At 42.2% G+C, this 215,844-nt stretch overlaps 1 protein-coding gene and 1 long non-coding RNA gene across 2 annotated transcripts; one reads left to right on the top strand and one right to left on the bottom strand.

The window, feature by feature from the left end:
• Nucleotides 1–10,469: 10,469 nt before the first annotated feature.
• On the bottom strand, nucleotides 10,470–20,883 carry LOC119497405. The gene is made up of 3 exons (XR_005208912.1): nucleotides 20,761–20,883; nucleotides 14,303–14,438; nucleotides 10,470–10,601 (listed from the first exon to the last, which is right to left on the bottom strand). It is a non-coding gene; the product is annotated as an uncharacterized LOC119497405 (long non-coding RNA).
• An 18,490-nt stretch (nucleotides 20,884–39,373) lies between these two features.
• magi1b (membrane associated guanylate kinase, WW and PDZ domain containing 1b) lies at nucleotides 39,374–212,796 on the top strand. The gene is given in 25 exon segments (XM_037786085.1): nucleotides 39,374–40,125; nucleotides 118,640–118,756; nucleotides 146,697–146,816; nucleotides 152,052–152,294; nucleotides 155,592–155,817; nucleotides 156,985–157,067; nucleotides 158,322–158,357; nucleotides 164,427–164,484; nucleotides 165,386–165,516; nucleotides 167,282–167,401; nucleotides 171,515–171,700; nucleotides 171,826–172,485; nucleotides 184,004–184,035; nucleotides 188,257–188,384; nucleotides 188,386–188,504; nucleotides 192,542–192,633; nucleotides 194,005–194,197; nucleotides 195,963–196,340; nucleotides 198,132–198,335; nucleotides 202,842–202,935; nucleotides 203,888–203,975; nucleotides 204,766–204,909; nucleotides 208,057–208,195; nucleotides 209,871–209,950; nucleotides 212,696–212,796. Coding segments are annotated over 25 exon segments (4,035 nt in total). The 5' UTR covers nucleotides 39,374–39,824; the 3' UTR covers nucleotides 212,759–212,796.
• Nucleotides 212,797–215,844: the final 3,048 nt, after the last annotated feature.

The following is a 215,844-nucleotide window of genomic DNA, read 5'->3' as shown; positions in this document are numbered from 1 at the left end:
AGATAGTAGCTTTATTGATCCCGAGGGAAATTCAAGTTTCCAGCATCACTGTTCCATAGTGCAAAACATGTTAGTAAAAAGGCAGTAAAAAAGATATTAGTGCAAAAAAATATACCAGATATAAAAATACAAGGACATGAAGAAAACGGTTAAAACTGAACATAGTGCAGGATAACAGCTGTGATACACAACTATTATAAAGAGCAGAAGAGACTGCTAAAAATATATTTTGATGTAGCCTACAACTGGACATTTAAAAATATAGTTCTATAAAAGTCCAAAGTGGTTGGTGGGCTAAACTGTTTTGTAGTCTGGAGTAATAAACTGTGGTTGCAGCCTACTCATAGATAAAAAATAAATATATTTACAAACCTGCTCCACCAACACACCAAGGCCTCAGGAACAGAACATAATGTACCACCAATTAGACTAAACCAAATTACAACACAGATAAAACAAAAATACATCATCTATTGGCAAACACAAACAAAAATACAGAGCAAAATGCAATGCTCTCTGACTCTAAATCAACAGTACACCATAGCAGATTATTTGAGCATGGTTAATCTACAATTAAAAATAACTTTGACAAAGTACAGACTGAGCAAAGGCTGTGCTCTAACCGAGACAGAGCTACTTTGTTCCAACCAACGTTTGACTTGCAGGATTTATTTCACTTTATTTTATTGATTCTAATACGATGTAGTTGATGTTAACTTTTCAACATTTGAATATGCTTTGGTAATAATACAGTGTTATGTCATGCCAATAAAGACATTTGAATTGAATTGATAAAAATATAGAAATATTGGGTCCACTAGTTCTGGTTAATGCTGGGTTGAATTGCAGGCTATGTGATGAAGGAGCTCTTAAAGGTACAGTGTGTAGGATTTGGCGACATCTAGCGGCTTGGTTGCAGATTGCAACCAACTGAGTACCCCTCCGCTCACTCCTCTCTTTCCAAGACTGCGGTAACATGAGGTGCGACTGTAAAACCGTGGTAATGCCACTCACATCACCCAGAGGCCATCCTTACCATAATAACATTACTTTAGGAACAACAGACGGCGGCTGGCGGTACCACGGTTTTGCCCTCTGTGGCTCACGTTACCGCAGTTTCACAAGCGTGTCGGAGAACTACGGTGGCCTTCAGGTAACAACGTAAAAACGTGAAAGGCTCTCTCTAGAGCCAGTGTTTGGTTTGTCCATTCTGGGCTACTGTAGAAACATGGCAGAGCAACATGGCGGACTCCGTGATGAGGACCCGCTCCCTACGTAGATATTAAGGACTCATTCTAAAGCAACAAAAACACAACTCTTAGTTTCAAGTGATTATACACTAATGAAAACATAGTTATTAATATTATATTCCATTTCTGCTAATAGATCTCCTGAAATGTTACGCACTGTTCCTTTAATTTTATCACAACTATCATATTACTGATACACGAAATGACACGATGCATTTTCAGTGATATGAAAAGTATAAAACTCAAAAAATGTGCTTCTGTGACCTACCTTCACACACACACTTGTGTTGCCATCCCATAACTGTGAGCCCTTATATTCTGGCGTCTCCCTGGTGATCGCGCTGAGTGAGTGTGCTCAGGTGAGTGTGTTCCTTTCCAGTGACACGCCGACTGGGTTATTTATGGGCTGCTGTCAGCCAGGCAGCGCCTCCTATTAGGGGAGAGCAGGCGAGGGGCCACCACCTCTTTATTCAGCCCGGACCCAATGATGTCTGGGCTGAGTGCGCCCAGTTTGAAGCTCGGTGCCCGTCATCCATCTTGTTGAAGCCGGTCTCACAGGGATCCCCATTGGATGTGAGCCCCAGCTGGATCTGGACCGGGCTGCTGTCTCTGCTGTCTTGATCTGTATTAGGCCCGAGGACGGCAGTAGCATCACTTTCACACCGCTCCTCATGCTTTTATTGTCTTGATGCAGCACTTCATAACATAGACTTCAGATATATTTCATGTGTGTCAGGGTCTCTTTGTTGCCGTGGTTGTTTTTAGACTTTATTTAATCATGTTTTACTCCCCTGATCATATGCAACGGTTATTTATCGTGACACCGTCATTGTGCTGGAGCTTTTACATGCAGCCCATCCCTGAGGAAGAACTTTGTCCCTCAGTTCAGTCAATACAGCACATTAATTCAACGCCATACCTGAAATTGATTTTTTTTTTCTCTTCTTTCGAGAAGTTTGCAGTCAGTGTCTAGAGTCCTGTCTGTTCCATCATGTAAAGCCATTTATCACCCTGTCACTGCACGTCCTTGGTTATTGGGATTTTTGTCATTTGTGCTCCAAATGCTCTATTCCTGTAAGTCTCAATGGACTGCCGGCAAACCTTAAGGTGGCATTAAAAATGCACAAATCATAGAAGTTTCTTAACGAGATCAATAAGAGAGTTACTTCTCAAAGATTTTTTGGGAGCTTAAAAAAGTAGGTTGGCTCACTTCTTTGCTTCTGAAACATTTATTTCTTCAGCAGTGATGAAAGTCTTTACCTTTTAACAGTGGGCGACCTCCGGGTCTGAAAAGTGAAGCCAATGCTGAAGCGCCTTAAACTTGCATTCTTTCTAATAGCCAGCAGGGGGCGACTCCTCTGGTTGCAAAAAGAAGTCTGATTGTATAGAAGTCTATGAGAAAATGAGCCTACTTCTCACTTGATTTATTACCTCAGTAAACATTGTAAACATGAGTTTATGGTCTCAATCGCTAGTAAGTCTTCTTCAATACAGCATGATGTTCATTTAGTAAATTATGGTCCAATTTAGAGTCAATTAGACCATAAAGCAGGGGATGCTTTAGGGCGGGGCTATCTTGTGATTAACAGGTCGCTACCACGGCGTTGTCCGGTCTGGGAGTTGTGCGTGTTTTCGTCTTACAACTTTAACCCTTTCACAGTTTGTTAACAGTTCATGAAAGTTAATTGTAACATTTTGGTCGCCTAAAAATGTCTTATTCGGTTATGCTTAGCTCCGTCCGCTCGTGTCACATCTGGTTGCAAAAATAACAAGATGGCAACAGCCAAAATGCCGAATTTGAGGCTTCCAAACGTCAGGAGTGAAGCTCACAGTTTGAGGCCAAGAAGAACTTAAATGGTCTGCACCAACATGGTCTGTGACTTTTTTTGCTGAGAGCCCAGCGAGCCGTGGGTGAATATATCCATGGAAGTTAATGTAGAAGCTGGCTGGATGAGAGTCGGGAGTGCTCAGTTACCCCCGTGTAAGGTCAATGAGAAGCACCCGCAGTCTGGGCAGATTTGCAGGGAGCGCCATTGATCTTGACCCGCTCAGAGTATGATCTCAGAGATAAAAGGGAGGAGACGAGAGGGGAACTTATTCACTGTCAGCCACAAGTCAGCAAAGGGCAATTCTAGCCCGCAGGCTGTCTTTGAAAAACTGAAGGGCAAAAGCGCGCAGGATTAAGCCACGATGTGGGGAGGGAGAGAAATGTAAGCAGCCATAAGGGTTATTGTAATAACACAGAAGCCAACATCTATTGGCTTCACTCTGCTTTAGAGGCGTGTGTGCGAGATGACAGCCAGAATGAACTCAGAGGCAAGCGGTTATGTGACTTGCACAGGTGAGAGGGTGTTAAGACACTTTTTCTGCCTCTGTGTGTGTGTTTTATTTCAGACAGGGCAGATTGCTTACATTTCTTTAAATGAATTTTCATTACCGTCACTTTAAAGGCTCTTTGGACACCTTTAAGGACCAACAATTGTCTGTTTTTTTTCTCATGTAATTTGAGAAAGCACCATCTGTAATGGTCATTATTTGCGAGCTGAGAGGAACACACATCTTGAGTCTGACACGGTGATGTTATTCATGAGACAGGGTGGTCGAGCAGCGCGGTAAACTTCAGCCCAAACAGAACTCCTGCTCATTAGCCGGCCCTAACATTTGCATCATTAGGACACCGCAACAGCAGGGGTAAGGAGGAGATGCGACAAAGCGCCTTTCATACAACTCTTTGTTTTTACTCTCAGGATGATAGGCTACATGAGTCGGTGACAGGGGGAGGGAGAGCGGGAGGAGGGAAGGGAGGGTGATGCTCCAGAAACGAAGAGAGGAGGAGGGAGGTGACAGGAGGAGAGGAAGGAGGGAGGTGAGATAAAGGAGAAGAGAAAGGTTAGGGAGAAAGAGGAGAATAAAAGAACATTCATTATAAATTCACTGAATCGACAAGCTGTCAGGCTGCGCCGCCGTCCATGTAGCGTATAAGCCTCCGCTGCACTATTGACTCCTACGTCACACCCAAAACTTCTCTCTCCTTTTCTCACCTTTAGCTGCTCCATCCACATCACCTGCTTCTGCTCCCGCTATCTTGACCCCCCGAGAGCCTTGCGAAGCCTTGTCATCATCCCATCTTCCCCTTCTCCTTCCTTTCTCCCCCTCTAACCCCTCTCATCCCTGCTGGGCCACCAGTGAAATATGAGCTGCCTATAGCATATTGATCCCATGCCTAGCTCCTGCCTAAAGATAGATAGATCACAGACAAGGCAAAGCACTCCTTCTCTGCAGCAGCGGTGCCAATGGCTTCACTGGTTCATATCGATCGCAGTGATCAATTTCACCACAATGCACGCTGATGGATTCAGCGCCCCCGCCTCAGTAGGAGCAGGTGAGCTGAGCGAAGGGGCTGTCGCATTAAGTTGAGCTTCGATGGCATTCGATTGGTCAGGACGGGTGTAATCACCTCTGTGTTATAGCTGTCCGGTGGCCACAATAGAGGCATCAGTTGTCAGGACCTCTTTCACACTGAAGATATAAAGCTTTGAGTATTATATGTCAGTTTAGTTACATTCGAATAGTTTATTTGCTTGTTTTACAAATCATTGTGATGGTCATTATAAAGGCCAAGTAACATGTTTGCTACCTGCATAGGTCGGGTTGTGTCCCCCCAAACCATTTCATTTTACTTTTGTCAAGTATTGGTCACAATTATATAAGTTAAGTTAAACAATGAAACATTGTGTCATTTGCCATAATGACTTTATTTATCATTAGTTATGAGTTGAGATCTTTCTGGCTGCCTTAGTTTCTTCTCATATTTGTTACAGTGCCTTTTTCCTGATGTGGCATTGCTCCAGCAAAAGGGAGCGCATAGAGAGACTTACCTATACTATACAACAAGTCTCCAAATAATGGCATAGGGATTGCAATGTCGGTCTGTCGGAGGCTTTACCACTTTGGTCAACACTTTTGCCATCTGAACCTTACTTAACTTAACTTAAAGGGATAGTTTGGGTGTTTTGAAGTGGGGTTGTATGAGGTACTTATCTATCAGTCAGTGTATTACTTACAGTAGATGACAGTCGGCACGCCCCCAGTTTGGAGAAACAGACAGGGGTCAGTGGATGGAGCCGGCAGCAAAACATGCATATGCACAACAAGCTATTGACTCTCAGTCTTCTTCGGGGTCTGTTTGTAGTTAGTTTAACTCATGGTTAGGTGTGTTTCAGTCTGTTTTAGTTTTGTTAAATAATACAGCTCACCATAATATTTTGAATTAAACTGAGAAATCAATAGTTAGTTTTACAAATCCTGATAATCTTTTAAAAAATGTATGTAATCCGAGACAGCCTTTTTTTTGTACATAGTGTTTGTTAATTTACCTATGCTGTTTTTAGCCATTTTCTCATGTGTTTGTCATACTGTATTGTATCTGTGCTGTCTGTGTCACTTGTGTGGACTGTGCTACTGCCTCTTGGCCAGGTCATCATTGTAAATGAGAATTGGTTCTCAATTGATTTTACCTGGTTAAATAAAGGTCAAATAAAAAATAAATAAACAGAAAGGAGCCAACGATTAAATCTTCTCTGAAGAAATGTGCTGACTGGTGTAAAAGCAGAAGAAGAACGAACAGCCGGTCTCCTCACAGAAAGCAACTCACACAAAATTATTTCAAAGAAGATTCGGTATCTATTCATCACAACTAGTGTGGCTGACTTCCTCCCTCCGCTGGTATTAACTGACTGGCCTTTCGCTGCTTTGGTTCCTAGTCACAGATGGCACTTGCATTTGTCATGGCCTAAGTGCTGAGGAGGAGAAGGTTGAGAGCACCCAAACAACAATACTTCACAAAGAGCTGCAAAATGAATCATGGGAGCTTTGTTAACAGCGTCCTGTACCCTTTCATAAATCACTTCACCAAGTCTCACTTCTTTATGATTCACCATGTAGCTGCCTTTTTGCATTTTCTATTAAAAACAAACTTTTCTACCCTATGGATTACACACATTCAATAGGTGACGGTCTGAAGTGGAAGAATGGGGGATTGTTCTCATGCATGACTGATACTGAACACTAAAATCTAAATTTCCTTTGACTTTGTATAACATAATATTTCCCTTTGGAGAGCATTTTTGTGTGATGTGAGTCACACACACCTCGTTGACTCCGTTAATGCCATTCTGTCTTTGTGTCTGCAGTGACAGATATCTCTGCCAGGCCTGATTGCCGTCTAGTGGCCGATGCCTCAGTGCAGCTTTTACGCTCCACAAAGCCTCCTGCAACACTGTACAGCTGTCTCATGCATCTCTTTTTAGACTCTCATACACACATGAAAGAGACATTTGTTACACACTGTCTTTCCTGTTTTTTGCCTAGTGTGACTCCATGATCTATGTTTTGTACTGTGAATTAAAGCAACTCATGATGATTGCCGATAATTTACGCACTCATGTTTACAATGTTTACTGAGGTAATAAATCAAGTGAGAAGTAGGCTCATTTTCTCATAGACTTCTAAACATTCAGACTTCTTTTTGCAACCAGAGGAGTCGCCCCCTGCTGGCTGTTAGAAAGAATACAAGTTTAAGGCACTTGACTTCACTTTTCAGACCCGGAGGTTGCCGCCTGGTTTATCAGAAATGGGGGAAGTTAAGCAGATGTGCATTTCCCAAACAACCCAGTGACTCGTCATCCTTGAGGTCTTTTCTCTTGTGAAACAGGTGCATCAAGCTGTAATGGGCTTATTATTGCCCCCGGGGGCCAGAGGGAAGAACACACCCACTGCAACTACAGTTGGTGAGAACCCCAGATATCAGTGTTGCAGTCAAGAACACCTAAACGGAGACCAGAGTGTATCAAGACCAAGACTTTTAGGGGTTGAGACCAAGTCATAACCAAGACCAGACCAGAGTCCCACACTGCCTGATACACTTACGATAAAATGTGGAACATGCAAACCATAGGCACTCCTCAAACTCACACACAAATTCACACTCCCATAAAAACGGCCACAGAAAACAAATGAAGATTTCTCTTCATTCACCTCTTTTATTGCCATTTTTTATGTGTGGGAAATTTCCTTTGTTTTCTATGATTAATCACTGATGTTAACAAATAAATCAGACATCTAAGACCGAGAAAAGACTTTCAAAAAGTGAGAAATCAAGACCGATCTCGGGTACTACAACACTGGCAGATATAGAGGGTGTTTTTCTCTCCCATCGGCCACATTGGGGTGCAGTGCCCACCCATGGTACATTGCAAAAAACTAACTTTTTTCCCCCAAACTTCCCCAAACCTTTTCCAACAAAAGCATAATTCAGTCTATATGACTATTACTGTACTGCTCCCTATGTTTTGTGTTAATTGTCTCCTACAAGAGCATCATAGGCTATCACACACCATCACCATCACCATCACTAACCTCTCAGATCTCAGTAACAGAGCCATCACATTCATAACACTCACCACAGCACACAACCCTGGTCACCATCTCAATCCATTTTAATGCTATAACCACCCAGATGCAGATATAGGATGCTAAATGGCTAAACTCTACAGTCTTGAAGATCCTCCTATAATTTTTTTTTTAACCACACAGCGCTAAAGCTTCACCGCTGGTGCACCAAGTGTAATTTCTACTACTACACCTCAGAGTGTACAGCTCAGTCAATATCCACCTGTGTCATGCGGGTCTGCAGAGCTCACAGTTGATGTGTGGCCTGCCAATAGCTCGCACCGTGCTAAAGGCCTCTGCAGCACTGGGACCAGATGTGAACAAGTAGATTTCATCTTCGCTGGCAGTCATTCCCTTCAGGCAGCTGCAGATGGATCAATAACACCAGTCTCAGCCCGAATGAGAAGTCCTGGAGTGGCTCTTGTGGCGAAAGCATGTACAGATCTATTCGCTTTGTATGGATCGATTCAGGACATGCACATCAAATGGGAGAGGAGGACGGGGACAGTGTATGTGTGTGTATGTGTGTGTGTCCATGGGGGCATCTATATCACCTCCTCTGTAGGTCAATGAAGATGGAGGAGCTGCATTACAGTAAAATATGCACAAACATGCTTGGCAATCCAGTCCTATCTGTTCTGTCTGTGCCGCCTAATAGAAATATGGATCTGTTCTCGTATGCTCGCTGTCACACTGACATTTGATTCATCCCTCCATGAGCCGATACACCGGCCCCAATCTGGCATCAGCGTGACACACTGACACTTTTAGTCACAGGAGAAAACTCTGAACAAATTGTTCACCGTGAATGTGAGAAAATGTTTTTTCATGCCGCTGGAAAACTAATAAAGGAGACCTATTATCTGAGCACAACAGGAGAGACATTAGTATGGACCTCTTCTCGCCACGTTCACCTTCAGGTTACGTTGTTGTGAGGGTCTGAAAATTAGAGTGTCATCCAAACTGTGATAGTGATCAACTCCACACCCTGTCACAGGCCACGATTATGATTCAGCAACACAAATGTTACATCAGATTGTCCTCTGCTTGCAAATGATAACCTTTCAAACAGCAAAGAGTGAGCACTGAGGGAGCAGCTAACCTTTAGATTTGAATAACATCTGGACAGCATTGAGCTGCTTTACCGCGGTGTCAGAGTGCCATCTAGTGGTCAAATGGTAAACTGAAACTGTACTTTGCATGGCAGGACTATTCAATTACTATTTTAGGAGGGCTGGATTTGAAAAAGTGAAAAACCAAGGGGCTGGATATTTAACAAATAAACAATACACCCTTTTAATCTTAGTAGGTTGTTGTTTTAATAAACACAATGTTGTATTTAACATATTTTTTATTCAGTTTGACTCTCCTAAATTCCCTCTGTTTAAACAGCCTTGGTTAAAAGTTTTTAACAAAATAAGTATTTCCGTACTTAACAAGACATAACTAATGAGAGGGCTATTTAGTGTGATGATCTTCTAATAATCAAACAATGTAAACATCAATTAACTAAAATGTTAGCAGGTTATTTAAATAAAAACACAATAATATTGCTTTTAACTAGGGCTGTCAATCAATTAAAATATGTAATCATGATAAATTGCATGAGTGTCCACAGTTTATCGTTATCTGTTCAAAATGTACCTTAAAGAGAAATTTGTCAAGTATTTCATACTCTTATCAACACGGGAGTTTGCTTTATGCAAATTAATGTATATATTTATTATTGGAAACCAATTAACAACACAAAACAATGACAAATATTGTCCAGAAACCCTCACAGGTACTGCATTTAGCATAAAAAATGTGCTCAAATCATAACATGGCAAACGGCAGCCCAACAGGCAACAACAGCTGTCAGTGTGTCAGTGTGCTGACTTGACTATGACTTGCCCCAAACTGCATGTGATTATCATAAAGTGGGCATGTCTGTAAAGGGGAGACTCGTGGGTACCCATAGAACCCATTTTCATTCACATATCTTGAGGTTAGAGATCAAGGGACCTCTTTGAAAATGGCCATACCAGTTTTTCCTTGCCAAAATTTAGCGTAAGTTGGCGTCATTATTCAGCCTCCATCACGACAAGCTAGTATGACGTGGTTGGGACCAATGGATTCCTTAGGTTTTCTAAATTTTTTATATCAGTATCTTCACTCTAGCTTTAAAACTGAGCCCGCTACAACCTAAAAATCGCAAGATGCATTAAAGAAATGAATCATATTTATAAATCAAAAGGGCCGGATTGGGGTTTTTAAAGGGCCGGATTCGGCCCATGGGCCGCCAATTGAATAGGCCTGTTGCATGGCAGGTGGATAATGTTTGATCTGGCGATGCGGAGTCGAGTCGTCTGCAGTTAGCAATAATTTTATTCTCTCAAATACAAGTTGCTTCTCACATGTTGGGAAATAATTGCATAATTATACAAAGCAAAAATTCCCATATTACAGTAAAGCGTGTCTAATTTGATCGAGCCACTCTTATAGACAGAATATTATATGGCTTCATTAGCCCGGCATTCATAATTCAGATTCTTCCAATTTATCAGTTGTCAGGCGTTATATATTGTTCCTTTCCATCTTCAACACATGGGAGCGTTCCCATCAAGCCACCGGTAGGAAGAGAAGCCTTTTGGGACCAATGTACTTGATTGTGTGATAATAACCCATTAACATGCTAATTTAGCAATTCATCTTTGCCATAATTGCCTCCATCAATATAAACTGAGATTGTGCAGCCCTTCATTTGTAGGACATAGATTGGTATTTTTTAAATAGCTGCTTTATTGTGATTTATAACGGGTGGTAAAAGGTAGAGGCTAGTAGCACAATGTAGGTGACTGTCTTTGTTCTTAGATGTCTGGGTGTCCCTTCATTAGTGATGACTGATGAAGTACACTCAACCTACATTTAGAGAAAGAAAATACATTTATTATGCAGTTATTAATGTACAGTGGTGGAATGTAACTAAGTACATTTACTCAAGTAATGAACTCAAGTACAATTTTGAGGTTCTTTATTTTTATGTATTTTCAGTTTCTTCTACTTTATACTTCTACTCCACTTCATCTCAGAGGTAAATATTGTACTCTTTACTCCACTACATTTATTTGGCAGCTTTAGTTTCAAGTTACTTTGCAGATTTAGATTATTAATACAAAATAATCATCAAACTGTGATGTATTATTGTAGATTGAGCTACATAGCAGTATATAAAGTAATTCAAATGAGCTCCACCTTTACCAGCTGCAACATTAAAATGATGAACATATTAATGCTTCAATAATTATAATCCAATAATATAATATATATTATTATAAAATGGGACATTCTGCATAATGAGTACTTTTACTTTTGGTACTTTAAGTATATTTAGATGTTAATACATTTGTACTTTTACTTGAGTACAATGTTGACAGTACTTTCTTAACCTTTTCTTTATAATTTTTTAAAGATAATTATTCTGTTTTTTTTATAGGTGTATGACTCTATTCTAACAATTAACATATGTTAAAAGTAAAATATTTCATGGAATTACAGGGATATTTCTTTGAAAAATACTGTAATAAATTTTAATAATGGTAAAAATAATAACTTCTTTTTTTTTTTTTTTTTTTACAGTTTATCTATTTATATATTTTAATCTGACAATACTTTTCTGTTTTTCAACAGACATTTTCCGGCGCCCCTGCTGCCAGAAATTTACGTTTTACTGATTTACGGTAAACACTTGTGTCTCTGGGGAGGTCTTCACTGTTTTATGATTCTCATAAACACAAGGTTCTGGTTTACGGTGGAGACTCCTTAGTTTTCAATGTTTTCATATGACCTGGCTTCTTGCATTAATGGTAAAGCATTGAACCATTAAACCATCTTTGACCCATCCTGGAGCTCAACTGGAAACCCACTGGTGATGTCAGTGACCCCAATACAGGTCTGGCTGTCCTCTGACACCTCGGTTTCCTGTTTACTTGACCCCCTCTCCAGCTCATGTCACAACGTGTCAGCTCATAAGCGATCATGACGGCTTTTCTATCATCTTTGACCTCTAGATCATTAAAGTGAGCTTCAATATACTCGATATATGTCAGAATCTGCCCTGCTCCATGTTTTTCATTCATATCATTCATGTTTCCTGTTTTATTTTGTTACTCTCCTCTCGTTTCACATCACTTCACTTCCTGTCTTTGTGTGTTTTGCCACCTGTTTTGAATATCTGCCCCGCCCTGATTAGTTTCACCTGTCCCTCGTTAGCCCTGCCCTCACCTGACCTCCTGCTCACCTGTTCTCACTTCACCTATCAGTCATCCACTACAAACTGTATACCAGACCAGTATCTTTTGTTATCAGTTTGTTTTACAGTATAACACTGTGCCCTACAGATAATATAATAATATAGGCAACTTCTCTGTGCAAATTAAATACATTCATTAGCTTAACTTGACATATTTTTGCCAAATTAATAATTATTTTCATATTACAGCGTGTGATTGAGTAAATGTGTGTGTGCTACTCACATCTATGTATTACATGCCCCATCATTTCAGAACCATTTGTAAACACATTAAATGATAGATTTGTTGAGTAATTAAATGAAATGATAAACATGCCTTCTGTTCAATCTCATCTGAATATTTGATCGTTCGCAATCAACTCCTTTCCTTAATTAACAGCGATCAATTCGAGGGTCACAGCTAATATTTAAATTCCGCTGACAATCCAATTCACTGAAAATATACAGACCTGCACTATGCATACTAATTGATATGTAAAATCAGTAAAGAGGAAGATTAGTGCATTAGAGGCTATTTTGCATTTAACATCAACCAGAGAATGATCATGCTGACCTGAATCTCCTTCTTCTATTCGTCTGCATCATTATGCATCCTTGATTTACACTCACGTCTGTATTATACAGTAATTACAGTCAGTGTGATACATCTATACATTTATAGAACCATTTTAAATGTGTTGGGTTTATACAGTATGGGATCAAGAGCAGCTCATCAGCTATAAATACATAGTGTATAAAAGCTGAATGTAGCAACGTTTGCATGTGGGTGATCCAAATGGGGGTGTAAATCACAGGATACAATATTATATTGATTCTTTGGACAACGATACGATATTTGCTGATATCACAAAGTCTGCCACAATGCACTTTGGATTTGATTCATTTCAAGGGCCTGCAATCGATACGAGACAATATCATTATGTCCATTTAACACAATCAGTTACATTTCTATCAACTCACAAAAAGGAACTAAAATATAAGTTGACAGTTTTATTACTGGGCTCTTCCAGACATTTAGATGAAACTTAATCTATTCTTTTTAATAAAAATAATAAAAATAGACCTCCAGTTAAGTAAAGTAACAAAGTAACTAAAGCTGCCAAATAAATGTAGTGGAGTAAAAAGTGCATTATTTCCCTCTGAAATGTTGTGGAGTAGAAGTATAAAGGTACCTCAAAATTATACTTAAGTACAGTACTTGAGTAAATGTACTTAGTTACTTTCCACCACTGGTCATATAGGACAATATATCACTCACAGGTGACATTTTACTACAGAACTAGTACTTTTACTTTTGATACTTTGGTACATTTCGCTACTAATACCTCAATACTTTTACTTAAGACATTAAATGCAGGACTTTTACTTGAAATGAAGTATGTTTATAATATGGTATTGGTACTTTTGCTCAAGTAAATGATCTAAATACTTCTTCCACCACTGCACTCTCCCAACCTGCCGAACTGTCAGATGATGGATTGACTATTAGTGTTCATTTCCATTATTGATTCCCACAAAATGAATGGCGACGGGTCAAGACACAGCTTGCTGAACTGTGCGTGTAATTACATGACAGTAGTATTATTAACTGTACTGAACAAGGCCGGGGCCCATTACCTCAAACGGCTTGTTTTCAAGCATCACAAATTAGTGCTAATAGCTTGTGGACAGTAAACATGGCTAATTACACTCCAGCAGTACATTTCCACCATGTTATCTCTCTCCACTGAGGGAATGTGGTGTCTTTCATTCCTAATTGGTCTCCTCATCATGTCTCATCTTAGGAAACTGCTGCCACCTCATTCTCCCAGTGGTAATGTTCCCAGACGCCTGCAGGCCTACTGAAAATGACTCCTGTGATGTGTTCAATGATTACTGAGTATGCACGGCACTCTGCGGTTGGATATTGAGCAATCAACACAAGGGACTATAGATATGCTAGAAATAGCTGGTGGCAGTGTAATTATGCTTGGTAATAACAACAAATGATTGCAGTCAAGTCATTTGGTAAAACCGTAACGGACAATTCTCAATAGCAAAAGCATTTTGCATATGTTTGTTTTTTAAAGAAAACATGTTTTTTTTAGTATTTTCATGAGCCATATTGTAATACCTAAAATCACCAGCAGAGGGGGTTCATGTCTTTCTGTTCTAATGGATGAAACAGGGGATCTCTAACCTCAGGCTGCGTTGATACATGTTCTCCCTCAGGCTATTCATATCAAACGATTAATCCACTTGAAACCCATGCATCATACATTAATGTGCAAGCAGGGAGCTCCTACTGGTGCATTGCAGCGTTCATACTCACTTTTGGAATCGGAGAACATAATTCATAATCCAGTTTCACGCTTGTTCTGACCCTAACTTGATCTTCCTCCATCAGGCCAGTCATAAATCTCCATGTCAGTCACTGAAGTCCCTCGAGGAGTGGGAAGAGGGAAGATCTAGTTTTATGGTTGGGGAGAAAGAGACAATTCCTGATCCTGAACACACACAGAAGTTAGGGGAAGTTACAAGCAGGAACGAATCAGAGCAGAGAGTATTTACTACCCTTTGCCAGAATCCAGCCGATTAGACTGTTATCAGGCTATTAAATAGGCGTTATCAGTCGCTATGAGCCCCATAGATCTGGGTCAGTAGGGGCCTACTACATCCATTAGTAGGTTTTATTTTCTATTCACATGGTAGATCACCAAAAGAAGGTATAAAAGAACAAGATGGCGATCTCTAGCGACCGTAGTACTTATGACAGGAGCAGAAGCGGAAGTCAGGCGTTGTACTATATACAGTGTGAAACTTCATAAAGGGTGGAGGTCGATATGAAGGTTGGGGATGCTGATCACCCAGGAGCCTAGAATCCATATCCTGTGTGAAACCAACAATGTGTAGTTGTCTTTGTGTTCGTAGTTGTTTTAACTACACTTAAAGTGTTTTTTTGTTGCCTAAACGTATAATAGTTGTAGTTTTGTTGGCTAAACTAAACTGTTTTTTTTGCCTAAACCTAAAACAGTTATTGTTTTATTGCCTAAACCTAAAGAAGTTGTAATTTTTTTGCCTAAACCTGAAGAAGTTGTAGTTTTGTTGCCTAAACCCAAAGAAGTCATAGTTTTGTTGCCTAAACCCAAAGAAGTCATAGTTTTGTTGCCTAAACCTAAAGAAGTTATAGTTTTATTGCCTAAATCTGAAGAAGTTGTAGTTTTGTGCCTAAACCTAAAGAAGTTGTAGTTTTGTTGCCTAAACTTAAAAAAGTTATAGTTTTTTTGCCTAAACCTGAAGAAGTTGTAGATTTGTTGCTTAAACCTAAAGAAGTTGTAGATTTGTTGCCTAAACTTAAACAAGTTATAGTTTTTTTGCCTAAACCTAAGAAGCCTTTTTGTTTGTTTTCAAAATGTGACGTTTCATTCAGGTTCACAGCATGTTAGAACATGTTGCTTTTAAGTTTCACTTTCACTTTTACAACGTAGTAGGCATAGTAGGCCCCTACTGACCCACATCTATGGTGCTTATAGTGACTGATGACACCTATTTAATGGCCTGATAACAGTCGAATCGGTTGCAGCATCACATGTTGACATGAGGAGAGTAGATCATGTTATAATCTAAAAGTTGACCTGTGGCAGCAGGAATTAAGAAGCCTAAACAAGTCAGCAATGATCACGTAAAAAGTTTCAGGAGAGAAAACGAGCGTTAAAAGAAGAAAACAGTGAGAGGACCGGCCAGCAGCAAAGCAATAAAAGGTGAGATGATCAAATTTCTTAACAGCTGCTGCAGGAGCAGAAAAAGTTGGCCCTAAAAGTTGTGAAGGATGGGAAGCGTTTTTTTGTTTTTTTTAATGCCGCGCCTGTGGCTAATGGAGTCAGATAATGGCTGGTCCCTGCTTTCATCCCAGCTCCAAGAAGTTGCTTAATTAGATCAAACGCTGATAAATGAGTCTTGACTTTCAAATGAGCTTCTCAAAGGGTTGGAGGTGGAGAGATCTCTATCCACACTGATAATAAAGTTGGCCTGAGTCTGCTATTCATCAGGGAGTTTCTACAAAGCTGTGTGCTTTCCGCCTCATATACACACACAGATACAAATGCATTGATTGCGCGTGAAGCAATAAACTTCATGCTGGAAATGTTTTCCATTCATCAACTTGGAGGCCTATCTTTGTATCTACACAGTAGTTTCTTGGATGACACTTTTCTTTGGGGCCCCTGAACATTACCTCATAATACCGTGAGGTATTTAATCTGTCTCTCTTTCTCTGCTCACCTCCCATCTCTGCCAGGGGTCTAATCCTCTGTGACTAATAGGCTGGATATGAGGATTATTTTTTTTTTACCTGCCCAGAGACACAGTAAAAGCGAGAGAGAGAGGGAGAGATGAATGGATACGTGGAAAGCTGATATGACAGAGTCGTCACCGTCCTGCTCCTGAGCTTTGAGAGTCAGTTCACACGTGGAAATAAAGTCTGACAGCCATGATGCTTTCATGTTGCACTCACATGCATAAATGTTGTGTAGTGTTCTGGAGGGACTGATTCAAGGTATACAGTCACACTGATGAAGAAACTCTTCTGCATATAAACTAATAAATTCAGTAAGGTTTTTCAGTGTATAAAGAGATTAATCAGTCTGATCTCTGATCCACTTTCCCCCTCCGAGGCTGCTCTGTGGAGAGTTTCTCATATATTTAAGCTGTATTCCACGTCTCTGGTCTTTTGATAATAAGAAAGTCATGCAGTTTGATGTGCTTAATCTAATGGCAAGCATCTTAAAAATACATCTGAAATAACCAATGACCTTTGGCTGAGGTTGAAAAGTCTTTTTTTGCTTAGGAAGGTTCCTAACAGAGGGAAATGAACCGGAAGTATCTGAGTAGCAGCCATGATAAGAGCTGTTCGAATTCTCTAAAAGCTGAGGAAAGGTGCTTCAAAGCTTCCTTTATTATCTCCTTTAGGATACACTGGACCATCCTTTATGAAAGGAAAGGAGATAATGCCATCCCATAATTCCTTGCGGCCGCAACTTTTAAAGCGATGCACAATTCGGCCGTTCTAGAAAACAAACGATATGCCTTTCTTGCGTATTATTTTCATACAGTCGTATACTAATTGGGATTCATGTTTAAATATGAGTGGACAGTGACATGTGTTGTACCCCAAAGATATGACGCGTTGATGACGTGTGACATCTCCTATTTTCCACCCTCCTTGGTGGCGTCTTCCACAGTCCACTAATTTTCAGCGCATCTGCCTTCAGTTAGAGCTTCCCTACGATGAAAGGTCAGGTGACGCTGTGCACTTGTTACCACCAAAAGCTACCACTAGGTGCTGCCAAACTATTTACATTGAAAAAACTCAAATCATTAAGAAATTATAAAATTGCTTGTTCCTCAAAGTATTGGACAAATAGACATTTTGACCAGATGATGGCTCTAGTGGAAAAGTCACTAAAGTCATTGGGATACATCGTCCAGGAACAATTAATGTCTCCACAAAATTTAATTACAATCCATCCAATAGTTGTTGAGATATTTCAGTCTAGACCAAAGCGACCAACCAAGAGACTGAGATTGCCGTCCCTAAAAACGTTACTAAACCTGATCTAAAGAGGAGCTCTATGAACGCTTTTCAAAACTGTTGTTTTACGTATGTGGAGGAATTCCTTACAGAAGACAACACCTCATTGCACAGGTCATCCGCTTTTGTATACCCCAAGGTCTAATTTGAATATTCAAAAACAAAAAGTGTGTTGGTAAAAACTTTCTCATGCTCTCTCGCCGTATGGTTCACTCCTTTGATTTGATGGGCTTTGGCTCGTTAAGATTGCATCAGCGGATAATCATATTGTCCAAAGAATGAGCCAGTAAAGCTTTACGTCTGAGACCGATAGGATACAATAAAGCTAATCTTATTAAACAACTTCTATAGCAAATATATGCAGTGATCCTCCCTCGACTGGTTCACATTGTAATCCCATCAAAAGGCAGCAGACAAAGAGGAGAATGTGGTTCTCTTTCACCAGTCTGTCAGGCTGCATTGTCCCAGGCAGATCCACTAATGTATTTCCACTTGAGAGGGTGCTGCTGGGGTTTGGGATAACTTGTCTTCAAAATAAGGCAACATAATAGCCATTATATTGGAGAGTTATCCCGCCAGAGGCCTGATTTCTTCGGGATATTGGCATATGATTATACTCTCTCATATTGTGTATTGTGTGGCAGCAGATGGCAGCACTGTAATTTTGTACTTCAAGAAATCACAGGGTTTGTTTTTCTGCAATATCTCACTCTTCCACTTAACGGGATAGTTTGGATTATTTGAAGTGGGGTTGTATGAGGTACTTATCCATACTCAGTGTATTACCTACAGTAGATGACAGCCGGCACGCACCCAGTTTGGAGAAAAAGACAGGAGCACCGACACAGGAGTAAAGAAATGTACTGCTGTGGACGGGTACAGCAGCAAAACATATTCTAGCTACCTAAAAAGATCTATATCAGTTTGAGTGTACACTATATTTAGAATATTTTGTGCTCATACTACCCCACTTCAAATAATCCAAACTATCCCTTTAACAACCAGAATTGGGATGCAACAATGACAAGTGAAGCCAATGCCTTAAACTTGCTTTCTTTCTAATAGCAAGCAGGGGGCGACTCCTCTGGTTGCAAAAAGAAGTCTGATTGTATAGAAGTCTATGAGAAAATGAGCCTACTTCTCACTTGATTTATTACCTCAGTAAACATTGTAAACATGAGTTTATGGTCTCAATCGCTAGTTTCAAGTCTTCTTCAATACAGCATGATGTTCATTTAGTAAATTATGGTCCCATTTAGAGTCAAATAGACCATAAAGCAGGGTATGCTTTATGGCGTGGCTACCTTGTGATTGACAGGTCGCTACCACGGCATTGTCCGTGTTTTCATCTTACAACTTTAACCCTTTCACAGTGTGTTTTCAGTTCATGAAAGTTAATTATTACATTTTGGTTGCCTAAAAATGTCTTATTCAGCTTTCAGTTGTACTTAGCTCCACCCTCTCGTGTCACTTCTGGTCGCAAAAAAACAACATGGTGACGGCCAAAATGCCGAACTCAAATCTTCAAAACAGCAGTCCACAAACCAATGGGTGACATCACGGTGACTACGTCCACTCCCTATACTGTCTCTGGTTAAGTTTGAACCTGTTAACAGCTGGTGCAACCGGCAGCATAATAGCCTAGAAATAAAAACCCATTAGGCTCCACTGGTGGCCATGAAAAGTAAAGGGTCCAGCATCAACTCACATTTCCACCTGACCATATACAGTATATATATAACACACTGTATGTCCCCTTATTAAAATTGTTTCCACGTCACCGAGGAATATTGCTCTGCTCTGTGCACATCCACAAAGATGACCAGTCTCACTGTAAACTCAGTCCTTGGGGATCTCATTTACTCGGCGCTTCTCTAGAGTTTCCTCTCAGTCTTGGGAATATCAATTGCTTACTCGCTTCACAGGTCTGCTATCCAGTTTATATAGAATAATTCTGTTTAATGAATAACTGAGTGCACAGAACACACATCACATTGTGTTTACTTCTTCAACCTGTCCGGTCACATCTGGATGCAAGGCCTGTTTTTTGGTTAGTGGTGGGTAGGTGTATTTTTATGGGAGCCACACACATATTTATTATACACATGCAAACACATAAAAGCAGGTGCACACATTACACACACACATACTCGACATACTGTAGTGCTTTCACACACATCTATTACATGTCAGTTGTTTGTCTTTAGCTGCCTCCGCCCTGCCTTGTTCACTCAAGGGCGGAGTGCCTGAGATTGCGTGTTGGTGTGTGTGAGTGTGTGTGTCAGAGGGATTAATATCAGTAATGGCGACAAAGAGCATTTATTTGCCCATATGTTGAGCAGCCACTTTAATGCTGCTGGTTGGGGGATGAAGCTAAAAGAGGAAGAAACACAAGTAGTAAATCAGAGAAGAGGCACTATGGGGAGACGTGAGTACTGACCACTCATCTATAGAAAGAGAGAGAGATGGGACGGATGCTGCCAGGAGGTTATTAGATAAACCACATAATCTCCGGTCCCGGGCCCCAGTGGCACTATGTAAGCCTCCGGGCCGCGAGGTGTTAAAGGTAGTTTATGAGCATGTTTATGGAGATCGATATGTGTAAGCTGCAGCGGCGAGGGACCGAGTGCAAAGGCATCAGTGAGATTTGTGTTTTTTCTGGAGGCAGTAGCAGCAGCAGCAGCCTCATGGTAGCTCTGTTGAAAGCTTATAGTTGTTCTGCTTATAATGAACTATTATTCACTCTATCCAACAAGTTTTAAAATTCAGGTGTTGCTAGAGCCAGAGCCGACTCTGACCAATGTGGTGCCGTAGGCAAGATTTTAGCTGGTGCCTCTTGCATCGCAGCCATAATGCACCATGGCAGTGGGCGTTGTGGGCCTATTTATTAATATTATTTATTTATTAATAACAAAAATGTTGGCAATATTTTGAAAAAATAGCATTAAAATAGTATTTGTAAAAAATAGTACAAAATTATAAATGTTAAATTCTTTCTTCCTCCCTCATTCGGGACATCCCTAGCATTCGCCTTTATATACTGCCTATGCCTAGGGCCGTCTCTGGCTGGAACTTTTTGGGTTATGGATATCATTTTCTAAGCATGCCGAGGTAGGGAAACTAAAAAGGTGGATAACCTGTCAAGAGTCAAAAGATAACCTTGTTGTGTATAAGAATAGATAAATCATGAAAATACTTACATGATGTGATCACATGACCAGCACTGAAAGCTTTGCAATCACTTTCAGTCATATTTCACAGGCGAAATGGTGACTTCCATGCAAAATATGGCATTGGGGAAGGAATCCAATATATTTTCTCATCTGGAAATTGTATCATGTTTTTTTAATTATTATTTTTATGCTTTCAGGGCTGAATTTGAAGGTAAAACAAGTAATAGCAAGCAAAAGTGTATTTTTTCATACTTCCATTGTTATTATTTAATTTACTCATTTATTAATTAATTTATTTTTATTTTTTACTTTATAATTTTTTATTTGTGAACCAATTAATCAAAGCCTAAAAGACTCCCTTGGAGATGGCTATCTTGATGATTAATCTAATAGAAATTGATTTGAACCTGGATGTGGTTTTGTTTTTTGACTTTGCTTGCTTATTTGTTTCTGTCCTATAAGCACTTGCTTTTGTTGTGATTTAAAGTTCTCAAAACATTCCTAATCGACAGACCTGTAAAACTGAGTTTCAACACATAAACTCACACAAAAGCACCACTTTAAATCTTGTGTTTACCAGAGATGTGCTCATACGTTTCTTAGAAATAAGTTATTCAGCATGAAAAAGCATAAAAAATGACTAATTGACTAAAGAAATCTTAGTGGGGGTGGTTATAGCTCAGTGGGTAGAGCGGGTCGACCTTTAACCACAAGATTGGCAGTTCCAATCCCAAGTTGCTCCCCAGGTGCTTTACAGCAGCCAACTGCTCCTAAGGATGGGTTAAATGTAGAGGTCAAACCTACATGTATATGACGAATCTAATCTAATAAGTCAACTAAGACCAAAACGACCGATTAGTCGACTAATCGACTAGGAAGGGGCAACTCTAGTGCAGCTTTTACAGAAAATGAAAATGTTTCAGCGTCCATAAGTCTTCTCTGGGGGAACAGATGTAGGTACAAAGTTTCCATAATGTATTATTAGTGTGTTCAGAGAAAAGTGTCTACACACACTTATGACAACTTAATATCTTGCCCTCCATGTATAGTTGTGAGATATTATTATCAGATAAAGCACTTTTCTTACTCCCTAGGATGACAGGCCAAACACAGATGACCCTCGGGTCGTGTCAAAAATATTTTCAGCACAGCTACAAATTTACTCTAGCAGCATAACATCTTCCCCCGGGGTCAAAGAGCTGTGGCTTTTGCTGGCCTCATTATTTTTGGTTCTGATGGAACAACAACAATCACACAGGGAGAAAACCACCGAGGAAGAGATGAAGAAAGATGCCTGCTCGTGTGAACAATGCAGACACAATAGATGCTTTAATTAAGTAACTCACATTTTCCTACACTGGACTTCTTCTCTCTTGCCCCTCTGGATTTTCCTTTTAAAACTATAATTGTCTTTATACCATCTTCTGGGTTAGTGTGCCACTGGGGCTGCCATGGCTCCAGTCTACATAGATTTCTTCCCAAAGGATCTCAAAACTGATAATGAGAGAGCTGTTCCTCCAAGAAAAGACAGTCATGCCTCACAGCGATGATGCAGTCTCTCTCTCATTGTCATGGTGATGAACCTTGACCTAAACAACACACGTTAGCACATTACACTCACACATCCTGTCTGTGTATATTTATATTCAAGGCAAGCAAGTACACATACGACTCCATAACCAAAACCATTCACTCCCTGCGTATGTGAAGAAATACACACCATCTTCTCCTTTTATATGAATCTACAAGCACACACACACACACACACACACACACACACACACACGCACACACTGTACAGGCCTGAGTCAGTGCAGCAGCAGTGCCACATTGGATCACAATGAAAAGCCAGTGAAGACCTGCAGCTTTGGAGCCCGTGGCGGAGAGTCAGCCTCAGAGCGAGGCAGCTTCTTGCATGCTGAGGTCAGTAAACGCAGCGCAGCACAGTGACAGAGCAGAGGATCCCGCTCAGCCCAGAGAACCACAGAGCTGCTCACACTTTACTGACTGCTCACTGAGTTGGGTCACACAAAAAGCATAACGAGAAGGATGTGTGTGTGTTTATGGTTATGTCTCTAGTTAGAATGCATTTCAGAGTTGTATAAACTTTATCGCTTTTGAAAATAGCAAAACATAAACTATTCAGCTGTGTCAAAGTGGACATAAATGGATTTGCAGCCCATTTGTGGTGTTACTTAACTCCGCCATTAGAAAAGTAGAATAATCCCTCTTTTTCCATGGAGTCATAAAAAGCTCTCCATATGAAGTTATTATAACCAAAGTTCAGGAACGAGACCACGCTTCTCTCCCTCGTTAATTCCACCACCTGTGCCTCATTAACTCAATCATCTGTGCAGACATTTATAGGTGCATCTAACCGTCTTCTCTCCCGTATGTCATCATCATGACCCTCTCCTTGCTCTCCTCCTCTCTCAGCAGGGCGGCACGGTGGCTCAGCGGTTGTTATCATCGCCTCACAACAAGCAAGTCCTGGACGGGGCACCCTGGTATAGCTCTGGTAGAGCGGGCACCCCATGCACCAAGGCTGAGTTTTTACCGTAGAAGCCCGGGGTTGAAATCCGACCTGCGGCACTTTGCTGCATGTCATCCCCGCTCCACAACCCCAGCCCGATCCCCACGCGATTAACCCCTTTTCATACCTCTCCCACGACCCCGACCAACCTTCGACTCCCGTTGATCCCCCGGTTACCATCCCCTTTTCATCCCTCTCCTACGACCCCCATCACCTCACCGAACTAAACCCTCACCCAATCTTTCCCGCAACCTCCAGCCATTCCAAATAAAACTACTTTTGTACTGTACTAATGGCAAATCACCAACATGAGAAGGAGCAACACAATCTCATCCCAACTCGTCACATATTGTTGCTTTGTCATGCCCCTTTATTTTCGGCATCAGAACCACTATAGTTACCCTTGGCGTCACTCTAGGTTTAGGCAACAAAACCACTATAGTTAGGTTTGGGAAAGAACTACATGGTTGGGCTTAAAACTACTAAGTTTGTAAAGTGAAAATGACACTGAATGCTGTGAACACGGGACATGAACAAACAGATGATTGTAAGGTGACACACGGTACAACCGGTCGTCTCATACCAGCGCTAGGGGGTGCCTTGTGCGTCGGTATCGAACCCCAATGGCCGTGACAAAGCTTCAGTATTTGACACCTTGGGAATGAGAACGGCCTGGAATGAGAGGGATGTTGAATGTCACCATGTTGGATGTAATGATTTGTTAGATAAGACACCACACCATTTACATAACAGGTGAACCTCTGTGATGTCTATCATAGCACAACTTTTGATATTTTGGTTATCAGACTTAGATGACACTCGACACATAATCCATCTTATTCTGAATATCTTTTGAGAGGCTTTAAAACATTTGTAGTTTTGTTCTTTATTGAACACTGCAGCTGTGGTCAGCTTGTATTCATGTCAGTGTGACAAAAAGTATTAAAATGTCTGTAGAAACTTCTCCTATAATCCACTTCCCAGCTCCATACATGCTCAGTATATTCCAAAGAGTCATAGTTTCCCCCCAAAAAAACGTTTAAATGCACTGTTTCCATCTAAAACCTCACGCATGACCTTTCTATAAGTTTTTTATGTGCCTATATATTTTCCTCAGGGATACTATGAATGCATGGATAGATGATACGGTTTAAAGTCAACACATTTTGAAGGCCCTCTTTTGTTGGGAGCTCTGTTTTGAATTATTGTTCACTTCCTGACTGCTCACTTTCCTGCCGTTGAATGTTCTCCCAGGCTGGTTTCCCCCCTCCTCTCCATGTGAAACCTTATACAGCCTTGACATACATAACTGGAGCATAGTAACAACACGGCACTCCCGGGCCCTGTGGGCCTCGCCCTACCGGCCCACAGCCGCTCTCTCTGGGGGACAATTCGCCCAATCTCCCCCCTACATCTCCTGGACTTCGGCCAAGGCTTCATTCAACAAGGGGATAGATGAAGAAGAAGAAGCAAACTGTTACTGGTGTGGAGAGTCCAGATGAGAACATTACCTCTCCCTGGATATGTTTGCAGAAATTAAAGCCTGTAAATAAAAAGTAAAACAGAAAACAACTAAAAGGAGATTGAATATTGGACTTATTGACCATCATTCACCCATTAAGTGAAATTACAGACACCAAAGTCACAGTACACAGTACAGTCTGGAAATCTTGTTTAGTTTCGTTCAATTCCTGGACGCCTATGGGATCATGATTATGTTATTTGATCCCAGACGACTGAGCCGAGATAGCTTAATATAGCTGTTTGACATAACTTCAGACTACACCAGATATATTAAAAAAGGTCTGCCCTAAGGCATTTATTAGTTTCTGACTCTGGGAAAGTGGGAAAAACCGTATAATTCACTGCATTTCTTTAACCAAATCACACACATTCAGGCAATGTGATCTTCTTTTGATAACTAATATAATATTTTTTCACTTCCATTCACTGAGCCTCCTCTGAAACTGTTTGGAGCCCCCCTGAGGAGGCTCCCCTCACACTTTGAAAACCTCAGCATTAAGCCAAGCTGCGACCTCCGGTGCTGAGAAATGAAGCCAACACAGAGGTGCCAAAAACTGCAGATCCTCAAATGACCACTTGAGGGTGGCTCCAAAAGCGAGTCAATCCCCCTATAGACTGTATATAAGAAGTGGACGTAGTCACAATGACGTCAACCATTGGTTTGTAGACTGCTGTTTTGAAGCCTTGAGTACGGCATTTTGGTTTTTGGCCATCACAATTTTGTTTAATTGCAACCAGCAGTGACACCAGAGGGTGGAGCTAAGTACAACCGAACGCTGTATAAAACATTTTCAGGCGACCAAAAAGGTTATAATCAACTTTTATGAACTGAAAACACACTGTGAAAGGGTTAAAGTTGTAAGATGAAAACAAGGACATGTGTCTCTCTAGAGCCAGTGTTTGGTTTGTCCGTTCTGGGCTACTGTAGAAACATGGTGGAGCAACATGGCAGACTCCGTGAAGAGGACTCGCTCCCTATGTAAATATGAAGGGCTCATTCTAAGCTAACGAAAACACAACAATTCTTAGTTTCAGGCGATTATATACAAATAAAAAAACAAAGTTAGGAATGTTGTATTACATTTCTGCGAATACATCCCCCGAAATATTGCACACTGTTCCTTTAAATCGCTGCCACATCACACATATCAGACACTTACTGTATAATGTTAAGAGACAGCAGTACATAGTTTCATAATCATCCACAACAACAACAAACACAGAGACCCAGACAGTGACCCCATGACAACTACTGTTTTTTTTCATGTTGACTCCACCTTCCTCTAATCAGCGTTGGTTTCAGCCACAAAGCATCTCTCTGTGCTGCACTGCAGACGGAGGATTGTTGGAGAGCCACACTCTGCTGCAGGCAGGTCAGCTGGCTGTGAGTGGAGCCAGAGTCCGGTCGGTCTGCTGATGCATTTTGTTCATCTGTCCGCCTCTGCTTCTGCTTTCTGTCTTGTCAATTATTTACCACGTGTATTTTTGTTTGCAAATCTGTTGGTGTAGCCGCTCGCCTGTTTCTGTGTTGCTATTGTCAGACTCCCTGTTGGATCGTAAAGGGACAGAATATCTGAACATGAGTGTGGGTTTTGTGTCTTTTTCTAGGCCTATGTGTGTGTGTTGGTGTGTGTGGGGCGCAGTATGTAACTTTACCGCAGGTGTATTTGTGTTTTTATTACCAAATCTAATCTACCGGTAATGATGATGATGATGATATAACTTTATTGTCAGATCAAGTCTGAAATGTTTCTTGCATCTCAGCAGCTCCATTTGCAACATCAACACAGGCAAAAAGTTGAAGACATGAAACAAGGATACGGACATTTAACATACAGACAATATATTCAAGACCCTTCAACATACATTTGATCTGTGATTAGGCTCCATATTTAATTTTAGGATTGACTGGTGCACAAAAGACTGCTTCAATCTCACCCTATTGAAACATGGAACCCTGTATCTCTGATATGATGGCAACGATTTGTATTCACTGCTCAGGACATGGTTGGGGTCAGAGACGATGTTGTTAGCCAGCCTTAGTATGTTATTATGGTAGACGGTAAGAGACTCATCGTTTCAATTCATTGGGTAAAAGTAAACATTTGCATGAAAGTGCACGAGTGCATACAAGCAATATACTTTAAATCTCTGCATTTTCATATTCAGCAAGTCTTATGATGACGATTCATCAGTGACTCTCAACGTATACACACAGAATACTTTCTAAATGGATTTTATGCATATGGTCATACAGCACACACAAGGTGTCAGTGTCACTCACATTGTGATTAACCTCTCCTACATGGAGCACACTTGATAATCAGAAACAGTGAACAGAGCAGACGTAGCTGCACTGTATCAGTTTCCACTGCTGCGGAACAAAGCTCTTTGTTGGGTGTTTGATGGAGCGGGTCCATTCTGCTTGAGTTAGTGAGTTAGGGAGAGGGAAACCACCTGCACTCCGACAGAACGGCCCATATGCTTCCTCCTCCAGTGTTTAATACACACTCAGGCAAACCGGCTTTGTGCCCCGGCTGAATTCATTATGACTCATCATAACCCAGAACAAATTTCCTTCTTTATGCTTTCATAGTTGTCACCCAAATGTTTTCTCACTGCTTGAGAAAAACAATAAGAGTAATATCGAGCAAAGACCGCCTTGAAAGTTCTGACCTCCTGGTCCAGCCACAGGAAATTACCATTAGCAACATACTGTGTAATGAAAATATAGTAACCATTCTGTTTAGTGTGCTTTGGATCCCGTCCAGATTCCACTGGTTTCCCTGTTACTAAGTCTGCAGGGACGCTGCTGTGTGTGGTTCTAAAAATGGTCCACTAGCTGGGTGAAATAGGAAAGGATACAGGACAGCAGTCTGGTATGTTTTGCAAGCTGATACCAAACTGTGGCACAAACAATGTTGAGCGAAATGTAAAATCAGCGGAGCAGTTACTGTACCTGTTTACTACACAAGTGTACAATGTTCAAAAACACATTCCCGAATCCAAACAGAGCAGCGGTGGGGAATGCTGTCACGCCTGACGTGGTGAGGAATTTGCCAAGGCCACTAGTAAACCACCCACCCCTTCTCCCCCCATTGTGTGCTCTGGTCTTCCGTCATGCAAAGCAACCCGGGCTAAGTCAAGCAAACAAAGGAGCACCTGGACACAATAGGCGCCTTGTTTGCCACCGTGTGACAGCCTGACAGGTATTTCAAGGCTGACGCTGAGAACAGACCGCTGGAGAGCTGCTTTGAGGTCACCGACACAGTGATTTTTATTCCACCGTCTGTCAGTACTGGCAGCCCTTGTGAGAACTGTAAATACATTAGCATGTTCTATCAAACAAGCACTCTTGATTCTCAATGGCGAGTTCAACAGATGCAGCTACATTTTTCAGGTAGTAGCTGCAGAGTCAAGCTGAAAAGCATTGTTTCTTTGACCTCTGACCTCTTGTTACAAGTCAGTTCCTGGCTGCTGACCACAGCATAATAAGCAAAACACAGAGTGCTGATGGGTGTAGTGGAAAGTTTGCCTCCACTGAACCTGTAACCACGCCTAACAGTGATGTCAGAGGTTACAGAAAACACTTGCCAGATGGTTTGTTACACGGAACCATCTGAGAATCCGTCATTGGAAACTGTTTGGAAGAAGGGCAGGCACTTTCAAAAAATACTTGACAGGTGATTGGAAGAACCATCTGTCAATTAAACTCTTTCCGAAGCCAGTCGAGAGAAGAGCAAGAACATCACCTGCTACGTAAAGAAGATAGCAAAAGAGGCAGTTACAGTGCAAAAGGGAAAGAGGTGGAGGAGAGCGAGGACCATCTCATGTGGCCTGGCCGAGCATCTTCAGGAAGAAAAGCAATGCAGTTTCTTAAGGCAAGAGGATGTGTGTGGCGGCTCATATGGTCCTAACATGAACCATCCATCTGTGAATACAGCACACTGTCCTATTCACAATCCCTTCATTTAGTCTTTTTATTAATTCATGCCTCTTGTGGAGTCTTTTATTGTGCTTAGAACATAAGGAGAGACAGAAAATACCAAAGCAGAAACGGTGACGATTGATCATCCCTTTTAAATGACAGTATAGTAGTATATTGTTCCTCCCAACTCCCCTTTAAACCATAGAAGAACATGGAAGATGTCATGTTAGGTCCATCATCAGCTTGTACAGCTGGACTCTAACCCTGAAATGTCCACTTGACTTGCTTCTGTTTTATTCCAGGCGGTGTGGTTGCGGAGCTGGCGTGGGAGTCTGTAGCAGAGCACTAAGAAAAAAACTCTCCGCTCTGTTCAGACATTGTGTTGTGTTGCTTTGAATTATTCAGTTTTGCTTTAACATGGCACACGTGACCTAACCCAGTCATACTCAGCTAATCATGATGTATCATCATCATTTCTGCTTCTCTTTGCTCGTTCCTTTTTATCTTTTTATACTCCCTTTCTGGCCGGGGCCTTCTTGATGTTCAAATTCAGAGATTCAGAGATGAAAGCTCTAAACTGTAGTGCAGCACTTCTTGGAAGTGATGTGTGTGAGAGCACACATTAGTCTTAATGCAGCAATTTAAGGTGAAACTGTGATGTGAAATGTTTTGATTTGTATTATCAGTGTGAAGAGTCAATGGTTATGTCTTGGTACTTGAAGAGAGAGATGGAGCTAGTTTTTCAGAGACAGAATGATATTTATATTTTGCTTTGAACCTGTAATAACAGATTTTTTGGTCACTTGGTCACAGCGGAAACAAACTTTGAACACAACACTGACATATTATTACCTATTAAGTTGATATGGCGGACGTATTCGCAAACAGTTGCCCATTTACACATCCAACAGACACGGAGCAGCATTAGCTTTCATTAGGAATCTTGTTTCTGTCCACCTAGCAAATATAAATCCAATATTCACTCTCCTTTTAGCTCCATTTTTGGTCTCCACCAACTCTGTAGGGAAATATCTGTTTTTTTTATCTACTAAATGTTCCACTATGTTTACTAGCTCATCATGAACTTTGTCTGCTTGTCATTTAATGCCAAACAGGTAGCGTACAGTGGGGTTTTAGATCATTTTTGCAGTGTTAGGAACCGAGCTGGCTGTCTGATTGTCCATTTCCACAGTGCAGGAAGTTTACAGATATTTAAATCAGCTATGTGGCTGCAGGTATGGCCATCACATGCTGAAAACAGCTGCCTACTAATGAGTAGTATTGTTTACATTAACCTACCTTTACAGGAAGGCCTTTTTATAGCAATCCCTTGTTTTAAATTTCATTATTGTTGACTTTTTGTACACAAGTCTTATGTTCAACATTTTATTTTGGCCTATGTTTTTATGTTTTTATTCTGTATTGTTTTTTATCTTGATATTTGCACTATTTTAACTTATGTAAAGCACTTTGTAACTATGTTTGGAAAGGTGTTATACAAATAAAGTTTATTATTATTATATTACATTATAACTGCTTTAAATATGTTTATTATACGGCTTTGTTGAATACTCGATTCTGATTGGTGAATCATGGCATTCTGCAGTCTGTTATTTCTTGCTTCAGTATGTGTAGCAGACCGTTGCTATGCGGGCGCAGTTCTGATGTCGGACTCTGGCGGACCGTTTTTGTGTCAAATTATTGATTTCTTAAGTAAGTAACCGTGCAATAAGCGTGATAATGTACAGCTAGCGTGTCATTGTTGTGAAAGAATCCCCTATGACACAGTGCTTGCTGAAAAGTGGCATTTTGATTCTTTAGGAAGCTCTAGATTCTTAGAAACAACCTATTTTTTGAAGATAACTGTTGAGGCTATTGTATATGCAAAGCATGTAATTCCACGCTATCATGCTTAAATGCAACTACATACAACATAAATGTTCATCAAGTGTAAGCAGAGAATGAAAACTGTATGTGGCTTTGTTGAGGATTAGGCTAAGAATTTGCATGCTTCCATGTAGATACAAGAAAAACCAGGGCAACAAGCAGAACTTCTCACTTGTCATGTACACAAACTGTCTACCAGTCTTCATCTAAATACAGTCAATCCCCTCCCTGAGGCTCTGGAAACGCAGATAAAAAAACGATACTTAACTCTGCTCTCGGCTGCCAGTCCAAAAAAGGAGATGATCCTCTCTGGGTTCCCGCTGACGGGAGGAGCTTTGGAGGGCACTTCGGAGCGCTCCTGACACGATGACCCATATGTCACACGTCTGAAGGCTTCATCAAAGCCGGCGGTGGCGCTGGGAGATGTGTGTGAGAGCCGCAGGGTGACAGTGAGTTTTATATTCAAAGCGCTGGAGAAGAAGCTCATTTGTTGATGTTTCTAAAGTGTGTTGACCAGAGGGATTAGGCAGAGGTGTATTTGTTAACAGAGCAAACATACTTCCCTATTGTATTAGGATTGGAACCAAGATGAACTCCGTCTATAAGAAAATGTAAAGATGACATGTCTCTTTATATGCTTGGGAATCGATAAAGATTAGGGCTGTCAAAGTTATTATTGTTGTTGTTAACGCAAATTAATTTTAACCCCACTAATCTCTTTAACAAATTTGATCTTTTGGAGGTTTTAGCAGGCTCAGTTTTAAAGCTAGTGAAGAAGTGAAGTGAAGATACTGACATCGTATGAAACTAAAAAGACCTAAGGAATCCATTGGTACCAACTATGTCATACTAGCTTGTCGCAAAGGAGGCTAAATAACGCTCCAAACTTCACTAAATTTTGGTGTGGAAAAACTGTCATGGCCATTTTCAAAGGAGTCCCTTGACCTCTGACCTCAAGATGTGTCAATGTAAATGAGTTCTATGGGTACCCACGAGTCTCCCCTTTACAGACATGCCCACTTTATGATAACCACATACAGTTTGGGGCAAGTCATAGTCAAGTCAGCACACTGACACACTGACAGCTATTGTTGCCTGTTGGGCTGCAGTTTGCCATGTTATGATTCAAGCATATTGTTTTTATGATAAATGCAGTACCTGTGAGGGTTTCTGGACAATATTTGTCATTATTTTGTGTTGTTAACTGATTTCCAATAATAAATATATACATACATTTGCATAAAGCAGCATATTTGTCCACTCCCATGTTGATAAGAGTATTAAATACTTGACAAATCTCCCTTTAAGGCAGATTTTTAAACAGATACAAAATGTACAGCTAATTTGCGATTAATTGCGATTAGATATTTTAATCGATTGACTAGTATTCAACTAAGAGAGCAGTGCTGCTCTGTGCTGCATCACAGTTGTGTGGTAGCCAAACATTCGCAGCATCCAGATCCAGCTGATGTTTTATTGCTTGGGATCACAGCCAGCTCTAAGAATGTGCTGACGTGAATTTAGGCAGTTAAATATGCTGAATAATGTGTATAATTCACTCAATGTCCCGCTCCTGTCCTGCCTCTGCTGCTCGCTCCTGGTGCAGATTTAAAAAGCTGAACAAAACTCTATTCAGAGAGGGTTTTAGTACAGTAGAGCTTACAGTACAGTAGAGTCCTAACTATACCAAGTACCTCATTAGTCCCAGTTATGAATCCTCCCCTGTCATTGGCTGGGATGTGACAGCTCTCCGCAGCCCAGTCGCATAATCTGATGGCCTTTTTGTGCCGAGCCATTCATCCTTAATCTTCCAGGGCAACACTGAGCTTTGCAGCGCTGCTTTAGTTAAAAGAAGGATTTCTCTCTCTCTCAATTCTCTCTCTCTCTCTCTCTCTCTCTTATGCTTTGTGGATATTATGATGAATGAGGCTTTATCAGGGCACAGAGGTAAAGTAGATTAAAATGACATCTAAAGCAGAAAAATGACCCTCCTCATTTACAGAGCCTGTGTTAAGTGATGAGCACAGATATAAGTCACGGGTCAGCCAACATGACTCGAGCGAAATTCGTTTGCTACACAATGGCGGGGCTCACTTGGGGAGTTACGCTATGATGCACCGATAGGCCTCGGATATGAAGCGTTCATATGGTTTTAATGACTTATGAATGATGCACTCGCTGCCTCTCAGATGTGCAAAATGGTGCATCAATAACGATCACACGCCATAGATAATGTGAGGTCATGTGCGGTCTGCAGGTTGCATATAGGATTACACATATATACATATTCAACACTGTTAGGTTTTTCAACCGTCATTTTGTGCCTCTTGATGTTGTAGGCGATGGTGTAAGATGACGGCTCGCAACAATCTGATCTCATTCATCAAAGCACGAGCCGGGATAGACGTGTCCCAAAAAAACTTCTGTTTTTTGCGGCTACATTGACCCATTAGAGTTTCTAAAAATTAAAAAGAAATAGGGAGTTGGGTTAAATATTTATACAAAGTTCACTGCATGCCATTTGATATACAAAAAGTCTGCAAAAACATTAAAGATTGAGATGTGAAGTGTCAGAGGGAGCGCTGTGGAAACAGAAAGAAGCTTTGAGGTACGACTTGTAGGAAAAAAGGAGAGAAGTTCATTCAGGATGGATGTGTTAAAAGGTCAGGTGTCAGGCCACATCACATTATACAGTCCTCTCTGTTTCTACAGCGATGACAGCCACGGATCATTGAAAGCATCATTTCCTCTGATTCTTTCTTTCTTTCTTTCTTTCTCTCTTTCTATCTCTCCCACCACTTGGTTTTCTTTCTCTTTTTCTACTTATTCCTCCAATTCTGAAATTATTTAGAAGTAGGGCTGTCAATCGTTTAAATTAATCTGCTCAAAATGTACCTTAAAAGGAGATTTGTCAAGTATTTAACATGGGAGTGAGCAAATATGCTTGCTTTATGCAAATGTATGAATATATTTATTATTGTAAATCAATTAGCAACACAAAACAATGACAAATATTGTCCAGAAACCCTCACAGGTACTGCATTTACCATAAAAAATATGCTCAAATCATAACATGGCAAACTTTAATGTGTTTTTTTTCTTTTACATTATTGCTTTGTGTACTTTAATCTAATTTATGTAAAAATGAAATATAATGTCATCTGAGCCATAAAGCTACACAGCCATGTATTTGTCTGACCTCATTAACCAAGCGTCCAAGTATGCTCTGAAAATCTTCATTTGCAATCGTAATTCAAAACAAAACATCAAATGAAAATAAATAAATAAAATAAAAATAATAAAAGTACTATTACTAATAATAATTATTTAAATATTTTAATTTATTTATTTATTAATTTATAAACTACTATAAAACATTCCTTCCACAGATTTTTTTATGACACAGGCTTCAATCTGTCAAAAATATTATGTAACTGTATGTCAGTCTCTTATTTTATGTATGACTCTTTTTTAGCTCTTTTAAGGTGAGTTTTTCAATTACCTTTTTATGTACTTTAACCTAATTTATGTAAAAATAAAATATAAAATCACCTGAGCCATATGTATGTGTCTGAGTGATGAGATGACCTCATTAACCAAGCGTGTCCCAGTGTGCTCTGAAAATCTAAACCATAACAGGCACTTCAGCTCTAATAGTGGAAATACATCACACAAGTAGGCTCTTAACTACTAGTAAATACTGCAGATGTGAATATTGGGACAGACCCTGTTGCACTTGGATCACATTACACAACTTGAACTCAGCAGTGACGGATGGGTCAGCCGCTGTGTACATCATGAACGCTACTAATAGTGGAGGACTGCCAGAGTGTCGCACCAAAGTCAACTGAGTGCAGCTGTCAGATTTGAAGGCTGCATTATTACTGTCGGCCATTAAGTTCACTCTGTCGCTACTTGTCAGCGCTGCCATCAGGCGCAGTGAATGGAAATGGTGGCTAATAATAGTTTATGATAAACAAACCATTCTCATCCAGGTCCTCCTCATTACATAACGCTGTCATAACACAGCGGCACAATGGCAGAAAGTGAGAATGTGAAAGCAGCTGCTTTAATGAGAGCTTCCTCCGTGACAAGGTCCTGACATTTTGATATAACTCCTCAAGATCAACACTGACATGTATTACATACGCTGTGGGGCTGAGTTTAGTATGTGGATCCTGTAGTGCCGTGTAGTATTACATATGTGACACTGTTACATAAACTATAATGCATGGTTGTAAAAAAAGAGTATGTACTGCATGCATGGTGGTTTGCTTTACGTGGATGAAACTCAACATGCAGCTGAGTCTGTGTACGTGTTTTTACTGTTTTTGGATGCACATGCAGAGATTTGCATTTATTAATGTGTGCAAGAGAGTGAAAGACAGACGCAGAGAACATGACAGTGAAATACAGAGAGGCAGCAAATGCTAGCAAGAAAACGTTGACACATGCGGACTGATGGATGGGTGGAAAGGGAATAGGAAATTTGGGGCTCGTGGCAGTGTGTCTGCCTGTGTCGATCTGATTTGGGTGACACTGTGTGACAGGAAGCTGGCAGAGCGCACGCACAAACACACACACACACACACACACACTAACACTGGAGGTCACGATGGAAGATGGAAGTGACTGGAACATATTCACATTCAAACACACACAAATAACAACAAACCTGGTCTCCAAGTCTAAAACTTCTTCTACCTTTTACTTCTTATCGGCCCTCAAACCACTAACAGTAGAATTCAGACTGACGTAAAGCTTGTGTTAACCCTTACAGTACAAAGTGAATAGAGCTTACATTAACTTGTGCATTAAACCATACACAACAGCTGGAAATGAGTAATTAGCCTGGTGAGGTAAATCAAGTCAGGACTTCCATATCTTTATCAGTGATCACAGGTCAGGAGAAGAATTGACCCTCTCCCAGTTTTCAGAAATTTGTTTAGCAGGTCTACTGTTTACCATGTTCACCATCATACAGTACCCATACTACCCTACTATTTAGTAGTATGCCAGAAAAATATTTAGTATGTCCCAATACATAGTATGTTCTACTGCATCCGCTCGAATTTTGCAGCATGCTTTTCTGGGGTCGTGTCTAGAAGGGAACCGGCAAATTGAGGAAACTCTTGCCAGATTGTTAAGGTTAGGATAGATCGTCGGGACAGTGAGTCTCGTGAGAGTTTTTGCAAGTTTTTGCAGATATCAGATCAGATTTCGCAATTTGCAGAAGACACAACTCTTTTCTGACCCAAAATAAAAGTAGATATATGAGCAAGAGGGTCAAAGTTCATGACGGCCTATGTCCTAATTGTATGCATACTGCATGCAACAGTACGTATTTTGTAATAGGCAGCTGCTGTATGTAGGTTACTAAAAGTAAAATGAAAAAGTATGCGATTTTTGGAACATAGCCCTAGTTAATGTGTTAAATTCTGACCTGATGATGGCGCTAGAGGAAGTGTCAGGAGTTCACTTAAGTTTTTATAATTGATCCTGTGAGGGACATGAATGTCTGTACCAAATTTCACAGCAATCCATCCAATAGTTGTCGACCACAAATGTCAGCCTCATGGTGGCACTAAAGGAAACGTCGGAGGATCACTAAAGTCAGTAGGATACATCATCTGGGAACCATGAATGTCTGAGACCTGCTGGCGGCACTAGAAGAAAAGTCAGGGGATCAACAAAGTCAGTATAATTCATCCTCTGGGGAACATGAATATGTGTGCACAAATATAATCCATCCAACAGTTGATGAGATATTTCTGTCTGGACTAACTTTGCTGTCTAGGAAAGACCTAATTGTTGCTGCTCATCAGATCATGAGATGCAGGTTTGTCCGTCATCAGCTTCCCCTCCACTAAGTTCCCTTTTATTACAGCTTCAAACCACTGAAGGAAAACTCCCACAAGGAAAGGAGCTCTTTTGTTTCTTGTACTCTTTAATAGCGTACCTCTGGTTTATGTATTTTTTATAGGATAATGTTTAGTTTAATGGCGCTCCAGATGAATGAAGATGTTCATAATTTATGACGCTTGTGTCTTGTGTTGTGTTTTAAGCACTTTTCTATATTAATGTTTATTGTTCATCAATCGCCTGCGAAGAGAATTTGCCATCGGAGGGAACTGCAATGAACCGAACTACATGCATTTCATGTATGAGCAGCTGACAAAGGATGAAGATTGTTGTACGTTTTCATCTTAAAAGTGCACTTACTATTCCCCGTCCCATCCAGGCCAATGGTTTCTCCTCCCAGGAGACAAAGAGTACTTTGACTGTTATTTTTAGCTTGGGAAAAGCTCCTGTGCTGTTCCCTAGGTGAGAGGCCTGGCCCATCTGATGCCATCAAGCAGTGTATTCATCCCTGCTGTCTTAGCCCACTGTCTATCTAACTGATTGTCCATCTATGTCATTGTCTTTATCGTTTTACTTTTATTATCTCTACAGCCTATTCTCTTTTCTTTCTCTCGATCTATTTCTGACTCACCAATCATCTCTTCCCCCATCACTTGAAAAAGCAAGAGTCATTTTAATGATGATTATACTTTTTGATGAGACTGATAATGTTGCCGCCAGTGTTTCGCCAATGTAGATATAAAAACTGTATCAAACAAAGTCCAAATCCTTCTGCAGCTTGTTTGATTCACAAAATATGAATATTATGTAAGTCAGTGATAACTAAAACAAGTGGCAACGTGTAAGGAAATATATTAAAAAGCCTTTATTGTAGTGGCTATATCATTAAAAAGCCAACATGTTTCGACCACTGTAGGTCTTCGTCAGGGATTAAAACAAACAGACAACAACCAATGGGAAGCAATCACATGATCACCATAATATTACAACATATTACAAAATATCACAAAGAAATAACAAGTAATTTATGTCCATCATCAATGAAACTACGCCTACTTTTCAACGGAGGCTGCAAAACAAACACGAGAGTGAAGAGAAATATACTGAATATAAATATTTCTTATTCAGAAAGCATATAATATACTTCTGTAGATATTTCTGTGTCAGGGCCAAACACACACACACGTAACACACACTTTACATGTAGGAGTGTCTGACCAGAGAGGGGAGTTTTCACCCACACGTGAAAATATGGTGAACCACAAGTCGAGCCTGAAATGCAGGAACCCTGTCAGGCTGGATCACAGGTGTAAACCTTGGCTGACGACTAGTTTCATTATCAAATAACTGCTTCAGTCAGAACCATCACCTCATGTGTGAATAACATTTTCTTTTTAAAAGTATCAGCTCAACTAATTATAATTCCTTGATAAAAAATCTCCACAGACACACATATAGTAGGAATGTTTAACAAAGACACCACAATACATCTTATTATTATTTTATTTTATTTATACAATTTAATACACAACACAACATGACATCAGTGTTTAATTTAGGAAAGCCAAAAGCTGTTTTATGTTAAAGGAACAGACAAGATAGCCCTTTCTGCACTGAGCAGCACGCATGCGCTAATTGTAATATTGCTGCCTTCAGGTGCTCTTTGTAGACTCCGATTTTCGATGCTCAAACTTAAAAATGTCAGTGTCCCAACTCAACACCATGCTGATACTGTTGTTAAGTTATATTGTATTAATGTAAATGTTGCACTGTTTTAGCAGTTTCTATAAAAAATAAATAAATGCAGTGTATTGCAGTGACTCTTTCTCTGTCTTTCTGTGTTCTTAAGTGTGTTTCGTTTGTGTAGTGTGTTTTATGGATGTTTTTGTAAAGCACTTTGTAACTGTGTTTAAAAATGTGCTATATAAATAAAGTGTTACTTACTTTCTCATGTGGGATTACTGGGTGACATGAAATTACACAAGGCATGCATTGACAGACCTCAGTAAAGCTTTCATTTAAAATTACATCACATAGAGCGATTAAAAATATGTATTTAAACGGTTTTATTAGTTATTTATTGTTGTCTGAGCCGTTGTAGCATTTAATTAAAGGATGTTTTTAAGTAGCCTATACCTAGGCCTAATTAATTTTGCATTTACAGTGTAATTATATCTGCATTGGATCTATATATATATATATATATATAAATATATATATATATATATATATTAAAATAATAAATACTGTAGCCAACATACAATTAATTGTAAATGCATTGTATTAAAATAAAAAAATAAATAAAAAAATGTATACATTTACATCTTTACAGGGATTATGAAAGATTTCCACCTTCATTTTTACTTATATAATACTAACAATATTTCCATATTTTAACATAAAGTATACCAAGTTGCTGGGACGTTCATGTGAACCTATCAGAGAACTTTCCGACAGCACTTTTAAATCAAAGGATGTTGTCATTTTTAAGTAGCCTATACCTAGGCCTAATTCATTTTGCATTTACAGTGTAAATATATCTGCATTGGATCTATATATATATATATATACATATATATATATATAAAATAAACGTATATATATACATTTATTTAATTTTTATGTATTTTTTTAATACAATGCATTTACAATTAATTGTATGTAGGCTACAGTATTTATTATTTGAAAATAAATATATATATATATACATACAAATAAAATAAATGTATATATTTACATCTTTACAGGGATTAAGAAAAATGTCCACCTCCATTTTTATTTTTATAATACAAACAACATTTCCATATAAATAAAGTATACCACGTTGTTGCTGGGACGTTTCATGTGACCCTATCAGGGGGAACTTTCCGACAGTACCTGAACGCAGCACGAACAGCAACACATTCCCAGCTCCACAGACAGCAGAGAGAGATCAGCTAAAGAGTGAACACCAGAGCGACGCACCTGGGTTAAACGAGCCGAGCCGGACCGATAAAGTGCACTGCTAACTGGAAAAAAGAAAGAAATTTAAAGTGAGTTTATAAGAACAACTGGAGGAGGGATTTAACAAGTGGATACTGAGATGTAAAGGATGTCATCGATAATAAAGGTGGATTAAACCTGCTGGGATGTTAAGAGCTACACAGTAAAAAGGAGCGACTTGCCCCGACCAGGAATGGCTTGATTTCTCACCTGGGAGAGCTGCAGAGAGGCACACATGTTTCTGTTGGAGAGAAAGAAAGTTTGCTGCGCGTCGCTCGGATACAAGTCTACTTTCTGAGAGGCATATTTGCTTGCTTCTGTGACTATTTTCTCCAGTTTTTCTTTTTGGTGTCGTGCTCATAAACTTGTCCGACAATGTCTAAACCCGTGCTAAAGAAAAACCACTGGACCTCCAGAATGAACGAGTGCTCCGTCGCCAAAGATGCCCGAGGTGACATGAACGTGTCGCTGCGCGGCGGAGCGGAGAACGGGGAGTTCGCCTACATCGGCGAAGTTAACAGCGAGGATGTCGCGCTTTATAAAATAGGACAACTTAATGAAGGAGAGCTGCTGCTGGAGGTGGAGAACCTCTCCATCTCGGGATTACCCTTGTACGACGTGCAGACTGTGATAAAGAACTGCAAAGGTCCCGTCAGGTTGAAAACTGTCAGACAAGGTAAGGAGAAGCTGGGAGAAGCGGCGCGGCAGAGGAGGCGGCACACGCCAAACTCCGTTCAAACTTCTGCGCTTTAATGTTTCAAAGTTGTCTAAAAAATGACAGGGGTTGATTTTTTTATGTGACAAGCCTATTATTGAACCAGAAGGAAGCACTCTTCAATTCGGCACACATGAATTGCACAATAAAGCTTTAAAATATATTAATATAGGAATGTTTAAGTTGGGTTTGCTTCTGTGGCTAAAGATGGAAATATGTTGAGATAAGGCAAGTTCTTCCAAGCGAAATAGTGGTTTATCCAACTGAAGAGTGGGTGACAAAACTTCCAAGAAGTAGTGACATTGTGCACCTGTCATACGAGCAAGGCCACGTTAAATTGACAGATTTTTGAATGTAGTTTGGCTTGTACAGACAACGTAATGGGCTGGGAGAGGTGGAGGAGGCAGCACACGCCAAACTCCGTTCAAACTTCTGCGCTTTAATGTTTAAAAGTTGTCTAAAAAATGACAGGGGTTGATTTTTTTTACTTGACAAGCCTTCTATTGAACCAGAAAGACGTACTCTTCAATTCGGCACACATGAAATGTACAATAAACTTAAAAAAATGCATTAAAACAGAAGTTACCTTTGCTTCCAGAGGAGTTCTGTGGTTAAAGTTGGTAATATGTTGAGATAAGGCAAGTTCTTCCAAGCGAAATAGTGGTTTATCCAACAGAAGAGTGGGTGACAACACTTTTAAGAAGTAGTGACATTGTACACCTGTCGGACGAGCAAGGCCACGTTAAATAGACATATTTTTGAATGTAGTTTGGCTTGTATTTTAGAGAAACTACCACCTGCCTGGTTCCAGGTGGGATGGGAAACACACCTGCTCTCTTATATTGTTTATTCAGCTTCCCTTTTGTTCTGTCTCTTTACCAACCCTTTGAAATGGCTCACATGTTAAGAAACCAATTATTTTCTTTTACTGTCTTTTACAGAGAACAATACATTCAACACCTGGAATAATCATAGGATTAAGCTAAACTTTGACTCTATGTAGTAGGCCTGTATGAATAGCAGGTGATACCTGGAGTTTCAATTAACCCTAAATTTGTAGTAAGCCAGGCACATTATGTGAAATAAAGTAGTGAACATTTATTTATACAGAGGTAATCCACTAAATAAGCAGATAAAAAGCAGAGTTGGCCTGTGTCTGTTTAGGTTGTATTGCATCTGTTGAGTTCTCAAACAGGCTAAACTGGCAACACGTCTCTAGCGCCTCACAAGAATGGGAGCATCAGTCATAACAGAATAGTGAACATCAGGCCAGTGTGGCCGGTCTGGCTCGTTCATGGTCAGCTTGACTCAGCAGGGCTGTGCGGTTTGACACTGAGCCTCTCTGACAGGCTCCCAGCGCGGTAAAGCAGACTGCTGAAGGGATGCTCGGAGCCAGACTAACTTCCTGTAGAGACAAGACAAAAGAGCAGCGACTCTTCAAGGACAATTTCACATATTTAGAACCTGTGAACGCAGCCGCCGGCAATATTGGCTGGGTCTGCTCAGAAGTGGCATTCAACATCAAAGTAGTGCTGCATTAATTTCAGGACAGTGTTACCAGACTAGAAAAGTCCTCGACCTGCATATTACATTTTGTGCCACTGCATTGTATTTGTCATCACTTTTGGCACTAACATGAAGAATGCACTATTCTTCTAGTGAATATAAAAAGTAGGGAAAATCAAAGTGAAGGAGAAAACCTTCAACTGAACATGTAAATATCCTCTTTGGGATGGGGAGCATCGGGGCTAATGGAAAACGTGGTCCAGCTCTGATCAGTTCCTGTTTTCTGATTGTAGGTTTGTTTACCACTCAAATCACCGGATGTAGTGTTTGTTTGGGAATAAAAGGCTTCAGACCTTTCGGTCAGTTTAAAAAAGAATTCTCCATGTAGCACCTATCATCACGCAGTTCAAAAATACTTTGAGTTATGAAACTTAGCAACGGACCTAGTTAAGTACAAATAGAGCAAACTAAAGTTAAAGATGGTCCTGCACACAGGTGTTTTCACTTATTGGCTAATCACACCTCTAAGTAGGTCGAAGATGGGTGGAGCTATGCTGGTGATTATGTGATGTCACCAAAATCAGTAGGCCCTAGAGATAAAGAAAGTATATTGCCAAGAAGTGAAAGTCAATTGTTCGTTCCATTGCAACATCAGCGCCCAGCAGCAGAGCTACGTTCCCGCCATTTTGGACTGAATGCAACTACCGAACGCCAGTAAAACGTCCGCCTAAAAAGTGCTGTATAAAAGTAAAATAAAATTATTTCTATTCTATTGTCATATTCTACCGAAATGGCCTGTGCTGAACAATGAAATATTATAAATATAATAAGCATGTTCAGTCCAAAATGGCGACCGCAGCTCTTGTCAAAAAAACACTTGAGTTTCGTCTCTTTGCTTCTATACTATATGGTCCTAGTTCCCCCGAAAAAAAGCCAATGGGATTTTTTCCATTGAGTTTTGGTCTGGATTATTGCAGAAAATAAGCTCTGTGGCAAACAGACGTTTATGATATATTTCCAAAAACCCATTTAAAAAAACCAAAACAAAACTATTGACTTCCAGATGAGGGAACCGGAAGTGCTAAAATGCTAACTCATTTCCTGGTTTTAGGACTCATTCCTGTAGCGCTCTATTTTTTCACAGCAGACATTTGGACTCGTCATAGTAGGAGAAGCACAGGTGTTACCAATAACATTAACGGTGGCTGTGTGTTATTCAAGTGTCCCAGTGAGGCGTGACCGCGAGCCAGCAGGACCGTCGTTACTTTTATTGTTTACACCTGTGCTTTTTCCTACTGTGACATTTTAAAATGACTTTTTGTAAAAAAAACAACAAAAACTTTTCTACTAATGATGAAGGTGTATGATGTCAATGCCCTGACTAATATAATACAACAGAGAACTCACAGGACAAGTAGGGAGATGTGAATCAATCTCAGTCTGTAAACTCCCACATAGTCTTGAGAAGAGAGGTCTAATTAGGACAAATAAGTGAAAACACCTGTGCGGTTAAATCATACGTAGAGGTTTTAATATCCCCCTTTCACAGCAGCCAGTTTGACATGTCAGTGCAGGGTAAAGACAGGTGTAATTAATCAAATTAATTATGGCCCTGTTGCATTTAGGTGGGCCAGGGCTCTGGTATTTTATATGCTGTCTCACTGGAATGGATGAGACACTAAATAGAATGAGACCATAATTCATTTTATTAATTACGCCTGTGTTTACCCTGCCATGATGTGCTGTGAAAAGGGCCTATTGAGTTTTAAAGTGCTGGTCTTAATGTTTTAGTATTGATTCAATGGATCGAAAGTGATCATTTCTCACTGTTGGTTACTTTGACCTTTCAGGATATCTGTATTTTCGTTCGCTCAGTTCATTCGAGTTACATGTTTACTAGTTTTTCAGTGATTCCCGGGAGCTGCGGGTGGCTCGCCTGCTCCCATTCAGTAACTGCAGGGGTAGTGTGTTGTGATATAAAACTCTTGCTGCAGGAGGAAACAGCAGTAAACAAATCATAGCTCCAAGTGGTGGACCTCTTTTTGAAAAGTTTGCCAGTTAAGTGCTGGATTTATTTCTTATTGTGGAGCATGTAAATAGAAAACTATCTGGTCATTTTAATTAGCACTCATGTAAATACTTTAGAGGGAATCACATTTTTAAAACTCTGGTCTTGTAGCATCAGCCAGTGTTGATCATGCACACACCCCCATCCTTTCTGCACTTTAATGACTTTAGACAATAGGAGGAAACTCACTCCTCACTTTGAACCAATCACAAGTCTCCCAGCTCTTTTTTCCAGGACCCATCTGGGGATGTCGGGTGTCACCGCCATACAACGTCACATGATCAAATTCCATTTCAAGTTTTTTAATAATTCACGCTGTCTGGGATTTTCCCCTCCCTAATCAGCCTTAATTGGGAAAATATGCTCGGCAACAAGGGCCATCTGTAAAATCGAAGTGACCTAATTTTACCCAGCAGAGCTTGTGCCATTTTCTCACTTTAATCAAGTGGGATGTGTGGAGAGAGAGAGAGAGAGAGAGAGAGAGAGAGAGAGGTACTGCTGCAGTGTCTTGGCTCTCTCCACGAAGCGTTTGCTGCTGTCGACTGCCAGCCGTATAAAGAGACTTGTTGAAAAGTGTTAGGTCGGGACCTTCAGCACTCTATTCAGACCTGTGAGCGCCCACACATACATACACACAGGGGCACTTACGGTCTGAGCTGATAAAAGGCTCTCTAACCAGTTCTGCTGCAGAGATTGTGTTGTTTGCTTTGGGTATCAGTGGAAAAAGTACAACACACACACATATTCACTGCTGCAGAACACACACACCCTGTGCACTGCTGCTGAGTCCGAGCTGACTTCACTGTGTATCGATCGGGCAGAAGCTGTGGGAAAATAACTGGATTATGTAATTATGGACTATTACATACAAACACACTCATGCACTCTCAACCTTTTAAACCAGCAGCTACTACTAACCCTCCTAGTGCAGCTCAATAATACTATAATGACAAAGACAGTAGGCCGTGTTTGCAAACAGAAACTCACATAATGATAAGACTGATAAACACCAGAACGTCTTTATGGATAATCTTCTTATGAGAAGATGACCTACTGTAGTGCTCCATAATGCAAAACACACGCCATGTACAAACACACAATCACAACAGAGCGGTTTCAGATTGAGAGCAGATTAGTGTCATGCTCTCTCTGGCGTTGGTACACATGTTGGGTGTGTTGGCAATCAGGGAAGTTCCCATGATAGTGTGCGTGTGTGTGTTCTTGCACTGTTCTGTTTCATGCGGACAAAAATATGGCAGCTATTATGGTTTAAGATTTGAAGTAAGTAAACTTCGAGCCGTCAGTGAGCGTCTATCGGCCTAGTTTTTGTGGTGGGTCTCGCACCGTTGGCTCTAGTCTGCCCTTGTCGCAGGTTTTTTGGCCGATTCAGCATTGGCTGTTCAGCTTAAGCAAATCAGTGCACGAGAAGAGAAATGGAAGTGAAGAAAGCAAGCAAACGAGTAAAGTCAAGAGGGCACACACAGAAGGCTCTTCTCATTTTTCATCTTATCTGATCATTTCAATACACGGATATTTTCACAACAACGTGGCCATCACTCACCATCAAGTGGTGAGTGAGAGTGGTGTGAATATGAAAACCGGCTTGTATATCCGCCGTCCTCGGTCTCCCGTTTTCCCTTTTTGAATGACTAATACAGACTACCGCCACCTGCTGGTGTGGAGAGTTATTTCTTCTCATGCAGGTGCAGAACGTACGTAGTAGTTGGCCGTTGGCTGTAGTCTTCGCGGTGTGTTTGGGTGCAACTTTTTGGCCAAGACACAGCAGGGTTTCTGCCATAAAAGTTGTTTTTGCTGAGCAAAACTTGGAGGAGCGGCTTGTTATAATGAGAATAGCGCTGGTCCACCTTAACAGCCCATCTTAAGCGAGCCTGAGCCGAAGTTGTGACTAACTTCGGGGCTAACCCTTTCAGTAAACAGACTGTGGCAAGCAAGACACGGTAACCTGGCTTGTGTCTAGCATTTCTTCACCCACAGCCTAAACCGTACACACACTGCACTGCTACACTCACAGCTATGATGTCTATACTAGCCATCAGTCCGTCACACAAACACGTCTCCTCTCTCTCACTGTCTGTACCGTACACCAACACTCGCTAACGTTAAGCACACAACCTATGAGTTATTCCTTAAAGGGGTTCGCTACTTGTAAAACACATTTTAGTTTAAAAAACATCTTAAAAATATATAATTCCCCGATGCTTAGGCCAGCCGGGGAGTTAATTTGGGCACATTTGATTTGTCTAGGCCTTTAGGGTTACTGTAGGTGTGTGTTGGGGATATCAGGGCGTAGGGATTGTAGCCAACAAAGGTCTTCACAAGGACTGTAAAAAACAATGTGTGTGTATGAATGTGTGCGTTTTGTGGACATGAAAAATGGCACAGTGGCCCAGAGTTCATGGGTTTCCCCAGGCAGGAGTTATGCTGCGTGTGGGTCAACAGGATTTGATGCATGTGACCACTCTCTCTCTCTCACACATACACACACAATAGAAATTTAAATCCTCTTCACATAAAACAACCATCGCTCTCCCAGACCAATCAGGAACTGAGGAAGTAGGTGTATTTCTTCCCAAGCTGCATTATATTACGGAGCTGGTGTGATGAACGAGGCCTCGATAGCTATAAATTCCTGCAAGCAGAAAACATTCTGCCTTTCATAATGGCAGTGTGAGTTGCTAACCATGGCTGCTCGAATTTACAACACCGTGTTACTGCATTAACTCCAAGCTCCGTGTGTGTATGTGTGTGTGTTTCTGGCAGGGCATTGCATATGGAAGTGTTTATTTCCTTTCTCCCAGCAGGAAGTTGGACACCCCTCCTCGCCCCAACCGTTCTTCCACCTTTGTGTTCTCTGACAGCGGTGGAACGACTTCACTTCCTCCCTCGTAGCAGGCTTTAGGAAAGATCTCTGGCTTCAATTTCAGGGTGTGTGTCTATGTGTGGGTTTGTGAGCGAGAAAGAGGGAGAGAGATAGAAGTGTACAGTATAAGCATCTTGCCTACTTTGTGCTGAATTTGTGCTTGTGTGCTCAGCTTAAGCTCCGCATTTAACTACAGTGGAGGGACACTCGGTTACCAACTAAATAGGCCATGAAATTCTGTCTCACTAATGCAGCGCTTTTTGTAATCCCACTAAAGAGGTACATATGCACACGTGTGCAGTCTTTGCTCTTGTTTGCTGAAGAGAATAGTCTTTCTCTTCCTTAATTAGCTCAAGTGTAGGTTGTTGTATCGACTCTGAATGGGAATCGGTCACACTTGGCGCTTGCAGTTACACACTCTGTCAGATGAAGAGAAAGGCCAACTAATTTACGATAGTGAGTTTAGTAGAGGCGGGGGGGAGGCAGTGAGGCAGTTCCCTTTCCTTTCCTTTGAAGACTGCTCTTATCCAGTGTCCTCAAATTGTATACATGCTCAGTCGAGGAGTGTGTATTTGTGGGCAATGCGTCAAGATTTAGACACGGTTCACAAGAAGTTCCTGAAGACACTCCTGAATACCAAGGAACATCAGGACCAAAGAGAAACAGCTTGTTAGATCTTTAGTTGCTAGACATTAGTTGACTGAAATCAAAAGCCTGTGCAGAGATTTCTAAAGCAGGCAGCTGTTTCCTTAATGGTAACCCGAGCCATGAAATGCTCCTGAGCTCCTTATGAGTGTCGGGACACACAGGGAAATTAAAGCTCTATAAGCTTAATATCAGGCTGCTTTGGTTCAGTACCAAAGGTAACTTTTAACCTAGCCAATGAGTAGGATGAGTTGACACATCTACTCAAAAAGGCATTCACCCGTTCCCACACTGTCAATCCGACTGCTTGGTTAGCATAATCCCCCCAGCTGGGAGGTACAATGATGTCAGTGTTGCTCAGTGCGAAATTCACCTCCAATCCCAGAACAGGTGAACGTCTTCATTAGAGTTTTTGTCCTCCTGAAAATCCTGAAAATATGCATGTTATCAGTTGCTTAAAAAGTAACTTAAAGGTACTAAATGCAAGTTTGGGAGCATTTCAATTGCCTGCAGTTAAAAAGAAAGGCAAACTTCATCACTGAGGACCCTTCACACCCCCGTCACCCATCCGTCGCCACTCCTTCCAGAGATTTTCATCAGGCAGCTGCTTCAGTGTACCTCTGGCCAAAAAGAGGACTAACAAAAACTCTTTCATTCCCACTGCAATATCTATTTTAAACAAGGCCAAATAGACTAGGGATGCACCGATCCGACTTTTTCAGTCCCGATACCGATAACAATACCAGGGCCTTGAGTATTGGCCGATAACGAGTACTGATCAGATACCAGTGTTTAATTACTAAGCTGTATGCCTCACTGTGTGGAAGAGACTGGGATCATTCTTTTATGTGTAAAGCAACATCAGGATTGACTTAAACATTACTTTCCTAACTTTGTAAAACAAAATGTAACAAATAAATAGACTGTCACTACTTTTTCAGCTTTGCACACTTGCTCTTATTTATTTATTTATTTATGTCGTTGTTATATATTTTTAACAATAATATACATAATTCGTGAGCCCATACCCTTAGACAATTTGTTCATTAAAACACAAATTATGACACCACAGCCCTAACTAGAGGTGCACTCGGAGAGCGCAGACCTCCGCCAAGGCAGGTTTCATGTACGTCAATGACTGAAAAAAATTCCCAAAGCCGGATCAAGATCCGGATTGCCACCAAAATATAGTGGATTGTTGTGCCACAACACACCCCTCCAAAGAAATTCATTCAAATCCATCGTGGACTTTTGGAGTAATCCTCCAAACGGACAAACCAACAAACCAACGCCGGTGAAAACATAACCTCCTTCCTAGGCCTTCAGCCTTGGCGGAGGTAATTACAAGCCGATGTTACGTTCATCTTCCCATCGCCCCCTCCAAGTAGAACTAGTTTTACTAGTAAGGTAGTGGATTACAGTGTTGTTCATGCCACTCATTCACATCCCTCACATATCTGTAACTGTCACTCTCCACTGCCTATGTTGAAGCTTTGCTAAGCTAAACTAGCAGTTCAAGCAGCTCTGAACCAGCGTTCTGGTGTGCTTGTGTTTGAATGCATTTTTGAAATTGTGAAGTGGGTGTGTTCAAGCTGAAACAAGGTGTTAAGTTGCTGTTAAAACTTTCCAGGTTTAGAGCCAACCAACCAATCAGAACCAGAGCCACCTTTTGAACAGTAAATCGTCAAAATGTGAAGTCGGTAGCTGAGTGGTGAAATGTTGTACCAAAACACCAACCACTTCAGAGGTAGCTGACGCTTCAGTCTCTTTGCCAGCCTTCACTGTGCACGCAGTCTCTCCACAATGTTTGAGCATATTAGGCAGTTCTGTTTTGTGTCAGGAACGGGATAATATGCCTGCAGATAGTAGTGGTGTCTGCTTATGCATGTGCGCCCGTTTGCGTGCCAGACAGGCCGACATGGCCAAGTCTTTCTGTCAGTTCTGCTGCAGTTAAACTCAGATGAGATGTGCCTGCAGCGGGCAGACGAGGACGCAACGTAGTGGTTGTGGGCATCATTAATAAGGCTGAGACGAGACCCAGTAGCAAGTGGATGTGCCCAAGAAAAATGCTGCTAGTCTCTCTTGAAAAGTTGAAAGTTTTATGCGTTTTTTAATGTTTTTAATTCAGCAGGGACTTCTGCACAAAGACACGTAGTTAAGTGCTCATCCTCATGTTTCTGTAATATGAAGTTGAAGCATATTTGAGACTCAAGATGGTAAAAAGACACTTGGAAGCTTCCATAGAGTTAATTTGTTGTCATTAAAGCTAATCGGCAGCTTGTTATCTTTCTCGTCCTGGATGCACCTAGAAAATCTATATTTTATCTCTCAGGCTCCTTGAGATATAAAGGCCTTACTTCCCCAGTCTGCTTCCTTCTTTTCTTTACTTTTAATTATGTTGAGGCCTCGGGGTCTGTTTACACAAATCCCATTAATGTAAAGTCTTTGGGAAGCTTACTCGCACACATTCATGTGCACACGCAGGCAAAACAAGGGAGTATCAACAGGTTTAGAGAGCAGTCTAGCCCCGATTAAGAGGATTTAGACACGAGTCTGTCTGTTTGTCCACGGCGGTGAACACACACACGTCTCCAAACTCCCGGGGTCTTCCTGCAGAGGCAATTATGCGGCTCACAACAATGCCTGGTTGAACCACACTGCCTTATTCCTCCTCCTCCTCCTCATCTCTCCTCGCTCTATTCATCTCGTCTGCTCTCTTTATCTCTCCCCTCTCAAGTCTTCATCTATTCTCTCCACACTCATTGTCGTGTGAGTATGGGGATTGTGACGGCTCTTATTAAGGGGCAGCCCGTTCTGACTGAGTCCCCCCCCCACCCCGTCCTTTTCCTGCTTAATGAAAAGAATCGTTCCAACAGGTCACTTCACAGCAGTTATGGATGACGGTGTGTGGCAAAGCGCTGAAGACAGCTTTATGTGGGTGGCAGTCACTGTGAAGGGAGAGTGTGCTGGATTATGGGTAAACGAATTAGCTGGGAAAGATTTGAAGTAAGTAAGGAAGGCATATTGGTAACATGTGTTAAGGTTTGTGGGGAGGAAATGACCACTGACGTGTGTTTCAAAGTATCTCTTGATGAACCAACAGCGGTGGTTCTTCCCAGAAGTATTTTAGTAATTGATGCATATGTAGTCAGTGAGGCACTATTGCAATTGAAAATTTTGGTAAGACGCTTATTCGAGTCAAAAGGTTGATTCTGATCTCACGTTTGTACGATAAATATGCAGCTGGGACTGTCAGCCAGTTAGCTTAGATTAGCATAAAGACTGGAAACGGGGAAACAGCTAGCCTGGCTCTGTCCAAAAGCTGGAAAAAGTTTAAATTTTATCGGCAAGGTGCAGCCAATGAGTACCTGCAGCCAATCCGTAAACACATCCTTTGACTCCTGTGACATGTTGACCTTTGTTACAAATAATTACTTCCTGTCTGAGACACATTGACACGCCTCCAGGCTGCAGAAAAATTAGATTTTTGCGACAATCCCCACTTTGCCGCTGCCCAGTGTGAATTTGGCGTAACTAATTAACACAACATATCTTGTTCTTTATGAAAACTAAAACATAAAAATGACTATTTGCCATTTTACACAGACTATTGGAGCAGTTCCCAGTAGGGCAGTGTATCGGCAAGAATCTGGCGATACGATACGTATCATGATACAGAGGTAACGATTTAATATGTTGCGATATATTGCAATACTTTAAGCAATTGAGATTTTTTTTTTTAATCTAATTTGAGGAAAACTGTCATACTGTAGTTTTTGCCCCAAAACTGCATGTGATTATCATAAAGTGGGCATGTCTGTAAAGGGGAGAGTCATGGGTACCCATAGAACCCATTTTCATTCACATATCTTGAGGTTAGAGGTCAAGAGACCCCTGTGAAAATGGCCATGACAGTTTTTCCTCGCCAAAATTGATTGTAAATTTGGAGCGTTATTTAGCCTCCTTTGTGACAAGCCAGTATGACATGCATGGTACCAGTGAATTCCTTAGGTTTTATAGTTTTATATGATGCCAGTACCTTCACTCTAGCTTTAAAACTGAGCCCGCTACAACTTTGGAAAGATCAAATAGCAGCCGGGCCTGATGGCGGGCTGTCGGATTTTTAAGAGGCTAATTAAAGATGTTGAATGGATAATCGATACAGTATCGCACAACATAATACCGCGATACTCATGTGTATTAATATTTTCTTACACCCCTAGTTGCCAGGCAACCAGTGGGACAGGTAGCTACTGCTCCCGGCCAAGAAATAGTCCGGCACATAGTACACACATCATAAAATGGTGAATTGTCCTTTTCACACTTCAGTTTTTGTACGAAAGTGAATAAGCGTATCTTCCAAAATGTTGAACTATTCCTTTAATCTCCCTGAGGAAATGACATTGAATTGCTATTAATTTAGTATCCTGCTGTGCAGTCACTAAAAATGACCTGGTAAGCATCGTTTATGACATCTAAAGTGTTTGTGATCTCGTGTGTTTGTACAGTTTGTACGTAGATGGCGAGCGCACTGTTAAAAAGGTGCCTGCACTTCTTCCATCTGGAAATATCCGCCTGTGTGATGGTTGACCAGCGATGAGCTGAAGCTTCCTTGATTGAGAAAGCATGTGTGTGCGCGCTGCGGTTAGCTGGAAGCCTTCAGGACACCAAATGGCTTCGGTAATCTGTTACGATGACAGGGGAGATATGGTTGTGTCATCAGCTTCGCAGGTGGCCTCCCAGCAGCGACGGGCCAAGTGACACCGTGTCCAACAGATATCGCAACTATCTGATATCCCCGTGTCGGACTCTGCATGATGACTGTGCATCAGCTGTGCTTGTGTGTCCCCTAAAGCTGGGCACTCACCGCATGACTCCATCACCACAGATCCCTGCACCCACTCACATTAACGTCTGTTGTTTCCAGTAGTTTCATGCCTCTTCAACTTATGTGATGTGGGGACCACACACAACACATTCTTAACTGTGTGGGAGAATAGTTTTGAGCACTACTCAATTTCCATGCTGCATATTTAGCATTTATCAAGGTTTATTATTTTATAAGCCAGTTATACAGTAATATCAGTTTTTCTATTCCACATGGTTTCAATTCAATTTTATCTAGAAATCATTTGGCTGCTGGCTATTGTTGCTAACCAGTTTTATAAGTATTCAGGGTTAGGTGAAAGCAGAGTTGGTTCAGATCCTGGTATTTTGTCTCCAAAACTTAAAACAGGCCTCAATTTGGGTAAAGTTTAATAGATTTTTGGAAGAGCTTTCTCGCTGCAAAACACTAAGAAAGAATGCAGGCAGACCTAACACCTCAGTAATGACTGTTTGAGATGGATAATGTGGGCCAACTGTGATTGAATTCAGAAGAATTCTTCTTATCCTGTGGTCATAGTATCTGGGTTCGGGGAAAATGTAATGTTACGAATGAGAAATGAGACAAATTATTTGCAAATTTTATCCGAGCCAAGTGTGAGTGGTTGCAAACAGCCTTTAAAAGCACAGTTAATCTCTGTGATGGGTTTGATTGTCCTGGTAGCACGAAGCACCATGGCAGCACAAAGTTGTCCCATTGTGTGTGTTTGATAGCGGAGCATAAAGGTCAGTATATGCATGTTAGCACTTAAAGGTCAGCACACTTACGGCACCGTATGAAAACCACAGTAGAGAAACTTTGTCCTCATTTTCCACAGGCAGAAGCATTTACTGTACCGGCTTCATTAAGGCAGTACAGTGATGAAACGGTGACAGCTCGCTGATAGAATCTTAATTAGACAAGCGGAGACTAATTAGCAGAGACGGGGAAAGGATTGAGTCTTAATTAAGAGGTCACTGGTGTCCACCTCCTCTCTTCACTGTTGGCATCAGTCACAGATGTCAATGTCTAGTCTAGTTGACGTGACGTCTGTTTATGTGACAACTCCACCGCCACCCTCTGTTTTCCTAACGCATATTGAGAACTTGAACACAAACATCAAATTGAACACAAAACAAAAAACTTCATGTCCAAGCTGTCTGATCTGGTTCTTATTTTATTATTACTGTGAATTTTCACAACAGTTTTGCAATAATGTTCTGCAACAATTAATTGATTAATTGATTAGTTGTCAACTATTAAATCAATCACCAACTGTTTTGATAATCGATAAATCGGTTGGAGTAATTTTTTAAGAATAAAAAAGTCAAAATTCTCTGATTCAAGCTTCTTAGATGTGAATATTTTCTGGTTTCTTTACTCCTCTATGACAGTAAACTGAATATCTTTGAGTTGTGGACAAAACAAGACATTTGAAGACGTCATCTTGGGCTTTGGGAAACGCTGATGGACATTTTTCAACATTTTCAAACAACTAATTGATTGATAAAATAACTGGAAGAATAATCAACCTTGAAAATATGTGTTAGTTGCAGCCCTAGATTAATCAATTCCTTGTTTGGTCGATAAAACATAGCCCAAGATGCCAACTGTCTTGTTTTGTCTGACCCAAAGTCTAAAACCCCACACATTTAAATTTATTATAATGTAAGACAAAAGCTCACATTTGTTAACTTAAACTATTCAAATGTTTGACGTTTTGCTTGAAAAATGACCTAAAGAATACATTTAATGAGTGAATGTAATGAGTTGTGGACAAAACAAGACATTTGAGGATTTCATCTTGGGCTTTGGGAAACACTGATTGACATTTTTCAACATTTTCTGACATTTTTAGACCAAACAACTAATCGATTAATCAAGAAAATAATCGATAGATTAATCGAAATTGAAAATAATCTGGTCCTTTTTATCACCATGAATTTGCAGTTCAGTTTCTCCCAGTTAGTATCGCCATCGCCCGGCTTTCTAAACAAAGCTGCTAAACGTGCCTGATGATAGACCTTGAAAGTTTAAGCTAGTATTACAGCAGTTTACTCTATATGTAAATGTTCACACATTAACTACACATCTTCACATGATTATGATAATCCTCCTCCTTTAAGAAGAAGATATTGTACATCTTCCCCTCGACTCTCTTATTTTCACGTTCCCACTCCTCAATGAATCTGACATTGAGTTAAATCCACTTTACATTTGAACTCCCTCCAACATCAGTTGCTGTAAAGTAGATTCAGTGCAGTATTCTGATGAAAGCTGAACTTACAAGAAAGTCCATTTGCTTTTATAATTCAAGAACTGCCAGCCAAACGTTGTACAATCTGCTGACAGCAGAGAGGCTTAATGGGGCCTTTCTCTGTTATCTTGTCAGGACTGTATTGCTGTCACTGATTACGTTTATACACACACCGATATACCACTTTTATTCTAAATATGTCAATATTTTGAATTTGAACAGTTGGATGCATGCGAAAAAAAAAGGAGGAACACACACTTTTAAACAATGTGAACGTCTTGGATATCAACAGGTTTTTGGATATGCACAAATATCGTAACACCATCCTTTTCAAGAAGGTGGTTTAAGAAATGAAAGAGGGAGGCCGTGTTCGCACGGTCGAACAAGTCCACAACAAGTGTAAAACTTTGAATAAAACATATTTTGACGTAACAAAGCAAAATGGAACTCCTGCCATTCCACTTTTCCATATTTTGACATGATAAACGACATGTTAGGGCATTGACCCGTCAAACACAGCCGAGAATGGTGTAGATGTGGGATTCACACCCCGGTGATGAGGATGCCTTGAGCTCCTCAAATGGACTGGATGATGGTAAGAATAGGTAAAAAGACAACTAGGTAGCCAACTGACTTAATTATATAAATGGGTTGTTTTTGTAGATCAGCACGACGTACGACATGTGGAGGTTTCACGTTAATCAAAATATGCATGTTAACGGGAATATTAGTAGAATATTCATGTTCATTAGCCATGTAAACAGCTTCGTAGGAATATTGTGTTTTTCGGGATAAGACAATATGACAATATTCAGAATTTGAACGGGTCATTGTCCAATTAAGACATGTGGGATGTGCGGATATTATTATGGTTTTAGGATCATTCTTTGGACATGTATACAGCGCATTCGGAATATGCGTCTCAATTGTGTTTTTTACGTCAGTTTGTGACACACGGCCTCTTGCCTGTTTGCAGCCAGCTCTGTGTGTTGTACACAAACCAACTAGCCGACAGTTTGCAAAGATGCATGCCCAAAAGAAAAGCCCACATTTCTGGTCAGGAGGAGAAACACACATACTTTTAAACATTATGAAAGACTTGGATATCAAGAGGTTTTGGGGTATGTGCGCAAATATCACAACGCTGACCTTTTTTGAAGAAGGTGGTTGAAGGAATGAAAGAGGGAGGCTGTGTTTGCACAGTTGAACAAGTTCACCACCGGTTATGTTAATCAGAGTATGCCCTGCTGCTTGTAAACGGTAATATTAATGGAATATTCATGACATGTTCATTAGCTATGTAAACAGCTTGGTAGGAATATTGTCTTCTTCGGAATAAGAGCAAAAAAATCTGTTGTGGTTTCACTACAATATAATAACAGTTTTGTTGCAGTATCCCTCTAAAATGTATTTTAGGATATTTTTCAGTGTCAGTCTTTCCATCTCTGATCTTAAATAGACTTGAAATACTGGTGTTATTTGACTTAAATTGCTTCCCTGCCCTGCAATAAACAAATGTTATGAGACAGAGAAGCTCGGCTTTATGCTCAAGTTTTAATATTTTAAGCAGAAACACCCTTTTCTCACATAAAATGTTATAAAGAAATTCCAAAGCCAGCCACTCTGGACTTCTTTGTAGTTGTAATTAAAGTAAAAACACACGCCTCACAAAAATTGACACTGGAACAGTTGTGTTTTGTTTGGAAACCAAACCAGCACTCTGATCCATCTCTGATTCCACAGTGTTAAATTCTGCACGTTCATGGCAAAGGTACGCTGGCGTGGTATTGCGTCACCGCTAGTAGTGGCCACCGTGACGAGCCTAATCCGATACCCATATGGAAATGGTGTCGTACAGCAGGATTATGACATGACACAGAGCCTCCAGAGCTTGGCATCATGCCTGTATTTTCAGTTCATCTAATGACGGCTCAGCAGCACGTTGACTGACTGTTGCCGGACTTGACGGAGGCTTTGTGACGCTGAGGGTTACCACACACACGGCACACTGTTGATGCTCTTTTCAAGGCTTTAATGTGGGCATCGTGTGATTTTTGTAGCCGGGTGTCGTTGAGTCAAATGTGCAGGATTGTGTGTTGGTAATGCAACACCACTATCACTGCAGATTCTCTCTCACACACACACAGGCAGACATACATAAAGTTAAATCCATAATCCATGCCCTTAGGATAAACATGTAAGCTTATTGCATTGAGATACTTCCTCTAAGTTTGCATGCTGGGATACACACACATGCACACACACCACCGCTGCCCTGCACTCTGTACTGTTCAGGAATGCTCTGTTTACATAGCTGGAGCCGGGCTTGATTAGTATTTTAGTCTCTCAGGTGTCTGCTGTGTGTCACTGACAGTTATTTTATAGGCTTGTAGTCGAGCAAACGCTGCTGCACCTTGCCTAAAAACTCTCTTCTGTCGGCTGGATTTATAGGAGGACACAATGGACCGGAGACTCTAGGGAAGTTTAGCACAATCATTGAAATTCACGTCAGAATTAATGTCATTTATTTCTCTAGGGAAAAAAAGGATAGAATTTTTCACCTGTTCTGCAATACGTTTGTCTTGTAAATTATGCATTTTCTCAACATCTATTTGATCTAATAAGATACACTCTGTTTTCACTCCGTTCATCTCAGAGTTTTCATTCACACATCTTGATGTCAGAGGTCAAGGAACCCCTTTGATAATAGCCATGCCAGGTTTTCCTTGGCAAAATTTGGTGCGTTATTTAGCGTTCTTCCCGATTCCTCTTTTCTTGTTTTCTTCACTCTAGCTTTAAAGGCCCTGAAACACCAAGCTGATGGTCGGCCGCAGAACGTACGTGGTAGTTGGCCGTCCGCTGTAGTCTTTGCGGTGTGTTCGAGTGCAACTTTTTGGCCAAGACAAAGGCTACGTGAGGAGATGCAACTGGTGGCCTTCGTCGCCGCTAGTTCTTTGATGTTGGGTAGCTGTGTTTGGGCCTTAAGACTGAGCCTGCTACAACCTCTGAGAGACAGATTAGCGGCCAGACCCGCCTTTGGGTCGTCGGATTGTAAAGAGGTTAATAGTTTATATAATAAAAGATCAATACATGATGCCCGTGTATTGACCTGTAAAATATCGCAATGTTTTTCCCTCACCCCTAATAACTTCAGCATAATACTCTGACTTTATACTTTACCTACTTGACATCATTTGTCAATGCTGCAGATAAGATTTAGCTAGTTTATAGAACTGTGGCTGCAGTAAGCCTGTCAAACCAGACTATGTGCTGCGACCGAGGGCCAAACTGATGGTCTTTTTACCTGCTTGTGGAATTGAACCTCTCCAACCCAGCCAACTGCATCATTGTAAAAAGCAATGTGCAACATCAGCACACCTTTTTTATATGATCTCTCTCTCTCTCTCAGACACCCCCCCCCCCCAACCTCCTCCTCTCTGCACTTTGCCATGAAATGACAGTTCTTGTACCGGTGATGTACTGCACCAATCTGCTTAACGCATAGAGAATCACCCATTTTACTTTAAAAACTCGTTGGCGCAAATAGGCAGAAGATTGCTGTCGAACACAGACGTCCCTCCGTGACCTCAAGCTCTACTGGGCTCCAGAGCTCATAAATTAGACGAGAAATCTAATTTCCCTGTGGGGCTCTTAGGATCCGAGTGTTCACAGACACACTGTTTCTTTTCAGGGGCGGTTGATTTCTATTCTTCTTGATGTAAATGGGCTGATAAGGGGCTGGATTGTGGCCTAGTTGCCTGCTGAGTCACAGTGGACAAGTCTCTTTCTGTCACACTGACTGTTTTTTTTTTTTTTTTTTTTTTTAGCAGTGCACATAACAGGCTTGTTTGCAGTTGTCTCCTCACAGCTGGAGATACTGTTGTTGTTGTGAGCGGGAGTTTATTACAAGTGTTGAGTTGTGTTGGTCCCAGCTGACACTTGAGGGCCACAGAAAGCACCGCACACTTTTAAACAATGTTATCACAGAAAGCAGCTGGAGAACTGGAGTGGGAATGACTGCGATAAGAGGAGTCATTTTCAGCATTGTCATACGTTTCTGAGCTCTGCTTGTTGAGTTCTTGTCTCCTTTTGAAAGGGCTTTTTTGTGTTTTTTGTTGTTCAGCTTTCCTTTTAGATCCATTTTCACTATCTGTGACTCTCCCACTCTCATTCCTGTGTGGCACTTCCTCGATCCATTGTGTCGCCTTTGTCCACCGTGTCTTTGTTCTGGCTGATATGCAGAGGCACTCTGGACACTTCCTGCTCTGTAGGGTAGAGTTTGGGACATAATTGGGACGCCGTGTTGTGAATGTGAGAACACTTTGAGCAGTCCGACAGGTCTCGGTGTTATAAAATGTTCGTCAGGGGTGTGTTTCATTCTCAGTGTTCAAATACAAACAAGCCAATCAGATGCGTGTTGATAAAACCTGGCAACTGGTGACTCCGTTAATCACAAGGTCATCAACCGAAACCCGACTCCTCCTGCCATCTGTTTGTTTGTTTAGAGATAATAAAATGATGTCAGTCATACATTTGCTTTGGTTTATTATTCATGTTCAAACTCCCCTTCTCTGCCATTAAACCACAACGAGTCTCATTGGTCAATAGCTGCCTCGTCTCCTCTGAACGTTTAAAGGCACAGTTATCTTAAACTGCTGAATACCAAGAGTGTGTTCATTTCTCCCTGCATTGCCACAGTGAAATTATCAGTGTAAAATAGATAGAACTCTATTGTTATTCCCCTGAAATGTATCTTGCATCGAGCAAACTCTGCTTTACAGCCCGACTGATACAGGATTTTAGAGGCCAATACTGCTATCGATAGATTACCCCCCAAATCAAGGTGAGACAAAGAATAATGATGGGAGTTAAAAATCCATTAACACCATAGACTGTATAACAGAAGTGGACGTAGTCACCGTGACGTCACCCATTGGTTTGTAGACTGCCGTATTAAATCCTCGAGTTTGGCATTTTGGCCGTCGCCATCTTGGTTTATTGCAACCAGAAGTGACACGAGAGGGTGGAGCTAAGTACAACCAGACACTGAATAAGACATTTTTAGGCGACCAAAAAGGTTATTATCTTTCATGAAGTAAAAACACACTGTGAAAGGGTTAAAGTTGTAAGACGAAAAAACACGGACAACTCCCAGACCGGACAACGCCGTGGTAGCGACCTGTCAATCACAAGGTATCCCCGCCCTAAAGCATCCCCTACTTTATGGTCTTTATTTGACTCTAAATGGGACCACAATTTACTAAATGAACATCATGCTGTATTGAAGAAGACTTGAAACTAGTGATTGAGACCATAAACTCATGTTTACAATGTTTACTGAGGTAATAAATCAAGTGAGAAGTAGGCTCATTTTCTCATAGACTTCTATACAATCAGACTTCTTTGTGCAACCAGAGGAGTCGCCCACTGATTAATACAGAGGTTTTCAAAGTGGGAGGCTGGCTTTGTCTGATGGGAAAACCCATGCATTGATATGAATGTTTTTCATGTTGTACTATCAATATTTCTTGACATTTCTAAGACTCAGAACGCCCCATCAACACGGTTCTTACATTCCCAAAACACTGACACTCCTATATCTATATCTATTCAGATACAGATGTTTCCCCTCCCTGTATTGTTAACCTTTCTCGGAACTCCCACATTTTCCATTTTGTCTTCCAAAGGATGTAAAACATATAGTAACCTGCAGTAAAAAGACGTCCGCACCCATGCTGCCAGCGAGTCTGTGTTTATTAGCTCCATGCGGCCTCAGCCAGTTCATTGTCCTTTTGGTTAGGAATGGTTGGAATCCTATACAGCCGGTCTGGGCTGTTAATCATCACGTCTCTGGTTTGCTGTCAGTTGACAGCACAAGAACATGCCGATGTCATTGTTTGTCATTCACAACACAAGTGGAACTTCAGTTATCTGCATTGTTACAGCCATAGGGAGCACACTGACGTACTCTGTAGGGCGAAACATCATTTCTTAATTGGAAGGTATGGAAAGTGACACAGTTTGTTCATTAATAGGGACGCAATTTGTAATTAATTTCCTGAATTACTCATCGGGCACGTTAATGATCAAATTTATTCCCCGAGAGTAGCAGGTCATATATCATCTCTTCCGGGGTGTGTGTGTGTGTGTGTGCTTGTGTCGTGTGTGTTGACACCTGCTGATCCAGTCGGACAGGTTGGGGTGAAACTACAGCATACCTCCGCTGCACCTGTCAGCAGGTGCACCGGGGCGGCGCTCAGTGGCAGAACGCATCATGATGGTCGGGATAAAGATGAGAGATCAGAGGCTGCTGTTCTTCCTGGACATGTGACCACACCTGCATACGTCCTTGTTTCCACCGCACCCTTGTTTCCTCACTGGTAAATGCAAATTCCCCAGAGCCACTGAAAGCTCTCCGGACTCGATATTTGAATAGTCTTAGGCAGTTTAAAGTGTCCAAACGGCTCGTAAAGGAGATTGATTATCTGTGGACAGTTTTGGGCCGCTGGTTAAATACCACACTCGAGCGCTCTCCACCCCTTCACTCTTATCCCCTCTGTTCATCTGGGGAGTGTAAACTTGATGTCCGAGGTGATTGGTGTCAGGTGACCTTTTGGTTGTCACGGCAACGGGGTCCTAAATCCCAAGGCGCCGGTCATCTCCAGGGGCTTGGCTGATTACTAAATAAAATCTCCCCCCACACACACACACACACATAGAGACTTGGAAAGCGGTAGATAAACAGTGGTGGGGAGAGAGGAGAAGCTTTTAGTCTCATGATGTTGCAGCCAGATAACTTTGTTTAGCTGTCTGAGTACGGACAGACCACATTCCTGCTGTCTCTCTGCACAGACCGAGAGGTACAACAGCATTGTTGTCCACATCTGGTTGGAGTTGAGCCACGCAGTGGTGGGCTGGACACTTGTGTTATTTTGTAAAAGATGGTATGAAATACAGGTTCACAGTACAATACATTATAGGAGGTGAAATCCACAGAACTGCCTTGTCTAAGTTAAAAGGGACATATCATGAAAAACTCACTTTTTCAATGCTTGATGTTCACATATATTTGAGTATCTGGAGTTCCTACCAACCCACAAACTTTGAAATAAGACGACCCAGTCAGTTTTTTTTCTCTGCCTAGATCAGAAAACATGTGATTCAACAAGCCGTTCAGATTTGTCTCCTCTTCCTATGCCGCATAAAGGCTCATTAGAATATATCACTCACAGCTCGAGAACTACCTTTGCAAAGGTGCTCCAAATTTTTCTCGCAAGCCAATCAGAGCAGGCTGGGCTTTTTCAGGAGGATGGGCTTAAAGAGACAGGCGCTAAAACGGTGCGTTTCATACAGGTGTATTCAGACAGACGGTATGAGAAAAATAATTTGTTTTATGAACATTAAAGCATGTAAACATGTTCTAAATACAAGCATGATATGTCCCCTTTCTTTTAAAATCAAATCAAGCATTCAGATTTATTAGTGCAATAAAGCTTAATCATCCCTCAACTCTGATATAAAGCCAAACAAAGCTGCAACTAACGGTTATTTTAATTGTCAATTAATCTGTTGGTTATTTTCTCAATTAATCGATAAATTTGTTTGGTCTATAAAATGTCAGAAAATGGTGAAAAAGGTTGATCAGTGTTTCCCAAAACCCAAGATAACGTCCTCAAATGTCTTGTTTTGTCCACAACTCAAAGATATTCAGTTTACTGTCCTAGAGGAGTAAAGAAACCAGAAAATATTCACATTTAAGAAACTGGAATCAGAGAATTTAGACTTTGTTTCTTTCAAAATTAATTAAACCAATTTATCAAAATAGTTGATGATTATTTTAATAGTTGGCAACTAATCAATTAATTGATTAGGCTCTAGAGTAATCACAAAAAATGGACGATTAATCAGTAATAAAATAGTTAGTTGCAGCCCTAAATTCAAATGAGGTCTATATAAGCAGTGTACAACCTTCTACTACTTCATTCAGATTTCCCAGCGTAATAAGAGCCTCCTTCCAGTCCTCTCCGTTGTGAATAGAAACATGTAGTTTCACCAGGAAGGAAGTGGATTCATCAGTGCTCTGCTGCACCTTTGCCCTCACAGATAAGCTATAGGCTGGCTGCTCTTCAGTCCCGGCTTCTACTAATCTACGGCACGCAGGAGAGAGAAGGCCAAGGGATTAGCATGGCAAACTGTCTGATGAGGACTTACTTCAGTCATTATACATGTGGGAATATTTCTATCAAGCTTTAGCAGTGAGGTGTAATTATCACTGAAGCTACTACTGTATGTAAATTTACAAAGATGGAAATAAAAAAAAAAATACAGGCTGTACTTAATGTAAACTGTATGTAGCAGCAGAGAAATATGGGAAAGTAGCATTAATGTTTCCACAGGAAAATAGTTGCTGGGAGTGTAGTTCTATGTGAATACAGTTTTAAACAAATGATGTCATAGCTTTGCTCCACATTGTAAAAAAGAGAGCAGAGGGAAAATGCGTTGCTTTGTTCTCTAAGTATCCAGACTCTTGACCACAGGCCCTGTGTGTATGTGTGTGCGTTGGCATACATGCTTGTGTGTGGTCTAAATACAGCTCTTTACTGTTGCGCAAATCATTGTGTGCCAAAAGGCACAAACAAGGTCATAAAAGTGACTTTGTATTGTCGCTCTAAACATAGACCGGCTCTATATTTTGATACTGTTTCCCACAGGCGATTGTGTCTTTGTTGGATGTGAGTCAGCAGTGGGTCTGTATTCAGCTACTGTTTGCTCATGAAATGTCAACCTAAGGCTATAATTTTGAAGTCATTGAAGGCCTTTACACACTTGGGGCGATTTTTTTTGTGTGATTAATTTGCACATCAATATTTTTTGGTACATATATTATAGTATTATAGTTTTTGTCATGAATACTTTCACACATAACGCAAATATTACGCTGCGAAAAAGTAACATTTTCTGAACTTTCGCACTGTGAATAAAGGAATCAACCAATCATGTTGTGCAGAGAAGGTTGAGTTGCACCTGTATTTATGAAACAACAACACGGAGGCTCCGTTGTCCGATCCAACACAGCAAACTTTCAACCTTGAGAAAGGCAGCGCACTCCAGATCCACTCCTTCCGTTCTTAACTTTCACAATAAAAGCCCTAGACATATAATAGGCGAGTATTTTGCATTTTCGTGTTGTTTATTTGTCACGCCCCCAGTGTGTAACGGCCTTAACACATGTGCCTTGGCTACATATCATTGTTCTCAATGGAAGATTATTTTGTCTATTGATTTAGTCATCCTGGATTAATTGGTACAGATATCCTTTCTATTATGTGGTCATAGTTCATAGTGTCAGTGTCCTCTGCGAGATAGAAATGTAACCAACTTGTATTCAGTGCCGTGCGCCTAAACGTGGCCCAGTAAATGTGGGTGAAATTGCACCCGTCCAAACTGTGATCCTGGCTTAACCTCCACTCACTCTTTCTGGCAGCTAGAAGGCACAAACACACACACACACACACACACATCAACCCTACTACACATTTCCCATCTGCCTGACACTCAGATGAATTAGAGCAGACACAGGAAGAGAGGCTAGATCTGTGTTTTTTTTGTGTGTGTGTGTGTGTGTGTGTGTGTTTACCTGCTCATCTGGTCCGTTTCTCTGACTTGTTTCTGCCCTGCTAAGCGCCAGCTGTACAGGGAGGTATTTCAGTCTACCTGACTTTGGAAAGAGCGCTCAGCGCCGCAGAGCCATCACTCAGTTTGTGGCGGAGTGAATGACAGCCAGAGGACAATGTAGGTCTGATTGAGGCATCGGATGTTCATCATCTTGTGTAACAGAAGTTCTTTGCTTAAAGGGACTCAATGTAAGAATCAGAAATCGCTTGTTAACTAACGACAGTCAGCATCCTGTGCTTGCACTACAAAGACACGAGTGATCGGTTTGAACAGTGAGGCGACACACGAGACTGAACGTGATTGACAGGCATCATGTTGATTAACTTCAGCAACATCAGCCAGCTAAAACCACAATATCACTATATATTTCACACGCTTGGCAGTAATGCCCGGCCGATGTTGATTCTAGTGTTAACTTTTCCTGCTTCAGCCTCCCGACCGTGATCAGAAGGAACAGACAGGGGAGACACCGTTGTTTTGGTCTACTGGGCCGAAGTCGATAATGCTACTCGCTCCCGAGTTAACCCCCGTCACTTCAATCAGCAGCAGGGAAACAAGACACAGGAAATCTCTGTTGGTCTTGAGGAGCTGCAGCATTTATTTCTGCACAAACTGCAACTTCCACTGTACATTCACTTTATATTCTCAAAGCTAAACTCTCTTCTGCTCCGCTGCTTGCTCGTTTTCTCACACATTCGCCGCCGCTCTCTCTCTTGCTTCATTGCTCACTTCCATGTACATATACACTCCCACAACACTAGTTTTCCCCCAGATGTCGGTCACTTACCTGTTTTGCAAGACGGGCTTCACTAGATATAACTTTGGGGTTTCTTTTGTGCTTCCGTAGAGTTTGTGTTGCAGTCTGTGTTATGGTGGGAGACGGTTGTTTGTTGGTTTTAGGGGACTCCATTTCTAACCGAACGTTAGCTTTGGTTGGACACTGTTTGCCCTGTAAGTGGAGCTGAAATTAAAGGGACTCGCGAACGCGCATGACGTCGCATCCTTTGGATTTACCCAGAAAAATACGGGCCGGGTTCTTCACATCGCAGTCTACAGGCTGATAGAGGAAACCCAGAAAGTCGCGGAAGGTCTCATTTTTTTAGGTACATACGGTCCCTTTAAAATGTGAGACCTTTTATTTTGAAATTTGAGACAAATACTTCGGATTCCTGGCTGACAGGATACGTTGAGCTCTAACAGATGGAGAAATGTATCATGACTGTAAAGCATTTGATGAGCTGTTCACCTGGCAAAGTTGTCTTTCTCCAGCTGCTCCAACTGCTAACTGACAACATCTGTTACCGTTAACATGACGTGTAGATTGCAAACAACAGTACTATAATAAGATCTCGTGAACATAACGATTCTATCTGAGTTATCGTCTGTGTTTTCATGCTTGGCTTCAATTGCACAGAGCAACCAAACTCTGCTCAGCAGTCTGAGTTAGCACAGCAGGCCTCTTCTTTTGTGGTCGAATTTATTTCATATGCAAGTAAATGTTTGTATAAAATAAAATAACAAGCGTTTCACCGCCGTGAGTCGTGGGAACCAGAAGGAACAGGGAGAGATTACCTCATTGTGCTCTCATTAGCATTTTAGCTCACACCCATCTTAACTTAATTCCACTCTCTTTCGTTTTCTCTCCCCGGGGATCTCTCTCTTTCCTTTACTGATTGAACAGAAAACGTTGTGGGTCATAAAATCTGGGCGTGTATAGTTTCTTTTGGCGGCCGTGGTCGGCCTGACGCGGCCTTACGGAGTCGAAGGAGCCCTGAGGAGAAAACTGGCGGGGCTTTTGCACCAACCAAGCCCTTCTTCCCCGCTCCCCTGAGACTCATTCCAGCGTTCAAACTGAAATCAATCCTCTTCCCTGTCGCTCTGCACCCCTCCTCCTCCTCCTCCCTCTCTCATCTTCCTCATTCTCTCTGTGTTCATTCACCTCCTCCTGTCCTCCATCCTTTTCCCCCAAGCCCATATTGCCAGGAATCCAATTACATCACATGAGGATAGACCCTGTCTAATGCTACTGCTGTTCTCCCGCCTCAATCCTTTTCCTTCTTAAACTCTCCCTCTCTCATTTCTCCTTCACACTTCTTCTCCCAGTGGGTAAAGGAAAATCTCCCACCCCCTGGGCATTTGCCCCGAGGCGTGTCATTCTGTCCTGGGTTAGTGTCACGTCCTGCCCCTCCTCTCTGGACGCTGGGTGCCTGTCTTTCTTTGCGTTCCCACACTAAACAGCGGCTGTGTTGACACTGTTCTAGTGGTGCTGTCACGTTTTTCTGACACACAGCAGGTGAACCATGAATGGGAACGAGGCCAAAGCAAGGCCACGGATGGGTGGATGATGGCAGTGGTGATACTGGGGGAGGAGGTAGAGACAGTTGACAGCTTGGTGTTATTATTGACTCAGTTTGGTGGTTTGGAATTATTATTATTATTATTATTATTATTATTATAATTATAATAATAATAATTATTATTATTTTTTAAATCATGACTTGCAGGTTTTTACTAGGGCTGTCAAAGTTAACGCGATAACGCATTGTCACAAATTCGTTTTAACGCCACTGATTTCTTTAATGCATTAACGCAACTTGCGTTTTTTAGGTTATAGTGGGCTCAGTGTTAAAGCTAGAGTGAAGATACTGGTATCATATGAAACTAGAAAACCTAACTAATCCATTGTCATAGTAGCTTTTCGCGAAGCAGGCTAATTAACGCTCCACACTTGCCCTAAATTCTGGCGAGGAAAAACTGTCTTGGCCTTTTTCAAAGGGATTCCTTGACCTCTGACCTCAAGATATGTGAATGAAAACGGGTATCTGTGAGGGTTTCTGGACAATATTTGACATTGTTTTGTGTTGGTAATTGATTTCCAATAATTAATATATACATACATTTGCATAAAACAAGCATATTTCCCCATGTTGATAAGAGTGTTAAATACTTGACAGATCTCCCTTTAAGGTACATTTTGAACAGATGAAAAAATGTGTCATCAATTTGCTATTAATCATGATTAACTATGGACAATCATGCGATTATTCGGGATTACATATTTGAATCGATTGACAGCCCATTTTTTATATAAAAGTATGTAATTATTATTAGTTATTCTCAGATGGATATTGCTGGTTGTTGTGTGTAGAAGTGTGTGTGTGTACAGTAGTGCTGCAGCGGCACTGAAACGGGGCAAACAGACGGACAGAAGAACATGTCCGTCTGCTGCGCCACAAAGCTTCGAATACCTTCGAATATTTCTCACTGATGCTTCGAAGCCCAAAAAATGGTATTCAGGACAGCTCTGAAAAATTAGCCAGTGGAGGTATTCAGTGTTTGTGGAATTCGAGACTTAAATGGCACAATACATTTGCTTTACTTGAACTCAGAAAAAAACACTAAAATTGTTGTAATGTGTTTTTTATTAGACGGCAGTAATGTAGAGGTGGATGGGACGGTTTATATTCCATGTTTGTGTCTCTATGAGTGTGTGCATTTGTCAAACATCGCTGACTGAGTCATTAAGCTGTCGGGATCCTCCAACAGAAGGCTACAGATATTACCTCCACATTTCATGTCAGGAGGAATGGACATGCCCGGCCAGTCCCAGTGTCTAATCAGTCCAAAGTGGACTGTGCCAATAATCAGCAGCCACAAATCACTCTCATTTCCTGTTTTTGGGGCGAAATGTGTTGTTGTTGTTATTGCATTCTTCTCTGTAAATTCCATCATGCCTTTCAATCTGCAGCAATCTGCTCTGTGGGTAGTAGCAATATGCTAATAATGGATAGGACTGGCAGTGGGTGAGAGATTATGTGTGCTGTTGATATGTGATTCCATCCACTCAGGTGTGCATACATTACAGGAAAAGGTCATGCCAAATGGTTATGTACTTACAGTGTAGTACTTGTTTTACAGTACCTAGAATGTTAAAATTGTTACCATGATTTGCATAGAAAGTTGAAACTGTCCTGAGCTAATGTGCAAGAATGTGCCCTGGAGCTGTTTGTTGAAAACTGCAATTTTGTTCATACTTTGGATAATGAGCTGGAATCCAAATTCTGTCCAAGCCCTCTGCCACAACAGTTACAGACTGAAGCTCCTCTCTCTGTGGATATTATACAATACACCAGAGGAAAACCACGAAAAGAAAGCTGCTGCAGGCTGGTCCGTCTTAAATTCAGAGCTGTCAAATGTCTAAATTGGATTGGCTTCATTGATTTTAATATAGGGCTACTTTTCAATTTAGCTGTATTATGTGGGAAAATACACAAAGTGGGGAAGGTTGTTGCTATTAAATGGCTTGGAGTGAGTTCAAGGGATGAAGAAACACTTCCTGAAATACCCGATTATCAACTTTAAACGTCAAGTTTGGGTATCACTTCCTCAGAGTTCAAGAGCAAGGTCTAATTTTATTTAATATTTAGTACAGCAAAGTAGCTCTTAGGCATGTCCTGCTTTAAAAGAGCACTCCGCCAATTCAAAACCAAAACATTTCAAAACCTGGAGCCTATCATTATCGACAATGCAAACTGACAGCTGACTGTTAAGTCGGAAATCCGCTAGCCTCTAGCAAAGATGAGGAGCGGGCTACTCTCCGAACCCCAGATTCCTTTCATTTTTTTAAAACTTGTAGTCTTCATATCAAGTGACTCGCTTGAAGCAATTTACTTGCCTCTCCCTCTGGAAGTAAAAAAGGCGTTATACAACTTACTACTCCCCAACATCTGTATTTTCCTTTTTCATCAACAACTTAACTTAAATAACAATCCATTCAGTAGAAAACAAGACAACATTTTCAAAACAAATAAAGACTAGAATTAAAAGATAAATAAATAAAAATAATAAATAAAAAGTAGAATGTAGAGCAGAATTATCACCTAAACCACAGTATGGGTAAAATAATAATAATAATAATAATAATAATACACATATACACAAATTTTCAAAGATACATAAAAAATCAGCAAAATAAGATAATATAAATATAAATACACACGGTCACAAAGACAAGTAGAGATACATATTGGTCACAGTTGTCTATAGCCAATTTACACAGAGTACACAGTTTTAGGGTTTTCATATGTGTCAGAAATGGCTGCCATGTCTTATAAAATTTACCTGTAGAGCCACCCAACGTACACTTTATTTTTTTTTACCAAATAATACCATGGGTGCATGCAGCGCGCTAAATAACCGACAATAAGCGTCACTGGTGTCTCCCATAAGTCAGCTCCCATTTTGTCTAAAACAGTCGCAGCGAGACTTCATCACAATTACTTCAAAATATGTTCTTCCGGTTTGCTTTTAGAAGGAAAATCTGCAACTTTTACAAACACTAGAGTAACCACTGCACAATATTTCCTCACGTTTTTATCCCTAGGCAAAAATAAAAACAGGATACATTTGATTACATTTGATATTAAAAGAGAGAAATGGCCTTAAGGCTGACAAGCTAAAGCAGGACAGCTCCCTTTTAAACATCAGAAACATCCTCCCCATCCTCCCATTAACAGAAAAATACTGCTTATACTAATAGTTCATGCAGGTTTATTCTTAAAACACTCAGAAATGCCAAATCGCTTGTGTGTCAGCAGCATGAATTTCTCAAAACCTCCCATGCATATTTTGGAAAAACTCCTGCTCTCGGTCATATAAAACTGTTCTTACTGTTCTTGTTTTGTCTACATGTAAAACTAACACCTTGTCTCCCTGACTTAAGTACAAGTAGATGTGGCTGGCTGCAGGAAACTTGGTAAAACTTCATCACAAAACAAAGATTACAGACCAGTGAACATCACAGATTGACGATATACAGTGCAAGAGTGTTTCTGAGGCAGGATTTTTGCTGTAATCCCTTTGTTTGTGAGCGTGATCTCTCTCTGTGTGTGTGTGTGTGATGGATATTCTGAATGCTCAATTGTGTCAGCTGCAGGTGCTCATCTGTAATAATGACTCCCTCCCACTGCTCGAAGAGGAGGAGGGTAAACACACTCAAACAAACCCTCCTCCTCATCCATCTCTCCCTCTCTCTAACCCTGTCCAGAGGATGAGATACAAATTCATGTTTTCTTTTTTTTGTACAACATGAATCAACAAAATCTTTATTTATTCATTAATTATTCACTATCCTTAAGTGAATTTAAATGCTCATTAAAGAACGGCATACGTCCTTTTTGTCCATGTGGTAAACCAGTTGTGAACAACAGAATGAAAGCTGCTTTAAATGGCAGATAGATACACTTGCGTGACGTTAACAGAGGGACATGGCATAGAGAGAGAATTTATTTTTGTATTTCTTTTTTGCAACTTGTCATGTCAGCTCTTCTGTACCGGCACTTCATTACACCGAGATCTAGCAGTGAAAGAGACGTCAAAACTTGATGCCAGTCATTGCAAAAGGAATAAACTTGCTCGATATAGCAGACAGGTAGAAAGATACACACCTCCCGCTTCATATCTCAACTTTCAGTTGTTCCTCTGTAAACTGTGAGCATGGCAGAGTGAGCAGCGTGACTGGCACAGTCCTTCATAAAGCTCCTCAGCCCCTCAGGCAGCATGCTAATGTAAACGCCGTGCTCTGCAGCCCCTGTTTTAATCACAACCATATGCCGAGCATTCCTCCCCCCCCCTCCGGGACCTGGACCCCGGTCCTGCCGACAGTCAGCCAGCAATACGTCAGCCACTCTGTTAGCGAGCTTGTTGAGCTGCTCGGCCGAGACACCTCATATCAGCAGACCGCCTTTTAAATATTATATTTCAGTCGAGTTCATATCACACCTGAGGAGGCAGGAGACTAGCAGTTGTAAAAGCAAGCTGGCGGTCAGACTGTCAGAACTGGCTGGAAGGCTGGAAGGCTGCAGGGAAGTGGATGAATAATGTACTCTGCTGCTTCAGACTGCAGCCGGGGTACCCTTGAGCAAGACATTTAACCCTGACAGTAGGAGATTCATGGGGAGTTTTTGGTGTTAATTTCTGTACTTTCAGACTTACTTACTTATCGGTTATACAAATAGATAAATATAGTATTTTTTTATGTGTCATCCTACCTGTTTTTGGGGTTGATTTGTGTAGGCCTGTAGAATAACGTACAGTGTGAAGAGTGACGAGCTTTGAGCTTTGAGCTTTGAGCACGCTAACATGCCCACAATAACATGCTGATGTTTAGCAGGTACAATGTCCACCATGTTCACCATCTTATTTTAGCGTCTAAACATGCTAACATTTGCTATTTCCACGCAAATTATGTTGCAATTGCAAAGTCAGTCAAAATAATCACAATTAGATATTTTTTTTTTTAAATCGTGCTGCCCTAATTCTAAAACTTTTCAGCCTAAAAACTACTCCAGACCTGTTTCACAGTGATAAACAGAAACACATTTCAATTTGAATCATGTTGAGATAAGATGAGACAATCCTTTTATTAGTGTCACATGTTATTGAATGTTACAACCACTTTAATACCTTTTTAAACAGAGGGTCATTTTATTCAAATTGCATTAGGACTCAACTTGACAGCATTTATAGCCCTACATTTCAAGTAATTAATCTTAAATGCTTTCAGAAAAATGAACAGTAGCAAGACCTGGTATAGTCCTAATAAATCCAGGTACTTAAAATGACCAGTCTAAAGCTGACTTTCAGTGCTTCAACTTAAAAATAATGAACTTATTGCTGTGTGTCACAGTCATATCAGAGTTTCTATTGGTCCAAACATAACGTAGATGAGAGTAATGGACACAATATGCTTGTTTTATTGGCACAAATGGTCCCAATCTGTACATCTCCAAAGTGTAATCTATGCACTTTTTAATAATACAGCACAATTATTTAATTTATAGCAAATTATTTTGCGGACCCCCTGACAGAATTCACTTTGAGAATCACTGATTTAGAGGACGGAGAGCTCCTGATACGAAGCCCTTGTGTTCCTCTTTAGTGGCTCATTGATAGTTTGGATTGTATTGTTTTATGTGTGACTGATGGGCTGATAAAGTGCTGCTCCATCAGGCCCCTCACCGCTCAATTAGAGATGGAGGTTATCTGAGGACACAACGCAGCAACACACCACTGCGGCAGGCAGATGGTGACTTGGTGTGTGTGTTCCTGTGTCTTATGCATAATCACTCTCCCTTCTTCCCTCCCTCCCGTCCACCTTCTCTTTTATCTACCCTAGTTTTTTCCTCTTGGTCTTCTCTTGTCGTCCGTTCGCTCGCGCTCTATCGCTCAAGTCTGTCTGACGTTTCTGCTTTGTCTTCTGAGGCTGTGATGGATTGTTTTTTACTGTGCTGATAGCTTTGCATTCATCAGCCCCGCCGGCTGATTCGACAAACATGAGTTTGTCAGAGTCTATCAATAAACTAGGTTTTTGTTTTGCAACCTAAATAAGAACCTAAATATGGCGCGGCCTTAATATACTTGTGTTTATATGTATGACCACTGGGGAATAGAACAAGAAACAGTTTTATTAACTTGGATGTAAAAAGGAGGCCAGTTTGGCAGAGTGAAACCGGCGGGATGACGTGGAGAGACGAACTTACTGAATGCTACGTATGTGGTTGGACCTGCTCAGTTGCATTGTGGGTGGTCTGATGTCATCATTCACACACGCTGCCAGTTTCTGCCTTCATGCTGCGCAGCCCAGCTTCAGTTTCAGTGTTCACATGTTCAGTTCCTTATCTGACAGCTTATTCTTTGATCTTCCATCTCCTGTTAAGGCTCTTGGAGAGCTCTTTCAAGGCCCCCTTTTTCTCTTCCACTCCTCAGGACTCTGGGAAAAAAATAGCTGTACAAACAACAGATGTGCGCTCTGATCCCAGGCCACCACTTCCATTTTCAAGGAATGGTATGTTCCCAACCCTTTGACACAACTTAACAAAAGGAGATATCCTGAAAGAGCCATTGTTCAGCAGTGAATTATCAGCTCTCCCTCCCGTCCCAAATCACCCCTCTGATTTTGGTGTTTTGACTCTTGTGAAGGTGGCAGTGATAGGATCATGGCCCTTCCCACTATACCACTGTGACAAATGAGCATGTATTTTCATGTGTACGAGTGCCAGTACATACTCCCAGGCACCAGCAAGTGTCCCATACAGGTTCAGTCACAGTAGACTTGCTGAGGAGGCAGGAAATCCGCCTGATCCTGTATTCCCACACCTCACAGAAACAAACAGTCTTTTTAGGACAAGATCGGGTGAAGGTAAGATCCTTCCTTTGGCTCTTTTCCCAGGAAAATGCCTCCTCAGCTGAATAAGAACTCTTAGGAAAGTTGTATTTGTCATCCCCCGAACAATCAGAGCTTTAATATCTGGCCTCAGGTAAGGCAGGTTTTTCACTCGCTGCTTATGATGCTTTCTATTGTGCGGGGACACGCGCTGCTCTGCTAAGAGCAATCTTTCCACTCTGCGATTATTACACAATATAAGGCAAGGTGGGAATGTTTCAGGAAACACAGGCCTCACTGTAATATATTCTTTACGAGGGCTTTATTGCTAGTTATATTGCTGAAGTTAATGTAATTGTTGAGGTGGGCTATAAGTGCTGAAAGGTAGAGAAACGCTCGCTTCACCGGCCTATAGTCATGGTGAGAATTATATTTTTATAATATGATGTTGTAAGCTGTTACTACACCTCTGCTTAGCAAGTTTGTTGCACTGTGTGTGTATTTGTAATGTGTAAATGTAGATATACAGCATGCACTACTACTACTACGTGTCCCATAGCCTATACCTCTTTTTTTGTTTTCAGTTTTCAAACCTTTATTTTCTTCTCAGATTTCAAAGTAAGAAACGTAAAAGCGCTGGACAAATAAATATGATTATTGTAAGCAAATCTATTTCCGCCTGATGTTTATCAGTCCATTATGTCCCAGCCTGCTTTGAGAAGAAAACTGAAAGAGAAAGAAAACAGAGATTTTAATCCATTGCAGGGATGACTGGTAGCTTCTTTCTCACAACATGATTTTTTGTTGTACTCATAAACGCAGACCACATTCCCAATAAAGCCAAGTGCTTTTTCTTTTAAAGATGTATGTTGCAACTTGCGTCTCATCCTTCTCCCTTCTGCCTTGTGAACTGTATTGTGTAACAGTAGAAGAAGAACAGTAGTTATTTTTCTTGTTTGCACCGGACCAACAGCTGTCATGTCATGTGGCATAAATTGATCTCCCTTTGTGTCATAAGTCAGACTGTTCTCATGCACCGTTCGTAGCTATACCTACGAAAAATAATGCACCGTAATTCGTTACATATCCCACGAAATGAACTCGTATGTAATCCACGTAATCGTGAACCAGGAAGTATGAAGAGTGACAAACTTTTGCCAAGGAGACCGTTGTTCGTGTCCCATGTGAAACCAGGAGTCAACGTTGCTTTATTTGTCACGTAACTGACATACTTAAGTGATGTGAGTAATTTTAACCCAAACCACAAACTTTCTTTTTCTTTTGTCTCTCTCTCTCTCTCTCTCTAAACCACGATCTTTTCCTAAACCTAACTAAGTAATTTAGTGGCCTAAACCTAACCAAGTTGTTTCCTGTGAAGACGGAAGTTTATTTTGAAAAGACTGTATGCATGTAACGAGCCGAAATTGACACGTGTTGCTGGACATTTGTAGGAAAACGCACGGAAAATTAGGAATAACCTTTCGTAAGATATCATACGAGCCGTTGTATGAGGATACGTCGTGTAAGTGTTTCAAATTTCCTCTCAAAACTGGTTGCACAGAATATGAAACCTAGTTGTAATCTTTCGGTCTTATCGCTTATGGTCTTGCTTTTTTTATTGTCATCATGCTCATAACAGTTTAATGTAAATTGCTACATGTAGAAAGTTGCAACCCACTTCTTGCTGTGTTCAGTCAGTGTAAGGGAGCAGCAGAGGCTAGCCAGCTGCTCCGTCCCAGCGGTAGCTGCAGCAGCCATCTGCCTCTGCCTCCCTGTAATCACTGGACCAGTGGAAGACATGAAGATGGAAAAACGACTGTGAGAAAGAGTTGGCGGACGTGTCGGTGCAATGTTTCTGTCAATTCCAATTCACGTTCTGAAAGATCTCCAGACCAGTCGTCTGAACTGCAGTGAAAAGGACCATAAACACTTTAGTCTCCACACATCATTTTATTTTTTTTTTATCACCGCATATTGAAGTCTTCTTAACTTGCATTCTCTTTGAGCTTCCAGCTGTGCTTTAGCTGCAGCGCTGGCAGCAGCTCAGGGCGTTTAGTCAGGCTGAGGTCAGGAGCCGGTTACCACCAGCATGTATAAAACTGCGAGGTGGTGGTGTGGTGTGTGTCCCTCTGTAAGATGATACAGTAATTGATCCCACTCCTCTTTGCTTTATGGAGACGTGATTATCACTTCAGAGGCACACGAGGGGAGTGATGTAATGCAAAGAGAGATGTGGTCATTACGGAGGTTGATTGTGCCTCGGTGTACGTTGTCAGAAGCAATAAGGAGAGTCACCATTAACTTGATGCTAATGCTTCCAACTGAAGCTCATTTTTGAGGTAGTAAATTGGATGTTTGTACCTGCATTGATGAATGAGGGTGTGAGTCCAATGGCGCTGCTACTACACACCACAGATGGATCATCTACATCCTCGCGATCGTGACACAAGGCCGGAGACCCGCCCCTCAGCTGTGTCCCCCCAGAGTTCTGGTTGCTATGATACGCCATCGGAGAGGCGGGGCTCGGGCCAGGATGGATGTTACCGATCTTAGAGGTGGCTGCATGTGTAATTGATGACACGGGGAGCTCAGCAGCCGGGGGCCACGGCGCGCTGTTAACACACACATGTACACACACGGGGAACTCTATAGGAACGGATGAAACAAACACAAATCAATAGCTAACCCTTTCAACGGCATCTGTGTCCACGTTTGCTAACTCTCCGTATATGTGTATATAGTCAGTGACCTGACGGGCTGTAGTACGTGGTGGCGTTGTGATGGATTGCCTTGTATATGAAGGTGTTTAACATTTCCCATGCGTGTAAACGCGGGCGAGAAAATATTGGAAACACATTTCAGTATAATGCAATCCAATGCAAGGCCGTCACGAAACCAGCGTTGAGTCAACACAAAAAATTTGGAAAGTATTGCACAGCTTTTTCATTGGATTGCACTATATTATGCGCTGTATTATTCATCTTTAAGGTCAGTGAGTTTTTATGTTGTTTGTTCTTATGCGTGATATTTTATACTGCTCCTAAATTGGAGCAGCAGCAGAATGAAAACTCCATCTTTCTCTCTCTACCCCCCTTCCAAAATGTAATTAGAGGAGTTGAGAACAGAAATGTCATGGCTATTGATCAGAGAGAGCGGGGGCAAAAACAGCACTGGCCGGTCCCCATGTTTAACGACTAATTAAAGGGCCTCATTAGGAGGGCAGGGGCTGGGGTGGATTGTCTGCAGGGCAGAGACGCTCCAGTCAGCTCTGCACTCATTTGTGGAATGTGAGGGATTTGCGTAGAAGCGAATGAGTATGTCAGCAGCTGGCGCAGAGAAGCCCTGTGGTCAGCAGCAGGTTAACTACACCAACATAAAAGAGCATACTTTTGAGTTTTTGGCCGTGTGTTAACAAGTTTGTATCGACTTAAACGTGCAGTAGGCAGAATGTTTTTGGCATCATTGGGCAAAAATTCCCTAATAACCCTTTCAGCATATTGTAATTCAAATGTTCTGAGAGAAAACTAGACTTCTGCACCTCCTCATGGCTCTGTTTTCAGGAAAATCTAGCCCGTGACAGGAGACTTTGGCCATTCACGGGTCATTTCAGAGAGAGAGCGTTCCTGTTGAGCGTTCCTATTGGCTGTGCTCCGGCTGGTGGGCGGTGCTTGGTATTTCCTCGACTGATCTCAACATGGCTGCCGGGTCACAAACTTTCTCAGCTAAACAGTACGCTACAAGATGTTTCTGAAAACATTTGAAGCGAGAAATAGGCATTACAGTAACAGAATATTGATTCCTATTTGATCAGCGCTGCCTAGTTTGACCGTTTGATTGGAGTTCGCGAGTGATTGACAGCTGCTCAGAGACGGCAGACTCCAGGTCTGCTCTGATTGGTTGATTTCCTCCAGTCTGTGAAATCTTGCAGATGCCATTAGGAGCACCGGAGGACACAGAGGCACATGATTTTCAGATTACCCGTCTCATGCACTACTGTCAGGATATAGTGACCGTTTTATAAAAATAACTTATTTTAATCATGTTTGCTCCGTTTCTACCCACTGCAGCTGTAATCCCAGATTCCAAGCTGTTCTGAGATCACCAGCCACAATCTATCTTTAAATTATGCATCTCTGTATTCTTTTATTTCTTTATCTTAAAGTGCTTTGTGCTGGGAGACAAACTGAAAGTTTATCAGATGCCATTTTGGATGATGACAATTGCACGGACGATGGCTCTGATTGGTCAAACAACCCTCTTTGACGAATGCGAAAAAACGCAGAGGATCGTACGTGTTCCGAAAACTTTAATGATGGACGAATGTTTCGGAGTCGGCGTGTAAATGTGATTGCCACATCGCAAGGTCGTATTTATTTCTAAACGTCTGACAATTTGGTACGAAAAATTCACACTTGTTGTGCAAAGGCCTTCACACTCATTTGTGAGCTGTGAATCCCCGATCAGTAATCTTGATTTTGCATGTGTTTTCTGTGCGGATGTATGTCAGCCAAACTGAATTCTTGTCCGATGAGTTTTACTCAATCTTCATCTCCCTCGGCTCTTGATTCCTGACAAACTGTCCTTCTTAATAGTTTTTTTTATTTACATCACATGACCATCCAGTTAAATTGCCTTGATGTCCTGCAGTGCCCCCCTGTTTAGATTTCCTTGAGATTGCCAGACAGGGAAGCAGATTCTCACATCATTGAGGGACAGTTAGTGTAATGATTTGTTTACAGGGCCTTATCTGTTCACATAGCTCAGCCAACACATATGCAATCTGATTGTGTCGATATTTGAGGGATATTTACTTGGAAAAACTGTAATTTCATGAAATAATTTGAAATCCATTGCCTTAGAAAAACTGCGAAACTGTATATTTCAGACCAAGTAATAAGGCTGCGTTCAGTAGATTACAAAAGTCATACTTCTGTATCCGATTGAGAGCTTTAACCGAGGTCACAGAGCAATGATGCTGAATGGTGGGCCTTTGTGTTGCCCTGGCGCTGTGAGATGTGATTAGTTAGTTGCCAGCCGTCCTCACCAAAGAGCAATTGCACTTTTTTGTGTGCTTCCCAACTTCCTTTCTTTGCCACTCAAACGCAGCCTCTCATGCTTGTGATTTATGCAAATAAGCAATAACAACAAGTCTGTTATCTAGTCATCGGAAAATTGATAATGTTAGCATGCAGAGGGCTGCACAGAGATAGAAGCAGCTTTATCAGTGTATTATACTTTTAATATAGAGGCACTCCGCTTTTATTAATTTTCATGGAACATTTTTTTTTCCTTCTAAGATGCAGAACACATCCAGAGTGAGACGTCAGAGTGACAAATGTTGTTCAAGCAGCACCTGAGTTAGCTCTCACCCTCCTATTGATTTTCCAACTTTTTGCTCCACAAATCCATCTCCAAGACTGTTTGCAGTTCAGCCTCCTGGCATGGCGGACTGAAATCAAAGCTAACTTCATTTACTGTCCAGCTCTCAAACTTTGACAGCAACTTTTTTTTTTGTCCTCACAGCGATTTCTCTCCCTCAGCGTTCAATCAGTTATGTGTTTATATCTGCAGAGTGTTCTAGGAGTGTCCCTCGAGGTGTTTTTTTATGGCAACACCAGCAGCACCTAGAAGCTGGCTATTATGACCTTAGTTTATAACCTGATTCTTCTGCTCCTGAGGAGATGCAACTTTTTAAAGTCGTGTCTAGAGAGGTTTAGATACCATTTTTCCTTCCCGATTCCGATACCTGAACTTGCGGTATCGTCCAAATACCGATACCAGCGTGATAAATATAATATCTTCGTAGCTTTTGGGCTGTCTTTGTGGAATTAATCTTGTCGTTGGAGTGCGGTTTCCAACGTTTGCTGCTGTGGTTCGTCCCTTTTTTTTCCCTCCCTTTTGCCTTGGTGAAGTCGTCGTGCTCTTTCGCATGATGCATCTTCAAATGTTTTATAAGATTGCTAGTGTTGAAATTGGCAACACTAGTGCCACCCCTCGAAAAGGAAGCCTTACTGTACATATTCCCATTTTACTTGTTGGATTTTCCACTGTGAAATATTGCCAAATGGCTGACATTTTCCTCGCTCTGACCACCGTTACAGGAAACAGTAGTTGCTAGTTGGTATTGAATCGGTACATAGACTGGCGTACTCGCCGATACCCGATCGCAAATTTTGGATACGATACTGGTATCGGTATTGGGGCGACTCTAGTTGTGTCAGACTACATCCATGTGCTGATGTAGGCCAGTCAAGATGAGGAGATGTAGAGGAGGAAAATGAGGAGCAAGTGCATTATGGAAGGAAATGTTGAAAAGCAAAAGAAACAAGTGACTGACCCTGCAGAAATATGCATCTCAGATAAGGTTTCCCAGATGCAGTTCCGTCTCCTTCCCTTTAGCGCCAGATATTACTCACTAACAAACAGGAGGCATTGCAGTGCAGCTCTGCAGATGCAGGCAGAGCGTCGCGCGAGGGCTCGGAGGCTCCAGGCTGACTTTGAAGCTAATTCAATAGTGTGTTCTCCTCTGCTCTGTCGCATAATAAGATTGGAACACAGACATTTGCTCCTTTTGATTAAAGTGCCCAATCAAATGGAGGTTATCAGGAGACAGATTCCACCGGCGCCGAACTGTAATGGAGAGCTTTATCGCCGTCTTTGTCATTATTGTTTCCTTAATTGCAAACGATGCCGGTGTTCGTCTTGGCAGACCTCTTTGAGCATCCCAAATAATAGGTCGCGATAGCACCGATAGCGAGTTGAGAATACTAATTAAATAGGCCGAGGTTCCCAGTCTTTCCGCATGTTTCCAAGTTCAGTAATGAAATAACTTTACAGCGAGTTGGACAGTAACTGTATTACTAAGAAGCTATGTTTAGAGTTTGATAAGACCAGAGAACATGGACCGAAAAACACTGTTTTGTCAGAGATCTTCTCCACTCTTCCCAAACTTGAATGGGTTGTATAGGCAGGCTGATATTTCAATGGAGCAGACTAAAAAGATGTCCTAAGCCAACACATAAATAAATGTTTTTAGCACATTTGGTCCATCCGCTCCTTCACAACATCCCTGCCAGCCAGTAGGAGCTTTAGCAGAAGGCAAATGATGTTTGTATTGGCTGAAACCGCGGCTCTTATGGGCTAACGGCAGCTTTTCATTGGTCAAGCATCAACGAGGCTCCATAGGCCCGTGTTTAGCATATCTTTCAGTATTCAGTTTTATTGTTCCCACCTTATGCTGCTAGGATTCACATTATTTCATAGTTGTGAATCTCAGAGAAAAAAACAGGCATGCATTTTTCTGCATCCCAATATAATGCAGCGTCTGCTTTTTAAATTCCATGTGCTCTGATTCGTGAAGGCCCACTTTTATGGACGGTACATCTTAAGCCCGGTTTCCACTGCAGGAGGACCTCACTGCATTTTGACCGCAGGGACCAGGTGTCTAAATTAAGTTTCCGGGGTCTTTTTACCCCCCAAAAAGACCCTGGTTGTGGGGTAGTACTTTCTGAAAGTACCGGAACTTTCAAGGTAGAGTTTGCAGGGATGACCATCGCTGATTGGTGAAACACACACACACAGCACCGCTGCTTCAACGGCTTCAAATTGTGTACCGCTTCATTCATAAACAAGGAAGTACTCCAGTATCGACTTAAGACCATTTTAGGAAAAGGGGAGGGAATTTGTCTTTGTTCGACAACATTGAAAGTAAAGTTCGGCTCTGCTCTCGGCTTCCCAACTCATTAAACAAAAAGAAAAGAAAGAGAGTGAGAAACCAGCGAAGGCGAGCGGTAACGTTAGAAGAGGGAAACGGAGCGGCGGTGTTGTGAGGAGAGAAAGAAAACTTATTTCCTGATTGTTTCACGGTGGTTACGTTCTAAAGCACAAATAAATAACCCTGTTTACCGCTGTGACCACCAGCAACCCTCGTCCATGGTCATGTTGCTTTTTCATACGTCAGCAGACTAATTTGTCTAATATTTGCAGGTCGTTAGACCGTGGTGGAAACGCAGACTACAATGGGCTGAGAAGTGACTAAGAGTCACGGGAGCTTTCGGTGGAAACCTGGCTTAAGTCTAAAGCCGACAAGGTTCAAAACCAATGTGGTGTTTTCCAGTTTCTCATGATTCACATTTCAAAGGTGTTAGGTCTCTCTCACTCTGTGTAATCAAGTCTCCTGTGGCAGCTTTTAATGACCCGCTGGGTGAGTTTTCGAGAGAAAGCAGCAGCTTTGACTCATTTTAATTTGATATGCCTTTTATTCACGTTCAGTATATAATTTTTTTTCTCCATTCTTTACTTTGGCTTCCTCCTCATATTGTCTTTGCTATCTCTTACTATTTCCTGATGTCTTGTGGAGCCCCACGTCAAAGATGCAATCCACTTACTGTACATGCATTCTTGTACAGTGACATTATAATGTCTCCTTCTTCCAACCCCCATGTTCATCAGTCATCTCTTTTCATAATCTCCTATCCAAACCCCCACTGCATGCCATCCTAACCTCTCTCCTTATACATCTCGATTAGTCATCGATTTTTTTTTTTTTCTCCCCACTGCACATCTGTTGGCTCCAGCCTAATTTACCTTCTCTGATGACCTTTTTACCTCAGCGAAGCCCCCGCAGCTACGTTGTTAGCATAGATCTGCTAGCCAAGTATGAGGCTGATGGCCTAATGTGGTTGGCGCTGAGTGATGACTAACATTAAAACCTGTGCGGTGCCTTTTTTTTTTCTTTGGAGTGAAGCATTGAGGACCCCAGATTTTATTTCCCAGCTGTAATTTAAAAGACCACACCAGTATTTTTTCCATCCTGAGGTCTACTTACTAAGAAAAATATGCTCTTCATTTAATTTGGTTTAACTTAATGTTCTTCATACCTTCTGGTGGATGAATGTGTGATTTTAAATTATTGAGGTATCAATATACAAAAGCTGATTTGGTCCTTTAAAATGGAACTTCCACCAAATTAAACTCGGTCAATAAATATACATTTACATGAATTATCTGCATCTTTTTCATTAAGGGATCTTCTGCATGTCTCCGTGTAACGATTCCATCTACACCCAGATAATGAAAGCTTTCGTATTTGCTGATTAAAACTTGGCGTATGGTAGGTCTTTCCTGGGAAGTATACTTTAGACTGCAGGAAGCAATGCAGTGAAATTATTTAGTTTGGTACCACCAAGCACTGAGCAGCCTGAGAAAAGAGAGAAAAACCTACTCAAACTTCCTCAACAGAAGAAGGAAAAAGAAGTGACTGAAGTTTAATTGCAGAGTGGATTCTTGGAAGTGCAGAGCAGAAATAACAAAGCGTTTATAGTCACTATAATGTTGCCACATAAAAAAAGAGGATCTTTAGATCTTTACATTATTAAACTCTGATTTAATCAGACTTTGAGATCATTTTAACCATTGCCATTCGTTGATGTCATGGAGATTCTGCAACGTGGAGAAGGCAGAGAGAGAGAGAGAGAGAGTGTATAACGTAGCTCTGCTGGTATGCATTGTTATGTGCTTGTACAGTACACATGTAAATTATGACCACATGCTTCTACCTTCCGTTGTATACGTTATATGGTTTTACTTTTACCCAATCTTTTATTGAAAGCAGTTGTGTGTAATTCTTGAATTATAACAGATTGTCTTTTTTATGTCAGTATTTGAAGGATACTCACCTTTCTTCAGCAGAAGGGAGATTCAGACAGGCTTTCTCAAGCCACTGGCTTTATTAAGACGTTTATGAACCTGGTTATTTTGCCACTTTAAGTTAGTATGTGAAGTAAAAAGCCTTTTTAACTCCTGACTTTTTAGTGTCTAATATATGACACTTCATCTGAGCAGCAGCGTTTGCTTTCATGTTAAACCATTATGCTACATTACATCCATTTATCACTGCAAGTGAGCTTGTAGTTTTCAGAGTGATGGATCAGTTTTACAGTACTGTATATTATTAACAGCGGGTTCTTTTTGCCAAACGTTTCTCTGCATGTGTTCCTAATAAAAAATGTTTTTAATAAAACTTCCCCCAAAAACCCGGAGATGTGAAAATGACATCATTTTGGAGCTGCACTCAAAGTGCAAGTTGTGACTGGTTCACGTGTCACAGTGGTGAAGCCTTGTGGTTGTATCAGTTGCATGATAGGATGTGATCAAAGTTAACTAACTGTAAGTAATGTCCGCTTGTTATTAGAGGGGATTCAGCCCGAAAACTAACCTGACCCGCCAGATGGTTTGTTTACACAGAACCATCTGAGAAGGCGTCATTGGAAACTGTTTGGAAAAAGATCAGGCACTTTCAAAAAATACTTGGCAGGTGATTGGATGAACCATCTGTCAATCAAACTCTTGCAGAAGAGCGAAAACATCTTTTCCATCTTGCTGTTCTTTGCTCTTCTATTCAATGAGGAAACAATCTCAATTTCTGATAATACAGTAACTGATGCTATTGCAGCGTCTACGCTAACCTCTTTAGGAGCCGCTGTTGTTATTTAGAACCAACAGTCGCCTCTCCACGTCGTGTCACACACACCTAAGCCACGCCCATAGCTTCCAGTAACTCCTCACAGGACGCTGATTGGTCCGTGATCTGACTTGCCGGATGCAAATGCATTACTTGAAGCCTGACAAGATGGATTTTTGTGAGATATGTGATCCTGTGATTTTTGTGCTATCTGGTGACATCGTGAGAACCTGAAAACAGCTGGGCAGCGTTGGTGGGGCGGGGCTACCTTGTGATTGACAGGTCGCTACCACGGCGTTGTCCAGTCTGGGAGTTGTCCGTGTTTTCGTCTTACAACTTTTACCCTTTCACAGTGTGTTTCCAGTTCATGAAAGTTAATTCTAACCTTTTTGATCGACTACAAATGTCTTACTCAGCGTTCGGTTGTACTTAGCTCCATCCTCTCGTGTCACTTCTGGTTGCAAAAAAACAAGATAGCAAAGACCAAAATGCCGAACTCAAGGCTTCAAAACGGTAGTCCACAAACGTCACTGTGACTACGTCCACTTCTTATATACAGTCTATGCATTCAAATGAAAGAGAAGGCTGTGTTGACTGCTCTGCTGCAGTTGACTGGTTCCTGATAAACTCCAAGAGAAACTATTATGTTTTTCTATTAACATGGAAAATAAACCTCACTAGTTCAAGGAGACGATATGACCTTCTATCAGTTTGTACTGTGGTATTTGGTTTCATCTCCAGTAATACGTGTCCTTATTCCTTGACCCTTGACAGCTTATTTCAGCGTCCGCTTTACTGTGACTTTGACTTTGAACACAGTCCTCTAAAATGTTTAAAAGTTCTCTCAGGCCCAGGTCGAAGAAATTATTTAATCCATTTGGCTGCCGAGCTGAAAATGTTAAAGAAACCGCAGTCTGGTGTGGACCTCTCAGTGCCCTGGTCCATTTGTCACCCATTAATGTTCTCATGGAGTTATGTAGAGGAACTCTGTGTTCTGTCTCCGATACCCAAAGAAAGTCTGCTTCTACCTGCTCAGTTTCTCTGTCTTGTAATCCTTTTTGACCTCTGCCCTCCACCACGCCGACTGTCTAATCTAACTGTCTAATCCCTCCCCCCTACAAACGCAAACCATCCTCCACTCCCTTATTCCAAAAAAACAGCTTCATCTTCAGTGCTTCCAGTTCAGAAGGTTTTGTGGGAATGTGGAGGTGGGTAGGGGGCACTGGGAGGGCATCGTGCTGATAACTTACTAATGCTGAGGCTAATTAATCACTCACCAAGATTCCTGCACACTCCCACAAACCATGCTGTGTCCACCCCGACTTGTTGATTCATTTATCACTCTATCTCTGAGTTACTGAGCTGCTTCTGCTGCTGTGGTCTATTAAATACTCCGACTCCAAGTAGCTGCCAGTTCAAGAATTCATTTACGTCATTACAGACACGCCACAAGGTTATAGCTAAGTGATCATCAATGGGCCAAATGGGCTTTTAATGACAGTTAAGTTGCTTATGAAGAATGCCATAAAGAGGATCTACTGTTTGAGTAATTAAATATGAATATTCAGGTGACTGCAGAGGGACCAGAGCGAGTTCTTTGAAGCACAGTAATTCCCCCCATTCATCCAGTGTTGTTCACTCAGTGGGACAAAATCAAACAAATATCCTCCTCCTAATGTTTTAGTTTCGACTATTCCTCACATGACGTGCCAGGAGACACTCCCTCATAGTCTTTAAACTCTTCAGGGAAATGGCTCATAGAAATTCCTCCACACAGCTGAATGGATTTTATTTTTATCACCATATTGCTTCTTTTCTTTTAAGAAAAGAGTCCCACTGTAGTGTGTCTGGCCAACCTTTTTGATTTGTGACTCCGCAATGTGAAGTCATCTTGTGAACCCTCATCACATGTTGCATGCCTATCAGTTAAATTAATAAGTGGCTTTTCAATTCTCAGATTGTTTGATTTGAATCAGCTCCGAAGAGGTGAAACTATACAGTATTTCATAACAAAACAAGCAACCTTTTTGTTTTTATTATTCATTATCTCAGTAATCATCTGACTCCCAGTTTGGGCATATTTTCTACCACATTCAGTAGAACCAATAAGAATCCTTTGAGCATATTTGGCAGTAGGAATGTCACGAGAACTGATTTGGGTTGATGGCAAAATTTTGAAAACGTGGTGGTACCCGTCAAGGCTCAAGACTAACGGCGTACTGTCGTCCCGGGGCTGATAGTAAATGTGTTTGTTTGCAGTAAACTCACTATCTACAGTATGCGTCAATGGGACGCACCGTGTTGTTCCCCCGATAATGCTACATTGCGAACAACAAATGTGTGTTGAAATCGGAAGGATGAGAGCTAGTCATTGTAGCAGTAAGCAGCGGGTAAGCAGCACAGTCCTGCATGGAGCTAAGAACGTTAACGTGAGGTGCCATTGATTTACATTATGATGCGTTCTGAAAATGGGACGTTACTCGTTTTACTACAGTCCCACAGTTACTGTAGGTATCGGGCCGCTTGAGACTAATGGCGTCCCGGCATCCAAGGCACAATAGAAAATGTGTTTAGGATGCAGTAAACTCACTATTATGATGCATTCGGGCTCTATTCAGTGAAAATGAGTATTGGGCGAAGGTAAATTCTAATGTTACGATGATATTTTTTGAAATTTAGTCTTGTAAAATGTATTTTTTGGCAAGAAACTTGAATAAATCCAGTTGTTTGAAGGAGACATTTTCACAGCAATATAAAATAGATAATAGAGAGGGAATTGAGACCAAAACCAGTGGGCAAACGGCAATAAAGGAGTGGATGTTGAAGCTGCTAAGCAAATACATGATAGCTCCGGATGACTGTCTGACCATTGTTAGCTGGAGTTTGTAGGCGAGGGGTTAAATAGTTCAGCTGTTTCTAGTTCAGCAGCCTTGCGTACAGACTCCCCTGCAGGGGGAGTGAGAGCGGTGGAGGGGAGGGGTTCATATTATGAGAGGTCGTCGGAGGGGGGGGGGCTGCAGTTGACTAATTGTCGGTGCACGACTCTCGCTCGCTCCATCTCCGTCATTCTGCGTCAGCTTGCATCAGAGTGCTTCTCTCCTCAGTCGTCTGGAATGCACACTTTGTCATGCACGCATGCACAAATGAGCGCTGCAGAAGGACTCGCACACACTCACACACACATGTACCCACACCTCCTTTACCTCCCGGGGGAGTCAGACCCAAATCATTAAGTTTATCCTCTCCCTCTCAGTGTTTGCTTTTCCTACATTTATGTCATCAGGCGCGATTTCCCCTCTGAGTCCCCTGCAGTCTTCCACGGTTAAGTGCTGCTATTGACTCCAGCTCTGGTTAGCTGTAATGGGAGACTGCATGCTGGGAGGTTGAGGAATCCTCTGCGTGTCCTGTGGTCCTGCACGGCTCACTAAAAAGAAATGGTGAGAACTTTTGTAACGGTTAGGGAGGTCGACTCTCTCGCAGGCATCCACTGTCAAAAAAAATAAATGGATGAGTTTTTTATGCCCTGGGTTTGCAATGTGCTGGTCTTGCAGTTTTGTATTTCTATGAATATTTGACAATATATTGGGTTGTGGCAACAGTGGTTTCTCTTAATATAAATAGTACTGTATGCCTACTGTATGTCCTCTTTAATTGGCTGAAGGCTTTTTATCAGGGCTGTCAATCAATTAAAATATTTAATCGCACATTTTTTTATTTGTTCAAATGTACCTTAAAGGGAGATTTGTCAAGTATTTAATACTTTTATCAACATGGGAGTGGGCAAATATGCTTGCGTTGTGCAAATGTATGTATATATTTATTATTGGAAATCAATTTTCAACACAAAACAATGACAGATATTGTCCAGAAACCCTCACAGGTACTGCATTTAGCATGAAAAATATGCTCAAATCATAACATGGCAAACTGCAGCCCAACAGGCAACAACAGCTGTCAGTGTGTCAGTGTGCTGACTTGACTATGACTTGCCCCAAACTGCATGTGATTATCATAAAGTGGGCATGTCTGTAAAGGGGAGACTCGTGGGTACCCATAGAACCCATTTTCATTCACATATCTTGAGGTCAGAGGTCAAGGGACCCGTTTGGAATTGGTCATGACAGTTTTTCCTTGCCAAAATTTAGCATTGTAAGTTTGGAGCGTTATTTAACCTCCTTCGCGACAAGCTAGTATGACGTGGTTTGTACCAATGGATTCATTAGGTTTTCTAGTTTCATACGGTACCAGCATATGTCAGAGCTGTTTGCTGAATATCAGGAGCTAATCTGATATCCTCCATCGACACTAGTCCCTTTGAAACCAACCTGAATACTTTAATTGGGTAATACAATTAGCTAATGAATATGTATAGTTTATTTTTTATATATTTTATTTTGGGTCATCAGTAAATCAGCAGTGAAAGGTTGTGTGCTAGTTTATGGAAATGATTGTGTCCTGGGGAATAGAAGAACAATCTGATTGATTAGAGCGCTGCTGTCGAGGTTCAGTCTCTATTGTTGACTAGAAACGATTATAATGGAATCTCTCTATTCATTCAAACTAAGCTTTTCTTTTAGCAACGCCAAGTTGTTTTTTTTAAACTCATGCTATAGATAGGACAGGACACTGGCCTAATTATGTCATTAGTTTAACATATCATTGCAGGGATGCAATTAGAATAAGCCAGTATAAGTTTCAGAGTAAAAGGAAGAGAGACAACTCAAAATAACAACCTCCTTTAATTAACCAGCAAGGCTAACATGTGTTTCCTCTGCCAACAAGCGATTAGCTTTAAGTCCAGTTTCATTTCAATGAAAATTGGTGGAAATTTGGCTACGGGCCACAGGCTAGCCTTTGGTTTGGATCCAGGATTGTGAGATGGGGCATTTCTGCTCTTCCTCGAATGATAAAATCTGGTACATGTATCACGTGACTGCTTATCACAACGTGCATTTTGATGCAGATTAGAAACATTTTCTGCCCATACAATAACATGTTTAGGGGATTGTCCTGCCTTGGGGGAGTTTAGCACCTAATGATTATTTTCATTATCGATTAATCTGCCATAATCATCTGCTATATGTAGAATATTTTCACCGCTATACCTATAGCAGTACATTGCTTAGCTTCGGTGCCGGTAATGTAACCCTGTCTGCTTCTCCAAACAGGGAGCGTGCTGACCGCCATCTAATACACTGACTATAAGACAAGTATATATACTGTACATGTAGCAGCGAAACCTACGTCGGGTCACGTGGGAAAAAGTGTTTAGGAGGACTTTGGAAAATAGCATTTGGACGCTGAAATATACATACTGATCAATATTTTAATGTTATGATCTGAATACGTAAGGAACACCACTGCGAAGCTATACAGAATGATATAAAAACCTTTAAAAAAATCATATAACGGACCCGCCCATGGTTTAAGTAGCTTATTAGTGAGTTTGTGAGTTTTTTAAATGTATTATCTCATTGGCATCTTTTTACAAACACTACTGATATACCTCCAAACACTGTATATATCCTCTCCTATTCAGTGTATTAATATTTATAGTCTTGAAAAATACATTTTAATTGTCACAGATTATCTTCATCAAATGCCTACAAATCCAATAATCACATTGAGTAGCGGGGTGTATTACAAATACATTAGTCACTAATTGAACCTGGGGTTGATTATAATAACTCAAACAACAACAAACATGAGAAAATACACCCGACATCATGGGAAAATTAGTTAAGATTATAAAGATGAATGCAAAACGATTTCTCCACCTCCATGAATCAAACTATTGAATGAATAGCCGTCACACCTGATGTCGTATTGGTGTGTCTTTAGGCTTATTTATTTAAAACTTTACTCACGGACTTCCCTACTGGCCCTACATTCTCCTAACTGCAGCCACATATACTATATATTATGCTGAGGGCCGATGAACCAAGCTGGTGTAGATCTCCCATTCTTTCTGACTGCCTCACTGTGCTCTCTGCTTCACCTCCCATCACTCACACAGCCCATCTCCTCCTCCGCAAGTCCTTTAGTGGATTTAGGGGTTAGCCACACCTCGCTGCATTCAGCCCTTTCAATGAGCTGTCACTGATTGAAGCTCATTTGCATATAAATGGACAACTAATTCTCTCCTTCTTAATTTGTACTTGATTGAAAGATTTCAACACAAAGGAAAACAGCTTTTGCAAAGTTTTAAGCGGGACTCCACTTTTGACCCTCAAATTAAAGTTTTTTTTTCTCAATATAAACTTTTTTTTTTTTTTTTTTAAAGTGCTTGTTCTTGCGTCTGCGTCTCCATCTGATAGAGCAAATAATGTGATTGCAGTAATGGAGGGAGTGCAGGCCAGGCCAACGCAGTTTGCCATGCTATCTCTGTGTGTGTTTTCCTGGGTATTTCTGTCTTCCTCTCTCTTCCAGAGTGCATGGCAAAGATCTCATTTGGGGACAGATGGATCTCCCTTTTTCTCTCTCTAGACAGTTTCCACTCTGGCCGTCTTATCTCTCATCCGTCCATTAAAGACAGCAGGGAAGGGGCAAGGGCTAAATGGAGGCTGGTGAAGGAGAAGAACCACAAACTCTCCTCTCCTCTCCTCCTCTCCTCTAACCCCCCTCCCCTTTTCCTGACATCCTCCCCTCCTCTCTGACTCATATCCTCCCTGCATTCCTTCTCCTCTTTCCTCCTCTTGTTCCTCACCCAGTATCCTCTGGGTCCAAACTATTTTAGTTTCATTTCTTGTAAACAGTGTTGGTACTTTCCCTGCATGTTATTACAGTAGCTGCTTATCACCATTTTTGCCATATGGTCATTTGACTAAATTCCAAATATTTGAATCATGCTTTTATGACTCAAATATTTTATTGTGAGGCATGTCTGCATGCAAATATCAGCTATTTATGGATATTACCACATGATACAGCACCACAGCACTATTTGTTTTGCACTTACATCCCAAGCACTTCATATTAGTGAACTTTCCTTACTTTAAATATTTCTTTGCGGTCCTAATACTTATTATGACATTGCTACAGTTAAGCTGCACTACTTTTATAAATAACATAGAATAGTAGCGTGTAAGCCTGTTTTAAAGTAGCTGCCCGTCACCGCTCCTGGATTGCACCGGCTATTCCTAAATCCCCAACTAAGTTTGTGTGTGAAGTCTTTTTCTAAGTTTTTAGTAACTACTAGCTGGTTTCAAACTTGTGATTTTATTAAATCAGAGTGCAACATGATCACAACCTGGTCCTTAAGGCCATCACAAAATGGGAGACATGCTGTTTCAAAGATTTGATTAAATCATTTATTTAACAAGAGTAACAAAATTATGCACATTGGAGAAAGATCAGAAGGCATGGGGTGTGTTCATCAGTGGTGTCAGTAGTGTGGGGTGAGAATGGTGTGTGAAAATGCATAAAATAAACAAAAAGGAGGAGGAACTAACGCTGCCACATAACCAAGTGGGTTCCTGCAGGGAGAGAGAGAGACGAGGGCTGTGGTCAAACCTGGAATTATCCAAGTAGCAGCCATGATAAGAGCTGGTCGAGTTCTCTAAATGCTAAGGAAAGGTGCTTCAATGCTTCCTTTCATATTTCCTTTAACATAGGATACACTGGACCATCCTTTACAAAAGGAAAAGGGATGATGCCGTCCCACAATTTCCTTGCCGCTGCACCACAGCAGGCCCACGTCAAATAACATCCGCCGTCGCATAATTACGTAACCTATGGCAAGTGCAGTCGGATTCTCTGAGCACCTCAGTTGTCTTTTCCGAAGTCCTTATGAATTCTCCTTCACATATTTTGTTGACCTCATGACCTTTTTCATCGAGGTCAAGGAAAGGTGGTTAGGAAAAAACGTAGGATAGATTTGTTTTACTATTCGACCACAGCCTAGATTTTATAGGCTGGGAACACCAGGCCCAGGTGTTACCAGAAGGCACTGATGACTTCCATGTCAACCAAACAGTGAGGTGAATTATAAGAGCACTGCTGAAGAGGTAACATCAGGGGTCGCCACACCATTAAGGCACAATCACTCCTGTAAATGTACGCGATTGACCACCCCCTGCCGACGCAATATTCGCCCGAAAGTTCACCAAAGTTGAACTCCATGCGAATTCGAAGATGCGAATTTGCAACGCCACCGCAAGCGAATGTTTTCTCGCCCCTTCGCACGCACATGTGTGACCGTGCTGTCTGACCGTGGCTTCCTTTAAAACTTAAGGAATGTTGAGGAAAGTGATAAATAAACTTAATATCTTTGAGTTGTGGACAAAACAAGACATTTGAGGACGTCATCTTCGGCTTTGGGAAACGCTGATCGACATTTTTCACCATTTTCTGCCATTTTATAAACCAAACAACTAATCCATTAATTGAGAAATCATCAACAGATTAAACGACAATGACAATTTGCAAGTTGCAGCCCTAGATATATATGTAAAACTGAGTTTTTCTCCACAATGAATCACACAGAAGCACCACTTTAAGTCTCATGTTTCCCATTAGTTTCTGGGAAATTAGTCATAATCGGCATGAAAAAAACACATTAAAAATGACTAATATTAGTCGCCTAACTGACTAAGAGGGGACAACCATAACATATAATCCCTACATAAAAACCCTTTCAATTTAGTGATGAGTAAATCTCCACTTTGTAAACACTTAAGTTATAACGAACAGCTGGTAACCAGTTCCTGATGTTCTCCAGATCTCTGCTATATCACTGGGCTATTACAGTGAGTGAGGGAGAGAGAGAGAGAGAGAGAGAGGTGGAGGGAGAAACCGTGGGATGACAGAGTAGCATAAAAGGCTGACCGTTCACTCTGCCCGTTCTGTCAGCTAGCAGCTGGAGCTGACACCGGTACTAACAACGGAGCCTCTCTCTCTCTCTCCCTCGTACACACACTTTACACACAGCTACAATCCCACAACTGCTCATTACCATATTTTTAGCTGCGTCAGCAAAACTGAAAAACTGAGGCAGAAACTGAATATGTGTATGTGTGTGTTTGAGAGAGAGAGAGAGAGAGTAAGGGGTGGTGTTTTTCCTGTGGTCTGATAGTTGTAGCTCCCTGTGAGTGGCTGAATACCTGACTAAGGTTGGACTTGAGTTTGTTTTATTGGACATTTCTGTAACTTGATCTCGTTGTCTGTGGGAATCCCTTCACTTAGATAGATTTTAATGCAGCGTTTTGACTGACTAGCTCAGTGAGAGAGGAGAAGACTCGTGTCTGACAGCGAGTGGCGAATAACTGACTTCTCTGAGTTTCTGGTTGTCTCTCATCTCTCCTTCATCTCCCTCTCTGTCTGTTTGATGAATCCTCTAGATTAGCTCGTCAGTGTCAACTCTCTCCTTATGTCTCCTCCTCTTTCTCGCTCTTCCATCTCTTCCTTCTCATTTTGTCTCTCTCATTACAAGCCAGCATCATTATCTGGGCTTTACCTGCACCCACGGTTGCTGCTGGAGGATTTAGTTTTCCTGCTGCTGCTCCTGCTGCTGCGGGAGATGGCTTTCCCCTCCAAAACAATGATTAATGAGGCACAATTTCTGAGTAGGCAGAAATGGCAAAGCACGCCCCAGTTTTGAAGAATATTAATTGCATCAACAAGCATTCACTCCCAAATACTCATTACCTCCCCTCATCAACACGGCTCTTACCTTTACCTGTCACATATTTCTCCCTCCTCCTCCTCCTCCTCCTCCTCCTCCTCAGAGCTTTTTTATTCACTCCTTCTCAGTGATGTGATGTGTAAGAGTGGTGGATTTGTGTTGACATTGACAAAAGAAATGAAATAAAACAACAAGTTTTATACCCCCACTTTTATGGCCTTTGTAACATCTGTCCTTTTGCATAGTCTGCAGTTAATTTTAATCCTCTCTGACGTTTTAAAACCAAGCCACGTCCATGTCCTACGGATGATGCAAACCTTTTGTTCGTTGCCGCCTCTGTAGACTTTTCCCAAGTGTCACTCCACCTTAACTCACACTCAGAGCTGTGGAGGGTGCTTTTTGTTATAAATAAACTAGTAAACAGTAGGACAGACTTGCCAGTCTTTACTGTCACCGTGGATACTTATAGAAGCTTTGCTCACCCAGCTGTCGAAATTACATTATGCTCTGTTTACTGTAAGTATTTAAAGCTGCAATAATCAATATTTTTTATATGAACAATAGGACAAATGACGATGTGTAATGTGAATGTGATTGTTCGTGACAAACCCGGAGAGAATTATCACTTAAATTTGAAGTTCCCTTCAGCTCTATGGGGATTTTGAGCGTCTTTAAGCTCATTGTTTTGGTTTTACGTGGCATAACTTAACTGTTTCGGTTCAGTCTCACAGCTCTCATCAGCGTTGTTTCTGGCGGCTGCAGGCAGGCAGCCACTGTACGCTACCTGCCCAGCAACAAATAACAGATAGACAAAGTTAGCGGCTAGGTGGTGAATATAGTAGAACAGAGTTAGATATTTCCCTCAGGAGTAGGCAGAGACCAAAAACGGCGCTAAAAGGGGAGTAAATATTGGAATTGCACTCATCAAGTGGCCAAAACACAACTCCAAATAAACGCTGGATATGTAAATACGCAACTGTTCACTAATGTGTTAGCCATAAATTTGTGTTTGAGTGTTTCACTGGTCAAAAAAAAAATAAATCAGGTTTAACATCCTGAAAAACAATGAACATGTGCTATTAAGTAGATTTGTTAAATTGGTGTGTGTGGATGTATGTAAATAAGTAAAATGATCAATTTACAGGCACACAGTCATGCGATATGATTTTTATTAAAATTAATTCAAAGCTCACCAGAAAAATGTAGAACAAGTTTATGTGCATAATCAAAATAAGGTTTGCAAAACAGCCAGACAGAATTTAAATATGTTTGACATTTACTTTCTTTCTCTGGCACGTGCACTTTTGTTTAGAGGTAACAGAGTTTAATAGGTCAGTGCGGGTGCACATTTGCTCTCCACATGTTTTCCACTGGATAGGATGAGGGTGTAGTGGTGGGAAGGGCTCCATTTCTTCACATACAGTACCTTTTCTTAGCATGCATATGTTTGTTACAGCATAAAATTACTTTATTATATATTAAAGTGATATATATATATGTTCTATCATTATCTCGTAGACACCGACCTATCACATTTACAAACACGCACACACACATGCTCTCTGACCCAAAGACACTGTAGTGCTACATAAACAGATGTGTTCTAGTTTCAAGCACACGCTTTTGGTTGAAATAATTGCAATCATATCAGCACCTTGACATGTCAAGCTTCGTCTCAGTGAAGCTCAGAATAAATGTTTTATTTCTAACTTTGTTTGACTTCAAATCAAATCCAAGAGGAAAGATGGCTGCTCAAGTTTTGTTTACTAAAGTATGTGGCAGCTGGCATTTGCATGTGTAATGTGCAACTTAACATTTAGTGCACATGCACATATCTATATCTCCTCCCTCTTTTTTCATGTGACTTTGGGTGCACGTGTCGCTGTCAAAGTGTGTGCTGCCGTGTTTTATTAGTGCTGGAAAGTCTTGGTGTCTTTCTTTAGCTTTTATGAGCTGCGAGTATCGCTGAGTTACACCTCTCCATTTGCCCTGCCAGCCTCTAAGGTAAACACGTCCGTAAGCCTCGGCAGCTACAGCTCTCTGTGTAATGTTAGCTTTGGGTCTGGCTCTCGCACATTTCTTGAGTTAACGCTAAGGCTTCTGGCTGTGCCCGGGACTTAGCATGAGCGCTAACATCAACACCGTGATCCCTTACCACCTAATTAAAATAAAGTCAATTTCCACCACGACCCACATTTTCATCTGTGACTCCTCAGGCTTGCAGGGACCTGCGGTGACGGCATGTTGTGATGGCGTTTAGAACAGAACCCGTTAAGTACTTGTCTTGGGTTACCGAGGATAGATTCTCTTACACCGAGAGGATTTGTAATGGGATCCTAATCGCCTATTCCTATTTAAATTCTGAAAGGAAATAGTGCTGATATACTCTCTACTGAGCTTGGCCAGAACACAGTGAAAGCTTTAGTTGTGCCCGTGTGAGTCACATCAGTTTATGGCTCTCGTTTTAACCTTTGTTTACTTTAGCAGTTCTGCTGAAGGTGGCCTTTCGTGTGGACTTTACAAGAGCTCGTGGAGACGAGTCTAAGTCGATGTGTTGTCTGTGAATGCAATTATTAGGTGCCAAATGTCAGAGTCGGCACATCAGTCAGTTGGGTTGTGTGTTCGGGCAAAATGCATGCAGATTGTGCAGTGTATTGATGCTGAAACTCAGGATCAATACACTGCACAACTGATCTCGGTTTTATCTTGGACTCTGGTCCAATTTCTCAATCTCTTGATTTGCTCTCTGGCAGTGTTTATATTCCCTGTGCGGCCTTTAATGTCACAGTAGATAGGAAACACTGTGGATATTCAATTTTTAGCCACACTAGCGACCTGGCTCTATTGAAGGTCAGTCAGTTGGTTGAAATAGTCGGTCTAACTCAGTAACTGTTGGATGGACTGACAAGACATTTTGTACAGACATCCATGGTGCCCCTCCAGAGGATGAATCCTAATGACTTAAGTGATCCCCTGACATCACAAAGGCCACCCCGTGGTTGGCTTTTGTGGTTATAATTGAAATGTTTCAACAACTTTTGGATGAATGGCTATCAGATTTGGCACAGACATTCATGTCTTCCTCAGGATGAATAACAACAACTTAGGTGATTCCTTTACTTTCCATGTAGCGCCATCATCAGGTCAAAAAATGAATCCATCCCAATACTTTGGTTTATGACAAAATACGTGCACAACTAATGACATCCCCATCATTCTCAGCTGTTTCTAATTAGCAGAGGTATGGACTTGAGTCACATGACTTGGACTCTAGTCAGACTCAAGTCACAAATTTGATGACTTTAGACTCGACTTGACAAAATAAAAAAGACTTGCAACTAGACTTGGACTTTTTGACTTGAAAATACTTGATACTTTCTCCAAAGCCCAAAGATTAAAAAGTCAAAATGTTATTTAAAAAGTGTGTGCACGAAGACGATGAACTGCCCCGGTACCGGAAGTAACTCCGACAGCATCAGAGATGTTGGGTTTATTTCTCTTTTGAGAGATCCTTTATTGATTTGTTTGGGAAGAGGATTTACTCGCAGGGGAAAAAAATGACTGATCCGAACAAACTGAATTTCTATCTTTAGTTGTTTATTACAGAAACCCCAAAAAGTGGTGTTTCTGTAATAAAAAATAAAGATCCACTTTGTTTGAACAAATCTGACAGCATCCAATCAAGTTGCAGGAAAAAAACCATAAAGAACTAACTTTGTTACTGAGCACCAGTTAGCGCCAGACAGTTACTCTGTTGTTAAAATGGCATTACTGTACATTTGGTAAAGAGCACATTATGACTTCTTTAGGACTTGAAACACAAAGTTGACTCGGGACTTGACTCTGTATTTGAGTGCAAAGACTTGAGACTTACTTGTGACTTGCAAAACAATGACTTTGTTCTACCGCTGATAATTAGCAAATGTTGGAATGCTGACATGCTAAACTAATAAAGTGAACAATGGTAAACATTATACCTGCTAAACATCTGCATATTAACATTTTCATTGTGGATATTAGCGTGTTTCTGTTAGCATTTAGCTCAAGGTACTGTTAATGGTAGCGTGTCAATAGACTCTTGGCATTGTTAAAAAATACATCACATTGAAATACCTCATGTCGACATATAAACCGAGCTCATCTTCAGAGTTTCTAACATGTTTTTCCTTTTCTTCTCTCTCTTTCTCTCTCTTCCATGGTCCTGTCTTTCTTGATGTTGCTTGACGATGATGATAACTCTTCCTCCATCAATCTATCAGGTAAGAAAAATACTGCCTTCACTGGTACACATGTGATAAGATGAATGTGCAACCCCTGTCTCCCGCATCATAAAGATTGTTGTTTTACAGCGACGCACACTTCCTTTCACCCACCTGCCACGACAGGAATACAGATGTAGAATTTCCATCATTTCACAAACTGTAGACAAACGAGCAGAGGAAGTCATGAAGATGAGGAATGAGGCAGATATTTCCTGTGCTGATTGTTCAGTGTGGGTTTAGAATAATATTTAAACAGTAGATGACTGTATCTGTCTGCACGCCAGAGGCCTGATGATGGCGGTACGTAGTAGTGATACAGCACAGTGTCAGGTGGAAAGTCTTCAGTATCACACATATAAAATCAGAGGCTTAAGCCAGATGGAACTTTTTCTTAAAATTACATCTTTTTTTCCCCTCAACCGTTTAACGGCCCACAATCCCTTGAGCCCTCACCGCAACCGAGCTCGCTGTGTCACTGTTACTGACGTTTTCCATTCCGTTCCTCTTGATCTCCCAAAAACCCAGAGCCGTGGTGAGGATCCAGCCTTCACAGCTCGCCAAAGGACCGCAGATAAAGCTAACGTGAAACGGCAGCATGATAAAGCTCACAGGGGGGGGTCTTCCAAAGGAAAAGATGCAATTTTCATCCATTTTAAACTCACGGATATGACATTTGTGGCCACATTTACTTTGAGTACATACATTTTTGGCATGAAGGACATCAGTGAGAGCCACCTGTCATCTGTACTCATCGGGGAGCAGACAAAAAGACAGATACAACTGACATCTGTTCAGCTCTTTCATTGAAGGCGTATACATCGGCATGCTTATAAAGGGTTTTGTCGGCTGGCTCTACTGAGGATTGAGCCACAGCATTGGTTGTGCATTAGACAGGACCAACAGGTGACGGCACAGTTAAATGTCAGTCAAGGTCATTTCTTATGTAACTCAGTAAAAAGGGAAAAATCCATCCCTTGATACTCTACCATACCATTGATCACTTTAACAGTGAGGCTCAGTAAGTGAAAATCACATTCATATTCTGAATCACACATTTGATTATCAGCCATAATGTCGTACCCATCCAATGTAGACTTACCACGAAAATGAGATTGTGAAACGATGGTATATGCTCCTGTAGACGCCACAAGTCCGTATGATATCAGCCTTGTTTTAAGGAAAACATGTCTCGACGTCTCTGATGCTCGTACGCGCTGCTCTGTGGTCTGCTTCCGGATTTTAAACCGGGCCAATATGCTGTCTCGTTTGGAAACTTTCTCCTATAATACCAAAACAATTCACCAAAATGTGTTTCTGAAAACATCTGACGTGAGAAATAAGCTGAATACAATATCTTCATTTTAGATTGACAACGGACAACGGTTAGTTTAAAAGTTTCTGGGGAGTTTCCAGAGGTGGCGAGTTGCCATTTCCAATGGTTTATTGGATTAGTAGTTCCTTAACTCTTCAAATAAGACTTTTTTCCATCTTCCAATATTTTTTTTTGCCGAATCAAATGTTTTATGGTCACGATTAATCTCAAAGCTAGTTGGCTTGGCTCCATGCTTAAAACAGGATTTTCTGAAACGTCAATGGAGTAAATTTAAAAGGGGTGCTGTCACTGTTGAGCTGTGTGGTCGGTAGAATATTGATGTGATGAAGTGTGTCACCGCTCCTCAACCTACCTTGTGTATTCCTGTAATCACATCCTTTTGATTTCAGTAACTGAGCTCCGACGTGTCTTAATAATAATAATAATAATAATAATAATTACCGGTGGCAGCTCATGTCTTTGTTGTCTTGAGAAGAAGAGGAATGAATTTTGGAGTTAAAATAGTGAGCCCTATTTAACAGTGAATGCATTTCAACCAGCCAAGTGAAGCGTGAGAAACACTTGACAATGTGATTGACGTCTACAGTCTCTATAAACTATATAGTTGCTTGGGTGGTCCGGTCCATTCGGTGACTTTGGCTAAATGTGAGCTGGTGAAGCTTTGGCATGTGTGTGTGAGGAGGGCGTTTCTGTCCACTCAGCACATTCCCCTCCCGGGTGGCGGGGGCACATCTGTGGCACACTCCCTGCCCTGGCGTCCTGCCAGCCAGGCCTCCTCCTCCCTTTTTCCCTTCCTCTGTTTTTGCTCGTCCCACCCCACCTTGTTTTCTCCCGCCTCTACTTTCCTCCATCCATCCTCCCCGTTTCCCCTCTCCTCTCATGACGTCATCCTCTCGGTCTCCCTCTTTCCAAATCTTCCTCTTGCTCTATCCTACTCCTTACCTCTTCCAGCAGGTGTCTGAAAAAAAGTTACATTCAACACTCAATAAAAGATTTCTGTGCTACATATGTGCTCTCACATGAAGCTGGAAGACTTGCAAGAGACAGATTGAGTCCACATCAAACCAGAAAAGTCTGAGATATCCTCACCTTTACTTCCTAATATGGGTCAAACTCCAACAATGCTGGATCCCAGTTTGTAATGCAGGCTTTCTGTTAAAACTTGTAGTCTAGTAAGTAAGAACCAAAATAACAACGATGACATCATCAGGGTTATTTTTCTCAGACTTTTGAAAGCTGCCTCCAGATCTAAAGAAGACATTATACAACTGTCTATATCTTTCCCTCTGGCTTCTCTCTTCCTCTCCTGTCATCCCACACCTGCCTCCATCTACCTCCAACTGAGCTGTCCTGCCTTTGAAACATCAGTCACAAAGGAAAACTTCAACTCAGGCTGGTGCTCTTGAAAGTTGCAGCTGAGACCTTGAACATTTCAGCTGCTTTTCCTGCACTCGCCGTTCACCAAATGACCAAATTTCTCTTCTCAATAACGCGTAGATATCTGACAAACAATAGCTGCCTAAAGGCCTTGTTTTTTTTCGTGCGATTATTTCACACATCAGTATATTTTTCCCAACTGTTTTTGTCATGAGTACTTTCACACAGAACGCAAATATTACACAGCGAAAAAGCGATGTAATTCTTTTTTTTTGGAACAAGGTAGATTTTTCTGATCTTTCGCACTGCGAAAAAAGACTTCAACCAAACACGCTGAGTTGCACCTATATATATGAAACAACAACATGGAGGCTACGTAGTCCGAACCAGGATGGCAAACTTTATTAGTTCTTTCAACCTTGACAAAGGCAGCGCACACCAGATCCACTCCTTCCATTCTTACCTTTCACAATAAAAGCCCTAGTTATAATATTTGCATGCGTGTATGTCGCATTTTCGTATCATTTATTCGTCATGCCTCCAGTGTGTAACTGTCTTTATTGTTCAGCATCCTCATTTTTGTTCACATCTGCTCTTGACACAGCAGAAGTGGCGACTGGTTGGCATGCAAGAATTAAAAACACTTGGCCCACATCCATTTCCCCTATATATTTAAATGACATACAGACGTACTGTAAGTAAGGAATGCTAGCCTTTAATCAGACTCCGGAGGTTGTAGATAATTTGTCCGTGTTAAAAACTCTTATCTGTGAGACTCAGTGTCTCAGTGAACGGAAACTGCAGCGTGATGTGACTCACGGACTGTGGGAAACGTTGAGGGAGAGACAAATGGAGACAGACTTCAGACTTGACCTCCATTATCACTCGCAACTGCCACAAACACACACACACACACACACACACACACACACACAATGTAATAGACTGTCTGCACGGAGTGGTTCAATAGTCTGTCTGCACGGGGGAGTGGTTCCGTCGTCATGAGGTGGGCAACATTTATTCACTGTGTTCATCTCTTTGTTCTGTTGAGTGTTAGTTGTCACAGTGAAAGATGGAGCGCTTAACTTTCTTTTTTTTGTCAGTGTCTGTGTGGGTTTGTCCATAATGACAGGCACAAGACCTGGGACCGAGACGCATGAAGATGCGTAGACTCATGACTGAAACTGTGCATACGCACACAGGGAGAAATGATAATAAGGGAGAATGCAAGCTATGTGACGTTTTCATATCCACTTCACCACGTCACTCTTGGCTTGCTCTAGAGAACAGTGTGTACGCCTGGTCTGAAGTATGTGTGACATGTGCACATTCTTCTTTTATAAATACTAGTTTATGTGTAGGGAAAAGGTGTATGCATGGCTTTTCGCACATGTTTCAGCCGCATGTTTGTGAGTTTGGATACATTTGCATCATGGCCGTGTTCAGGCACATGATCGTGTACAATGTGAGCTGCTGACAGTGATTACTGGCTGCCGGTTCCCAGCCAGCTGATCCCGTCTGTCTGTCTGTCTGGAGAATAGGCCTGCCCTGCTCCACTCTGCTGCTTCATCCTCAACTTTGGCTGACATTCTCCCACGGCTCAGTGGCACACTGCTCTGTGCTACTCTCTGCTCTTACTGTACCAGGCTGAGTACAAATGTGTCACTCACCCCAGATATATATTAAATCAATCCATTTTTTTTCTCCTGGTTGGAATATTAAAATGGGCATGGTTTCCTAGCTCGCGGTTCTATTTCAGATGTTTTTTTTGCATTCAAACATCATCCATGTGTCCATTGTAGATCATGTGCTCCAGCTCTCTTTGCTGATTTTCTACCAAATAGTAACAAAAGTGACATACTTTGCTATTAAGAAGGGCATGAATGTAGAATATGGAAGCTTTAAAGGCCAACATATAAAGGAACTGCTTAGATTATTGCTGTAGCTTCATGTTTACCTTACAGATATAATAATAATAGTGCCTTTCAAGTCACCCAAGGACACTTTACAAATAAGATAGTTAATACATAATAAAAGATGACAGTGGAAAGAAAATATAGAAAAATAAATGAATAAATAAAATAACAAATACAACAACAATAGTAATGAAATATATATATAGATACATTATTGCATTCAAAATGAGTACATTACGAAGCACCATGAAAGGCTAATCTAAAATGTTTAGTTTTATATATTTAGATATGAGGAGTCGTCTCAATCATCTCGTCTAACGTCTGGCAAGAAGTGTATTTTCCCTAAATATTTAACTATTCCTTTAAATGAAAATGCGAACATCTTTCACATTTGAATTATGTCATGATTTTATATTGCCCATCAGTGATGACAAAGAAGAGGCAGTTAGTTGTTTCCTAACATCACTGCTTTACATGCTGTGACACTGTTTGACAGCAGAAATGGAGGTGTGTCCCTCCGTCACTGAGTCGTCACCGCAGTTTGGAAGCAGACCTCTGTGGTGGATTAAGGCTGCGAACTGGCGTCCTATAGTCCTCGAACCTGGGCCCGCTCCAGCATGAGCCTCCCTCGTAATACGCTCGCTGGCGACGGCGTGTTTGAGAAGCATGCATCTAGAGTGCTATGTGTGACGAGCAGATTCTGCACATTCTCTCCTGTTTGTGCATACGGGCGTGTTCACTTTATAAGAGCGAGCTGAGCAACCCAGTTACACACAGTTATCACACAAAGCTCCTCTCATGGTTCACCGGGCTTCATCTCGCTCATCGTGCTAGGACGCCGCAGATAACTATAGCTCGTACTTAAATGTGCTTCTGTGAACACACACACACGCACACACATACACACCGCACATGGCACAATGCACACATACAGCCTCACGTATGCTGTCGCAAGGCATGAATGCAAAGACCGGAGGACAATGCGGAGTAATGGATACATGAAATCCTCTCCATGTAAACACTCGGGCTGTTTCCTCACTCATCAAGTGTGTGTGAAGAGGTTTGCTTGCAACATGGCTTGTGGTTGGCCGGGTGCGTGCAACTTATTCAATCACAGGCCAAATGCAGCTCATTGTGTTGAGGTGGATGAAACTGAGTAGTTCCTATTATTTGTATTTATTCATTTGTTTATTTACATATTTTTGCTATGGGGATTTGTACTTGGGGTGTTAAGTAAATATCTTGTTGTGCACCATTCATACTTCTCTGCCCCTGCTGGTTGTTAGTTAGTGTTACAACTATGTTACCCTGTGTGTGTGCGCATAGATGTGTGTGTGTGTGTTTGTGCCTGCCTCAATGTCTGGCCTGGAGTCAGCTGTTAAGGGAAGCAGCGCTGGATGAGCGTTGCCTGATGCTGACCCAGAAACGACTGTAGACGTAACCAACAGTGACTGCTGCCCCATTAGCCCACAACCCTGAAACACACACACAGAGCTTTGAATCCATGTGAGTGTGTGTGTGTGTACTTGTATGTAGGCCTGCAAAAAAATCATTATTTTCATTGTTGAGTATTTTCTCTATTAATCGATTAGATGTTTGGTCTTTAAAATGTCAGAAAATGGTGAAAAATGTCAATCAGTGTTTCCCAAAGCCCAAGATGACGTCCTCAAATGTCTTGTTCTGTCCACAACTCAATGAAATTCAGTTTACTGTCATAGAGGAGTAAAGAAACCAGAAAATATTCACATTTAAGAAGCTGCAATCAGAGAATTTTGACTTTTTTCTCTTAAAAAATTACTCAAACCGATTAATCGATCAGCATAGTTGTCGATTAATTTAATAGTTGACAACTAATCGATTAATCGTTGCAGCTCTACTTGTATGCATGTTTTCTTTCTTTGATAGTTTCTTCTCTGTGTGAAAACCCGACATGTAAATCTGCTGCTGATTGTTGGGTGAGCAAAGTTTCCTCTGATTACGTGTGTTTGCGTTTTGTCCTGTCAGACATGATGAATCGATGCACCTTTTAAGTGTGTTTTCTTCCCTCTACCTCTGTTTACGTTTGCTTCTTGTGTTTGTGTGTGTGTTCCCATCCTCTTTCTAAAATTAAACCACTGAGCAGATGTGGTGTGCTTGAGCGTCCCTTTTGTATGCATGTGTTGCCAAATGTATTCATGCGCATTAGCACGGCTGCATGTCTGTAGCCGTGCGTTCACACAACATCTTGAGCTCGTCTTGAGTCAGCAGTGTAACGGGGTGACGGGGGGCAGGAAAGTGGGTCAGTCGTGCCCTCTCCAGGCGTGAGGGAGACGGACGGACGGATGGATGGATTGAAGAAGATGACAGCAGCTCAAGGGGTGTGGATGAGGGAAGGAAATAAGTGTTTTAAGGACGGAATGGGGGGTTAAGTGAGGAGTTACATAAGAAGGGAAGAGGAAAAGGAAAAGGATGGGAGAGAGAAAAAAGAGAAGCAGAGTGCAGACCTTGCGATGAAAATGGTAGAAAATACTGGAATATAAAGTAGTCAACTCAAGGCTGAGATCAGTGGTGATAACACACAAAAAACACATTTTCAGCCAGACATGAATTTTCATAATGTAACCTTGAGGTGAATTGATTAGTCGAGAAAAACAATATTAGATGTTCCCCATTGTTCCCCAAACTTATAATAAGATTATTTAGTATATTAAACTATTTTGTAGGTGTTTTTATGTAGCAGCTTCAAAACAATAATAATGATTAGTCAGTTAGAGCTGCAAAAATTAATCAATTAGTTGTCAACTATTAAATGAATCACCAACTATTTAGATTTGAGTCATTTTTTAAGAAAAAAAAAGTAAAAAATTCTCTGATTCCAGCTCTTTAAATGTGAATATTTTCTGGTTTCTTCACTCTGAATATATTTGAACTGAATATCTTTGAGTTGTGGACAAAACAAAACATTTGCGTATGTCATCTTGGGCTTTGGGAAACATTGATTGCCATTTTTTTCACAATTTTCTGACATTTTATAGACCTAACAACTAATCGATTAATCCAGAAAATAATTGACAGATTAATCGACAATGAAAATAATCAGCTTTATTATACAGGAACACACTTACACACACCTACTACTACAGGTTTCACACACCGGCATCAGTAAATTCTCCCAGTAATCAGCATACACACACAGAGTGTACACGCTGTCCCTCACACTTAATGATCCTGAGTGACATGTGCCCCCTGGTGGCAGAATTAATTAGCTTGCCCTGTTTAATCATAGAGAATAACTGACTCTTCCCCAGGTGGCCAATTAAAAGCCAGGAAATCTGTGATGAAGACAAGAGTCCCAACAGCTGGTTAAACAGTTGTAGACAGACAGGAGGAACGTGCCTCGCTCCGGGTCTGTCTCCAGTATGAGTACACTCCCACGTCTCTTTCATTCATTCTTTATTACCCACTATTTTCCTGTCTTTGCCCTTTTTGTTTGGTCTCTAGTAATACACCCCAACCTTTGCTTTTAACATGTAGCCTTCATCTCCTCTGGCTTTAATTTCTCCATCTCCCCTCCTCTTGTTTATGTTCTTCCTCCCTCTCGCTCCCTCCCTCCCCGGCTGTGACCAGTGGTTGGTCTGTCAGTACAGTGTTCACCCACTGTGGTCCTGGGGTGACTTAGCACACCGCCTCTGATTACACCCCAGCAGTCGCCCATTTATCTTGCCGTGAAATGGAATAGGGGTGGAGAGAGGCCAGCAGATATTATGATAATACATCTCACCGCTGTAAAGGCCTAATAAATGTGGACGTTTTCAGCTTAGTCATACGTTTATATAGCCATTCATTTGTAGCCGTGGCAGTAATTTGCTGATGGTCTTTCCTTCATTTTTATGCTAGTGTGACATCTTTTCTCTGGATTGCTTTACTTTAGATAGTTTTTTTTTTTACAGTGATATATCTCCTTGAGTGTCTTTACTCTCTGTGGATTTTCTCCTGTAATGACAGAATGTATCTTTAAAATAAAGGACGGGACATTTAGGTTGATACATCGTGTTAGGTTTAAGGTGGACTTCACCAACTTTACACATAATAGTGTCGTCTGCGGCTCTGGAGGAGCTTTCTAAAACCTGAGTTTGAAAGAAGTGGGCATTTACTAGGCTTGAAGGGGTCAATTGAAAGCCATTGAGTTTGCATTATGGGTAATGTAGGATCCAGCGTTTTTGGAGCCTGACTCATTCTAGAGCGGCTGCTGCTTTGATTTTGACATTATTATTATTTTTATTTTATTTATAATGGTTTTGCATACATAATAAAACGAGGCAGGCAAGACATACTTACACCAGGTAGACAAGTACAATAAAAACAAAAATAATATTTAAAAAAGTAAATACAAAAAAGTACAAATAATAATAATATTAATAAGTAAATAAATAAATAATAATTACATTAAAACATTCTTTTCCCCCATAATAAAAATAAATAAAATAAAATAAAATAACAATTGTGTGTGGAATTATGTAAACATAAATTGATAGTTTGGTTTTAACATTTTAAAAAAAGTCTCTCGCAAGTCCCCTAACTTTATACAAGATAAATCGGTGGAATAGCCCTTTAAGACAAGTAACGTATGTTGGCATAAATTTCATTAGTGAGTATATAATATGTTAGTTACCTTTCATTTGTCTGCGTGTTTGCTTGCTGTTTTATATAATTGTATGATATATTTTGCAGACATGGCTGACCATATTTGACAATATATAAAAATATATATTGAAATTACAGTGGGTGCTATAATTGGAGGTCAAAATAAGATATTTGTGACTGATTATTTATCACATGTCAAGGAAGACAGCATGTCTTCTTTGTTGCTTTCTTAACTTATCGTCCATGGTATTTAAATTATTACAGTACTTAAATCATTAAATCAAGCAGAGAATTCCTTTATTTTCTAAATGGATTTGATGCTTTAATCAGATTCATGGAGGAACGCTGCCCTGCTGCTTTTATTTACGACTTCTAATGACTGGCTTTTCTTTTTGCTGACACGTGCCTCTTGGGTTGTGTTTGAACATGAAAAGCACTTTGCTAAATGACAGTTGAAGTGTGTGAAGGTTTAATCTTTCGGTGTCCCAGGATCCCCTCATCAGTGTCTTCAGATGTCGTCCCTGTACACACACACTGTGGCCTTCGCTGTCACATTTCTGACATATTCGTTTTGGTCATATCAACCTTCTCTCATTCCCACAACATTCTTTGTTTTTAATTTCATAGCTTTACCTTTCCTGTCTTTCTTTTAGGGCTGCACAATTAATCAACATTTTATCGAAATTGCAAAATAGCCTATAAATCGCAGGATGAGGCGGAAATCACAATATTTGTTAAAGGTGAAATATGATATATTATAAATGTCATATTAAATAAAATATTGTGCTGCAGAGATGTCCTGGCCTACACATCATATTCTACAAACTTAAGAAAACATCTTTGTTTGGTACAGATCCCCGCAAAAATCACACCATACTCATTCTAATGTGTTTTCAATGAAAATGAGAATAGTGATGTAAAAATGATCATACACTTTAATATCGCAAATCATATCGCAAGTGCAATGTCAGTCAAAATAATCGCAATTCGATATTTTTTTTTCAATATTGTCCAGCCCTACTTTCTTTATTCTCTCATACGAATGTTCACCGTCTTTGTGTAAAAGTGCTGATCTGAACCTTTTACCCTGAGGGACCTGTTTTAAATCTGGGAGCCAATCAGCTTGCCTGTCACAGGAGACTAATACTCCCATTGGTCTTGAAATGGCGCCTGTCAATGAGGAGTGGCCATGATGGAGAGGTAATTACCTCCAAAATACTCGTGTGTCACTGGCTTTATGCATCAGTCAGTCAATAATCACATCATTAGCTGGACAAATCTCAGCTTTAGAGAAGAATTAGGAGACCTGTGATGTAGTGGTCGTGTTGGTTCACTTTGTTTTTTCATGTTTTGTGAAGATGTTGAATCCTGGATGTTCTATTAGTGTTGACACTCATCTGCTGAAATAGTTGTTGACAGTAAATGCAAAACCATCCCGAGTGTCAGCGGATGATGGATCCTCTCATTCACAAGCCTCTCTGTAAGCAGCTTCAATTATAGAGGCTCATACTGTATGGAGGTATCATCACAAGAATATTAATAACTCAGAGAACTTGTATAATATTCTGTTCAGCACCCACAAATCATAAAGCAGGCGCTGTATTATTCTTTACAGTGTCGGAGTCCTTGGCTAGCAGATGCTGATGTTTGCCAAATTAGATAGCCGGGCACACAAAGAGATACATGTGAAGCATCAAATCTACCGCGCAAACACACACATGTACAGTACAGACCCATAAAAAAGTCCAATGTATACGCTCCTCTCAATCCTCTACCGTCGTCAGCTTTACAGCAGGGAAATTGACACCTCTACCGCAGCCCTTTTTTGCTGCTCTACGTGCTGAAATGAATCCTCCGAGGATTTCTTTTCCCGGTGTGGAGGACTACGATCAATGAAAGCAATCTGGAACATAGTAAACAGGCGAGCAGCTCCAGGACACACAACCTTATAGACAGGGATTGACAGCGCGGCAGAGATTTAACCCAAACCATCTCTGGATCTGGTGTTTTTCTATCTCGACTCAATAAGGAGCAGATGTCAAATGATAAAAAATGAGTTTTTTGTTGTTCTACAGCTGTACTGACAATACTCTACCAGGTTCTGTGACTCCACTGTGAGCCATAGTGATTGCCATTGGTCTTGTGCCTCTAATTCGTGGCTCACACATACAGTACCAGCAGCTCAGGGAATTTAAAGAAACACGTTATCGAACAGCTAAGACATTGAATTCTTCCTATATTCCTTCTCTCTTTTGGGTGTATAATGATTCCTGAAGCAATTTCTTTAGCAATCTCACAAAAGAAGAGGTCCAATTCAGGCCCTGTTTATGATTTGATCGGGAGTGGGGATGGTTCATACTGTAATAGGCTTTGAGTTTTTATTTGCTATATTGGAGCAATAGCAGCAAATAATGGTCGCCAGAGATTTCCCTCTGAGGAAATGGACTGTTTTGGTTCATGCCGTTAAAGAAGCCATATTCATTCCAGATACATTATGTCAGTGCCTGAGTGCATTTCCTCCTCAATTTAGAGCTTCATCACCACCTCATACACGCATTTATGGGAAGGCTGCTTGTTCCTGTCACAAGGGGCTAGGAGAAAATCATTCACATGTGCATTTGCGAGAATGTGTGTGTATGAGTGTGGTAGGGCTGCAACTAATGATTATTTTTATTGTCCAATAATATCTAGATTATATTCTTGATTGATCGATTTAGTTTTTTGGTCTATAAAATGTCAGAAAATGTTGAAGAAATGTCGGATCAGTGTTTCCCAAAGCCCAAGATGACGTCCTCAAATGTCTTGTTTTGTCCACAACCTCAAAAATATTCAGTTTACTGTCATAGAGGAGTGAAGAAACCAGAAAATACTCACATTTAAGAAGCTGGAATCAGAGAATTGACTTCTTTTTCTTAAAAAAATACTCAAACCGATTAAACGATTGTCAAAATAGTCGGCAATTAATTTAATTGTTGACAACTAATTGATTAATCGTTGTAGCTGTAGAGCGTGGAAGTATCTATATTACTGATATAAATGATACTACATGACAGTATTGGTGTATGTAAGACCTCCAGAAATCCTCCGTCACATGCTACAGCATAGAGAAACAATCACATAAACCAGGATGCTGGAGAAACCATCAACACAATACACAAATCTCAGAACAGAAGTGGTGATATACAGACCTATTTTGAAGCTTCAACTCAATACGGCCCACCTATAGGTAGTGCATGTTATTGTGGCTTCTAAATACAGTGCATCACATTACACTGAGGAGCTCATTCATACTGGAAACTCTCATACATGTGTGACTCTTACCAGTGTTGCTCATTTTTAGGGGAGATCTCTGCTTTGTTTTTGTAATATTGTGTTCCTCCAGGTGGGGGCAGCAGACTATGACTGTGATGTGAACATCTCCACCTTCTCCACACAGCTTATACTCATCTGGCAGCTGTTGCCATGGATACAGAGCCCAGCCATTGCTGTGTGATGCAAGCCACATCTAATAGAGGAGCATAGGGGGTAGTGTTGAGCTCAGAGACGGGGATTTTCACACAGACATACCTGTCTGCTCTGTGAATATGAAAGATTGGTCTCCACATCTCTGCAGTGTGGTCGTATTTAAAGAGCTACAGTGCTGTTTTGTCAACCAGCTTGAAATGAAAAGTATATCTGCCATCTTATTTTCTCTAGATTCATTTTCATCTGGCCGCAGTGTGTCAGTCATCATACATAAACTTTGCTGCTATGGTGGTTTAGTCACCAGTCATCACCTGGACCTGCGTTTATCAAGCTGGATAGAGAATATGATCCTTAATCACTGGTTAAGGGTCAGATTGAGCTCTCTAAGCGCCCTTAATCATTATGACATATGGTTAAGCTCTGATCGGTGGTGATGGAAATGTTAACTGCAGATAGCCGCTGCTGGTTGAATCAATTAAATGGTGATTAGCCCTGATTATCTGATTAACTAGAGCCATCATGGATGGACTGCTCACTTAAGAGTTGATTACTTAAGACATGACTGTGGACAGCCTGTGTATGTCTCGTAGCTAAATTTAACTCGTAGTAGGTCAGGTTTGAATGGCACAAATCCGTTTGACTTTAAAGCCCACTTCTTTACTATGTCCCACTTTGGAGAACCTAAATTTAGCAATAAACAGCCCACTGAAAGAAGACTTTATTCTAATCATAGCCTCTGCCTGGCAACATGTCCCTTGATGTTAAAAAGATAATTGAAGAGAGGAAGGACAAAAAAAAAAAAAATACTTGTTTGTTACCTTGTATGCCAGACTGTTTGTGTATTCTACATCGATACAACACCCAGTGCCCAGCCAAACAGGGTGGCGCTGCCAAATCTGACTTGGCTAAGTGTAAAACAGGCTGGCACCGTGGCATATGACTGTGTTTTCTGCTTTGTCACTTAGACTGGTGTTTTTTTGTTAAGAGGGTGACTGTGTCTACCATTGCCCAGTGTGCTGATTGAAGTTAGAACATTTCTTAGATGCCTCTGAGTCTGCATGAAGACCTTTTCAAAAAGGGTTATTTATTTCAGCTCATGCCATGCATTGTAATTATTACCAATAGTACCTGTAATTAGAATCTAGTAAACACGACAGTACCGACCTCCAACCTTAAATGTAGAGGCTCGTTTTTTTCTCAAATATAGCTCCCCAGTATTGGACGCTTGATGGGCTGTCGCTAGGCACAAGGCACCTGATTGGACAAATGCTTTCACTCGGGGGCTCCTGCTCCCAGCTTTTAAATCGGAACCAACATGGTGGCTCGTTTGGATCTTTTCCTTTATATTACAAAAATAGTTCACGGAAATGTGTTTCTTAAACAATTTAGGCGAGAAAGAAGCCACGCAGTTGCTGAATTTCTTCTCATTTTAGATCGACAACAGTTAGTTTCAAAGTTTTTCGGGAGTTTCCAGAGACGGCATGTTGCGCCAGATGCCCCTGATTTGCATAGAGTCGCCTAGACCTGAACTTTATGAAAATGTGGAGCGGGCAATGTGACGGTCTGTCTCTCGTAATGCAACGCCACGCTACTAGAATGTATTGCACGGCTGCTTACATATAGAAGAAGGAAGCGTGGAAAGAATGGATCCTATGGACACGTACCATAAGAGTCTACAGCCACGCTAGCAGCTCTGTGATGCTTTACTTATAGGCACACTTATGCTTTGAGCTAAATGCTAATGTCAGCACTCTCACAATGACAATGCCAACATGCTGATGTTTAACAAGTATAATGTTTACCATGTTCACCTCTTAGTTTCATGTGTCAGCATGCTAACATTTGTTACCACTTGACAAAAAGTACAGCTGATGGGAATGCCATTAGTGCATCCTGCAGGTTTTGTATTGAACAATTAAAATTTTGACCCGATGATGGTGCTAAATGAAAAGTTAAGGGATCACCTATTTTTTTGTGATTTATCTTGAGCGGAACTTGAATATCTCTATGCAATCCATCCAATAGTTGTGGAGACGTTTCACTCAAAACCACAAATGTCAAGCGCGTGGTTTACATTTGTGGTCCCCCTCATGCTTGAGGAAAAGTCCGATCAGAAACTCAGGGGAAGGTCAGACGATCACCAAAGTCAGTAGTGTATATCCTCTGGGGATCATGAATGTCTACAAACGGTTGTGCCAATCCATCCAGTAGATGTTGAGATATTTCACTGGATAAGTGAAAACCTTGTGGTGGTGCTAGAGAGAAAGTTCTGGGATCATTAAAATCAACAGGATGTATCCTCTGGGGACCATGAATGCCATGACATTTCACGACAATCTATCCAGTAGTTGTTGAGATCCATGTTGGCTCTAGAGGGGATCACCAAAGTTAATGGTTTTCATCCTCTGGGGATCAAATTTCATGGCAATCCATCCAATAGTTGTTGAAATATTTCAGTCTGGTGAACAGACGGATGGACTGACTCTTTGAGCCACAGCGCTAGCGTGACTAAAAATTGGAAATAACACTCTTGATTGAATTGACATCTCTCCCCTGCGTGCACAAAAAAGTAATTATGATTGTAAATGCTGGAACAATGTTTTGCGTGTAAAGTTATAAACAGTAATTTCAGGAAAAGGCAGATCCTGTTTCTCATGTGAATGTTCCTCTGGAATTCCATATGTATACATATAGCATGCAAAACCTCCATTACTTGGCGTCTTCCAGTGAAAGTAATGAAGTGTAAGTAAATTTGGATTTTGGCCTGAGCCCAGTTCTTGAATCGACAACCTCAGCTACTTTTCTACAGTACACACAAGTAAGATTAATTTGGGGAACAGCAGTCGGGTCATACAAAGACATCTAAGTAGCATTAATGTAGCTGTCGGTTTTGTTACTGGGGCTCCCCCACTGTGTAATGACACCGCTCGTCTGGAGCGTGAAGGGCCCATAGTACAACTCCGTGACTCTTGCCATTTCCAAATCAGCAGAAATCGGTCAAACCTTTCCTTCCCCACTACGAGCGGGAGTATCGAGTTTCAGTGAAGTTTGGTTTTTCCATGCTGCGAATACAGATGTCAACTGCTAGCGGAGGGTCTGGCTGGTGCCATGTCTGGCTCTGCATGTCTGAGCAGGGCCTCCTTGGCTGGCTGATCAGAGCTGAAGGGTGCAGGGGTGGGCTCAATGGGAGATGCCTGGAAAGTAGGGGAGCTTTTCGCATTTCAGCTGTGTCTAAAACTCTTTTGATGTGTAGCGTGGCTTATACTGATGTTCTCTTTCTGTGTGACACCCTCTCCCTCCCTTGCATAAAGCCCTTCTCCCCCGCTTCCCTTCTGCGGCGGATTGCGTGTCTCCGTCTCAAAATCTTGCTTGTTTTAGGGGGCTCATGGAAAATCTATAACAGGTGGGCTGTGTTTGAAGGATATGTCTTTTCTAATTATCTGTTTGCAGAGGGATTTGGGTGGGCGGCCGCTGAGCCAAATGTTCTCCCAACCCAGCCTCGCTGCCTGCGTACCTGCTATTTGTTGCCTATAAGTCGAATTGAATTCAGATAATCAGCAAATTAACCCATTTGTGTCCAAAGACTATATTTATTATAAAGAAAAATGCTACAACTTTTTTTCTGATTGTTCAAAAGTTTTCAAATGTGGACATACTTTGGGCAAGTATCAGTACAATTTTGACATTTTAAGATTGTTACACTGCATATGTGTACATATCTTTGATATTCAACTTGTAATGAGTTCAGAGATTCTAAATACTTGATTTTGCTGCTTGCCATTTTCTTATCGTACTATATCTATTACCATTTACCCAAATACTAGATATAGTATGACAAGAAAAACTCACTTTTCAGCCAAATGGTTTCAGTTGCGGGCACAAATTTGTTAAACAATGCGCTACACACATTGACATGGTCAGGCACCCTGGAGGTGGTCATCGATTTTGTGTCAAAATATGATATTTGAATAATGTTGATACCAAATAAAGGGAGTACATTTGGCCATGATGAGGCACCAGAATCTAAATGACTCAATCAATCTCAGTTATAAAAGGATGTTTGAGGTGTTTAAACATCTCGGGTCTATATTGTTTTTAAGGTTGGTCCACATCCAAGTCTTGGCTCAGTTCAGTGTCCTTTGTTTGCCATCAGGGCCACCATGCTTTGTCATAAACACAGTACCAAAACCGAGCGAGGCACCATAGTAGCAGTTAATGGGCTTATGGTGTTAACATTGTTGTGAAGGAGCTGACAAGCTTCCTTAAAGGCTTAAACGGTGGTTAGCGCAGATCTTCTTGACCTTCTCGCATGTGATGGGTGACAGATTTCTGGTGAAGCATCCACAGGATATTGATCTCTAAGATAACACATTTGACTGTATTGGCACTACAGTTGGACCAACCTAGACCCAATTTAGAGCCAACCAAAAGACTGAAATCCACACATTGCGGGTGAACTTAAGGAGAGTGGTTTTAAAGTAGTCTGCTGTTATTTTAAGTAGTGGACAGGAAAGAAAGGAAATGTGGTGGAAAGATATTTGACCTCAGACAAGAAACGACATATTATGTCGGGTAGGCTGCCGCAAAATGAGTTTTGAGTTGGCTCCCAGACCTCATGCATACTTTGGTCTCAGCCAACACCTCAACACAGGCCAATGAAAAGCTAGTGGTCAGTTATCTTCCAGTCCTTGTGAGGGCATTGAGGACACTGTTCAAGGTAGTGTGCATTTTAAAAAGAGGGCGAGAAGAAGGTACTTAAATTGTCCGTTATGGGTGACCTAAAGACAGGATCGTTTAAATAATCCACAATCTGCCACACTGGCCCAACAGCTTCTTACTACGTCTAAATCATTCATCCTTTTAATGCCCGTCGTTGGTCCCAACCTGGTCCACCACTCCTACTATTGAACACAAAACATCCACACCAGGTGCTGATCAGTCGACATCCTGATATTCCATGTCAGCACTTCATGACTGCAAAGTAGCCAAAAACAGCGGGAGGAGAGATAGCGCTATCTACTGAATCGACACGTTCCCTAAGTGATTACCGTCCCCTCATTCATCAATGCTGCAGGTCCTTCAGGGCCCTGCCATTCACACTGTTCTCCCTTTGAAGGATTTATGCTCATTTTCATTAAAACAACGTTGTTTTCATCAAGATAAGCATACACAAAGAGCGAGCCAGTGGAGGGCAGAATCTCCACAACTGGATTAAATCTTATGTAATAGCTCCTTGAGGTGCTGTTGCTTGCATGGCAGTGATCAAGCAACCGCACAGGAGGCCTGAGTTAGCTTTCTCAAACACTGCTCACATTGTCCGCTGTCCAAAATGAATTTTAAATTACTCTTGTTTTCTTTTTCTGAGTTATGACTGCTGAGAACTTCTTTACCGCCCAAAATAATGTAATAACTTTTATATAAAGCACACAGCCAGTCAGTCAATTACGATGCCAGTACCAATACCAGTACCCTTAAAGTGATACGATACCAATAGAGAACTTCACTCGATACCCATCATATGAATGGAAGCTGTGTGTGTGTCCCACTGGCTCGCTAATCGCCGCCGCATTGCACAGAGTTCATACAGCGGTTACCGTTTATAACACCGTCCCCTGACCCACGGTAATGGACGGGACCGCGTTGTCGCAGAACCATGACGGTATCAAGTACTGATACCCAGCCATAGTCACGGCTCAAAATTACCAGTCTTATCAGCTAACTTTGCTTTTTTTTTTTTTTTTACAAACATTTCACAAGATTATAATTGGCTCAAGGGTCAGACTAAAATCAAATAGCTGGCCACTTTAAGCCCATGTATTATTTGCCATAATACTACTTGCCCATAAGCAAGTTTGATTAACCAAAAGTATAACAACCTCAAAATGAATGGTGTTTTTAAGAGATCTTTTATAAATGTATACAGACATCAAACTGATCTTGACACATAATGAGGGTATAAAAGGACTGTGTACCTGTTGTTGCCGATGCCTTAATGCTTCTCAGTAGTGCTCTCATCTCTTCCTATTTGGCCCCTTTGGTAGATTTTCTTGAGTTTTTCATGCAGATTTCCAAACACAAAACTCAGACAGGGTCACACAACCAGTTGGGGGTCTCCTAGCGAGGAATGCCCATTGCCTTCCAGTAATTTGTGTGTACCAGAGCACTTCAGGGTGTGCATTAGGTTTTCTGTTGGCTTGTGACCTGTTGTGAGGATTACACCACAGCGATATGTCTGGATGGGTCAGGGCCAAGAGGGGAGGTTCCTCCCAAGAGGGGCTTAGACGGTGCGGCGAAGACTCAACCTTTCCTCTCCGACTATTCAGTGAATCTTCACAAGAAATTTCAGAAAAGTCTAATGTCTTTTTTTTTTCCTTTTATCCATGCAACTTGTATTAACAAGGATAATAAAACCAAAAAATACTTTATAACAATAGAATGCAATACAATACAGTTGCTTTCCCATCCCGTGCACCTATATTTTTTAAATAAAGAAACAAAAATTAGGGCTCCACTGTTATGGCCAAAATAATAATCATGATTATATTGATCAATATTGAGATTATTTATCATGATTATTCATTACTTTTTTCCTAAAATATTTGTATTGCACTTTCACATTTAAATAAACATAGCACTGCTGTCACTTCCATGTTGAGCTACATTCCTGCTCATGTATAAATTAGGGCTACTATTTTATTCTGCGATATGTATTGCGATATCAAAAAATACAGGAATATTCACCCTAAACATTGTAGGCTACATTTTAAAGTTAAATGCATCAACCTGGTGCATATTGAGAGCAAAATTAAGAGGCTAGATCTGAGAACTTTGTGCTCTTGTTAACAATATATTCATGGGGAGCGGCCATCTTTGGCCTGCTGATTTGAATCCCCCGGTCAGACATGCGCATCTGACAGGCAAAATGAGTAACATACAGTACATTACTAATGTATAATATACAGTACATTACTAATGTATAATATAAAGTACATTACTCTTCTACTCTGGACTGCACCTGCAACATTTAGATATCCCATTGATTTGACATGCAGTGGTGTTTTCTATGAGCTGAGCACTTATTTTAAACGTCAAAATCACAGCCGATCATGTTCATTTAATTGTGGGAAGCCAAAATCGGGATCACGATTCATTTTCGATTAAGTGTGCGGCCGAGTTAAATATCTGTCTTAGAGAATTCACATTTTAAGACAATGCTATTTGTCAAAAGCATAGCAGTAATTTTATTTTACAAAGACATGTGTAAAGACGGGTTTCCACCAGGGTTGAATATTGACATTTTAATTGCAGTGTGAAGCCTGACAGCTTCTAAAACCAGGCATTGACAGTCTGATAAGTAGCAATACGACCATAATTACATTTTTTGCATCCTTCCCACTCTCGTTACTTATGTTGACATTAAAATAAAAAGCAGTCATATCATGTCTGTGGGACGTGCATGTTGTGATTTAATTGTATTTTTTCATTGTATGAACCTACAATCATTCTGCCAGCCAGTGCAGAATGCTCTTCTGTACTATGCTAACAATCTCAATCATCTTATTAAACGCACACATACAGACACACACACACACATACACACAGTTTCCATGGAAACAGGATCCAGGGCCTTTTATGACTGGTTGTTTGCCCAAGACAACTAAAAATGGTCTCAGCAGCCATGCAAAGATGGGAGATAAATCATTTGGATAATAAATAATGGGACATGTACTAATATATAAAGCGTGATAAGATGTTTGTTGTTGCCTTAAGCAGCATTGTTATTGAATTTAGATCACGGCATTTCCATATTCATCAGGCAAATTCTCTCATTCCTCTCTTTTTTTCTGTTATGTTGTCATACTCTTTGTGCTCGGTTTGCATAGCACTGCCTGTAATGTTAACACTCGCACGGACACACATCCAGAACAAAACGCACACACACAAGCGGTCACTTTCCAGCCGCGTTGCCCTTCAGTAGCCTAATGTGTGTCTGAGGTCCAGATGGCGTAGCGGCAGGAGGGCTGGTTCACAGTGCTAGCCGTAGCGCTAGCAGTCTTAGGTTTTGGCTGGTTGGAGAGGGAGAGTCTGCAGCCAGCTACCCCTCTGAGTGACAATGGCAAGTGTACAATTCACGGCTATGCGCTCAGCATCGAGCTTTGCCGTGTTTGCAGGATAAACTTGTGCATTTCTTTTTGCTGGAGCCAAACTATGTGGCCGTTTGACACTCCACTGTGAATTACAACAGCGCCATTTCGACTCTTGTGATGCTCTCCTGTCGGCAAGCCTTATTTATTTTTTTTCTAGTTGTTTTGATGCAGTTACCACATGCTTCCCTGTTTGTGTCCGCAAATGACAGGAAGTAAGCTGAACAAGGACCTGAAGCATTACCTGAGCCAGCGCTTCCAGAAATCCTCGCCTGACCACGAACTGCAGCAGACCATCCGAGACAACCTCTACCGCCACGCCGTGCCTTGTGAGTCCATTTACACTTCACTCTGTCATTTATCCTTTTTCTCATGTTTGTCATCCGCTGCTCTACTGTCTTCTCCATTTCCTGGCTTTTATGTGAGCTGTTTTGCAGTTCCTGATGCCATTTTGGCGTTACACACAGTCTTTACTAGGGATGTCATGATACCAGAAATTCAGTAGTCGATACCAATACAAGTGAAATTCCATGATTCTCGATACAAATTCAATACCACGGTAAAAAACAAAAGAATAAATCCCATATACTTCAACATTCACTACTTTATTACCGTTTGCATAATGTTTTTGCAAATTTATTATTAATCCCTGATGATTCGCCTCAAGTTTCTCGCCAAAAACTAAATTTTACAAGAACACATCATGATAACGTTATAATTTACCTTCGCCAAATACTCATTTTTACTGAATAGAGCTTGAACGCATCATAATGCAACCTCTGTAAATTAGCTGTTAGCTCCGTTATTTAGCCAAGCAGGACTGTGCCCAAAGAACATATATTTAAAAGAAGTGAAAGTCAATTGTTCGTTCCATTGCAACATCAGCGCCCAGCAGCAAAGCTACGCTTCCGCAATTTTGGACTGAAAGCGACTACCGGACGCCAGTAAATCGTCTGCCTAAAAAGTGTCAAACAAAATGATTTCTATTCTATTGTCATATTCTACCGTAATAGCTTGTGTTGAACCAAAAAATATTTTCAATATAATAAACATTTTCAGTCCAAAATGGCGACAGCGACTGTTGTCAAAAAAACACAAGAGTTTCGTCTCTGCTTCTGTACTCTTTGCTGTGCTGCCAACCGGCTGCTAACAGCTAGCTTTTAACTAGCTCTCCTCCTGCTGATTTCAACATGGATTTGCTGTAGTGTGGTGCACAGTGTAGCATGAACAGGGATGCAATTAGACTCGAGCCTTGATGTTTTCTACAGTATCTGTGGTACTGCTGAAAAACGAGTACGGTCACGTTTTCAGAATTTTGGCATGAACTTAGTACTGAAGTATCTGTTCTTGTGAGATCCCTTGTCGTCACACACTTTGTTTGTGTGAGTTCCCACAGAACATCCTTTTGGCTCCAAAGATTGTCATTTATTTTTTGAACTTCCTCATGAAAAAAACTCTTGTGGTGAGGTCAGCGTGAGCCACTGTCTCAGCTGCGGGCATGTTCAGTTGTGAGTATAGCTGCCTCACACAGACACTTTGGATGGTTATCTAATTAAGCCTGATTATGTCAGTGTAATCCGTGGTTCCACTTGCCTTTTGACCAGTATTGTCCGAGCAGTTAGCCAGGCTGATTACTCGATAGCCTCCTTGGAACTAACCTCATGTTGATCGTTTTTATCACACATCGCCCCTCTTCATCCCAAGCTGATAACAAGCAGTGAGCTGATACAAAGTCAGCTGCCCTCCATCCATTCAGTTGGCACGGTGTTTGCTTTTCTAATATATTGTCTGATCAGTTAGAGGAAAAGTCTAGTGAGTCCACAGTGAATAGGCTAGTAGTATTGTCATGTCCACAGGATCAATAGCACCAGTAATTACAGGTTGCTTTGGCTTCATCCAAGTCCCTCACCCTCTATCTCTAACCAGTATCTCCTCTGCCAGAGACGGCTGTGTAATCCAGGAATAGAGGCTTTGACTTTTTTCCTCCCGACTGTCGATATAGCAAAGATCTGAAGGCACATTTGTTTTTTGATGCTGCATATTTCTCTTGTAGCTGCTTGCGGCTCAAAAGCTGAAGTAGATCCTTGAAGTGTTTTATTCTTCCCTGCTATGAAAAACAACCCTTGAAGACGCTGTTGGTGCCAAGGATGTGGCATTAACACCATAATAGTAGAGTGATAAATGCCATAACTGTGCTACTCCCTCTTGTGTTATCCCTGATTTGCATATATGACCGAAACCAACCGCGTGGACCAATCAGAGCCGAGCTCATCATTGTCGTGATGGCGGAGTTGGAAATCCCTGCTGGCTTTGGACGCAGCATGTCTCGCTTATAAAGATGGAGGGGGGGAAGAAACAAAACAAGTAGATGTGTAACTGTAGAAATGACTGGGCTGTATGCAATTTCTATGTTTCTTTCTTTTCCGATCTTGCTTTACAGCATTTTAATATTGACTGAATACAAGTATTTGCAGCTGTGGTGCAGTAGCTTCATGTCTATTACTGATGCGTAAGTGCACTTTAGACATATCACATCATACTTTGTCTACAATAATCACATATTTGGAGAACAAAAAACTTGTTGGTAATTACTTTTCACCTCCTCCATCCCCATTTATTTTCCAAAGCCTAAGCATATTGGATTTTTTTTTTGTTTTGCAGCTAATTTCAGACTTGAAAGAGAGCACCTCTCATTTCCCCATAACCGTGTTTTCCCCCTTAACGGTTCTCATCCGTTGGCTTTTCAATTAGTTTATTCGTGGCTCTCTCACGCAAATTACTATCTGTATTCAGGAGGCTTGTTTAAGGGACTTTATCTGCATTACCTCCACTGCCATATGTCAGCCAGACACTGGTGGAGGGTGGGGGTCTGGCCTTAATGGCCATTTTAATCACTGAGTGCTCTATGGCACACTAGTAAAAATCCTGGTGTTGTTAGCAGTAAACAAAGCATGAAGGTGTTCCCCAGGCCATATGTTTTATATGTTTTATAGGACTGTAAAGTTTGTGTTGTCATGCACTCGTAGAGGAATGAGAGGCCCTCGCTGGAATATTACATTTACAAATAATTTGCCTTTGTGTTATGGGAGGACATGTTACAGTGAATAAGTACTCCCTCATACTCACATAATAATAACACAACACATCACAGCAATTGTATAGGAGAGCATATGTTAATTTATGTAGTGTTAATACATAAGTGAGATGGATTTTGTTTTGGCCTGTGTTTGTGAGAGGCCAGTGTGTGTCCATGTTGACGTATGTCCAAAGGTTGTTCGAAGCACCGTCCGTGTGCATGTGTAGGTGTAGGTGTGATTAATGCACAGTAAGCAGGTGGACAAACAGATGGAGAAGTGTTTCTGTGGATGTTGTTGGGGCTGTTCCTGCCTCTAAATCAGGCAAAATGGCAACAACCAACCTTTCTGCACATTCACCTGACCACTTCTGGTACACAACAGTATTATGTCTATCTACTACAGTCTATTAAAGTCCCAAGCTGTCTTTTTTTTACTATAGAAATTTGAGCCAAAGTCACAAATGTAATTGGTTAGTTTGACTATATGATGGAAAATAAGCATTCTGTGCATTTGTCAACTGGCCGTAATTGAAAATAATGATTGTTTTACATCAGTGTTGCAGTAGCATAAGAAATACATTGTGCAACAACAAAAAATATACGTATACGGTATTAACATTCCAAACAATTTTTTTCAAAATTTGTAATTAATATGCCAGTAATGTAATCGTCTGTATGGTGCCGTAATGGAAGATACAAAAGCTTTTACATTTAATGAGACATTTTCTGCTCTTCTTGAATGGCCAATTCTCCATGTACGGAAGTCACTGACTGTTTATATGCACTGCACTATTATTCTGAATTTGATACGGGTCATGTAAACAGCATATTCCGTTTGGATATTCTGAATTAGGCCTTATTATGAATGAAGAATTTTCCAATTCTGGTTTTAGGATCATTCTTTGGACATGTATACAGCGCATTTGGAATATGCGTCTCAATTGCAGGATTTACAGCAGTTTGCGTCACACCACCACAAACCAACTAGCCGACAGTTTGCAGAGATGCACGCCCAAAAGAAAAGCCCACATTTCTGGTCGGAAGGATAAACACACCATTTTTAAACATTATGAAAGACTTGGATATCAACAGGTATTTGGATATGGGCAAATATCGCAACGTCAACCTTTTCAAGGTGGTGGTTGAAGGACTGCACGGTCTTACAAGTCCGCCAATGGTTACGTTAATTGGAGTACGCACGGCTGCATGAAAACGGGAATATTAGTGGAATATTCATGTTCATTAGCCATGTAAACGGCTTAGTAGGAATATTGTCTTTTTTGGAATAAGGGCAAAAAAACTGAATATTTTGTGCATGTAAACGTAGTCATTGTCTCTGCTCACGCATCATGTTGGCCTGGGCATGGTGTGGCACCGTCTCTGATTTGATGAATCGATATCTAGCTGTTGTTTCTTTTTACCCGACAACAAGGAGCTTAGCTAATACTTGTGGAGGTTCATGCTACCCCTTTATATTCCTCGCCCCCTTTACATTGGTCCCCTAAACAACCATTAGGGGGAAGGGAATCAATAAGGTTTTCCACCGCTGACCACTGCCAATTGTGTTGGTTGGGCTGCCATGCCGTATGCACCACAGCAGGGATTGAACAAGGTTCACTGTGGTGGTGAGTGAGTGCCATCCAAGCATGCCACCAGTCCAATATCTCAGCAAATCAAACACTAAGACATAAACTAGTGTGAGGGCACTCTTTGAGGTTTGAGAATGTTGCAGATTTACACACGGAAAAGGTAAAAAAAAAAGTAGATAACATAAACTATAAGAAGACAGTCGGAGAAATAACAAACACAATGTAAAACTTCTTTGGAGAACCAGTATAGGGCAGTGAAGTTCACCAGACCTGTCCACCTGCAGGTACTTCTCTTATGTTTCATGCAGCTAGTTGTAAACATAAACTAGTTTCCTCACTCACATCTCCAAAAAGTCAGTTGTTCCCATAACCCTGCTCAAATTTGAAGCCCAGCACCACTCTCACCCTCCCCCATCTGCTGAGGCGTCCGTCGGCTTCCCTTGTGGTCACCCCATCCGCTAGTTCAGCATTCCCAATCTCCCATTATCCCCACCACCCCTCCAGCCCACACCCCCCTCTATCCTGCTCTCATTCCTGACCCCCCCAGCTCATGACACCGCTGCCTCTCGTCCTCTCGCTGCTGCCGCCGCCGCTGCCGCCGCCGCTGCTCCCTCTCTCCCTCTATATCGCCTCTTTCTCTCTCGTTTTTCCTGCCAGTTGATCGGAGCAGTGTGAGGAAGACGAAGAGACTTGTACCTGATTTTAAAGCTCAGCATTCTGTGTCTACGAGCCTTGAAAAAGGGAGCTCTGGTCTCTCCTGCATCTAGGCAAGTAGCAGTGTTGTCTGCCGTGGTTGTTGTGATGCTGGTGTTCGCTTCTCAAATGAGGGTCCGCAGAGGGGTCGTGTTCACGTGTGATGAATTGCGGGGGCTAGCGGCACAGACGATTTGACGAGCCGTATATAGGCTAAGAGGACGGCTCGGAGAGAGGTGGGGGCTGAAGCCGCGGGGATGGAGATGGAGGTGGGGGTGGGGTGGAGTTTGGGTGTGGGAGGGGGGCAAGAAGGGGGGATGGGTGGAGAGGAGAGGGAGAGGGAATAGAGGGATGCAAAAACACTCTCACACACTAAAATCAATGCTGGCTCTAGCTAGCCTGTCCAGCTACCGTAAACATATATACACATGTATGACGTTGTGGTTGTATGGGACCTCACTGTGCTGTCTGATTTCTGCCTCTCTGTGTGTGTGTGTGTCTCTACAGTTTATACAAAAGCAATAATTTCCGGTGCTGGTGTGGTTGCATCCACAGATGCAATCACATTGTGTCACCTGAACAAAAGAAATGCTCTCACTCACTGTGCCATTCCTAAACAGCAGAAGGTGGTGAATCACGATGGAGTCAAAGAAAGCAAAAGGAAGATTTTAGACGTGAACTTCAGACTCTTACGGCTTTTGTTGACTTTTATCAGACAGGAAGAGGATGTTACAGTATGTCAGTCAAATACTCTGCGTGTGTGTGTCCGCTGTTTGACATGTATGACACAAGGGATGTTGTTTTTGTCGAAGGCTAGGTTAGCACAGTTGCAACTGTATTTCCAACAATGACAGCTCCTTCCTGTTATACCAGTTCTCAAATACACAATTACAAAGACATGTTTGCTTTGCTCTGCATTGAACTTAACCCTACAGTTGACGCAATGGCCACAGTTGGATTAAACTGAACTTGGGAGCAGTTGGTTGATAAATCCAAGGACTGAATCTTTGTTGACCTGAGTGGACACTGTACAAGTAAGGAGGCACTCTCAGTAAGGCATCTTTATTAGGCTTTTGCTAACTCTTGTTAGGCTACTGGTACATACTGGCATCATGGGCTTGTTTTCCTTCCTAACTGGTAAATTATTACCTGGTTGTTATTAGCTCGTAGAAACAAATTGTATGTCCATGTTTAGTTGAAATTAAAGAAATAACTTGACATTTTGTGAAATACATTTATTCACTTTCTTAGCGAGAGTTAGATGAGTCCTTGATTGACACCTGTCCCATATCTGTCTGTTAGATATGAAGCTCGAACGAGCTTAGAGAATAAGTGTATTTCACAAAATGTTAAACTATTCCTTTGAGGCTCATATATTATTTTGTGCATGTTGGATAAGTTCCCCTCCTGAATAGAAATGGCTCCAGATTTTAAAACAGACTTAATAGGAAATTTTCTTTCCTATATTTGCCATCCTTCCCCTATAAATGTGCAAATTCTGTTCATATACATAACCATTGGGGAGAGGCTAGAAGCCCAACACCATACCAGTTTGATTACATGTGGACGAGGGGATCCCAGCATGCAGCAGGTTGATCAGAGGGAGGTTGTGAAGGAAACAATAGCAGCTGAATTGATGCTGGTGGGGAAGTTTTTGTTGTAAAGCTAACAGCGTCAGAGAAGTCAAAGGAATGCTGTCAAACAGAGAGTGAATGATGGGTGGAGTCCCCCAGATTCATTCCTATTGTATGCAAACACTCGATCACTGACACTGGCACACAGTAGGCACGGAGGTAGGTTGAGCAAATGATGCCTTTGCCTCAGTACAGGCGGTATAGGATGTATAATTGTTAATGTAGATGCTTATTTGTGCCTCTGAGTCTGGTTTGACAAATTGGAAATAGGTAATTTCCATTCATAGAAATGGCTTGTAGGAGTTTGCAGATAATGATGCCTTTCAGTCTGATGTCATTATATTATATATGACAGAATTTTAACAATCAATAAACATACAATTTGCCCCTATTAAAGTTCTGACAGTTTTCCTGAAAGAAACAAAACTAACAATTATTATTATTACTTTAACTTTTAAGTACAGGTAATAAACGACGTATGAGAACAGCCTGACTGTTTTTGCAGTTAGTATACCGTAACGAATGTGTTGTACTGTTTTGTATTAATATTAGATAATACAAGAAGTGCACGTCTGTTAAATTATGACTTTGTAAAGCTACTCCCAGTGTAAAATTTGGCAAAATAGCAAAAAGAAAGCAAAATGTTATCCAAAGATTTAACACTTCATTTTTTAGTTTTCTGAGATGTTTCTGGAGTTATCTCACCACCGCCCACAATTAGTAAAATCTTTTCCAGCTGTGAGTTACTCCTCTATTTCATGTGTATTGCATTGTGGAACAAAAATGTCCATCAACACCACACTCGCATACTAACGTCTTTGAGTCTTGTTAGTTTTCCTGTGAATTCCTGCTTAGAATTAGTATAAAGTGATGGATTTGGGATGATGGAAAGTCCGGTGTGTTTTGATCTATCCATGGATTTGGGACAGACACATTTAAGGGGTATGTGACAGAGAATGGCACATCACATGACCTTTGACCTTCCTCCCTTTTTGCATTTTCTCACTGCTGTTCCCAACCCCCTCCTCTGACTATAGACAATAACAAAAGAATCCTACACATGCAGAGTTGCCTTTTTTCTTTAACTTGCATGCACAGATGTGAACCAGTTGGTCAGATTGACTTAGGCTACATTCACACTACGATTTTTTTTTTTAAAACGCATAACTTTTTAAACGTTTTCTATTGTCCACACTACTCCAGCGTTTTCGAGCCCCTAAAACCTAAGACGTTTGAAAACGCTGCTGACCCTGTTTTAATTTTAAAACTCCAGGGTTGTGTTTTAGTCCGTCAGAGACCTTTGAAAACGATGACGCAGACACCCATGTTCGCTTCTTGATTGGGTCTTATCAGTCATGACGTATCCTTCCCTGATTCATCACGCCCCATCACATGAACCTTTTCCAAAAGAAAACAAAGGACATCATCCTCGACCACCAGTGGTTCATTTCAACATGGATAACGAGTTACAAGCGTTGCTGACCTTGTTGTCTTCGCTAGCAGCTGTTTTTTTATAATGCTACTACTACTGCCCACATGCGCAGGAGGCAAGCTGTTATTCGAGCGCTTTGCACATGGATGTATTAAGAGAACTGGATACAGCATTGGAGGTGGGGCCCCGTTCATTCCTATGAAAGTTACTCAGCCAAAATGGCTCGACTTCTGAGTGGAAAAGCACCCGGATCTTCCGGCGATCATCCGCATCCATTGGGCCCATAGAGCAGGCACAGGAGCGTCCACTCGTCACATGGCTCGGTCACGGGGTCACAGCCGTCACGCTGTCGTCACAGCTTGCTAACCTCGCCTCTCAGCCAATGGCATCACGTGACAGACACAGAAGTTGTAGTACTGCCGTTTTGCCACTATGTAAAATTGGCATCAATGACCGGCACTCTTCCTGGGGGCTTCGCTTTGCATTAATTCCTGTGTCCAGCGCTGCTTCCTGTTAACACCGGCACGCACATGCCCAGTGAATGGTCATGTGATATGCGATTTCAGGTGTGGTAGTATGGACAGGGATAAATTGAGATCGTTTTAGTTTTAAAACAGCGTTTTAGTGTGGCTGTGTGCTCGGCAGAATCAGTTTTGTTTGGGTTAGTCCATGTTTCATGTTGAATCCTGCTTCTTTTGGGATTCTTCCATACAGTAGTTGGCTCATTCCCACTGACATCATGATGGCTTTGTGTTACTATCCTTTATCTACCAGCGTCGTGCAACACCTGTAATAATCGCTGACGTAGAAAATTGTCCAGCTCGAGCCTTATTCAAGTCCGTGCCCTCCTGCCCAGCTCTAGTCACAGATCTCATCTCTGTCTATTCCACACTTTCCTTCATTGGATGGGTTCTCCCCCTGACTCCTGTTCCTCTTCACATGTTGGTCAAGGATGAGTTGTCTGGAACTTGTTAAACACCCAGAGCATGTGTATGAGTTTGTGTGTGTGTAAGGACATCAGTGTCTGTCTGGGGAAGGACAAAAAAAAGAAACAGAGGTGTGGGGAGAGGAGGAAAAAAATAAACTGATGGGGATCTATGAGAATAAGAAAGAATGGGGTGAACCGCCAAGAGAAGGGGAGGGAGTGAGAGAGAGAGAGATGGAGAGAGGGAGAGCGAGAAGGGGGAGGTGGGCGGGTGCATGTGGGTGCCTGCGAGACGGGAGACAGCGGGGCTCAGTCAGCGAGAGAGAGAGGAGAGCAGCCTAACATTGGTGTGTGTGGGTATGAGACGGAGCGCATTATAAGCCAATGTGTGGATGCTGCTTAGCTTAGCTCCCATTAGCTTAGCATCACAAAGCCAAAGCTGGACAGAGGACAGACGCACGGGAGGAGGAGGAAGGGGAGGGTGGAAAGGAGAAGGAAATGTGAATCTGCACTGGTTTTTTCTTCCACTCATCCACACCTGATTGGATTTTTTTTGTCTCCTGTCGACGTGGTGTTGTTCTGTGGACTGTAAGGGGGAAGGAGAAGAAGCCCCCCTCACAGGATCCCTGAACAGGTATTTTGTGTTTCATTTTTGAGCTGTGATTTAATGATTGGGGGTTGGGATGGAGAGAGATGGAGATGGAGATGGTGATGAGATGGAGAGGCAGGCAGGCAGGCAGGCAGGCGAGGATGGCTGTGCATCAGGCGGAAAAGGCATCAGGAGCAGAGCGAGGGAGACGGAGGCACATCGCTGGCAGTAATGGAGGCTGATGTGTTGTGGTCAAACGGAAGCTGTGTGTGTCTGTCTGCGTCTGTCTGTCTCAGGTATGCATGCGTCTGTGTGTGTGTGTTTGTCTGCACAAAGTGTCACTTCCCGTGTACAGTATGTGTGTGTGTGTTTGTGGTGGAAGCACTCCAGCTCTGCGATGTCTGTATTAAGACTGTGTGATCTGTTGACATGCTTGATCATATTGGAAGCCATTACCTCCAGCAGCTGCCTGTCTGTTTGTCTGTCTGGAGCTTCCAGGATGCTAAGATTAGCCTCTCCTTCATCCTCCCTCTTTTCTTTCTTTCTTTCTTTCTTTCTTTCTCTCCCTCTCGATCCATCTCGTGTCTGGATGACCCCCCCCCTCCCTCCTCATCTCCTCTATCCCTCCATCCCCTCTCCCTCCCCGCCCCTCTAAATGTACCGTTTTAAAAGCCTCTCTCTTCCATTTCCATGTTGCTGTAGGTTGTAGCTTGCCCATGGTGCTTTTTTTTTTCTGGGTGGAATAAAAAGACAAAGGCCGGCTGTGTGTGTGTGCGGGGGGCATTTGCAGGCATGTTTCTGGCTGATTTAGCTTCACACTGCACTGCTGGCCCTTCAGGTTCTTTTTATGCTTCTTATCCCTTCCCCTTCCCCCGGTCCTTAGACCTCTGTATGGGAATCATTTAGAGCTGAAAGCGTTGCTTATGAAGGGGAAAAATGTAGCACGTCACAGGTCCAGAGAAAGGCCTGTTTTGATCTCATTGTGGTGTGGTGTGTGTGTGTGAATCGTCTCTTCATTGCGAGCCTCTTTCAGCCAGCCGGAGCAGTGAAAACACCCTCCCCCTCGACACAAAACACTCCATCCCAAATGAAAGGCATCCGTTCCAATCATTGAAAACCCATCTCTTCAACATTTTAATTCCCTGCCACCACCACCGCCACATTGGGATGACTGAGATTTTTGGGGGTTTGAAGAATCAGATGGCATGGCTGGGGTGTCCGTGAGGCTGGACAATAGACTGTAATAAAACTAAAATGCAAAAAAAAAAAAACTTACCCACAATGTAGCTAGAAATGTGAGGACTGGAAAATGCTGGTATCTGCGGCCTGTGCTTTTGGTTGGATTAACCCTTTACTGGGACAGATGGCTCCATCCCCCTGCCGAGCTGACAAACCCCAGTCAGCTCGTCACCCCTCCTGCATTTGTGTGTGTGTGTTTTACCCCCAAAAAAAAGCACTAGCAGGCAAGCTGTGGCGAAGATGGTGGATGGATCTGTTTTGGTTTGGGAATATGACGGCAGTCTGCTAGCCCTCCCCTTGTGTCTGCGTGAGTGTGTGCACGTGCATACAGTCGTGTGTGCATCTTGAAAATGATCCATGAAGACATGCCTCAGTATCTTCTTGGAAAATGTGGACTAGCTGGCTAGCTTGACATCAGAGCATGTTTATTGTGGAGATTTAGAGAAATGCTTCTGTAATAGCTTCTGCACAACAGTTGGGTCTATGAGTGTTGCCAGATTTTCAAGGCAGGGCCGTTACCCATGTTGTGTCTCTATTATCATCCACCGGCTACATACTATATACTTTATATGGCCACTTAATTTCGGCGAGGCAGATGCTACAGTAAACCCAACATAACCAGCCAGTTTGATAAACCATGTCTGCCAGATTACACCAGAAAAATGAGATATGCACATGCTCCATGTGTGTTACCTCCATTAATGTCCTCCTGCCTTTACCCTGACTGCCTTAAATACCTCGCAGAGTAAAAGTGTTTATGTATTAGAGGTTTGGCCGATGAATCGGTGCCGATAGGACGTTTTACAAACTATCGTTATCGGCGGAACTGGGCTCTGATACCTGGCTGCACCAGTCACGCAGGGACGTACATCATCGCATGAAGGCTCCGTACATGAAGTCAAGGTGTAGGGGGAGAAAAAAGTTATCCCTTCGAATATATAACGCAACACTATCAGCTCTTTGTCCACGATACAAGACAGGGAGGAAACAAATCATTCACTTTTACTTTAACTGTTTACTGTACCAATTTGGCGTTCTCTCTTCCAAATAATCCAGCTCGTAACCATCCATTCATAACATCAAATTGCACACTAAAGGATCCTCCTTACCCCGGATATATGCACAAACATTAATAGTTTGCAAGAATGGCATTTAACAATGTACGAGACACGCAACCGAAGGAATCCTGGCCAGTCATAAACCACAGAACGTGGCATCGCCCATTGCAAATAAATAGATCTTTTCCAATGATGTAATCCACCAAATCACATTTCAGGATGTCCTCTTAGGAATTATTAAATTCGGAGTGACAAAAAAACTGATTTATTAAAAACGGCGTATGCAAAAGTAGCTGACTAGGCTGCTGCAGAAGTAAAGAAGATATCGGTCAACCTCTATTATGTATGATTTACTGAGAAACTGTGGTACATTGTGTCTTTGCACAGTTCTATGATGTGCTTTCTGTTTAGGATAATAGGGTAGATGTAGACGGCATACATGCAAATGCGAGTTTGACTTCAAAATGAAATGACTGGACTCTTTGAAAGACATACAGCGGGCTAATTCAATCCACTACTAGGCCTGCCTTTAATGTAACACAGTCATCACATTTCATTTCAAAGAAGCATGATTCAGTGCACGGGGCAATTTGGTTTTCACTTAACACAGGCAGGACTAAGGGAAAGCATTTGCTTGCTATATGTTGAGGCACCCATCTTTATTAGAGAGGGAGCCAGAGCTGTTAGCGTGCGTATCACATTGGCCCGCTGCTTCACCCCGCCGTTCCACTTTCTCACGTGAGACGTGCACAGACTGCGGACAGTCGACAAATGAGGGATGCACACAATGTGCCTCAGAGTTGTACTAAAGCAGAACAAGCCAGACTGTTCCTGACTTCTTTAGCTGATTACTGATATTACTGATATTGGTTTGTTTTATTCCATATTACAAACATTTTTATATTCAAGTTTGTTTAGTTAAAGAGGAAATCAAAGTCTGTTACAGGAGTGTGGCGTCTGAAAAAAGTGATCTTACCTGCCCTCTGTTAACCTGCGTCTCATCTCTGTTTGAGGCTAGTAGCTTGAGGCTACTGTACTTTAACCGACTCCAGCGTAACACACCTGAATCTCCAACCAAACTGTCGGCAGTTTGGTTGCATCGTGGGTAATGTAGAGTTCAGATTTTGAGAAGGAAGAAGGATGCATGGAATTCAGATTAAGATGCCGTTTCTAGTTCTGCTGGTTTTGAGTTCATCATGAGTCACTCAGTATCAAGTCCAAGTATCAATATGGCATTTAAGGGTTTGTACGTGATCAGTGGATGTTAGGATATATTCATTAATATTCTCAGTAGTACAGTATATTCTCGTTGGTCAGCCCTTTATCCACACAAAACATTTGACTCCTGTTTCACTGTATGTAAAATATTCGAGTGGGAAGTCACAAGAACCGATACTATGACCAGTACTCATTTTTCTACAATACCGCAGGTACCATAGATACCATCAGGGCGTGAGATGAATGGCGTTCTGTCATCCCGGGGACGATAGAAAATGTGTTAGGGACGCAGTAAACTCACTATCGACGCATCCAGGGAATGCACCCTATTTTTTCCATGATAATGCTACATATCAAATCCAATAAATTGGCAGGACGAGAGCTAGTTAACGTTAGCTGTTAGGGCCGTGCAGGACTGTGCTGCTTACCGGATGCTAACAGCTAACGTTAACTAGCTTGTGTCCTGGCCATTTCAACATGGGAGGTCGCCATTGATTTACATTACAATGCATTCAAGCTCTATTCAGTAAAAAGTATAGACAAAGGTAAATTATAACGTTATCATTATGTGTTCAAATGTAATCTTGTAAAATGTAGTTTTTGGCGAGAAAATTTAATAAACCCAGTTGTTTGAACGAGATTTTTTCACAGCAATATAAAATAGATAATAGAGAGGGAATTATGACCTGTTTAACTTCCTAACAAAAACCAATATGCAAACGGTAATAAAGCAGTGTATGTTGAAGTACTGTACAATGGATGTTTTAATTTTGTTTTTTTACCATGGTATCGAATTGGTACGGAGAATCGTGGAATTTCACTGGTATTGGTATCGACCACTAAATGTCTGGTGTCATGACATCCCTGCATTAGAGAATCTTCATTATCCTTCACATCTGGATTTTGGTCTCGCTGGTCATTTAAATGAGCGAGGCAGCCAAGAGGAATGAAGCGGCAGTTATTTGGTGTGCTTTTGGATTACATGACATCATCAACATCAGAGCGGCAAAATGGAGTTTGGGCTTTTGGCAGGACTCAGTCAGCGGCTTGAGAAAAAGCCACAGTTGTCTTCCAGTCAAACCCGAAAGCAGGAACAGTTTTGCCCGGCCACACAGGCAGTTGTCACATCTGCCAAACGTACTGGAGACAGAGAAAACAGAAATGAGCAGATCAGAGGCTGGGTGGAGGAGTCTGTGGTATTAACTTCCTTAATATTCTTTGTATGAAAGACAGAGTAGATGAATAGTGGCTTAAGGATTAAAAGAGAGTCGTTGATGGTGTGGCGGATTTGGAGGACTGGAACAAATGAGAGGACTAGTAAAAGAGGGAACAAACAAAACATGGACAGAAAGGAAAGAGAGAAAGGAGTGATGGAGGAGAGGGCAGCAGAGAGGGAGTGAGCACCACAAGTTGCCTGTACTATCCGCTGGGTCATGCTCATGAAAATTTTAATCAAGCTTTGCAGATAACAGCTTCTTCTCCAACCTTGCACATATACATTTAACTCTGTTTGTCAATGATTCATGTGTCTTGTGAAAAAAACAAAAAATTCAGAGTTTGTGAGTGCTGCCTTTGTTTCCACGTCAGTCACAAACTACTTAAAATGCACTCTTTTAAATAACTCCTGTCCTGAATGACCTACGTAGATCCGCACACAAGCCGCATAAGAATAGCTGAGCCTATTAATAGAACAATTATGATAATGAATCATTGGCAAACACATTTATGACGGCCTACTTTTCATTCGTGGCACTGATCAGTTCACCACGGTGAATATGTCGAAACAAATAATCTTTTTTCCACCTTGTTTTGTTTATGTGTTATTTTCCGAATTGCCCAAGAAATGAACCCACCACGCTCTGACTTATAGGTGTTTTCCACCTTACCGTGAACGTCGTTTCTCTGAACCCTCTGACTTTTGAAGACAATTTGTATCTAGGTCATACTGAAGTCTGTGTATCTGTTGGTGTAGTGTGGGCATACTCTAAAGGGCTGCCTCAAATGGAAAGATGGATTGTGATGGAAAACACTGTCTGGATTATTTGGTGTTTGAGGTTCTGTAAAATTTTCAGTCCAGAGTAAAATTTTTTTGTCTCAATGTGTTTGAAATGATCAGAATCTACACACAAACTTCATAATTATCTTAGTCTTCTTCGCTTATGTAGACATGTTTTTAAATAAAACAGAGCTTTCATGAACATCCTGAATGTCACAATGTTGGGATAGGTGTGTTTTCTTAAGAGCCTGAATAACTCGTTTGGATATGTCACCTCCCTTCCTTATATTAAGTAATTATAAGTTCAACTGGCTGGGCGACAGGACACAGAGTACCTTATCTTTACTGGTGGTTACTTTAATGGCTAAAAGAATTTTGACACTACTTTTAATCTGTCGTAAACATTATTATACTGGATAGATGCTGCACAAATGTTTAACTTCAAGCACAGAAATAGCTGCAGTTGGCACAAAATTGCAAGATATAACCATACGTGGTGAAATCCAGGGCAAAGAGTATAGAAACAAAGAGACAAAATACCAGTCACTGCCATTTTGGACTCATGCTTATTATATTTATAATATTTTATTGTTCAACACAGACCATTTCAGTAGAATATGACAATAGAATAGAAATTATTTTGTTTTACTTTTGTTCTGCACTTTTTAGGCAGACGTTTTACTGGCGTCCGGTTGTCGCTTCAGGCCATATTGCAATGGAAAGAACAATTGACTTTCACTTCTTGGCAATATACATTCTTTGTTCAGGGTAAATTCAAGATTGGGAGCATTTATATTGCCTCCGCACAGCTCTCAACATGGCAACGGCTGAGCCGGCGACTCGCAGCTAACAGTGAAAACAAAGGCAACTGAGGTGACAGAGATAACAGTGTTAACTTTGGGGGGAACCAGAGGGTGGGTGCTACACTTCCGCAACTGCACCGTCGGTCGGGGCGGCGTTATCAGCTCTAACCGTCGTATGCGAGCAGTGCAGAAGGTTGGCCGTGAGCTGGCCAGTGGGGCACGCTCACATGCACAAACATGCGCTAAAAGCATGTGCAGCCGGCCCGGCTATGTCAACAAAACACGGAGAAGCTCTGATTACAACACACAAAGAGGGAGAATGACTTCATTCTCTGCTCAGGTAGACATTACTCCTCTATATCTTTACATAGCAGATAGTTATTTGCGGCTATATTGATGCTCTGGATATTGTATAGAGAACCTTTAACCAAATTGGTTTTGCTTTTGTAACGGATGATGCTGTTATGTCATCAGTGACACACCGACGGGTGATTGGTGCTGAGTAGATGAACATTAATCGCTGTTACCTGTCACTGTTTCAGGCAACAAGATTTTCTAGATCAAAACAAAGTTAGTTATAAACAGACTTCTTAACCATTTTATCTTCAAGTTTCCTTCGGTTTACTTCAGATCCTTGGTACGGTTGTTGTTAATAACAACATGTTCTCAGACATTGTATTATTTCAGCTTTACATTTCAGTGTGGATCCTCTTTTCAACTCAAACCCCCCTCAGGGCCTCATCCAAGCTGCGTGCCCACGTCCGTCTGCGTATTCTTTGCTCGTGGATATTGACAAAATTTTGGTCTTGGGTGGAGCGATCTTTCAGAGTCACTCTCCTCAAAGTCTTCGGAGCCCTGGGGTCAGAACAAGCTCCTCCTCCTAGTTAGTCCAGCAAACAGAAAGTTGGCAAAAGTTTGTGTTTTTCTCACGTAGTGCTGCGGTTCTGTTACTTTGTTATGTCACAGAGGGTTTATTTTGTCACCTCGAAGCAAGAAGTCACTCAAAGAGACTGTGTTTCAACACGTCTTTTAATCTGATTATTTGCTACAAGAAGAAGAAGTTATATAAATATGAATACGTTGCTGCTACAGCTTGCCGTTGTGGAACTATTTTTTTCTGTCTGAACAGCGGCGTTCGAGGATATTTGGAATTTATTTGGTAGAACCAGCATATAGTCATGTTCACTCTTCTTTCTCTAAAGCTTTTTGGGTGTTTTGGAGTCCGCAAAAAAAGAAAGAAACCTGCTACTAATATGAAAGAAGTATTTCAGTCCGGTGCTCTTGCATCTTTCAAACTCAAAAAAGTGGTCAGATTTAAGCAAGAAGAAGACAGCCTTCTGAAAAATGCCAAACTTCGCCACCGGACTGGATCCAATAGAGATGTCAAGCAAGACAACTCCCCGCTTCCCTACGGCTATAAACCCAAAGTCGTCCAAGGAGTCAAGCCCAGCATTGTCCTTGTGGAGGGAATTAAATGTAGGTCACAGCTAAAATGCAATGCAAGGCCAGGCCTGGGGGAAATGCGGGCCCAGGGTGCTCTATTGCTCTGGGGGGAACGCAAGCGTAGGAAATACAACAGATTTTTCACACGTGGTTATTTTTAGAAGCTGGGTTGTGGCTGCGTGCATGCCTGTACAGCCTCCTTTCACATTTTAATGTGTTTTGATGCGATTGCGTTAAAAAAAAAAGCTGATTTTCATACCATGTGTTTTCCTCATATGTCATTTAAACCCAGTTGTTGCCAAGCTGAGCATATTTTCCTCTCCCCTGGTGGCATTGCTGTCCTGTCTTGAAAAATCTAGCACGGTTGAAGTGATCATAATTTACCTCTCAGTCTTCCATCGTGTTGGGGAAGATGTTCCAGTGATGCATAATTAAATAACGTAGTCATTTTTTGGTCTTTCATGTAACATCATTGTACTCTCAAATCTAATATTAGTGTCGTCCTCTGCCCTCACAAATGTCAGCAACCTTAGTCTGAGTCTATCATGCCACTAGAAGGGCAGATGCTCCCTTAAAATAGTCTGACATCAATTAAATATAGATGAGGTGCTTGGATTTGTCTGCCAGTGAGCGTTAGTTGTGCTTGAAGAGGGAAGAGGTGAAGATCCTCCATATATTAAAGTGCATTAAAGCAATCCATTTTGTTTTACAGTATTTAAATAAATGAGGTCCTATTTCAGGATTTGCATGTGGGCGGTTTGTTCAGTGCAAGACATACAAACACTTTTATCTGTAATTTATTCCCATAAAGGTGGAGTAAGAGGCTCACTGTTGTTCAGCACTAGCTAGAGAGGCGACCCATGGATCCAATATACAGTGAAGAGAGGAAATGAATGTCTGTGCTTCATGTAAAGTGAAGTCTGAGGCGGAGGCTTTCTAGGAGAGCTGGTTATAGATTTTTCTATAGATTTGTTATTATTAGTAATCTTGATAGCTAACTGACTGGAATAACTAGCTATTTGCTATTGATGTTTCCATGTGGCGTTCAATATGGCAACACAAGCAAAAACTGTGATGCCATTGTCCTCATTGTAGTCCTTGAGCCAAGATATGACCCTTAAACATCTCCGTTGAGTCGCTTCAGTTGAGATGACGGGAAGATGACAGAAAGGAGACGATTTGATATCGATCCTCTGTAAACTGTGTGACAGTGTAGACCAACAGGGGAGGACAAGGTCACAGCGAGGGTTGGGACCAGCTGCTGTCATGTATTGATTGTGGTTTGAAAGACCTCGTGGTGTAACCGGATGCTCTCTGTAGTTGATAAGCCCAATCCTGAGATACTGTGTGGAGGGATGAGGTTTTTGATTGGCAGTGTCAAGGTCACGGTGGCACCAAAGTGGTCGCTATTAGCTTTTGAAACTAGCAAAATACTGTCGCAAGCCAACTTTGTTTCATAAAAATTAGAAAATTAACATTTAAATTAGGTAGGTTTGTAGTAGAGGTGTAAATCACAAATTTCATCACGATACGATATTGCATTGATTCTTTGGACAACGATACGATATTTGTTGGTATCACAAAGTCTGCCACGCACGATACAATTTAGGGGATCTATTGGAAAGAAGAAATGGAATATAATGTTGGAATATATTTAAATGGAATATAATATTAATAAATATGTTTTCTTTAGTCTATAATCACCTGAAAAAAAGAGTCATTGTGTTTTTGTTACCTTAGAAAGAGCCGTTTATATCTATATACAGGGCGGGTCCTCTTCACGGAGCCGGTCGCCATGTTTCTACAGTAGCCCAGAATGGACAAATCCAAACACTGGCTCTAGATAGGGCTATTCATGTTCTCATGTCAGCCACCATAGTTCTCCTACATGCTTGGCACACGGGAGGCGTTTCAGTTGGTTGCAATCTGCAACTACATCCTGTAGACACAAAGCAACATGAGCATCCCATTGAAAACTTATTTCTATCTCAGCTATAAATGTACTTCTAATATTCACTCCATGCTTGGCTCTGGTTTTGTCCACCTACTCCGGAAAAAAATAAGTGGCTCTATTCAGCTCTCAGGATATTTGACTAGTAGCTTCACTAATGGCTGGTTTACTTTGGCTCTCTGCTGTTTCGCACTGGTTGTGAACACTCTTCCTACTTGATCTTGTTTCCTTGGAACGTGTGAGTACAGTAGATGCATGGAGAGCCTTCAACGGGCAACTGCAGTCTAAATACTGACGGAATAAACAAAACAATGAGCTGCAAAGAGCTGCAGGGTTGTGATGATTTTCATTGGGATTATGAGTACTAGTAGCCCTTTTCACAGCACAGGAAGCTATTAGATTGGACGTTTGAATGTGTGCAGATATCAGGGTTCCCACACAATTTCGTGGACAAAATTTCCAAACTTTTCCATCACTTTTCAAGGAACCATAATCAAAATTTCCATGAACATTTACAACTTATAAGTACACAAACAGAACTGTATAGTATACTTTACTCCAAATGTTCTTTATTGTATAAACATTAAACGACAACCTTTTTCAATCTCTAACAGCTGGTTATGTTCATGTCAAATATTCCAAACTGCAAGTACAGTCAACACATTGTCTCTTTTTTATCTTTAAAGCTTTACAAGCACTTATATCAGTCTGGCATTGGCTTTCAAGCATGAGTGGAAACAGAACTGATCAGTGTATTCTCAAGGCATTTTATTATAAATCTGAAAAGCAATGCGGCAACATAAATGTAGCCTACATACTACATAGTATTTTAATGGCTCTCTATGACCGAAACAATTTTCCATGACCGTGGAAACCCTGAACTATGCATTGATGTCGGCCATGAAAGGCAATATTATGCTTTGGACTTTCATTGAGTAAATGGGAGTCAGTGTGGCAAAGAAATCTTTTCACAACCAGTTCTTTGAATCCAATAGTGAGGAGGTACGCTATAGAAAAATCTTCACTCGAAATCAGTGGTCACTCTTGCATTTCAACAAAAGGGTGGTCAAGGTTGAGTCAGTAAGTGAGGGATAGATTCAACCAGTAAATAGCATTGACATTGACACAAAAAAATGCATAAGGGCAAAACCATAGAAAACCTATGCAAACGATCTACATCTGCTATTAGATAAGAGCCCCTTTATAGTGAAATCCCTGTGCTCAGTGTGTTGGTATTGGAGAGGTTTGATGGGGACTCCAACTTGACTGGAGTGTTAATTTTGTGTTTCCATTAGCACAAGTTGAGGATAGTGCCTGGTACTTTGTACTTTTTTTAGTACCACCTTGGTCAAGGTTCCAAGTGAGCTGGAAGAGTTGCAGAGTTAAAACACTGCAGACAACTAGAGAGAATCATCACTAGGGCAACACGGGACATCCTGCACAAACCATGATGTTTAGCCAGCCAAGCTACCGTCAATAGCGTCCACAACTCACTCGGGGCAGCCCGCAAAACTACGCCGCAGCTTTGACACATTCAGGAATGGGGAAAACCACATATTAACAATGTCCCTAAAGTGTACCCGTGTGGCTTTGTGCTAATTTTTCCTTGCAAGCTTTGAGACATTGGAGAAAATGATTGTTGCCATGATTACTTTTTTAAGTACCCTGTAGCAACACACCCACAGCAATGCTTGTGTTGTTTTGCCATAGTGCTGTGGTCAGTCTGAAAGTTTGTGCTCTTTCTGTCATTGTGTCGCTGGAGACTCGTTCAAAGCTACAGTATTTTCTCACTGGCCAAGTGTCTATTTTGGCCACATTAAAGCTTGAATATCGCAGTGTCAGACCAAACAATGAGGAACAGATGAAGAACATTAAGGGAACAAAGAAAGGCAGTAATGTCAGTTTCATGATGACATTACATAAACAACATCAGGATGGCAACACTCTCAGAAGATGGAGAGAAACAATTGATATGAAGGTAGAAATTGGCCGACGGCCAATTTTGTACCCGCACCATTGGTACTAGTCTGCCCGTGCTTTAGTTTTTTTTTTGGCCGATTCAGCATGTTGAATCGGTGGTGGAGCCCGTCGATGAGTGAAATCACTCTTATTGGCTGATAGGCTTAAACTAATCAGTGCACGAGAAGAGAAACGAACAGCACTGGATGTGGGTGGGGCTGGACGGTCCAGCCACGCCACAGCCAGTACTACTTGTGGCCATTGGCTGTCGTCTTTGCGTTGTGTTCGTGACACCGGTGACGCAACAGTCGACCATGGTCGGCGCTAGTTCTTTGATGACGGTTTGGTGTGTCTGGGCATTAACACGTTCTGCCTCATGGTTCTGTTTTGTGATATGGCTGTGATGCGGTTAGCCCTACAGTAACTACAATATTATTGTTTAGGGTTGAGTAACTGTAGATACAGAGCAGAGGTGCTGAGCTCTAAGTTGCTCTCATTGTGGGGGTCTAATCTGGTCACCATAGGTGGTTCGCAGCATGGACAGGACAGTTCTCCCACTGTGGCTGTTATGGTAATGAAATTGTGTATGTGTGTATGTGTGCGTGTGTATTGCGGGGATGATGGGTGCATAAAGCTCCATTAAGTGATTACCCTCCGCCCACAGCTCCCGTTTAGCCCCAGACCATGCCATTTGGTGGTCATGCACCTCCTCCCCATTGTCATTGAGTGTGTGTTTGTATGTGCACATGTACATGTGTATGAGCTGGCTGGCTGGCAGGGGGTGGAACAGCTGCTGATTATAACAGGAGGTGTTTCCCTCCCAACCCCTTTTTGTACCATTACAAGCCAAAGCATGTTTGCCATTCACATACACACGAGCCACATCACCCCTCTGTGACTGCTGGTCTCTGATTCAACCCTCTGCTGGGTTGCCAGAGGGAAGAGGTGGCTCAGCATCAGTGTGCTCTCATCTGTGTGAAGGGACAGGCAAGACGATGGAGACATAGAGAGAGAGAGAGAGATGGGGACAGAACCAATTATTATTTATGGTTATGTAGAGCTCCACATGTTCGGACATGAAACTACTAAAATCTTACTGCACGCAAATCATCTGTGGACGTTTAGCAGGTCCACACCCAGCTTTACATTCATGTAGTCCCCCCTCACCCAGTATGAATACAGATTTTCCATATAGCACAATTGTTCAAGACTCTCGCTCTTTCCCCAAGCAGATCATTTTTCTGGTGTTTTGAGGGTTCAACTCAACAGCATTCTGGTCCGTAGCCAGCTCTCTAAATTTGAGGCTGCTGCTTCACTGCTGTTTTAAATGTTACCAGTTCAAAATGTGCCAAATTAGTATTCCACATACATGACAGTTTCACAAAATGCTTTCTTTTGTTCAGCAGTGGAGTTATGCACTCTGGCTCCCAACTGTCTGTTGCCCCTCCATAGAGAATAAAATAATGCTAGACTAATTGGCTTGCTAGTTAACATTTGCAAACTGCACTGGCAGCAACCATGAGCTTTGAATATTTTTCCTGTACTGGGTAAAGGGGGTGGTCACAATAACGTGAACACTCGCACAATATATTGTGATCTAAAATAACATAAAACTTTCCAACAAAGAGTCCCTTTGTGAAGAAGCATAATGTTCGGCGCTTGTTGAGGTTTTGCTGCTTTTAGTCCAATATTGGTTTCATGAAGGGATTGATGGGAAAATGCTGTGTATCAGATAAAGAAGCAGAGGCTTTAATTGGTTAATTGTGGTCTGTTCTCAGAATTGATTTTTTACAGGCACAGCTTGGGCTGGGTATCGGTACTCGATACCTTTTTTAGATATTGACCGAAATAACCCAGTAACAAGTAGTATCGAAACTTCTCCATTAAACGATACCTGTATTTAATTATTTTTGCATCCAGATCTAGAAAAAAATGACTGTGTGGTTTTGCTTGCAGCCAATCACCGCAATCAGCTTCGACTTAATGCAACGTGTGATTGGCCCACTACCGCAGCAGCTACAACTCATACAGTCTGTGCAGTGAAGCCGATTGCGGTGTATTTCACAGAGCAGTTCAGCGTGCCGAGATGCCGCCAAAACATTTGAAAGTATGGTATATTACAGGCTTGTTTGGCGTCTGATAAAAATAAATGCAAAAAACTCTGAAGGATTATTTCAGGAATACGAGTATTAGTGTAAAAATCATTTGTATGGGGAAGAGTGGCGGTGGCATTTTATGCAACTGTATGCTCCCAATCACATGATGGGTATCAAATGAAGTACTCTATTGGTATAGAGTACAGCCCTAGCCCTAGGAATGTAATTAATTTATATGCTTTAACGTTTTTGTATTCTGTGACACATAAAATCAACCTATCTGCTTGACGACATATGCTCTACCTTCCAGTGGTTGAGAACATGTTTACAGAGGAAATAGATGGCTGACACTTGAAAGAAAAATGCCTTAAAGCAGTGTTTTTAAAGAATTTGCACAAAGTTGTCCACAAGGATATACTACTGTCGCAACACAAAAGAAAGATGAGGTCGTTTGAGGTTGAATACTGAAAGTAAACTAACGGGTAAACAGTTTGCTCTCTGCTTAATAAGTGTTACCAACCTGTAAACAATTTATTAACAATACCAACTTATTCAGACCGAGGTCATTGTCAGGATCACTGCAGTACTCCATGTGTTTTTCAGTCTTTTCTTTTACTTGTCCCCAATTTTTTTCTTTGTCAATATCCCTCCATTCTTTCCAGCCCTCTCCCACTCTCATTTTTCTTGTTCATGCATCATTTATGCTCTCTCATACGGACCAGGCCTTTGAGTCATCATAACTCTGTGGTACTTCATATTTCTGTCATGGAATTGAAAAGGGAGTTGTGAAGCCAGATGAGGCCGTGTAGAGGACTGCGTCATCACTGGAGGACAAACTTCCCCACATAGCTTCCCCACATCTCTCTCTCTCCATCCTATCCTTCCTGGGTTGTCCCTAGCAACAGCATAGACCCAGTGGCATGATGCATGAAGACACAGAAATTACTTTTCTTTGTTGTATTTTTAAGAACATGCAGTCCTGGAGCATTTATTGTTGTGCGTTATGCAGTTACAGGCTATGGTACATTGTTTTTTTTCTCATGTGTTTTGATGCAGCAGTAGCAGCTCTGAGCTCCCTGCGCTACAGTACGACTGCCAATATCTCAACACTTGTTTCCTTGATCATTTTCTTGAATTACTAATGATGAGGGTTTTTTTCTAAAACGCCCACCCACCCATCTCAGCTAGTGAAGATGTTGAAGCCGTTGAGCACTAGACAAACATCCTCACAGCAAAATCCTCAAGGCTTCCTTGTATGTGCCAGTAGCTGGATTATGCTAACTCTTAGCTTTGGTAGTCTCACTCCTTCTCCTGCTTCCTCTGCATTCTAGTTGTCGTCATCCAATCCCCAACTCTTGGCAGGAGCCTCTTTGCACGACTCTCAGTCCCAACCTGTCTTTCCTTCTCACTCTATTTCACAGCTTGGTCAATGGGGCCTTTTGTGTGAGGCGGTGTATTGAATTAATTAGGCCTATAGCGATGACAGTGTCTCACCCCTGGGTATGAGCCAAGGCTGTGCTTTTCTATCCCTTTTGAAACACTGGTCACAATTCCACTTCCTATTTGGTTTTCTAAGAGCAGCACTGTCTAAATGGAGTCCAATCAATGGCCACTTTTGTGTGGGAAGTGAACTGACAGTCGGCTGAACGCTCGGGCTCCAGCCCGGTCGCACGAAAAGGCGTGTGAATGACACGATAATGTGCAAGGCAAAAGCATCTAATAAGAACACCTCTACTTGCTTTAGGCGGGTCATTGTCACACCATGTAGTCTGTACTGACTGCAATGTAATGACGTAGAATAAAAGGGGAGAAAGACTGCTTATGGCGAGCGGGATGGAAGTCCAACAAACACAGGACTTTTAACCAGGAGACCAGTGTTTGAGACCGGTGTTTTGTTTGGAAGTTAGTGACGTTCGTCACATGTTTTGTAGTGACGTTTGTCACGTGTTTTCCGTACTGATGTTACGTTGTTTCTGTACGTATTGTACTTAGCTTACGTACTTATTTTAAGGCCAACCGTGACGTTTTTCCTAAACCAAATGTGGTTTTGTTGCCTAATGCTAACTGAGTGGTTTTGTTGCCCACTGCTGGTAGGCTACTGCACATTCATTCACACGTGTAATATTCAGGACTCGGAGAGGCAAAATATGACACTGACACGCTATCCTCTGGTGGACCAGCAGGTCTATTACCAACACATTGTCATCCCAACTTGTCACATAGTGACGCTTTGTCAGAACCCTCGGCGTCCCTTTTTCTGTCGCGCTGAACATAAATTAATGACCTATCGGCGTCACTTTTCGGTCGCACAGATGCTTGATGTTGTGAATTAAACAAAAATGCTTGCTTAGGTTCAGGCAACAAAACCACTTAGTTAGGTTTAGGAAAAAACAACATTGTTGGGCTTTAAACTACTAAGTTTTTACAGTGCAAATATGACTTGACGTTGTGAACATGGTACACAACCAAACAGCTGATTGCAAAGTGAAAGTGAAACGTAACGCATGGGACACGAACAGTGGTTATTCCTGGATGAAAGCTTTGTTTGTTGGGCCCATCCACTTCCCCTCTCGCCCACCTAGTGTGTCTCTTTCACTCTTTATAATGCATCGCTACAGCACTTTGACCTGTGCGTTTACTGTTGCCGCAGATGGGTTTACATTGTAGTTAATGGAAAGCTCGGTGCGTTTCCTACCACTGCGAAAGGGTGCCTTGTGTGGCGGTATTGAACACCGACGAACCGTGACAAAGCGACAGTATTTGACAGCCTGGGAATGAGAATGGCCTGCTATTACACGCTTTGGCGTGATATTGGGTTGCGGGCTCGGCTCTCCAAAGTTGACGTTCTGTAAGACTAAAAATGAGTAGACTGACTTCTTTGTTTGATTGAATTCAGAGGGGATTTGTTGGACTTTAGATCAATTTCCTCTTGCTGTCTGGTCACAAATAGTGCAGTTTGGAAGTGTGTGGGCACTACAGTATGAATGCTAGTGATAAGCAGGAAGCCCTCTCTGTGTGTCTACATACCGTAGCTTATAACAGAGATCAAATAAAAGAATAGAGTGTGATCGCACTGATTCATGTCAAGAATATTACATGTGTGAGAGATTCCGTGTCTTCAGATAATGCAACATGCATGTCTTTTCTGCATGTACTGTATGCTTTGCGTGAGTGTAATGTATGCTTGTTTGAGTTAGGACCTGCACATCTGTGATTTATCACCAGTGTCACTGAACGTGGCTGCAGTGGGAGCCTCTCCCCCCTATCCCCACACATCTATTTTTACCGGCTTATTGCTTACCAACCCACTGGAGACAGAGTGATTGGGAGATAAGATCAAGAGATGGAAGAGAGGGGAAGCAAGGGAAGGTAGCAAAGAAGGGAAAGCCCTCTGTTGTCGGCAAACAGATGTCTGTCAGAAGAAGATGAGAAAGATTACTTTGCCGTGAGCGCTGTCTGGATGCTTACATTCATTCCAGTTTTCAAGCCAGTGACAGAATAATTTTCTTTTTGTAGTAGGACACAATAAATGCAGTAGAGAGCGAGACGCCTAGCAAGAGAATAGTGTGGAAATGAGTACTAGTGAGGCAAAGATTGTATGATTGAACAGAGCAAAAGAAGACAGTATGACTTTTATCGTCAGTTAAATTTAGCAGTGTTGTCATCTCAGTATTGTCTCAGCTGTAACGCTGTTAACCATTGACGCCACACTGGCCAACTGTCATTAAAGACAAGTGCTAGAATCTCACAGGCTACATGCCAAACCACACACATACACATTCACACACACACATATACAGTACTCCCATCCCCCCACCCCCCACATATGGCAGGATCCCACTGAGGTGCTACTACGATACCTCACACTACCCCAGTGTGAAGGAAGATCATAGCACACAATGGATCATCTCCCTTTTGGAGACTGCTATCACGTTATATGGGATTTTTTTTTCTCTCATGTTACATAGCATTATGCATCCCCTGTTTTATTTACAGGGCTGCAACTAACGATTATTTACATTGTTGATTGATCTGTCGATTATTTTCCTTATTAATCGATTAGTTGTTTGGTCTATAAAATGTCAGAAAATGTTTAAAAAGGTCAATCAGTGTTTCCCAAAGCCCAAGATGATGTCCTCAAATGTCTTGTTTTGTCCACAACTCAAAGATTTTCAGTTTACTGTCATAGAGGAGTAAAGAAACCAGAGAATTTTTACCTATTAATTTCTTCAAAAATCACTCAAACTGATTAATTGGGATTCAAAATAGTTGAGTTGGAGTCTGCTGTCCAGCTGCCGTCTATGAGAGCCGGCTGTCGATCACTCGCGAACTCCGACCAAACGGTCAACCTAGACAGCGCTGATCAAATATGAATCAATGGTATCAGATGGTGTGACTTAATAAAAACAACCTATCGGAGCTGGAACAGGAAATGGAGTGAATACTAAGATGAAAGCAATGCTTCCAGTGAATTATTACACGCCAGCTGCCACTGAAATCTTCAGCTGTATTCCTTGTTATTCTTTCTAGTTTGCTAACTCCCACTCTGTCTCTGCTTCGTCGTCCAGGTACAACCCGCGCCCCACGTGAAGGAGAAGTTCCTGGCGTGGACTACACCTTCCTCTCAAACCAGGAATTCGAGGAGTTGGAGAAGAGTGGGACTCTGTTGGAAGTAGGAACGTATGACAGTAAGTTCGAAAATCACACATTTGGTTGGGTGTGTTGTATGGAACTTCTACGGATAAAAACGTGTAGGGGTTTGCTGTTTTTTTTTAGGTTTAAGATAGGGCTTGCACAATTATGGCAAAAACATCTAATCATGATTATTTTTTTATCAATATTGAGATCATGATTATTCATTGATTTCAGGGACTACATTTTTTATTGCGCTTTTACATTTAAATAAACAGAGCACTGCTTTTCACTTCCATGTTGTGCTACATTCCTGCTGATGTACAAATCTCTGCATCAAAATAAGACTTCAAATAAGGTTCTTCTTCATCTGAATTCAGTGCATTTTCATTTTACCTGTGATATTTTACTCTTGAACCCTGGACTGCAACCACAACATTCAGGAACGTTTTTCACAGGCGGCCGCTGTCGGGTGTGCGTGCCTCAAAAGTGAAGCCAAAACATCTTGCTCGCCCCTGGAGGCTGGCTTGATTTGATATGCAGCAGAGTTTGCTATGAGCGGAACACGCATTTTAAACGTCAATATCGCAGTCGATCATGTTCACTTAAGTGTTTGAAGCCAAAATCATGATCGTGATTAATATTCAATTAATTCTGCAGCCCTAGTTTCAGATAAAAAGAACATCAACAGTAAATACCAGTGGCTTTTTAAACTAGGCTTGCTGGCTTAGAGATACAGTGAGACTCTGTCACATATTTGCATTAAAACTCACATAATCCTTCAATAACACAAATGTACTGAGCACCTTTAGTGGCTGTACAGACGTGACTTTCACTCTTCTTCTCCCTCTGTGTTAATAAGTGAAAATGCTTAAATTGTCGAATGGCATTGAACCTGACTTTGGGCAGGTGTGCCAGCTTGCACGGCAGAAAATAACCCAGTCCCTGTGTACCTCCAGCCAGTGCTTAAACTCGCCCACCCATGATACATCATCAGGTTGTGTCCCTGTCCAGGCTAATCAGCCTGCTGCTGGACAGGTGCACCTGCTGGCCCAGCAGGAGGGAACCATGTCTCCTCTCTGTCCGCCCCCGCCACCGTCAGGTTTTGGTGTCAGTCCCTTTGAGTCACATTCTTCACTCTAGATGCTGTTTGCCTTGACATTCAACAATCACACTGAATGAAATCCATTGCAGGGCGACAGATGTACTAATGTCTGAACAGAGAGTCTCCTCAGGACATCATATTTTTAGAAGATTTGTCTCAAATGGGAAAATCGGGATTCTCTTGCTGGTTTGGTGTGCACCGGTATATCTATCACTCTGTCCACCATAAATGTAGGTCAGACAGCCCTCAGCAACATGTTTACCTCCTGTCTCTGGTGGTTGTTGACTGTAGCTCTCAGACATACAGTATTGGAAAACACTGGCTAAAGTAGAAGCAGTAGTGTGAAGGTTGAAAAGTTTGCCATCAAAATCTTTGTATGCTTTGTCTTTGATGTAAACAACATCACAAAGATATATTCATGAAAAATTGATGCGGTGGGTGTTGGATATATAGAGGGACTGGGCAGTTGCTAGTGTTAGTGTTGGGTTGATATGTTTTGGGTCGGCAGGCTAGTCACACTGACACAGACACACTAGGACTGGGCGATACGGCCAAAATCTTTTATCACAGTATATTTCATTTTATATCACGGTAACGGTATATATCACGATACAGTAAGTGTTCTGTAAATTCAATTAAGAAATGGTTTAAAATAAGTGGCCACTTCATCACATTTGATTATTTTCTTTTTATTTGGAGCTTCCGTACAAACAAAAACAACATGAGACAACACCTGAGTTAAAAACAAAAGAATGAAAACAGTAAAATTAAAATTATTTAAAAATGGAAGCTTTAAGGTTCCTGAGAACAATAATTTCAAGTGTTACAGGTTTTATGGTTAAAGATCTTTGAACACCAAGTCCGTATTTTTCATATGCGTTGAGCCCGATGCGTTTTATTATTCTATTCGTTGTGAAAATTCACAATATGAGACAAAACTAAATGAATTATGTGGGTGCAACGGATAGCGCTAATCCAAAACAGGGCTAATGAATGAATGACATTAGCAAGAAGCTATCGTTTAGCTGCGTAAAGCTCAATCACTTCTGTCTAATCTTTCCTAAATCCTTTGTTTTGTGACCATCCCTGATTCCAAGCTGTTCTGCAATCACCTGTCACAATCTATCTTTAAATCCTGCATCTCTGTTTTCTTTTAAAGTGTTTTGTGCTTGGAGACAAAGTGAATGTTTATCATGCCCTTTTGGATTATGATGTTTGCACAGACGGTGCTTCTGAGTGGTCAAACAACCCTCCTTCGTCTTTTGACAGATGCGAAAAAAGAAATCGAACCGGTTCCGAAAAACTTTAATGTGTGTAAACGGGATCGACACGACGTGAGGTCATATTTATTTTTAAACGTGTGACAATTTCGGACAAAAAATATGTACTTGGTGTGCAAAGGCCTTGGCGGGTACAAATAAATACCAACTTGATTTCAGTCAATGCAATATAAAAATCACACACATTTGTATTTAAGGGTATACCAAAAGGAAGAAAGACACATTATCTAGTGAGTTGTCCTTTATATTTACCCAGTCATCAAGTTTGTGCTGCCAAAACTTTAAAAAAAATCTGCTTATGTTGGTGGAAACAGTCGTCATGTGTGGGTTTGTTTAGTCCTGGAAGGTTTCAGTAATCCTTTCCCAACCAAATGATCACTCTTCCTACTAGCAAGTAACTTTTCAGGAAAAAAACATTAGAATTTATATACAGTAATTAAACTGTATTCAGAGTTTTCTTCTTGATGATTCTGTAAACAGTTTCTGAATATTAGACATTCAAATCAAAGCAAAATTATGATTTTGTATCAAACAAAGTCCCGCCTCTGAAAATGCATTCGTTTTAGATGCTACAGTTTATCTCACAGCGGGATGAACTGTAGCTTCTAAATAAATGCATTTTCCATTTTCTACTTATTGGAGAAAAAAATGCAACATTATTCCCCCATGCTGGCCTCCAAAAAGAAGAAAGCAAAAAAAAAAAGAGGCAATTTTATAAGGAAGTCATCCGTCATCAAAAGAATAATTTCAGTGATACACGTGGCACAAAGTATTGTATGTGTGTGTATTGTATATGTGTCACATACAGAGCACAATGTCACTACTGACACACTGGAAGCTCTGTAAACAACAACACTAGCATGTATCACCTCCATTCAGCCAGACAATGTTTAATTAAGTGTCTGCTGTGTCCACTTAGCTTGTTCACTGTTCCATAACAATGGATTTCCCTCTGACGGCAAGCCAGGAGAAGCAAACAAGGCCAATGGACTTCTGACTGGCAACTAGCTCACTCAGTCCCACTGATGAGCGTGTGGAGGAAATCAGATAATAACTTCCTGTCACTTTAAAGGCTTCTACATGCTTTAAAGAAGCTAGACTCACAATTAAAACTGCGTCGCTGTGTATAGTCAGTAAAACATGGGTGATATTTCAGTTAGTACTCAATTTAATTCATGTCATGAGATGACACTATGTTTGGTGAACACAAAATGTTGTTTTGGACTATATGATGATGCGACTGAAAAAAGACTGAAATTACCAAACAAATGTTTAGACCTGCGGGCAACCTTCAGGTCTGAAAAAGTGAAGCCAATGTGGAAGTGCCTTAAACTTGCATTCTCTCTAATAGCCAGCAGGGGGCGACTCCTCTGGTTGCTAAAAGAAGTCTGATTGTATAGAAGTCTATGAGAAAATGACCCTACTTCTCACTTGATTTATTACCTCAGTAAACATGAGTTTATGGTCTCAATCGCTAGTTTCAAGTCTTCTTCAATACAGCATGATGTTCATTTAGTAAATTATGGTCCTATTTAGAGACAAATAGACCATAAAGCAGGGTATGCTTTAGGGCGTGGCTACCTTGTGATTGACAGGTCGCTACCGCGGTGTTGTCCACGTTTTCGTATTATAACTTTTACCCTTCCACAGTGTGTTATCAGTTCATGAAAGTTAATTGGTATTTGGTCACCTAAAAAATGTCTTGTGTCACTTCTGGTTGCAAAAAAACAAGAAGGCGGCAGCCAAAATGCCGAACTTGAGGCTTCAAAACGGCAGTCCACAAACAAGTGGGTGACGTCACGGTGACTACGTCCACTTCTTATATACAGCCTATGGTTTAAACCAGCTTCTACCACTCTGGTGGTGGGCAAGCTACAAATGAGTAAAAACATCCCCACACTGTGTTTGACTGTAGGTTTTATTACCTGTAAACTTCAAACTATGAATCATCTGTTTACAAGCCTATTGGTCTTCAACAGTAAAATAATCCCGTGTTTTGGTCCAGAATACAATGATACCATTTCTTGTTGGCACTTTATGCCCATGCTAAATGTTTAGACAGGTTTTATCACTGAAAACGAACTGCTAATAAACCTTTTTCATGGCAGTCGTTATTAATCTTATCAATTACCCCGGTGCTTTTCCTGCCATTACCTGCCAAAATATCTGCTGTGAAAAAGGTCTATTCTGCGTTTAAGTTGTAGTTTGCCAATTTATCTTTTCACCACCTGGACGAGAACGTTTCTTTATTCCGTTGCCTTTATGTTTTGGATGCTAACGCCGTTCTGTCACATCAAGACATTGGCTTCATATTTGGCTTTATGTCCTGGTCTTCAGATGGTACAGTCTCCTTAGGTCTGCCTGCTTTAACTTTGAATTAAAATGACTTGGTTTGTCAAAAAAAATGTTTCATCCTCTCGCCTTTTGAAACTGTCTGTTTAGCTGAAATGTGGCACTGGAGGACAATTTGGCAGCAAACTGCTTCACTAAAATGTCTTCACACAATTTCATGAACTATTTGGAAGAAAACTACCACTGTGCTTTTTATATCTGAACTCTGACCAACAAAATAGAAACGTTACTTGAGTTATGATAATGAAAAAATGGTTAAACATTGTTTCAGAAACAGTATTTGAGTAAAACATTCATTAGTTTGTGGTAAAGTGGTCTTGGTTGTGAACTTTATTTGGGTCAAACAAGAAAAAGAAAAAGAAAACGTAGCTTTGCTTCAGAGATTCACATTTTCCCACAGACAAAGCCAGTCTCTCTATTTGCATACAAAGGCTCTAACTAAACCCCCTCCAACACACACACACAACCCTTTGACCCCCTCCTACTAAAATGCCTTTCTTTTCTCCGTGTTTTTCTAATCCCTCCCATCCCTGCCTCCTTCTCTCGTTGCCTAGATAACTATTATGGGACGCCCAAGCCACCGCTGCAGCCCCCCGGTGGGAAAGTGATTAGCAGTAGCGGTAGCGGCGGTGATGCCCCACTGCCAGACGGGCTCAGCGGTAGCCTGCCGGGCTCGCAGCACTCCACTCCCCGACGCTCCAAGTCCTACAATGACATGCACAATGCTGGAATAGTGCCTGGAGAGCTGCAGCAGGAGGACGACGAGGACCTCCCTGACATGAATAGTAGCTTTACAGGTACGTACGGAGGGGGGTAAAGAGGAGAAGGTGGATGGGTAATGAGAGGACAGTGGGATAGATGCATGTCTTCACAGGTTTTTACTAATGCTTGAGATACAGGGAACACTACAAGAACACAATTTAGACATTGTGAGAGTGACAGACTAAAGCCTTAAATGTGAGGATGTCAGTTGTGAAATAAAGTGACCAGGCGTGTGGTTCAACATGATGTAAAGTCATAATAGTAGAAAACAGAATCTTTGTTATAACTTCTCAAATCTGGTTATCCTCATTTTAACTTTATATATTAAAGCTGCAGTCGGTAACTTTGAGCAAATATGATAAAAATGTATTTATGTAAAACTGTCACAATATCCTGACAGTAGTGCATGAGACAAAAAAAATCATGTTCCTCTGTGTCTTCCTGTGCTCCTAATGGCATTTGTAGGTTTCTACCTGATTCAAATAAAAACAACCAATCAGAGCCGAGCTGGAGCCGGCCAGTCTCTGAGCAGCTGTCAATCACTCGCAAACTCCGATCAAACGGTCAAACTAGGCAGCGCTGATCAAATATGAATCAATAATCTGTTACTGTAATGCCTATTCCTCGCCTCAAATGTTTTCAGAAACATCTTGTAGTGTACTGTTTAGCTGTAAAATGAGAGAGTTTGTGACCCGGCAGCCGTGTTGAGAGAAGTCGAGCTAAAACAGAGCACCGCCCACCAGCCGGGTCACAAACTTTCTCATTTTACAGCTGCTCAGAGACGGCAAGGCTCCAGCTCGGCTCTGATTGGTTGTTTTCCTCCGGTCTGTGAAATCTTGCAGATGCCATTAAGAGCACCGGAGGACACAATCACGTAATTTTTCACAGATTATCTCTCTCATGCACTACTGTCAGGATATAGTGACCGTTTTATAAAAATGACTTTTTTAACATATTTGCTCAAAGTTATCAACTTGAGCTTTAAATAGGGACTCTACTGCTTTACACATTATGTTCAGTTAACTTTTAATGAAGAGTATGACTCGTCCTGTGACTCTCGAAGGAGTTTGTCAAGTCTGAGAATATAACCCTGATTGTCATGATTGGTGACGACACATTTCTAACCAAAGCTTGCATTTACAAACCGTAAAGTTTGAAAGGTTACCAATCAGGTACGGTCTACATTATCCAGTTGCAGAATACCCCTTTACATAAACACCTTTGGGTTTTTATATGCTGGTAAGACAAAACAAAGAATGTGAAGACATGGCATAAGACTGTTGTGTCATGTGATGGACATTTGTCCTTGTTTTTGACATCAACTAAACAACTGAAGTGAATGTTAAAACTCGCAAGTACAGATCTGAAGTCTGTACTCAAACTAAACAACCTGCATAATCTTTTTCTCTAACTGTCTGGTTGAGCTCAGATGTGCTTTTTTTCTGTTAAGTAGCTGCGAGTACTGAGGTGAAATCCAATAACAAGTCACTTGTCGTGTCATTGAAGTCACATTTGATACCCGTTCTGAAGGGAGGTGTAAACAGCAGTCCGTCTCCAATGGATTTAGGCACAATTTCCATTTATTTGGATACAAAATACTCGGCTGGAACAGGCCTCAAGGCTGCTGCTAAATTAAATTTGGCATCTTCACACAGGCAACAACAGCCAGTATGAAGTGTCATATTTGGCATTGGTCAGCACAGTGTGTACAGGCACTTGTCTACATTTTCACACAATTTTGCCTGCAACTCATCAACTGCCTGTCAAGAGATCGGCTGCACACTGTTGTCTTTTTCTTTTACTAGCTGTAGTCGTATGTTAACTCCTTGTTTTGCTGAACTTACTGTGACGCCCCATGTTCCTTTTAGCTGGTGTGTGGACACCTTTTAAAGCAAACACAGACGTGATGTCAGTGAGCACACAAGGCGGTTGCTCGCAGAGCCGTCGTCAACAGCAGCCTGAGAACATACTGTTTATTTTGGAGTATAACACTAGAATGTGATCCTGCTTTTCGGCAGCTCTGTTTGGTGAGAGAGAGAGAATCACGATGGATAAAGTGGGAGGGGATGCAAGTGGAGACAAGGTAGCAGGAAATTAAATAGAGAAAGAGGGGAGTGGCTAGGAAGGAGCAAAGTGGGCAAGTCTGAAAAGGGGTTAGACATAGAGAAAGAAAGAGAAGCAAGGGAGGATTGTATTTTGTGAAGGAGGATAAGCTCAGAAAATGAAGAAGTAGGAGAAAGAGCACAAAGGAGGTGGAGAGAGAGAGAGCACTTTGGTGTGGTGAGAGGCTGCAGAACACAAGAGCTTCTTTGATTGGTGAGTAAGTGGTCTCTGGGTTTGACTACATCTGCCTGTATCTATGCGTCCAAAAATGTAAAATAGTGCCATCTGGCTGCAAGCAGCAGAGGCTGGATGACTGAGCAACCTCCATTTTTGAAACCATTCTCAATGCAATCATTAGTGCCACATGATATGTCATTTGTGTTTGTGAGATTTAATTTGATTTCTTTAAAATGTTTGGAAGCATGATGCTGACATTAGTGTTTTTTTTTTTTTTTTAAAGCAGTTCTGTTAGTGATTATTCAGAAAATTCTCCTTTTTTGATCTGAAGCTCGTCTTGTGTGTTAGTAGGTCAGTAGGCATTGGGAGGAGGTTGACTCAGTCCTAAAAGCTGTTTCTGCCATGTGTTTTGTGAAGGTGGGACCAAAAGTTGTTTATTTGGCCGCCTGTGATCGTGCGAGCTCTGAGGGTGCCAGTCAAGTGTGAAAATGAGATAACAGGAAGCTAGGTGATAACACTTCAGAGGCCGTGGTTTTTAGGTGTGAACTGCCCACTCAGCAGTCTTTAACTGAAGTAAATGTCTCTGTAAGTGTAACAGTAACAGAGTTAAAAAAACTAGATGTGAAAGCTTTGGAAAGTCCTTGGACCGAGGCTTTCTAAAAACTCTTGAACTCCTCTCATCTTGGAAGAATGTGGACTGCACAGGTGAAAGAGATTTTCATTGATGTGAAAACATTTTAGAGATACAAAGGCAGCACAGTTGTAATTCTTGACACCTTTTTCCTTTCCATAGTTTCATTATTCTCAAAAAATGTCATGTTAACAACTTGGCTGAAACCGGTGCTGTATTTAGTGGTGTCATGCTCCTTAGAAATAAGCTCATCTCAGGCAGGGAGGTATTTGAAGCAATCTAATCTGCGGAAACCATTTTTGGTGTCGAGGCTCCTCTTGTGGCACTCACTGCTTTTTTTTGTTCCTGAAAGTGTTTTCAGCCTCCTTTTTAACTAAAAATGTTCTTAACACCGAAGCCATGTTTGCCTTAAATCCTCCAGGAGATTCTAGTGAATTAGACGAGATTCATCACTCAGTGCGCCCCTTCGCCCCCCGCAAGAGTGACCCGCCCTACGTTGGGAGAACCCCCTCACCATCGGCCACCACGGAGAGCACTCAGCAGTCTCACTCTAACCTGAGCCATCCTCCCCCGGAGGATCCTCTGGGAACTCTGCCTGACAACTGGGAGATGGCCTACACCGAGAACGGAGAGGTCTACTTCATAGAGTAAGTAGCTCATTAAGGTATTAATCAAAGTCTGGACATTAAATTTCCGCTCTGTTATCGGACATCAAGTGTAGAGACGAGGCACATTTTCTCAGGCTTTCATACGATTACCTTTTTCAGTTTGTAGTTCATGTTTCTACTTGTTGTTGTAGACACTAATCGAAAGCTTTGGAAAATGTGGAATTTTAAGAGATGTGAAAATCATCACAAACAATATAATGGAGCATAAACCAAGACCACAGTTAATCTATTCAGCTACTCACATGCAGCCACTATACTTGAATAAAAACAACATTTATAGCGGTGGAGTTTTTCTCATTGTTATTTATTAGACCTAGATTCTAATAGATTCAGATTACTAGTGAGGATTATAATGAGGTATGTCCGTAATAAGAACTGTGACCTTGTGAGATTCTCTTGTCCATTTATGAATACTCTTAAAGCATAGTCCACGTTCAGTGATTTATTAAAGACTCTTTTTCTGTGCTCTACACCAATTTCACACCAGGCAGTGATGAAGTGCGGCTCGGCGCGGTATTTACATTTTTCTGCGGCCGGGAGGCGTCTTCGTGCGTTTCAGGCGGGAAGAAATCCTTTGTAACAGAGGTCAATATGTCACAGGAGTCACAGGATCTGTTAACTGATTGGCTGCGGGTACTCTTTGGCCGGACTTCACTCGTAAAAGTTAAACTTTTCCCAACTTTTAGTTTGGCCGCACTTCGCCACAGAATTAAACGAGCAGCCGCCACAGCTTTTCATAGACATTGCATGGCAGCTCGCTGCTGGCTGCACTTCGCCGCCGCTCTGGTGTGAATTTGGCGTTACAGACAGCAGCTTTTGTCCAATCAAAGGCTGTTGTCTGTTATTAAAGTAAATGGTGGAAGAGCTTCTCCTCTAACAGATCATACTAGAGTTCTTTGTGTTTTCTTTAGGCTTTTATTTTGTAGACAAAATGGTTATGAAGGCACTGATTGTTGACTTTCATTGATATCATTAACTGATCAAAACAACCCCTCAGTTCATGATACACCAGCAAATCTTCATCTAAAAACGTGTCTTTAAATCCTGTCAACATCTTAGAAATCGTTCTTTGCCACATACAAGATTTTTCCATTATTATTTTCTCTCACCTCACGGTCATTTTACTTGTGTGTGTTTTTTGTTCAGCCACAATACAAAGACCACCTCCTGGATAGACCCTCGGTGCCTGGACAAGCCTCAGAAACCCCTGGAAGAATGTGAAGATGATGGTACGTTCATGTTTGAGCATGATCACCTATGAGATTGTGTAACGATTATTTTCATTGTTGATTAATCTGTCTTTTATTTTCTTAATGAATCGATTAATTGTTTGGTCTAAAAAATGTCAGAAAATGGTGAAAAATGGCGTTCAGTGTTTCCTGAAGCTCAAGATGACGTCCTCAAATGTCTTGTTTGGTCCACAACTCAAAGATATTCAGTTTACCATCATAGAGGAGTAAAGAAACCAGAAAGTATTCACATTTAAGAAGCTACAATCAAAGAGTTTTTCTTAAAAAAATACTATTAACTATCAAAATAGTTAGTGATTAATTTAACAACTAATCGATTAAGCAATGCAGCTCTATATACGTTACAGTCCTTTCAAACACAAACACATTGTTTGACACAGACTTGAACAGGACATCAGACATTCCTTGACTCTTTCTCTTTTATTTTAGTTTTTTGTCAAGTGTAAATAAACTGGTTTCTCCCTTACTGTCCCTTAAGTATTAAAGAAACAAACACCTGTTCATGTGTAAATTAAAGTCACAAATCACATATGTGTCCAATTAACTAGCGCTGTATTTAGATTCTAGTTTCTAACCAAAAGCATGGGTGAGAAAACACCTTTTCACTTCTTATTTCACAATGCGGTGTAGTTGTGAAAATCCCAGATGCTTATAGAAGCGTAGCTGTTCCCCCAGCAGCCTTTAGGTGTCAGTGTTGGGTCACGGAAACTGGTGAGAAGTCATTGGGGTTGCACTGCTCTGCTCTGCTCTGCTCCTTCTTTTCAGCTGTTTGTCAGAGCAAGATGCCCCACGGCTTCCTGGAATTAACTGCATCATTCGCATCATGCAGCTCAAATAAATAACGCCCTCACTGACCTCCACTGAGGCGTCGTGCCTGCTCATAGATGATTAACACTGATTTTTAATTACAAATACAAACACAGCGAGAAATACGTTTCATTTTTTTTCACATGAGGTAATGGGATTCCTACAATCATTTATTTCCCTACTCACAAATTGAAGTTTTCATGTCATTACCAGCTGTTTTGTTATTATCTAGGTTCAAATTCTACCTCAGCTCTGCTGCTTCAAACCGCACACAGAGATCCAGTCGTGATTTTTGTCACAGGAGGCTCTGGTTTTGATTAACTTTCAATCTAGCTGGCTGACTCACAGATGTGCACCTTCTCTCCCCTCTTCTTTTTCCATTTAACAACGATCCTGTGCTGCTGTGCCGTCCGTCCCGCTGAGCAGAAGGGGTCCACACAGAGGAGCTGGACAATGACTTAGGTAGGATCTTCTGTCATGTTTTATCAGTGTCACCTTTGGTTTGCAAACATCTGATTCATTGTTTCAATTCAAAAAGTTTCAGCTGAATTTAGAAAAAAATGAGTAAATGAAGATAATAGAGTCACAACAACAGTTAATAGTGCACATCTACATAATGACATGCAAAACAAACACCACCACCAGTGGCTCATCCAGAGTCATTTAACAGTTGGTGAGAGATGACAATGACTCTAATCATCTAGAAACGACACATTATGTCACGCTGACAGAGATTTGACCTTTATCATAGAGCCTACTCTCAGCATGTAGCTTTGATTTTTAACACTCTAGCTGTGTTTCTATTTTGAGGTATCGCATTAGAAAAGCTGTATGGAAACGGCAAAATTCGATCAATCTTCCTCAATTGTGCCAAAAAAAAAAAAGGTTTTACGCTCGCATGAGGTGGTTTTCGCCATTGTCGAAAAAGAGTTGATGGGCTAAATGGGTTATGGAAATGCCAAATAGGTTCTGACGTAGCGAACATTTAAAGGGATAGTTTGGCAGTTTTGAAGTGGGGTTGTATGAGGTGCTTATCCATAGTAGGTGTATTACTTAAAGTAGACGACGGTCAGCGTGTCCCCAGCATCGAGAAACAGACAAGAGCACCGACACTGGAGCAAAGCAATACAGTGTTGGGGACGGCAGAAAAATGTATTTTAGCCACCTAAAAGAAAGGCTCACCTAAAAAAAATCGATATCCTTTTAAGTGTACGCTATATTGAGAATATTTTTACCGCTTTATCTTGCCGTCAGACAGCCCTTTCCTTCTCCTTTTCGACAGGGAACTGAACTGAAAGTGAAACTTATCTTCACTCTCTCCAAAGCCAGCAGGCTCAGATGACAAAAACAGTATAGATACGTTTCACTTTCAGTTCAGTTCGACGTCGGAAAATATTCTAAATGTAGCGTACACTTAAACAGATATTGTTTTTTTGGGGGGGGGCCTTTCTTTTATGTGGCTAAAATATGTTTTTCTGCCGTCCCCGTCCATAGCACTGTATTGCTTTGCTCCAGTGTCGGTGCTCCTTTATATTTCTCCAAACTGGGGGCGTGCCGACCGTCATCTACTGTAGGTAATACACCGACTATGGATTAGAACCTCATACAACCCCACTTCAAAACACCTGAACTATCCCTTTAACTCACGCGACTGACCAGCTTTTTCTGTTGTCGACGTCTTCCCAGATATATCCCATAACGTGCGAATGCTTGTCTTCGTCTCTGGACAACATGAAACATGGCCAATACTAGCTGACATAAAAGAACAATTAAAACTTGCTCAAATTAAAACAAATTCCTGAAGTCCTACCAACCCTTATCTCTAACTCTAACTACCAAGGAGGGCGCTATCACTTTAACAGGAGGGAAACACTATTTGACGGGGGGACAGACTTCAACATAACACCGGTTCGCAACCTCTACTTCTACTGGTGGATTACAGCCATGCATAAAGCGAAGCCTATACCGCCAACTTCTAACGAAACTACACTGTAGCCAAGTTTATTTTTTTCCCAACTGCAGTTGATGGAAACACACCTAATTCACATTTCCTTTTTTGCGACATTTCAAGAGTTTGCTTAAGGTTTGCTTGACAGTCGAATGGAGACGCAGACACTGTGTGTGATCGGAAAGCCGGCCTTTATAACACAACTGTCAACTTCCTGCCCACACGCCACCAGAAAAACCAGACACGCTCACACCGTCATTCCATACGTAAGAGACGAGGGCTGATCCGAGGAAGATTGTTCTAATGATGATTTCCTAATGGGTGTCTGTCTGAGCCAGACGGCAACAGGCCTTTTTTTTCCTGGTGCACATCAGCGCGCTAACTAGCCTATCAGACACAGCAGCGCGGCCACTTGTGCAGGATAAATGGTGTCTGGAGATGGTGCCCTGCACTGTTATGAACGGGTAATGAATGATGTCACTCCATTAGAGGAGATATCTGATTAATGATAATAGTACATTAACAGACAGGGACAAACATGATAAACAAACATATTTCACATTATTCTCTTGTCTTTTTGTTGAATTTGGAATAACGCCGAATGTACTGCATATTGGTATTGACAAGAGAGAATGGAGGTTCTTTTAGCTTGTAACCAGTCTCAGTTTTGTAAAATGGGATTTGAAATGTTTTCATTCGCCCTAGGGAGTTATTCAGGAAGCTTATTTAAGTATCAGAATCCAGTATATCTTTTCATCATCTGCCAAAGCTGCATTAATCAATATGTTTTATATTAACAGTGAGTCAAATTACTAAATGTCACGTGAAAAGGGTCACTATACTTTTAGCCTCTTTCTAGCTCTTATTTTCCAACAATACAAACAGGACAGAACATCACTTGCAAAACCTCCTCCTGGACATCTGCAGGGCTTCAGTCTTGTTTGCGGCTCTCATTGTGAGGCACCTTAAACAGCTGCCATGTTAGAACCGTCAGACCAGACGAGTCCATAAGACAGCCCTCGACTGGATGTTCAATAATTATCGATCAGCACAATCCAATACAGGTGGGCACAGGAAGGTAATTAACTTGAGTTCTCTGAGGAGGAGCACACTCGAGGATTTTATCAACGCACAGCACACACTATAGAGATAAAATAGGAGTAGAACGGACATTCCCATTTAAATCAACGCAGCAGGATGGTCAGAGCGGCGGACGTTTTTATGTGCACTGTTGTAAAGACGGTAGCGAGCTACTTCCGTAAGAACTTCCATATTTATAAACCGACTTGCAGCAAGTCGCATGCTACAACAGCTGTCACGTACACAGCCATCGGATATGTGTCTCTATTCAGCCGCTGATTCGGCTCTGTGAATACCTCCGCTCCCGGTGTTGAACCGAAATCTGTGACCGCGGAGAGCCAGCAACACATGAGGTCACCATTTCTGACGGCTGTCTTAAAAAAAACGTGATCCCACTGTTGTATACCTATCATTTACTTTTCTTTTACAGTTTTAGTGAATATATCTTTAAGTTAAAAATATTGAAAGTAGGGCTGTCAATCGATTAAAATATTTAATCGCATGATTGTCCATAGTTAATCGTGATTACTCTCACATTTTTTATCTGTTCAAAATGTACCTTAAAGGGAGATTTGACAAGTATTTAATGCTCTTATCAACATGGGAGTGGGCAAATATGCTGCTTTATGCAAACATATGTATATATTTATTATTTGAAATCAACTAACAACAAAAAAATAATGACAAATATTGTCCAGAAACCCTCACAGGTACTGCATTTAGCATAAAAAAATATGCTCAAATCATAACATGGCATGTGTGTAAAGGGGAGACTCGTGTGTACCCGTAGAACACATTTTCATTCACATATCTTGATGTCAGAGGTCAAGGGACCCCACTGAAAATGGCCATGCCGGTTTTTCTTCGCCAAAATTTAGCATAAGTTTGGAGCGTTATTTAACCTCTTTCTCTGCAAACTGTGTTGTCTCGGTATTCTAGTTTCATATGACACCAGTGTCTTCACTCTAGCTTTAAAACTGAGCCCGTTACAGCCTCTGAAAGATCGATTGCGTTCCATAACAACTAACAACAATCGCCATTCTCTTTCGAACTAGTCAAATGACTACGGCAAACAGTCCAGTGTCTGTTCTACTCCTACTGTATATCTATGGCACACACACACACACACTCACACAAAGTGCCTCTGTAGTACATGCTTACTCAAGAGAAATCAATCGCAGCACAGTATCTAGAGAATGAGATGCAAATAGTTAAACATGTAATTCATCATGCTTGACTCCCCTCTGACATCACAATATGTTCTGTGGGAAGAGAGACACGGTGTGAGAAGAAAACACGGCTTAATGAGTGACACATTTCTTTCTCTGTCTTTCTCATTTGTGTTTCCACTGAAATGTATACCATAAGATTGTTGCAGCACCAAATGTCTCCACTCCCTCTCTCTCACACACACACACACACACACACACACACACAGGTGCTCCTCCAGGGGCGGAACCAGTGCGGTGTGAAATCAAGTGGGTGATTAAAATTTAACGCGAGGCGATGCGGGACGGCATTCCATTTAACGTTCCAGTTCAAAAATCTGAATGATAATTCAGCGTGCCCGCTTTGTGGGTTCACCCTGTACAACAACACTACCGCTGTAACCTTGCTTTCCCTTTTCGCTGCATTTGCTTTTTTTGTGTTAAGCTGCTTTTAGCGGGCGTAGAATATATGGAATTACAGTAACTCGAGTCGTTTGCAAGCATCAAATTGACAAGTGATTGCAGATTTGTCCGTGGTTGCTCACGGCTTACCTGGTCTGACAAACTGTAATGTGCAGCGGTGTGTCATGTACATACAATTTAAACATTCCCATCTGGCTTTTCTTTTTGCATCTGCTGCTGACTCCACTCCAACCAAGGGCCCTCCTCATTAGAAAGCAGAGGGAGGCTCTCCAAGTTGGATGATTGTAATTACCATCTACTTGCACACGGGGCGAGGGCTTAATTGGCCGAGGGTAATGATATGTAAAACTGATACATCACGGGAGAGGATTATTGGACAATCTGTGTTTGTAGCCAATTAGAAACCTCTGACATTATCTGTGTGGAGGCCAGCCAATAATCAGTGCTGCTGTAATCAGACGGCTCTGTTGGAGATAACAGCAAACACTGAAGAAATACAGTAACCATCGGGCAATTACACGCCGCTGAAGTAGGCCCAGTTATATTCATATCTTTTCCCAATCAGCGTTGATTACGATGAATTTAAAAGTGTCTGCACGTGTGTGCTAGCATCGCTATCCTCAATGCTATCCTCTCAAATGAAGCCGGTTTTCAGTCAAGTCAAGGGGCGGTCTTCGTCCACAAAGGTTGACTCATGTAAGGACGTACACAGAGAGACCACAGCCACTCTACCGTTGTGTTTTATCCAAGGACAAGTATCTTTTCACCAGTATAGGCAACAAAATAAGTAGAAATGTGCTTCTTTGTTATAATCTATGGCAGGGCTGGGCGATTTGTTGTCAAAATCTTCTATCACAGTACAGGTCATTATATATCTCGATAACGCCATCTATCAAGATAGCATGTTGTCTGGTAGTTCAATTAATAGTCTATATAAAATAACCACATAGTAAAGTCTGTTTTTGTATACTCCTGTGTGAATGAAATACTTGACAAAGTACTGAGTATTTTCTCATTTACATCAGAAGTTTAGTGCAAAATAAACACAACCGCTTCAAGTGAAATTACAGAGAAAAAAAATTATAAATAATTCCATATATAAACATTTGTTAATTGCATTGAACTGAGTGGTGATGTAAAGTGTGAATAAATTCAAAACCGCAATCTGTAAATAATATTCCCCTCGAAATATTTCACATCAGATTTTTCGGAGAAATCTGAGGTTGTTTTTGAAGCCGGGGATCAAACCGCCAACCTCGTGGTTAAAGGACAACCCGCTTTACCAACTGAGCTACAGTCGTCCCTTAAAAAAAAATATCATCCAATCGTTTTCACACTTTCCCCTGCACATGGTCAGACTTTTCAAATCAAGCGTTTTATTGTGTGTTTTTGTGCAAATGGTTTCAAAGCCTGGATTATTCTTCCAGTACTTCCTCTCCTCCCTCCAGTCCCCCCTCCTTCTCACTCTTACCTGTCTTTCCTTCCTTGCTTTTTTTTCTCCCCGTCCTCTCTCTGACCCCCCATCACCACTCCTTTCTCCCACCTCCTTTCATCTCTCCATCCCTCAATCCATCCACCCATCCATCTGTACCCAGGGGGGTCTTGCTCTGTTCTTATCTGATGTGTGGAAATGTCAGCAGTGTGAGGGGACAAGGAAGAGGGTGGGAAGGGAGGGTGCAGCCAGACAGCCTGTGAAGCTGTTGAGTCACTCTAGCCCTGGAGATTGACTGACAGGCAGACACAATGGAGAGGCAAAAGGTCTCTGCTGGGGCCTTGCCTCTAATGACTCAACACACGGCCCCACAGCAACTTCACAGCTTTGAGTTTTCCTCATTTACTCACTTTTCTTTTTCCCTCTTGTGTTTTCTTTAGAACTTCCACCAGGATGGGAGAAAATCGACGATCCAGTGTACGGGGTCTACTATGTTGAGTAAGTGACATACTCCTATGCAAATGGACAGGCTGACGCTGCACACGCAGAAAGAAGAAGAAGACCTTCTTGCACCTGAGTAGAAATGATTTCACCCCAAAACAAAAGAAACTCTTGACTCCTCTTACTGTAAAGAGGAGCAGCTCCATCGTGTGTACAGTTCTTGCCCGTAAGACGTCACCGCCACATTTTCACTGCAGCTATTTCGGTCGTTTGTGTACTGGAAAAAATGTAGGCCATTTTGTTTGTGTCGTTATCATTTGGGAAAACATGCAGCGAATGTGTGTATGCAGATGTGTGCATCTCATCTTGTGTGAAGCCCCTAGGCCTCAGCATTAATATGAATACGTTTCATGCGTTTTTTTTATGTTGTTCAAAGCAGCACCTGGGGGGCTCTAGGCTATGGCATTTCAATGTTTTCCCCCTTCTTTGTCTCTGCAATTTCTTCTTCTAATATACCTTATTCGCCTTCATTTGCTGTACCAACGTGGTGCACTCAGGTGTCATTTCTCAGGTTGCCTTCTGTGAATTAAGCCATCATCAAAATGGCTATTATTTGATGTGATCTGTGGGCGTGATTGTGTCAGAGAGGGTTTCCTGTGTGAGTATGGATTGCGTACTGTGTATTAATCAAAGCTTATCGCCATGTGTCCCCCCCTTTCTCTCTTGACCCTATCTCTCTCTCCTCTATTACCTTATCCTCTCCTCTGTGTCTGTTCTCCCTCCCCGCTGCGCTCCACTTCCCCGCTGATATTTACTTCTTGTCCTACATCCTGTTTTCTATTCTGCTCCTATTATTCATTCCTCCTCCCCGTCCTTCATTTCCTATTCCTCAAACCTTCCATCCAACTCGTCCCTCCTTCCTTCCTTCCTTCCTTCCTTCCTTCCGCCCATCCCAAAGTCATATCAACAGGAAGACCCAGTATGAGAATCCAGTGCTGGAGGCTAAGAGGCGCAGGCAGCTGGAGCAGCAGCCTCAGCAGCCTCAGCCCCAAAGCCAGCAGCCACCCGAAGGTGAGCGCTACATCCGAGGTTCGTTCACAAGCCCCCACCAAGGGCGTCATTTCCTTTCCTTCTATTCATGTGTGTGACTGAGTTGTCTGTCTCTCTATATCTATGTCTGTCTCTGTATGTGTGTGTGTGAGATTGTGTCTTTAGAGCAACTACTGCTCCAGTATTACTTGTTGTTGCCTGCTGCTGACTTATGATTTGCTAAGTGCCCTTCCATAAAGGCATACCTATTATTTGCGGCTGCACCACGCAGCCTTTTTTTGAAGTTAATTTCAGTTTTTCTGTGTTCGGACACTTGTTTTGCGGTAATAACCTGAGAGCTTATTGTTCTTGAGTGAAAGAAAGGTAAGTTTGTCTTCAGCTGAAAATGATCTGCCTGCTAAAGAGAGCCTCTTTTCTAATTAGTGCTAAGTGCTACCACCGGTAATAACGCTGATGATTTAGCTCGCACAGCTGCCAAAACGCATCTAATTGATAACCTTAGGTTCCTCCCGCTTCCGGTCTTAAACCTTATGCATTCACAGGACGCCCTGCAGAGAGATTAATTGTAAAATGCAGGCCGGCCCACATAGGAACTCTCCTATCGCGCTCCACCTTCTGCTCAGTCAGCAGAAATCATTCGATTCCACTCGATTACCTGCTGATTTTTTTTTTTTTTCCTCCCCCGTCTGAAAGCTCAATCTCTCTTCAAAACAAAACAAAACTCAATACCATCAAGCCGGGTTTTTCCCGATTTTTTTTTTTTTTCACTTCTGCATTGATTCTGTCTCACTGTTAAGAATATTAATGAAGGGTGTAGTCTGATCGGGGCCGTGATGCCGTAACAAGGTGATTAATCAGAGACGCTAGCCATTATGAGGAAATGGGTTGTTCTGTTTTCACACACACATTTTTATTGAATAGGGAGATGTGAAATAGTGTTAAAAGCTTCATGAATTTTGTGCGACTTGTTTAACCTGAGGTTAGCTGAAACTGTAATGTAGTGTTTAACATATCTTATAGCAGGGTTATTATAGTAAACTAAAACGAAAACAAAACAAAAATAAGCAGAAACTTAATAAAAATGATATCCTTTAAGAAAAACTAAAACTAAACTGTTTCTTGATTGAAAAAAATACGTAATAACTTAAATTAATTTCAGTTTTAGCTGTAAAATATCACTACCAAAAAAAAGAGCGACTTTCCGTCAACTCTCGTGACATTGAACTACAGAAATTGAACGCACTTCACCTTCGAGGAGATGGCGCTATGCTGCAATTGCTTCACATTGGACACTAAAGTAGCACAAAGATTACACATTAAACATAATGGCCATTCCCACACAGTTCTCTAATGTATGTTTATGTAGCTACATTCTTCTGAGACATTAACAAAAACAAACTACTGTAAAACTAAACATATGAAAAATAAAATAAAATCATTCTGAAAAACTGAAACTAAAACCAGTAAACTGAAACCAAACTAAAATGAAAATCGAAAAGTCTAAAATAAAAATGAATTATTCAAAACTATAACCTTGCTTGGTAGTCAAAGTTGGTTTAACCACATAAATTCATATCAAGCAGACACCAGACCAGGAACTGAATCATTTCCACAGAGAAGTTTCACAACTATTCCTTCACAAGTTCTTCTGGTGTCATAGAAAGCAAAAGATCTCTTTCCCAAACACACAGCACAGTGGGCCGCAATGTCCCGGAGCCCTTAGCCCCAGTTTCCTTCCACAAGTAGGGCAGCTGTGCACCTGTCTAGACCCCATCTAGAGAACATGTTCCTCTTGCATTTGCAGAATGGATCGAGGACTCGGCCTTGGCAGGGGCCCCGCTGGCCAGCTACGCTTCCCACCACCAGGAGACCTACAGGGACCCTCAGACTGGACCTCCAGTGCCCAACGCCATGGGACAAAAACGTAAGTTCCCGTCTCTATCGGGTGGTGCAGGGATGATGTATTTTTGTAAGCCAACCGGGAAGTTGGCATCGCACTGGATCCCTCGACAAAAAGCCAATGGCATTTTTCCATTGGATTTTGGATTACTGCAGAAAATAAGCTCTGTGGCAAACAAAGGTTTATTATACTTACACGTTTTGTTTAGCAAGATAATCTCAACAAATGAACACTACTTTTATGATTTTTGAAGCGTGAATACAACCGCCAGAAGTCAAAAGCTAACGTTAGGCTTTAAACGAACTACACCACGGTTGCATGACTTCAAATCACCGCTACTACAGTAAGCTAAAGGCGGACTAGTATTCGACGTGGTGACGTTTAGTCTCATTTAGCCACTTGTCAGCACCTGCCTTTTTTAAGACACTTAAAAGCTTCAAAATTCAAGAGTGGGATCCTACTTGCCAACGTAGAGACCTGAAAAATAGGATTTCAAAACCAAAGCGGGGGGTTTGTGGGAAATTTAGTTTAATTTGTTTCCTGAATTCTGGTGACTTTTAAACAATGAAACTAACAAAATAATAAGTATACTGCAACAACATTTTTATGTTAAATAGGCCTACTTTTGATTTTACTTAATTTTCAGGAAAGAAACCTGAATAATTTGCCCCTCTGGCATGAAAAGAAATCTGGATAGGGCAATGAAAAGTCGTAGAACAAAACATTAAAATCTCTGAAGCTTGTGTCAACCACAGACCTTATTTCAGGCATCTAACTAAAAACCCATTCAAAAAAACCCTTTGACTTCGAGACGACGAAACCAGAAGTGCTAAAATTCCAACTCATTTCCAGATTTTAGGACTCATTCTTGCAGCTCTCTATAAAACTAAAGTGTGAAACTTCATAAAAGCGGGACTGCTCATTACTTTTCTGTTTCTAGTCTGCGTCACCCAGAGCGACTTATTATTAAATTCAGCTGCTACGGTGTAGTTTGTTTTCCTGCGACGGAGCCTCGGGCCGTGTTTGAGTTTCTGTGATGGAGCAGCAGTTATGAATTGACACTGTAACGCTGTTCTCTGTATACATTTCATCACATATTCTTAATAGGAAAAATATAATTCTGCTCATACGATATGTACAGTAGACTGCAAGAGAGCTCTCAAGGTATTTTCTTAACCGACAAACTCAGTTTTATTTAATATACAGTACTCTGTGCTCACTGTGGCCACATGTTGCTTCTGGTGGAACCTCTGTTATGTTGCTCCATTTCCTAGATCAAATAATTGCCCGATTTCACCCACCATTTAGCGAAACAAACACCTACAGACACAGTGTCTAGCCGTTGCTGTGTGCTTCCTTCTCCTGGTTGCCAGCTCCTTTTATACCAGCCTCCCACTAGCAGCTTGTCTAATTAGCAGCACAGCAATGGCAGAGAATTAACTGCCTCACCCCGTCTCTCCCTCTTACTCTCCCTCGCTGCTCTGTGGGACGTCTTTTTTCCTTTTTTCCCCTCATCAATCCCTTTATGTTACAGCTCGCATTCTCTCTCTGCTCTCTCTGCTTTGGTTCAATTGTTCGGTTCTGTCCATCTTTCTGTCTTTCAATCTCACCCTCTGTCTCTCCGTCTTTGACCTTGACATTCCTCCAGAGAAAATCTCTTTATCCACCTCCCTGCTTTCATATTTCCTCCTGCTTCCTGTTCTGCTCTTACATCTCTGGGGTCCCTTTGTGGATAAAGCCGCCATCTATGTTCACGGTTTTGTTGCATCTCTCCTCTTCTGAAAAATGCTGTTCAAGGAGCGCCATGGTAGCCGAGTGGTTACAGCGCATGCCATGTAACCAAAACGTCCCGGGTTTGATTCCAGCCTTGGGACCTTTGTTGCATGTCATACCCCTCTCTCTCGCTCTCCTCCATTTCCTGTCAAATAAAAGCAAAAATGCAAAAAAAAAGGCATTGCACACACGGACATACACGCTGCAAAATAACACAAACACAAGGACACTAAGCGTCTCCAAAGGTCATGCATTTTTTATTGAATGCATAAACTGCAGCACTATCATAACCTAATGTGATGCTGCTGGTCACTAAGCACACATTCCTCTGTGATCCCCCTCTCTGTAATGTACACACTTTCATTCCTTCCCTCACCTCTGCCAACATCTCCGTATTCATTTGTGAAGTCATTTGTGTGATGTCTTTTTCTTTTTTTTCTTCTGTAGGCTCACATGTCTATTAATAAACGGTTTGAGCTCAGCCTGTCCCTGCGTTCAACTGTTGTTCCCCGCGTTCTCGACAGCGAAGGCGGAGCGGATGAATGCCTCACTCGAGCTTTTGATTTAGACTGATTCCATCTCATATCTTTCCTCATTTTATCCTTTAATGCCAGATAATGAGGTAGAGAAAGCGAGTAGAACGAGGATGACCGAGTAATTGGGTTTAGATTGTTCTCATGACTTAAGACCACTGTGAAATGTGTCCCGTGGATATCTCCGTGCTAATTAAAACCTCACAACCAGCTTTGAATGATGAGAGATGTCTCGTTGGCGAGAGCCGTTTACCGAGGCAGATCCCTCCCTCGTATCACGTGACCTTCACGCGTTAAGGATGTCACTGACATTTGATTTCATTGCTCAAAAATCTGTTATATCTTTCAATTCAAGACCACAATTAAAATAAAAAAGACACTGCACACAGTATAATATATACAGTAGAGCTGTCAAAGTTAACGTGATAATAAAGTGTGAATGCAAATTCGGTTTAACGACATCAATTTCTTGAAGGCATTAAAGCAACTTGCGGTTTTTAGGTTGTAGCGGACTCAGTTTTATAACTAGAGTAAAGATACTGGCATTACATGAAACTAAGAAAACCTAAAGGATCCATCGGTACCAACCACGTCATAGTAGTTTGTCGCGAAGGAGGTTAAATAATGCTCCAAACTTACGCTAAATGTTGGGCATTTTCAAAGGGGTCCCTTGACCTCTGACCCATAGATATGTGAATGAAAATGGTTTCTATGGGTACCCACGAGTCTCCCCTTTACAGACATGCCCACTTTATGATAATCACATGCAGTTTGGGGCAAGTCATAGTCAAGTCAGCACACTGACAGCTGTTGATAAGAATATTAAATACACAAGAAATCTCCCTTTTAAGGTACGATTAATTTGCGATTAATCACGATTAACTACGGACAATCATGCGATTAATCACAATTAAATATTTTAATCAATTGACAGCCCTAATATATATTCATAACTAGCAGCACCTTCAATCCCAGAATCAAGGGCGTCTTTTGAGGTCAGAGATGGCTGATACCTAGAGGACGTGGCACTAGGAAGGTGGTTTGGATTGATTGGGATTACACTCTGGGGATTACCCCCATTTTCTACCAAATGCAACCTCACTTGTCTTTCCGATTCCCTTTTAACCTAATTAATCTATTTTGTTATAATCAGCCTGTTCTGATTCATGTTGTGTCATCGGAAAACAGAACACACCCGCTGGGTGAAACCGTAGTCAATATCCATTACGCTCGTGTTACGTGGTTGCACTGATAACTAAGGGTAACGTTTAGTTGTGTGTTTAGATTAATGATAAGTGATGATGTTATTTGAGGAGAACCCTTGCAGTATATCACCAGATGGAGGACAGTTTCAGCAGCTTTGGTTACATAAAAACAGAACCCAAAGCTGCTTTGGGTTTGTAACAGTTTGGGTCCGTGTTTGATGGTCGAGGTAGCTTGGAGAGCGTAGAAGAAGACGATAGTCAAAAACAACCACACTTTTACTGGGATTTCCACAATGCTCGTCGTTTTTTGCCAACGTACACATCAACCACACCAAGTCCTGTTTTACGGCTACTATTTTATCATACAGGAACAAAACCGAGGCCACACGTAACCTAACCGTCGCACTTGAGTTGAGAAGCAAAAAGGAACAGGAGAATTTATAACAAGGCATCCATCCGTAGTCGGTGCACCGCTCAACTAACTCAATGACATTGCTTCTCTCGTATCTCTCGTAAGCAACACAGTATGCCTTAAAGGTACATTTCACAATTTCGACTGTTAAAGGCTGTTCTATTACATAGGTGTATCTGAAAGAACTAAATGCAATTGTCTGTGTTGTGTTCAGGTGGGAAGCCTTTCTTTACTCGGAACCGATCCGAGCTGAACGGGACCTTCATCAATACCAAGCTGAAAAAGAGTCGTCGGGGGTTCGGCTTCACCGTTGTGGGAGGCGACGAACCGGACGAATTCTTGCAAATCAAGAGTCTAGTCCTGGATGGACCGGCTGCCCTCGATGGCAAAATGGAGACAGGTTGGTGTACTAAATTTATAAGTATATATATATATATATATATAAATGTATAAGTAAGGAAGCTAAAATGTAAGAGCTTTGACAAATTATTTAAATAAAAATTCTCCGTCTCCTCGACCTCTCAGGCGACGTGATCGTGAGCGTCAACGACACGTGTGTGCTCGGCTACACCCACGCCCAAGTCGTGAAGATCTTCCAGTCCATCCCAATCGGCTCCATGGTCAACTTGGAGCTGTGCCGCGGCTACCCGCTGCCCTTCGATCCCGATGACCCCAACACTAGCCTGGTTACCTCAGTGGCCATTATCGACAACAAAGAGCCCATCATTGTCAACGGCCAGGAGGGGTCCAACAGCTACGACTCGCCGTCCAGCCACGGCAGTCAGAACCACAACAACGTCTCGATCAACGGAGGGGCGCCCCTCAACGGCCTCCCCCGATCCCACAGCCCCTCGGCAGAGGCGGCCTCCGATACCTCGTCCCAGCACGGCTACCCCAGCGACGTGGCCTCCCTGGCCTCGTCCATCGCCACGCAACCAGAGCTCATCACTGTACACATGGAGAAAGGAGACAAGGGCTTCGGCTTCACCATCGCCGACAGTCCCGGGGGCGGAGGGCAGAGAGTGAAGCAGATCGTGGACTACCCGCGCTGCCGCGGCCTCAAGGAGGGCGACATCATCGTGGAGGTGAACAAGAGAAACGTGCAGAGCATGTCCCACAACCAGGTGGTCGACCTGCTCAGCAAGTGTCCCAAAGGCAGCGAGGTCACCATGCTGGTGCAGAGAGGTGAGCGGAGGCTGATCCCTCCTTGTGCATGCTTATTGTCTCAGCGGTATTGTAACTGATGAGAGCAGATGGAGATGAGTAAGATGGAGGGAACAGGTGTCGAGTTATACGGCGGCACTTTCTGATTTATGTGCCCATATGTTGAAGTATTGCAAAACAAAACAAACCTTTCCCATGAATCTGCTCGATGCTGATGACAAAAAAAAAAAAAAAAAATAGGCTTCTGCCTTACAGGCTGTCCCGGCTCACAGAGAGCTCTTTTATTGACACACATATTTATTTATTCATGTAAATAGAGGTTGGAGGCAAAGAGGAGATTGCAACGAAGGCAAGATAGAGGGATAATTATGATATGGAAAGGAGCCGCAGAGAAAGTTGAAATAACATTTGAGGAAGCGGCTGAAAGGGAAGCGGAAAGGGAGAATAAATAGCATTGAAAGTCAGAACATCATGGCTGTCTTGAAATGGAAAGGAGGCAGAGAGGAGGGCGAGTTAAAAGGGGAGATGAAGGAGCTCTGATAAGAAGGGTAAACACATGAGAGAGAGGTTTAGTTGCTGTTTCTGGTCAGGGAGGCTGAATATTCTCCCTCTTTTTTTCCACTTGGTTACTCTCTCAGCCCGGGTTTTTTTACTCACTCCCTTCTGTTTCTGTCTGCTGTGTCTTGTTGGTTGACAAACATGCCTAGTTTATTTTCGGCTTTTAGCGTATTCCCATGTTAAGGCGAGTTGCATTCTGAGTTTTTTAAAGAACAGAGGCTGGAAACGGCAAAGATTGCCCTAAAATATCATCTTCCTTTCAAAATGCCTGACTTCCTGTTGGGTTTAAACTGGGGACACACCATGCAGACATCAAAGAACTAGCGGCGACGAAAGCCACCAGTTGCGGCGACAAAAGCCACCAGTTGCGTCACCTCACGTCGCCTTTGTCTTGGCCAAAGTGTTGCACTCGAACACACCGCAAAGACTACAGCCGACGGCCAACTGCCGCATACGTTCTGCGCCTACGTGAGAGGAAATAACTCTCCACACCAGCATGTTGCGGTAGTCTGTATTTGTCATTCAAGAAAGGAAACCAGAAGGCAGAAGGACGGTGGATATACAAGCTGTCGTACATGAAATAAAGCGGCGTTTGACGACCATTTTCAACTCTCACTCACCACTTAGCCTCACTCCAGATGTGGATGTGAAAATATCTGTGTATTGGAATGATCAGGTGAGATGAAGATGAAAAATGAGAACAGCCTTCTGTTTTTTTTTTCCTCTTGACTTTACTCGTTTGCTTGCTTTCCTCACATCTGTTTCTCTTCTCGTGCACTGATTCGCTTAAGCTGAACAGCCAGTCAGGGTGATCTCTCTCACCGAAGAGCTCCGCCGCTGATTCAACACACTGAATCGGCCGAAAAAACCCTGACACAGGCAGACTAGAGCCGATGGTGCGGGACACAGAAAAAACTAGGCCGACAGACGCTCACCGACGGCCCCAAACTGTCCGACGGCCAACCATCAGCTTGGTGTGGAGGTGTACCTCCAAGATGCTTTTTTGTACGTCTCCACGTTGCATCTGCTTACTAAATTTCATATATCTGTGTGTAATTTAGGTTGTGAGCATGCCAGCGATTGTGCTGGCGTGCCTTTTATCCACCAACCTGGCTGTCTGGCTTGGTACGAGCCGAAGTCAATTTGACATTAACATACATTTTCAGTGTCAGTCGGTCAATGTCAATACTGCTAAAACCGCGCACCTGCGTGTGAATGCTTTTATTCAACGTGTACCACCCAGCTTTTGTTGTGGCTTCTGATTGAAAATCACTGTCACACAGAAGCACCAAAAATGGAAACAAAGCAGCTGTGAATGGAGGATAAAACTGAAAATGATTGAATTTTGGTATTTTCCCTCCAGACTCGCAGGCCTCCAGAGCTCTAAACGCACTGTGTGATACAAGTAATTGGACTATTTTCTGTGTCAGACTGTCCATAGCTTGCTTTAGGGCTTATTAATTGAAGTAACTAAAAGGTTTTTGTGTGTGTGTGAGCACACGCGCCATTTATCTCCTCCGTGGGGTTAAGTGCTCAGAAGTGTCGAGGGAAATTGGTCAGATGAATGGCGGCCAAGTCGCATTGTCGTCTCGCATTGAGTCCCCGTCTTTCACTCTCTGTCTTCCTCTCGACGTGTGTGACTCCGTCTCAATTTGTATCTCTGTCTCTTTCTCCGTGTTGTCACACTCTCTCTTTGTCTCGCTTCTTGACACACACCCACACTCCCAAACACACGCAGACCAAAACCGTTCCACTCCCCCTCGCTGGCTTTTGTTAATGAGCAGCATTTCTTCATTGCGCTAGTGTACACAAGGCCATAAAGTGATACAGCAGCATCATCACGGGCGGGGGCTTAATGGGCTGTCAATAAAACACAAGGCAGTTTAGCCGGGCTCGCGTAAACGCAGTGACTCGCTTTGATGGCCACAGACAGACAGATATGACTGTGATAGAAGGAATGGCACTGAGCTAGAAGACAACGGTATGGATGATGATAATGCATACGGGGCATTTTAATTGAACCAGCATTACTAAATGCCTTTTATGGTCGGTCTTATCCTGCTTATGAAGGATGCCAGTCAGCAGAGAAACGCACAAACACAGGAAACAAATATGAAAGCCAGTTTAAGATACAGTGTCTCATAGCAGGATCTGCCCTTCTGGTGCTTCATGCAGATTAATAATAGAACAAAAGTCTGCTCACTGCACTTCTCCCTTTTGCACATTTAACTACCATGTGCCGGCTACTGTGTGTTTTACAAAGACCCTTCTGATAAAGAGCCTAATGGCTCCAACATCACAACAAAGCCAGTAATTAGTGAGCCAAATTAGAAATCAGACTAGTGCCGTGTGTCAACTTCTTTTTCTTTTTGATTTGCCCCGCACTAGTGCTGCGTATCAAACCTCCATTAAATGTGTCGGTAGTGCTATACGTATCAAAAGATGTCAAGTCCTAAAAGCTGCTATTGAATCCATACTTTGTTTTTTGATCAGACACTTTAGATATAAATACTTTTGCTATTTTAAACTGTGTTTTATTTCGGCAAAGCTCTCGTACAGCTGTTTGTTATTCCACAACATTTGTTTGGCTTCTTTTGTTAAACGAACAAAAGGCTTTTTGTGGAAAAGTACCAGCACTCAACATTTTTGAATAATACCCGCCAGCCCTGTCTAGCCTCTGGACATGGATGTTTGTGAGATATGAACAACCAAAGTTATATTTTGATGCAACTAATGATTATTTCTATTATTGATTTATATATTCTTTTTCTATCAATCAATAATTCTTTTCTTTCAAAAAGTGAAAAATGCCCATCAGTTTCTCAGAGTCAAAGAAAACACGTTTAAATGTTTTATTTTATCCAACCAATAAAGCATCAAATCAATGTGGGACTAGATGAAGATTAATTGGTATTTCTGCTTTATTAATGACTAAAACAATTGCTGACGATACATTTTCTGACGATGGACTTCTCCTATGGATGATTGATTGATTGATTGATGATTGTCACTATATAGCGGTATTGACGATAACTGTGATATTTAGAAAATTAAATATTGATATAATGTTAATGTTAATATACACTATATATAATGCGTTTTCCTACGAATGTCCAGCAACACATGTAAATTTTTCGCTTAATACATACATGCAGTCTTTTCAAAATAAACTTCCGTCTTCACAGGAAACAACTTGGTTAGGTTTAGGCAACAAAACTACATAGTTAGGTTTAGGATAAGATTGTGGTTTGGGTTAAACTAACTAGGGAAGTGACGTAACCTTAAAGGTTACGTGACAAGTAAATCAACGTTGACTTCTGGTTTCACACTGGATGTGAACACCTGGGCTAAAGTCCAGGTTTTTTTTGTCCCACTCATCCACTCCGACCTCCTCCTCTACGCGGTGTTCGTCGCTCTTCATACTTCCTGGTTCACGATTACGTGGATTACATACAAAATGTTTTTGCGGGATATATATGAATTACAGTGCATTATTCTTCGTAGGTATAGCTACGAACACTGTATGAGAACAGAACAGCCTGTAAGGTTACAGACTCTCTCTGCACCTCCCTACATGCATATTTTGAGCATAATTAATTCGCCAAAAAAGAGACAAAACGCACGATAAACAAAGTAAAAAATGAATTTCAGTGATGGCCTTTTTCTGTAGATATCGCAATAATAATATTATTTAGGCCACAAAAATCACGTAGTGAAAATCTGGTATTGTGACAGCCCTATGATAGTCTATATGTGACATTACAAATAAATAAAATAGGAGTTAATTTAGTGAATAGTTAACGACCAGATACCAGGGCACCATCAAAGCTTCATGGACTTACACCCTGCTGTGCGTATCGGTTTGTATTTCTTCCTCCCACTGAATTCCCACACATTTCTTGTCCTTCAGATTATCTCCACGTTGAATGATGAGTCTGTTTACATCACACTCTCTTTTTTTTTAAACATGTCAATGTGCCACCCACACTGCATCATTTATATGTCACATACATGTCTGACATATTCACACTTTACTCTCCCGATATACTCTCCTCGATGCTTTCTCACTCCGACTCGCTCCACCAGTATAGCACCGAGGCACACTCGCCTCTAATTGGGGTCCTGATGTCAGCTTTGCTTATCATACACATACATCTTTTCCTCTCTCGTGCTCTCTTTTACTCTCACTTCTCCTTCCATCTATCAAGAACCTCCTCTTCTCTGTGCAAACACCTCTTGTGCATGTACGTACACACACACATACGCTCGGTGTCGGTCTCAAACGTGAACGGTCATGCATCCAATTATGGATTTGAGGCAGAACGAGCCGGGTACAGTCTTAATTAGTGGAGATTCAGCCCTCCTCCGACCCTCCACCTCCCCACCTCTGTTTCCATTCCCCCACTGTCAGTATGTAGATTCACACCCGCTCGCCCACGTGAAGATGGGAGCCAATCCCTGAGGGACCAGCGCACAAAGATACACACTCATTAAGGCGGCCGTGCGCAGCAGCTTGCCCCCTCACCCCTCTCCCCCCCCACCGGCTTTCTCACCATGTATGAGCATGTGCGCGAGTCAGCTGGTGTGAAAATGTGAGCATGTGTTTTTATGCTACAGTGTGCTGAACGTTGGGTGGGGGGGGGGGGGGGTCCTCTGGTTTAGATGTCAATAGATGTCAGATTGTATAAAAAGTCTGAGAAAATGAGCTTACTTCTCACTTGATTTATTACCTCAGTAAACATTGTAAACATGAGTTTATGGTCTCAATCGCTAGTTTCAAGTCTTCTTCAATACAGCATGATGTGCATTTAGTAAATGATGGTCCCATTTAGAGTCAAATAGACCATGAAGCAGGGGATGCTTTAGAGCAGTGGTTCCCAACCTATTTTCCTTTCCTACTTGTATCTACGAAAAGCTGAGCCCCTCTGATGTCATCACCGTAAACAAAATGTACAAATACTTGTACAAACCAAGATGGAAACAGCCAAAATACCGAACTCTATGATTTTAGCTTTCATCCTCTTTGTCTGAGAAAGCTACAATGATCTTTTTTTTATCCTTTTTGGTCCAATTAATACAAACAGAGGAAAAGCCACCCACAGGTCAGAATGTCAGGTTATGAGACATTGACAGCGTTTCATAGGTTACGCACACAAGACACAGACATTTTGTCCTGAGATATACTGCCTATAAGCGCACGTGCATGATTTATTACTTCAATCAGGCCTGTGTGTCGTGATACATTGTTCTTTCATTTGTCTAATTACGCTGCTCTAATGTGCTCATTTTCCCCTGCCTATCTTCTCCTGCCCTCGCTGATGCGCTGACATAATTCATTTTGGGCCCCGATGTCTTGCCGTAGCACAGACGCTAATTTCCTCTCCCCTGTTCTCTTTAAAAAAGGTGTAAATGTTACAGCGTCTACTACAGGGACGCATACACCTGCTGCTGTACAGCGTTTTGTCAGCGAAAAACACGGGTTTGACTGTCGAATTTCTGAAACTCTCAATAGCCCGGCAGCTCATGTCATTAGTCAGCTGTAGAAAAATGAAGCCCATTTGTCTCGCCGTGGATGCAGAGTCTCATTCTACTTCTTTTTTTTTACCTGTCTGTAAGGCCTGGCAGGCGCTGCAATGAATGCAAAGGTAAATCGTGCTTGGTTTTGCAGCAACTGCTTGTAGACATGCACAGGAAATGGAAGGAAAGACAGCTGCAGTGGGTGAAGGGAGATAACGGTGGATGGAAGGATGTCAGCGGATCAGAGAGATGATGAAAGAGCAGCACAGAAACCCCCATGATGCTGTGCTCTCTCTCTCTCTTTTTTCCTCTTCCCCATTTCATGACTCATCAATCAACAGTGACACATTAGTCCCTGCTGGGCAATCAGGCCTCACATTCCTCCTTCGTCTCTCCGAATGAGAGATGGACCTTTTCTCTCCGCCCACGTAAGCCAGCGGACGGACAAATGGCAGGTTGAGGGACTAACACAGGCGAGAGGTGTTATAAACTATTTTCGCAAATGTCAGTGTATTTGATGAAGCCCTCCACTGCGCAGATACTTCCCTTATTTGCTTTGAATAAATGGGAATCCAAACACCCAAACAAATGTCAGAGACCACAGATTATCAGCACGGTGGAAAACTCTTTAAAGCATTCATAGCGTTAAAGCTCAAGAGGGTGTATTTCCTCTCGTTTACGTTTGTTTGCCTTTTCTCTCATTGCCTTTAAGTGCAGTTTGATAGAGATTTATTATACCCTTGAAGACAGATGGTGGGTGGAAATGTGTGTTTTCCTTTGTTTTTTTCCACAGACGTGCGACTTAAAGACGGCAAAAACGCCAAGTGGATCATTTGCCGCACTAGATGGCTCTTATTGGCGTGATGTTGGGCGAGTGAGCAGACGGATTGTAAATGTCAAAAGCTTTCCACGGTACTGGTGTTCTTTGAGGACACGACGCTCGATTACGTGAACTTACATAACCCACATAAACCTCCCAGTTACCGGCATGCACATCCAGGAGGTCCGTCTAATGTGGACAGTCTTGTACACACCCATTAGAAAGAGATAAACGTTGATGATGGGTCCCTGCACAGACCAAAGCAGGAAATCAATTCCCCGTATGGGCAGGAAGCGTCGTATTTTTTGCCCACTTCGCATTAAAAATTCTGCTGACTGCACGTTCCAATGGCACCATAATGCACAGCATTGCAGTCCTCAAAAGCAATGATTGGGGGGGGAGCGGCCCTGCCCGCTAGGTGCCCACCATTCACCTCCGCTCGTTTTTTTTTTGGCTCGCCGGAGGCTGGAGCCTGTGAATCACTGCTTGTTGCTCAGGGACGAGGAGGTGAGCCTCTCTCTCCCTCAGCCCCCCCCCACCCATCTCCCCTGTCTTCACACCTCCATAGCTATCGGGCGAGTTATAAATCTCCACCATTGCACCATCCTTTGTTACTATGACAATGCTCTGCAGATAATCTGCGCCGGGGGTCTCCTCTGTATGGATGTGTGCATTTGTGGGAGGAGGGGATTTCACCTCAGCTTTTTAAAAGCCTCAATGCAGGGAAACAACACTCCTTCCTTGCAAAAAATATATGTTTTTTTTTTAACTTTTTGTATGCATGCTCTCCCTGGTCATCTTTGCCATCTATTCAGCCACATCGGTACGCTCCTCTGTCACATTTAACTCCACTGTTTACACATAGAGGAAGCTAAATAAAGCCGTACTCTGCAGGGCTGTCACATCCTGGCTGCTGATGTACACAGCTGATGTGAGCCTTTCACTCCTTGGAGACCGTCTGTCAGCTCCCCACGGTCACCAGGCACTGTCGCCACGGTGACAGATGGACCTGCCTGTTGGATGCCATCACTTCATAGCCGAGATCTACCGACACGCACACGCACGCACGCGCACTGTGGACGGACAACATAATCTGCTTAATAATGGTTTCCGTTTAGTGACTGCTGCGCTGCCAGGTTTTTGCAACACTTCCTATCTGTTGTGGGGAACTGTACAGTCGAGGGTACAGTAGCTCTTAATGTCAACCTGAGCCCAGTTCAATTCATCCAAACCAGACCTCCTTTGGGAGCCATTTTTTGCTGAATTCATCTTTCTAGTGCACAAATCTTTTACTCTGTGTGTCAGTGCTTTCATGGTTGCATTTTCCCCCACCACACCTTATTTACAGTTTTTGCAAAAGACTCCACCGTGCATTGTCGTCATGCACCCAGACTATTGGAATTTAAAGGGATAGTTCGGGTGTTTTGAAGTGAGGTTGAATGAGGTACTTATCCATAGTAGATGGATTACTTATAGTAGATGACACTTGGCGTGCCCCTAGCATCGAGAAACAGACAGGAGCACGGGAGCAAAGCAGTACAGTGATGTGGATGGGGACGGCAGAAAAACGTCTTTTAGCCACATAAAAGAAAGGCTCACCTAGAAAATAGATATTTGTTTAAGTGTACGCCCTATTAAGAATATTTATAGATGATGAACTGAACTGAAAGTGAATCTGTTTTTGTCATCTGAGCCTGCTGGATTTAGAGAGAGCATAGATAAGTTTCACTTTCAGTTCAGTTCCCCGTCGTAAAGAAGAAGGAAAGGGCTGTCTGACGGCAAGATAAAGCAGTGAAAATATTCTAAATATAGCGGACACTCAAACTGATATCATTTTTTAGGTGAGCTTTTCTGTTAGGTTGCTAAAATATTTTTTTATGACATCCTCGTGCTTTGCTACGGTGTTGATACTCCTGTCTGTTTCTCCAAACTGAGGGTGTGCTGACCGTCATCTACTGTAGGTAATACACCTACTATGGATAAGTACTTCATACAACCACACTTCAAAACACCCGAACTATCCCTTTAACCAGCTGTTGGGCTGTCACACAGAGAAAAACTGGTAGTATTCGCTGACAATTATGGAGTTTTCCTCCGGCAGTGACTGTTATTCTGTCAAGCTCGATAATTTTTTTCACTGCCATCCTCAAATATACAGGATGCTTTATTATTTTGGCTTCATTGGCATTCACAATAATCAGTTGACGTATCATTAATCATAAAAACCATACATCATACACAAATTTAGCGCCCTGTAGTTTTAGCAGCCCTTAATTACTTACTGTTAAGAACACATTTCCTGCCACTAATTTTAAGATTTAGTAAGCAGAATAAAATGAGCTGGGGGGGGGGGCCCACAGCGGGTCTTGGTCCATTATTTGAAAGCTGGAGGCTCTGAGGATTTAGTCGGCGGCGCTCTCTCACTCTGTGCGCAGGCCAGACGAGTTCGCCCACCTGTCCAAAACCACTCTTTTCCTCCCTCTTGTATGTAATTAGTACTGGAGGTTTGGCCCAAACACCCACAATCCCTTTTGATCTGGGAGCTTCAAACACACTTTGGTGCTTCACACACAAACACAACCTGCTGACCTGCGCACAATTAAGCTTTATTTGTCAAAGAGCGTCAAGGCCTCACAGTTTGGTTGAGCTCTTTAAATTGATATCTCATTTGCTTTTACAGTAACACAAAGATTCAGAGGTTAAATTTCAAACAGTGCAGTCAGTGCATTGCGAAGACCTGAATCGACCTCGAGGTCTGTTTCCTGCTTCCACGGGTGTGTCCGTTTTGTGTATCGGTGATGGGAAAAAGCGAAGAGAAGAGAGAGAGAGAGAGCATGCTGGGAGACGTTGACGGACAGCAGCAGCAGATCAGGTTGTGGTTGATAGATGAAGGATAATCAAACGGCAGCCTGACATGATGACTGACAGCATGCTTAGCCCCAGAGAGAATACCTCGGGATTGACAGCGTGCATCTGCGTCTGTGTCTGATTTAGGGGGGATTGCTATGTGCTCCTGAATGAATGATTCCTATTGATTGAAAAAAGGAGGGTGAAGAGGAGAGAGATGAGGCAAAGGAGGAGATGGGAGGGGGAGGAATGGAAGAAAAAAAAGCTGCAGACGCAACACAGTTGGAGCTGTCAGTTGTGAATGAACCCAGATGTCTGAGAGATAAAGAAGCGTGTATATGTGTGTTTGTGTGTAAGATCTTATCCTCTCCGTTTCCCTAAAGGTTTGACACACAAAAGTGGCCCATTTTCTTAGATCAGACACCGCCTAGTCTGCTTTACATGGAGTGACACACCCCTATTGTATGTCAGAGGTGTGTGTGTGGTTCCTACTCATACTCATTCTTGAATATTATAGAGGTAAACACGCCACGAGTTTTGCATTTTCTCTTTGTTTCATGCATTCCTTCTCCCGTTCTCATTTCCATAACTTCATACAACTGTTTATTTCATGCAGAGCTGAGGGAGGGAGGGAAGGAGGGAGGGAGGGAAGGAGGGAGGAGGGAGGAGAGAGAGAGAGAGAGGGGCAGTGATGTGCTTAAGGAGCAAATTTCCCTGGCTGGATCCAGGCTTGCGCTCGGGTTTTAGTCATCCGTCAATCTTTCTTTGTGTGCGATAATGATATTTCTGCCATGATATTTCTGGTCACTGCTCACTCAAGCAGAAAGCCGTCTGTCATACCTTTTTAAGCAGCGCGCTTCGATTTGTGTCGGAGAGCGCCGCGTGAAGCCGCCCGACGCCCGTGTGTTGTGTGCAGCTGTGTGGATGTTTACCAGCATGTGGGGGTGGGAGGGAGATGGAGGAGAGAGAGAGAGAGAGAGAGAGAGGAAGAGGGAGGGGAGGAGGGTGGGTGATGATGCTGAGGGAAGAAAAGGGAGGGAGGACAGTGTGCAGTGAGGTGAGAGAGAGAGAGAGAGAGAGAGAGAGAGAAAGGGAGAAAAAAAAGGAAAAGGCAGCAGGAAAGGGAGAGACGGGGAGGACGCTGCAACTGCCTATAGATGCTGGAGCCTTCGACAGCGGAGCGCGGCGCTCAGCGGACACAGGAAGATGGTCTCAGTAAGAGGGGAACTGACGGTTGCCTATAATTTAATGTTCAGTATCTTGGACTCCTTCTCCATGGGTAATGCTACGGCCAGGAACTCCAGAGCACAGCTTTGCTCTTCTCCTCTTTACTCTCTCTATATCTCTGGCTTAGTTGCTCTCCAGGATTCTGTCCTTTCCTCTTTCACTCTCACTTTTTCTCGTGCTTGCGACCGCCGTCGGGTAGCCAGGCTCTAGCGAGCCCCGGGTTGGCCCCCAGGGCTGGCCCCACTCTTCCGCTGCACCAGTCAAGCCGAGCGCTGGCCGCGGCAGTGATGCAGATAGATCGCGCTGCCTCCCCTCCCCTCCCTCCCATCCTCCCTTCCCTCCTCCTCAAACGCCAGCCGCGGATGGACGAGCAAAAGGAAACCAAGCAGGGAAAGAAGAGAGGAAAGGAGGGAGAAGGAGACGAGGGCTAGATGAGCAGTGTTGTGGGCATTGTTTTGGAGTCTGCGTTATCTGTTTTTTCTCCTTTTTTTCCTGAACATGGATGATATACTGAAACTACATTGGTAACCTTCTCCCTTTTTTTCTTCCTTTTTCCCCCATTTCTGTCAGGGGTGGCCCCTGCAAAGAAGAGCCCCAAACTGGTAAGTTGTATACGTTTCTCCTCTCCCATCCATCCATCCTTCACTCTTCTGTCCTCCATCTACACGGTCAGAGGGCTCCCTTCTCCTCTCCTGCCTCATCCCCTAACTCTCCTCTGTGAGGTGTAACTTGTGCTGATGTTGTGGGTCTGTTTGTAGCCATGGGGATGCTGTGCTTTGCGGGGGTGGATCCCTGTAGCTTCACATCAGGGCCCCCCCCCCCTTCTCCTCTCTGGTGGGGGTTTTGGACTGGAGAGGCTTTGATGCACACAGCGTGATCTGGGTTGCTAACACGCTGATGATCGCATCGTGCGGGGTTGCTAAGCTTGCAGCGTGAGAGCTGAATGTGGGATCCCTGCTGAGAGTCGGTGGCGTCCTGTGATATCTGCTGCATTCATGGAAGGGACCCTATACTGACTGTGAACATGTGTTTGTTAATTTTTGTTTTGCAGGATGATTTTGATCAAGCTCCTCCATACAGAGATTACACTAGGAGGGTATGTGATGTCGTCAGCTGGGGGGAAAGTTTTTGGGGCAATGAGGTGTGGTGGTGTTGGTGCTGGGTATGTTAGATGATGATGGTGATGGTATAGCAGATAATAGAGGTGATAAGTTGAGGATGATAGTAGTGTTAATGCATGATGTTTCAATGTAATGTTTGGTTGTATTAGGTTGTTCGTGTGCAACAAAACACACTAAAGATGACAGCCAATGGACAACTTCCGGGTCTGAAAAGTGAAGCCAATGAGGAAGTGCCTTGAACTTGCATTATTTCTAATAGCCAGCAGGGGGCGACTCCTCTGGTTGCTAAAAGAGGTCTGATTGTATAGAAGTCTCTGAGAAAATGAGCCTACTTCTCACTTGATTTATTACCTCAGTAAACATTGTAAACATGAGTTTATGGTCTCAATCGCTAGTTTCAAGTCTTCTTCAATACAGCATGATGTTCATTTAGTAAATTATGGTCCCATTTAGAGTCAGATAGACCATAAAGCAGGGGATGCTTTAGGGCGGGGCTACCTTGTGATTGACAGGTTGCTACGACGGCGTTGTCCGGTCTGGGAGTTGTCTGCATTTTCGCTTTACAACTTTAACTCTTTCACGGTGTGTTTTCACGGTTCATGAAAGTTAATTATAACTTTTTAGTCGACTAAAAATGTCTTTATCAGCGTTCCATTGTACCTCTCGTGTCACTACTGGTTGCAAACAGCCAAAATGCTGAACTCGAGGCTTCAAAACAGCAGTCCACAAACCAGTGGATGACGTCACGGTGACTTATATACAGTGTAGTCTATGGGGACTGCTAATGCTGTGATGCATCGAGGCTCCGAACCTAATTTTGGCCTGCTGGTGGCTCAGGACTGAGTCTGAGGAAGCAGCAAGGATTTGTTTTCATTGCCCCAGCCCCCACTCCTTCCTTCCCTCCCTCCTTCCCTCCCTGCCTCCTTCCCATCTTCTGTCTCCTTAATAAGTTATTGGAGCAGCAGAAACCAATGTATTAGACCAGTCCCGGAGCACAGAAGGAGAACACAATGACTGCAGAAGGTCAAATCTAATAGATCCATCAAGAACACAAGATTTGTTTTCATTTGATGGGGGAATAGGATTTGTACTTTTGTGTACATCAAACAGAGAAAAGCGAGACACAAAAAAATGCTCATGCTGCAGCAAGCGGCTAATGGAGGCACCATTTTGTTTGATGGAATGAAAGTGACCAAAAAATCATTTTGCGGTCAGGGGGGAGAACCAGTCCTGAGGTCTGACTTTAACACCAGACAAGGCCTGCATTTGTGACTAATTATATGAATCCATTGATTTTAGTTTTTTGTACCTCACCACACAACCCAGTGAGGTTTACACTCGCAACACTGGCAGAGTAAGCATTCCAGCTCGGCGCTGACTTAATATTTGCTAAAGCGTCAGGCTTCTTTTATGTCTAACAAGGGTGATGAATATAAACATGAATTGCAGAGGTGTAGGAGGCAGATTCAGGGAGTAATGAGTCTGAATTTATTGAAGACATGGCTGCACTTTGAAGGCCAAACGCTTTGATATTTGAGAACAGATGAGGCGCCTGCCTCCGCCCCTTCCTGGTGTATTTTTGTCCACCACATCCGAAAGAACCGGGGAGGTCACATGATGTGAAGAGACTGAACTGCTGTCATTTTCTCTTATTGTCTTAAAATATCTTTCCCATGCTCCGTCTGTAACCCTTTCGCTGGTTTTCTTTTTGAAAATCTGCAGAGTAAGGGTGACGATGGGGCTGTAAAGAAAGCTATTGTGACGAGGGTCATGGAAAGGTGTTTTTTTTTACTTGTCGCGTACTTGTACTTGAGCTCAGGATCGTATGTGCTTTACCCCGCTCAAGCACCGCTCCCTTGAAATCCTCGAGCAGGTGCTTAAGTGCCCATGTTATTGAGGGGCCGGTGGCAATTTATGAGGAGTTTTACATTTCTGACTTCACCAGTAAAATCCTCCCTGCGTTTCAAACCCCACGAGTGCTTTATTCACTGTGAATATCTCTCCATATGCAGCAGGGGATGCAGTTCCTTGTTAATACATTCCACTCTGTTAAACAAAAGGAATAGGCAATGCACCCTCGTAAGTTGAGCTACATTTGTTTCTCCCACAGCTGAATGACTTAATCATGAGAAACCATTGAGCGCTTTTTTTCCCTCCCTTTGTGTACTAAATAATTGTCTGAATAAAACAGATTATTCCTTGTGTTGAATACAGCAGCAACACAACAATAGTTGACATTATACACTCTTATCTTCTAAGGGTGGGAATCACCAGAGGCCCCACAATACAATATTATCACAATACGGTAATATCACGATACAATCTTATTGCGATTTTAAACTTTTAGCGATATGCTCAGTATCAGACATATTGTGATTTATTAAATTTTTTCACTGCAAATTATGCAGTTTGTCAACATCTGTTTTATCTAATAAGATACAGTTTGCACTCTGTTCATCTCAGAGATATCATTCACATATCTTGAGGTCAGAGATCAAGGGAACCCTTTGAAAACGGTTGGTACCAATCGATTCCTTCGATTTTCTAGTTTCATATGATATATATGAGGATCTTCACAAGCTTTACGACTAAGCCTGGTACAACCTCTGAAATACAGAATAGCGGCCGGGCCCACCGGAGGATTGTTAAGAGGTTAATAGTTTATTAGGGCTGTCAATCGATTCAAATATTTAATCACGATTAATTGCATGATTGTCCATGATTAGTTGTGATTAAATCGCCCATTTTTTTATCTGTTCAAAATGTACCTTAAAGGGAGATTTGGCAAGTATGTATTACTCTTATCAACATAGGAGTTGGCAAATATGCTTGCTTTATGCAAATGTATGTATATATTTATTAAATCAATTATCAACACAAAACAATGACAAAGTTGTCCAGAAACTCTCTCAGGTACTGCATTTAGCATACAAATATGTTCAAATCATAACATGTCAAACTCAAGCTCAACAGGCAACAACAGCTGTCAGTGTGCTGACTTGACCCAAATTGCATGTGATTATCATAAAGTGGGCATGTCTGTAAAGGGGAGACTTGTGGGTAACCATAGAACCCATTTTCATTCACATATCTTCATTCACATATCCTGACAGTTTTTCTTCGCCAAAATGTGGCGCAATTGGAGCATTATTTAGCCTCCTTTGCGACATGATAGTATGACAATGACCAATGGATTCCTTAGGGTTTTCTAGTTTCATATGATACCGGTATCTTCACTCCCGCTACAACCTCCGAAAGATCGATTGCATTAACGCATTAAAGAAATTAGTGACAGTAAAACAAATTTGCGTTAACGTGTTATCGCGTTAAATTTGACAGCCCTATAGTTTATATAATAAAAGATCAATACTTGACGTCCGTGTATTGATACAATATTGTCACGCAAAATATCGTGATACTATGCTTTATCATTTTTTTTTCAGCCAACCCTATTATGTTCTGCTTCCTTGTTCCCCAAGGAGCAGCCGTCTTAAATCTTTTTGATCTCTAATCCCCAAATTCTTCCCTTAATCTCACTGATTCTCCTTTCACCAACCACAACCCCTTGTCTTTCCACTGCTGAGCCGTGCAATAACCTTTTCTATTTTGTCTCCACCAGTCCGTCAGCGCTCCGTGTTCACAGGTGTACTAACACAGCTGACTTTCAATTTGCTAAATGTCATTGATGTGCTTTTCCAACAGCAATTGTCGAGAAAGGACAGTCAGAACAGCTCCCAGCATAGTGTTTCCAGCCAACGGAGCACCCACACAGACTCGCCCCTGCACTCATCCCTGGCGCCCCCTCTCAGCGAGAGCATCGCCCCCCCCGCCCCCCTCTCAGCCGCTGCCAGGCCTGCCGCCCCAGGACATCCCAGCGGACGGGACCATCCAAAGAAAACCGGACCCCTTTAAGATCTGGGCCCAGTCCAGGAGCATGTATGAAAGTAGGCGTAAGTATATATTTTTTGGTGGCGGTTGGATGAGGGCTGCATGTGGAGACCCTCGGTGGGTTTAAATGGTATAGCACGTTTGGGAGCGAGGTTTGGGATAAGACATGTGCATGTAAGTAACTGGTTTATATTCACATATATGCGGTGTTGGCAGTGCCTACATGTACCAGGATGCATTGCACGCAAGCTTCTGACGCCCAGGGTCCCCGCCGGCCATATCCTCCTGCACAGCTAATGCAGCTGCAGCCGCGGTCTCTCTCCGCTGCATTTCAGCCGTATTTAATCAAGTATACGGCCGAATATCCGAGTCAGCCAAAACACTGTAAAAAGTATCCTCGTCCATAACATCCTCTTCACTCATATTTTGGGATGACATTTTTGCTATTGGAAATGTATCGCTAGATTGCAATGCAAGTGAAGATAAAAAGGAAGTTCTTTGTTTTTTGGCTGGACCACAGAGGGCCAACCCTACGAATGCAAAAGTCTGTCACTGACTGACTGAGTGATGAAGTTTCAAGATTGTTCGGCCGAGTGCTGGAGTTTCCTCATTGGTCGTTGCTCTTTCATATGCAAATGAACCCGTCCAGTGTGACGTGTCCAGCTCACAATACCTGGACCAAGGTGTCAAACTAGGCGATCTATTTCTCAAATGAAACGAGATTAAGCAGTTAGATAGTCCATTTCTCGGCAAAAATGTTTTTAGAAGTAGATTTTGGTGGATTGTTTAGATGGAATAACAGACAGTTTACAAGCAGGCCGCCATGTTGTTTCCTGTTTGAAACGGCGAGCAGAAAACCAGGAACCAATCAGGTGCATTCTACGATCGGGTACGTCACCGCTTGAACGGCCAGTTGAGTGGAGCACCACGTCCTCTAGTGTCCTCGCCGGACCTGGTGGACATGTACCGCTGGATTTAACATCATAGACACGACCACTGAATATTTGTGTAACAATTTAGCCACAAATTCACAGACTGACCGTACACGGTCCAGACATATACTCGGTTTGTCCGAGTCTTCTTTAAACTTGATTTACACAGTGGACCATACAACAGGTTTAGGAAGCTCTGTTTCTGCGCGTCATCTTGAGCACAGCGCCGCCTGGCTACCAAGAAGCAGAGACTAGAAATCCAAGCTTAAATAGCCTGTAGTTCTTCCTTGCATCCAGTAACGTCACTGTCAAGTCAAATGACGTCGCTGGATGCAGGAAGAACAGATTTTGCAGCTGTGAACTCACAGTCAATATAGCACGCATTGAGGAATATATTGCTTCACTCGACTACATTTACCATCAACACTGATTGGACATCCACATAAAACCTGGTGAATTTTCCCCTTCAATATTTAACACACAAGCGTGAGAGCGATATCAATCTTCTCTGAATCACAGCTGGACGAAAATGAATAAATGTATTTCCCCAAAATGTTGAGTTATTCCTTTTAAAGCAGTTCTTCAAAGCCACAAAGTTATCATTGATTCCTGCACAGCAGCATTAGAAGCAGCCGTCTCCCACATGTTCTTCGTCCGGCCGTTTAAAAGCTACTACTAGATGTGCCACCGTGGTCCAATTGTCGACACTGCCATCGTTGACACACTTTTACGCTAGACTTCCCTTCAGAGACGCGCAGGCGTATAATTAGCAGCAATAGTAGAGTGGATGTCAGCGGATTGCATCCCCCCCCCTCCTCTTTGTCTAGCCTTGCCAAAGCAAAGGGATAGCTCCAATTAAAAAGAATAACCCCCAGATCCACTGTCAACAGGAGAGGAAGAGAAAAAAAATCAGGAGTCTGCAAGGGCTGAGAACATCTAATCACTTTCTCAGGCACCACTTCGTCAAGGATTTCAATTATTTAGATGCCCATGAAGAAGAGTGTGAAGAGAAGGGCTGAGCGTGGGCTAATAGTGCAGACGCCTGTTGGCAAGCTGCCGCGAAGGGCTGCGAGGACAATGGTGTTTGATTTAAAAAGGAAATAAAGAGTAGTGATGGAGAGTGGAAGAAACCAAGACTAAGGGGGGAGATTATGTCCACATTCCTGCCCTAAGGTGATGGCGTCTCAACGGGTTTTTTTTCTAAATTGCCTTAGCCAGTTTGCTCAGAGTAAATGGGAGAAACTGCAAAGAGGGCACAAAGGATAACGATAAAAAAGAGGGCCAGAAAAGTGACAGCAACACAAAAACGGGAAAGAGAAAGGTCAAGCTTTGGTAGATCAATGGACTCTGGAGGTATAGAAAAGTAGAGAGGGAGCACAGAGAGAATGACAGGGAGGACAGCTGACCTGTACCAGCAGGTGTAAATCCTACCGCTTCCTCACGCTGCATTGAGCTCTCATCCTAAAATCCCGCTGCGTGCACCCCATAGGGCTCAGGCCTCGGCCACGGCAGAGGCATTTCTCCACGCGGCATTCGCTGTAATGAAAAGTTCTGCTGAGATCAAGGTCTTTAAACGCACCATGTGGTGAATGATTTGCGGAAAAAATATCCCCCCAAAAAACTCCCACAGCATTTACCTGCTCTAAAAACTCTGGACTGGAGAGGATAGAGGACTCGCTCACGCTTTATTGCCATTCATTTTGATTATTGTCTGGTTTTAACATGTTCCCAGTTTAATTTCCTCGCTGTTTGAGCCTTCTTATTTGCAGTCCTCGAGCATAACTCCTCACAGGTCCGTCCCAATCTTTGTGAAGTATTGATCGATTCACGCCCAGTTGCCTCACTGCAGGGATCACTTATGGATCCGTTAATCGACAGGAGCATGGTGTAACAGTGCAGCTGACCCCACCGTGTGCAGGTGCAGATTGCGACGGTTACCCTCTGACTCTTCCTCTCCGCAGCTCCTCCGAAGTTCCACATTGTGATAGATTGGAAGAGATAGCTTGCGTTCCGCGGGGATTTTAGCTGTTGACTGAAGGAACAGATTGGGAGCAGGCTGTTTACGCCTTCTGCCACCCTGCCGTCTCTTAGTGGCTTTAGTGGCCTTGGCAGCAGTGGCCCTGCGTTGGAGCGAAAAAGGGAAATCTCCCTGGGAGTTTGCTCCGAGGTGCGTGTTTGTCAGTCAGTACAACACAGCTGCGACCATACAAATGCATGCACATACATGAATACCTATACGCACAAAGTGTTCACCGAGATGAGGCCACACACACACTCGCTCCGGCTCTCCACTGGCTCCTAGTAGCCCCCCTGAGGCTCTCGCACCCCCCACCATCTCCACTGTTACATGAACCATGAGCTGTCATTCGCTGCAGTGCAATGCCTCTTTTATAGCACAGCACCTTTCTAGTGACAAGCACACACACTGCGTTCTCTTGTGGATGGGAGTGGACTGTCACATACCCTGCTCAATAATATATAGCGGATTTATTCCAGCATGTATTAGCACCTCTGTCGGGTGGAAAGTGCTCCCCCAACATATGGAAGAGTAGAAATGGACTTTCATGTCACACATCGCTTCATAAAAGAAGCAGTGAAGTCCGTTTGGAATAGTAATGTCCAGTCTGAGGGAGCGTCGCTGAAAATGTTGTAAAAAAGCTCAAAGAAAGTAGAACTATTTCAGACTTCAGAGTGGAATTTCAGCCTGATCATTTCTAATTATGGGACCAATGAAATGAGGCTGCTCTGAATTGTTTTGGCAGCCTGTCTGGCTTTTGATCGTTTATTTAAGCTCCATACCTGCTATGCCCTTCACCCAAAAATAGATCCTTTTTATCTTTTTGACGGATCAGTTGTTTGTTCTTTTCCCAAAAGCCTCCAGACAGATTGTTTGTGCAAAGTGCTATCTTAGTGACAAAGCTTGGAACAGTTGGGGAGGATGAATATTTGCATGTTGACATAAGCAGGCGTTTTTTTTTTGATTCCCTGAGAACAAAAGGTGCATCCTCTACGGCCACACCGTCGAGTGAACAGGGTGATATTGAGGGTGTTCTACTAAACGGTTAACTGCATGCGAGGGCTGTACTGGTGCAGGCACAGGAAGTCCCCTGGGGCTGGCTGTTTGGGGTAAATGCAGAAATGTTAATTGCGCTCTGTTGATTTTACAGTTCCAGACTTCCAAGAGCAGGACATTTTCCTGTGGAGGAAGGACACAGGGTTCGGCTTCAGGATCCTCGGAGGCAACGAGGCCGGAGAGCCGGTGAGCGTCTCTCGTTTACTTTTCCATATCTTTGTGTGAAATGTTTAAACTACAACTGAGAAGATTCAGTATAACCTGAATGATGAAATGGATGCTATATTCCCAGTAGGGCCGTCAATAGATTAAAATATTTAATTGCAATTAATTGCATGATTGTCCGTAGTAATCCGTATCGCTAATTAATCGCACATTTTTTATCTGTTCAAAATGTACCTTAAAGGGAGCTTTGTCAAGTATTTAATACTCTTATCAACATGGGAGTGGGCAAATATGCTGCTTAATGCAAATGTATGTATATATTTATTACTGTAAACCAATTAACAACACAAAACAATGACAGATATTATCCAGAAACCCTCACAGGTACTGCATTTAGCATAAAGAAATATGCTCAAATCATAACATGGCAAACTGCAGCCCAACAGGCAACAACAGCTGTCAGTGTGCTGAATGACTATGACTTGCCCCAAACTGCATGTGATTATCATAAAGTGGGCATGTCTGTAAAGGGGAGACTCGTGGGTACCCATAGAACCCGTTTACATTCACATATCTTGAGGTCAGAGGTCAAGGGACCCCTTTGAAAATGGTCATGCCAGTTTTTCCTCACCAAAATGTTGCCTAAATTTGGAGCGTTATTTAGCCTCCTTCCATACATGGTAACACGGCAAGGTTGGTACCAATAGATTTCTTTGTTTCTTTTTAGTTTCATATGATATCAGTATCTTCACTCTAGCTTTAAAAACTGAAAAGTGCCACAACCTAAAAATATCAAGTTGCGTTAATGTGTTAAAGAAACGCGTAATTAACTTTGACAGCACTAATCTGAGCAGCATCTAGAGGGTTTCTCACCACATCTGATTTTATTTAGTTATTTATGCTCCTCCTGTGTGGACTTCTGAGCTCGTTCATCAGCTTCTTATCAGTGATTTCTCTTTGATCTGGCCAATGTAAAAAGAAAACCACCCATCATCTCTCAAACACACACACACACACACACACACACACACACACACACACACACACACCGCTTCTTTCTTCCATTTCTTGAAGAGGCAAAGTTGTTTTTGTTCTTGCTCGCTGGCATGCACTCCTGCACTGCGTTTTTTGAAGGAAAAAGAAATAATGATTTACTTTGGAGCTGGGGAGAAGAGTAAAGATGTAATAGTGCGGTTTAAATTATAGCGGACCTGCATGTCAACTTCATGCCTGCTGTAAAAGTTGGAACATCCTTGAATTCTTATTTAATGTATGTACGTACTTGTTTGAAGTCCTTCCATGTATGTATTCTAAGAATTTCTGGCTCTTCTGGCAGTCTTTGCTTATCTAGATCTACATAATCTCCTCCATCTCCTTTTGTTTGTGTCTCAGATCTACATCGGCCACATAGTGAAGTACGGCGCGGCAGACGAGGACGGACGCCTGCGGTCCGGCGATGAACTGATATGCGTGGACGGCACGGCGGTGGTGGGCAAGTCGCACCAGCTGGTGGTGCAGCTGATGCAGCAGGCTGCCAAGCAGGGCCACGTCAACCTCACCGTGCGACGCAAAACCAACTACGCCGGTAAGAAGGAAGAGGGATCAAGATGAAAGATGGATGGATAGATCAGTGTCTGTTTCCTCGTAGTTGCTTTTAACATATTTGAGCATGTCAGTAATTATTTCATATTATATCATCAGTGTGTTTTATCAATTAAAGATTTTGAAGTGGGTTTGTATGTATACTCCGTGTTCTGCGAGGTAAAATCACTGCTTTTGTGAATGTAGTCTGGTGACTTTGAAGAGAGCAATGTCAATGTAATGGCTTCAGTTCCCCATCAGTAAGGGCTGTCTGGCGTTGAGGTAAAGCGGTTGTGGACGAAAGCAACAGAAAAACACCTAAACCTAACCACCTAAAAACAAATCAATATCAGTTTAGGAGCACACTATATTTAGACTATTTCCACAGCTTTACCTCGTCATCAGACAGCCCTTTCTGACGGGGAACTGAAGCTGTCTTCAAAGCCACCAGACTCCATTCACAAAAACAGTAATTTTACCTAGAGGAACACAGGAGTTGCTCGTCAACCACTGCATCGATCGGTTAGTTAGTTTGAGTTATTGTGTGACTTTCGGATCCGAACTAACGCGGCGTCCACCCAGCAGTACATTGCTTAGCTTTCGTGCTGGTACCGTACCGATTATCCAAACTGGGAGCATGCCGACCGCCATCTAAGTTACTGTATGTAACCTTAATATACCAACTATAAGGATGTATATATACTCTACATGTAGCAGTGTCATCATGCAGAAACCTACATCAGGTCACATAGGAAAAGGTTTTTAGGAGGGCTTGGGGAAAACAGCATTTTGACACTAAAGCATACAGATTTTGACCAAAATTTTAATGTTTGGATTTGAATACACCGCTGGGAAGCTACAGAATGATATAAAAACCTCAAAATAATGAATCCACCCTTAAATGAATCCATTTTGCCAACAAAATCATATTTCCTTTGTACTTTATATCGCCAAGGGCCCCATTTATTTTGATCCCACTTCAATCAGGGGCCCAGGGACCTGCTTGCTATGTGCAGAGTACCTTCCTCTGTAATAGTCTGGGTGTGTATCGGTTGGAAGCGCTCGGCCGCTACCACGATCAAATGCCCTCCCGCCCCCGCCATCACTGCCGTTCCACCGCTCTGCTCAGCTCCACCCTGCTCCTGAGCAGGCGATAAAGAAAGGCCCATAAATATGATGGAGAGTGTGGTCAACCTTCGGCCCGACGACAGCGGACAGACATTAGTGCATTGCTGCACCCCGTCTGCCTCGGAGCGTCGAGAATATGAGTCGCCTTCCATGAGCAGCTGTACAGGAAATGAAATGTAGAATGAAATGTCCAGATACGACAGTCGGCCCGCGTCTTTAGTTCATCTTTTGTTCAAAACAGATCAGAGAAGAGATTGTTGGAGAGCCTCTTCTCCCCAAGCTGTCTGTTATCATATCAGCATAAACTAGCTGCGTTAGGAGAGAAACTGTCTGTGTTTATTTACAATCTTTTTCAGATTGTACAGATGATGTAATATTTTGGCTGTGTTGTCATATCAACGCACTGCTGTCTTACTCTGCTTTTTATTATCTCCCCAACGTCTTATGTAACGCTGTCTGGCCTTATACTTATCTGTTTGTCTTCATTCTCTTCTCCGTCTTCTCGTGTCGTCTCCTCAATCTGTTCTGTCTCGCCTCCCTTGCTCCTCTTTATTCCTTCCATAAATCTTTCCTCTCCTCTCCCACCCTTCACTCTATATCTGCTGCATCTTCCTCACCTTATCCTCCTCTGCCATCTCTAGTTAAAGCAGAGGGAGACGTGCCTCCATCGCCGGCCTCCTCCCACCACAGCAGCACCCAGGCGCCCAGCCTGACGGAGGAGATCGGGAAGCGCACTCCACAGGGCAGCCAGAACTCCCTCAACACCGTGAGCTCTGGCAGCGGCTCCACCTCCGGCATCGGCAGCGGGGGAGGGGGCGGAGGGGCGGGAGGAAGCGGCAACGCCGTGGTCGCCTCGGCAGTCGCCGCCCCCGTCTCCTCTCAGCCCCCCAACGTCATCTCCAACGCCCCCTCCAACGCCTTGCAGCCCTACGACGTGGAGATCCGCCGCGGCGAGAGCGAAGGATTCGGCTTCGTCATCGTCTCCTCGGTGTCGCGGCCCGAAGCCGGCACCACCTTCGGTGAGAGATGTGTTACAAAATATCTCCGGTTGTTGATTGTGCATGCAAATATAACAGAAATCAGTTCCACTCAGCAAAACACACACACACACTCCTCATCGCCGGGGCCTTTTATCTTCCTCTCTTCTTTATGGGCTGCCTTTGTATCATCCATAAAACCACTGAACACTAAATAGCCTGACAACCAGCGCCAATTCTGGCTATTTACAGTCCCACCAGATCAATACCAGCTCTCTTCAAAGAAGCGCTTCTTCTTTCTCATTTTCGTCTGAGCCTGTCAAACCAAGACACTGAAACCCTTTCTCCGCCCGCAGCTGCTGCTGCTGCTGCTACACTCACACAAGGCTTTTATAATTGATCACAAGTGAAGTGGGACTTACATAAGGCATTTGTATTATTCAGCTGAACTTAAATGGCTTCTGCCGTGGCACTAAAAGCCTAATGACAACTTAATGAGAAGTAGTGCTGCAAGCAGGATAAATAGTGGAACTGATCGGTGTGAATAATATTTATTTATTACAACGTTGGATCAGAGAGACTCAAAATCACCACTTGCATCACTTAGCTGATAGAGGAATCATTGCATTGTTAAAAAAAAGCTCATATGTTACCGTGTTTACGGTTTGATCTCCCACATCACGACATACAAAGCTGTTCAAATTGACTTTGCTTTTTACAAACTAGTAGTCTCTTTTCTATGCAGTGCACTCTTTGCCCTACTGCCATGGCTTCCTGCCTACACCGTTATGGCATTCCACTTTCCTCTGTGCTCTTATCTCCGTCAGTGTGGGTGGACTGAAAAAAGGCCTGAAAATGCTTAACTTTCCAGGTTGGCTTTTCAAAGTGGCAAAGCTCTGGTCAGATGCAGACGCATGGGCCAGCAGATAAGCTTTATTTGATCTGACCTGACATGTAAAAATCGAATGGAAACCCATTGGCCGCATGAAACACCGTCCACACATACCGTTTGGAGAAGCACTTTATTTCGTTGAGAAACGCTACAGCACCTTTTTTTTTCTCCGTCATCTACTTTCCACTCAATAGTTTACAGCTGGATTCAGTTAAAAAGACAGCAAAGAGGTCAGGGTTAGACAAGTTTGTAGTGGAATGAAAGAGAGGAAGGCGGTTATAGGGAGAGATGAATTATAATGAAAAGGATGGTGAAAGGAAAGGAGTGATTGCACGCTCCTTTTCTCTGCAGTGACTGATGTCAGACTGCAGACAGAGAGAGAGAGAGAGAGAGAGAGAGGGAGAGAGATGGAGGAAGAGAAACAGAGAGACCTCAGGGTAGTTGGTGATATGTCAGCTCTGATGTATGTTTGTCGTCTCCAACTTTCTGCGGGTGCAGGTGTTTGATGACGGCACAACACGGTTCTTTCATTATTAGCTCTCTGCTGCCGAGAGACTCTCATGCAAATATATAATAATGATACCCATTTTAGAAATTTGGTGCTCTGCGTATAAGAGGAGGATGAGATAGAGAGGGAAGAGGAGGAGGAGGAGGAAGAATCTAATGGAAGATTAATTTTTTCAATGATTAATTTGAAAAAAATAATTAACGCTCTTATTTCTTTACCAATGCTTGCAGTTTATTCTGTCGTGTTTCTGATCAGCTTCTCTCGGTGACTGCGGCTTGGCTGGCTGTGGGTGAATTAACCCTTAACCTTCTGATCCTCTTTTTCTACTCCTTTCCCATTCCTTTCCCTTCTCTCTCTCTCCAAACACACACACACACACACACACACACACACACACACACACTGAATCACAACATATCAATGGTGACCATAGCTGGAAATGCATGTGTGGCCATGCCCCACAAAATAGGGCGCATCATCGAGGGGAGCCCAGCAGACCGCTGCGGGAAGCTGAAAGTAGGCGACCGCATCCTGGCCGTGAACAGTTGCTCCATCACCAACAAGTCCCACTCTGACATCGTCAACCTCATCAAGGAGGCCGGGAACACCGTCACACTACGCATCATTCCTGGAGATGGTGAGTAGAGAAATGACAGTGAAGGACTAAACTTTACAAGATAGTTTATTAGAATTATTATAATAATAATAATTCAGCTGTGTGTGTCATCATGGCAAGATGTGGTCCTAGAGACACCTGCTGTAGTGGGAACCACAGAAGCAGCTCTGAGTACTAAGCCTTTGCTTAAATATAACTTTAAGTCAGACTTGCTATAGACACTTAAATGTACCTGTTGCATAAAGCCTTCCTATGAGTGACTAATGTAAGACTAGCCTGTTGCCCAATGCATTATGGGTGAAATAAGACACTTCACAGAAGAGAAAAATAGACAGATGCAACAGCGACACCACACCAAGTATGGGAGGAAATAACAGAAAAAGGTAAACGGCATAAATCCAACGGTTGTTAGAACCGTTAAAGATATTCAGAAACAATCAGGAATATGTTACAAAAATCCCAAAACGTTATGGGAAAACAGTTGAAATAGTGAGCTAAAAATGAGCTTAAAGTAATGGGTAAACAGTTGAAATAGTTATTTAAAAGTTAATTAAAAGGATAAACAGTTAAACAGTTAACTAACTGACGTTCTAACAGATTGTTACCATAGCAACAAAGCTCTCACCTCAGGCTTAGCCAGGGGGAGCGGTGGTTAACTTAACTTCCTCAAATGAAGTCAGTCTCAATATTTATGCAACAGACGGGCTTAATTAGACCAGTCTAACCTGACAATCTAAGACCAAGACTAGTCTAAAACTAAGTTTATGCAACTGACCCAGGTGTTTATATTTCTCTCCGTCTGATTGTGGACAGAGTTCGTCACCACGATAGCGTCACAACTGTGCAAGATGCAATCACAAAACTTTACAGGTGTGTAGTTGAAATCAAAATGAAGGCAGAGTTGGAAGATGGGTGTGGTCTGAGCACAGGGTGCTGGAAGTAGTGGGGTAGGAAGTGGGGAACTAGGGACTTTCAAGACCATGGCCTGAGTTGGCGTTGCAGCTGGTGTAATCTCATCACAACATGGTCTCTAGTTTGTGATTTTATTTGTTTAATAGTCTCTATTCCCTTTATAAACTGTTGCACTAATGGGGCTAAAAAGTGCCTTCCCATTCAGTCGGTTGCCTTTTGACAAATATTCATAATAAGCCAAACTGTTTAGTTAAAGCTTTTTCATGAAGGTTGTCCCCGTAGGAGTGCAGATTATTGCAAGTGGCTTTGCTCAATAGCGTATTAATGGAAGTCAAACAATACATTTTTTGCGTAGTCTGAGTGTATTTGAGGAGCACGACAAGTCATCACTTTCCTGAGTGGTTATTATGTATGCCTGTAGTGTTATATAAAGCTTGCTGTTTCTTCACTTGCTTTCAAAGTGACTGGATCAGCCCTGCAGTGTTGACAGAACTGCTTCTTTGGGAATATTTGGGAACTTTCCCAGCCTTTTGCGTTTCTGCCTTCGGCATGCCCACACTTTAAAGATGATAGATAGGTATGCGTGTGTGTGTGTGTGTGTGTGAGAGAGAGAGAGAGAGAGAGAGAGAGATGCAGAACTTCCTCTGTATATATGGGTGTGTCTTTTTTGTCAAAGTGGTTTTAAGGAAAAGTTTGTGCACATTGCATGTTGTGCTGTGCAGCTGAGAGCTCTCGCTACTTTGTGCTGACAGATCACCCCGGCATGCTTCACAAATGCCGTTTAATTAAGTGTGTGTGTGTGTGTCTGTGTGTGTATGCGAGGAAGGCGATACTCCCTGTCAACCTGCACACTGGTAGAAATTGGAGCTATTTGTCCGCCGCTCGTTGCTTTCCGGCTCACTTCTTATGGATGAAGAGGGGTTTTTTTTTATTCCCGCCGAGCGCTTGATGAGAACAGTGAGCTACAATTGCTCTGCCAAGAAGACACACACAGAGAGAGCAAGAGAGAGAGAAGGCGTCGGGGAGAAATAACTGGATATGCTTTATCGGAAAGTTTCTGGTTTGTGTTTATGTGCATGTGTCAGACAAACAGACGCTGTCTGACACGGAGAGTGGCAGGGAGAGATTGTGACTGTTCTCTCTGCCTCTGTTTGCACATGACTGAGCATGACTATTTTTGTGTGGATCAATCTCGTCTAAACTTTTTCTGACATGAATAAATACCATCGCAAGAGGCTCTTCCAAGGTGAAGTCAGGTTTCCATTGAGCTCGCCTCTCCCCCGTGTGGGAACAGAGTTTTGTAGCGACTGATGCTCGATACTGCAGTGACAAGGAAAACAGGAACTCTTGCTGCTGGTGCACACACAGTAATGCATGCACAAACAGCTAATGCCTCCATCAAAGCTTATGTCTCTGCAGCAGGCGCAGACCAAGCACACCTCATTGCTTCCTATTGTGTACGAGGAGACAGACGTGCCTGAGGTGATGTGATGTGCCTCTTTTTTTTTTTTAGCAAAACCTGGGGTATATTGTGTAGTACAGCCCTTCCACTTCTCTTATCTCTTCTCTCTTTTCTTCACCTGCCTGCTTTCTCTTCCCCTCTCCTGAATTTCTCATTGTGATCGTACCTGCTCTCCCTCCTAACTCAGTCCATTCAGGGCGAGAGGGCATACTACCAGGGCCAGAGAGACAAATTACAGAAACAGCTCAGTGCCTTTTTTTTTCTTTCGTGAATGTTTTTTAAGCGAGTGAGAGGAGAGAAAGGAGGCAGTGGGTCGTGAGCGGAACGGAAAGACAGACAGGGAGAAACAGAGCTTATTCGATTTAATTTCCAGACAGAAAACAGTTGGAGGAGAGATAAATGGAGAGAGGCAGCAGAATGGAAGGAGTGGGTTGTAAATGCAAATGAGCAGATGGAGGGGCGAAATAGGGTTTACGGGGACAAGTTTGTGGCTGTGAAAGTGAGAAATGAGCAACAGAAAATACGTGAGATTGTTACACAGTTTGCGGTTGATGCCACAGATTCGTATACATCAGACCGGCAATACGTCATCTACTTTAATCAAACCGGAAATAGTAATTACGCCATGCCAAAGAGTAGCTGTGTAGTTGGTTGCGCCAACAATAAATCCAAAAAACGCTGATCTCCGATTTGTTCCCCTGCCATGTCCTAAAAAATATGTAATAGAGGGGCTTTATGGCTCCAAGCTATAGAGAAGACCAGCATGGCGTTATCGCCGAGGCTGTTGTGGGTTAACCAAGGCTGTCTCACTGAGATTTGAGGGACATACGATACGGGAATATTCACTGTCAGTGTGGTAAATGGCTAAATAATTCTGGTGATAGTGACTAGCCAACTAAATCTCAGCCTATAGATCAAACAGTTGGCTATTAACAGGTTGGTTATGTACAGACAACACTTAGCCTAACGGGATTCAATGAAATATGTGTAGAAGTCTCAGGATAAGCAATATCCGGCCACTGTGTTGGACAGGAGAACACTGAAGGGACATGGCGGCGATCAACCTTCATTTATTAAGGTATGGTGAACGCTCAGGTTCAGGCAAGATCGCAAAATAATTATTAGACACGTGTATAAAACAAACGTTTGGTTAACAATAGATGAATGCATACGAATTTGTCAAAATTACAATCCAAACATACGTCAAATAGCATTGAAGACTATGGGAGCATCGGGTTTGTTTCACCCCAAAAGGGGGGGTGCCGGTCTGATGTATCCATGCTGAAGGCCGAGCTGAATCATTCATCAGACACACTCATACACCCAGAACTAGAAGGTTTCTCCTCGCCCCACCCACGCTGCAGCTCGACTGGTTGACTTTGTACCTCGTGGGCAACGGGGCAATCGAAGAGTTAAACCAACGGGCTCTAAGGGGACCGGTGGAGGTGAAGGAGATGAATAGATGAGAGGGGAAGTGACCGTGAGAGGAATAGCGAGTAGAGGGGGCGTAGAGGAGAGTGTAATCAAATAAAGGATACCTGTAACTAGCCAAGAAAGATAAGGTTGTTAAGGACAGGAGAGGTTTCTTTATGCAGCTAGAATAACGTAATGGGTTTTTGTCGTTAGAGCTCAGCGTGATTCATTGATAAGTGTTGAGAGAGAAGAGAATAACCAGGAGCGTTTATGTCCCAAGAGGCTGCAAGAGTGCATGTTTCCTGTGACAACTGACAAGTCCAAGATTTACACCTTTTGGAAAAGAAACACATTTTAACAAGCTGCATGACAAAATGATTGATCGCATATATATAAACAATATTAACCTGGAGGCTGGTGGAGCCGGTGATGCCCGTAGGTCAGCTGATGTTTGTAGCTTGACAGCTGCTGAATAGACACCAGTGATCACACCGAGAAATGAAAACCTTCCACGTGTCAAATATGGATTTATTTCCATCAAACAGTCTACCAGGACTCTAGAGACACTTCCATTGGAGTATTTTCTTATATAGTACTCAATTAGAAGCTGTATGGAAAAAGCAAATGTCAATAAAATGTACTCGGTGAGGAAGAAACGGTTCTTGGACTGTGTGAAAAATGTCTTACACCGGTTGACATGAAAAGCAATAACTTTCTTAACCTTCTCTCACCCTCCTCAGAGTCATCAAATGCGTCTTTGTTGACCAATGCGGAGAAGATTGCCACTATAACCACCACCCACACACCTCAGCAACAGGCTGCACCCGAGGCCAGGTAAGGGGCACGCTGAGTGTTTAGTACAGAACAAGTAGAGTGCTGTAAAGAGGAAGTAGAAATGTTGAGTTTTTTCAGAGAGAAAGTGTAAAAAATCTGCAGATTAAATTCATTATTAAACGTATAATATGTAACCGTAGTCGGTTGCTGTTTGTAAACACACAGCATTCAAAGTTTGCCCTCCTCCTCCTCGGCTCAACTAGCGAGCAAGGGAGAGAGAGAGAACAACGATGGTCGAGCGAGCTTTAGACTGAAGAGAGAGAGCGGCGTTAGTGAGAACAAAGCGGCGAATCAGAGAAATAAAACGTTATTTTTTAATTGTTTCATGGCAGTTACGTTCTAAGACACAAATAAATATAAAACTGACTCCGCAAAATCCTGAGGGAAGGTGCCGCGTTGCCGGATTTTGAATGAATGTTTCCTGTCTGCTGGCTGTGGCTCAGCGCTGCTCTCGTTAAACTACAGACACACAGTAGATCATAGCTGCACTCACAGCACAGAGAGGAGCACATGCACATAATACAACCCGTTTTCATCCGTGACATACGGCCGCGTTGTATGTGGAGACTTGTGCCTCTGTATAAGAAGCCGAGGCGCGCCACAAAGCGGCGATATTTGACCAACTGAACTTGCTGCACACCCTGCGTGCCGTTATTGGCTGGATGTTACACCCCCATGTTGGGGCACAAAGGCTGTTTGCAGACGCCAAGAAGCATCCAGAGTAAAGCAAAATAATAAGAAAAGAGAAAATACAGGCAGAGGGCTGCAGGGTCTCTGCAGAAACAGACACCACCACACACTTAAGTGATGATTGAGAGGGATTATTTTTGTCTCAGTCCTGACATTGTTTTTTCATTAATTCTTGCATATTATACGTTTAACTGCCAGAAACACATTCAATCACTGATTTGATCTTTAATATGTGACACTGACTGCTGTCCTTCTGCTTCAGGAACAACACCAAACCAAAACAGGAATCGTTTGAATTCAAAGCACCACCTGGACCTCCTCCACAACCCCCGACACAAGTCTCAGCTCAGGTAAGGAAGGACGCTCCAGTCATCCATTCACCTGTCGCTTCATTCATACATCCGTCCATTTCATGTCTCCATCAAACAATCTGCACTCCATCCCGTCAGCTTCCTACCCACATCCAGCTGTTCTAGTTCCCATTCCTCCTCCGTCCTCATGCGTCGACCGACATACTGTAGCCAGCCGCCTTCCCAAGGACAAGCAGAGTGCATTTTTATTTATTTATTATTCCTTTTTCGTCTACCTGCCGGCGTTATCGGAGTCCCTGCATTAAGGAAAGCCTGTTTGCTTTCAAAGTAACCCCTCAGTCCACTGTGTTCACTGCTGAATTAATCTGGCGGTGTGGAGATGGCTCGCGCAGATAGCATTGATCCTGCAGCAGAGGAGATTAGGAGGGCGTGAAGACAGGAGCTGCTGTGGCTGTCTGCCTGTCCTTGTGCTGCCCGGCCCCTCTCTCTTTCTCCCTCTCTATCTGTGCCCTCTCCCTTTGTCCACCCACAGCCCAAAGCATCAATAATTCAGCATCCTTACACCTGAGCATATGCATGTACACACACACACACACAGTCTGGCCCACCTATTAAATGACTTTCCTGAAGGTGGCATTTGTCCCATGCTCCCGAAATAGGAGCCCACTTCAAAGGACACACACACACACACACACACACACACACACACACACACACACACACACACACACACACTTCAAATCTGAATCACAAACCTTGATGCAAATATGTCTTTCTCCCTCCTTCTCTTTCCATGTGTGTGTGTGTGTGTGTGGTCTGTCTCCATCAGGATGCTGAGTTCTACTCAGCGGACCTGGAGCGAGACAACAAAGGCTTTGGTTTCAGCCTGCGGGGAGGCAGAGAATACAACATGGACCTGTACGTGTTGAGGCTAGCTGAGGACGGAGCTGCTGTCCGCAACGGGAAGATGAGGGTACGGACACACAGCGTACTAACAGCACTCACACACCAAAACATCATCTCATGTTTCCAAACATAAGGCCCCGTTGAGACACAAAGAAGTTGACAGACATTTCTTTTTCTCAGGAACTTTTATTTGTTGTTTAAGCTGCAGTTGGTGGTGCAGTGGTTAGCACTGTCGCCTAACAGGAAGAGGGTTGCAGGTTCAAACCCGGCTTGGTTTGCATGTTCTCCCCGTGTTAGCGTGGGTTTTCTCCGGGTTATCCGGTTTCCTCCCACAGTCCAAAGACATGCAGGTTAATTGTTGACTCTAAATTGCCCGTAGGTGTGAATGCGAGCGTGAATGTCTGTCTCTATGTGTCAGTCCTGTGATAGTCAGCTGGGATCGGCTCCAGCCCCTCCTCGGCCCTGAATGGGATAAGCGGTCACAGATAATGGATGGATGGATCTCTGCCTCCTCCTAGTGCTCCTAATGGCATTTGCAAGATTTCAACGTGAACCATTCAGAGCCGAGCAGTCTCTAAAGCAGCTGTCAATCACTGCTCAAAGTTACCAACTGCAGCTTTAAAGTTGCACATTCAGTTTATACATTTAGTTTAATATCCTAGGAAGTAAAACCCAGCCTCTGAAAACAGTTGTATAAAGTCTAAAGAGAAAATAACCCTTTATGACCTCATCAGGGGTTTATCTCGGCTCGGGGCTTGGAGACTACAAATTTACAACGGAAAGTCTGCTTTACAAACTAGAGCTGAGGAATTTGAAAGTCTAACAGAATGAGTTCCATTGTGGGAATTGTAGGATCCAGCATTTTTGGCGCTTGACCCATACTAGAGAGTAAAATGTGTCTCGCAAGTCTCCCAACTTTGTGGAAATGCAATACTACTAGAATTACTTTATTAAATAAAGGTTATATGCAACTGTGATAGCAATAGTCATTATGTAACTGGAATTTTTCCAAATGGATTACATTATAGATGCACCGTTTGGTTCCACCCAATAGATCCCCACGGCTCCGCTGTCCATTTGAACTGTTTTTAGGGATGCACCGATCCAACTTCTTCAGTTCCGATACCGATAGAGATACACCTAGCCTTTGGGTATCGGCCGATACCAGTGTTTAAGCTGTATGCCTCACTGTGTGGAAGTGACTGGGATCATTTTTTTTATGTGTAAGGAAACATCAGGCTTGACTTAAACATTGCTTTCCTAACTTTCCTATTTATTATTAGAATAATAAATCATGCACCAGCAACTCTGTAAAAAATCTTCAAAATGAACAGGAATTATAATTTAAGTGTAAACCTTTTTTTAATGCAGCAACAAATTGGTCAAAATTTTAATTCAAATTCCAGTCTATAACATAGAATCAAATTGAATAGATCGGCCCCTTTTTCACCGATACCCGATGCAGCTATTTGAATCAGTATCGGGCCAATATCCGATCCGGTATCGGTGCATCCCTAACTGTTTTAGCTTATTATGGGCACACAAATGGACAGTTCCCTCAACTGTTTCAGTTAATTTGACTCTATTTTGGCAGCTTCTGTATCCTGCCATATAGCTTTATGTGTTATCATGTGTGAGGACCGTACCTGGGGGATTTCTTTGATCAGGGCAGTACTTGCTAGTCATCACTGTAAATGTGAACCAACAGTAATAAGCGGACAATAATAGGACTCTAGTGTTACAGTATGTATGAGCTGAATGAGAGACATTTGCATGTGTCAACTTTTCATGAGCTTAGAAGAACTGCTTTGTTTCCAGTTTTGTAACAGTGCATTTTTCAGATAATCCCAGTTGGGTTTTAAATGGTTTATTTAATTTAAGAAGTTGGAGAATTTTCTCAACCCACAAAGGAACACTTAATCCTTCAGTTTGTCTGGAAAAAACACCAAAATCTGAGGGATGGCCAGTGCAGCACATTTCTACACTTACCGCACAACAACTTGTCTGAAAAGTGATTAGATTTACTCCACTAATTCTGATATGATGATCCCCTATTCTCAGGTGCATTTCTAAAACAGTTGACTGCATTGATTAACAAGGGGAGGAGGGAGCTGACGATACGGCCTCATGGACTTAACAGCCATCAGAATAATATTGTCTATCAATATAATTGCTTGTGCATAATGTACCCTCCAATTACTGCAAGCTATGCTTCACTGAGTGCAAACACGGTCGCCTCCAGGCTTCAGCACACAAGAGGTTCATTGTGTGAGTAGCAATATCAAAACACAAGGCAAACATTGCAGAATTACCAGCTCATGAAGTGGCATTCATACAAGCTGTCATGAAACTGTAATATTTAACCTTTAATTTGATTAATTGCACAAGTCAGTGACACTTCCCCTGGGCTGCTTGATTGAATAAACAATGGGGAGGGGTTAATTGATTCTCCCCTATGTGTTGTATTTGGGACATATGCAGAGACTCTGTTGATATATGCGGTGTGAGCCATAAGGTTTTTGATATATGTTAATACGCTAGTTAGGAAGTGTGTGGGTGTGCATGTATGATGTATACATTTGTGTTTGTGCACCTTATTAGCAGAGGTATTAATAGTATCAGCTCTGTGAGGCAGAGAGAGGTGTCAGTGAGAGATCCATATTCTGCCAGAGAGGAATTCCCCCGGCGCCAACAGCCCTGTCAGATAACTTGGGGCGTGGAGGCAAAGAACCGGGAAGCAAAAAGTGTTTCTTCTGGCTCCTATTTTCCTCCCCTCTCTCGCTCTCTCTCTCTAGTTTTCCTCTCTCAGCGTCACAGCTGCTGCTTTTTCGACACAATTTGCCCTCTCTGGAAACTGTTGATATAGAAAACATTATTTTTTTGCTTTTGTGCGGTTTACCGTTCCGGAGGATTCGATATATAACTTCTCCTCAATCTGTCCTCCCTTTCCCTTCCCCTTCTGCTGTCATCGTTTCCCTTTGAACCTTCGTGCCTCTCATCTTTCCTCTTGTGTACTCTCTCCCCCGCTGTCACTTGTTTTCTGCATTCTGCCTTGCTCCGCTGTCTCCTCTCTCTTCTTCTGGCTTTTTTTCCCCTCTGATTCACCTCTTCTCCCCCCCCATCCCCACTCCATCTTCTCCTGTCACTTTGTCACTCTTCTCTATCCTCCCACCTTTTTCCTTTCCTGGTCTCCTTCCATTTTTTACCCCCGTAGGTCGGCGACGAAATCTTGGAGATCAATGGCGAGAGCACCAAGGGCATGAAGCACGCGCGAGCCATCGAGCTCATCAAGAGTGGAGGCCGGCGCGTCCATCTGGTGCTCAAGAGGGGTGATGGCTCTGTGCCTGAATATGGTGGGTCAATCTACGAAAACATTCCCTTCTCCCCCATCTTCACGCCCTGAGCCAGGGGACACCCGGTGGACGGTGGTGGGTCGAAGGGGGAACGAACTGTATTACCCTCCCAGGACCCTTCACCCATCCCTGGGACAAACCCACCAGGGAGGGGGAAGGGGTTTGCTTGGTCTTGGGTCTTCTTTCTGGTGGAGGTGCTTTGGGATTTCGGGGGTGGAGCAGGTTGCTCCTCTTGGGTGATGTTGCCGCCCCCCCTCCTGCTGTCACCTGCTCTCAGTTTCCATGTCATCCCGCTGTCACTTTTCACCTTCTGGCCACTGAGCAAAAGCGCACTCTGCTGGGACTTTACAGAGAGGTGGTGGGTCTGATTCCAGTGCTACATGAAAACTGTTTACAGGGTTTTGAATGACCAGAGTAGTGAAAAAAATCAGTGTTTCTCGTGAGTATTGAGGGCGCCGAACCCTCATTAAACACTAATTTAGAGGAAAAACTTGATCCCCTCGGCATCCCGTGATAAAACGGGACATCTCGCAGCTCTGGTTAGGACGTGACACAAACGTATTTATGATATTTATTGAAGGTGAATGTAAGCTACTGAACTCTTAAGGGTTTTAAGTGAGAACTGTATTGAGAAGAAAAAAGGCAGTCTGATGCTTTTTTTTTTTTGTTGCCATTTTCAAAGAGGAAAATCTCACTATACTGTGCTTGACATTACTCACTAATCCGTGGATTTTTTTATTTGCACCCACACTGTTAATGTCATTGAAAAGCTGTGACGATAGGAACTCCACCCATCCCCATTCGAAAAGAAAAAAAAGTCCAATTATATAGACGTTTTTTGTACAGTGATGAAAAGAATAGAGGCATTTTTACAAGTATTTTTGTTCCGTGTACAGAGCCATGATCGAAGCCACATATTAATGGATAAAAGTCTATTGCTGCATGAACTTGTCAAAAGTGTAAATTGGATTTTTTTTGTTCCCTTCTATTGTCTATTTTCCATAATATTTATGGAACTTTGTTTTTTTTTTTATCGTATTGACCAGTTTTGATTGATAGCCACGAGTCTTCATAAATGTTTTCTTTTGTTTTTGAGTGGAGATACATTTTGTCTTGAAAAGTTCGTCAGTGTAATTTTTATTTGCGCTAAGAATGTGCCGTCTTAACCTGCACCGATATGACATCATGTGAACTTGTATATTTTGGATCATTGTTTGTACTTTTTTTTAGTTTGGCACAACCTTTTTGACAGTCTTGCCAGTATTTCTTTTGATTTTTTCTGTCAGCAATGTAAAACTGCTTCATACGCTGTTGTTGTGGGTGTGTGAGTCTCACTGTCTTTATATTTTTTATTTTGGTTTCGGGTTTCTGCTGCTTCTATGTCCACATGTTTAGGTGTGTGTGTGGGTTAGCGTGTCAGAGTGTGTGTGGCTCCAGGACTTTTCTCTGTAACTGTTCCACTGAAGGGGTTTGGGTGATTTTCCTGGACTGTCTCTTTATTCTGAATGACTCAATGATCAAATAAACACGCTTTTTTTTTTCATTGAAAAATCAACACAATAATTCTCCTTTTTCTTTCCTTCAAGTGGGTTCCCCTAGCGATCTAAACCCTGTGCTCTTCTCTTTTGTTTTCTGTTCTTTCCCCGTATTGCGCTGGGCTCTTGTCTTCCTTCAGGGATGGTCGTTCCCCATCTCACTGCATGTATGAGAAATGACAAGATGGGGGAGGCCTCTGTCCTCCAAAATCAGACCACGGTTTGTAACTGTCCTCCCCTGTCGTCCGGCTCTCCCTCCCACTTCTTTCTTTCTCTCTCTGTCTCGCCCTTTCGCCATCCTGATCTCTGTGTGGTGTGGCCTCAACTCACCCATGCCCATGCTCTACTCCATACATACAAATCCATCCACCAAAAAATACATCGCCAGTACCGCCGCTGCCGTAGCCGCTGTTATGGATATGTTGCATTTAAAGGGGAACTAGGGCCTTTTTCAAAATTCATACATGTTATTCCTATGGTTTAAGACAGTCCAAACAATATCTGTTAACATGAACAACTCTCTCCCAAATCTGTCCAGAGTGCTAAAACTCAAACTTGTGATATCATTGGGTATGAAGTGTGGAGCTGCTCCATAGACATGGAATAGGGAGGGATGTTCTGGATAACACTAAGAGCGGCCAGAGGAATGTTTTGAGTATATGAGAACATTTTCTAACCCTAACCGTAACTGAGAACACTACGATAAAATAAAGCTCATTTGGGTATAAAAAAGAAAACTCAGAAAAATCAGTTCCCCATTCATTGTCTATGGAGCAGCTCTAGGCTTTATACCCAATGACATCACAAGTTTGAGACTTACTAGGTTTCTGGCTTTGAGAGAGGGTAACTCATGTTCACAAATATTGATTGAACTTTCCTCGGCCATAGAAATAACATACTGGAATTCTTAATTTAGGTGGTGTTCCCCTTTAACCTTTAGGCAACACGTCCAAATGTGAAATGCAGAGTTCTTGTTAATTAGTTTAGATATTCGCCTTACTTTAGACCATCAAAGAACATCCTCTTTGTTATCGCTAGTTTTCTGCTTTAGTTTTATTCCTGCAGTTAAATGTAGACCTGAAGACGTAGAACTGGGTAGATTGACTGTAACATTTATACCTAAGAATCTGATAAACAAAGCGTTGTGGTGGCTGCATATGTAAATGATACAGAGTGCTACAGGAATGAGTCGTAAAACCCGGTAATGAGTTAGTACTTTAGCACTTTTGGTTCCCTCGTCTGGAAGTCAATGGGTTTTAGTGAGATGCCTGAAATAAGGTCTGTGGTTAACACAAGCTGAAGAGATTTTAACGTTTTGTTCTACGATATAAAAAAACGTCAGTAAATATCCCACTCATGAATTTTGAAGCCTTTGTGTCTTAAAAAAGGCGGTTGCTAACAAGTGGCTAAATGAGACTACTAAACGTCATCACGCCGACTCGTCCGCCTTTACAGCCTCGTTGTGTATACTCACGTTCATGTGACCGTGGTGTAGTTTGTTTATAGCCTAACGTTAGCTTTTTACTTCTGGCGATTGCATTCACGCTTCAAAAATCATAAAAGTGGTGTTCATTTGTGGAGATTATCTTGCTGAACAAAACGTGAAAGTCTCATGAATGTTTGTTTGCCACAGAGCTTATTTTATACAATTATCCAAAACCTAATGGAAAAATCCCATTGGCTTTTTGTCGAGGGAACCAGGGCGATGCTAACTTCCTTGTTGGCCTGCAAAAAGACATCATCCTGGAGCACTTTACAGTGAGACAAACCAGAGGAATTTCCTTAAAGGGATAGTTTGGGTGTTTTTGTAGTGGGGTTGTATGAGGTAACAGAAACAGAAACTGAGAGGAGCAGTGAAACCGGAGCAAAGGGATACAGTGCTGTGGACGGGGTCGGCAGAAAAACGAATGTAAGCCACCTAAAAGACAGGCCCACCTGAAACAAAATCAATATCCGTTTAAGTTTACGCTTAGGTATAAGTGTACACTATATTTAGAATATTTTCTGACAGTGAACTGAACTGAAGGTGAAACGTATCTATACTGTTTATGTCGTCTGAGCCTGCTGGCTTTGGAGAGAGCATAGATAAATTTCACTTTCAGTTCAGTTCCCCGTCGGAAAGGAGAATGAAATTGCTGTCTGACGCCAAGATAAAGCAGTGAAAATATTCTAAATGTAGCGTACACTTAACAGATGTAAAAATTTTTAGGTGGCTTGAATACGTTTTTCTGCCGTCCCCGTCCACAGCATTGTATTGCTTTCCATCGGTGTCGGTGCTCCTGTCTGTTTCTCCAAACTGGGAGCGTGCCAAGTGTCATCTACTGTAAATAATACACTGACTATGGAAAAGTACCTCATACAACCCCACTTCAAAACACTTGAACTATCACTTTAAGGCAAAATTTATGTAAAATTGTGCAGAACATTGAACTCTTCTTGTCTTAGTAAAATGCCACCTAAAGTGCACACCCTGTCACCGCAGCACATCAATAGTTTTTGGATCTCATCTTGAGCATTTTAAACATTTACAAAGTGTCTAAGGCATCATGACAGCGCATGAAAGAGCATGGCTAATCAGTACAGCCTCATCAACATGCAGCACATTGACTCTGACTGTAACCAGCCTCCAGTCCAGCCGCCCGACCAGCAGAGTCCCATTCTGCTTCAGAGAGGTGATCCCGGGTAGACCTGGGAGCAGGTTTGTTGTGGGTAACGAGTCTCTTCAAGCACTGGCTGCCTTTGTGTCACTGCCTTTTATTCTCATGTGTAAGCTACACTAATGTTTTACCATTTGGCTGTCGTTGTGCCATCTAACTACTAGCCATCTTTGCTGGCATTAACATCAGAATGGCTTCCATTGGAAATGTTCTCAGTGATGCGGCATGGTTAATGTGAAAGCAGATAGGAGAGTCTCGATGCATGTTTGATCCCCGTGCCCTCGTCTGTATGTCACACTGTGTTACAGGCAGCACCAACGACAGCAGCGCAGTCGACCCAACCTCAGGGTTACAAAACGCTGCGGAAGTGAGCACCCTGCCCCCAGACAACGCGCCATCGGAGACCAGCTACCCACCAGAACCCCCACAACCATCCCGGAGCAAGACGGAGCCGACCCGCCACACCACCGGCACCGGCAAGCACCACCATTCCAAAAACCGCCACCGCTCCCCCGCCAAGAAAATCAGCACGGGAAAATACAAGGGGAGGAAGACCACGGGGAAGAACTTGGGCAAGCTGTTCAAGAAGAAGGATGACAAGGGAGGTGACCGCCACCACACCACTGGGCAACACCGCAGCCGCCACCGTTCACCTGAAAAGGCGCACGGCCGGACGCGCAGTGCAGAAAACACCCTGGATAGCCGTCACGGGGGACACCGCCACGGCCGCTCTCCCGACAGACGCCACGGTCAACACACTCATCGCCAGCGCTCTCCTCACCGCTCTCCTCACCGCTCGCCTCACCGCTCGCCACACCGCTCGCCTCACCGCTCGCCTCACCGCCACAGGTCCCCCCACCGCTCTCGGCACCACTCCCCCACCAGACGCAGAGCCCATTCCTCAGACCCCTACCGCCGGTCCCCAGAGAGACCGAACCGCAGCAACGAGAAGCCCAGAGGCAGCATGGACGAGACCGTATTGAGGGAGCCACCCAAGGCTTCTGAAGTCAGCTTCCCTCTTGAGGACAGCTTCCTCCGCGAGTCGCCGGCCCTGGACCGCCTGAACAGGGAGGCCGCGCTACCGCCACTGCGCAGGGAGGAGCGCCTGTTCGCGGACGACAGTCTGCTGCTGAAAGCCTCCGCCATGGAGAGACCCTACAGGGGGGACACCCTGCTGAGGGACGTGGCGTCGCGCGACCAGAGGGACCCCTTCAGAGACGTCAGCTTGCCCAGAGTGCGCACCCCCGACTCCGATTTAGCCTACAAGAAGTACAGCTCGCTGCTGAGGGGGCGTTCACCCGAGAGGACGGAGAGGAATGGGCGCTACGCCAGCCGAGATAGTACCCCCGAGCCGCAGTACCGAGCCCGCAGCCTGGGACGTGACATCTCCCCGGTCAGGAGCTTCAGGAGGTACGACTCGGAGGACGAAGAGGACGACGACAATTTCGTAGCGGAGAAGGTGAGAGAGTACTACAGCTCGGCAAAGACCAACAGCACGCTCAAGACCAACAGCACGCTCATGACCAACAGCACGCTCAAGACCAACACCACTCGCTCAGTCGCTCTCCCCGAGCCCAAGAAGATCATCTACAAGGACAACCCCAAAGACCTGAGCATCTGATTGGACGGCTGTCAGCCAATCACAGCCACCACCCTCAAACACCTCAAGTACTCACTCGCATCACCACTCGGTTCTACAGAAATTATGAACACATAGATACACACTCACACACACACATTATGTAACATCGTTGAGTTACTAACAAGACAGTGATTCCAAAATGACTTTTGAAAGCTGTTATTTTTTTTCCTTTCTTTTTTTAATTGTATGTTTTTTTTTTTGTTAAGCATTCTACATTTACAGTAACTCAGACTTTTCCAGAAAATGTAAAACCATAAAAAACAATGATGTGCCTAACAGTTCCATTAACGAGCAACATTTTTGGTTTTGATTTGATACGTGACGGGCAATTTGTGCCGCACTGTCAGATGATGAAATGTATGTACTTTTTCCACGAGGATCCCATGGAAGTACCGCGCACCTGGATCACTGTAACCGGTGCTCACAATGATGCTGTGCATGTCTTTACCGGTTTCAATGTCTCTCTCTCTCTCTCTCTTTCTCTAACTCTCTCTCTCTCCCGCCTTCATTCTCTCTCTTTCTCTATCTCTCTCTTTCTCTCTCTCTCTCTCTCCCCAGTGCCACTGTTTTTTAGACATTTGACCAGACTATAGCACAAGCCTGCATTTGTTTGTATATTTTTGACAGTTTGCAGTATGTGTACATTCAGAGGTGATCATTTTAAATGAATGAAGGGAAAATTAAAAGTTAAACTATGATGATGATGATGTTAAAATAAAATAATATATTCAACGAATAAACAAGCGTGTGGTTGTTTTGCTTCAGTCTCTCTTTGGTTATCATTACAGAATAGAATCTTTTTGGAATTTTAAAGGGATAGTTCGGAACAGTAGATGGTGGTCGGCGTTTGGAGAAACCACAAGGAGCACCAGAGCAAAGCAGTACAGTGCCAGGGATGGAGACGGCAGAAAAACGTATTTTAGCCACCTAAAAGCCTAAAAAAATCGTTATCCGTTTAAGTGTACTCTATATTTAGAATCTAGAGAATATCGAACAGAACTGAAAGTGAAACGTATCTGTATGTTTTTTTCTCATCTGAGCCTGCTGGCTTTGGAGAGAGCGTAGATAGGTTTCACTTTCAGTTCAGTTCCACGTCGGAAAGGAGAAGGAAAGGGCAGTCTGAAGGCAAGATAAAGCGGTGAAAATATTCTAAATATTTTTTTTGGTGGCTGAAATACGTTTCTCTGCTGTCCCCGTCCACAGCCGTATTTTGCTTTGCTCTAGTGTCGGTACTCCTGACTGCCTCTCCAAGCTGGGGGCTTGGGCTCATCTACTGTAAGTAATACACCTACTATGGATGAGTCAACCCGGTCTCACTTCCAACTCGTCAAATACTGCTGTTTGGTCAGCGCCCCTCGGGATTGGAAACCGACGCATGGAGGCAACCTTTAGCGACAGTATGTGACAAACTGGGCTTTCAACTAACTCCAACGTAAACCCACCCATGCCTTTATTCGACAGTCGGTGCAAGTGACGACGTATTAATGACGTGAGTAAGGGTGGATGAGTCAAACAAACACAAGACTTTCAACCAGGAGACAGGTGTTTTTGTCCCGTGTGAAACTTAAAGTAACATTGACTTATTTTGTAACATCAGTCTTAAGTCACGTGACTTGTCAACGTCAATCCGGACCGTTTCCTAACCCTAACTAAGTTGTTGTGTTGCCTAAACCTAACTTCCTGTGAAAACAAGAGCTTATTTTAAAAGGACACTATACATGTAACAAGCGTATTTTGACACATTGTGCCTGGTCCGTCCAAAAGTACCTCAAGAGGGGTGCCCTGTGCGTCGGTCTCCGATGCCAAAGGTCACTG

This window comes from Sebastes umbrosus, chromosome 1, assembly GCF_015220745.1.
Source record: "Sebastes umbrosus isolate fSebUmb1 chromosome 1, fSebUmb1.pri, whole genome shotgun sequence".
NCBI lineage: Eukaryota > Metazoa > Chordata > Actinopteri > Perciformes > Sebastidae > Sebastes > Sebastes umbrosus.
Note: the sequence above shows the minus strand (reverse complement) of the source record. Positions and strands in the feature narration are given on the sequence as shown.